At 39.2% G+C, this 288,358-nt stretch overlaps 7 protein-coding genes across 16 annotated transcripts; 4 read left to right on the top strand and 3 right to left on the bottom strand.

Moving 5' to 3' along the window:
* Positions 1-44,284: 44,284 nt before the first annotated feature.
* lzts1 (leucine zipper, putative tumor suppressor 1) lies at positions 44,285-84,278 on the top strand. Of its 4 annotated transcripts, none has more exons than XM_088335133.1 (9): positions 44,285-44,431; positions 72,990-73,260; positions 74,601-74,714; positions 77,643-77,796; positions 77,886-78,271; positions 79,937-80,110; positions 80,182-80,310; positions 82,323-82,496; positions 83,546-84,278. In XM_088335133.1, exons 2-9 carry the CDS (start codon positions 73,039-73,041, stop codon positions 83,993-83,995), a joined length of 1,803 nt encoding a protein of 600 aa, XP_088191259.1. In that variant the 5' UTR covers positions 44,285-44,431; positions 72,990-73,038; the 3' UTR covers positions 83,996-84,278. The 4 variants fall into 4 exon arrangements, with proteins under 4 accessions (XP_088191259.1, XP_088191261.1, XP_088191260.1 ...); XM_088335135.1 differs by lacking the exon at positions 44,285-44,431 and adding an exon at positions 65,108-65,226; XM_088335134.1 differs by lacking the exon at positions 44,285-44,431 and adding an exon at positions 65,159-65,222.
* Positions 84,279-99,516: 15,238 nt separating this feature from the next.
* Positions 99,517-101,835, bottom strand: hspb11 (heat shock protein, alpha-crystallin-related, b11). Its single transcript, XM_088336420.1, has 5 exons — positions 101,620-101,835; positions 101,389-101,495; positions 99,835-99,903; positions 99,718-99,761; positions 99,517-99,624 (listed from the first exon to the last, which is right to left on the bottom strand). The coding sequence occupies exons 1-5, from the start codon at positions 101,709-101,711 to the stop codon at positions 99,529-99,531; spliced, it is 408 nt and encodes a 135-aa protein (XP_088192546.1). The 5' UTR covers positions 101,712-101,835; the 3' UTR covers positions 99,517-99,528.
* smn1 (survival of motor neuron 1, telomeric) lies at positions 101,834-107,968 on the top strand. 3 transcript variants are annotated; one of them, XM_088336418.1, is made up of 8 exons: positions 101,834-101,971; positions 102,516-102,587; positions 103,982-104,101; positions 104,176-104,367; positions 105,245-105,418; positions 105,520-105,594; positions 105,671-105,778; positions 107,789-107,968. In XM_088336418.1, exons 1-8 carry the CDS (start codon positions 101,924-101,926, stop codon positions 107,843-107,845), a joined length of 846 nt encoding a protein of 281 aa, XP_088192544.1. In that variant the 5' UTR covers positions 101,834-101,923; the 3' UTR covers positions 107,846-107,968. The 3 variants fall into 3 exon arrangements, with proteins under 3 accessions (XP_088192544.1, XP_088192543.1, XP_088192545.1); XM_088336417.1 differs by having other exon boundaries at positions 104,176-104,370; XM_088336419.1 differs by lacking the exon at positions 102,516-102,587 and having other exon boundaries at positions 101,852-101,971; positions 104,176-104,370.
* Positions 107,969-124,816: 16,848 nt separating this feature from the next.
* rtkna (rhotekin a) lies at positions 124,817-249,612 on the top strand. 4 transcript variants are annotated; one of them, XM_088336410.1, is made up of 11 exons: positions 124,817-125,228; positions 232,512-232,773; positions 233,731-233,784; positions 234,678-234,795; positions 234,885-235,109; positions 237,884-237,978; positions 238,291-238,397; positions 239,744-239,875; positions 241,187-241,352; positions 243,578-243,682; positions 247,323-249,612. In XM_088336410.1, exons 1-11 carry the CDS (start codon positions 125,118-125,120, stop codon positions 247,931-247,933), a joined length of 1,986 nt encoding a protein of 661 aa, XP_088192536.1. In that variant the 5' UTR covers positions 124,817-125,117; the 3' UTR covers positions 247,934-249,612. The 4 variants fall into 4 exon arrangements, with proteins under 4 accessions (XP_088192536.1, XP_088192537.1, XP_088192540.1 ...); XM_088336411.1 differs by lacking the exon at positions 124,817-125,228 and adding an exon at positions 173,179-173,644; XM_088336414.1 differs by lacking the exon at positions 124,817-125,228 and adding an exon at positions 191,937-192,061.
* Positions 249,613-254,378: 4,766 nt separating this feature from the next.
* Positions 254,379-266,722, bottom strand: mblac2 (metallo-beta-lactamase domain containing 2). Its single transcript, XM_088336409.1, has 3 exons — positions 266,132-266,722; positions 260,356-260,570; positions 254,379-257,013 (listed from the first exon to the last, which is right to left on the bottom strand). Exons 1-3 carry the CDS (start codon positions 266,571-266,573, stop codon positions 256,843-256,845), a joined length of 828 nt encoding a protein of 275 aa, XP_088192535.1. The 5' UTR covers positions 266,574-266,722; the 3' UTR covers positions 254,379-256,842.
* A 1,104-nt stretch (positions 266,723-267,826) lies between these two features.
* polr3g (polymerase (RNA) III (DNA directed) polypeptide G) lies at positions 267,827-275,629 on the top strand. 2 transcript variants are annotated; one of them, XM_088336408.1, is made up of 9 exons: positions 267,828-267,993; positions 268,215-268,323; positions 270,293-270,412; positions 272,103-272,232; positions 273,438-273,503; positions 273,576-273,632; positions 274,939-275,003; positions 275,066-275,170; positions 275,239-275,629. In XM_088336408.1, exons 3-9 carry the CDS (start codon positions 270,302-270,304, stop codon positions 275,326-275,328), a joined length of 624 nt encoding a protein of 207 aa, XP_088192534.1. In that variant the 5' UTR covers positions 267,828-267,993; positions 268,215-268,323; positions 270,293-270,301; the 3' UTR covers positions 275,329-275,629. The 2 variants fall into 2 exon arrangements, with proteins under 2 accessions (XP_088192533.1, XP_088192534.1); XM_088336407.1 differs by lacking the exon at positions 268,215-268,323 and having other exon boundaries at positions 267,827-267,993.
* Positions 275,366-285,978, bottom strand: lysmd3 (LysM, putative peptidoglycan-binding, domain containing 3). Its single transcript, XM_088336406.1, has 3 exons — positions 285,850-285,978; positions 283,384-283,655; positions 275,366-280,347 (listed from the first exon to the last, which is right to left on the bottom strand). The coding sequence occupies exons 2-3, from the start codon at positions 283,648-283,650 to the stop codon at positions 279,673-279,675; spliced, it is 942 nt and encodes a 313-aa protein (XP_088192532.1). The 5' UTR covers positions 283,651-283,655; positions 285,850-285,978; the 3' UTR covers positions 275,366-279,672.
* Between the last annotated feature and the right edge of the window lie 2,380 nt (positions 285,979-288,358).

The raw sequence follows: 288,358 nt of genomic DNA, 5'->3' as shown, positions 1-288,358 counted from the left end.
TAACTTTGTGTTTTGTTCAGTTAAAACCAGTTGGTATTCCGACATATCCCACATTGTATTTCTTCCATGTTTTGATCACTTAGGGGTATAATAGTTGTAATATTCTCGGTCCCACTTTAATGTTTTGTTCAGTTCGAATTTGTCTGTGTTCCAACAAGCCCCTACATCGTATTTTCTTAATGCTTTGGTCATTTAGAGCTAGTACGTGTTTAAACATATTTTGCACCTTCTTCCTTTCATGTTTTGTACAGCTCGAGCTATTTATTTGTCTAATATATCCTCCCTTAGTTTCCTTTGGTGTTTTTTGTTGAGATGTATTTGTCCTGGTATTTTATCCACGTATAAAGTGTTTCCTGTGCTGTCCTAAATTGCGTTCTATTGGCGCTATTATGGAGTCGATCTATCTATTATTGAGTAGGTTCCCCGAGTCCTATTTACTTCGTGTTTTGTTCAGTTAAAACTATTTGGTATTCCCACATTATATTTCTTCCATGTTTTAATCACTTAGAGGTATACCTTCACATCGTCTTCTCTTAATGCTTTGGTCCTTCAGAGCTAGTTCGTGTTTAACATATTTTGCACCTTCTTCCTTTCATGTTTTGTTCAGTTAGAGCTAGTTATTGGCCTAATAAATCTTGCCTTGTGTTCCTCTCATTTCCTTTCTTCAGTTAGAGCGAGTAGTGTGCCTGCATTATATTTCGTGTTCTCGTCTTCATGGCACTCCGTCTTTGTTGATCCGTCAGTGTTTTGGGAATGATGTAGCTCGATTTACTCTCTGAACTCGTAGCCCAAAACATGTTAGGATGTTGATGTTGAGTGATGCCTGTGGTGATTTTGAATGGTGTGCTGCTTTTTATTTTCTTTTCTTTTTCTTTTTAGTTTGCATGCAATCTTTGAAACTCCGGCTACATTTGAATTTAGAAAGGGTGACCCATCAGGAAGCCTGCTTGAAATAAAATGACACATCTACACACAAGTGGCCTTTGCAACCTGCTTTTCAGAGGATTTAAAATTCACAAAATATTTATTTTTCAGTCCTTTTCGTACATGACTATCTTTCAGGGGCTTTTCTAAGAAGCTGCTCCCCTAGCAATTTTATATGTACAATGGGTAGGGGTTTGACATGCGTTCACAAATTCTCCAGCCCAATATTTGTGCTGATATACAAAATCATATCCTGTTTATGATTACATATACATTTACATATATATATTTTTATACCAGCTCAGTACCCATTGCCTCCCTGATTGGTACTAGGCATTAGGGGTTGGAATTGGGTGGGTTTGGTCACCTAATGACTCCCAATTTTTCAATCTCAAATCAGTTGGGTTGAGCGAGGGGGCTAGGAATTCCCTCCTTTGTATCAATCTCCCAGAAATAGTCAAAAATGTGAATGTCTTCTTAACTCTAGCCATTTATATATATATACATATATTTAGAGAGAGGGAGAGAGAGAGGGAGAGAGAGAGAGAGAGAGAGAGAGAGAGAGAGAGAGAGAGAGAGAGAGAGAGAGAGAGAGAGAGAGAGAGAGAGAGAGAGAGAGAGAGAGAGAGAGAAAATTCAATGTGCAGACATTTTTATATAAATGTTTATAGTTTATAAGTTGATATTTATTGTCTTATTATTTGTATTACTTTTTTAAATAAAATGTATTACTACAAAACAGATAATAAGTTTAATAGAAGTAATCATTTCTAATTCAAGTATTATTTTTCTGATCAAAATAAAATATCAAAATGACAATAATAAGTGTCATTGCTGTTTTCTTTGATTTATTATTATTTTTAAATGATTTTTTATTTGATAATTTTATCATGTATTCTTGATATAAAGTGTATATTATATATATATATATATATATATATATATATATATATATATATATATATATATATATATATATATATGTTTATATATATTTATATATATTTATCTTTCCTACTAAGTAGTTTACAAAACAAATGGAATAAGTGGCTATTTAGATAGCCACTTAAGTGGCTGCTTAAGATTTATCTTAAATAATTTATTGATTTATTTTTGGATTAAGCCATTCAGTCAAATCATGTTCCCTATCGCTTCAAATGTTTGAAGAACAGATTGGCGTAAAAATCGAGAACAAAAAAATTCCCCAATTTAGGGGTTCAAGATTCATCACAATTGAAAGGAATCAAGCTTCCCCACTCACAGCACCTCCGGCTTGCAGAGTGACGACTCGCATCCCCCTCAACCAATTAGAAAATTACCCCCGCATATGAAATATTGCTTAATATCAATTACTCTAAAACTGGATTTTTTGCTGTTCAAGCACATACGCTGCTCTTATTTGTTCTTTTGAGTGAACCGTCCAAGTAAAATAAAATGATGTGAATAATTTTGCAAGGCACTCCAGAGGAGGTCTGGGATGACAGCTACGCAAATCAAACATTATTGATAGAAATGCATCAGGGGGATGGATTTTGTATTGATATGATATAGGGGATATTAAGTTATGATCTCAGAATGCAAAAGTAGCGTTTAAGGGTGGGCAACAATTTAGAGTGGCGGGCTGCATTGGGTGGAAAAAAATTGGCCAAGGAGAGAGATCAATCCAATTGTTTTTATTTTTTAAGACATATACCGTATTTTCCAGACCATAAATCACAGTTCTTTTTTCATAGTTGGGCCTGGGTGCGACGTTTACTCCCGTGGGACTTATATGGGAAATTCTGAACACGTTACCGGGTAGAGACGCTCCGCTACTTACGACCATTCGACTTACAAAAAACAGCAAATATGATCATTTTTTTCGGGATGTCGAAAAATATCCGGACACTGCTGTAGGTTTGATTTTGTATTGTGTGCGCCTTTTTCAAAATACAGGACATTGCTGTAGTGCTTTTTTCCGCCGGTACCGGCGTGTGGCGCTGTAAGAGGTCCCCCAGAATCCACCCCGAGGAAGCTTCCTCTTCCTAGTTCGTCTGTAAACATTTTATACTGTATCTCTAGCGCGCTAAGAACTTTAACATTTTTATTGTTTAATATCTTGTGCATACATTCAATACGGTTGGTGTCGAGTGTAAAGAAGAGGCAAGCCGTTTCTTATGAAAGTGGAATAAGAAAGCTTGATGCGGTTGAGAAAATGGTCGGAAAGCTTTTTTTTACCAGAGAGGAGGACCTCTTGAAGCACATCCCCAGAGTAAATTAAACTAAACTTTTTTTATCTCTACATAGAGCATATTATTTTATTAAATCTTTTTTCGTACAAAACAATACAGGTTACTTATACAAGCCTTAAACATACTTATGTAAACCTTAAACATACAAAATATAGCACTGAAGAAACTTACGAACAAATTCAACTTATGAACGATCTGTATATACTTTTATACTAAACTGCAAGAGGGCGCTCTAGGCGTGTGTTTGTAATTTCAAAATTACTGTGCCGAACAACGTCCCCCCACATACCTGTATGTCGTACGGGCAATTGTCACTAGAATCACATTGTATCTCATTTCGGGGGACGATAAATAGAAATTCAAAGCACTGAAAATTTGCACCTTGTATTGCAATCAATTTTAATATATTTGATAATATGTTTTGAATATGGGCAGCACTGCGACGCAGTGGTTAGCGCGTGTGCGGCACAGTTCTGAGGTCATGATATCGAACCCCTTGTGTGGAGTTTGCATGTTCTCCCCGTGCTTGCGTGGGTTTCCTCCGGGCACTCTGGTTTCCCCCCACATTCCAAAAACATGCATGTTAGGTTAATTGGCCGGTCGAAATTGTCCCTGGGTGTGAATAAGCGAGCGAATTATCTATCCCTGTGTGCCCTGCAATTGGCTGGCAACCAGTTCAGGGTGTCCCCTGCCCACTGCCCGAAGATAGCTGGGATGGGCTCCAGCACCCCCTCGAACCTACTGAGGATAAGCGGTGCAGATAATGGATGGATGGATGGATGTTTGACTATATTAGCGAAATAACCCCGACTTTCCTTAACAATCGGGATAAGAACGTTCAGAAGAAAGGTTTGCAGAGTTTTGGTCCACTCTTAAGATTTTGACTTATGAGGATTTTGCCATTTATTTCTCTGCAAAAATAAACTTTGTAAGAAGCAAATAACTGCTTCAGTGTCCATTTGACTGTCGCAGCACCAGGGAAAAGGTTTGTTTTCAGGTCTCATTCCGGGGCATCTTCAGCTACGAGCCCTAAATCCCGAAATGAAGAGGAAATGGAAGGCAAGCTCGAGAGACGGAAGACTTAAGGTGGAGATGAATGACGGGAGCACGGAAGAAAAACAATTGCGCTTCCACTTTGGGCTTTGCAATGAGCTTGTTAGCAGGAAAACTACGCCGTGCAAACAACAAGGGGCCAAGCCCACAGGACCTCCCCCAAGGAGAAACCCCCAACCCCAAGCATAAAAACATCCAACAGCAGGTCCAAACGGCTCCTCTTACGAGCACTCCAGGAAAAATAAAGGATGGGGGAGGCACAGAGGACAGGTGGAGGAGGAGACGCAGAGACCGAAACGTAATGAGAACTGGGAAAACTCGGGAAAAGGAAAATAAAAGCGAGGGGTAGGAAGGGTGAAGGGGCGGGGGGTACCGGAAGGGCGATGCCTTCACGGGAATGATTAGACACCTTTACACGAGTGTGTGCGTGTGTGTGACTGTTATCAGGACATGAAAGAAAGTGAGTGGAAAAGACTTTGCAAATGATTATTTCATAATTCAAGGCCTTCTCTTCCACTGCAATTTTTTGCATGCATCTAATGGTTACAGATATATATGTATATATATATACGTAAAGTCAATTTGAAAAAAAAAAAAAACATGGATTCATTATAAATTTAAGATATAATTTTCAGTACGAAAGAAAAAAACAATACCATTCTCTCAAAAAGGAATTTGGGGAATATTTTTCATTTTTAAATGAAAAAAACAAAACATCATGGGGGTATAGATTTCACAAGACACGGTTGAATATGTATGTACAAATATAATAAGACTAAAAATACACAGTTTGACCGGACTACCTACTTGCCTGTATAATACCTCGTTTTTCGCTGTTAAAGGGGACCAGAACCCCCACGATATGTGGAAATTCAGGTTCTAGCCTCCCCCCGCTAATTTTTAACATGCACTCTACCAACCCCCAATTGTCAACTAGGGATAATGGATACTGGCGACATGGGTTCTTTTCATTTTAGGTGGAAAGAACAGGGGGGAAAAGCCACTATAAAGGACTATTGTTGATATTAATGCATTGTGTATTGTGTTCTGAGCAGGCAGCACACAGAAAATCGTGATCATGTGTTAGGTCGGTGTGTAGCTGTCAGTCTAACAGCGGGGCGGGCGCACGAGTCAATTTGTCGACCCAAAACAGACTGCGAAGGAGGTTGAATGCAATTAAATACAACTAAAGCATACTCTGAGGAAAGTCAGAAGAGTGCAAAGAAATTGTGATCACCTGTGGGTGCTCTAGGGATTGTTATTGGGTCCGGGTAAGGCCTTAGGCCAGGGGTGTCAAACTCATTTTAACTCGGGGGCCACACGATAGAACAAACATTCTGTCGAGGGCCGGACTAGTAGATTAAAGAGAAAGAAAAAGAGATAAAGAAATAAGAGAAAGAGGGAGGGAAAAGGAGAGAGGGTCGGACAAAGAAAGAAAAAGAGAGACATGGAGAGAGCGTGAGAAACAAAACATAAAAAGTCGTGAGAGAGGGGGAAAAGAAAGGGAGAGGAAGAAAGAAATCCAAAGAGAAATAGAAAGACAGAAGGAGAGAAAGGAGAAAAGAAAGCGCCGAGGGTATGAAGAGAGAAAGAGGAAAGAGAGAAAAGGAAAAAAGGAAATTAGAGCAAAAGAGGTTAAAAGACACAGAGCGAGAAAGAGACAAAGAGCAACAAAGAAAGAGAAAAAGAGAGACACAGAGACTGAAAGAGACAGAGACAGAGTGGGAGAAAAGGGGTGGAAAAGGAAGAGAGAGAGAGAGAGAGAGAGAGAGAGAGAGAGAGAGAGAGAGAGAGAGAGAGAGAGAGAGAGAGAGAGAGAGAGAGAGAGAGAGAGAGAGAGGGAAAGAGAGAGAGAGAAAGAGAAATAAATACAAGTACTGTGTCTTTGTGAGAGGCACCTGGCTTTGGCAACATCAAGTTGCAGCTTGTTTTTCTCTTGCGCTTCTCTGAGTGTGTCAAATAAAATTAAACTAGACTCTGAGGAAAGTCAGAAGAGCCCAAACAAATGGTGATCACCCGTGGGTGCTCCAAGGATTGTTATTGGGTTCGGGAAGGCCCTGGAGTGGTGTCGGGAGATAAAGCAATAGCGAAGGGGCAGGTACGACCTACTGGTTCAGCTAAGTTACATTACCACCCTCACAAGCTATCCCTGCAGACCCTGTATCTCCTTTAAGACTACATCCATTACCCATGAAACAGATGACCAGGAGCTACAACCTTTGAGCAGCCGCTACATTCTGAACGGTTGAATTTTATCCATTGCCTAGACCTTGCTAAATCTGAGGATACCCATGCTAATGCGCAGCTAGCCAGCTGCTCTCCAAACCACTGAAATGAAAAGGCCTCCAATTCCTTTATATTTTTGTAGAATGACAATAAAGATGGGAATTCTGTGTTCTGTGTTTTTATTTGCAGATCATTAGCAGTTTTTTGGTTACAGTCGTATTCTCTAAGTCGGTCAGCACGTCATCTCGAGATAAGTTTGACCCTTAGGGATTTTTATGAGAAGCGATGCTACTTTGCAGATTTTTATTTTTCGCATGGGGGTTCTGGTCCCCATTTAACACAATAACCTAGGACTAATTGTAAATGTCGATTCAGGTCTGTGCAGCAAAAGCAAAATGAGCCTAAATTGCATCAGACCAAAAAAAAAAAAAAAAGGTATTATAGATCCCTAGGATACTCAACGCGCAGACGAGCACTCTGTTCCCTATTTTGCAGGCTGGATGGTTATTGACCCTGTCGGGCCTGGTGATGAAGGAGGCCCATCTTGGAAAACGCATTACACCCCAATGAGATTATCTCATAAACAGATAAAAAAGTTCAATAAAATAACATCGTTTCTTACCCGGTTCAGGAATAAACAGATGACTGCGCTGATTTGTTTTCGCTGACGGTTCAGATGGACGCAACCCGGCCGATTCCGAGATAAGTGAGGCCGCCTGGACGTCTGGCCCTAGCTTAATTCTCGGGAGTAGACGTCGAGGAATCGAAGAGGTGCGATTCAAGCAACCGGAACTTTTTTTCTTCATTGATTTATTTATTTTTACTGTAGCTGTGTGAGCACACAAACGCACAATAAAACAGATAAAAGAAGAGTTTTTAAAAGTCCTCCTGTTGCCTGGATATGGAAATCTGGATTTTACAACAGGAGAACGCAGTGGTTCTATTTTGCCTGTTGTGTAGCTGCTACACTGTAGCTGACAGAAGATAAAATAACGGGCAGTTCAATTTTTTCTAAGACATTCTGCCGTTGGTAATTCTGAACAAAAAAAGAACCATTATCCATTTTAAATGGTACTTTGTCTATACATTGTTAAGGTGATGGCAAAATGACACTAGGAAAACAGTCTCAGTTATTCTTATTTGGATTAAGCTTTCAATAATGAAATTACTGATATCCTAAATTCCATAATTTAACTGTTGGCATGCAATAATTGCCTTAACTACTTACATGCCCAATATGCGATAACAGCCATTATAGCATACAATATCATTTTGAAATCCAGTATTACCGTTATGTTTCCTACAAATTCATTGGATGTTAGTCAAGTCCTGACTGCCCATTTTGCACATCTGGTTAGCTGCTCCTCTTGCACTCTTCTCACTACTGTATGATACTATACATAGCTATAATTGTTTAGTATATTATTAGTACTTCAATACTCCAACTCAATACAACATTTTATTTATATCTGTACATTCAAGGAAACTGTGCGGGTCAGGTGTATCGACATTTCATTCTGTATACACGTGTACAAGTATGACAATAAATTATATCTGAATCTGAATCTGAATTTGAATCTGTCAAGTCAAGTCATGTTTATTTGTATAGCCCTTAATCACAAGGAGTCTATTGTTCCACCATCCTCTAATCTAAAACCTACATGAGGGCAAGGAAAAACTCAAAAACCTCCTTTTTTTTCCTGCGGATCGGTCCTGATTTGCCTTGTTTGTTATCTGGTTAGCCTGCCTTGATCATTTAGTATACAGTATTTATAGCTAGATCATTTTTTGCCATCATCGTTTTTTGTTATTGGCTCCCAATTAAGCTGACTGCTTACTGCATGATTTTGGTCAGCCAGACTCATTTTTACCCCCAATTGGTCCCAATTCCCCCTCTGCAGTATATGGCTATTGGTATATTTACTAGGGTAGTGTTTGTTGACCTAATAGTTTTTTGATGTTAGCTCCCGGTTATCCTTGATACCTACTGCATGGTTTAAGTCGACCAGCCTCCCGTTTTTTCCACTAATCAGGCCCGGTTAGCCATTTTTAGCGGCCTGCTAGCCTGCCGTGTCTCGGCTGGGTTAGCCCTTGTTAGCTCTACGTGGTATTTTTGCCAGTTTGCCACATTTGGGCTGCTTGCCGTTTGTTGTACCATTGCTGCACCCACATGCAACACACCGCCTAGGCATTTGCCACAAAAAAAACTTTGCTTTAAACACTCAAAACCTTTTAGAATAATTTACATGTAAACCAATAGGGTGACTGGCTGACTAGGGTGCTGGTGTTTTTAAACTGTCTTCAAAATGCATTAACTCTGAAAATAATTGGATTATACCTATCCATCTATCGAGCTACCCTGGTCATATCCCTCGAGAGAGGTGACTGACAGCAAGACAAACACATACACAAGAACAAAGAAAAGAAAAAAGGAAAAAGTAGCAAAAAACACAAATAATGTGAACATGGCCAACCCAAATGCCAAAACACCCAATCAAGTAAAGCACCTCAGCACCCAAGTCTGTCATGCTTTCGTCCCTCCAGATGAAACGGGACACAATAAAGCGACCATGTCACTCGGGTCAGGGTGACGCAACACACTCTTATGTTCAACAGCAGGGCCCGACAGCTTTCACTGGTTTACCCGTACCGCATCATACAGGTGCCCTTACCATTCCTTGGAACATGTCCAAACATCCCACTATCATTTCACAACACCTCTCCACTCATTCATATCACCAACAAGAGCTCTAGCTTCCACTACATTTAGACCTCTTTCCTCCAATGCACTCATAACACCATCCATCCACGTCAATCGTGGCCTTCCTCTTGGTCTCCTTCCATTTACGTCTGCTCTGTAGATCCTCTTCAACATTCCCTCCCCAACCATCTAGTCGTTAATGGATCCAACCGACTAACCGACAAACCAGTGAGTTACTATAACCAATTACTTTTTTAAAGTAACGTGCCCGAATTGCTCCCCAACTTCAACTCAACAAAATAGAACTTTTGTTCAGAAAGAATCCCATACTCGAATCATGTGAATTGAAAAATAAAAAACGACAGTTAGTGCGAACAAATATGATATCGAATTTAAAGCTCCGTCACACAGAGCATGTCGCTGTCACCTGAATGCGCCACATTGAGAATTTTGGGGATTTTCTCATCCAAGCAGTCACCTTATCTTTTATTTTATTATTATTTTTTAAACCTTTCTGGAGCCACTTCTCGTATTCCGTCAATGGCGTGTCCCAGTTGTTTGAAGATAAAAGGGAAAAAAAGACAAAGGAACACACAACTTTTAAATCTCTTCTTGGAATGGTGTTGAGTCCTACACAGGTCATTTCTAGTTGTGGGAATTCCGCCTCCGTTTCAAGGATGTTTAGCCTTTATAATGAATCATTCAGAACGGGAATCCAAGCAGGATTTGTGAGTTTGAAGGCCACGCTCTTTGATTGTTTAATATATTTGAAAATGTTAGAAAACCAAGCTTTGATCCAAGTCTTTGGTCTTCTTAAAAGTCCCAGTGTGTATTAAATTGCAACCTCTAGTGGGTTAAGACTAGTCATATAACTAAATGAAATAGTATTGATTTGATTTTTGTTATCTGTTAGTATCTCTCCAAATCTCTTCAAACAGCTTGGTGGCCTTGGGGATAGGGCGCCCGTCCAGTGACTGAGAGGTCGCTGGTTCAAGTCTCGGCCGAGTCCTACCTAAGACTTACAACTTTGGTACTTATTGCCTCCCTCGCTCGGCATTAGGGGTTGGAATTGTGGGGTTTGGTCACCTAATGACTCCCAACACATCAGTTGGGTTGAGCAAGGGGGCTGGGAATCCCCTCCGCTGTATCAATCTCCCAGAAAGAGTCATAAATGTTGTGTTCTTGACTCAAGCCACTTCCCACTCGAGTGATATGGCTCCAGTATATATAATAATAATAATAATAATAATTTCCTTTGTATTGTCATTCTTTGTAACAATGTACAAAGAACGAAATGTCGATACACCTGACCCGTTGTAGCGAGCCGATGCAGCCGCAGCCAACAGAGGGCACCGCCATTTTACTAATGTTATAAGTCTTAGGTATGACTTGGCCGAGGCGCGAACCAGCGACCTCCCAGTCTCAAAGCGGGCGCCCTACCATCTAGGCTACTGAGCTGATATTAATATCTCTTCAATGTAGCGACTCATAGGTTTCAGAAATGTGGAAATATATTACACAACTTAAAACTGACATCCAAAGTTAGCTTTTCCCAGTTGTGCTTTTAGCACTCAATGGCTTACCTTACACAGCTAAACCCTACATGTGATGGTCACCGAGTCCTGTGATCTCTCACTATATTTTCACTTTTTTGTATATCCAGCCACTCACATATGGCTTGCTGCTAGCCGCTACTGTTGTTGAGAGTTGTTCTTGCTTTGTCCTACGGTATTACCCGCCTTCCAGAGCTGGTCATGAAGGCAAACGTCACAGGTAAAAGTCATTCAGGCATCTTTCACCATTGTTTTGGTACTATTTCCTTCTCTAGCCACTCTTGTTAACTATTTGACTACGGTGGATTGCTCATTGTTAGCCACTAGTGGTATTATTAGCTCATCCTGCTTCCTCTGCTATAGTCATCCGCTTTCCAGAATACAATACCTGATCGTCTAGAAAAGGGGATTGGTATCTCAGGAACTGTAGTATCATGGTGTAGGTCCTACTTCTCAGACAGGACACATTGTGTTAACAGCAATCTGACCCCTGGACATTCGGATGTCACCTGTGGCGTTCCACATGGCTCTGTACCTGTGCCCCTTTTATTTAGTATTTATATGCTTCTGCTTGGTGATATTATCCCTAAGTATAATATGAGTTTCAATTACTATGCTGATGACACTTAACTTTATCTGCGACTGGAGGCAGCCGCTACGTTAAGTTGTGAAAATTTAGAGGTGTACCTTACTGGTATACAAAGACGGATGCCACTCAATTTTTTTTGCGGATTAACCCAGAAAAAAAAGATGTTGAATGTTAGTCCAGCTCATTGTTGTGACTTGTTATCAAGACAGATTTGAACTTTGTAGTTTCAATTGTAGTTGTCATATTTGATCTCAATCTGTGAAAAATATGAATATAAATAAATGTATTTCCCCTTCATAATTTAGCAAAGATTTGCCCGATACTGTCAAAATCAGATTCTGAGAATTTCTGCGTTTAGTTACTTGTCAATTACTGTAATGTATTGCTCTCTGGTCTTCGATGTCTAGTATCAAAAGTTCGCAGCTGGTTCAAAATGCGTCAGCGATACTTTTGATTAGGACTAGAAAGTTTGATCATATTACTCCAATTTTAGCTAACTTGCACTGGCTCCTTGTCGATTCAAGATGAGAGATAAGAGATTAAGGTGATCTTATTAACATAAAAAAGTTTGCATTGACTTGCTTCTTGTTAGCTCTCTGATTTGATTTCCCCCTATGTTCCTGCTCGGAGCCTCCGCTCGCAAAATGCCGGTCTACTTTTGATTTTAAGAGCAAAGAAGAAATTTTCAGGCTCGGGAGCATTCTCCATCCAGGCCCCGATGCTGCAGAATGCCCTGTCTTCTGAAATAAGATTTGCAACCTCGGTGGAAGTATTTTAAATCTAGACCTAAAGCACTCCTCTATTCAAACACTAATGATTGATGACAGATTTATACTTTTCATTTCCTGTCCCCTTCAGCTGCCTGGCCGGTGGTGGAATAAGGGAGAAGGATAAATCTGGATGGGTCAGCGGACCGCCCTTTGGACTTAAAGTATGTCATCATCTGCAGCAACCGGCTGTCTGAGATGGGAATCTGCCCCTTTACTGTCTTGGACAATTTTACATATTAACGATGTTTATTGTATATATTGACTACGTTTTGTGTTTTGTTACCCAATGCAGCATTTATTGCCGCCTGGTCATCCTGAAAGACGGATTTTTTCTTGTGTGAGGCCTTCTTGAGTTTTTCCTTGCCCTTCCAGATCAGGGTATTGTGGCCTCTGACTTGACTTGACAGAGCATGTCGTGCAAGCATTTATTGCTGAATTACAGACATCTTTAACTTTCTTTTTCACCGTGTCCTTCTAATGTAAGCCACTTGGCTGCATGCTATGCCTAGCCACTATAATTATTGTTAGCTGTTCTTTGTAAATGAAGCTTGTCTTTTCTGTGTAGATCGCTAGCTGGTCATGCAAGCAAAAGTTGCAGAGTTCAGTGATTGAGGCATATTCCACTTTTTTCACTGTTTTCCTTTCTAGCCTCTTGGGTGCAAGCTATGGATCACCTGGTATTGTTATTGTTATCTACCCTTTTCTTCATCTATCAGTGTCACTCAACAACTCAAATCCACAGCTGCTCAAGCAAACGTCGCTGAATTCCGTGTTTCAAGGTCCCAACAGTTGATAAATTAAGTATTTCTCCGATGTTTTTTTTGTAGCTTACTCTTTTAGCCTCCAGTTAGCTATTTAAACCAGCTCTGACTAACTTCAGCTATTCTCGCTTTTTGCCGATGCAGCTCGTTCAGTCTGTTGTTGTTGCTCGCCAGGATTAACACCTCTCTTCATGTCTTGTAGCTAGCTAGAATTCATCCTTGCCCATATAAGAAAATATGGTACTAGAATACCAAATTTCTCAAAGTGGTATCCTTTGTGCTTCTGTGGTGTGTATTTTTCTAATGCAAACCCTTTAGGTCCATTCTAGACTACAACGCCCACTAGTGGTAACTAATTACACACTCTCACTTCAAAAGCAACGTGGCAAAACTGAGAAGAAATAGTCGGTATCGGGTTACCGTGCTACCTAATTGGCTTCCTCCATTAGCCGTGTCCATCAACAATTTCTCGCAATATATTTGACCTCATCAATTAATCAAATCGCTCTTCCTTTCCTTCCATCACACGTTGAATCCGCTGTCCGTTTACTTACCGTCTCTCGGGCATTTCCGCAAATGTCTTTATGATATTCTGCACTCACGGAGTCAACGTTTATGATAAATGCATCAATCGGTGACGCCAGTCGTGTCTGATTGATTTATGGAAATCATAAAAAGTTAAATGGAGTGCAAAAATAGATAGATATTGTTTGCATTGAGTTGAATGGTTTTATTGTCATTGATAACAACATAGTGGGCGTTGTTTGCAACAAAATTAGACGTGGCACTCCAGGGTAAACATATAACAAATAATTAAAAGAGGAAAATAAGATGGAAAGAATAGGGCTGCACGATTAACCGAAATCGAATCGACATTGTGTAATCGTTGACACCTTGGTTTTTTCAAGGATTTATGGACAGCAAAGCTAACAAAGCTCCCCAGGAGAGGGCACTGTTCACTTCAATTAAACCCTTTAACAACCCTGTAAAATTCCCCTTAAATTTCAATCCAAGACATGCTCGAAGTAAATTGAATGCTGTTGTTTAACCGTTTAGATAATCTGGATCGTCATCTTGTTTTTCTTAATTTAAAAAAATAAATGAAAAAATTAGTTGGTAGATAAGCATGCTCATTTTCATCATTTTTTTCATGGTGAAAATATACTTTATTTTTAATCATAGTTTTTATTCACAATTTATTTTTACTTTTTATTCAAACTTTATGTATATGTTCTAATGTTGCCTGTATCATTAGTTTTTTATTTCATAACAATAATTATGATCAGATAATGTTGAAAAATAAAAAATAAATATATACACACACACACACACACACACACATATAATATACTACGTATATATATTTATTTTTTAATCTTTTTTTTTAAACTATTATTCCATCATATTTGTTCTTAATTTAGTTTATTTTCAACATGTTTTTGTTAAGTTAAAACAATGATAAAAAAGACCCCGTAAATATAAAATACAAATATTTTCTTAATTTGGTATTAAAAAAAAAGTAACTCTCATATTTATTATTTTACTATAGGTCACTGTATTTTTAAAAATATCTATTGTCATTTTTTCTATTTTACAACTTATTATTGAGTTTTATTTAATAAAGTCACATAAAAAAAACAATTAACATGCAGGCAATTTATGTGGCCAATAAATATTTCTAATTTAATTTTGTGGCACATCATGCACTTTATTCAAATGCTGTTTTATGAAAACTGGACTGGAAATAATGGAACATCATAAAAAAAAAGGTTTAACCGCATATGAAGAGTAAATCGGCACTCAAGGAAAACTCTCTTTGCTAAAAAACTTTTGGTTCAATATTACATAAGAGAAAATTATATTTATTAAAGTAATATGGCTCACATTTTTATTTGATTCCCTACAAAAAAATGTAATAAAAGAATGAAATAGTTTTAATATTCAATCTAAGTACCAGGTATCATGAATTCTTCTTTATCGGTGTTAAACATTATGAAAACCATAGCTAAAAGTGAGGCAGAATCCAGTTTGGACTATTAACATTCATCATTTTGCGCAATAAACTAGCAGATGGGTCCGCATAGATTTTACATACCGCATTTATTTTTAGTATTGAAATCTCTCACTGCATACAGTATTCTATATTTATTTACATATACAGTACACACATACATCTACATATATATTATATACAGTGTCGTTCAAAATAATCGCAGTGCAATGTGACAAACCAGAATATCTCAAGATTTTGTATATTTTTGATTACATGCCAAACAAGATACCAGTAGGTGCAGTAGATTTTCAGAAAACAAACAAAACCCAGCATTCATAATAGGCACGCTCTAAAGTCTGTGCAATTGGGCTATAGTTCAAAGGGTGTGTTAAAAAATAGCAGTGTCTGCTGTTGACTGTACAAACTCAAAACTATTTTGTATTTCCAAAAAAAGGGAGGATTTAGCAATCCTAATAGTTTTTTTCATGAAAACCGTTTTTTATAACTGCTTTTGTGTGGCAAAGAGTCAACCAATTTGTGGCACCTTTCAGTTTTTTATTTCACTCCATCATTGCTTCCAAACAATTACATTTCTTAATTTTGCTTCACAAACAGCATATTTTATATCACTCCACTAGTTCTCGATTGGATTGATATCTGAGGATTGGGCTGGCCACTCCATAACCCTAGTTTTATTGATTAGGAACCTAGACTTTGCTCGTCTACTGGTGTGTTTGGGGTCATTGCCTTGTTGAAACATTAATTTCAAGGGCATGTCCACTTCAGCATAAGGCAACATAACCTCTTCAAGTATCTTGAGATTCACAAACAGATCCATGATCCCTGGTATGTGATAATTGGGCCCAACCCCAGAGTAAGAGAAACATGCCTAGATCATGATACTTGCACCACCATGCTTCACTGTCTTCAATGTGCACTGAGGTTTGAATTCAGAGTTTGGTGGTCGTCTCACACACGGTCTGGCCCCTGGAGCCAAAAATTTTTACATTCATCAGTCCACAAAATGTTGCTCCATTTTTCTATAGGCCAGTTGATGTGTTCTTAACAAATCGTAACCTCTTGAGCTCATGCCTTTTTTTAACAGATAGAGTTTGCGTGGGGTTTTTGAAAATACATTTGCTTAACACAGAGGTCTTCTAACTTTCACAGCACTGGAGCTGATCATTGGCTAAGCCTATGCCATTCTGGTTATTCTCTGGTCCATTTAAAGTGTTGCTCTGTTTCCTTTCATGTGTCTCTGGTTTTTCTACCGATTTTAAGGTATTGGAGATTATTTTAGGAATTTTCTTGCACCTCTTACTGGTTCTTCCCTCTCCGATCAACTTTTTAATCCAAGAACGCCGTGTCTTGAAAGACCCATTTTCCTCAAATATGTGTTCAACCTGTGCTGGCTTCATCATCCTTAAATCGGCGCCACCCGATTCACACCTGATTCACACCAGTTTTTGTTTTTTACTTCCCAAAAATGGATGAACGCAGAAATTGGTTGCCCCAGTGCTATTCTATTACTGTATATAATAATGCTTTTTCTGAATGTGCTCTCCTTCTTGTGTACAGATTTTTTTCGATGTATATAGATTTATAATGAAAATGATTATGTGAAATGTTGGAATGAACCCTTTTAAGATTTGATCATTAGATAGATTTGTTGGGGGGGGTCGTTTGTAATAAAAATCACCTTATCATACATTTGAAGGGAAAAAAAACTTTGAATTAGCTGCTAGCTGCCACCGGGGGCGTCGGCTCCATTGTGCTGTCATTGTCGAACGCTCTTCTGTTAATTTCCTCGCTCGGCGCCATTATCTCCGGACGGGCATCTACAATAGATAATAACCCCAGTGGAGAAAAAGGATTTCAAACTGCGGTGTGAAAAAATGCTTTCATCAAAATCACTTCATCACAACCACACTTTTTTTACCAGGTGTTATTAGCGAAACAATTTAAAAACAGACTCCTCTTTATCAGTCTGTTTCATTTGTATAGAGATGATTTTTTTTCTCAATGTTATTATTAAAACGAGGCCATATAATTATGTGTTAGTCGATTGTCGCACCAGGAAGAAAACAAACAGAATCGTAGAAGTTGGACTTGTCTCACTGATTGGCGACGTGATAGCGGTAATTATTTTCTTTCGTTTTTGGGTCGGCTTCTTTGGAAGAGTATCGGTTGTTTTCGATTGCTCTCCACCTATTTTTTAGTGTGTGTGTTTTTGTTACATCTCTGGTGAGAGTGTTATCAGCAGTTACGCCACTTATGATTTGAGGATAAATTGGAAAGGCTGTTCGACAGGATAGGGATCGCATTTACTGTCAGTCATTTAAAAGGTAATTTCGGAGATATAAAGTCAATGTTATCTGCGCTTCTTATTTGCGGATCGATACGGCGCTCATGTTTTCCTGTTTTCGGTTGTAATGGTTAACCCTCCTCTTTATTTAAGAAACCTTTATCTGTTTATGTAGTTATCGAAAGTTTTTTTTTTACCATTTTTAAAAAAAAATTGTTTGAATCGCTAGGGAGTTGATGTTTGAGTTCTTGAGTTTCTTTACAGTACATGTTCTTTGCAGAGGATAAGGAATGTGTGCATGCTGTTAGCATGTTTTTATTTTTTTTATTATTTAAACAGACACTGAAAAGGCTGCGGTCAATCATGGATAATTCATCACATCCACTACACAGCATCATCTCCAAACGGAAGAGCAGCCTCAGCGACTGCTTTCACAGTCTTGTTCCACGGACAGACTGAGGAGATCATTTCTTCCTCATGCCATGAGGCTCTTTAACTCCACCCAGGGGAGTAAAAGCCCACATTAAGCCCCAGCCCCACATATTACCCTATCGTCGGCGTACTTAACAATTGTGTTCGTGAGATGGGTCGGTGAGCAGTCGAAGGTGTAGAGGGTGAAAAGCAGGGGGCTCACTACACAACCTTGGGGGGAGCCAGTGCTCAGTGTTAGGGACTGTGCCGATCCCATCCCCAAGAAGTCAGCAGTGGAAAGCCTCAACGACTGCAGGCCTGTCGCTCTCACGCCTGTGGTCATGAAGTGCCTTGAGAGGTTGGTGTCCCAGCACATCAAGGACTCCCTGCCACCCACACTGGACCCCCACCAGTTTGCCTACAGGGCAAACCTCTCCACTGACGACGCCATAAACACAGCACTTCACACCGCGCTGAGGCACCTGGACCACCGGGGGAGCTACGTCAGAATGTTCTTTCTGGACTTCAGCTCAGCCTTCAACACCATTATCCCGGAGATCCTGGTGGAGAAACTCTCACCTAGGACTCTCTTCCTCCATCTGCCACTGGATAATGGACTTCCTTTCAAACCGCCCACAGTCTGTGAAACTCTGCAACCACGTCCCTCCCACCCTAACACTGAGCACTGGCTCCTGTTAGACTATTGTTACACCATCCCTTGATCTAAAACCTACATGAGGGCAAGGAAAAACTCAAAAACCTCAATATGAGGAAAATGAAGAAACCTTGAGAAGGGGCCACACATGAGGTTATCCACCTTCCAGGATGACCATTATAATTTTCACATTTATACATACATTTTATAGATCACCATTTTTTGTTCCTCGCTGGTCTGGGTTTATTATTATTTATTGATGTGCATCCACAGATTATGACAGTTTCGCCACAGACCGAGGAAATTAACACAGAGCGTTGGACGCCAAGAGCACAATGGAGCTGCACCCCCCCAGTATCAGCTGCCAGCTAATTCTGACCAAAAGGGAGGAATGGGTATGGTAGCAGCCCGTTGTTAATACGTTCCTTCTGCTTATGAGGAATAACATCATTTCATTCCATGTGTGATATCATCTATGAACTGGGAATGCTTGGGGTGATGTTGGGGGGGTGGGCACTGCTGATGGGAATATCAACAGTGCCCCCTTGTGAAGGCCACCCGCAATTTACCTGCATCAGCGCTATTAAGTGGGTTGGAAATATGAATAGGGCAAAGAGCGAAGTTATCTCATGAACAGTATTGGGTGTTACAGAGGGACGCGTTCCTGGAAGGCAATTCCTTTTCTCTGTAACGAGTACTGTTACGCGTTACTAATGGCATTTTGTAACTCAACTGTCCGTACAACATATTGTGTTACTTCGCTTTTATTAAATAGGATCATGATTGCTTCTTCTGATTGCTGATTATTGGCATTGTCACAAACAGCCCTCAATCTGACAGTTAGGTTAAGAAGGGGTGAGAGTGTTTATATTTACCTACAAAGTACAACTTAAATCAGTTAGGGTGGCGCTGTCTCTAACACACAATTGAGATCAAGTCAAGGCAAATCACGGTTTTTGGATATCCCTCAAACACAAAATGTCTTACTGCACAGGTTGCAATCACACCATCCCCTGATCTTAAACCAACATGCGGGAAAGGAAAAACGCAAAAACCTCCGCTTGAGGAAAATGATAAACCTTGAGAAGGGGCCTCACAAGATCGATTTAGTAACAATTTGGTAACAATACACAAAACCTAGTGAACATCAAAGAAAAAACGTTTGGGTGATATATAGAAATTTGTCCAGAAAGTGTATGACAGCAACGACGCCTCGAGCCCGTAAAATTGTCCCAAAAAAGTCTCTCACAGCAAAGAATCATCGAGCCTGTAAAAGTGTTCAAAAAGTCTATGAGTTCTTCAGTTAAAAAGCGCTCTATGGGTAAGTGTGAAGCAGGGTTGGATAGGGTTACTTTAACTTGATTACTTTCAATTACTTTTGGATTACTGAATAAAATTACAAAATTGTGTGCAGGTTTGGGGAGTAACGGAATACATGGAAAGGCAAAAAATGATGTTGGCAAGCTGTTTGGATTTATTTTCATTTTGTTTCGGCCGCATTTTATGTTAGTTTTGCCGGAGATCAAAGAGATCAAAGCCAGGAGAGAAAGCTTACCACATGTTGTTAGTCATAATTTTATTCATATTTAGTTTCTTTTGTCTTTTATTAGCATATTTGGTATTGGAGTAATCCAAAAGTAATTGAAAGTAATCAAGTTAAAGTAACCCTACCCAACCCTGGTGTGAAGCATATTGTAAAGCGCTTTAGGAGGTCTTCATTGACTTGAAAAGCGCTATATAAATGCAAACCATGTACCATTGACAAACACAACAAGCACCTATTTACTCACAGCAAGACAGACTACATTACAGCGGTTTTAAATATAGTCAATTGCTCTCTCCAGACGGGCGTTTTACCTGCCGCCTTTAAAGAGGCAGTGGTGAGGCCCTGTCTGGAAGAAGAGCAGCTTAAACTCCACCACTTTTACTGTCCAGTGTCCAAACTTCCATTTTTAAGGAGTTTTAGAAATATGTTCTTTTTATATGTTTTTAATCTGAATTATTTTGAAGAAGAAAATCGCATTTTAAATAAATTTTACTTACTTTTAGGATGAACCATAGTACAGAAATTGCCCTTTTAAAGATTTTAAATTGATTTTAATAAACTTACAGTTCTGTTGGATCTCAGTGCTGCCTTTGACACAGTAAATCACTAGATTTTATTAAAAACAGTCAGAAACCTGGTGGGCATCTCTCATACTGTTTTGAACTAGTTTTCTTCCTACCTCACAGACCGACATTTCTTAGTAGGTATGGATGCATGCGGGCGGAATCCATGAAGTGACATGTGGGGTTCCCCAAGGTTCAGTTGTAGGCCCAGTACTTTTTCATCTGTATGTTTTGGGATGTCATCAGAAGACAAAGTTAATTTCCATAGCTATGCTAACGACACCCAGCTCGACATTCCCATATCCCCTGCTTACAAAAGACATATATATACTTTTAAAATGTATTTTAGATATTAAGTCACGGATGTCAAAGAACTTCCTACAGGTTAACCAGGACAAAACAGAGGTCTTAGCCATTGGTCCTGAAAGTCAGAGAGGGAAACTTCTACAAAGATTTTTGACCTTCATATCGCGTAAAAAAGTGTGGGGGTTATTTTAATATAAAACTAGAGTCCATCATTTTTTTTCTCAGGCAACCACAGAGGTGCTGTTGCATGCTTTTATATCTTCTCATTTAGATTGCTGTAATACCCTGGTCTCTGGTCTTCTGAAATAGAACACCGCAATTTTGCAGCCTCTACAAAATTCACCAGCCCGTGTACTTACCAGGGACTGGGAGAAGATCACATTATAGTGGTTTTAAAATCGCTGCATTGGCTCCTTGTGCATTTCAGGCTAGATGTTAAGGTGCTTTTACAGGTTTTTAAATGTCTTAATAGTCTCGGGCCATCCTATCAGTGTGATTTGCTTTTAATATATCAATGGAACAGTCTGTCGGAGGACATCAGCGGGGACCCTTGATATCTTTAAGAGGAGGCTCAACACCCACTTCTTTAATATGGCTTTTAAGTAACCTAAATTATGATGTTTTTCTTTTAATATCTTACAGAAACACATTTTACGTTTTATTTCACATTTAAGTACGTAATTTTTTCTTTAATTATTTTTATATTTTAGTGTTTCCTCATTCGAAGGTACCACACTGGTAGGATGTGGTTCAATGGCTGAAAATCCTGAGGCCATCTGTGGCCATCCCTATCACTTTGGATGAGCCCCCCTCAGGTCCCTTTCCTTACATGGTTAGTGTGTGCCTTGCCATAATCATATTTTATCTCTATCGCTGATTATGTTGTTCTTATTTTGACCATTGTGTGTGTCTTTGTAATAATTGTTTGGTCTTATTGTACCATACCAGTCAACTTGTACATTTTTGATCATTCCATATTGGGTACGCTCTATATGAATTCTTGTACAGCAACTTTAGGTTTGTTTTTGTTTTTGCTTTTTCGACATTTCAGCTCACCGGAGATGACAACATCATCATAGAGTGCTAACAATGTCGCAGCACACCAGTAAACGTTAACCCCGATCAAGCATTTATTTGGTAAAAATGATTGCACAATTGGTTTAGGTTAAAAGTGCAAACATGCTGAATTTGTCCTCATAGAGATATTCTCCCTACAATATGTACTCGAATCTAAGCAGCACTTGAAGCTATAGAATAAAATACTGAAATCCGGGGGTAAATTTGTACCTGCATATTTGGTTGTGCATCACCCGTAGCGAATGGAAGGCAGCAAGTAAGAAGGGGGAGTGGCTTTTACAGGAACAACAAACTAATTAAAAACAATGTGGCAAGCGTGAGCAAAGAATTTACGGAAAGTTGTGATGGATTTTGGTCTTCTTTTAGTAAAAAAAAAAAAAATATTTGCAGTACGCCATACCTGGAGAAAAAATTAATAACACACGGTACCCAGAAATGGACCAGGAGTTCTTTGAGTTGTTTGAAGCCCAGAGACAAAACGGATATGAAGTGTTTTGGCTAAGTTCGTTTGCAAACACTCAAGATTGCAAACGCCAAAAAATAGAAAAGCTTCATTGCTTCTCCAACCTGGCGTGCACATTTTCTTCTTTAAAGCAGTTTTAGGGGTAATGCGATACTTTTTGGTGTCAGTAATCTGGGAGGCAAAGCGTTTATTTTCTAAATGTAGTAGCTAATAACTGTAACTAATGACTGCTTTTCAGTAATACGCCCAACTCTGCTCATAAAGCTTGTGAATCGAAGAGAAAAGACTGAGTAAAGTGCAATCATGACTTTTCATTTAAGTGTATTAGTGCAGCAGAGGCTGAGTTTTAATTAGCTTATCCGCTATTAACACATTTGTTTAGCCTGTTGCCATAGCGATCACACCGGCTTAATCATATCATCATTTCTCACCGACCTTCGGAACTTAATATCTGGCGGATTACAGACCTCGTCCGTTTTTTAAACGGTGGCACTCGATGGAGGTTTGATCCGTTATCCCTAACACCAGAAATGGCTAGTAATGGGTTACATTTACTTCGTTACATTTACTTGAGTAAGTTTTGGGACATTTTGTACTTTTTTGCATTATTTTTGTAGTATTGCCACGGTAGTTTTTTTTGTAGTGTTACTGTAGTTGTATTTCTGTAATATTTGTTTAGTCATTTGTAATAATTCTGCAGTAATACTTTTGTATTATTTCTGTTGAAGTATTTTTCGGACTATTTGTTATAATATTTCTGTAGAAGTATTTTTGTATTATGATAGATAGATAGATAGATAGATTATTACCATTGTATTATATTTGTCGTATTTTGTAATATTGCTGCAGCTGTATTTTGCTAGTATTTTTGTTATAACATTTATGTATTATGGAATTACTGTATGTAGTAGTTTTGTAGTATTTTTTTATTTTCAGAATGAAATTAAAATAAGATACAAGAGGTTCCTGTTTTTGGTTCCTGTAAGCACTAACTTTGATATTTAGTTATGTATTCATTTTGTAATATGTCTGTTGTAGTATTTATGTATTTATGGACACAAGGCTGGCATCTAAAAAACATATTTTTTTTAGTAGTTTTTCATTTATGTATTGTCATTATACTTTGACCATTTTAGTTCGACGCACCAGATTAAAAAGCCTGAGTGGCCCGCGGGCCATTGTTTGCCCACCTCTGTTTTTAATCCCAAATAAGTTGCTTGTTTAGGATGTTGATGGCTAATAGCATAGAGTGGTGGGCGGTCAGGGCTTGCAAGGCCTTCTCTGCTGGCCTAAAAAATGTTGGGGAATTATGTCATGTAAATATTCACTCTACAATGAACATTTGAATCATTTAACTTTAAACTTTTTTTTTATACTAAGCGTAAAGCAACTATCTGAATAACACACAACCAAATCTTAAAGGGACAGTGTGCAATATTTAGTGCCTCCTTGTGGTACAAAAACTTTCAGTTAGTAAAAAAAAAACAATAATTTGAATACAAGGCAAAAAAACATAACTAAAAAAAATATTTTGAGAAATGTGTTTTTCTTTTAAATGATTGAATGCTTGCCAAGAGGTTGCTGACATGAGTGTCTGGGATCTTGCTGCTACACTGTGCTCTGTGGCACTGGTTGTTGTTCGCAGGAGACAAGAGTGCCATCTAAAATTAAATTGTTTATTGAAGGTATTGTTGGATACATTAATCAAAACATGACACAAAAAGAAAAACTAATGCTGAGAGTGAGCATGGCCAAATATGGTCACCTTACGCCCCCTCCCCTAAGGAAATTTGACAGATCTGTTTCTGCCAACCTTTGCTTAAAGGTTTGCACCGTATTTGCACTAATAACCCGGTCAGGCAAAAAATTCCAAATTTTTGGTATCCTGAAAGAAATAAAGTTTCCGTGCAAGTTGCTGGTAGGTCTAGGCACCCGTAACTTATATATGTGACCACGTAAACCATCAACACGACAGAACTCAAAAAATTGATCAAAAGGCACATCGATCATTCCATGCAGTACTTTGAACACAAAAATTAAATCAAATCGAATTCTACGGAGCTCCAAAAAGTCCAAGTTCAGTCTTTGTAGTCTTTCCGGATATGACAAGCTGTGCATCCCAGGTATCCGCTTCGTATACCGTCGTTGAACTCCTTCCAGTAGGTTAATGTCCTTGAGTAAGTAAGGGTTCCACACAACGCTGTTATATTCTAACGCGGGTCTAACATAAACGCAAAACATTCGAACTAAGAATGCTGGGTTCTTGTTGTAAAAGTTTCTGTAAATGTTTGATGCTATGTTATTGGCTTTGTTGGTAATTTTGGCGATATGCGTGATAAACTTTAAGTTTGAAGTAAGAGTGACACCCAGATCCTTATGTTCAGTAACAACATGCAAATCATGATCATTAATGTTATACAGCGGAACAGAACCATGTAAAAACGACTGTGCTAAGCATTTATGAGATGACAATTGCAGTTGCCACTTTTCGGACCAAAGAAAAACTGATTTAATGTCATTTTGGAGAGAATCAATTGTTCCTGTCACCTGGGTTTTTGGTAAGAAAGCCGACAGTTTAGCATCATCGGCAAAAATTGAGATGTCACTACTTTGAATGGCCTCAGGTAGGTCGTTCACAAAAAACAGAAATAATAATGGTCCTAGTACTGAGCCCTGCGGTACCCCACTACAAACTTCCGACCACGCTGAAAGAACATCATCAATTTTTACGCATTGTTTACGATTTGACAAATATGCTGTTATCCATTCAAGCAGTTTTCCCCGAATACCATAGCATTTCAGTTTTTGTAAAAGCTTGTTATGAGACACTTTATCAAAAGCCTTGCAAAAGTCAAAGTAAACAACATGACCAGCCATATTGTGAACAAAAAACATACTGGTAATATTATTCAAATGAGCTATTAAGTTAGTCATGGTAGAATGTCCGGACCTAAACCCATGTTGTTTAAACGTAAAAAGATTGTGCTCCTGTATAAATTTCCATATGGCATCTGAGATCATTTTCTCAAACACTTTACAGACGCAGCTAGTCAAGCTAACTGGTCTATAGTTGGCTGCACTTGTTGTGCTCCCCCCTTTAAAAATCGGTATGACAATAGCACTAAGCCAGTCCTCAGGCAGCTGTGAATCCTCAAAAGATCTAGAGAACAGGTAAAATAATGGTTCACATAGAAAGTCAGCTAGCTTTTTAAGCAAGAAATTTGGAATTTTGTCAGGGCCGGCTGAAAATTTGCTGGGAAATTTTATCAAGTATCTGTGAATTAACTCCTTTGAAAGTTCCACAGAATTTAGAACAGCTGAGGTTCTGCTGGGAAAGTCGGGTGAAACCCCATTGTCACGACCAAAAACACTGGCATACTGATCATTTAATATACGGACATTGTCAGCATTATCTGTAGCAACGGTACCGTCAGATGCCTTCAGGTTGGGAATAGATGCCCTAGAAATTAGTTTACGGTTGATGTATGAAAAGAATTTACGAGTATTATTAGCCTCTAAAACTTTATTTTCCTCAGCCACCCTTTCCCGCCTGATGGCCCTCCGCAGTTCCCTTGAAGCATCTTGATAACTTTCCAAGTATGCCAACTGATCACGTTTATAAAGCTTGTGAATAAACTGCTTTCGCCTATGCAATTCAGCTATATCACGGTTGACGTGAGGTGTAACAGCAACTGAGGGTACGTATACAGATATCAAAGTGTAAACAACAGATTTAAATATTGCCCACATTTCTTCAATATTCCCACAACTATCAAATAAGAGGTACCAGTTGACACTAGACAGAAAGTATCTCATGCCATGTAGATCACAGTCTTTAAAATTTATGTAGTTCTGAGCAGCGGTATCTTTTTTAAGAGCCAGGTTAAGTTGGAAAGTAACAGAATCGTGATCACTGGTAGAGAAACTCGGCCCAACGTCAATGTTTTTAACCAGATATCTGTCAGTGGAAAACACAAGGTCTAATACATTGGACCCCCTGGTTGGTTTATCGACATGCTGAAAGAAACCTGCATTTGAAACCAAGTTTTTGAACATTGAAGTTAGATTAGTATCAGAATTTTGAAGAAAACTGTGGTGAAGGTCAGGAAAGTTAAAATCACCCATAAGTAGAATTTGCAATTTAGTATCAAAAATAGAATTCAGATGTTCGAACATAGCGACGTTGGCCTGAAAAGAGCTCAGACCAGAGCGATATACAAGCACTATTCTCAGCTTCACCCCAGAAATAAGAATATCACATCTCAATAACTCAATTCTATCGAATTGATAATTAGCGACAGAAAACACAGTTATACCATGAGAAACCATGAGCAAAACTCCTCCATGTTGGGCATTTTTACGGTCAGTTCTAATGGACTGATATTTCTCTATAGTTGGCCCTGTGTCACCAGCGGAGTACCAAGTTTCTGTAATTGCCAAAATATCAGGGGTGTAGAAATTGATGTACGAGACCAAGTCATCTGCCTTAGAAGTCAAACATTGGGCATTAATGAGATGAATCAAGGGGCTGTTCAATAAAGGCGAAGGCGACCTTAGGCATTTCCCGGCTTGACAATAATTTTCCCGTCCCGTATAATAATGTTTACTTCACCTTCGTCCCGACGGCGCTTAAGTTCGTCCTGTAGTTCCCTGTCGCGTTCCCTTTCTTTTGGTGTCATATCTGGACGAACAAATCCAGAAGACAACGTCGGGAAGGTACTTTTCACCCGATTGAATCCACGGAGAAACGCCAGCCTTGATCTTGTATTCCGGAATCGGATCTTCACAATCCTGGGTTTACCATCATTCCTCAGCCTTCCATCACGAAAAACTTCCAGAATGTCCTGTTTCTCTACTCCCGGGACTGCTTCGGCGACTTCCTGAAAGAGCTGGGAATCCTGGACAGCTTCCCCATTTTCTCGATGTGTCTTTGCTCCAACCACCACGAGATTATGCTTCCTAGCCTCCTTTGCTAGCATTTCCTCCATTAGGCTAGTCGACATTCTGGCAACTTCTGGCATCATCTGCGTCATGATCTCTCGGACCAAAGTTGGTACCATGGCCTTCACGGTTTCAAGGACAGTGGAGACCAAATCAGCAGAGTTCAGGGCACCGCACGGCCCAGACGACCCGGATAGAGGCACCGGAGTGCTATCCACGTAGGTGAACACCGTTCCAGAGCTACTCAGAGAGGCGTAAGAATCCTTATCATCAGCGGATAAGCCGGGAACGCAGGACTTGCAGATGTAAGTAGCTTGCTTATCCTGTATCGCGAGGCTTAGGTCCTGAACTGACAGTCCAGAGCACTCATAGTGAATATAGTGTTTGCAGTGACTGCACTGGATCATTGCTCCATGGTCCACGGCACCGCAAAAACATGGTTTAGAAACTGCCTTTCTAGGCGCCATATCAAATAAATCAAAAAATCAGTTCAATTATTGAGTAAAACAAAACAAAAACTTCGACTCGACTTCAAAATACGGCATTTCGGACCCGCCGCATTTTCGCGCGCTTGCGTGCCATCTAGTGGTCAAATATTACCCACTGGGACTTTCTTTAAAGATACTGACTTTTCAGTGCAACTACTACTAAATCATGAAATGCAGATACAAATCTTTGCATTTGTTTTGTAAATCACATAATCCTGAAAAAAAATACAGGAAACATAAATTAATATATTTACATCTCAATAAAAGATAAAATACTAAACAATTTAAAACTTCTTAGAGTAAACAAATTGAAAGTTAAAATAGAAATCCTGATAATAAAAACTTGGAACGGGAACCAAATTATGGTTGGTGAGGAGCCAACTCCGGTCGTTCACTTCCAAGAAGAATAAAGCCGGTTCGTCCGTGAACAACACATCACTCGAGGCTATCACTTGAAGGCCTAGGTGCTAAGGAGATCATCGTCGCCCGGGCCGCGTAACTCCGAGGCAGAGTTACGTTTACTATTGCGTGGCCAACTTCACAGCTCGGTCCTACGTGCTATAATCCAGATTAACAGATGTTTAAGACTCCTCAGAGCGGTTAACCGTGGTTAGCCTCTGATGTGGCTGCCGAGCGGCGAGATGAATGGCTTTATTTGTCAAATTGACAGCGGCGAGACAGACAACACCTGGAGGACACGGCGGCGAGATCAGGGTGACTTTGCCGCTTCCCTTCCCGACATCTAAATAACTCCAATCATCCGCCGCGCTGTTAACTGCGGGACTTTAACGGGATTAGCAAAGGGAAAAGCGGTTGCAACAGGGGGGAAAGTCGCGATCAAAGACGTATGCGAGGGTTAAAACGTTAGATGATGATCTCGTGCGTAGACGGGTGTAATCTTCTCACGACGCTAGCATGTTAATTCGTGGAATTTTATGGAGAAGAACATTTACCAGTGCTAGCCAGTTTTAAGCATTTTGCGTATTGAAAGCCTACAGAAAATGTTTGCACTATGAGCTTACAGAGACTATCTAATGAAATATATCTACAGTGGAACCTCGGTTCTCGACCATAATCCGAACCGATTTGTTCGATCACTGAAATCATTTTTCCCATTAAAAATAATGTAAATCGTTTTAATCCGTCCCAACTCCCTGAATGTTTACCATGAATGTTTAAAGTAAACATAAAGCTAACCCAGGCTAATCATACATTCGCGTTATCGTAATCTTCCGTACGAAAGATTACGCTAACATGAATGTGTAAAAATTAAAAAAAATCAGGTCATTTACAAGTCATTTAGCACCCGGGTCTCCACAACAAGTGGTGAGCGGTTCATTGGAAAGGGGGCTCCGTTCCAACACCCTGAATGTTGGGCTCTGTTCCAACATCCTGAATGTTTACCTTGAATGTTTAAATGTTTAAAGCTAACCCAGGCTAATCGTACGATCGCGTTATCGTAATCTTCCGTACGAAAGATTACGCTAACATGAAAGTGTAAAAATAAAATAAAAGGATAAAGAAACAAATTATGAGTAGGATTTCTTACCTTCGTGGTGGTCAGCAGAAAGCGTAGGTGGACGGTGGGGAGAGGGATGGCGGAGGAAGGAAAATTATTGTTTGGAAGGATGTTCTTTTCTCTTAAAATACCGATCTAATGACACTTGCTTCTGCCTTCTTTTTAGCACTTTTCTAAAGTGACTCATGACAGGCATAATCAGGGGCTAAAACACTTTGTACACCTATATTAAAAGCGAAAGCAAAACGAAGCACGTCCGCACGCGATAACAGTCGGTCACGAAAAGAGCGATCTACACCCGTAAGCCACTCAGCATCGCACCCTAGCGTACACACTCACGCATTACCAGCGTTCGAACTTTGATTTATTGAACGAAAAGCAAAGCAAGAATTTCTCGAAATTTTTGGTCGGACTCCGATTTGTTCAAACTGAGCGGCGTTCAAAAACCGAGGTTCCACTGTATTCTGTTTTTCGTTACTCTGCTACAGAGAATAGTTGGTGTCAGTTAAGTCATGTCATGTTTATTTGTATAGACCTTAAACACAAAGCGTCTCAAAGGCCTGCACAAACCACAGACTGTTACAGACTGCATACTATTACACTATCCCCTGATCTAAAACCTCCATTAGGGCAAGGAAACATTCAAAACCCCTCAACATGAGGAAAATGAAGAAACCTTGAGAAGGGGCCGCACATGAAGTCATCCCCCTTCCAGGATGACCAGGCAACATGAAACATAGGTCATTCATAAGCTGTAGAATATAAGTGTGTTTTCCCACGAAATGTAGTACTCTTTACTAGGTTTTCTGCAGAATCATTTTTTTGTCTATAGTCTTTGACATCATCTAGTCTTAACTTGGGCAATGACACCATTGTGAATAAGCATTTTAGACACCAAAACACCTCTTTAACCCTTTGAGGAGCATCCATCTTTTTGTAAAGTGTGTCTTTTGTAACGAAATCTGATTTAAACAAGACTTTATAAACAGAGACAAGGAATAACGATGACGGGTGGGTAAAAATAATCTTTAAAAAAGGCCCGACCTGAAGACAACGATTGACATTTGAGGCCCAACCTGAACAGAAATGGGATGGGTTTGGACTGGGGCTCTGGATCAAGATCTTACCTCTAGGCTGAAAGTGGTGGACAAAACCCACTTGCGAAAGAAAGCTTTTCTTACTTTTGAACTGTCAGATCTTTTGCTATTAAATCCACATGACTTTATAGTTCTTTGTGCAGCTGGCCAATTTCAAGTTTAAATGCTGTTGGCTCAATTACTTTGGTGGATTATCGCTTCCAAGCCAATCTTAGTTGGTGAAAACAGGGAAGTTTCCCAACTCGGAACCAAAACGGCTTATTAACTCTTTGAGTAGCATCCATTTTCCGTAAAGTGTGTCTTTTGTAACAAAATTTGATTCAAACAGGACTTTATAAACAGAGACAAAAAAGAACAATGACGGGTGGTTAAAAAAAATCTTTAAAAAAGGCCAGATCTGAAGACAACGATCCGCATTTGAGGCCCGACTAGAACAGAAATGGGATGGGTTTAGACTGGGGCTCTGGATCAAGATCTTACCTCTAGGCTAAAAGTGGTGGACAAAACCCACTTGCGAAAGAAAGCCTTTCTCACTTTTGAACTGTCAGACCTTTTGCTATCAAAAACACATGACTTTATATTTCTTTGTGCAGCGGGCCAACTTCAAGTTTAAAGGCTCCTGGCTCAATTACTTAGGTGGATTACCGCTTCCAAGCCAATCCTAGTTGGTGAAACTGGTGAAGTTTACCAAATCTGAATCTGATTGGCTAAACAACAGCTTTCTCGAACACTGATGTTATGTCTCAGGCCTACCGGATTTTTTGTGAAGGCCTCCGGGTAGATTTCTAAGCTTGGCAACAACTAATAGCTGAAATCTGATTGGTTAGATGCATTTATATATAAATACACACATCTGAAGCAGCCAGAATGAAGTAATATAAGGAAGCTGACAAACCATTTGTAATTATTTATGAAGTCCTGATGGACAAAATGTAATTAACATCACATGATCTGTCATTTTTAGGCCAATAGAGAGGGTTTTGCCGGCTCCTATGGCCCACCAGAAACTAATTGAATAACATTTTTGTAAATAAAAATTTTAGACACTAAAACATCTTATAACTTTTTGAGTGGTGGCCATTTTATTATAAAGATCTAGTGCCTGTCGATTTCAAGCAATTTGCCTCATCTTTCAAAGCTTACAGAAAATGATGCGCAAGTGCTATATAATTAAAGTGACTGTCGAAAGAAAAAGAACACACTGTCATTTCTCACCATAACAAAAACTTTGTTTCTATTGAAGGATTGTGAATTCTGATCTTGTCCTTCGCATGTTCGTTGGATTTCGGTTGGAAAATTAAGAGGCTGGGGATGAACTGCTATTTGAAAGGTTTTTTATTGGCAGAATATATTCTGGAGACCACCTCAATACAAGTCTTCAATCGGACAATTTTAGCAATTTTTTCAATGACATTTTGAACCAAGACTTTTATATATTTTTTGAGGAACCAGGAAACAGCGTCGACGGGTTTCTTTTTTCCACCATCCGCACATTTTTGTGTTCCTTTTTTGAGGCTTTGTGTAGGTCATCAGGAAACCGCAACATAAGTTTTCTGCTTGCCACCGAAACTTTGAGAATTGGCTGATAAGAGAAATCTGTTATCAGCCAATTCTTAAAGTTTCAGTTCCCGGTTCGCACCTTTGTCTTGTGGTGTCTTAAAATCAGGCTGAAATTTGTTCTTTCACCTACAGTCCCTGACATTAGTTTTAATTTGTAGTTTTAATTTAAATTTACCAGCACATTTCAAGCCTTGTGAATGATCTCTAATGTCTTACAGAAATATATGTGCCAGGTTTGTATAACTGCAAAAACCAGCAAATGAAAAACTAGACTATCATCCTTCACCAGAAAAAAAAAACCTTTTTTATCTAGTTCAGTTTTTCAGTAATCCGCAATAGAAAATGGTTTCAGCAAATCCTACGAAAAATTTGTGGAATTCTTAAAATACATCATTTTTTTCCCTAATTTTTTACTGTCTCAATTATTTGCGCCGCCAGCTAGTGTTCACTAGTTAAAATACACCACTGTAAATAAACATTTTAGATACCGATACATTTTAGTAACTCTTTGAGTGGCAGAAGATCTACAATTAGAAATCTATTTTCAGCACTTTGACTGATCTTTCAAGGCTTATAATCACAGAAAAAAAAATAATTATTTTATTTTATTTATTATAAAGAAATTCTGTCCACCAAAAAGTGAAATGCACTCGTGTGGCATCAATACATTATCCCCAATCGCATATTACTGCGAGCGGGTATCAGCAAAGCCCACTTGTACAGGGAGTGCAGAATTATTAGGCAAGTTGTATTTTTGAGGATTCATTTTATTATTGAACAACAACCATGTTCTTAATGAACCCAAAAGTCTCATTAATATCAAAGCTAAATATTTTGGAAGTTGGAGTGGGGCTTTTTTAGTTTTAGCTATTTTAGGAGGATATCTGTGTGTGCAGGTGACTAATACTGTGCATAATTATTAGGCAATTTAACAAAAAACAAATGTATACCCATTTCAATTATTTATTTTCATCAGGGAAACCAATATAACAGCTCAACATTCACAAATATACATTTCTGACATTCAAAAACAAAACAAAAACAAATCAGTGACCAATATAGCCACCTTTCTTTGCAAGGACACTCAAAAGCCTGCCATCCATGGATTCTGTCAGTGCTTTGATCTGTTTACGATCAACATTGCGTGCAGCAGCAACCACAGCCTCCCAGACACTGTTCAGAGAGGTGTACTGTTTTCCCTCCTTGTAAATCTCACATTTGATGAGGGACCACAGGTTCTCTATGGGGTTCAGATCAGGTGAACAAGGAGGCCATGTCATTAGTTTTTCTTCTTTTAGACCCTTTCTTGCCAGCCACGCTGTGGAGTACTTGGATGCGTGTGATGGAGCCTTGTCCTGCATGAAAATCATGTTTTTCTTGAAGGATGCGGACTTCTTCCTGTACCGCTGCTTGAAGAAGGTGTCTTCCAGAAACTGGCAGTAGGACTGGGAGTTGAGCTTGAGTCCATCCTCAACCCGAAAAGGCCCCAAAAGCTCATCTTTGATGATACCGGCCCATACCAGTACCCCACCTCCACCTTGCTGGCGTCTGAGGCGGACTGGAGCTCTCTGCCCTTTACCGATCCAGCCACGGGCCCATCCATCTGGCCCATCAAGACTCACTCTCATTTCATCAGTCCATAAAACCTTAGAAAAATCCGTCTTGAGATTTTTCTTGGCCCAGTCTTGACGTTTCAGCTTGTGTGTCTTGTTCAGTGGTGGTCGTTTTTCAGCCTTTCTTACCTTGGCCATGTCTCTGAGTATTGCACACCTTGTGCTTTTGGGCACTCCAGTGATGTTGCAGCTCTGAAATATGGCAAAACTGGTGGCAAGTGGCATCTTGGCAGCTGTACGCTTGACTTTTCTCAGTTCACGGGCAGTTATTTTGCGCCTTGGTTTTTATACACGCTTCTTGCGACCCTGTTGACTATTTTTGAATGTAACGCTTGATTGTTCGATGATCACGCTTCAGAAGCTTGGCAATTTTAAGAGTGCTGCATCCCTCTGCAAGATATCTCACTATTTTTGACTTTTCAGAGCCTGTCAAGTACCTCTTCTGACCCATTTTGCCAAAGGAAAGGAAGTTGCCTAATAATTATGCACACCTGATATAGGGTGTTGATGTCATTAGACCACACCCCTTCTCATTACAGAGATGCACATCACCTGATATGCTTAATTGGTAGTAGGCTTTCGAGCCTATACAGCTTGGAGTAAGACAACATGCATAAAGAGGATGATGTGGTCAAAATACTCATTTGCCTAATAATTCTGCACTCCCTGTATAGGCCTCGCAGCTCTTTTTTTCCTGTCAATTCCACCTAAAATGAAGTGCACTAAAAGCAGCCTTGAGCCATTATCCGCAATCCCACATTGCTAAAAGCAGGGACCAGCAGAAGGCAATTTTGTTCCGAGGCCGTTGTGCCCCGTCTTAAATGAATTGGAAAGTTGTGGCCACAATCCAATATCCCTGGTCAACTATTGCCAAGAGCAGGGGCCAGGATAGCGATTTTTTTCCCGTTCAGGCTGCTAAATTGTGCCACTGTTGCCCACCTAAAATGAACTGCATTGTTTTGGCTGGAATCTATTATCCCCAGTCGACTATTGCTAAGAGCAGAGGCCAGGATAGCAATTTTTTTTCCGTTCAGGCTGCTAAATCGTGCCACTGTGGCCCATCTAAAATGAACTGCATTGTTTTAGCTGGAATCTATTATCCTCAGTCGACTATTGCTAAGAGCAGAGGCCAGGATAGCGATTTTTTTTTTTCCCGTTCAGGCTGCCTAATCGTGCCACTGTGGCCCAACTAAAATAAACTTAATTGTTTTGTCTGAAATCTGTTATCCCCAGTAGACTGTTGCTAAGAGCAGAGGATGAGAGAGCAAATTTGTGTCATGCAGGGTGGCTGTTTTTCAACATTCTTTCCGCTTTAAATAAACAGAGCCTGTGTGGCTGTGCCCCATTATCCTTGGTCGATTACTGCTGTGAGTGAGTCATCTGGCACATTGTTTTGGGGTTAGGGTAGCTGAACCGTCCCATTGTGGCCCACCTAAAATGCATTGAATTGGCCTGTATCCATTACCCCAAGTTCACTATTGCTAAGAAGGGAGAGCCAGTTAGTCTCATGAGTGTTGGATCTTTTTTAACGTTCTTTCTGCCTCAAATGGACTGCTCCCGTGCGTCCGCAACCCATTACTCCTAGTCAGCTATTGCTGTGAGCAAGGGCCAGCAGAGCACAAAAAGGACAGTGGAGTTACTCTTTAGACGTTTGCATATCACTGGGGGATTCTGGTCCCCACCAACCCCGGCAAACAACTTTTTATAGTACTTTGTATGGGATTTTTTTTTTCAGTGCTCAAACAATTCGGTATTTGAACACCAATCCCGAATGGATTATTCGTACCAAGGTATTGATGTATTTATTATGTGTAGGAGTGGGGGTGTGACAGTTGTGTTTGATTCCAACTTGGCCCTCTGGATTTCAAGAGTGGTGTTTTATGTTTTTGTTCAAGTTTTTCGATGTATGATCGATTAAAGAGAAAGAAAAAAACATTGCTTCATGCCAGTTCCCTGTGCTTTTCTCCTTCCAAACTAAAAACCCCCACACCTCCCTCCTTGGTGCTAGAGGCATAATGCATTCACCTCACATAACTAGCGCGAGTATTATCACTCTCGTCCTCGAGGGAACATGCAGATACTCACCTGTGCATAGAAAGGAAGTGGAAAAAAGGGATCGTTTTAGATTGGTGGGAACAAGCCAGGGATGAATATTGGCCAAATACGTGCTTTAAATGATGCCAAAGAGCGGTACAAATGCTTTTAAAGAGATGGAAGAAGCGCCAGGGACCACTTGGAAGTAATTAAACAGCCATGTCACTGCTACCTGTTAATGTCTATAAGGAGAAAACACATTCTGCCTTTCTGTGTATTAAGAGAGTCAAATTTGTGTAAAAGGATTTTTTTTCCACTGAAAATGTGAAAATGTAGATATTTTTATCTGTCAACCTCCGGTGAATTGCTCGCCCTATGAATGATTGCATGAATGGTTGGTTGGAGCCCTTAACCCCTAGGGCCGTAGGGGCACCATTTCCTGTGGTGTGTCTTGGGCAAGTACAGCCTGTGGCGCCCATCCCTCTCCTATGTTTCCACCTTGTCTCAAACCGAAAACCTTTTGCATGTTAGGCAATTGTGCTAACCACTGCACTCTAGAAACGTGCTAATCCCCCTACTAAGCAATAGTAAACCTTACAAACACAATGCAGCACATATTTACTCACAGCAAGACAAACTTTGTACATTAAAAATGAAGATCATTTGTGTAAAATAGTTTTTTTTAACAAATAAACCACAAAAGCAATTATTTTCGAATATTTCTCAGTCTTTTCCCCACTTGCAGTAAATTTAGTCTTGTTTATTGCTTTTTTATTGGGCGGCAGTGGCTCAGAAGGTAGAGCGCTCGTCCTGGGATCAAGAGATCGCAGTTCGAATCCCGGCTCCTCCGTGTTACATGTCGAAGTGTCCTTGGGTAAGACACTGAACCCCTAATGCCCCCAATAAGCACAACCTCCCAGTCTCGGGGCGGGCGCCATACCCCCAAGGCCACCGAGCTACGTTTTCTTCTATACTTAAATATAATTTATGTTTGTACATTTTTTCATGTGATTTTTCACATTTTCATGTAATAGTTTTTATATTTTTCCTGATGATTCTTACATTTATTCATGCTTGAGATATTTTCCCAATGTTGATATCAATTTTATGTTTTACATTTTTCAAATGTCGTTGCAGCCATGTGAGAAAAGCCTATTTTCTGTCCAATATGTTTGCAATGTTAATGTGGCAAAAATGCCCAGAAAATTACCAAAAATTAGGATTAAATACAGAAAAAAAGGAAAAATGGGATGAATGGCAGCCAAAGTTTAAAATTTTACTTTACACATTTCATGTTGTAATGTTATATATCATTGTATCTTATTGCAAATGCATTGTGTAAATTATCATAAAGCTTCGACCAACTCCCTTTGAGCACATGTTTATGAATAACGTTATAGTATTGTTCAGTATTTTTTGTGTGCAAATATTATGTCGTTCCCTTTTGTTAATCAGCGGTTGATTATATTTTTTTGTGCTTTAATCATGTCATGAGGTCTCTCTCTACCAGCACCAATTATCTACCTGCTCTGTCACTGTACATTGATCTGTTCCACCTCTGTTATTGTTTCCCACCAGCTTTTTTGAATTCCCTGCCAATCAAGCTCTGTATTTAAAGCCCTGCCATACAGCCTACCTTTGTCAGATCATCTGCAAAGCCTACACCCGGAACATGTTTGTCTGCGTGTAACGACCCTCAATCATGCGCGACACAAGGGTTCACAGTAACCCGGTTTATTGCCTGCATTCAATAAACAATACAAATAAGTCAGGGCATCTGTGCACAACTGCATACATCTTCAGCACGAGGTGATATAGCTGAAGGTACAGCAAGCAAACAACATGCGAGCACATTGATAGTGAAACCTTAATAATAACAATGAACATAGCTTTCCCACGTACCTGCATTCAATAAGCAGTTCAAATAAGTCAGAGCGTCTCTGCACGACTGCATACATCAAAAACATTAACAAAAATACAAAAACGGGACATCACTTAACATTCCCCACATCGTGGCGTGGTTGCATCGAAACATGTTGTATCACGGTAATCATCGTTTCAAGCTGCATTACTTTACTTTCAATTAGTGCTTTTTTATGCATCATTTAGCACAACTTATATACATTTATATTAAAAAATAGTTTGTGAAAGCAGCTCCTATATTTAGCAAAATATGAACTTTTACCCGAACTTATATTGGGCACAGCTTACCTTCAGGACGAGGTGATATAGCTGATGTTACGGCAAGCGCAGAAGCCCATAAAGTGCCATAAAGTGCCAAATGAAAAAGACAGTCGCACACGCCCCGAGAGAGCTAACTGTGGTCATTGTGCTTGCTGTTTACGTTCCACCGGATGCTAACGTTCCACCGGATGCTAAGGTTAGCTTAGCGCTAAATCTCCTGCCCGCTGCTATCAATAAATAGCAGCTTGCACACCCCGACAGAGCTTTTATCGTCGCCGGCGACTTTAATCGGGCATGTTTAAGGACTGTACTTCCCAAATCCATTCAACACGTGGACTGAGCAATTAGGGAAAAAACACTTGACCGTGTGTACAGTAAGATCAAACATCTAGTTGGATCCGCCCATCTCTGTCTGTCCCTCACCCTCTTATACACCCCCCCTCCGGAGGAAAACAAAGCCTATACAACAAAGACAGTTAAAACATCTTCTTTGTTCCTTTATCTCTTTGTTTTCCTTATCCTCACTGTAAAATGTGGACCTGGAGTGCCACATTCAATTTCGTTGTCACAATATATCCCATGTTGTAACAATGACAATAAAGGTATATTCTATTCTAACAAATGAATGCGGTACCAGAGTTGTAACAGTAATGCAACAAAAACACTGATTTTGTGAGAATTCAAAAAAACTCAAAGCAATCAAATTTCAACTCTGTTAAATGCGCTTCTGAACCTGGACCTGTTCGACCCTTCTGCCTTCTCTTCTTCCCTGGTCTTCCAGACCCGTGGTGAGTGAGCTCGGACCCATCTCCTCCTACTATCCCCAACGCCACCCAGCCACTGGGGAACACACACACATAGACATTCTCTCATGTCTCCCCCATCCCTAAATAAACTTAACGTCACGCAATTGTGTCCCTCGTCTGTCTGATCTGTTGTATATAAACTTCATTCATTCATTCAGAACATAAGATTATACATCTTTTTTTTAATCCTGGCATGTCAGCAAAACTCATCAGTCCAATATTGCATGCGTGTGTATATTAGCATTGATTTGGGGTCATTTCTTTGAGCCAACGGGGTCGACAAAATTATGCAATGTTATGAGCGCTCCTCGGTTAGGAATCGATCTTTTCATTTAGGTCGCGGCTTGTGACGAGTGCCGGTGAATGGAGGAAGACAAAGACCGACCGAGAATAGCACGGATATTTCGGGGTGAATGATCTTGACATAAAAGTCAATGGATTTATGCAGTGCCTTCCACGTTTGAAGCAGTCAGAACATTTCATATAAATCCTTTCCATTTAGTCGTTGAGGTTGGCTTTCCAGCTTAGTCCCCGTCAGTCAAACTAAATCCTGAGAAAAAGAACTTTTAATTGCATTTCTTTCTAATTGCAATCTTTATGAATCACATATTTGAAGAGGCGGACTAACAATGCATTGAAAGCATGTATGCCTTTATACAACATGCATTTATTGAAGCCCCGCATTAGAATAAATACCTTCCCACCAGTTCGGTGCAAGTCAAAGGTCAGACGTATGTTCTATGCAGTCATGACAACAGTTCGGGCTTCTATAAGCTATAACAAGCTGGGGAGAACGGCATGTAAATAAATGTGCAATTATCGCAATGCACTTTGATTATACAGTATATACGGCAGTCACTGGTGTTGTACTTGAATCTACTTTAAGCGCTATATAAATGCAGACATATTACCATTTACCAACTACTCGGTTTTGTGTTTTTTAAAATCGATGCCACTGTGTCTAATGACAACGTTTTTCTATGAGGAATGCTTTATAACAGTTTTTCCTACCAAATAACGTATAAAATCTTGCTAATGGAGACCCCCGTTTATAGCAATAGTCAACTAGGGGATAATGGATTGCGTTGCCGTGGCCTGAACATTGGAGTTTATTTGAGGCGAGCCACAACGGTGCACTTCAGTGGTCGGAATCTAAAAAAAAAAACAATGCTACCACAAATTCACTTTTACATTATACACACAACAACATGGGTTGACAATTTAAATGTCAGAAATTAAACTGGAACGAAAAATGTACCTTTTTTAATATTTGCAAAGAGCTCCTCCTGCTCATAGAAATAGCAGACCAGGGAAAATGTATTGTGGCCACACGGGCGCTGTTACTTTTTGGGCGGAAAGAACAGAAAAAGTACACAAAGCATGACACCAAATTGCTACCTCAGACCCCTCTCTCTGCAGTAGTCCACTGGGGATAATGGATCACGGACAAAACGCACTGAGGGGCCCAAAACCCAAAAAAAATGCTCTCTACCAACCCCAGCTCTAAGCAATAGTTGACCAGGGGTAATGGAACGTGGCAAATTAATTTTAGGTGGGCTAAAACTGCACACCTCCAATCAAAAGGGCCTTCTTCCGGTCCTTGCTTAAGGCAATATAGGATTGGGTTTATTAGATCAAAGGTTTACGAGTGCAGTTCATTTTAGGGGTGAAAGAACGGGAAAAAAAGTTGCCACGCATGACAAAAATGTGCTTTTTAGGACCCCTTCTCAGCAATAGTCGACTTAGGATAAAGGACGATGGCCCATCAGTGCTGTTTAATTTAGGAGGCCTTCAGCGGCCCAAACTGGAAAAAATAATTTTGCTCTGCTGGCCAATGCTCTCAGCAGTAGTTGACCAGAGGCACTAGATCATGGCCACAACCGTGTATTTCATTTAAGGTGCGACGTCAACAAATGTGTCTTCTGCTAGTCCCTGCTTGCAGCAATTTGGGTTACTTGATAGTCGATGGCAGCCAAACAAATGCAGTTCATTTTAGGTTGAAATGCTGTAACAGCAAAAAATAGCCACCAGACCTGACAAAAGTGTGCTCTGCCAGCCACTGCTTGCAGCAATTTGCATTGGGGACAATGGATGACAGCTGCACAAGTGCAGTTCATCTTTTGGTGAAAAAAACTGCAAAAAAAGAGCTGCCAAACTCATTAACAATGCACTCTGATGGTCCAAACTCTCACCAATAGTCACCCGGGATGATGGATTACAGCCACAACTGTGTGTTTCATTTTAGTTGGAGAATAACGACAAGCCTCCCGACAAAAGCGCTTTCCGCTGATTCCTGCTTGGAGCAAAACTGGAATGGGGATAAAGGATCCTGCCAACAAAAGTGCAGTTCATTTTAGTCTGAAATACAGTAACGTCAAAAAAAGAGCTGCCAGCCCTGAGAAAAATGTGCTCTGCCAGGGCCTGCTCGCTACAATAGGAAACCAAGGATATTGTATTGTGGTTACACAGTGCAATTTATTTTAGGCAGGCCACAATCCATGCTTTGGGGGCCCAGACCAGCTCTGCCGGCTCTTGCTCTCAGCAATAGTAGACCGGGTAAAATGGATCATGGCTGCATGAGTGCGTTTTAGGCGGAAGTAACAGCAAAAAAAGAGCTAACAGGCCGGCAAAAATGCACGCTGTCATTCCCTGGTCACAGCAATTTGTGATTGGGAATAAAGGACCGCAGCTGCACAAGTACAGTCCACTTTTTGGTAAGTAGAATGGCAGAGAAAAAGAGTCATCAGACCCGACAAAAAAGGGGTTTGTTGGTCCTCAGTCTCAGCAATATACGATCAGGAAAAATGGATCGTGGCTGCGTGACTTTGGTTCACTTTGTAATGGAAAAGAATGGGCTGTCGACTCCCGCTTACAGCGAAATGAGATCAGGGATAATGGATAGATGAATGTTTGTAAATACACTGAGGCCACAAAGTGCCATGCAGCAAGGGGTTCGCTAATGTCTACTCTTCTTGTATTCATACAGGCAAAATTTATGATTTGGTCAATACGTGCAACAGCACAGCAGTGTTGAACTGTCACTACGCTCCAAGCTACAAATTATAAAAGCTTAAAATTATCCAGAATTACACGTCTGTGTAATTTTCAGACAAATTGGTAGTCCAATGACAGAAGAACCTCGCAACTATTTCCCTTGATCGTTTCGCAAAAGCCACAAAAAGAAAACTTCTCAGCCATAAAATTCGACTCATTCCAAACTCGATATTCTCTTCCAGACTGCGTAAGAACTTTGATACTTCTAATTACAATGCAGGAGTTTGCGTGTAGAATTTCGGGTAGAGAGATTAGGGAGTGAAAATTGAGGAAGGGAAAGGATAGACAGTTGAAAAGAGACGACATAAACAAGACAGATATGCAGTCGCGCCTGGCGAATTGATGGATGCACAAAGAAGAAAGGATGTACTCACGCTTGGAATCGTTTTCGCCGAGGTTTCCCGCTGGGGGTTTTTAAAAATGCACTGCCAGTCGTTCCGATGGGTAAAGCATAGCTAACCGAATACACCACCCCAACCCCCGCAACTCCATGCATCATTATTGTCAGCAGCACTCAAATGTCACCTACGACTACATCATGCACATACTAAATCGGGTCTGATTTAAATGTGACATTTGCGGTACCATTATGCAATTATTCAAATGTCAAAAAAATAAAGAGAGGGACTGACATTCCATCTTTCATGTACAGTACAAACAGACATTTAAAAAGGTAGCGTATTTTACGACTTATAAGGTCCACCTAAAAACTCAATTTGCCAGAAATTATTGACTGCGCTTTATAATACAATGCGCCTTTTAGTCCAAAATAATATGGTAAACTGATTATATCACAGGTATGATTCACTATATAATACAAGTGTAGTCTACAGTATATTCAAGAAATAAAATGAACAAAAACATAACTCAATCTATTGGCTGGTACTTGTGCTCAATTAGGTTATGATTTTCACATTTCAAAATAAGAAAAATAGACATCTACATGAGAGAAATTTCTGTGCAGATGAGATAGAATTTTTTCGTTTTTTACCTGTTTACTAAGTAATTACCGTAAATTCCGGACTATAGAGCGCACCTGATTATAAGTCACACCCACCACATTTTAAGAGGAAAACCGATTTTATAGATACACAAGCCGCACCACATTTAAACATGTAACACAAACACAAAATTAACCCAAACCCGACTTCTAGTCCCGCGATTGAAACTAAATGTCCTTCATTAAAGTCCACAGTCCAAAAATCACAGCCGGCAAAATAAACGGAAAATGATACCGGTACTTAAGGTTTGATGCAGACCTGCAGAGTCCAGGTCCCGTTGAAAGTAATCTAAGGAAAAAAGTGCATATTTCCAAAGGTAAGGGTGGGAAAAATATATCAGATGAACACATTTACTCACGCAACTCCTTTTTCTTTAACCAACTTTTTACCCCCTCTTCTTTCCTTGTCTGTCCCTCACCTTTAGCGGTCCCCACTTAAACTCGGCACCCCGCGTTTGTTCCGCCCCTCATTTTTCGTTCACCCGTGCAAAACATATCAGAATAAGTGTCTAGAACAAATACAAATAAATACATTACAAAAATATACAGTTGCAAATACATATTATACATGGGTTACACATATTTACAAAGAAAGACGGTACACCGAGAGAGTTTTCAACGCTTTAATAATAATAATATAGCTTTGACAGGGCAGTTAATGGTAGCAACACTTGAGCGCCGCTAGCGGCCGTTAGAAAAATTACATAAATTGGCCGCATCACTGAATAAGCCGCAGGGTTGAAAGTTAGGGAAAAAGTAGCGGCTTATAGTCCGGAATTTGCCGCGCTGACGGACTAAATTGCATTTGCTTGTCATCGTTCCTTTAAGACTAAAGGAAAATTCAGCGACCTGACATTAATGCCAGTGAAACAAAACATGTAGTGTTTTTGATAGATAACATTCAATGCCATTTAATTCGGATAAATGAATTGAGTACTTGATTTGTGGGTGAAAAAGTTCAGCAGAACTATACGATCAGAGAAAATTCATCGCAGCCACAGAAGTGCAATTAACATTTTGGTGAACAGACCTGGCAGAAAAGATCCCCTCGCCATCACATCACCCGTCATTCAGCAACTCCAGTGGTTCCCAATCAACCATAGAAAAAAAACTACAAAATCCTCCTCTACGTAAATGGCCATTCACAACCTTGCCCCTCTCTACATCTCCAACCTCTTTCACATTGCTTCGCCATCCCGTACTCTCAGATCATCCTCCCTCCATCTCATTATACCCGCTGCCTGTCTGAGCTCCATGGGGAGCAGAGCTTTCAGCCGATCTACCCCTGCAGCTCTGGAACTCATTGCTGCCTGACCTGCGGAAATGTGCCACGCTGTATCCCTTCAAATCCAGACTCAAAATCCACCTCTTCGGACTTGCCTTTTCATGATCATCTGCCTCACATACCGGCCCCTTTTAACTCTACTGTGTTTTTATTTGCTATTCATTACTTGCTTGTTTTATTCTTGATTTATTGGTGTTTGGTACTCTATGTACAGGGACCTTGGGTGTCCTGAAAGGTGCTTTGAAGTAGAATGTATAATAATTATTATCATTAAAATATGCGCTGCCGGTCCTGACATGACCCAAACCAGAAAAAAAAACAAAAATGGAGATGCAGTGAACCAGTAACAACCAAAGAAGTGGGACCTAAACTCCTAACAAAATGTCCTTATCCATGTGCAGTAGTGCAGTATCCAATGGCTTTTTAGTAGTAACACAAGAAAGTGGAAGCGCGAGAAGGATTCACTGGAGCGCTGTTGGGACGAAGAGTGACAGAGCGGAGTGAGATGGGAATTCAGGCGAGGTGGGGAGGCTACAAAAGACGCTCAGTAAAGAGGGGGCGGGCAGACAGAGCTGAGCGACTTTATACAGGAATGTGAATGTTCAGTGGACGGACTGATTGCACTGAAGAACGTTCTTGACAGGAAGACAATAACGTTGTCCTCAGTCTTTGTGGTCTACTCCAGAAAGAACAATCCATGTTCTGGAAAACCAGACTGGACAGGTAAGTCTTCAAACATTGTTTGCTCAAGTTGGTTCTGAAAACTTTAAACGCTTAGAATCTGAATTTTTCTTGTCGAACAAGTTCAGATCCTGAAGAATGTCTTACAAGGTTTCCTTATTTCAGTGGGATGTCAATGCTACCGTTACTGGATTAGCCTGTTTTCAGTTGAATTGAATTTAACTGAATTGTCTTTGTTGTCATTTATATCAACGTTGTGAAACATGGAATGCAACAAGATTAGACCTGACACTCCAGGCTAAACACATTCTAAATATTTTAAAGAGAATAATACAATTCAAGACTGTCAGGATAAATATGTAAAAATAGTTACAAAGTAGTGCTTAGAGGTCCAGCTCATCTCTGAAGAGCAGGACAATGAAGGTCCTGTATCTGAGTCAGATCAGGAGGCTTTTCCTGCTACTGCTAACCATGAAAACCAGAGCTATCTGTTTCATGTGGGGGAGCTAAACCCTACCAAAAAAAAACAGCCTAGAGAAGAATGGGCGCCGCCAGGCTGTACTCACCCAAGACACACCATGGGTGCCCCTACAACCCTTGGCAATTAAGGGATCCATGAGCCGCGAGTCCTTAGAGACTGGCCCCAAACAGTCGCACAATAAAAGAACAGTGCATTGTAACAGTAGTGCAATGAAAAGTAGTAACGTTTACCAGCGACAAAAATAAATCCCAAATAAGTTGCAAGATATATATTTTCACATCCCTGTGAGCTTGTTTATGGTGGTGATGGCCCTGGGGAAAAAAACTGTTTCAAGCCTTTTTGTCCTTGTTTTAAGGGAACCTGTAGCCGAGGCCAACAGGTTAAAGAGATGGTGGCCGGGTAAAAAGAGTGAATTTTAATGTTGATGCTTCTGCTTGGTATCGCAAGCCGACAATTCTTTTTATTTACCGATTAGCTACAAATTTGATGAGCTAAGAGCTAATTTAAAATGACTATGTCAGTAATATGTTCTTACCATGTTATTGCATTGTTATTACCAGGTTGTAATTTTTAGAGGTAGGGTTAAAACTACTAAAATAACAACTAATATCATTACAGAGTCGTTATAATCACTCTTATTATTGTTTTTTTTTCATTCAGAATTAGGGATGGGATTAAATTGGGTCTGCCAACCACTAAAACCATCTCAGTTAGAAATCAAATTTCTAGAAAATCACAAGGACCAATGACCAGCGAGCTATTATCAGAACTGGTCCCTGAGCTACTGAGGTTTCTTCGGGGGGCTACTTTGTGCTTACCATAATTGTTTTGGTGATCTCAGTTTGAGGCAATGATATCCTCAAATGGGAAAAAAACTCAATAGCTTACTGATGGCTTTATTTCCTTTTTTCTTTTTTTTGCTCTTACAGCATCTACATTAATTGCTCATTGTGCTAATTATGAGATTACACCATTTTGGGACTATACATTATTACTCGGCATCACTAAATAAAGACTATCCTGTGTCAGGTTGACAACAAAATTAAAAATAAATGTTCATTTTTGAGGCTAATTCTAATCCCGCTTTGTATTTGCTAAAAATGAAAATTCTGTTCACTGTTATCGATCACTGTGCTTCTCAACTGGTGGGTTGTGGCCCTTGTTTGTGGTTGTTGATTTTTTTTTGCTCTGGCAAAAAACTGCTCAGAAAAAAAATATCGGAGTGTCTTCTACACGCTTAACACTAATTGGAGATAATTTCTTGCAAATGCGAGTTGACTTCCACTATTCCACAGCAGAGAAAAAGGCGGGCGAAATTTGTCTACACATGTTGAGCATGGCGAATCGTTTAAAATATTTCAATATCAAGGAAGATAAAGGAGGTCAAAAACATCAGCGAGCTGATGGGGGCCACCAAAACTGAAGCAAAACAAGCAAAAAACATGTACAGTTCTTCCATTTATTCCTCCAAACTCAAGTTAGCGTTACAGCTAATGTGTAGGTAAATTGTGCTTTTTTTTCAAAGCACAGTTTTTCAGTTTCTTATCTTTTGATAAGCTGATAAGAAGAATAGTTTGTTTTGTGCGCTTAAATAATTTTGAATTGCAGTTTTTGTTTGATTTATTTTTGGTGTGTGTATAAAACTGCTACAAATTAACTGTTTTGGTTTTCCTTCATAGTGCAGTGTTTATTGTTTGGTTTAAGTGTGCGTTCTCTGCTAAAATTACTCAATTGGAGTCATTTTAAAAAAACAAATCTAAGAATTTGCCCTTTTTTATTTCATTGTTTGCGTATGATGAGTCTGACAAAAAATGGCTGAAGTTACTGCAGTAAAGTGTTTTGGATTTTATTAGAAATCCAGGTTTTTTAGGATTATAGTGAATATCATTACTTCAAAGACTTTTTGGTTTTGTTTGTCATTTTGTTTAAAAATCTGTGGAATATAGACTTCTGAATGGGCGGCACGGAGGATGAGTGGTGATCGAGTCAGCCACATTATGTGGAGGTCACGGGTTCAAGTCCTACAGGCCTTCTCGTGCAAAGTTTGCATGTTGTCCCCATGCCTGCGCGGGTTTCCTCCCACATTTCAAAAACATACTTGTGAATTGTCTGTCTCTGTGTGCCCTGCAACTGGCTGGCAACCAGTTCAGGGTGTCTCCTGCCCACTGTCCGAAGCTAGCCGTCATGGGCTCCAGCGCACCCCACGGCCCTAGTGAGAATAAGCAATACAGAAAATGGATAGATCGTATTCTTCTAAATCCGGTTTAAGTCCTTCTCATTTCATCTCATTAGCTGCACCGCTTATCCTCAGTAGGGTTGCGGGGGTGCTGGAGCCCATCCCAGCAATCATCGGGCAATGGGCAGGAGACACCCTGAACTGGTTGCCAGCCAATCGCAGAGCACACAGGGACAGACAACTCGCTCGCTCATTCACACCTAGGGACAATTTGGACCGTCCAATTCACATGAAATGCATGTCTTTGGAATGTGGGAGGAAACCGGAGTGCCCGGAGGAAACCCACGCAAGCACGGGGAGAACATGCAAACTCTGCACAGGAAGTCCGGTAGCTGGATTTGAACCCCAACAGGAGGTTCCCAAGACCTTAGAACTGTGCCGCACACGCGCTAACCACTGCGCCGCCGTGCTGCCCCGGTTTAAGTCTTTTTATTTAATAAATTTGAGAATTTCATTTTTTTCTTATTTGAGTTTGGATCGATGTTGGGTCTTCAAACCAGACCAGTTGAGAACCATTGATCTTTCATACCAGGTGCACAAAATATTGCTGAAGGTTCACGCACACCCAATGTTTTCTCAAGGATGTGGAACAAGCTCGGACGTGTCCATTCGCCTCGTCACACCCGAGGAACGTCTCTCAAATCGTCTCCAGCTTCATTCCGCACAGTTCGAACAGAGTTAAAAAGACATTTCTAACTCTGTGTTATTCAAAATAAATGACGATGACCTACTTGGGACATTAGATCCGGGGTGCGCAAACTGCGACGCGGCAGGTCTTTTTGTCCGACTGCAGAAATATTTTAACCCTTTTCATAATAATTATAACCTGGTAATAACATACTAGTAACATAGTAATAACATAATGTTAACACCTTAATTTATTTCAGCCCTTTGCACTAATCGGTAACTAAAAAGCATCTATCAGCTTCAGAAGAGTTGGTGACAACATGTGCATGCTTTGTTAAGAATTTATAGTTTTTTGTTTTTTTTTAGAAAGACACAACAGTTCTAACTATTGAGTATTCACAGTTACAGATATGAAATACCAATATATCAAAGGACATAAAAGAGCCCTAAAAAATCCATGATGGATTAAAATGTAAAAAAGAAAAGATATATATATATTTTCCAGACCATATTTCTCTTTGAAGTCACCAAAAATTCATAACTTGACAGGGGAAAAACAATTATAAATCATACTGGAATGTAAGGCATTATTTTCAGCCAAATGAATAAAGGCAAAGCTATTATTTTACATAGAACATAGCAAAAAAAGACCATTAACTCATGAGAATACCATCAATTTATTTGATGCACAATAGAAGATGAATGTTGTTTTCAGTGTAGGAGAAAATGATGCCAGTTTTTGGCAGGGGTCGGCTTAATTATATGGTCATGTGCTGTATATAGATCTTTTATTTTGTATGTACATTTCTCAGTATTGCAGAATATCCCTAACTCTAATAATCATAACCTGGTAATGACTTAAGATGCCGCGATCCATAATTTACGGCAATATGTGATTGCGATTCAGCAGAGTGCATTTCTGTTGGGTGTGGCAGCTCTTTTTTGACGTTTAGTCCGCCAAATAGTGAACTGCACTCTTGTGGCTGCGATGCATTATCCCTGATCCGATGTTCCTACAAGCAAGGACCGGCAAATAGTACTTATGTCGGGTGGGGTTCCGTTCTGCTTGCCTATAATGAAATGTGTAGTTGTGGCTGCGATCCATTATCTCTGGTCAACTATTGCTGGGAGTAATTGTTTGTTGTTTGTCGTTTAAGAGTGCCATTGTGGCCTGGCTTATATGAACTTTGCACTGTTTTGATCCATTATCTCCAGTTGATCATTGCTCAAAAAGGGGCAGAGAAAGACAAGGTGGGTCATGTGTGGCCGTTTTTTCGTTCTTTTTCACTCGTGCAGCCATTAACCATATTTCTCATCTGGACACGATCCATTATCTCCAAGCAGGTATTGTTGTGAGCGGGGACCGAAAGAAGACACTTCTGTCAGGAGGCGTGCCATTTTGGCCTGCCTAGATTGAAATGCACAGTTGTGGCAGCAATCCATTATCCCCAGTCGCCAATTGCTCACAGCACAAGCCTGCGGAGCGCATTCATTTTTCTGGTCTTGGCTTCAAAACATGCTACAGTGGCTCACCTGAAATGAACTGGCTGCGTTCTATTATTCACAGTCGACCACTGCTTTGACTATAATTGATGATTTCCTGCTCGAATGCAGCTCACTTTCTAAACTAGGCTGTCGACCTACTGAGGAAGACAAGTCTTAAAATAACTGTCCCAAATAGAGTGTCACCCTCCAGAGAGAAGCATCTTAGTCATTCACATTCGACCTCACGCTAGCAAATCCAAGCACACAGCTTTCTTTTAGATCCGGATAGATATATATATCGGTTTACAGATCCCTTAACCACCTGGGTTGTAGGGGAATGTGCTGTGTGATTTCCCCGTGGTTGGAATATTTTTTTACTATACATATTAGTTTTATTCTTTGAATTTTTACTTTTCATTTACCAATAATGAAAGACCACATACAGCAAAAATGAAGCTACAGAGTTTAATAAATGGATAAAGGTTTTCTTTTTTTAATTATTTTTAAATAACATAAACAAAAAATGTATTCGGCTAAAAAAATATTTAAAAAGTAAAGCATCAAACCCCTGAAGAATGAGCTCATTTTATTTCTTCCCACATTTCACATTAACTATTGTGCTGAGTTTGTGCTCATTATAAAGTAGGAAGATACTTATCCTCCATAATTTGAACCTTATTACTCACTTGCAGGGTTAAAGGGCTGCTGTGCTAAGAAAGGATTCCTTCTTTTCTACCTCGCAATGCACGTATAATGCCTCAGACGTACTGGCATTCTCTGTGTGCATTCGCACATGGGTCTATTATATACCAATACCGATTTTTTTGGCTTGGGCAATGACAACCTGGTGGCACCCATCACTCTCCAGGCCAACAAATGTTTCCACCCGGTCTAAAACCAGAGACCTTTTGCGTGTTAGGCGAATGTGTTAACCACTACACTACAGACACACAAATCATACATACGTATAAAGAAATAAAAAATAACAAAGAAAATAATAAAAATGAATACAATAATAACTAGAAATTTGAAAAATCCATCCATCTGAATATGCCTATACAGTGGAACCTCGGTTGTCGACCATAATCCATTCCAGAACCCTGTTCGAAAACCGATTTGTTTGATCACCGAAATCATTTTTCCCATTAAAAATAATGTAAATCGTTTTAATCCGTTCCAACACCCTGAATGTTTACCTTGAATGTTTAACGTAAACATAAAGCTTACCCAGGCTAATTGTATCGTTATGGTAATCTTCCGTACAAAAGATTACGCTAACATGAACATGTAAAAATGAAAAAATCAGGTCGTTTACAAGTCATTTAGCACCCGGGTCTCCACAACAAGTGGTGAGCGGTTCATTGGAAAGGGGGCTCCGTCCCAACACCCTGAATGTTGGGCTCCGTACCAACACCCTGAATGTTTTAAATGTTTAACGTAAACATGAAGCTAACCCAGGCTAATCGTACGTTCGCATTATCGTAATCTTCAGTACGAAAGATTACGCTAATATGAACGTGTAAAAATAAAAAAAAAGGATAAAGAAAATAATAATGCATAGGATTTCTTACCTTTGTGGTGGTTAGCAGAAGGCGCAGGTGGACGGTGGGGTATTCCCTTGCAAGACCAGACACTAGCACACCTCCTTCTTAAATGCAATAGTTGTACGCACTACTTTTCTTTTTTCACCCAACTTTGCTGCTTGCACTGACTTTCTTCGGAGGCACAATTAGGGGCTAAAACACTTCGTACACCTATATTAAAAGCGAAAGCAAAACAAAGCACGTCCGCACGCGATAACAGTTGGTCACGAAAAGAGCGATCTCCACCCATACGCCGCTCAGCATCGCACCCTAAAGTACGCACTCACGCATTACCAGCGTTCGAACTCCGATTTTTTGACCGAACAGCGAAGCGAGAATTTCTGGGAATTTTTGGTCGGACTACGATTTGTTCGAACTGAGAGGCGTTCGAAAACCGAGGTTTCGCTGTACTTCATTCACATTTGATGAATGTAGCTTTGGCCAGAAAGATTTGATGTCATCAGGTGTTTCAACCCTGAATCACAACACCCTTGGTCGGCCATGACCTAGCATTACCGGTTGCTTATTGCATTGACCGGAGCCTTTGGTGCCTTGCTTTTGCCTTCCTATTCACCAAAAGGTGAACTGCACTCATGCGGCTGTGATCTTTATCGATTGCATATTGCTGTAAGCGAGGATTGGCAGACCACACTTGTTTTCATTACCATAATATCTGCCTATAATAAACTGGGGCGGCAATAGCTCAGGAGCGATCGTTTTAGGATTAAGGGATCCCAGTTCGAATCCCGGCTTGTCCGTGTTACATGTCGAAGTGTCCTTGGGTAAGACACTGAACCCCCAATACCTTCAATAAGCAAGTTAGCGCCTTGCATGGCTGCAGAGATCACGGCCGCTATTGGGAAATGTGAAGCACAATGTAAAGCGCTTTGGGAAGTCATTGAATTGAAAAGCGCTATATAAATGCAGATCATTTCATTTCATTTCATAACTGCACTAATGTCTTGCAGCAACCTACATGATCCCCCCTCATAAAGGTATATTGCTACAAACAGGGACCACTAGGGAGCACTTCTGTCAGGCCTGGCTGCTTCTTTTTTTTAACAATATTTCCGCTTAAAATGAACTGCACTCGTGTGGCCAGGATCTGTTATCCCCAATTCCATGAAGCTGCAAACGGGGACTGGTCGAAGGCACTTTTGTCAGGGAGCATACCATTTTAGCCCACCTGGAATACACGTTTCTGACCGCAAAAAATTATCCTTTGTCGACGACTGCTGAAAGCAGCAGGCTGAGAAAGAAAATGTATGCTTGGCACCTCTTTGTTTAGGCTCTATCCACCTAAAATGAACAGCACCCATGCAGCTGCCGCCCATCATCCCCGTTCGGCTATTGCTGTGAGCAGGGGCTGGCAGAGCACGTGTTAAAAATGAGGGGGGGATCTTTGCTGTGAGTTACAGTCTCTATAACCGTGATAAACGAGGGATTAGAGTACAATCTTTTATTGGCTGTCTCTCCGGCTAAAAACGCCATCAACGACACAATATAAAACGTTACAAATTCCAATCAGCACACTAAGCATCCGTTTAGCACTAAATTCTCTCGCTTAGGACCTCATTGAGGATCATTTTGTTGCAGCTGTTGAGCTCATGCAAATGCTGGTGTTGCCTAATTAGTATTTAACCAGCCGCACAAACCCAGTTCACTCCCTTATCTATCTATACGCGAGCTTCTCGATTGTTGGGTTTGACCCTCTGTCTCGTTCCAACGCTGAAGGCAATCTCATTTCACCAGAGGGCCCTACGTCACCCAACGCTGGCCAGCTATCAAAGACGAACCCAACAATGAGCGTAGATGATGCGATAACCGCCGCCGTTAAAATAGAACAGGCATGCAAACCCCTTTCACAGCGAGGGACAATGCACTAGTCAGTTCATTATGCGGCGTTCAAACTCTGGTGGAGTAAATCTCTCTCATAGGCACCCACCGCACGTCTTTTCTCTTTCAGAACCCGGCTCTTCGTCTCGTCACTGTGGGGTCTGTAATGATCCTCGACTATTCTCGCTCTTCGCCCCCTTCCATTCACGCACGATATCCTTTCACAATGCGCTAAAAGGATCAGCCAATTAGATGCTATTTGGCGTCATTGTGAGTTCCTGAGCGCGGTCACTGCACGTAATAGCGGATAGAGCAGAAGATAGATGGCTGTCTGTAACTCTTATTCTCATTTGATTTGTTGTTGGAGGCCACGGTGGTCTTTTCTGTAAGTCATCTCGCTGCACAGATCATAATATAGAGTGAACCCTTATTTATCTTGAGGATTCGGTCACTTTTCACAGTTACCTCAACTGTCAGGGTCGTTGGAAGTACCCATCTCTCTCCCCCTCATGAAACATGTATCCGGAGAAACCTCTTGATTGGATTCAGATACAGCACCTTCATCATTTCATCGCCATTGTTTTCACACATGCTTAAATGGCAATATTCAACGAAAACAGTCAAATCAGTTTTTTTGATCAATAAATCAAGTACAGTAAACCCCCCAGGACTCAGGTTAAAACATTCAAATGAAAATGTCTTTTCTTTGAGTGTGATGTGACTTAGGCTGGTGCAGTGGAGTTAGTTGGTGGATGCTTGAAGGGGAGGAGACTGTGGCTTGAAATGAAAACTGATATTTAGTATTTCTTAATACTAAATATCAGGGTAAAGAGTGCAAGTTATAACTATTAAAGATTATTTTGTGAAAAGGGAGCATTATATTCAAAATGTAACAATAGAATCATTAAGATGAATTCTACCTTTGGAGTAATGTAAAATGATTAAAATTTGAAATACACTTCAATTGAAAAGAAAAGTGGTGACTATCATATTTTTCAGACTCTGAATTAAAATTTATTTTTAGGTTAGCTGATCTTGTGATGTATACTCTGGAGCACCTTGTATGTTAATTAGATTATGCATATGTCGTGCTACTTTGGGCTTTTGAGCACAACCTCCTTTACACAGAAAACTCGCTTCTTTTTCAAAGTAGAAAACTATGGTTGTCTTGTTCCATACTGAAAACAAGCATCATCTTCTTCTACGCTGGAAACATGCTTCTTATTCTTCACCAGAACCTAGCTGAGTAGAAGTTTCTTTGGAAAAAAATGGAAAATGGAATTCAAAAACTCCCATTATCTTTTTTGATGCTGTAAATAAACATCATCTTCTTTTCATCTTCAAGCATCATGTTCTCATTGATGCCACAATTTGTTTGTTTTGGGTAGTGGTCTGAATTTTTCTTTTTTATCAGAAATTCCTCATTTCACTGATATATATTATGTCAGATTATTTTTCTTGGAGCCCCAAATTATAAAGCTATTAAATGTTCAAACCTACTCATATGCATCATGTGTAACGTACTTAAAATAACAGTATAGTCAAATCAAGTCATGTTTATTTGTATAGCCCTTAATCACAAGGAGTCTCAAAGGGCTGCAGAAACCACAAATTATTGCAAACTACAGACTATTATTACACAATCCCCTGCTCTAAAACCTATATAAGGGCAAGGAAAAACTCAAAAACCTCAACACGAGGAAAATGAAGAAACCCTGAGAAGAGAGTGCACATGAGGTAATCCCCCTTTTAGAATGACCAGGCTGCAACAAATGTTATAATAACAACCAATACATGGATATTGCAAACAGGAAATATAGGTAATTCATAAGATATATAATATAAATGTGTTTTAAGCCTAGATTTAAACAGTTCCACTGAGGTTGCACATCCAATCTCAGTGAGCAGAGCGGTCCACACCACCCGGGCCTGAAATTGGGCAATGTCGTCAAGATGGAAAAAAGCTGTTCTCGTAATATTCGTTATAACGTTTAAATGGAAGGACAGATTATGGTCAAATGACACCTAGACACCTTGATTGAGTCACTCTGGGTGATATTACATTTGTCAATATTCAGAGCAGTTTTTTCTAACAATTCACGGCATTTAGATGGACGAATAATTAACATTTCGGTCTTTTCATGCTTGAGGAGCAACAAGTTAACTGAGATCCATCTTTTTATCTCAGTGAGGCAGGCCTCCAAATTTCCACAGTTTAGTGGGGTAGATTACGCCATCGTAAAATATAGTAGAGTGTTATCTGCGCAGCAATGGAAACTGGCTAAATCAATGAAGTAAGGTTACGTTTAAAATGTATTAGACTCTCAAAATAGGAACAAAGGATATCAATGGATTTTTAACTTGCAAGGAGAACAGGGGAGAGAGCAAAAACTACATATAAGAAATTCCCACCTGTTCTAAAAGCCCTCAGATGAGCTATTTATTTTCATAAAATCTTCTAGGTCACATAAGCATATTAACAAGAATAACTATTTTTTCCAAACATAAGTACATAAAGGGTTTCGGAAAACTTGACATTCCAAGACAATTTTCAAAAACGTAATGCAAGGTCTTTTGCGTACATGTACAGTGACCCCTCCTTTTTTTGACTTATTTTGCGTGCCCAAAAATCATCAAATTCAAAATTTGCCTTAAAATCTTTTCACTATATATGGTGAGGAATAAAATGTTTTCGGGGCCCTCTTTACAGGATTTTCCTTATGACCTCAACAACAAACTATTTTGTGAGGCCAAAAAAAACAAAATAAAATTTGAACTCTAGGAGTGTGCATATTACGTCTCTAAGATACTGGTCTGCTATTGGTAGACTTCATGTAAAATGCTGGTCTGCTATTGGTTCGCGTCACGACATCAGTATAATACTGATATGTCATTAGCTGAACTGTGAGTTTCCAATACAATACTATATGTTCTGTACTATTCATTTGCTATGGGTCTCAAGTATTGCAGTGTTGCTCAAAAAAGAAAGAAAAAACATGATAACCATGGAAATGAAGCTGGTGATTGTCAAAAAAAACAAACAAAGCGAACCAATCACTACCTTCGCCAAGTTATACAGCTGTAACCATTCGATGATTGGGACTATTAGGGACTAATTTTAATCCGCCTTCGCCGTCACCTGATGATTCACACATATAATACACGTAGGTAATATTGACTATATACTATTTTGTAATTTTAATGTTTTCATTCGAGGTACTGGGTGTGTGGAACGCATTAGTACGCATGACCACCACTACACGTCAATCTAATTTTGGATTCCCACTTCATGACGGATTAAGGTATATCCTGGAGTTTACTGCACATATTAAACTACAAAAATGCTGCACAGATAGAGAAGAGACGGTTCAGCCAATCAGAATGCAGAACACAAAGCACGATACAATTCAATAAAGTAGCCAGACCGTGAAAAGTTATAGCATAGTTTACTGTGCATTTTTGCATATGCACGTGTGTTTCTGACAAGCTACACTGGATAATAGGCAATTTGATGGCGTAATCGTAATAGTTTAACCCATCCACGTCCTTTCCCATGTTTAATTTGTGAGTTTAATTTCCCCCGTGACATGACGACGATAAGTGCAAGTGCCCGCTTGATGACTCAGGAGACATCATCCGATACTTTGCGTAAAACGTGGGTTGATTCCGATTATCTAACATGTTTTGTAACGCTGGCAGCAACGTGTCCAGGTTTTCGCTTCGAGCCAATCGAACATGGCACTGGGCGCCTAAAGGCAAAACGTTGGATGAGTTTGGAGTTCAGGATTGAAATTGGAACGTCTTTAAAAGCGGCTACAACTACGTTTAGACGCGACGTTTGGCTTAAGTTCTTATTTCCAATTATATGCGTAAGCAAACACAATTGGGACAGCGCCGAATGACTGAGGAGGTAGAAAAGGTCGAGCAGGGCTTTATCGCCATCTACTGTGTAATTGACCCCCCGTTTAGGGAAGCTCGAGCCTAAAAAAGTTAGCCTGACCCGACCCTAGTCTCTGGTATATAACCCGAACCCGCCCAAACCCGACAGATCCATTTGGTCTGATTACCAAGCCCGAAAAAAACACCAAGCTTTAATTTGCTACCAAAGTAAACACGAAGCTTAACTAAGGCCATGTGTACTTCAGCGTGGAACTAGTCACAGACCCAGAACGGATACGGGACCCAATTGCGTTCGTTTTACTCCGTTTTTATTAAGAAGGAGAACAGGACTTGCATCCAAGATCTGATGATCGTCGGTCACAGGTGGCAGATAGCAGGAACGCGGAAGTGGCACTTCCGTGTCGAGCGAAGGTCGTTGACAGCGAGAACAAACAGGTCGATGGCTGGGGCGGAGGAGCAAAAAAATAAACGGGTCCAGATAAGAGGTCGGCAACAGGTATCAGGCAGGAAACAAGGCAGGATAGAGTCAGGAGCATGTAGCGTAAGTTCACAAACGATCTGACGAGTGTTTTCAGGAAGGTGGGGGTATAAAAAAGAGGAAGCAGCCAATCAGCGTCCGCGGCTGTTGGCGCCATCGGAGCAGACTCAGGTGCCCCGCATCAGTAATCATGACAGAACTGTGCGTTTGGGCTGATCTTCGCAGCTTGATGTTTACTTGGGGGCGGGTCCCTCAAACCAAGTGTCCACTGCATGCAATGCCTAAATCAACGGTTTGGAAAATCAAATTCTGCAGATTACAAGCAGCACATGGTGAAAGATTTAAAAGAAAAGCAGAAAGAAAGTTTGTAAAGCTTGTAAGCTATTGGCGAGAAGCAGAAATGACATCTGACATGAGGGAGGTGGAAGGAGGAAGCCACGCGTCTTTTACCCCAACACCGAGGATGAAAATTGTTTTTGATCTAGTGAATTAGAGTTAAACTGATAGTTTGGTAAGCATTTTTTTTTATCTAAATAATGACTTAAGTAAAAGTAAGTGCATGCTGTGTAAATCCTCCACAAAGGAAAAAAAAAGAATTATAAATAAATAAACTGGTGAGAGAGAAGCCTGACCTGCCTGACTTAATGATTGACATTTTGACCCCGATTTTTGGGCCTAGAGGATTTCTTCTTCCAAGGGGGGGCAAGAGAGAAAATAATTAAGAAGCACTGAGTTAAAATTAGTGAGTGTCCCCAACACATTCAGCATTGTCTTTCTTTATTATTTTGGTTCAGTGTTAGGTGTTCCAAGATATCCTGGGAGTTATTTAGCTGTCATATTTTGTTCAGTTAGAGATAGTGTCCCAATGTATTCTGTGTCTTCTTGCTCCTCTGGTTTTTTTTTTTTCAATTACAGTTGGTCAGTGTTCCAACACATCCTACTGGCCAACATTTACGTTTTTGTCAAGTGTTAGTGTCTCAACATATTCTGTGTTGTCTTTCATTTTTGTTTCTTTTATTCAGTTAGAGTTAGTCAGTGTTCTAACAAAGCCAGAAAGGTCTTCTTTCGATGTTTTTTTAAATTAGAGTTAATTAGTGTCTCAACCAGTGTTCCCTCTAAGCTGCGCGCGTGCGCAATTGCGCACTGCTCGCACATTCTCAGCGCACAAGAAAATCTAGCCAGCGCACAAAAATGAGGGCTCAAAATTACTAATTAAGAAGTGACTTAAGTCAAAGTTACAGTGCATGTAGGTAAAAATACACGGGTTCCCCTGACGTTGTGTCCTAAATGCGGTATTTTGAGCTCGAGTGGAAGTAGAACGAAGTTGAGTAAAGTTAGTAGAGGTTGTCGAGAACCGGCTTCTTCGGCTCGGCTCACTAAAAGGAACCGGCTCTTTCGGGTCCTAAACGGCTCTTCAGGTTGTTTTTGCTTCTTTAATCCCAACATGACCAAATATTATGTAAAATTATACACAAAATGACTTTAAGGAAGGGGGGAATAGAACAAAAATGAAAAAAATACCAAAATGAAAAAGTAGTGAAAAGCTGAGAAAAAAAGAGACAAAAGGAAGAAAAAAAAAGAAGGAAAAATTTAGAAAAAAGCCAGAAAAAAAGAAAAGAAAGAGATGTAGGACAAAAATTAAATAGAGAACAAAAAGAAAAAGGTAACAGCGCGGAAAAAATAAACACAATGAGATTTTTTTTAAAGGAATTTTAAAAAAGTAGAAAAAAAACACAGGAAAAAAAAAGAAAAAGTTTGTATTCCATTCATATAATTTCCAATTACCGTATATCAAGTGAATCTTGTTGCCAACATTGTACTCCCACTAAAAAATGTAAGTACAGTTCTGTATCTTACAACCGACTAAATAAGCCCCCAAAAATGTTAATATTATGCGACAAAATATATGAGGAAATAAAAAGAAATTGATATCTTGTGAAAGAATTGTAAGAACAAACGACGTTTGTAAGCCGTACAACCTTTGCAATAGTACATGAGTTAATTCATTCAAAAGAGAAAAATAATTTTGCATTGCCGGAAACTCAGCAAAATGTAACTTGATGTTAAGTTTTGGACATGTTTGATAATTAATTATCTTGCCACACTTGGGATTATGGTTGCTCACTGTTGTTTCAAGCGACTTTGTGTGAACGCTCAGACCCGTGGAAAATTAAAGGGAACATTGGTCCCAACATATCCCGTGTTGTCTTCCTTTCTGTGTTTTTTGCTCCATTAGAGTAATTTTGCAAAATAGCCTGCATTGTCTTCTCCTTCTTTTGTTTAGTTACAGTTAGTTAGTGTGCTTACTTCTTCTTCTTTTCATGTTCCGTTCATTTAGATCTATTGAGACATTATATTACAGGGAACTGTAGTTGATCCTGTGTTTGATAATCTTTCATGTCTTTGATTGCTGAAGTAAACGTTGCTGTTCTGTTTCTGTAAAAGATTGGTTACTGATTGCTTTGATATAAATACACTTTCTTTAATCTCATTTTGTGTTTACGTTTATGGTGTCTGCTCGGCCAGCCAAACTGGAACCACATTAAACGTTGTAAAGAGACAAAAAATCATCACGGTAAAAAGTCAGTGGTCATAGGAAAATAACAAATCAGTAAAATTGCAGCAGCCACATTTATAAATCAGAGAAGAAAAAACCCAAAGAACAATACAGCGTTTGAGATTGACCTAAAAAAACAGACTGTGAACCAGATAGATTATACATGCATCTGTTCAAAATTAACATACAGACAGTGAGAATTAAAACGGGACCATCTGGCAGCGTGGAGGTACAGTGGAAACTTTCACGGTTATTGTGTGAGAGAGGCAGGTATAAATCTCGCTAGTAAATGCTACGGTAAAAAAAAAATACGATTGGCTATGCTCTGTGTTCTGGGTCTATGAGTGCATATGTGAGAGTGGAGGGGGGTGCATTGTGAGAGGGACTTTCTTTGTGTCAGGCGGGTCAGCGGGCGCTCAAACGCTAAGTATCATACACCCCTAATACACACAGGGAACCCCCTGCTTGGACAGAGAATTGCAAACTTGGATAAAAGAGAAACACAAGTGTGTCATCCCCCACTGTCTCGCCAAAGTAATCGAATCACGCCGGTTGCCTGATGTTGCCTAAAAATGACCCCATGGGTTTTTAATTCTTTCAAATCTTTATGAATAAAAAAGTTGTAATGTCTTAATCTAGGTATCCCTCATAAAACATGTTTGTGACATAGCTAATTTTTATATTTTCCCCCACTAATTTTCAACCCCACTCGTGGTAGGTGGTTAAATACATCAATGCATATAGAATAGAATAGAAGAAGAATAGAATTTACATTTATTGTCATTCTTTGTAACCATGCACACGGAACAAAACGTCGATACACCTGACCCGTACAGTTAAACTGTAGCGAGCCGATGCAGCCACAGCCAAACAGGGCGCCGCCATTTTAGACCCAACTGCTGTGCTGGGAGTCATTAGGTGACCAAATCCCCCAATTCCAACCCTTAATGCCGAGCGCCAAGCAGGGAGGCAACGAGAACCAATGTTGTAAGTCTTAGGTATGACTCGGCCGAGGCTTGAACCAGCGACCTCCCAGTCTCGGAGCGGGCGCCTTACCATCTAGGCTACCGAGCTGGTAAAACTATTCAGGACAAGCGTACCAGAACCATCCACCCATCCATCTATTATCTGCACCGGTTATCCTCAGTAGGGTCGCAGGGGTGCTGGAGACCATCCCAGCTGTTTTCGGGCAGTGGGCAGGGGACACCCCGAACTGGTTGCCAGCCAGTCGCAGGGCACACAGGGACAGACAACTTGTTCGCACGTAGGGAAAATTTGGCCTGGCCAATTAACCTGACATGCATGTTTTTGGACTGTGGGAGGAACCCGGAGTGCCCGGAGGAAACCCACGCAGGCACGAGGAGAACATGCAAACTCAACACGGGGGGCCTGCGGTAGCTGGACCTGAAACCACACAGGAATTTGAAAAACATGCAAACTCCACATGGGGAGCCTGCGATAGCTGGACTTGAACCCATGCAGGCATGGGGAGAACATGCAAACTCCACACGGGGAGCCTACGGTGGCTGGACTTGAACCCTGAACCTCCGCACCGCGGGGCTAAGTGCTAACTACCCAGCCCCCATACTAGAACCAAAACCTTTTTATTGAGGTCTATTAAACACACCTATTCACTAATATATATACAGTAATCTCTTGCTGTATTGTTGTTTACTTTTCACGGTTTTGATACTATGCAGGTTTTCATCGTGCATTTTGTTCTGCAGCAGACATCACACGGTATATGCGTTCCTGGGAGGGCACCTCAGGGCTCTGTGTGTGTGGGTGTTGGTGTGGGTGTGTGTGTGCGCGACTGTGATAGGGCGGTGTATGCTGTTAGTCAAACAGCGGGGCAGGCGCACAAAAAACATCACATCAATGTAACCACCAAAACAAACTGCGAAGCACAGCAACAGCTAGTGTTTTCGTGCCGCGTTAGAATCTAAATGAAATTCATCAATTAAATCAGATTCAGAAGAAAGTCAAAAGAGCGCAAAGAAATGCTGATCACCAGCAGGTGCTCTGTGGATTGTTATCAGGTCCGAGAAGAGACTGAGGCGGCGTTGGGTGAGAAAGCAATAGCGGTGCTGCATACCTAGCCTAGTGCTATGGCTATGTAACATACAACCCCTACCGAGCCTGTATCTCACCAACACCACATCCATTACCCAATGAGCAACAACTCATGAGAAACCGCTACCTTTGCAAATGTGGTATCTTAATCATCATGCAAACCTGGTTCTACCTGAGGATCCCTGATGCTAGTGTGCAGCTAGCCGGATGTTCTTCCTTAAACTGAAAGGAGAAACCCTCCAACTTTGTTGTTCATTCAACTTCAATTCTGTCTTCTGTATTTTTTTTTGTAGATCTATAAATGTTATTTTTTAGAGTCATATATATTATATGATGGGTCTCCCTCGGGCACCAGGGTGCCCCCTAAGGACAGCTGAGGTGATTATTCTGGAACATAACCCCTGCAAGAAATAAGATTTTACTGCATTTCCATACAAAATGACAAAAAATATATTCTTGTGTAACGATTACCCATTGCCCTCACCTGTGCCCGCTCGTTTGGCGCCAGGTGTTGCTCGTTGCCTATTTCAACTCACTACACCATTCACTCCTTGTCAGTCCGTCAGCGAACCTTTGCATACGCAAGGCAAGCACTATTTGATTCTGGCTCCTGTCTGTCCCGTCCTCACCTGTATCCTGCTCGTCTGTCCCTGACTTCCCGATCGTCTCCGGCTACTTGACCCGTTCTGTCCATCGAGCATGTCCCGATCTCCCGCTCTGGCTACTTGACCCGCTTTTGCACATCGACGACGCTCCGATCCCAAATCTCAGCAACTCCACTGGTTTCCACATCCCGATCACGCTCCGATCCCACGAGCTCCTTAGTCCCCCTGCCCAGCGAGCACCGGATTGCTGTCGTTCGTTTCCCTGCACCTGACTTCATCGATTCTCCAATAAAGCTTTGTGTGAAACGTTACGCGTTTGGGTCTACCATCTTGTGCCATTGGCAGAGAAAATGTGCTTACTTTACCCTTTTTTTATATTTCATTTTTACTCTTTAACTATTAAAGAGCAGAATATTATAGCGGATTATTTTGGAAAAATACATCTTGAAAAGAGTATCAAAATCTAAGTAAAAATCTGCATTTAGAAGGGAAAGCAATAACCTGCCCTTAGGTCCGACCTACTGGTAACGGCTAGGCTAACAACTCTGATAAGCTACCGCTGCAGACCCTGTATCTTTCCAACGCCAAGTCCATTAGCCCTGAAATAAATGACACGGAGCCACAAAGTGTGAAATTGCTACATTTGGGACTGTTTTCATTTCAATCATTACAGAAATCTGGCTGAATTCATGGACACCTGATGCTAGCAAGCAGCTAGCCAGCCGCTCTATAAACTCTCTTACACTGAAAAGAGAAGCCCACCAATTTTGATTTACTTTTGTATAATGATGATAAGACCAATTATTCAACTGCAATCTTGTGTTAAACGTTATTATTTGTAGATAATTGTTAGTTTGTTAATGTCATACACGCTGAGTCGGTAATGACGTCATTTTATACTAAGTTCAATCCTTTGGGAGCTTTTATGAAAGTGTGACACTACTTTGCGGATTTTCACTTTTCGTGGGTGCAATCCTTTCCTTTCTTCCAATAAAACGGAGAGAAACGTAACGCAAGTGGGTGCTGTCTCCGTTCTGGTCTTGACAACAATAGTTTTTATCATGCCGACGTTGTACTTTTGAATTTTGTAAAGCCAGATTCCTGTAGTCTTTTATTCTTGGGAAAAAAAACACGAGTGGTCGTAAAATACTGTCTCTTATTATAAACTTGAACATAAAATCATTCTTTCCAGATAACATGATAATTTGTACCTTGTAACTTTTGACTTTTTTTAAAATAGGCGAAGAGGAAGTTACTTACTCTTTCCCGCATGCACACAATAAATAAATCAGACTCAAATACAAATAACAACCAGGGTAAACAGTATAGAAAATATCAATTTATATAAAGAATCAAAGAATGAAAAATATGCAAAGTACAAGCCTAAATAGAGTTCTGCATTGATTTGTCAGAAGGTAGAGTGGTGGGAGGGGGTCCTGACAGCTTGATGGAAGACACTGTGCTTGAGCCTGCTGGTTCTGGCTCCGGAGTGTAGCACCATACTGTTAGGCAAAGGGAAGAAAAGCTACAAGGATAGTCCTACGTTTGGTGGGTAGTAAGATGAATAGAAACAATAGAGTCAAAATTAATCCGAACAAAAGCAAGCAATTCAATGAACAATGGACAAGAGATTACACAACATTTAACACAAGTTACAGTGAAAGAACACTCTTATTTGGTTTAAGATGTTAGATGAGAAATCATACGTGTCATGATTACCGATTTGGATCACCTGTGCCCGCTCACTTGGCGCCAGCCGCTGCGGGCGATCTGATTGGTTCCCTGTCCCTTTTTTAATCCAGTCCTGTCACTCTCCGGTTGTCAGTCCGTCTGCGAACCTCTGTTGTTACAAGGCAAGCCTTTTTGTTCCTATCCCGTTTTTGCACCCGTTTTCCCACCTGTCCTTTCCTGATCTCCTCGTTTGTCTCCGCCTACGACCTGTTTTCAATCCCGACCACGTTTTTGCTCTCCTGTCCCGGCTATCAACCTGTTTTTCCGTCCCTGACACCGCCATCTCTTGCTAAGGAAGACATCCATATTCGGATCACGAACGGATTGCGAGAGCGACTTGCTTCCCACGTCCAGCGAGCACCGTATCGCGGGCGCTGCCCTTCCTCTCTCTATCTCAATAAACTTGTGAGAAACGTCACGCGATTGGGTCTACCCTTTGTTCTGGATGTTACAATAAGACGGCTTAATAACCATGTTTTATTTATTTTTCAATTGATGTCACTAAACGATCTCTCCATTAATTTCCTTGCATACAACCACGACAATCAATCGGTAAAACTGTCGGGTTTTTTCACATTAAGCAGAAAATAAAACTCATTCTGGGCATCTATGTCCTTTTAGATTTACACCCGATTCGTCCAGGCCGCTCCCCGCCATTAAATACAGTACATCTTCCAGGCTTTGTGTTTGTGTGCCAACATATCTCTCTGACTGTTAGAACGTGTGGCGCCAAGGTGGTAAATCACACTCAAAGTAAAGATCTCCAGCTTCTATTGGAAAGGAGAGTCCTTTATTTAACACTCAAATATAAAGGGCTGCAGGTGGGGGGGAGGCACACTTCCACACACAAAGCAGGGAATTTTTTATTTTTTTTTTCAGTTGGAGCCTTGTTTGCACAGTGTGGGTGCAGGGACTAGAGCTAGGGCAGGAGGTGTCTCGGGAGGGGAGAGCGGGGGCTCTTTTTGTAAGGGGCCTCGAGTTAATCACTTGAGCGGCACACGCCGCTTCTGAGGGTGCACATGTTGTACACTTGGTCCCAAGGGAAAATGGGGGACAAAAAAGGGAGGGTCCCCACACAAACACACACACACAGAGAATTGTATTTACATGTCAGTTATAATGCAAAGCCAACCACGCCCCTCCACTGCACATCATCGAACCCTTTCGAAAGCTCGCATTTTGGAGTTCAAGAGCAATTGAGAGTGAACCGAGTGAGAAGGCCTGCTCCTAGAGGATGCTTGGTAGGTAGGGTCATTTTTTCTGTGTTTCAGTCCAGAAATAGATGCTGAAATTTGGTTATGTTTTAAAATGATTAGTGCGATATAGACTAAATTTTGTCAAAAAGTGGTTGTGTTTACATTGTCTAATGTCGTGTAAAATTACCCCAAAAAGGCTTGGAAAAATAAGTATTTTTTTCAACTTTCACCTCCACACCAAATTAATCCTGTTTCAATGAATTTTGCTAACTTTGTAGGGTGTGTAAATTTAGCCAATCAAACATGAACAAAATGCATTACAAAAATACTCATTGCTGTGTTTATTTCATCTGATTTTATCATGATGGTGGCATAGTAGTCTGTGGTGTGCAATAATCTGTGGTCTGTGCAGCCCTTTGAGACTCATTGTGATTAAGGGCGTCACAAATAAACATGATTTGACTAGAAAAACTGTCGAAAGAAACGAAGAAGTCTTTTGGATGGCACACTGGAGTCTGTTTAATGTCTTTTTAAGGTCTTTTCAATGGATTTTTAACAAGTTCTTAATGGGCAGGGTTGGGTAGGGTTACTTTAACTGGATTACTTTCAATTACTTTTGGATTACTCCAATACCAAATATGCTAATAAAAGACAAAATAAACTAAATATGAATACAATTACTAAATTCTGTGCAGGTTTGGGGAGTAACGGAACACATGGGACGGCAAAAATGATGTTGGCAAGCTGTTTGGATTCATTTTCATTTTGTTTTTGTCGCATTTTATGTTAGTTTTGCCAGAGATCAAAGAGATCAAAGCCAGGAGAGAAAGCTTTCTACATGTTATTTTACTCATATTTAGTTTCTTTTGTCTTTTATTAGCATATTTGGCATTGGACTATTCCAAAAGTAATTGAAAGTAATCCAGTTAAAGTAACCCTACCCAACCCTGTTGATGGGTAGGTAATCTTTATCCCACCCAAAATGGAACAAATGTTGTCAAATGTTGTATGGGTTATCTTGTCTAATACAGTCCAAATGTAGCCCCCCAAAAGTCTTCACTTTTCAATCTACTATGGACGTCTTTTCTACGTCTTTTAAACGTCTTTTTAACTACTTTTTGACAGCTGGGTTGGTTGTTTAAATTTAGCCTATCCAACATGGACCAAACTTTGATCTTAACTGATTTCATTTTTCACTTTTTAACCCAACAAAAATGTCTTACGGACGGAACCCTAGCGGCTGTTTGTGGTCTTTTTAATGGCGATTGAACAAAATTTTGGAAGGGTGGGTTGGTTTTCTATATCCCATTCAACATGAGCCCAATTACCTCCAAAAATAGTTGTTGTGTTTATCTCATCTACTACCAACTTTCCATTTCCAAAGAAACAAAATATGTCTTTTGGAGGGAAGCTTGGTGTCTTCTTATCCTTATTTTAAAGTGTTTCGAAGATTTTCAACCACTTCTTAATGGGTGGCTAGGTTGTCTTCATCCCTTCCAACATGGATCAAATTTAGTAAAGAATTGTTGTTTTTGTGGTTGTTTTTTGTAGTGTGATTCAAGTTAATTTCCCAAAAAGTCCTGAAAAAAAAGTTTTGGTTTTAAACTGTAACTTTTCATCCAAATAGAAACATATTTACAACCTATTTTAACATATTTTCAACCACTTTTTGATGGGTAAATTCAGCCCTTCCAACACAGGCTGAAAATAGTCTTTTTCACCTCCTCTTCTTTCAACGTTGACTTTTCAACCAAATAAAGAGTCTTTCAGAAGGAGCCTTTGCATCTTTTCTATTAATGCCTTTCAATCAGTTTTTCATGGCCAGGTTGGTTGTGTTTAGTGCATCCAAATTGTCCCCCAAAGTAGTTTTTGTTGTTGTTTTAATTCTTTATTTAACAAAGTGCTTAAATATTTCCTACAAAATATCACAGCAGTGTTTTGTTTGTATCGTCTAATTTCAACCTTCACTTCTCAACCAAACAAAAAACTACTTTTGGAGGGAACCTTGGCATCTTTTCAATGTCTTTTCAAACAATTTTTGATGGGTGGGTAGGTTGTATGACTAAATTTAGTCTAAAAATAAATGTTGATGTTTTTACATCATTTAGAGGGGTCCAAATATATCCATCCATTATCTGCACCGCTTATCCTCAGTAGGGTTGCGGGGGTGCTGGAGCCCAACTTAGCCGTCTTCCAGCAGTGGGCAGGGGACACCCTGAACCGGTTGCCAGCCAGTCGCAGGGCGCACAGAGACAGACAACTCACACCTAAAAACAATTTGGACTGGCCGATTAACCTGACATGCATGTTTTTGGCATTGTGTGAGGAAACTGGAGTGCCCGGAGGAAACTCACACAGGCACAGGGAGAACATGCAAACTCCGCACAGGAGAATTCGTTTGGTCCAAATATAGCCTCCCCAAAAAGTATTGATAAGGACTTTTTTTTTATCAAAGGTATTTTTCAAATAGACTGGCTGGCAACCAGTTCAGGGTGTCCCCTGCCCACTGCCCGATGATTGCTGGGATGGGCTCCAGCACCCCCGCGACCCTACTGAGGATAAGCGGTGCAGCTAATGAGATGAGAGATGAGATTTTTCAAATACTTTCAACATCTATTCAACCATTTTTTGATGGGTTGGTAGGTTGTGTTCAGCCTATCCAACATGGACCAAATTTACTCCAAAAATAGATGCTGTGTTTTATTTTTCCAAAGTGGTAAAATAATAGTAAAGTATAATATAGTAAAGTATTGGAAAATGTGTTTTTTTCAACTTTCACTTTTCAACCAAACAAAAGGCTTTTAAAGGGAACCTTGGCTTATTTTGTATGTCTTTTCTGCCCTGTTTTCCCTTTTTGATGGGTGGGTGGATTGTGTTTAGCCCATCCAAACTGGACCAAATTAACACCAAAAATAGTCGTTGTTGTGTTTACCTTGTCCAATTTAATATTTCCATTTTCAAAAAAATAGATATGTATTTCAAACGGAACATGGGCGTCTTTTTAACCTCCTTTTAACGTCTTTTCAACTAGATTTTGATGACTGGTTAGGTTGTGTTTCGACCATCCAATGTGGACCAAATTGACTCCAAAACTAGTCTTTGTGTTTATATCATTTCATTTCACCTTTCACTTTTCAACCAAAGAAAAGATGGCTTTTGGAGGAAAGCTTGGCATTTTTTCAAATACTTTATGACCAAATCAGTCCAAAAATACTTGTGCTTGTTTTTTACAATGTCTAAATTGGTCCAAGTGTAGCCCAATCAAATGGTTGACAAATATTTTTTCCCATCATCACTTTTTAACTGACTTAAAGGCATTCCTCTGGAAAGAGCCTTGACATATTTTTACCATCTTCTTGACAACATTATTTAGACCAAAGAAACGTTGAATCTTGGTGTGTTTTTAGAGTATTTTAAGCTTCTCAGGAGGCCATTATATCACCCAAAGTAAATTGGAACCTTGGAATCTTTCTTCTGTAAGACATTTTCTTTGACCAAAAAAAGATGGAACTTTGGCACATTTTAATATCTTTCCAATGTCTTCTGAGGATTTATTTTTGACCCAAGAATTACGGAATATTGATACTTTTTTTAAAGAATATTCATAGTTTCTGAAAGGACATTTTTCGAACCTGAGAAAGACCAAATTTTGGTGTTTTTACGAATTTTCAACGTCTTCAGAGGGAAATTATTTCAGCCAAAGAATGTTGAAAACTTTTTTAATGAATTCTACAAGAAATTTTTAGTGCAAAGAAAGGCCGAAACTTGGCATACTTTTAACATATTTTGAACGTATTATAACTATATTTTTTTGACTTAGGATAGAAGGAATATTGGTGTCTTTTTGAAGTATAATCAATGTCCTCTAAAAGACGTTTGTTGAGAAAGGTAGACCCTTGGTGTCCTTTCAACATTCTTTCAACGTCCCTTAAACCCTTTTTTAATGGGTGGTTAGGATATATTTAGCCTACAAAACATGAAGAAAATTCCCCCCAAAAAACTTTGTGTTTTCCTTTCGGTTGTGGTCCAAATTTCGGCCCCAAATTTGATGTTTGAACCTCTTTTTCAAGAGTTTTTTTTAACTTTCACTTTTCAACAAAACAAGACGTCTTTCGGAAAGAAGTTTGGCATAACGTTTGTTCAATGGCTTTTGAACCACAACAATTAGACTTGTGGGTGTTTTTTCTGACTTATTGCGTGAACCCATACCTCCCCACCTTTTCCCAGGCCCATCTATTATCTCCCTCCCGTCTCATTTCATTGTGATATGGCGCCTGCTTGTTGTTTTCGCCAATGATGGAAATTGATCGGCACTCGTGCCGCTATTTGCGCTTTCTCCTCCTCTAATCAAACAAAACGGGCAGATGATACTAGCGGAGGACCAGCTGCTCTTACTCTATATTTATCAATTGGTTTATCAGTTTTTTGTGTGGGAACAAAAATCTGTTTGGATTGGTAATGTCTGAAAAAAATGTTTGTAACAATAAATGTGAAGATACGTGGTAATTCGGTGTGCGGGCCTATACAGATGACAATCAAGATTAAATATTGACCAAACAAAGCCCAAATAGCATGTGTGGTTGGGAAGTGGGTTGATACGGTTTTCAATATGTTTAAGGAATGGGTTCAATTCATCTAGATTATGATTCTAATCAATACGATATGACTCCTAGTAAATACGTGATACAGTTGCTGTTCTTCAAATATCTGAATTAAGTGAATTGATTCAGTTTGTGAAACATTTAAGGACGGTTTGAATGGGTTCAGTTAATCGGTATACGATACCATTCGATATGATACGACTCCTTGCAGAGCAAAGATACAATTGTCATTTTACACACACATATATATATATATATATATATATATATATATATATATATATATATATATATATATATATATATATATATATATATATATATATATATATATATATATATATATATATATATATATATATGAATAAACATACTAATGCTGTTTACTTCCTAAATAATAAAACGTATCTCGATATATTTCAAATTGGAACCATTACTATTCAAACTGTATTTTGCTAATCCCTTAATATATGCTCAATACAATTTTAATCCGTTTTTTAAAAATTGATGGGAAAGTATTGATCAGGTATCGGAATGTAGGTGATTCCTCGCTATTTTTCCCAGTATTAGAAATTAAGAAAGAGAGGATACTTAGAATCATTTTAGGAAAAACATGTTACAGTATATGCTATATTGGAATATATAACATGCATTTTTAGTTTTAAATGCTCATTAAATGATCTTCCTTATTTTATTTTTTAGGAATAAGGTATATAGAAAACCTAGCAAAAATTTTAAAGTGATACACAGTTTACCATCTATTATTTAAGTACAAATTTTGGTATATCGAAAGTACTGTGTAATCGGTACTTGATATAAGTATAGGTAACTACTCAAGATATGCCATTCAGATTTACTGTATTTACTGAATTTAAAAACATGAATAAAATGGGGGAAAAAATTGAAATCTAAAGATATATTTTGATGTGTTAAAAGAACAAGTGTTGAATTTAAATCAAAATAATAGTAAAACAGCAGTGAATATGATAAAGGTTAAATTACGGAACATATAAATGTAAAGTTTGATTTAGAATAGCATAAAATCCAATTAGAAGGAGATTGCATGGGTTGCAGGTTCCTAAAAATGGGCAAAAATATCAAAATTACAATTATATAGTACTAATGTACAGGATACCATTTTTCTTTTTACTGTGTTTGTGTGTAATACACATTTTTAACCTAAAAAACAACTCAAAGTTGGGGTGCGTGTTATCTACGAGAATGTACGGTAGATATTTGTACAATGTTCAAAAATATCACTGACCACAATCACAAAACAAAGAATCAATGATGAGCGTACCAAATCCAAAACATTGGACCACCAGTGATATAGAAGACATATGAAAAGGCACTAGATTTCATATAACTATCACAATATATTTGGTCATGGTACCAGAGACAAATTTTAGAGATTAGAGAAAACAGAAAGTCGTCCTGGAAGAGATAAACAAACGCAAAAAAATGTGCGACGAAGGAATTAACTCTGTATCTGATGATGAATTGGACTTTGAAGGAAATTTTATCAATCCATTGTAAATATTATGTTGGTACTGTGTCACTAACAATGATTAATTTTAGCTGAAAAGAAGAGAAAAAACATTTTACACTGATTTTGACACCGAAAATACACGAATAAATGGGTTATTTTGAACGTATTTTTTGTTTATGTCATTACACATAAAAGGGACATGAATGTCATGCACAAAGCCCCATATCAAACAAATCGGTCCGGCAGGGTATTTGATAATCAGAATTATTGAATTCAATATTTATTTAAACTCATTTATCTACAAGCATTTCCCGCATGTACTACACAAACAGTGCAATGTATCCACTAATCCCAAATGACCCTTTTAAGTCAAATGTGACATGATTAAATACACTTAAGTCCGAGCTTTTGTTGCTGAGGTCATTATAAAGTGGTGAGTGGCTGAAGACCAGCTGGTTACTTGGTGTAGGGATAACCGGAGGGGGTCTCATTTTCCCTGTTAGCCCCTCACTCTCCTCCGAGGGTCAAATCATGTCTCACACTGCATCTGGGGTCCTCATCTTTAACCACATCACTTGCACTGCCAAGAGATTCTTCATCAAAAAATTGTGGGGGGAAATGGGGTTGGGGGTGCAAGTGGTCAGTCAATAATATTCTAATTTGTTCCAAAGTGGAGCACAAAGGGCTTTTGAGTCAGATCCAACAGTTAAGCCATAAATCTAGACAAAGCCCGGGCGGGAAGCCAGCTTTTTCTTTTTTCTTTTTTTTTTCTTTTAATAGCGGCATGTTTACTTTTGCAAATGAAAGCACACCTGCTCCAGATGTCGCCTTCCTCAGCGAACGGAAAGCGATGGAGCTAAATAAACAGTGGTTAAAATTGCTTCGAAGGGGGCACCTGCATGAATTTTAAGATGGGAGGGGAAAAAATCATTCTACAACTGTACAACACCACAAAAACCAAAGTCATATTCGACTTCAGGAAGAAAAAACACGAACCTTACAGAAAATTATCGGTTGCTCTCTGCCGAGTGTGGAGGAGATTGCGCGACACCAGAAAGGAGAATCTTACAGAGTCATCGACACAGCCAAAACAATCATTGATTGCTCTATGTTCATTTTGGAGGACATTGGAAGGTAGCAGAAAGAGGAACCTTGCAGGGTCATCAACACAGCCCAGAAAATCATCAGTTTCTCTATACCCACTGCGGAGGACATTGCACAGTAGCAGACATGAAAACCTTTAAGTCACCAACACAGCAAAGACAATCATCAGTTAACCTCTACCCTTTATGGAGGATATTGCATGGCACCAGATTGAAGATCCTTAGAGATTTATCAACATAGCCCTGGAAATCATCAGTTGCTCTCAGCTCACTCCAGAGCACATTGCAAGGCGGCAAAGAGGAGAACCTCACATACAGTCATCAACACAGCCCAGAAAATCATCAGTTGCTCTTTGCCCAGTCTGGAGGAAATTGCACGACAGCAGAGAGGGGATTTTTACAAAGCCATCAGCACATCCCAGAAAATCATTGGTTGCCCTCTGCCAAAATTGAAGCACATTGCAAGAGAGCAGACAGGGGAGCTTTACAGAATCAACATAGCCCAAAAAAACAGTTGCTCTCTGCAGGAGGACATTGCCAGCTCGCGCTACTGCAGCAGAACTTCAGATATTATAAGACTTCAATCGTGTACATTACAATTCTATTCTCTTTTTTGCAGATGAACTTCTCCCATGGGGTCTTGAGCTGAATCACCCCTGGACTGGAACATGGGGAGCGTCAGCAGCCTGGTGACCAACGAGGGAGTTGACGGTAAACGCTTGAAAGCGCCAGAGGCGAGGTCGAAAAAGCAAACTCATAACGGAGGTTGCAGCCTTGATGGCTTACTGAAGTGTGGCTTCGCTCAGGCTTCATCCTCCTCCCCCGTACGACTCCCCAAAGGCCTCTCGCACTCCCGCTCAGGACGGAGCGAGGACTTCTTCTACATTAAGGTAGTTTTTTACAGTGATCTCTCAGTACTGGATCATAATCCGTTGGGATCGGTGTTTGAACACCAACATTTGAATGTTTTGAACGAAACATTTTTGCCCGTACAAAGTAATGGTCTTTGATTTTATTTGTCCCTACGCATCTTTACGTAGAGCAAATACGCCCAGCACAAACATGACGTCGGTTCAAATACTGTAACTCGCTTGGGAATGGATGGAACGACGGTGTCCCCTCTTGGACAGTTCCCGGACATACCAATTTACCATGTAGCATAATGAAATCTGATAACATGAAGCTTTTAATGTAATTAAAACATCCAAGCCAATTTATTGATAAAATAATGTTCTCACCGTAAGGAATTATGTCAATTGGAGGGACATTCTCAAGTACAGAACATTACGCAAATTTCTCACTTCAAATATAGAACACTTTTACAACTTTTACTGTACTTCTGAGCAGCAGTTTGATGGCAGACACTTGTACACCTTTTTTTTACTTCGCAATAATTTGTCAACTTGATGGTTGTCCTCGCCATTTTTTCCTCTTCTCCTTTTTCGTCTCATCGCTAACTTTCCCCAGAAAATAGGCAACAAAACGCACGACTGTAATTCCTTGTTTATCGCGGTTAATAGGGACCAGAACTCCCTGAGATATGCAAAAATCCACAAAGTCCACTCCCCCATTTCTGACACGATCCCTGCCGGCTTGCACTCGCAGCAATAGTTGACCTGGGACAATGGTTTGCAGCCGCACAGGTGTTGTTTATTTAGGGGAAAAGAACAGCTCTCTCAGCCCCCGCTCGAAGCAATGGTAGAGTGGTGATAGTGGATCACGGCTATAATTGTGCAAAAGATCTTAGGTGGGCCAAAGAGGGATGATTCAGCTTCCCAAACCAAAAAAATGAGCTCTCCCTGCACTTACTCTTCGCATTGGTTTACTGGGGATAATGGTTCGCGTTCACAGTTGTGCATTTAATTTTAGGTGGGGAAAAATTGCACGCCTCTAGACGAAAGTTCCTTCTGCTGGTCCCTGCTTGTAGCAAGATGGGATTGGGCGTAACGGATCGCGGACGCACAAGTGCAGTTCCTTTCTTGGTGGATAAAACAGCCTATAAGAGCCCCCAGGCCCGACTTGCACCAATATTAGATTGGGGATAATCGATAGCGGTGTATTTTGCACTTAAGCCGCAAAGTACGAAATACAAAATAGCTTTCGTTTGAATACCGAGGCAAAAATGACTCAAACTATTGGGTCGAATACAGATTTGTCCGAATACAGGGTCGTTTGAGAACCGATGTATCACTGCTACTTGGTATTAAACAGTGCATGCACTTCACATAAGGTGAGCCACAGACCAAGGCCAGCACACCAGAGAGGAGCCTCGATGGAGGATTTTCTCGGAGGACAGAAATCCGACGAACGACCGAGAGCGGCGCTCATGTCAGGGACCGACGGGGTAAGGACAGAGTGATCAATTGTCGCTATTCAAACAAAGCCCATTTACTTGGCAAATGTTCAGTTCTGTCCAAGTGTTTGTTTGCACCCGGCGGCTACCTGAAACGTTTATCAAAGCACAGACAAGAAAAATAAATCAAATTCAAATTGGTGCGGCGATGTGGTGGAAAGCAATTTTCTTGTGACAATGACTTAATTCTTTTTTTTTTGAAGAGCAGGTCTATTTCAGTGGATGTATGACATTATTGTTTTTTACACATTTTTTTCAGGCATGTTTCAAAAAGCAATTATTTCAAGTCATATCCATGTCTCACAGTATGTCATTAAAACCATCTTTTTGTTAGGCAATTAAGAAATGATCGCAATTGTTTCAGTGTTTCTGATGTCAATCATTCTCCTGCCTACTCTTTAGCAACAACAGTCCAATAAACATGTGACAAACAGGCATTGTAAATTTATGAAATGGCATCGGACGAGATACAACAAGCAAACTATGAGGGCCCAATGGGACCCAGTGAGAGAACTCAGACCCCAAACTTCCATCACGTGCTATCTTGCAACCTAACTAGTGATTGCAACAGTTCTGTTGTTGTGACCATGGCGTATCTGGCAACATTAGCAAATGGAAAAAAAAATAATCAGTCAACAGGGGCGGCAGTAGCTCAGGAGGTAGAGCGCTCGTCTTGGCATCAAAGGATCCCAGTTCGAATCCCGGCTCGTCCGTGTTACATGTCGAAGTGTCCTTGGGTAAGACACTGAACCCTTAATACCCCCAATAAGCAGGTTAGCGCCTTACGTGGCTGCACATTGTAAAGCGCTTTGGGAACAGATCATTTCATTTCAACAGCCAACACTTCTAACCCTCTCAAAAAGATGAGAGAGGCCTGTAATTGTCCATGTGCTTGAACATGCCCAGGCCCGAATGAAGTGTAATAGAGGGCACTTGAATCTAGCACGGTAATGGGGGAATTTGAAGAATATGGTATCTACTGTGAAGCATCATGCTGTTTATTTTGCAAAAGGACCAGGATGACTTATCCGTGTGAAGGAAACAATGAATGGGGACTTATATGATTCGATTTTGAGTGAAACCCCATCAGAAAAGGGCAATGAAGATTAAACATGGCTGGTTTTTCAGCATAACAGTGATAAAAAGCCTCGTCCTCGTTTTAAGGGATCTGTAGAGTCTGTAAGAGAGACAGAGGCTCTTTCGAACAATTTCTGTTCCAGATTTTCTTTTCCGGAGCACTCTCAGGAAATTTAGCCTTCTCCGTCACAGCTTTGGTGTTGGCAGACCAGAAGAGGTCATCGGAGATGTAACCACCTGGAATTTTGAAATAGTGGACTCTACAAAGTCCCGATTGATGCTCTTGCTCCTGAAGTCGAGTGTGACTTCCCATAAGCTGCTCACATAAATCAAAGAATTGACAGGAAGTAGCCTTGCCACTGAACCTGTCTTCCGGGAGCTCCATTAGGCTCCATTAATGAGTCGGACTTTTAGAGCGCACTCGTCAAAAAAAGGGAAAAAAACACTCCTTGTTGATTCAAGAAAGAAATCTCGGAGCAGGTAGCAGACATTTTTCACATCTTTTAGGATCACCTCTTTCCAATTTAATAGCCTGCAATGCCCTGATGTACTCGGCAAAGTGATTTGCATGTACTGACAATGAGGTGCTGTAATGACCTCCTTCTAAAAGCTTTAAATGCTTCAAAGCACCTCAGACCAAATTCGTAACCCGTAGGAAGCTACTTCAGGGTCCAAAAGAGATTGGTGAGAAAGGCAAGAGATTTATTTTTGAAAATCAAAAACGGCATCCCATATCCCAGTCATGTAGTCTGTGAGGAGGAATGCTGAGCTCACTTTACCTCAGCATCCCGGATTATTAACAACCCGGTAAGGGCTATTCATCTTCCTGCTGGCAGCAGATGAGGGGTAGGGCGGTGGGGTTTACAGGAGGGAGGGGTGGGGTAAATAGGAAGGAAGGTGCAGTCTGGTACCACTTGTCTTTTTCTTGGACAATGCAAAGAAAGAGAGAGAGGGATGGTGGCCTTCAAGGAAATGTGAATGCTGAACAGCCACATTTTCTTTACAGTTTATTAAAATGCAATGTAGCGTAATGCGAATACAACTATGAAATACAGAGTTCACAGACTGGAAAGATTTCAGAAAGGACTGTCAGTTCACATTAGACCTGTTCCGGATAGAAGAAAGATTTATGGTCGCTTGTGTGTTGACTATGTTTTTTACTGAACAGCTCGAATTTGCTCAAGTGTAGCATAGTGACTTAAGGTGAAAAGAACACTGCACCCTGCACCTGTTTCCAATATTTGAAAGAGCATATACAACACAGAAGGGACAAAGAAATCATTCCAGCTGAGATCCACCAGCGAACCACAGCAGATATATCAATATTTCATATTGTATCTTCTGTTAAAGTACTGATTCAAGAACTTCCAGGGTGGTCTTGTCAGGTTTTTGAGGGTGGGGCCAAATGCAAAGGAGCAAATCGAAGGAGGGAGAGCTCTAAAGGAGCATGTTTTAATCAACAAAAAATAAGGTACAAAGTAACAAATGTCACTAAAAACAAAAAGAAAGAAACTCAAATCAAGGAACCAACCAAATAACAACTAATCCTGCTACAAACAAGACCGATAACTCGGACTAAAACAAGCTTCCCTGCCAAACCTCCTTGGCCATGTCTGTTGTTTACATTGTAACAGCCTTTGGCGGTATGTGTAAAGAACAAGTAACAGAATATAAGCAAGACGGAAATGACTGGACACAACACGATAATGACCCAACAAGAGCTGAAAGAAAGCTTAGCTATAGGCAACAGCTAAATGGACAATGAAGTAACTATATACAGTATATATTTATATATAAATGCTGGCAGAACATTTCTGAAAGTGTGTCATTTCCCTCTCCTAGCCTACTGCTGAGAAGTCACTGGTCCGATCCAACGTGTACAAGCCTTTAAATCCCAGGACTGTAACCTCTGCAGACGTGCAGCGCAACAGCCTAGACAACCTCCTTAGCCGACTCCACCAACCCAAGAGTCCAGACCTCCAAGACACATCCTCCGGTCTCTGTCCCCATGGCACTGATATCCATCAAAACGTTGTCTGAATTCCAACCACTGCTTGAATGATTCATCCCCACCTTTCTTTTCAGGGAACCTGTCGGACTCTGGTCGCAACTCCATGTCAAGCCTCCCCACCCACAGCACCAGCGGTAGCTTAAGTGCTTCAACGGGCCCCGTCATTCATTGTGACAGGAACTCCACTAACCCCAACCTGCAGCTCAAGGGAACTCTGTCCAATTTGTCCCCCTGGGTGAGCAGCGGTAGTCAAGACGGCGGTTCCGGAAATCGTTTGAGCCCGGGGGGCTTGTCATCTAAGGCTGTCAGTGACGGTGGTTCCCCACTAGCTTCAGACCGGCCAAAACGGCTCTCTGAAACGGAGGGGGGGAGTCGGTCCCCTCTGACTATGGATGAGTCGCTCATTGAGACGCTGGAACAAAGACTGCTCGAGAAAGACACTGAACGGCAGGACTTACAGGTATGTTCTAGGACAAGGGTGGTCAATCTTTTTGGGCTCTAATGATTTATTGATTTATTCATTACCAACCATTACAGTTTAATACAAGGGGTTACCAATGCACTGTCCATGGGGACCAGGTAGCCCCAAAGAACACTTGAGTATCCCATATTAGAGACATAACTCATGCACAAACACCCGATTTTTGGGGCCAGGCAAAAATAATTTGTTGTATAGTGGGGAAAATGCCAAAACCCATAAAGTAAAAACATTGTTTGGCATGGTTGCCGTAATCCTGAAGGTCGATTGTAATAATATTACGTTTTTTTTCCGTTTGTCAGATCAAATTTAAAAGCCTAGGCGGTATATGGCCCACAGGCTGTAGTTTGCCCATTCCTTTCCTATGCTCTTCTCACCGAACCAAGTTCATAACCTCATCTCTTCCGTCATCATTATCAGCCTTCTCTTGGGTCGTCCTATCGCTCTCTGACTGGCAGCTTCATTGCCATCATAACACTTTTACCAACATACTTACAATCTCTCCTACAAACCATCAAAGTTTGCTCCAGAATCTTATCCAATCCGATCAGTCCTAAATCTCACTTCCTGCAAATCTGCCAGTGACCCACTCCAAAGAAATTGAACTGTCTAGCAGCATCTGAATTCTAAATCACACCATTCCTGGATATTGCCCATAAGAAAGAAAGACCAATGTTGCAAATGGCTTTTTTTCTGTCATATTTTAAATGATCTTTGAAAAGTCCTCCTCAGTTTATTTGCAATTTCACCTCTTTTTTCACTTGTGGTAGTCTTATCTTGTAGTTGTAGGTGTTTTGGGAGAATTTTCTACCACAACAAAGCTAAAAAAGCTTACCCTGGAGATGAGTATTTGAATCAACTGAAGTAAACCTCCAAAACATGCAGGACTCTTGCCCTCAAGGTTTAAGATTTTCCCGGCCCTGTTTTTATTCCATCGAATAACAATGGAACTATGTTGTGGGTATTGTACTCAAACCAATACCTCACATAAAGGTAACACTGACTTCATTTTACAGTTTATGTATATTTTATAACCTCGTGACCAAGTATAAAAAATGTTAGCTCAACTCCAAACTATTTCTGGAAGACAGAGCAAGAATTCAAAAAGAAAAAGCTTTAAAACTTACGATATATCTTTAAGGTAGAAGAGTCGTAAACCCTCGTTCTCAAGAGACAGATCGTCCCTGTTTACTCTCTCCAAAACAATTGATTTCATGCACTGGAGAAAATGCTAGAAATACTGTTAAGTTTTTAGACCAATCGGAATTTTCCAATACAACCATATACAAATACAAATTGTTAGGAATTAAATATTAAAATGTACCGTTTACCAAATTGTTCGAATTAGTTATCTGACTCCATTAACCAAACACAACCTACATTCACCTAACAATGCGCGCTCATTTCTTGAAGGAAAAGATGGACAAGAGACCGGCATTTCCACACAGGGGCAGATTTAATTTCTTAAACAAATTAACTAAGTGAACTCCATCGAATATAGCCGAATTAGTGTCGCTACAGTCTCTGTCAAGCCTCCTCTCTCGTTTTCTTGCTTTCTCGTCTCGGCCCACGTTTTTCCACAAGCTTAACAAAAAATGGATTTAGTTTGCTTTACATATCCTTGCTGAGATTTATCCTATTTAACAGGTGAGCTACGAAGAAAAGGAAACGTCTCCCGGAAAATTATTGGAGGACAGACAAAAATTTAACGCCGAAGAGATGCAGGACTTGAACCACAGATGCTCTTCGACGTCACAAAAAACCTCTCCGATTTCCGAAAACAGCAAGCAAGCTCTGCAGATGCAGCTCATCAAACTGCAGGTAGGACCAACGTGACTATTCGCCAACGTGTGTCACACACGGCAAGGTCATAAAAATCGAGGTTTTTGCAGACAGAAAATGACAGACTAAAGGCGGATGTTGCTCAGCTGAGTCTGGAAAGAGATCGCTCTGAGCGAAGAGTGAAGGCCTACGAAGAGAGCGCGCAACTCGCCCCGACGCTTGAGGAAACTCAGTGGGAGGTAAGGAAAGAAAACATTTACCAAAATTAACAAGCTAGAAGTCGCTCCACAGCACCAGTGATTTAATGAAATATGAAGAGGTAAAAAATGTAAAAGGTTGCATCGGACTATAAGTCGCATTTTTTATGTCAAGGATTTCTCACACCAGTTAGATATTAGAATTTCTCGAAAAATCACAATGACCCCTCACTTTTGAGGTGTTTTTAGGACTGATCCGTGAACTACTCAGGTGTTCTTAGGGGTCTACTTGGTGTCCACTGCAACCACGTTAGCGATCCCTGGCATACAAAATAATTTCTTAATAAAAACCAAATTCTTGCTTGTGGAATAGAATGATATTGTGAAATGATAGATGTGTTGTTAAATGTATCATACAGTTTGAGAGATCTTTTTAAAACAAAAATAGAAAGCAAAGTAGGACTCCTTAATCGTTCGACTGAAAAATCTATGAATATAAAATGTGAATACTGGAGAGAAATACATCAAAAACCCAGCAAGTGCTGAAATGGAAATATGTTTTCACAGTAGAATGCTGTAATCCCTTATTCATTGTTAATGTGGACCAGAACTATGCAGAAAAGTAGGACCCCCACACAAATTTTTAACGTGTGCTATGCTGGTCCTGTTCGCAACAAATTGAGATGAGATTGGGGATAATGGATCGCGGCTGCAGGGGTGCTGTTCATTTCAGGCGGAAGGAACAGAAAAAGTGACCTCCCGCGCATGAAACAAATACGCTCTCTCAGCCCTTGCTCTCAGCAATAGTCGACCGGGGATAAGGGATCACGGCCAAAACCAAGGAATTTCCTTTTCTGCGGGTCAGGACAGCACACCTCCTGACAAAAGTAACATCTGCCAGTCACTCCTTGCAGCAGTATGGGAATAGGGATAATGAATCGCAATCGCATCCGCAAATTACTGGCCAGAGCGCCCCACCTCCCACAAATGTGCCTTATGTCTTTGATTGCAACAAAATTGGATTAAGGGTAATAGAACGCGGCTCCACAGGCATTCTTCATTTTAGGAACAAAGAATGGAAACCAGAGCATAACAACATTATTTTCTCACTATGGCTCCTGCTCTCAGCAATCCTTGACTGAGTATAATGGATTGCAGCCACAACTATGCTTTCCATTATGGGCGGGCCACAACACCTCCCAGGATAAGTGCCTCTTGCTGGTCCCCGCTTGCAGCAATATAGGATTGGAGATAACAGATTGTGGCTGCATGAGTGCAGTTTGTTTTGGGCAGAAATAATGGGAATAAAAGAGCTTCCACGCATGACACAAATTTTGATCTTTAATTGATCAAGGCCACAACAGTTCATTTAATCGTAGGCTGGCCTAAATGACGACTCTCCTGACAAAAGTGCCTTCAGTTAGGCCATGCTCTAAAGTCGGCCAGGCATAATAGATCACGGCCACAGCCATGCATTTCATTATAGACAAGCCAGAATGGCATGCGTTCTGACAAAAATGCCTTCTGTTGGTCCCCGCCTGCAGTAATATGCGATTGGGATAATGGATCCTGTCTGCACCAGTGCAGTTCATTTTAAGCGGAAACAACGCAGGAAAAAGAGCCACCAGGCTTGATAAAAGTGTGCTTTTCTGGTCTTCTCATACAGCAATATGTGATCGGGAATAACGGATAACAGCCGCATGAGTTAAGTTCATTTGAAACGGAAATAACGGCAAAAAAGAGCCACCTGGCATGACAAAAGTGAGCTTTGCCGGTCCCCCCTCACAGCAATATGCGCTCTGGGATAACGGATCATGGTCATGCAAGTGTAGTTCATTTTTTGGGGAAATGATGGCAAAAAAGATCCACCTGGCGTGACAACAATATGTGACATTAGATGGCGAAGTATTTGTTAACACGCACTTGATGCACTGAGACTGCAAAGTACAAAGTATGGATAAAAGTATTGCACCTAAAATTCGTGTAAGAGTTCCCCCTTTGTCTTACATTACACACAAGAGCAAGACCCTATGATCTTTTCTGTACTCATGCAGGTTTGCCAGAAAGTAGGCGAGATCTCGCTTCTGAAGAAGCAGCTTCGAGACAGTCAGGACGACGTCAGCCACAAGCTCAACGAAATTGTCAGCCTCAGGGCCCAACTCAAGGAATTTACAGCCAAGGCCGAGCTTCTCCGAAAGGAAAACAAAGATGGCGGTGGCCAATCACAGGTAAGCTTCCGTTCCGAATCCCATTACACGTTTAGCTTACACTTCAAACAGGGAACGACTAGCGGTACTTACTCGGATTACAAGTTCTACGAGTTCTCATATATACTGTAATATCACTCATCCAGGATATTCTGATGCCGCACAGTGGGACTTGTATAACAGACACAAATCCCGGTTTACACGCAAAAAAATCTTCATGCCTATTCTGTTAATTTCTCCTGGATATTTTTGTTCTTTTTATACATTTTTGTTGGGCCTGGTGGCTCTTTTTTGCTGTTATTTTTACCTAAAATGAACTGTACTCATGCCACTGCAATCCATTATCCCTAATTATCCCCATATTGCAGAAAAGAGGATCTACAAAAGGCCTAAAACGAAATGCATGGTTGTGGCCGCCATTCATTCTCCCAAGTCGACAATTGCTGAATGTAGGGGCAGGCAGAGCACTAAAATGGACTGCACTTGTTTGTACTATATACATTGCATTACATTAGATTTGCATTACAATATTTGCACAACGTCTCTCATTATTTTCTTCAAATTTTATTTGAATTGATACGAGGTATAATGTGAATTTTGACGATAAAATCTGACTCACGTAGGAACCAGCATCTTAGAAATGAACTAATGTGTAGACTCTTGCTGGATTTCCAGGGACATTTCTGTCTCATTTCCTGCCCCCAAGATGAAAATCCCAATTCTATCCATCCATCCATATGTAGTGTAAGTCTGTCTTTCTAGTAAGCACAACTTGTAGGAAAGGTTGCAGCAATGGAGCCCTCTTTTAGAGGGACAACAAACAATTTTTTGATGGTTATTTGTTTGTCACGAGTCATGTAAAAAAAATCATCGTAATTACTCAATTCAGCTTCAAGGAAACTGTTCTCCGATTGGTTTGTGTGTACTGCTGCTTTAAAGGTAACCCCAAAATTCTGTGATTTATAATGTAATCCATATTGACTAATAGAAAAACCCACAACGCACAAGATTGTGAAATACGAACTGCAATACGGCAAAGGAACACTGTATTTATTTCTCTTTCTATTCAGGTGTACCAAAACGAAATCCAGAACAAGAAAAAAGCCAAAGACCAAAATTCAGATCAACGCACTTCACAATCACAACCTTGCGGCCAAACACAAGTCACAGAACGAAGCGCTGCCACCCGTCAGCCCGAAGGTCTATGCTCCGAGGAACTTCTCCAGAAAGAAGTGGAGAGACTAAAGCAAAAACTCAATGAGGAGAGGGCGGCCCAGGAGAGACTGGCGACCGGTTTCGATCAGGAGAGGCAAACGTGGATCAAGGAAAAGGACAAGGTCATCAAGTACCAGAGGCAGCTCCAGATCAACTACCTTCAAGTGCACAAGAAAAACCAGGAACTGAACCGGCTCATGAAGGAGCTGAATGCCGAGCTGGAGACCCGGACAGAGCTTGGCCTGGATCTTAAGTACAGCTCCGGGTTACAGACCTATGATGATGTCATTGCCACTGAGATATGACTGTCTGCTTTACTTTTTTAATGCAAACAGATTAGCAGCTATTGCTAACACCAATCCTAATTGTTGTTATTTTAAGTCATGTTTATTTGAAAAGCCCTTAATCACAAAAAGTCGCAAAGGGCTCTACAGACCACCATGACCTGTTTATTTTTACCTGGGGATTTTTTGGTTTTTAGCTTTAGTGAAATTTAATCAAAAAAATCAAACTTCAAAATCAATCACTGTGTGTTGTAATGTTTTAATTTATTGAAGTTAAAATTATTTTGTAAGGATTTTTTTATACTCTGCATGTTGTTTGTCATTAAAGTCACATTTCTGTTTCTAAATTTTTGTCAGAAATGATATTTGCTCTTGCTGGAACACATCCCAGAACTGTGTCCCTCATTACAGCACTCTGAATTGCTCCAAACACATTTAGCCCAGAACTATAGATACCATTTCCTCGTCCGTTGCAAATAAATTATGATACTTCCACGATAAAATTAAAAAAGGATATTCATTTCATGAAAACAATTATGTAGTGTTGTAATTTTCCAGTTTTAAGATTCAATTTTCTGAAACCAAAGGTGTCTAAAACAGGGGTCACTTGTTTCAACATACATTTTCAAATGTGTATATACATAAACAAATGCATGAATTGGTCTTTTGAGCACGGGCTGCAAAATGCCTAAGGGTTCCAGAGACAGTCGTCGAAATCTAGGCAAGTTCTTATCCAAGGATCCAAATCTTCCTTTTTACAAACTGGGCTCCAGTTTTGTGTCTGGAAATCATGGGTTGACAAGTGCCAGTACGGGGGAATACATCACCAGTAAGTACCATTGCAAACTGCTGGGTAAGGTGTGCAGAGAAAACAGTCCATGAAACTGTGACTTTGAACCCTGGGGAAAAGAGGTGTGCGGGACTCAAAGACAGTTAGCCTGTTAAACTGTAACTTTAAACCCTGGAACAAGAGGTCTGTAGTACTGCCATAGAGTGAGTTTATAAAACTGTGGCTGAAAACCCTAGGAATACTCATCCCTATTAGGTAAACAGACATTGGCTGGGTGAGGTCCAGGGAAAAGACAGAGCTATTCAATAAAACTGTGACTATAAAACCTGGGAACAACAAATGTGCAGTACTGTCATGCAAAGAGTTTATAAAACTGTGGCTTAAAACCCTGAAAATACTGATCCCTAGCAGGTGAACGGACATTGGCAGAGTGAGGTCCATGAAAAAGATGGAGCTAGTCTGTAAAATTGTGGCTTTAAACCCTGGGAATACCAGTCTCTAAACTAGTCCCAATCAAGTAGAGACATTGTCTGGGTTAAGTGTACAGAAAAGACTTAGAACAGTGGAGAACTGCCTTTGAAAACCCTGGGAATAACTTGCAAGCCACTGTAAAACAGTCTGTAAACCGCAGCTTAAAAACCTCAAGAATAACCGTCAGGTAAATAGAATGTGAAAGCTGTCCGGCCCTGCTGTTGAACAAAAGAGTGTGACATGGCCGCTTTCTGGTGTCCCATTTCATCTGGAGGGACGAAAGCATGACCAACTTAGGTGCTGAGGTGCCCAACTTGTTTGGGTGTTTGGGCAATTGGGTTGGCCATGGTCCAAAAAATTTTGTGTGTGTTTTTTTGCTATTTTTTTCCCTTTTATTTCCTCTGTTATTGTATGTGTTTGTCTTGCTGTCGGCCACCCCTCTTGAGGGATTTGACCAAGGTAGATAGATAGATAGAAATAGATATAGCGGGTCCCTGCGCTTGTGAAAAGGGCGGCGGTGTCCTTTACATTCATCCATCTATTCATTATCTGCACCACTTATCCTCAGTAGGGTCACGGGGGTGCTGGAGCCCATCCCAGCTATCTTCAGGCAGCGAGCAGGGGACACCCTGAACTGATTGCCAGCCAGTCGCAGGGCACACACAACTCACTCTCTCCTTCACACCTAGGGACAATTTGGATTTGGCCAACCAACTTGCCTCACATGTTTTTGGAGTGCGGGAGGAAACCGGAGTGCACGCAAGCACAAGGAGAACATGCAAACTCCGCACAGGAAGGTTCGATCCCATGACCTCAGTACTGTGTTGTACACGCGCTAACCACTGCGCTGCCTGCTGCCCTGTCCTCTAAATACTTAAAACGTTGAGTAAGTGTGAACAGTCTGTAACACTAAAAATAAATCTATGACAGGAACCCAAAGCTTTTTCCGTTTAGAGATTTATATAAAATCGATGTCCATGAAAATGAAATGTCTCAATGTATAAATGACAAAATTTGCTTTTGCCCAACCAGCTTAATATTCAAAAATTGTCAGGACCAGAACGGAGACAGGACCCACCTACGTTACATTTCTCTCCGTTTTATTGGGAAGAAAGGAAAGGATTGCACACACGATCCGGTGACTGCTGGTCGCGGGAAGCAGGTCGCAGAAGTGGCACTTCCGTGGCGAGCGATGGCGGTGTCGGGAACGGAAAAAACGGGTCAGTAGCCAGGACAGGAGAGCAAAAAACGTGGTCGGGATCAGCAACGAGTCGAAAGCCAGGAGAGGAGAGTAGACGTGGTCAGGGTCGAAGTCGGGAAACAGGCGGGAGCAAAAACAGGAGTGAGTCAGGGTCGAAGAGCTTGCCTAGAGTCAACTGAGGTTCGAAGACGGAGTGGCAACAGGTGAACGAAAAAAATGTGGATATAAGTAGTGACAGGGAGCCAATCAGAGTCCGGGGCAGTTGGCGCCAAAGGAGCGATCACAGGTGCATCACATCGGTAATCAAGACAAAAATTAGAAAACGTATGTTGACATGTTTAGAAAGTAAATCAAAAGGGTTGGGTATGGGGAGAGCAGTTAGCAATGGTGCATAAAAGAGAATGCAATCATTAACCACAAAAAGACTTTAAGCAACACAAGATAATGAAATGAAAGGTTGTTTATAAGGAAAACAATGAATTGTTCTTTGTAATTTGTGTCTGTTGTGTGACATTGTTTTTTCTGTTCTGAGTTGTTTTTCTCCTCCCAATAATTCTTGGACATCTGTGTCATCTATAAAACACATTTGTACAAGCAAACTGATCATTTTTAGTACAAGAAAAATGGCCAGCCATTGCCAGGCCGTTAAAAGATTGCATACTGGATTGGTCTGTTGTCAGGAGCTGCAGTACCCAATTGGGCTACCAGGGAGCGTTAGAGACCCCATGAAAGCAGATGTTTATCGATTTTGTTGGTATTTATTGGGGCTGCTTGGACACGAAACCTAGCTAAAGACAAAAGCGCAGATCTGAAGTACGACTGTGAACATTTTCACGAAAATTGCTTCATAAGTCACATGCAAACACACACACTAACTGTGATTTGAAAAAATATGCTGTGGGCCTTATAAATAACATCAGCGGGCCACAACTGGCCCTTGGTCTATAAATTGGACATCCCTGACGTAGCTCATCAATATGTTTATTTTCTATGTAAATCAATGCTTGCAATTAATTTTAGCTTGTCCAATATTTAAAATGGTTTTCAGCCATGGAAAAGCATTCAAACGTAAAATATATTAGAAATCAAACGTTGGGATGGGGGGCGGGGTGTTGAAATGTGTGTGCAGGGGCACAAGTGAGTGTGGATAGAAGAGATTAATGACTTCCAGTGAAAATAGAAAGAAATAAATTCTAGCGATGTACTGAAAAAGAAATTGAAAAAAGTGCTATCTCTCAATGCATCTCCATTCTCTTTCCCGGAACTACCCAACTTTATATTTAGTAGCATTCCATTAGGATTTTTTTATTTATATAAAAATATATTAACTAATAAAAGCTCCTTTATTTCATAGGTTTTTATAGACAAACTTGAAATGGTTCATTATCCCACCGGGAGATGGTGTTTGAAAAGCCACATCTGACATTTCTGGCAAAAAAAAAAAATTAACTCAACAAAACCAATGTCGGGGGAAAAAACAATGGAGCAGTTTGTGTGCCAGACATTTGTCAGCATTGTCAACTGAAGTTGGCACATTGAGAGAATCTGTTTTCGGGAGGGAAACTTGCCCAATAAATGTTTGAACAAATAAGTGCAAAAACGCTATTTTCGTTTCAATTAATGCAAAATATTTAGCAGTGATGCAATTAAGTTGTTTTGATTCAGTGAGGAGGGAAACAGGAACCGAGGACTCAAAAAAGATGTGAAGCAACCAAACCGCCAACTGCGATGGCAGCTGGCCCGGATGGAGTACTAGGGAGGGTGCTGAGGGACTGCGCTAACCAGCTGGCTGGGGTTTTCATGAACAATTTCAACCGGTCCCTGTCACAAACTACCATTCCATTCTGCCTCAAGACCTCCACTACCATCTCCATCTCAAAAAAATCATCAGTGGTCAGCCAAATCACTACAGGCCTGTTGCACTTACACCTGTGGTCATGAAGTCCGAGGTTGATGTTCCAGCATATCGAAGGTTCCCTACCCCCGACACTGGACCCTCATCAGTTTGCTTACAGACAAACCACTACACTGACGACGCGCTAAACACCATCTCTTCATGCTTCGCTGAGCCATTTAGAGAAACCAAAAGCTATGTCAGAATGTGCTTCCTGGATTTCAGATCTGCTTTCAACACCAATTGATAGAGGGACTTTCCCAACTGGGACTGTCCTCCTCTATCTGCAGCTGGATTATGGAATTCCTCCCCAGACCATGAAACCATGTCTCTTTCACAATGACGACGAGCACCGAATCGCCCCAAGGATGTGTGCTGAGCCCTCTACTGTTCACTCTGTATACCTCAGACAGTTCATCAACCCACCCCACAAACACAATTGTGAAGTTTGCTGATGACACCACCTTGGTGGGTCTTTTCTCTAATTGGTAGGCTTGGCGAGTAACAGAATGCATCTCATCAGGATCCGGAAAACCTGTAATAGTGTTTCGTTATAGTTAAAGAAGAGGAAGACACTATCAAGTTACAGGTACATTTTGACCCTACTGAGGATAAACGGTGCATATAATGAATGAATGAATGAATGAGTAATGAATATTGAAGTTTGACGTGTGTTAGCTTTAACTCTTTTTATTAATATTCTCGTTTTCATTAGCTTTGTTTACATTCATCATATCCGGCCGTGCTTCTCTCCCTATGCAGTCTCATTCATTTCACACACACGCAGAGACAGTTTCCTCCTCAGGTCCACCACCACCCTAAAGGAACGCACAAAACTGTGAAAACATCCTTTATTTCTCTTTGTTGTTTTTGCCAAATGAAACAGTGAAAGTTCGTTCGTTGGGGTTGTCCATCGATTCGATGATGACCATCTTCTTTTATTTGTGAGTCTGCTGATGTTTGAACAGTCCGATCCTGGATTGTGGTCGGAGACTCAGGTAAAAGAGGATACCTGCGCAATGACGGTTTTTAAAGTGGCGTAAGGGGTGCGCTTTCCCCAACGCCACTATCTTGATTGTAAAGAAGATGGTTCCAGTGGCAAGGGCGACCCTAGACGACCGGCATCTTTCTACAACTGCAGGCGGCTAACGGGATCCAGGTCTGTAGGAAACCGCCTCAAAGCGTGCCGCCACCAGCTTTTGGGATCACTCTTAGTCTGGACTCTACCCTTCGACCTGTTCGGCTTGGGTAACCCTACCAGGAGTACGAGACTCCCGCCGACATAGCTCTAGGGGTCATGGAGACGCGCAAAGTGCCCCACCACGATAAGGTGGTGATCCGTCGGGACACAGTGAAAGTATATACTTTTGAACGATACTGTGAAGACATGTACCTTGTAAGTTGTATTGAGTTTTTTTAAGTTGCTACTGTAAAATGTTTTTGCACTTCTTTTTATTGCACTATTTCTACAACCAGCTCAGTGGCCTTGGGAGTAAGGCGCCTGCCCTGAGACTGGGAAGTTGCTGGTTCGAGATTTGGCTGCGTCATACCTAAGACTTACAACATTGGTACCCATTGCCTCCCTGCTTGGCGTTCGGCATTAGGGGTTGGAATTGGGGGGTTTGGTCACCTAATGACTACCAATGAGATGTTGCGACACATCAGGTGGGTTGAGCGAGGGGGCTGGGAATCCCCTCCTCTATATCAATTTTCCAAAAAGAGTCGAAAAATGTGAATGTGTTCTTGACTCAAGCCACCTCCCACTAGGGGGATATGGCTGGGGTATATATACTGTATATCTATATATATATCTCATCTCATCTCATCTCATCAGCCGTACCGCTTATCCTCATTAGGGTCGCGGGGGGGCTGGAGCCCATCCCAGCCATCTCCGGGCAGTGGGCAGGGGACACCCTGAACTGGTTGCCAGCCAATCGCAGGGCACACGGGGACAGACAACTCACTCGCTCATTCACACCTAGGGACAATTTGGACTGGCCAATTCACCTGAAATGCATGTTTTTGTAACGTGGGAGGAAACCGGAGTGCCCGGAGGAAACCCACGCAAGCACGGGGAGAACATACAAACTCCGCACAGGAAGTCTGGAGCTGGATTTGAACCCACGACAGGTTCCCATGACATGAACTGTGCCGCACAAGCGCTAACCACTGCGCCGCCGTGCTGCCCTCTATATATATATATATATCTATATATATATATATATATATATATATATATATATATATATATATATATATATATATATATATATATATATATATATATATATATATATATATATATATATATATATATATATATATATATATATATATATATATATATATATATATATATATATATATATATATATATATATATATATATATTCCGCTAAAGGCACTGAACGAGTAGAACTTATCAGGCATTATAAGTGAACAGGAAAACTAATAAAACAAAAGTAATTGATTTCAATGTTCAGACTAGGCCAACATACGGTATTGTGATGGTCTCAGCAGATTTGTTTCTTGTTACTGATTTCTTATTTCTTATTGTTGTTTTAATTTAAACAAGGGGTTTTTTTAACACCATTTTTAAGAATGTCGGCCCTGTTTACTGCTTTCCTGCATCCATCACCTTATCATAACAACATTCAGCTTGATTTTTTTTTGTCATTCGCTCATTCTGCTTCTCCCCTGTTGATAAAATGAGATTGTTTTCCTCTTGTCGAATCATCTCCCCTTCTCTAATTGAGCTGATTGCACCCAAAAATCAGACTTGAAATCAAATTAAGGCCTATTGCCAGTATGCTGGCTCTTTTGTTAATGGCATGCATAGAGGATTACTCATAAACTGATAAGGACACTCAAAAGTCTGTCTAGCGGAGCAAAGAGTGGAAAAGAGTCTTTCACACTTGAACAAAATACGTACGGGATAATATCGTTGAGTGTATAATGACGAACGGGAACACGTAGAATTTTGGGTGCCAAGTAAAGAATTAGATTCAAACCAAGAATGAATAGAAGAGGAGTTCAGCACACTGGCAAAAGGCACTGGTCAATGTTCTCTATGTGTCAAGTCAAGTCAAGTCATTTTTATTTGTATAGCCCTTAATCACAAATAACGTGATAATGTGGTCAGGTGATCCGCACTCTTAAGGTGACTTGTCATCCTGGAGTCAAAGATGACTGCCCAGGTCATCCCTCAAAAGTTTTGGTGGCTTAACCTGAAGTGTGACATAGTAATAGTAATATGTTTAGGCCCGTGAGGTGTGCACCAGGAATATGAACTCTCATTCGAAGTGAGTTACTACCCATAGAAGTCCCTTAGAGCAGTGTTTTTCAACCCTTTTTAAACCAAGGTACACTTTTATTTATAAAAAAGTTCCAAGGCACACCATCGGTCGAAAATGTTTGAAAATGAGGTTATGTCAAATATTTCACTGAACTACCTCATAAGCAGATAATTAGTGTATAAAAAGAAGAAAATTATGCTTAAAATAAAAAAGAATGATTTGCTTTATTTATGTTTTTATTTTTTACAGTCTTAAACCGCTTTGTTAAACAAATTAAGTTATTAAATGTAGTGTGGTACCTCATGAGCAGATAATTAGTATATAAAAAGTATACAAAAATCTACTGCCACCTACTGTTATGGATGTCTATTACCATTCCTCGTCTGAAGAAAGCAACAATACTGTCATGATTACTGATGTGACTCAGCTGTGCCCGCTCATTTGGCGCCAACCACCGCGGGCTCTGATTGGCTCCCTGTCACTATTTGAACCCAGTCCTGTCTGTCCCCTGTTGTCAGTCCGTCTGCGAACCTCTGTGTGTACGAGCCTTTTTTCTACGCTGATTCCTACCTGTCCCGTTTTTTGCTCCCATTTATCTCCGGCTACCACCTGTTTTGATCCCGACCACGCCTGCTCTCCCTTCCTGGCTTACGCATCATTTCCGATCCAGACCACGTTTTTGCTATACGGTCCCGGCTATCGACCTGGTTTTCCGTCCCCGACAATGCCATCGCCCGCTACGGAAGATCCATTTCTGTATTCGGATCACAATCCGATTGCGAGAGCGACTTTCTTCCACTCTCTATCTCAATAAACTAAGAAACGTTACGCGATTGGCTCCCTGTTCCGTTCTGGTCCTGACATATTCTGATTTCTCAGAAAGATAAAATTGGGCAATTTCCAGCGGCACAATCGACAAGGTCTCACGGCACACTAGTGTGCCGCGGCACACTAGTTGAAAAACACTGCCTTAGAGGCTATGAGCGCACATTTCTGTCGACTTTGTTTCAGTTCTGCCCGTGTCTAAGAGGTTGTTTGTCATTGTAACTGTTGTTGACAGCTTCTCCAAAATGGTTAACTACATTCTTCCAGCCCGACCCCTCTTAGCAGAGGTTATTGCAGAGACCCTTCTGAAGAAGGTGTTCCACATTCATGGTTTACGTGATGACATAGTTTCTGACCAGGGCCCGCAGTTCATCTTCAAGTTCTGGAGCGAGTTTTGTAAACTTATAGGAGCACGGTAAGTCTGCTGTCAGGGTTTTACCCGCAATCCTATGGTCAAACCGAACGATTGAACCAATAACTTGAAAAGTGTCATGATTACTAACTCAGATCACCTGGAGCAATCATGTGGCGCCTGGGTGGGCGCCTTCTGATTGGCTGGCACTCCTCTCTTAAGCGCCCTGCGCCCAGAGAGAAGTGTCAGAGCGTACATTCTTGCAACTTTGTGTGTTTCTCCTGATTTCCCGTTCGTTTAGAACTCTGCTTACCTGATTTTGCCTGCCTCCGATACAACCTGTTTCCGTCCCACGTTTTGATCTATTCTCCAGTCCCGGTAAACACGACCTGCCTGATTTCCGCACTACGGTTGACGACTCGTTCCGAAGTTAACTCCCTGGCACCGCTGTTGACGTCTGACGGCCATCACGTCTCCCGCAAGCCCTGAACGCTTCCTTAATAAAAATACTTAAACAAATGCTCTGGGGTCCACTGGTCTGTTCTGGTTTTCTGAGAGTTTGAGAATTTTAGCAGCAGAAAACCCCTCATCATGGTCCTCACAGCTAATGTGGGCGGAAAAGGCGCACAGCACAATCCCTTGGCCTATTCAGGTATGTCGCCCATTTTATTTCGTATTGGGCCTCCCATTTTCTCCTTTTCCACAATTTTCTGACCAAGTTCTTGTCCTTTCTACTTTTAGCCTGTTTCAGAGGAGCAGAAGAACCTGGGAGCTGCGAGGGGGCGTCTTCTGAGGGAGACCCATTTACAAAAGGTCGGCTGATAAAAGGAGATCAGCGCCCCTCGATATTCAATAGGGCAAAAGGTATGACTGTCCACACTGAACCTGCCACTCAGAGTGGCTTCCTGCAAGCTCGCCTACAGGTTCGTTGGACCTTTGTCTGTTTCCAAGGTAATCAATCCCGTGGCAGGTCGCCTCAGTCTTCCTTAAGGGATGCGCGTTCATTCTATGTTTCACGTCAGTCAGGTCAAGCCAGTTGAGACTAGCCCTTCGTGCCCTCTGGTTAAGTGTTCTTGTCACAGCCTTGATTTCTTCCAGTATACTGAACCCTTGCCTTCATTCCTCGCAACGAGTAGGGCCTGTCGAACATTTGGATTGTCGCCTTTGCTTAAGTGACTTTACTGGATCACCGACCTTTTGCCAGCCTCTTGGACCAAGACTGTCTTGTGATCTAGATACCTGATGACCCTTCTGCCAAACCCTGGCTCAAATAAAAACCACTGTACTAATCCGTGATCCTGCATTGTGCTTCTACAGCACCCTGAGTGGCCCTGACGTTATTATACAAGCTGCAAAACAATAAGACTTCTACTTCTTTGTGACTTTTTTTTTACCCTTCTGACTTCTATGTTATAGGATTGTACAAAATACAGTAATGCCATCAATACAGCCTTTCATTATCTGCACTGCTCATCCTCAGTAAGGTCACGGGGGTGCTTGAGCCCATCCCAGCTATCTTCAGGCAGTGGTCAGGTGGATGATTTTTTTTATTAATTTTATATGTTTGGTATTATGATCGATATTTCAGAAATTCTTTTTTTGCCTCGTTCATTATCTAAATTGTCCCTGAAAGGTTTGTTAAAGCTTTTAATATTTCGTGTGTGTGTGTGTGTGTGTGTGTGTGTGTGTGTGTGTGTGTGTGTGTGTGTGTGTGTGTGTGTGTGTGTGTGTGTGTGTGTGTGTGTGTGTGTGTGTGTGAGAGAGAGATAATAATGCCGGACAATGTCATATTTTCGGTAGGAGGTACATCTTGGGTCAAATTTGTGCTTTAAGTTTTTCAAAGGTTGATTATTATATGTGTTAATTTGTAGGCCAAAATATTGTAAATTTGTTCTCATAGTGAAAACAAATTAATGTAATGTTCATAAATCTGAGTGTCTAATGTTTTTAATGTGCGGCTTTTGAGGAAATGTGAATTACGTGCATTGGATATGAATTAGGCAGCGTGAATGAATCAATTTTGTTTTCTTCTCTCTGTCGCTGTTGCCTAAAAATGACTTCTCTGTTGTTACCCATGAAGACAGGAAAAGAACGAATATTCCACTTAATTCTCCCTGTTTGGTTAAGTAGTCTGCTACTGTGTCAATGCCATAAATTGACATAAACACATGGAAAAAGCTCACACTGCAACTATGTCACGAAACGGACCGGGAAGCAGGAAGTTGGAACTCATTTGCGTGGCCAATCTTTCACTTTAATTGAGAAATAAAAGTTATACACAAACGGACCAAAGACAAAACAAAACAGGTTCAAAGGTAATCAAAATTACAAACTAGGCATTTACACGGATCAAACAGGCATGAACAGGTCTTCAACATTGTAAAGCAATGGTCTGGCCACGGGCAGTCCCAAAAGGAGCGTTTAAGTACTCCACAAACAATCAGTTCAATGCATCTCAGCCCGTGTCAAGGGGCGGGGCTAGCTGGATGCCATGACAACCATGCAGGACATGACAAACTAAAATCGTAAACATATTACTATTACTCAACAAAACCCTGCAAATCCATTGTCAGTGTGGCAACAGGTCCAACAACAGATAATTGTCACTTTATCTGCATGCCTGACTTTATTTTCAATATCTTGTGCAATGGAAGATTTTAGTTGTCTTTATGACATTGTTATTCATGATTTGGTTTTTCATTACATTCCTGCTTATTTGGTTTAACTCTCTTGGCTTTTGTTTTGAAACTGTCATCATGTATTTATATATTTTTTTATACTATTAAAGTTTGCACTGAAAAATTTTAAGTGCCAAAAATCTTTTTGATCATAAAAGTTCCTGCCAAAAAGAATCGGCATCAGTTCCATGTCAATCGATTCTACCCTGTACTTACTTGGATCAGATTGATACCAAATATTCAGGTATCACCCACCCTACCCTGTTTAAATAAACAAAGCTTTGGTTCCTTAAATGGGTGTACAAAACAGCCCAAATCAGTGTAGAAAATCCCTAAAAGCTTTTTAATGAATTCTAATCATATGACAATAAGAAATTCATTCACCCATCCTTTTTTTCTAGCTTTTTTTTGTGTCCACTATCGCAGGATATGCCCGGGTAATAACGCTTTGTGTTCTAATGAGTTGTGTTCCAGCGGGCATCCGAGAAGACACCGGCCGATAAGTGAAGCCTGCCCTGAAGTGACTTGATAATGACTCTTTCATATCCTGCTGTGATTCTCTTCATCGGCTGACAGTCAAGAACAAAAGGAGGCCTTGAATTCATTAGTGGGGGGTGGCACATTTGCAAACCGCGTTTATTCCAGATTTCGGACCGCAGTCAAGGAGAATATCCTTGCTAAGGATGCACAGAAATAAAAACTGTGGTCCAAAACCCAAAAGATGAAACGCTTGGTTGAAAATTGAATAAACAATACTTATTTTGCAATTACCAGCTAAAAAATACAATATAAATGCTAAATAACTGGCAAGTAAATTACTAGATGCTGAGTTTTTTATTTATTAAATTCTCTTAAAATAACCAAAAGGGCATTTGAGTGTTTAAAAATATATTGTCAGACATTTATTGTAAAAAAGTGTTTGGTTAAAATGAAAAACAAATAGCTTGTAAAACTGCCTTACTGCATAATCTTGCTATCCCCTTTTAAAAAAATATTTTGGGGTAATTTTTGTTTAGATTTGGCAAGCCATCTTCCCCTAGAGGATGCAACCTTGGTGTGGAAGATGACACAGATGAGCCCAATTTCAAATTGAACATAAATTTACCATACAAACCGATATTAACCTTAGCTTCACCTTTCTTAACAGTTATGTGTGCTCATTCTGTCAGTGAGAAGACCAGGAAACCAATCAGCCAAATCACCAGAGATTTCTTTCCTAACAGAGAAAACTAATAACAGTATCAGGGGCTTGTGTCCCTCTCAATACAATCTGTGCTTTCCTGTGGCCATCAGGGAGAGACACTTTTTTCCTGATACAATGTTTAAATTAAGACAGGAAAAACACTTCCCGGTCCCATTTTATTGGTTTCATGGCATCTTAAATCTGTTTCTTAATTTGCTTATTGGCTCTCTTCTCTTGCGTTCTCAGATGGCGGCCTTTCTTGCGTACGTGATTGTCTGGAGTGCAGTTCAGGGAAACCCCATACCATCTGGATTACCATGGCGAGGATTCTTCGCTCGGCCTTGGGCCCCCACCTTGTCAGCTCGTTTTGTCTGTCTGGCGGCTATGCCTCAAAAACATCTTTAAAACAGCACTATTCAGCTGATCTGCAATACAGATTTGAATTATTATGCACAAAATAATAAAATCCTTCATACGTGAGGTTTATTTTTTGTTTCTAGTTCGAACACTTGTGTTATTTTGACCCCTCCTTTGTTACTTTGTTCCTTGCATTTCGATCTTAGTCTTTGTTTCAGGTTTGGATATTGTCAGGTTTTATTTTGTTTGGACATTTTATTTTATTTTGCATAGCTTGCCTCACCTTAGAAGAGAAATCAGATTTTTTTTTTTTTTTTTCAATTTCGCCCAAAACTGAAAATGCATGTTTGGTCATTTACAGTAGAAACAAATTTGGCGCAAAAATCCACTGCATCCCTAATCCTTACCTATGACAAGAGAAAAGACAAATCCTACCTCGACTATAAGCCATAGTTGTAAAAACTAAAAGGCCCAATAAGAGTATATCAGTTCCTATCTTGCCCTCATTACTCATTACACCCACATCCTCAAATGTGTTGCACCGCAGACACAACCCTGAGCAATTAGTTGCCGCTTAAATATCAGGGGGCTTGTTATTTAGCCCACTATTTTATACTTTTATTGGTTTATTCAAAGAGCCATGCCGCGGCACCGCCTCTGCGAATCCCTGAGCTCCTCCGCAGTCGGCAAAGTAATTGGGGAGGGAGTCCCGGAGGGTCCGGGTGCACCGCTCAACCTGATAAGATGACATGGCGGTAAAAAAAAAAAAAAAGGGGGGGGGGGTATAATGCAAGTTGGAAAGTGAGGTGGCCGTCTTTAGAGACTTACCGGTTGGCTGGGAAACCATCTGGATCCCACTACCCTCCAGTTGCATCACCCGTGATCCCTCCATTTCTTTGGGGATGTCAATATCGGGGGGAGAGGGAGGATAAGGAAACGGGTCCAGATGCCAATTAGAGCTTCCCATTCCGCTGAAATTTTGTTAATTAACTGTGTCTCTCCGAGAGAGTGAGGGAGAAATGCCCTTTGTATTGGTGCCATTCATCCCCGGCCAGTTCTTTTTCTTAAGCTTTGCCAAATGAGCAAACAGATGAAAACGCTATGAGAGAGCTTTAATGTGAATCCATATCTTTAATTAAATTGTGTTGAAATAAAAAGAAAATGGACATCCGCACCGACTGCTTATGTCTCTGCTTTTAATTTAATCCTGCAAAGTCCATATTTACTGACTCTAGGCTGCATATAATCCCTGTTAAATGTAAATACAGTGATATATTTATTTGTGTCGAACGTGCACTCGTGAATAATGCGCAATACAATATTTTGATTGAAAATCTGTATTTTTTATTTTTTTTTGCTCTTTCTCAGCTTAAACTAAGAATTGTAAGTGGCAAACGTTGTTGAATATGCACGGCCATGGCTTAAATCATGCATCGTCAGAATTCACAATGTATATACTTAGATAGATAGGATAGTGCTACGGAAAATACACGTAATAAAAATAGGGTAAAATGCAAATGTTTGTTTGGGGGGGGGTTACTCCCCTGGGTGGAGTTTAAGAGCCTCATGGCATGAGGAAGAAATGATCTCCTCAGTCTGTCCATGGAACAAGACTGTGACAGCAGTCTGTCGCTGAAGCTGCTCTTCCGTTTGGAGATGATGCTGTGTAGTGAATGTGATGAATTCTCCATGATTAACCCTAGCTTGTTCAGTGCCCGTCTCTCAGCTACAGTTGTCAGGCTGTCCAGCTCTGTGCCCACAACAGAGCCCACCTTGCTCACCACTTAATGTCCTTCAATTCATTCATTCATCATCAGATACACCACAGTTGTTTTCCTCGTTGAGCTTTTGCGAGTTTATTTATATCTTTCAGGGCGATTTTGTGTTACAGCCATATTGGATCAGAAAAAAACAAAAAAACAAAATTGTCAAGAGCCGCAAAAAGGTAATGTAAATAAAACCACATGAATACAGTTTAAGTTTGATTTCTGAAGAGTTATTTGTCTCTTTTTACGCTTGGGCTCCATGGCGGATCACACGCCCTCCGGTTTGCTTTAAAAGAGCCCACCGCTTGGTATGTGATGCTGCCCCTTTAAAAGAAGCGGGGCATGGGTCACACCAGAGTGAAAAAAATGCAAACAAAAGACTCGGAGTGTACTTACGTGGAGAGGATTTAGGTTACTAAGTAACAGCTTCAATGTAGCATAATGGATGGATTATTAAATTATTCCAATTATACTTGATGTAAATTAAAGTCTCATTTCCAAACCACAAAAACATAGGACTGCTAAAGGGGTGTGTAGACTTTGATATCTAAGGTTTATTTTTCACGACACTAATATGTGAAAATAATGTGTGACATCTGACATTAACGAGTGTCATTTTAGAACACCTCCGTTCACTTGAATGAACCGATAGTATCCTGAGGTGATAATCAAACCAACGTGCGTCGTTTCAATTTCTATTGAAAAAAAAATAGAAAGTGACAACAGTGGTATAAAAAGGTGTCATTTTTTATGTACAGTGACTCTATGCACAGCTACAAAATGATCATATCCCGAGGTGATAATAAAACGAAGATGAATGGCATTGGTTCCATTTAGCTGCAAAACACAAACAAGTAGCGGAGAACAAGTTAGGGTTTGTCCCAGAGTTTCTTCGATTCATTTAGCATGACATTAAAATGTAGAACCTACTGAAATAGAATTTCTCTGAAGAAGCCCATCCGTGATTTCCAAATCTGCAGTAAAAAAGGGGCTTAATTAGGATTTGTGAAGCAAGTGGGTGACTAATACTTGCATAATTTCACGTACCTTTCTCTGCCACAAATTCAAAGCGAGAGGAATTATAGGATGTGTTCTTTTCTACTTTTAGATTTTTAACTGGGGGAAAAAAGAAAAAAAGGGAATAGTCGTCAGGCATGTCCGGCAGATTTAATTAAATCATCAACCGGATTAGACTAAAATGAAATAAACAATGGCTGTACTTAGAATTAGGATACTGCCTTGGAGAAGAGCTAACAAAGAATGACTCATCAGAACTTTGTCTAAGGGCATCATTAAGGAAGAAGAGATGCATTTTTTTAAATACATTTTTATGAACACCTGAAGCCCTGAAAGGATAATACCTATTTATGCTGCTTCAACAAAGTTGGATTTGTCTGTCAGACAGGCACGTGGAGTGGGACAAAATAAAGAAAAAAAGAGAGAAAGAAAGAAAGAAACAGATACGAGAGGAAGAAACAGATAAGGAAAGAAAGAAAAGAAAAAAGAAAGAAAGAAAGAGACAGAAGAGAAAAGAAAGAAAGAGTTTAATTTAGACTTGGAACGAGAGAAAGGCACATGGAATGGGACCAATTAAAGAAAGAGATAAGAAAGGAAAGAGAGAAAGAAAGAGAGAAAGAATGAAAGAAAGAAAGAAAGAAAGAAAGGAAGAAATGAAAAAAAAGATAGAAAAGAAATAAAGGAAGAAAGGAAAAAAGAGAGAAAGAAAGAAATAAGTCAAGTCAAGTCATTTTTATTTGTATAGAGAAAGAAAGGAAAGAAGAGAAAGAAACAAAGAAAGAAAGGAAGGAAAAAAGAAACAAACAAACAAACAAAGGAAGAGTTTAATTTAGACTTGGAATGAGAGAAAGGCGCGTGGAATGGGACCAAATAAAGAAAACGATAAGGAAAGAAAGAGAGAAAGAAAGAGAGAAATAAAAAAGAAAAGAAAACTGACAGAAAGAAAGAGAGAGAGAAAGAAAAGAAAACAGAGAGAGAAAGAAAGAGACAAGAAAAGAATGAAAGAAAGAAATGAAAAATACATAAAAAATAATACATAAACATTTTTAAATACAATAAATTAACAAACGCATAAAAAAATAAGCTGGATGGACAAATAAAATAACAAATAAAAATGAACAACACAATTAAAAAAAATCTAAATAAAAAAAAACAATGAAAAAAATAAATGAAAAAAGATGAATAATCATATAAAAGTAATAAATGAAAATAAAAGTAAAATAATAAAAAGTAAATAAATTAATAAAATTAATAAAATAATAAAGATAAAATAAAATGGGATGGATAGAATAAAAAATGCAAGTGAAGAAAAATACAAGACAGACAGACAGACCGACAAGCAGACAGTTTAACTTTGCCTGTTTTCATTTCATTTACAACAATAAATAAATACACACAATGGTATTAGGCTACCCGAGAAAGGGAACTATTAGAAACATTCCCCAATACTATGAGATATAAAATCCTAATTCCTTATGACCGTCAATGAAAAGTGACAAACACCAAGTTTAGAAAACAATATTTCGTAGATCATCTATTACCTGTAAGGTTGATATAAATCTCGTTTTTTTATATTTGACTCACTGTTATAGCTTTCCAATGTCATCGAAGAAAGGGTTGTCGTTTCAGGAAAACGAATGATGAATTCTTGAGGAAACAATCCCGTGGACATCCAAAATGTGTTTGAGTTTCTGTTTTGAGAGGAAAAATATGAAGATGCATTGTATAGCAAAACAAAATATATATGATTGCAATGGTTTGCAAATTAAAATTAAAACAAACAGTCACAATACAAAAAAACATAAGAGGCTTTACCCATCGATAATATTTTCTGGCGGGTGATCCTCATCATTGGAAGCAGCCACAACAACTTTAGCTCCCAGAGATCGGAGCGAATGTTCATGCATAATAAATTTAAAATTCTAATTTAAAATCGTAGCTTAAATATGAAATGTACAGACGAATCTACCTGAAGCACACAGACAACCTAGCGTTGCCACGCCAACCATCAGCGTCGCAATATATATACGTCACAGCAAATTTTTACGTCACACGCGCGACTCCTGTATCACAATTTCTGCATAGCTTTGAATTGTTGTATTGGAAATTGTTGTTTTTAATGGCGAACGGGTGTAAGGATGTGTTATTTGCGCGGGGGGCTGGACAGGTGAGTTGGACGCTTAAATGAAGACATTTTAGAATGGATAATATTTCGTTCCATCGCTGAGCTATATAACTTGGATCTAGCTTGATTAGCTAGCAGACCACGTTGTTGTGATTTGTGCGTGTATATCATGATATGAGGTCCTAAAACGATAACGTCTCACTTTCTGAGATGAACAGAATATGGACAACAAGCCGTCTGCAAAGAATATAGAATATGCATATTGCACAAACCCTTACGATACTAACTGTATGTAACATCCCACATGCTGTCATTTCTTTGTGTAAATAGTGTGTAAATTATAACTATAACCTTATCCTCCCTGTTTTATAACCTTATCTTCTTGGTTTCTTTACCTCACTGTGAATGTGTGAAACTGGAGTGTCATGCCCAATTTCGTTGTCACAATATGGTAACCCATTTTGTAACAATGACAATAAAGGTATATTCTATTCTAGACAAACGATACATGCGTGCATTGTTATCCAAAAATAAATAATACTTTACAATGCAAGAATTAAATGAGATTTTTTTTCCCCTTTTTCAGAGTGATGACTCCGACATATGGGATGATACCGCCTTAATAAAAGCATATGATAAAGCAGTTACATCGTTTAAGGTAAATGGTTTTGGCACAGATCTATATTATATCTCATACCTGTCAACCTCAGCCAATTGCTCGCTCCCCTTATTAAATTTGCAATTCCCCTTACAAAGTGTTAATAGATCTTAAAAACACACCGTGGCACCTATTTACACACAGCAAGGCTGACTGTAGATTCAATTATCTGCACTGCTTGTCCTCAGTAGGATCGCGGAGATGCTGGAGCCCATCCCAGCCATCTTCAGGCAGTGGGCAGGGGACACTCTGAACTGGTTGCCAGCCAGTCGCAGGGCACAGACGGAACACAACTCACTCGCTAATTCACACTTAGTGAGCGTTTGGACCGGCCAATTAACCTGACATGCATGTTTTTGGAGTGCCCGGAGGAAACCCATGCAAGCATGGGGAGAGCATGCAAACTCCACACAGGAAGTTTCAATCTCATGACCACAGAACTGTGCCGCGGACGCGCTTCCCACTATGTAGATTTATTCATTTTAAAATAAAAACAAAGATAATTTGTATAAACAAGTTTATTTTATTTACTAAATGAACACCCCAAAAAATCAGCATGTTTCTCATTTCTTTAGCCATTTGCTGTAAGTTTAGTGTTGCTTATTATACGCAGTAGTGGACAATTTCTGCGCCTTCATCTTCATCAGCAATCTACAATGACGCTATCGCCTGCTACCAATGAAACATAAATATTTTGTTTGTTTGTTTGTTTGTACATGATTCAATTGTTTGTTTGTTTGTACATGATTCAAATTGAATCGTTTCTTCCGGCGCCGTCACGAATGGCAGCCACTCCAGCAGCTCCCGTGTTATTTTCGATTGTTCTCGATTGTTCTCAGCTCAGGGATGCTGCTGGAAATGTGAATTTCCCTTCGGGGATGAACAAAGTATCTATCTATCTATCTATCTATCTATCTATCTATCTATCAATGAGCGAGAGATAAATTGGCCAAGACGATATTGTACAAAAATTGTTATACGATGTAAACAATTTGAAATGTCTAGGGGCGGCAGTAGCTCAGGCGGCAGTAGCTCAGGAGGTAGAGCGATCGTTTTAGGATCAAGAGATCGCAGTTCGAATCCCGGGTCCTCCGTGTTACATGTCAAAGTGTCCTTGGGTAAGACACTGAAACCCCAATACCCCCAATAAGCAGGTTAGCGCCTTACATGGCTGCACAGATCACGGCCGCTATTGGGAAATGTGAAGCACAATGTAAAGCGTTTTGAGAAGTCATTGACTTGAAAAGCGCTATATAAATGCAGATCATTTCATGATTTTATTTCATTTCAAATGATGCAATAAACGTATAAAATACAGGGAAAATGTATAGGGTGACAGGTATTGTATCTATTTGTGTTAGCCACTCACAGGCTTGCTCCTTTTTTCATGGTAGACTGCCCTTAAAGGGGAAGATGAACCTCAACCCCCAATAAATATCCCACCTGGAACAAAGCGTAAGAATAATAAAAAGAAGTACAGCAGGAAAAGAACTAACGCTGCAACAGATAAGGAGGTAAGAGTGTATTTTAAAATTCTCAAATGATATTTCTTGAGTGACCCCCCGATATGATATTATTTTTGCAAAAGTGGCAGGTCGGAGATTCTTGCTGTGCATACTGGTCGGAAGATAATCAACTGTACTCTGCTACCATCTCCTCTGTGGACGAGGAAAAAGGCACGTGCATTGTTGTCTACACAGACTACGGCAATGAGGAAGAGCAGAACCTCGAAGACTTGCTGTCGGAGATCTCGGAGGGTGATGACGAGACCAAAACTACGGTAGTACGTGTTTTGCCCTGTAACTGAATTGACACAGGGAAACCATCAAGTTTACCGTAAATTCCGGACTACATGGTGCACATGGTTAAAAGCCACAGGCTTAAATGGCCATCATAAAAAATAATTCGCATCCACGCACCTTATGCCATTTTCAGCTGCGTTGTTCTCTGTTCTGCTCAGAGTAGTTTACGTCACATGTGTTCAGATCATGTGATCATTATAGCTGGCGGTTACTAAGCCAAACGAATATTTACTACTGCGCCACAAGAAAACGCGAAAGAGGGCTCTAGACGACAGGACCAGGCCAACCACACTGAGAATAGTTTGATTGTAACACGTGGGAGTCGTATTTTTGTGTTTTCATCTGTTTTTTTTTTTTTGTTTTTTTTTTGCGGTACCAGACCAAATTGAATTCACTTGTTCTCGTTCCTTGAGGTTTAAAGGACATTTCAGCAACCTGATATTGATGCCGATGACACGAAAAGAACTAGCTTTTTTGATAAATAACTTCTGTTCGATTCGGATATATAAATAGAGGACTTGATTTGTGGATAAAGAGTTGACATATTGTGAGTATGTTGTAATTATTGAATAAAGCGCTGTTGAACTTCCCGTTTTGCTCCTGTTCTGTCTTAAATGAATAATTTTGGCAAAAACATGGTTTAAGATCTCTTAAAGTGGGCCTTAAATATTTCCGGGCGTAGTTGTTGTTGAAAATGTAGCAATAATAGTTGAGGCTTATTGTCTGGAATATACCGTAAAGCTATTATTTATCTGTAAATAACACTAGCGGATTGGTTGATGTGGTTTAACATTGGCCTGGTTGCCTTTGTCCCCACCTCACGTTGTCATTAAAAGTATTTTCCTCACGTTATAGACACGTGAAGCAGAATCTTCAACAGAGGAAAGTGACTTGTCCGCAGAACCACTCCAGCCCAGGCGCCAGCTGGATAGTCGAAACCAAAAGGCCAAATTTCATAAGGTCCCTCCCCCTAGGTGGAATCCTGGATTTCCGCCACCATGTCCGCCTCCCATGCCACCTTTCAGACAGGTATGATATATTGATTTTTTTTTTCTGTAGCTAACTTGTGTACCTAATATACATCTACTAAATTCAGTGTCACCGTTATAACCAAAGTTTTCCATCCACAGGGTGGCAAAAGACATCCAGGCGGGCCTGGTCATGCTCCACCGCCCTGGCATCCCATGATGCAGTTTGGTCCACCAGTAAGTTGAATGACATTTATAGACTCAAACACCGGCTTTATAATGTTTGTCTGATATTGATTCTTTGTGCTTTCAGATGATCCCTCCACCCCCTCCCATGACTCCCGACATGGGGGATGACGAGGCCATGGGTAGCATGCTCATTTCTTGGTACATGAGTGGATACCACACTGGCTACTACTTGGTATGGGTTGTTTTATTAAAAATACATATTTGCTTTAATTTAAAGCCAGAGTGTGTGTTATACAGCGACTCCTGGTGGTGTTAAAAATATTTTATCAAGGTCAAACAATTTAAACAAACATGATTTTCTTAAATACACCATAGTTTAGAAAAGTGGTGTTAGGGCTGCACAAATAAACGAAATCGAATCAACATTGCGTTGTGACGTAGTGCGGTTGTAAAACCGCAAAGCACTGCGTTTTTTTTTTTTTTTCAAGGTTTTGTTGTGAGTGATTGAGTTTTGGCCAACCACAATTGTTACTGTTCGAGTTTTAAAAGCGACGACCAATCAGCTGCAGGTTTTGATAATGGCACAAGCCAATAAACACTATTCAAAGTTTGCAAGCACCACACTTTGCCACATCCACCGTGTGAGCTCATCGAGGTTCATGCGGACTCCGTGAACATAGTCCCAGAGTCAACAAACGAGAAGGAAACAAAGCTTGCACCAAAGAAGGGTAGCACATCACTTGTTAGGGCCAATTTTGGTTTGACGAAGTGGACGTGGAACACAGAAATACACTGGGGAGGAAAGGGGGCGCAAGCCGGAAAAGGTTTGGGAACCATTGGTTTAGAAGTTTCTATTACGGAAGACCGCATGGTGATCTTGTGATAGAAGCTTGTCTCAGTTGGGCACGAAGCGCTTATGAGTCATTCACCGCAAACAGCTGAGCCCAGGGTTTGTACAGGTGCTTGAAACCCTGACTTATGTTTGAATTTCATGTCTCTCAACAAGTCTGCTTAAAAACGACACGACACTGCTCCCTTGTGGCTTAGTTCTGTAATTGCATTTCATCTTCCCTAGCGATTAACGGCAACCGACGTTAGTTTATCTGGAGTTGTCTTATGAAGCGCCATCGCCGCCTTCAGGTCAAACCCAAGAGGACAGGTGGATTCTAGATCTAAACAAGCCACTATGAAATGTGTATTAGTGGAAGGATTATATATCAATTATAGAAATTTATCATAGGCCATGCAATAAGACTAGCAATTCCCATTGGTAAATTGCAATGGGAGGAACTTCCTGCAACTAAAAATTTAAGCTACAATTTTGTACCTTTATCTTCTTTGTTCCTTTTATATTGTGTAAATTATAACCTTATCTTCTTTGTTTTCTTTTATCCTCACTGTTAAATGTGATACTGAAGTGCCACGCCCAAATTCGTTGTCATAATATATTCAACCCATTTTGTAAGAATGACAATAAAGGTATATTTTATTCTATATTCTATTCTATTTTACTGTGGGGAAAAACAACAGCTATATGGGTTTGTCCCATAAACAACTATAGATGTGATTTACTCAAGATCTAAATATAATATGTCTTGATAAATGCACCTGCAAGATTATAGATCACATATGTAAAGATAGATATTTCAGTGGCTTAGCAAAATGCATGATTCACATCGGATTTCTTCTTTTATGGGACTGGAGAAATTGGAAAATTGGCTTTGGAAGTCCTTGTAAATTGCTTTAATTTGGCCATGAAAAAGGTCTATGAGCCCTTTATGTTATGGTTGCTAAGTATCGTGAATAAGGAATCTTGCCACCTTTTACCGCTGTTTCATTCTAGTCACTTGTGTTAGACACTTGTCTGCAGGCTATGGCTGTCGAGGTCCTGACGCTTGACTAATTCTACTTTGCTCTAGCAATCTTTTACTGGCTTTTTTCGCTGCTATATTTACCCACGCACACCAGCTCTGGCCAACTCCAGCTATTCCTTCTTTTCAGCCACTTCGGGTGTATCCAGCTCGCTAGGCCTTTTTTGGCGCTAGCAGGAATAAACACTAGCATTAGTTTCCTGTCGCTGGCTGATAGTCATGCAAGTTGTAAAGGCTGTTATTGTGTGTCTTCTCAAAACCCTAACCCTTGATTTGGCTCTATTCTATGCAACAACGACCCTTTGTAGTGAAATATGACTTACTGATACTTTGTTATGAATATTTTTTTATTCTTTCAACTTTTTCTCTAGGGTTTGAAACAAGGACGAAAAGAAGCTGCCAAGTGGACCAAGCCGCACCAGAAATGAGAAAAAAAGAAGTCAGTCTTTCACCAAAAGTGGCCATTCTAGTTGTTAGGGTAACCTTTACTGTTGAAGGACAGTTTTGCATTCTTTGTAAATAGATTTAATAAAATAAATTCAACAAATATTCTTCTCAATTCTTTTTTTCTGTGATGTTCTATATTCGATGAAATACGTGACTAATAGGGCAGTGTTGCTAAACGTTCTTTTGAGCCAAGGCACGTTGTACGTAGAAAATCTTAAAGACAACATTTCCCAGCACCCATTTTATGTTTTTTTTTAATGTCGCCTATATTAACAGTATAAAAGTTTTTTTTTCTCAATTGTGGTCACCGAGGCTTTTGAGGTAACACAGGTTATTTATTTTGATTCATAATTTTCCCACAATTTGTTTTTTTTTAACTATATTTTCCTGTTTTACTATGTTTTTTTATTTGTATCTGTAGTAAATCCAACTGTGTAAAATATATATTTACACACTCCAAAACAGGCAATGATGCCGACAAATATAAAATCCGCCGAGAAGCATCTGCATCGTTGGATGTTGCTTGTTGCTAGCTGTCTGTTTAGCCCCATAATTCCTGTTTACAAATACAGACTACAGTAGTAAAAAAAGTTTTCTCATGAACGTAGAGATACCAAACATGTGATTCACATCTTTTTTGGCCAATTGCAGGCTTTGTTTTGCCCCTCCTTAGCCTATGCGAGCCTGTAAATGCTTACCCGACTCCTTCACTCCAAATAACTTTAGCCAATAGTGACCGATTCAAATGATGATTGACATATTGGTTCAGAAATGAAACGCCAGTTTATTTATCCCAGTATACACTGCGGAATACTTCGTCTACGGGGTAAAATCTATTCGGCTACTGCTTGACTTAGTTGCAAGACCTTGCGACTCAATATTGATCTGTATTATAAGGCGCATGGTCAGCTTTTGAAAAAAAAAAAAGGGGGGCTTTTAGGTGCGCCGTATAGTGTGGAAAATAAGGCATAAAAGGTGATGAACAAGGTGATCTGCTGCCACCTACCGAAATAGATGAATGTCACAGTTACTCGTCTAATCAATAGAAAACAAGCAAAGATATTGAAAATTGGCCTTCTTTTTTGCAAAGATAAAATTGGGCAATTTTCTGAGAGACAATAGTGTGCCCGGGTTGAAAATATTGATTAACTGCTGTAAGCTTGCAATGGAATGGTATGTCCAGCAGAAGTCAGGCTTTCACAAAACAGTCAAATAGAATGAAAAATTATGTCAGAAGATGCAGAAATAATAATTTTGCATTCATATCTGTTTTGCTTTTATCGTGTTAGTTGTGCTTTTGAGTATTTACTGTTACCCCTGCTCCAGAAAGAAAGAGCACTACATCCGTCACTTTCACACCACAGATCAGGAGTTGCGCAGGAACATATGGCAGACATGATTACAGTGTGGAGATACATCAATGAATGTAATCCTGCAAACCCTCAGGAAATTGGCATGGAAGTGATTTACTAGCAAGAGAGAAAATGTATGGAGAAGGTACAGTAGACCTCTGGGATAGGACATTAATCTATTTTGAGGTGCGGATTGCAAAGTTAAATTGCTGTAAAGTGGTGGATAGAAACTTTTAATAATTAGCTCCGAACCCCTCTTACCCCAGATAAAAACATTAAAATGTCAGAAAATTAGAAAAAGTAAGTACTACTAAAGTTGAATGTATGTGTATATGACTAAATATCATTATAAATATACATGTAAAGGAAAAACAAAATTCGATTCACCTTTGGTGTGACTTGACTTAAGCTGGTGCAGTGGAGTCAGTGGGTGGATGCAGAGGGCCTGGGAGACATTGGATTAAAATTAAAACTTCCACATGATGGGATAGTCTTCCTTCAGAACACGGGTCTCAGATTCAAACTACATGCGGGCCGCCGGAGCTAAAATCTGGATGAGAAGAGGCCAAGTCGTGTTTTCCACAAGAAGAGCTTGGATAAAAACATTTCACTTTTTTCAAATATATTTATCTTTTTATACTTTACCACGTAAAATAAGATCTATTCAATCAAAAATTAAGATCAAAATCAATCAATCAGACATCGTTTAATCCATAATTAGAATGGGAAAAACTTACATTAAACCTTTCTGTTAAGGTAGGGGCTTCAAACTATCATCTCCAGGGCTGCGATTGTCCCCCGGGCTGTGATTTTGACCCACCTACTTTAGAATACTTCATTTTTTTGATCGATTCCTTCTATCGCTAACAATGCATTCTTTGTACTTCTTTAAAATTGCAAGTTTTTTTCTGTTCTGTTTTTGCGGCACTTCAAGATTTGGAGACAGTGCGAATAAAAACACCTCAAATCATACAGTATTGTATTCGGACGGCACGGCGGATGAGTGGTTAGCGCATCCACCACGCACATTTCTGTGGTCATAGGATCGAATCCTCCTGTGCGGAGTTTGCATGTTCTCCCCGTGCTTGAGTGGGTTTCCTCCAGGCATTACAGTTCTCTCCCACGTTCCAAAAACATTCATGTCAGGTTAATTGGCCGGTTCAAATTGTCCCTAGGTATGATTGAGCGAGTGAGTTGTCTGTGTGCCCTGCGACTGACTGGCAACCAGTTCAGGGTGTCCCCTGCCCACTGCCCGAAGATAGCTGGAATGGGCTCCACAACTTGAGAAACCTTGAGAAGGGACCCTACCTGAGGTAATCCCCCTTCCAGGATGACCAGGCTGCAATGGATGTTGTATTACTAACAACAAATATTAAAATAAGATATAAAAAAATTAATGTATAATATAGAATAAAATAATAAGGATGACCAGGTTGCAATGGATGTAGAACCTTCTTGTCTCTTGGGGTCACTAGTAGACCAGCATTTTCTGAGCGAAGGCTCCGGACCAGAACATAGGGGGAAATTAAATCTGAAAGATATGAGGGAGCAAGTCCATTCATGATTTTGTATAATACCGACAGAACCTTAAATCACATTTTAAGCTAACAGGGAGCCAATGTAGATTAGCTAAAATCGGGGTAATGTCATTAAACTTTCTTGTCTTAGTTAAAATCCTTGCTGCAGCATTTTGTACCAGCTGCAGTCTCTTGATTTTGGACTTGTGGAGACTGGAGAGTAGTACCTTACAGTAATTCAAGGAGGTAGCAAACAAATGAATTATAATCGCTGCATCGAACTGGGACAGCGAATTTTACCAATGTTGTAAAAATGGAAATAAGATGTTTTAGTAATATTCTGTAATTGGAACAGTTTAGGTTCAAATGTGACACCTAGATTTTTGACCTAGTCACTCTGGGTGATATTACATTTGTCAATGTTCAGAGCAGTGTTTGAGAACAAGTCACGGCTTATACTATGAGAAAAAAAGCACTTAGAAAGCACTGTCGCTATTCCATTTTATATTTAGAACGGAAACGACCACATGATTGTGAACTACAAAGCCACAATCATTCCTTCGAGTTCTCGATACTTTGGTTCACTGAAAGGAAGAAAAATAAAACACTTTTTTTCTTCTGCTGGTAAAATCACACTTGCTTATCCCTCCTTTGAGCAGTTATCATGTAGTGCAGTGGTCAGCAACCTTTTCTGTACCACGGACAAGTTTAATGTCTGACTATTCTTGCAGCCAGGCCTGATAACATCATACGAGTAATAACAATACTGCGAATAATAATAATAACGTCAAATCCACTCTACAAACGCGATACCAGGGGTCCGGAACCTATGGCTCGCGAGCTATATATGGTTCTTTTTTATGAGTACATATGGCTCAGAGATTAAACTTAGTATATTCAGCCATGATTGCCATACATGCAAAGCCAAGACAGCACTGATTTTGAAAAGGCTTAGTCCAGTATATATGGGACACAATTTCAACTACAGTCTACAGTCAGTGTGTCATACCCCGTTTTGGCTATAATTAGCTTAATAATATTTTAAATAGAAGCTCATTATACTATTTAGGTTCTCCGTTGAGACACTTTATGATAAAAACTCACAGCCCAAATCTTAACCCAAATAAACGTTTTGCCCAAAAATACTAGCAAGGCACCTAACGCAATTTGATTGGGTGAACAGTAGGAATGGGCGAAGCGATACACAGGAGAGGACACTCACACTCCCTCTCCTTTGACCAGCACCGTCTGCACTGAAGTTAGGTACGTTGGTATCTTCGTTTGCAGTATTTTGTGACATTTTTAACCTTGTTTTGAAACCATTTGAAACCAAAAATGAACACCACTCTGAAGTAACTGTCACGGTTGCCCATGGCGCCCAATTGGCCCCGCCCGTTTGGCGCCAGGTGCGGTTCGTTGACTGATTGGCTTCCCTCCTATTTAAGCTCAGTGCTCTCACTCACCCTATGTCAGTCCGTAAACGAACCTCTCCACCTGCAAGAGGTGTGTTTTGACTCTGTCCGGTATCCTGTTTGTGTATCCTGTTCGGTGTCGCTCCCGTTTATTTTGTCCTGTTTTGATATCGGTCTCCGGTCTCCAGTGTCTGGTATCGTTCCCGTCTATCTCGTTGTGTCTGATCTCCTATATCTGTTACCAATCCTGTCAGTCCTGTTCTGTCCGGTATCGACACCATCTGTCCGGTATTGCCTCATGAAATGGGTATCGATCTCGTTGGTCTCTGGCTTCCTGTTGTTCCACGCCAGACTTTTGTCTTTCTTCTTCCGCCCAACGATCGCCAAATCACTGGTGTTTGTGTTAATGTGCATGACTGCCCCATTCCCGTAAAATAAAGCTTGTGTGAGAAATGTTATGCGTCTGGGTTCTCCTCCTGTTCCGGTTCAGGAGAGTAACTGTGTGAGGAAGTCATATTTTTTGAAGTAGTATATTTATGTTGACATGGGACACAGACTCGCTCGAGTCTCCGTCAAACCTCCTCTCTCGATTGTCCGCTTCTCTCCTCGGCCCACGTTTTTTCCGCAAGCTGGTGTGCCGGCTCCTGCCATGGGCGTGCCAACAAAAGCCCCCCACGAGGCCCCACCATCTCGGGACAGATGTTTGATGACTAATCAATTATTCCTTAATTATGGTGATATACTACCATAAAACCTTGGTGAATTTATTTAGAGTTTCAGTATAAATAAAAACCAAAGCTTTTTTCTGTGCGGCCCGGTGGTTGCCGACCACTGATGTAGTGCATTTGGATTACAAATATGAGAAAGATGGGTGAAATTTTCCTGTGTAAAAGTGTCACTGCATGGTTGTCACATGTTTGTTATTTTTTGTACCGTATGATCATCCTGCAGCTGCTCCACGGTCAATTTTCTTATTTTCCTTCCATCGTCAGCAGTTCTTTTGTTGATGCCATTTCGGCCCCCCTATACCGCTTGACCGTCGTGTTCGGTTTTGTTTATTTCTGCAAGTGGCAAGAAAAACGAGAGACGAAAACTGGGAAATATAGTTTGCGGGATTTACAAAAAAAGAAGATACAGATAAAAGCAGACCTATCTTTTCCTTCCAGATGGCTTTGAAATATGGCATGACAAAGCGTACACTTAAGCACATTGCTGGCGTGGAGCTGAGCTGCCCGAAGGGCTCTCGTGGAGGCCCCCGAGACGAGTTGAAAGGCGGGCGGGCCCCGCTCGAAGAAGGCGGCCCCTCTAACCTCAAGCCCGCTGATATCTGTCCACCCCCTACTGACCACAGCAGTGTGAGACCTGTAAACATCATCTGAAATCCGCACACATCGTCCATAGACATGCACACATGTGCACACATACCTCTCAGTTAGATCACGTTACAGCATGATATGCACAGCCTAAAGCTATTTACACAAGACCCCATCAACAAATATCCTGCTTATAAATAACATATTAAGAGGGTTGGGGGGGCAGCTTCTTTCAACTGCAAATATACTTAATCTATATACATTTAAAACATGTGCCAGGCTTTTTCAGGAAATTTGAATATTGTGATGGTTATTTATTTTTGTAAACAACAAAAATGTCATGCACTGCCTTGAAAAGTGTTTCGCCCCACCCACCAATAACTTTTTCACACATTGCCATATCAGCTTATTGATAGAAAACTCAAAATATTTACTAAGAATTAACATCATGTAAGACACAATTGAGAAAATAAAGCATATTTGTTCAATACTTTCTATTGCCCTTACAAATAAAAGTAAAGGTTGCAACAGTCTTTGTCAGCCTTGAGTGATTACTTTATACAACCCTCCTTTTGCTGCTATCACTGCCACAAGTCTTTTGGGGTATGTCGCTATAGGATTTGAACTTCTTGAAACAGAAATATTTGCCCTTGCTTTCTTACAAAACAGCTAAAGTTCCTTAAGGTTTGATGGTGATTGCTGGCACACAGCATTTTTCAGCTCTTTCCACAAATGCTGTACAAGCCTGAAGTCTTGGCTTGCGCTTGGCCACTCTAGCATCTTTAGATTTGTAGTTTTTAGCCATTCCATTGTAGATATTGCTATATGTTTAGTGTCATCCTGGAAGGTAAACTTGCGCCCCATTCTCAGACCTCCCGCAGACTCCAACCAATTTTCTACCAGAACTGCTCAATCCATCTTCCCACTACCTCTGACGAAATTCCCAGTACCCGCTGAAGAAAAGGAAACCCAGAACATGATGCTGTCACCACCATGTTTGACAGTGAGGGTGGTGTTTTTAGGCTCATTTGCAGTGTTAGTCTTATGCCAAACATAATGCTTTGCATTCAGCGCAAAATAATTGAACTCTGACCAGAGCACCATGTACTAAGAGAAAAAGAGAGAGGGTGGGACAAAGAAAGAGAGAAAGGGCAAAAGAGAAAGAGAGAGAGAGGTGGATAAGAAAGAGAGGGAGAGAGAGAGAGTGAGAGAGAGAGTCAGAGAGAGAGAGAGAGAGAGAGAACGTGAGAAACAAAAAAGAGGAAGAAATCCAAAGAAAAATAGAAAAGGAGAAAGAGAAAAGAGATGAAGAGAAATAAAAAGGGGGAGAAAGAGAGTTGGGGAAAGCAGTAAAGCGAGAGAAAAAGAGAGAAGAGAGAAAAGGAAAAAAGGAAGAGAGTAAAATAAGGTAAAAAGACACAGAAAGACACAAAGAGGAACAAAGAAAGAGAAAAAGTGACACAGAGAGTGAAAGAGAGAGAGACAGAGATTGAGAGAAAAAGAGAGGAAGAGAGGAAGAGAGAGAGAGAGCAAGAGAGAGAGAGAAAGATAGAAAGAGAGAGAGTGTGTGTCTGAGAGAGAGGGAGTGTGTGTCTGAGAGAGAAAGAAAAACAAGTACAGCGTCTATGTGAGCGGCCCCTTGGCTTCAGCATCATCAAGTGGACATATTTCAACCTGCAGCTCGTTATTCTCTTGCGCTTCTCTGAGCGTTGTCTCGCGGGCCGGATTCAATCCCTTAGCGGGCCTAATCTGGCCCTTGGGCCGCCTGTTTGACATCACTGCTCTAAATACCTGGTATCGGTACTCTCCTATACCTAAAAAAAGATTACGGTAACTTGTTTCTTATAGTACAATAATAGAGAAATTAGCTTGTCTACCTATACAAATACAATTAATTTTGAGAAATCAAGAATTAAAGGGGCAGTGTGTAATATTTAGTGCCTCTTAATAATAATAATAATAATAATAATTTCCTTGTATTGTCATTCTGTGTAACAATGTACACAGAACGAAATGTCGATTGCACCTGACCCGTTGTAGCGAGCCGATGCAGCCGCAGCCAACAGAGGGCGCCGCCGACCACTTTTTAAGTCTTAGGAATGACTCGGCCGGGGCGCGAACCACCGACCTCCCAGTCTCAAAGCGGGCGCCTTACCATCTAGGCTACTGAGCTGGTAGTGGTATAAAAATCATTCATTCAGTTAAAAACGACATTGATTTGAATAATGAGCAAAAATTAGCTGTCATATTATTTTTATTTTTTACAAATATTCATCCCAAGTAGTCGCCGCCATGTTTGTCTGGCATCTTGCTACTATACGGTGCTCATTTGGCGCGTTTTTTCTGTTCGCATTAGACAATACAGTGCCATTTAGTGGTCAAACATTACACAATATACCTTTGAGGTATTTATATGTCAAGTGACAGTTATCCCTGAAATAGATATGTTTGTCAAACCCTTTGACCTGTTTGTATGTAAGCGTATAAAGGAAAAAGACAGTCATTGTTTAAACACTTCTAGAACTAACTGCTCATGATACAGTCCCGAAATTTACACTTTACACTAATTTAGTGTATCATCATATGACCATTACAGTCACAGTCAGTTATCGAGATGTAAAACTCAGCATAGCGAGAACCGATATAGAATTTGGTAAAGTTATCGTCCCACTAAAGGGAAAAAAGAGGAAACTTTTTTAATGAAATGGCCTAGAATCCCATTTTCTCTTGGATGCAATAATTGCTTTGGCGACAGCAAGGTCGCAAAAAGGATGAATGTAGCTTCGAGAATGTCGACATGACCCAGAAATGACCTAGAGTTTGATTTTTTTTGTCAGTTGGCATGCCCGGATAGACCTGTCCTATTGTGAGACGGTGAGTACACATGCATTCCTCCAGTGGGGTTTCTTCTCCCCAGCAGGTTTCCGTTACTATGTTGATGTGACCTCTTCTTCTCTTTGACTGATCCTCCATGACACTCTGACCTCCGAGAATTCTACTCACAGCAGGTCTGGTAAATAGCTGGTAAAGCCAAGGACTACCAGTCACATTTCACCCTCATAAATTAACTCTTCATTTTCTTACCATGGTAACCTACACCGGTAGGTAGTAGAATAACACAGTTATCACACTTACAAGTTAACAATTTCGATTTGTAGAGCGCTTTCTGGACACTTTGAAGTGAATACATTATTTATTCAATCACGCATTCTTAGGTTGATAGGGGTGTGTTGCACTTTAGTGAAGCACAAATTTTGGCTAGGGGGCAAGAAAATATTTAGTAAAGTCAAGTCAAGTTATGTTTATTTGTGACGCCCTTAGTAACATGGAGTCTTTTTGGCTGCACAGACCTCAGACGATTGCAAACTACAGACTATTATGACAGCATCCCCTGATCTAGAACCCACATGAGGGCAAATAGTAAACAGATATTGTCAACATAAATATAGGAATCTCAGGGGGTACAGCATTCCACAGTACCGGGGCTCGAATGGAGAACTTTCTCGAACCTGCGGATCTCTTCTTGGCTCTTGGGATCACTAGAAGACAAGCATTTTCACAGCGAAGGCTCTGGACCGGAACATAGGGGGAAATTAAATCTGAAAGATATGAGGCAGCAAGTCCATGCATGATTTTGTATACTACCAACAGAACCTTAAAATCACATCTTAAGCTAACAGGGAGCCAATGCAGGTTAGCTAAAATCGGGGTAATGTGATCAAACTTTCTTGTCTTCGTTAAAAGCCTCGCTGCAGCATTTTGCACCAGCTGAAGGCTCTTGATTTTGGACTTCGGGAGACCGGAGAGTAGTGCATTACAGTTATCGAGACGGAGGTAACAAACTCATGAATTATAATCTCCGCATCCGACTGAGACAGCATAGGGCGAATTTTAGCAATGTTGCGAAGATGGAAAAAAGCTGTTCTAGTAATATTCTTAACGTGTGTTTGAAAGGACGGATCGAGGTCAAATATGACACCTAAATTTTTGACTGAGTCACTCTGTCATTCAGAGCAGTTTTTGCGAACAAGTCACGGCATTTAGATGGACCAATAACTAACATTAACGTTGTTACATTCTATAAGAGACGGACGGACGGACGGACGGACGGACGGACGGACAGACAGACAGACAGACAGACAGACAGACAGACAGACAGACAGACAGACAGACAGACAGACAGACAGACAGACAGACAGACAGACAGACAGATAGATAGATAGATAGATAGATAGATAGATAGATAGATAGATAGACAGACAGACAGACAGACAGACAGACAGACAGACAGACAGACAGACAGACAGACAGACAGACAGACAGACAGACAGACAGACAGACAGACAGACAGACAGACAGACAGACAGACAGACAGACTATTTTACAGGCTTGAGGCGCCGTTGCTGTCATGCACTTTCTGGAAAAATTTCATCTTATGACCTATTGTTCTCTTTTATTGATGTTCACTTTGTTTTGTGTACTGTTACCCAATGCTTAATCTATTGCACCCATGTCATTCTTGAAGGGGGATTACCACTTGCAAGGCCCCTTCTCAAGGTTTCTTATTTTCCTCGTGCTGTGGTTTTGAGTGTTTCCTTGCCCGCATGTTGGTTTCAAAACAGGGCATTGTGTCATTGTGGCCTGTGCAGTCCTTTGAGACATTTTGTGATAAGGGCTTTACAAATAAATGTGACTTGACTTGACTTGACTTGACGGACCGATAAAACTTAAGTAATCATCCATGGACGGATGGATGCACGATTGTACAGACGGAAGTATGGCTGAACGAAAGGACGGGTATATTGATAATAACTGAGTAAGGTTAACATCCATCTACAATCAGAAACTATAAATTCGAGGAATAATAAGATTTCATTAATTTAACGCAACATTAAAGAAAATATTATTTTAGTTATTCATTAAAATAAACATAATTTTTTTAGCAGAAGAAAGGCAAATTAATACAAGACAATTGCTACTGTATTGAGAAATCTGTTCAACAGTTGAGTCTGGGGATCCGTATTGGCCTGAAAAAACAAAGACAGACGAGGTATTGAATTTTTATGGAGGTTGCAGAGGGTCACAGGAATTTTTAAGCTTCCGTGATATTTGAATTATAGGCAAAAATTGAATAAAATGAAACTAAAAATCAATTTTATATGTTTACACGGGGTTTCGAAGACTAGTCTATGATGTCCAGTTATGAAATTGCAGATAAAACACCTGGAACCAGATGACAACTTGCCGTTACTTTATAGAATGCAGGTCTGCATTATTGATAACCCTCAATTTTCTTTTACATTTAGTCCTCAAATACTTGTTTACTCGGATCGATTTGTAGTTGCGGGCGGTTAAAAAGTCTCGTGACGCTCGGAAGCCTCTGTAGCTAATGCTAGGTGGCTACCGTATGTTAAATACATTCTAAGATTCACCCATCAAAAGTACACTCTGTCAAAGAACTCATATCAATGTGTTTAAATCGTAGATTCTTTATTTTTAAAGGGTAATGCATTTATGGCATATATTAATTTAAGTAGACAATGTGCTAAATTTGACCACTAGATGTCTCTGTATTGTGTAGAACACAGATGTCAAACAGGCGGCCCGCAGGCCAGATCAGGCCCGCTAAGGGATTGAATCTGGCCCGCGAGACAACACTCAGAGAAGCGCAAGAGAAAAACAAGCTGCAGGTTGAAATATGTCAACTTGATGTTGCCAAAGCCAGGTGCCTCTCACAAAGACACTACTTGTATTTATTTCTCTCTCTCTGTCTCTGTCTCTCTCTCTGTCTCTCTCTCTTCCACACCTTTTCTCACACTCTCTGTCTCTGTCTCTTTCACTCTGTGACTCTTTTTTTCTCTTCCTTTGTTGCTCTTTGTCTCTTTCTCTGTGACTTTTCAACTTATTTTGCTCTATTTTCATTTTTTCCTTTTCTCTCTCTTGTCTTTCTCTCTTCCTACCCTTCACGCTTTCTTTTCTCTTTTCTCTCCTTCTGTCTTTCTATTTCTCGTCGGATTTCTTTCTTCCTCTCCCTTTCTTTCCTCCTCTCTCACGACTTCTCTTTTTATCTCTTTTGTTTCTCACGGTCTCTCCCTCTCTCTCTTTCGTTGTCCCGCCCTCTCTCTTTCGTTGTCCCGCCCTCTCTCTTCTTTTCCATCCCTTTTTCACTTATTTCTTTATCTCTCTTTTTCTTTCTCTTTAATCTTCTAGTCCGGCCCCCGACAGAATGTTTGTTCTATCGTGTGGCCCCCATGTTAAAAATGAGTTTGACACCCCTATATGTGTGCTAAAAACACAAGAAGTTTAACCACAGACTCAAAGTGAACCAAATGCAACATTTAAAAAATAAAAATGAAAAAAGAAAGAAAATATAGAAAAAGGAAATAAAAAGGGAAAAATGGAAGGAAGTCAAGTCATGTTTATTTGTACAGCCCTTAACCACAAAAAGTCTCAAAGGGCTGCACAGACCACCATTGCATTGGCTGATCTGAAACTTAAATAAGGGCAAGGAAAAATTCCAAATCTTCAGCATGAAGGGAATGAAGAAACCTCGTAAACAGGCCACACATGAGGTAATCCCCCTTCCAGGATGACCAGGCTGCAATGGATGTTGCGACGGCATCAATAGACAAGACACAGTCATCAACAACGTGAAATATAGCAAATAACCAAATGTCCAGTTGACAGCTGTTCCAAAATCTTGACTGATGCAGAAGGTTCGAGATCAATGATCAATGATCCATGGGCCCCAGGGTAGCCCCCAAGGACTGTTGAGATGCCCGAAGACCTATTCTGAAAGTAGCTCACCAGTGCTGAGTCGGTGTCATATTCTATCCATCCATCCACTATCTGCACCGCTTCTCCTCAGTAGGGTCGTGGGAGTGCTGGAGCCCACCCCAGCTAACCTCGGGCAGTGGGCAGGGGTCACCCTGAACTGGTTTCCAGCCAGTCGCAGGGCACACAGAGACAAACATCTCACTTGCTCATTCACACCTAGGGACAATTTGGAGCGGCCAAGCATGTCTTTGCAATGTGGGAGGAAACCGGGGTGCCCAGAGGAAAGCCACGCAAGCACAGTTGGAACATGCAAACTCCACACGGGGAGGATGCTGGACTTGAACCCTGAAGCTCTGCACCGTCGAGCTTACCCATCCGCCGTACCGCCAGTGACTGAGTCCGTTAAACAATATTTTTATGTAAAATAATAGTAAAGACATACTAATAACATGCTAAGTTGTTATCTTAGAAATTCAGATAAAGAAATTCCAGTTCATGGGTTTCATTGTTTAAGCAATTAATTAAGAGGGTAGAATGAGAATGTATTTATCCATCCATCCATTATCTGCACCGCCCATCCTCAGTAGGGCCGCGGGGCGCTGGAGCCCATCCCAGCCATCTTCGGGCAGTGGGCAGGGGACACCCCGAACTGGTTGCCAGCCAATCGCAGGGCACACAGGGACAGACAACTCGCCCGCTCATTCACACCTAGGGACAATTTGGACCGGCCAATTCACCTGAAATGCATGTTTTTGGAATGTGGGAGGAAACCCACGCAAGCACGGGGAGTACATACAATCTCTGCACAGGAAGTCTGGTAGCTGGATTTGAACCCATGACCTCAGAACATCAAAAGTTTGCAGCTGGTACAAAATGCTGCAGCGAGGTTTTTAACTTGGGCATGAAAGTTTGATTTCATTGCCCCGATTTTTGCTGAACTGCACTGGCTCCTTGTCAGTGTAAAATGAGATTTTTAGGTTCTGTTCTGTTACACAAACTCATGCATGTACTTGCACCTTCATATCTGATGTAACTTCCCCTCATGTTCCTGCTTGAAGTCTTGTCTACTTGTGGATTCCAAGAGCCAAGAAAAAAATCTACTGGTTTGAGTGTGTTCTCCATTTTTAATCCGGGTGCTGTAAAAAAAAAGTAGAAAATAGGGAAACATAAGGAAAATATTTATTTTTTTGTTGTATCCTTTCTCTCCTTTTTCTTATGTTTCATGAGTGACAAAATACAGCTTAATGGTCACTTTGAGTCTCAGTAGTTTTTATTTTTCCCTGTGATCTTTTAACACTCGTTTTCGGTTGGAATACAGCGACTTCTGGTAGGCTAATAACATAATCTGTCCCTTTAAATTTTTTTTAAGATGACCTTAAAGGGATTGTAAAAAACCCTTTTTTGGCCCAATTAGACACCGAACGTGTAGTGTTCTTCCCTACAATCATGAAATTATTCCATAGATTTCCATAATTTTCAAAATGAACAGTTTGTCCTCATATACCCTTGAGCTGTGATCTCACTGGATGACATGGAGAAGCTAAACAGTAGCCCGTCCCGTTTCACAACAGACAGCGGTTGTCGTATTCAGCAAATGCATGGCAGACATGAGCACATTTCAGCTTGGAGTGAACCTTTGCCTATTGTGTTGCTGGGGGACTTCTTGACTGTTTTATCTAAATTGATCATCAAAAAGTAAGTTTACCTGCTGTCATATGCAGCGCGAGTTCCTTTTTTGCCTTTGCTTCCTTTTAGGTATGTGATTGTGACTCTTCCTCTCGTGTTTGTTGCCGCTTGTCTTGTAATACATATAATATTGTCCAGATAGCTCCCCTGTTAGCGTGCGGGCTCCCGAAGGCTTCCAATTTTGTTTGGTCTAGGTTAGCCCTTTTAGCAGTTGGCTAGCTTGCCAGCCTTTTGTGCTCATTGTTTTTTCTCCAGCGGAGTTCGTGTTTGTTGCTCCTGTTGCTCGCGAATATCCTGGCTGCTTATTGCGTGCTTTTGGTCATCTAGCCCCTTTTTTTTTTTTTTTTTTTTTTTTTTGCAGATCGGTCCCAGTTCGTCCTCTACAGCAGCCGGCTAGCCTGCCGTGTTCCGGCCGGTTTAACCAATGTTAGCTCTCTGTGTGTTTTTTTTGCGAGTTTGCCCCATTTAGGCTGCTCGCTATTTGTTTTTACATTGCCGCACCATCCTGCGACGCAATGCCTAGCCATTCTCCACAAAAACTTCCAAAACTTGGTTTAAAACATTTTTGACTAGTTAACATGAAAGCCAATAGGGTTACTGGGTTGCTAGGGTGCTGGTGTGCTTCACATGAGTCAGAGACTGTCATGATTACCCAAGTGGAGCCACCTGGGATAATCATGTGGCGCGCTGGAATGTGCTTCCTGATTGGTTAATGCTCCCTTTTTAAACGCGTTACGCGGAGAACTCTTGGTCGGAGGATTACTTTTTACCCCGTTTGACTCGCCTGATTTTCCTGTGTATTTTTGACTTGTTTACCTGATTCTGCCTGCCTCCGATTCGACCTGATTTCGTCCCACGCTACGATCTTCTCTTCAGTCCTGAACTGTACGAACGCTCTGGGGTCTCCTGCTCTGTTCTGGTCTTCCCTGACAGAATCCTCCGACCAGAATGGACCCCGCGTTCGTACATTTGCCCCCCTGACCACTAAGAAAGCCTGAATCAGCAGCGCAATTCCCCTTCAGAATGTGCAGTTCGGCAAGTCCTTTCCGACGTGGCAAAATTGGCTAAGGCACCTCCGGCCGTATGACTGCGCAATGACTCCCATGCCTGCCTGTTCGACTCCCATGCCTGCCTGTTCGACTCCGACTCCGCTGCCTGCCCGCCCTGAGTCCGACTCTTCTGAACCTGCCCGCCCTGAGTACGAGTCTTCTGAATCCGACCCCCCTGAGTCCGACTCTTCTGAATCCGACCCCCCTGAGTCCGACTCTTCTGAGTTGACTCTCCTGATTTTCCTGTGTTACCCTGTGACGTGCCGTGGGTTTATTTATTTTTTTCCTGGGGAACTTCTGGAGCCGTTCCTTGAGGGGGGGGTTCTGTCATGATTACCCAAGTGGAGCCACCTGGGATAATCATGTGGCGCGCTGGAATGTGCTTCCTGATTGGTTAATGCTCCCTTTTTAAACGCGTTACGCGGAGAACTCTTGGTCGGAGGATTACTTTTTACCCCGTTTGACTCGCCTGATTTTCCTGTGTATTTTTGACTTGTTTACCTGATTCTGCCTGCCTCCGATTCGACCTGATTTCGTCCCACGCTACGATCTTCTCTTCAGTCCTGAACTGTACGAACGCTCTGGGGTCTCCTGCTCTGTTCTGGTCTTCCCTGACAGAGACGAGACGGACTGTTTTCAAAATGCATTATCTCTGAAAATAATTTGAATATACCAAAGATACATATATAGATATTATGCAAAAAAATATTTTCTATTTTCTCACATGTTTTAGAATTTGGGACTCCCTTTAATAAGCATACCTGTCAAGCTCCAGGGTTCCATGCCCTTACAAACTGTCGTATGTTCCCATACAAAATAATCATACACTATATATTTTTTAACCGTGTTCATTTATGTAGTTTAACATGTTATATTGTACATGTGTTTTGTTATAGAAGCGCTTTGGGAAGTCTCGACTTGACAAGCGCTATATAAATGCAGATCATTTCATTTCATATATCATCTATATTGTTAATTAACATTTTGTTGTGAGATACTGAGTTCCCCGACATTAATGAGGTTTATTATAAAAAAAGTTCAAAAATTAAGTATCTTGGACGTTCACTGTAGAAGGAAAAAATACATGCAAATATAATTAAGTAGAATTTTCTTATTCAAATTATGAATTCATTTTCTGCATTAAATTATTGTTGGTAATATACTGATTAAAGGGATAACCACAAACCTGTCTTATTTTTCCTTTTATACTTCCTTTTTTCTTAACTTCTTTATACAATATAATAATTCGTAATATAATGCCTCAAAGCAAGTGAGCCGTTTGAGAGCCGGCTTTCTTTAATGCTAAAAAGAGACATACTTCCTTTCACTATACAACTACCACGGAATGATGCATGATGGGAAATCCCCAGGCGGCAGACGCATGCGCACAGTAGCATCAAACCGCTCACTTCGTTTGCAACGGAAAAAAAAAACATACCGAGATAGAGGCTACTATAGAGGACTTGATTAGTTTGCCGTTTCGTCATAGTCGGTGTGTACCCATAATTGACAAATTTGCGTTATTCCGTACAGATTTACTTGTACGTCGTACACGTCTTCAAATGCATAATAAACATACTTTGTACGGCAAAAACGTACAGGTTGACAGGTATGAATAAGGTGTGGGTTTGAAAGAACAGTATCATACTCAGGGCCACAATTGGCCCCCGGGCCGTGGGTTTAAGACCCCTGGTTTAAAGTAAATTTTGAAGTAGTTTTTCTTAAAATCATTTTTGTAAAAGTAAGAGTAATTTATGTTGATTCCATTATAATTTTTAACGTAGGCTTTCTCTTTGAATTTAAAGGGCAGGCGAGTTTCACATTAACGGTGGAAGTGTTGCGTGAACGGGGCAGGGCCAACTTTAGCTCTCCGGTACTTGACTTTACGGTGACCGCAACTACAGAGAGCACAGCACAAAACACGGAGTGAAAATTTTCCTAGAGTAAGACAATTTACTCCTCTTTCAACTTTCCCTTTTTGAGAAAAAGCTTTCTCGGTTCGACGATCTCGCTCCCCGAGCTGCGGGGGACACCAACGGGATCCGAATTCGGCGTCCCGGGTTTTGGGGTTGAACTCTTGACGGGCTACCGGCGGTTCGCGGAGGAGTACCCCAAGAGAGTCAGCGTGTGCGAGGGTACCAGCAAGTATGTTTTGTCGGAATCAAACTACCAGAGCTACGGTCGCCCGCGGCTCTGCTCTTGAAATGGAGATACGGCGAGGGAAGTTCAGAAAAAGTCTTTACGTGAATACATCACAGGTAAGCAAAAATCGGCGCAGGGTTCTGCTTTCATAGAATCAAATGATATTTTTTTAAACAAACGTTTTCATTCGGTAACGTTCCACTTGAAGTCAGATTTATAATGTATCCTTTTGTTTATCCAATTGTATGCAATGTACAGTACCAACTAAAGTGCTCAACTGTCCAAATGCACGATAATGAACGACAGTAACCCCTTAACAGGGTTGGGTAAAGTTACTTTAACTGGATTACTTTCAATTACTTTTCGATTACTCCAATACCAAATATGCTAATAAAAGACAAAAGAAACTAAATATGAATAAAATGACTAAATTTTGTGCAGGCTTGGGGAGTAACGGAATACATGGAACGGCAAAAATGATGTTGGCAAGCTGTTTGCATTTATTTTCATTTTGTTTCTGTTGCATTTGATGTTAGTTTTGCCGGAGATCAAAGATATCAAAGCCAGGAGAGAAAGCTTACCACGTGTTGTGAGTCATAATTTTATTCATATTTAGTTTCTTTTGTCTTTTATTAGCATATTTGTTATTGGAGTAATCCAAAAGTAATTGAAAGTAATCCAGATTAAGTAATCCTACCCAACCCTGCCCCTTAATGTGACTGTACAATTAGCTTAAAATCCAAGTCGTACCCAAAGTAAATTGAATGATTTTCTTAAACCATTTAAAGAATATGGATGGTTTTGGTCTCTTTTGAAGTGTAACATTGACGTTTTGTCGCATACTGAAATAATCACAGAAATAGAATCTTTTTGTTCTCGATTGAATTTCTTTTTAGAATCACATGCCTACAGATGAGTGTAGCATGGGCATCAAAACTGGGAGACAATGGCGTGAAGCCTTACTTTGTACCTTGTCAAATCTGATCAAAATCTGAAAACTTATGTAACATTGTATTTTACACATTTTTGTAAGGGTAGGTTTAGGCGTTTCCAAAAGTGGCCATTTGATACCTGCATACCTGTTAATCACAAAAACTTACAGGTACCTGTCAACCTCCAGTGGTCCATGCCCGTACAAACTGTTGTATTTTCCCTACAAAATACAAAATAATCTTAGACCATTTTTTTTTCTGAATGATTTATGATGGGAAATCCCCAGGCGGCAGACGCATGCGCACAGTAGCATCAAACCGCTCGCTTCGTTTGCAACGAAAAAAAACCATACTGAGACAGAGGCTACCGCGGAAAACTCATTAGACTTTCGTGATAGTCTGTGTTTACCGGGTGTTACCCATAATTGACAAATTTGCGTTTTTCCGTACAGATTTTCTTGTACGTCACACACGTCTTAAAATGCATAATAAACGTACATTGTAAGGCAGAAACATACAGGTTGACAGGTATGCCATTTGGAGACGACCAGTTTACAACACTAAAACCTTTACACATTGGTATTTTATTTTAGCCGATATTTTAGAGATTGTGAAATAGTTGTAAATGTTTGACTTCTTTCCAGAAGTTAAATCAATGATTGTGCACACTTGTGCGTAAACATGGTGCGTAAAAATGGTGTGTAAAATTAATCACAATTTGCTTTGTGTATGTTTAATTTTGACTCTGATTTGAATATGCATGGCAAAAAGGTTATACATGTATATAGTCTAATGCGGGCTGTGGACTGTGGGGGGGAAATGCTGCTATTTGCTGAGAAGGGTGTCAATCTAAAGATCAGAGGCTAGCTACCATGCTGAGAATAATTTTCAATAATTTTAAATGAGGAGTTTTGGAGCGAAATATTTGTATTAGTTGAAGAAACATCAATTCAAGGAGACATGCTTTTGGATGATTTCTTTTTATCTGTCGGCATTATCGTTTGTTTTGGAGTAAATATTAATTACGGTTGAATTCTCTGGTTTGTCCCAGCTGTAACCAAGCCATTTTTGGGTTACATTAACAAATATCAAGACGGCCAGGGGACGTAATTGGTGAGTTATGCCGGCTTTATTTTTTTTTTTATAGTCAAAATGTGTCCAATTTGAAATAGTCATCATAGCTTGAATCCCAAGATTTTAAGCTTTGATCTCTGAGCCTGGAGCACTCATGAAACGAGTCATATATGGCATACGAGCCATGGGTTCCTGACCGTTTGGCTAGATGTTACCTGAAGTGACTAGGAATACTTATCGTTGTCATCAAGTGATCTAGAAGTAATGACCCCCACCCAATACACACACACGCAATCTTCCCTGTGCAGTACTTACTCTGTCCAATACACACTGATTACAAAAGAAATACGGGCAAAAAGGGACAAAAATACTTAGCGTAGTTTCGCATAGCCTAGCGGTCAAAACTTTATGTCCTTCCGGGTCAGATACCTATCTTGACAACAGAGGTGGGTAGTACATTAACTCCGTTACATTTACTTGAGTAAGTTTTGGGAAATTTTGTACTTCTAGGGGTATTTTTAAATCCCTATACTTTTACTTTTACTTAAGTAAATTTGTGAAGAAAATAACGGTACTTTTACTCTGCTACATTAGGCAACATTAAAGTCGTTACTTAATGAATGCCCTCCACAAAAGCAATACCGACAATGAAAACACTGAAGAGGAGGAACTAGTTTTAGATTTAATGTATTTTTTTGTTGATTGGGTGGACTTTGATAATTTGATGATCTGATTGGTTGTTTTAAAAAAAAAACAATGAATATGACGTTGCTACAGTTACTCAGTACTTGAGTAATTTTTTTCTCCAAGTACTTTTTTAGTTTTATTCAAGTAAGTATTTGGATGACTACTTTTACTTGAGTAATATTATTCTGAAGTCACAGTACTTTTACTTGAGTACAATTTTTGGCTACTCTACCCACCTCTGCTTGATAACAGACGCGTTCATACCTTTATACACATACAAGTTAATGTGCACCACCCCATGGAATAACCAAAAATAACCATTTAATGACATACTGTACATACATTTTGGCTCCTACATACAGTACTAATATATTGTACTCAAATTCACTCCAATGAACAACATTATATTACAATAACTACGCACAGCACAAACTGGTTAAAAGACGTCTAAAGGAGGGCCGGAAGACGTTTATATTTGGTTGAAAAGTGAAAGATAAACAGATCCGTCTGTCCAAATTTTATACTCAATACAGTACCAAATTTATCCATCTATCTACCCTGGTCATATCCCTTGAGAGGGGTGACCAACAGCAAGACAAACACATACACAAAAAAAAAAAAAAAAAAAAAGAGAAAAAGTAGCAAAAAACACACACAAACATATTTTGGGACCATGGCCAACCCAAATGCCCAAACACCCAAACAAGTTAAGCACCTCGGGACCCAAGTTGGTTATGTTTTCGTCCCTCCAGATGAAATGGGACACGAGAAAGCGGCCATGTCACTCGGGTCAGGGTGACACAACACACTCTTCTGTTCAACAGCAGGGCCCAACAGCTTTCACTGGTTTACCCCTGCCGCATCACACGGGTGCCTTGCCCATCCCTTCGAACACGTCGAAACATCCCACTATCCTTTTAATTGCCTATATTCACAATAATCAACATTAACACACAGGAACAACCCACCACCACAAAATGGTTGAAATTCTGTTTTGAGGACTTCTATATTTATTTGTAAAGTGCTAAATGAAGATCTTTTTTTTTCCTTCTTTGTTAAATACAATACCAAGGCCTGTACTCAAATGCCAAAATTCACGATAATAAACAACATTAAAATACAGTGACGATTCACCAAGCACAAAGTGGTTTTTCACTTAACCAATACAGTGAAACCTCGGTTCTCGACCATAATCCGTTCCAGAACCCTGTTCGAAAACCGATTTGTTTGATCACCGAAATAATTTTTCCCATTAAAAATAATGTAAATCGTTTAAATCCGTTCCAACACCCTGAATGTTTACCTTGAATGTTTAACGTAAACATAAAGCTAACCCAGGCTAATCGTACGTCCGCGTTATCGTAATCTTCCGTACGAAAGGTTACGCTAACATGAACGTGTAAAAATAAAAAAATCAGGTCGTTTACAAGTCATTTAGCACCCGGGTCTCCACAACAAGTGGTGAGCAGTTCATTGGAAAGGGGGCCCCGTTCCAACAACCTGAAAGTTGGGCTCCGTTCCAACACCCTGAATGTTTACCTTGAATGTTCAAAGTAAAAATAAAGCTAACCCAGGCTAATCGTACGTTCGCGTTATCGTAATCCTCCGTACGAAAGATTACGCTAACATGAACGTGTCAAAATAAAAAAATCAGGTCGTTTACAAGTCATTTAGCACCCGGGTCTCCACAATAAGTGGTGAGCGGTTCATTGGAAAGGGAGCTCCGTCCCAACACCCTGAAAGTTGGGCTCCGTTCCAACACCCTGAATGTTTACTTTGAATGCTCAACGTAAACATAAAGCTAACCCAGGCTAATCGTACGTTCGCGTTATCGTAATCTTCCGTACAAAAGATTACGCTAACATGAATGTGTAAAAATTAAAAAAAAGGATAAAGAATAATAAATAGGATTTCTTACCTTTGTGGTGGTCAGCAGAAGGAGCAGGTGGACAGTGGTGTATTCCCTAGCAAGATCAGACACTCACACACCTCCTTCATATTTTGCTATTATTTCTTTCTTAAATGCAAAAGTTGTACGCACTACTTTTCTTTTTTCACCTGTAGCAACTATGCTGCTTGCACCGACCTTCATCGGAGGCTTAATTAGGGGCTAAACACTTCGTACACCTATATTAAAAGCGAAAGCAAAACGAAGCAACAGTTGGTCACGAAAAGAGCCATCTACACCCGTACGCCGCTCAGCATCGCACCCTAGCGTACTCACTCACGCATTACCGGCGTTCGAACTCTGATTTTTTGACCGAACAGCGAAGCAAGAATTTCCCAATTTTTTGTCGGACTCCGATTTGTTCCAACTCAGAGGCGTTCGAAAACCGAGGTTCCACTGTATATACATACACCTTTTGGATAAGAACTTAGCATAGACAAGGCGTTCTAATTTATATTTTGAGAACTATGAGTTCAGCGGTAAAAATCTGTTAACTGTAGATCACATCACAGTGAGCTTTAGTATTGACCAATCATAGATTTACAGTGGTTCTTACAAATCTTTCATTTGAAAAAGCTTTCTCTTTTTAGTTGTCAACAATATACATTTTGGGGAAAAAGGATATTTTCTCTACTATTTAGTGAAAACATTCAGTATTTCCCCCAAAGATGAGGATTTAAACTGTAATGACTGGAGGTCTCGCTCATGTTGAACTAACTAATTTGGCACAGTATTTTATTTTATTTTGAAGTCACATTAGTACATTTAGCTCTGCTTGGTGACTCTTTCACTTTAATTACACTCAAAGAGCTCCACTGCATTGTGCATGTCGTTAAACAAATGTTAATTGCTTTGGCAATTTGTTCTACTCTGCCCTACTACAGTATAGCATTTAGAATTTTTTTTCCCCCGTGCCTACAGGGGCATGGGCGTTTTTGGTGTCCAGCTGTGGATTGGCAGAACTGCGTACTTCATTTACATCTTGTGCTTAATATTCCTAAATGGTTTGCTCGTATAATTGTGCTGGGATGCTAGCAACAGAAGTAATAATGCTTTATTTTTAATTATATGCTTATAATTTCTTTCCGTTTTAATGGTTCTCAGCAGTTTTTATAGTCTCCTTTTTAATGGTTTTGGGAATGCCCGAAGGACTTGAAGCATGTGTGTGTGTATATTTACATTTGCTAACATTAGAGAAAAAAACTGTATTCCTCAAAGGATGAGAAGTAGGTCAAAATTCAGCTGTTCATCACCCGATGCAAATATCCGCTACTTCCGGTCTTTCTGTCAACATCTGCTTTGTGTTAGCTACTGTATTTGAGAAATGTAGACTGTCTCAGAAGGATTTCTAATCTAACCCTAACCACTTTAACACTACGTCTGCTTTATGTTGACTCTTCCTGCCTTTTGAAGCCGATTCCAAGTCTGCTATTTGGTATGGACTTCAAATGTACTTTGCAGCACATATGCCGGAGCATAAAGGCTGTACATTCAGGGTATACATGTGATAAAATGAAAATAAAGAAGAATATGAGTAAAGTTAGACAGAAGTATTGCTTGGAGACTGGCCCAAGTAGTAAATGCTTCAGGAAATAGTGCCTTGAAAAATAGTACAACCACATTAGCAGTAACATATAACAAAAAAGAATGAATAAAACTGTCTCTGAGCCTTTCTGTCTTCTTTTTAAAAGACCTGTTTTGTCTCCTAGAGAACAGGTCAACGAAGTGGTGGACAGGGTGAGAGGATTCCCTATTAATGTTATCAGGTCCGCTGCTGCTGATTTTTTGGGCTGTGTTGATGATTCCGTGCAAGGTTCTCCTGTCGTGCACCCAGCATACCACAACACCAATATGGATGATTCTACAAGAGCCGAGGACTCTTGAAGTCGTATCCGATTTTAGTTTTACGATAATTACCAGCAGTGATGAAGGTAAGATACCAAAAAGAATGCCCCCAATTGGTCTTGTTTTATGCCATACTACAGTATTGGAGTTTTTCTCACATTACTTATCATGAGCAGCATTTGGCTAAATTCAACAAAAATAAACAAGATTACTGCAAAATGTGAGAGATGTTTGTATTGAAAAGCTGATAAGAATGCAGTATGTGGACGTTTAAGTAAAGCTGAATTGCAAGACTGAACTATAAATTGAAGCTTGAGTAGTACAGTTAGGGTGGGATAAGGTATTGATTCCCTGTATTTCGCGCACCCAACCATCAATGTGTTTTGGGGGGGCTCTAGTTTATAAGCATACACTCTCTTTGAGCTTATTTATTGGCTGTGTGCGCTCATCTCTCAGGAACCACCTTATAACCTTTGGAAGTCATGCACACTCTATTATATATCGATCTGCTGTCTTCAGTTATGCTGTATGTGCTGCAGAGTTTAATTGTGACATACTGAGTGCAGTGTTTCCCTCAACAGTTGGTAAAGCAGGAGTTTAATACAAGGCGAATGGATGATTGCTTGATTTGCACTGTTTGCTGAGCACTCAAAACGACAGAACCTTAATTCCTCATTGATCACGTTTTATGGGGACCAAATAAGAGAATACAGACTCTCCCCTACTTACGAACATTCGAGTTACAAAAATACATACAAAGATTTTTTTCGGGATGTTGAAAAATACTTGGACAGTTAGATTTTGTATTGTACACCTTTTTCCAAATACAGGACAGTACTGTAATTCTTCTTTCCGCTGCTACCGGCGTGTGGCGCTGTGAAAGCTCACCCAGCTTCCACCCAGTTTCCACCCAGAAGAAGAAATCAGCTTACCCTTCCTATTTCGTGTGTAAACATTCTATACTGTATCTCCAGCGCACTAAGAACTAAGACATTTTTATTGTTTACTATCTCTTGCATCCATTCAATATGGTTGGTGTAAAGTGTAAAGAAGAGGCAAGCCGTTTCATTTGAAATGAAAGTGGAATAAGAAAGCTTGATGCGGTTGAGAAAATGGTTGGATCGCTTTTTTTCGGCCACTTTCTACCACGGAGGAGGAAGTCGCCTAGCAACTTGCGAACAAATTCAACTCACGAACGATCGTCCACAACGTATCCTTTCCGTAATTAGGGTATTCTAATTTCTGTGCACATTTACGTAGCTTTAAAAAAATCTTCTCATCTTAATATGACAATTCCCTTGTAAACATATGTAAACATACTGAATGCACTTACTACCAGAATACCTTCACCATTATATCAGTCTAAACCTAAAGTGACTGCTCAGTATTTTAATGCCGAGACTCAACCTCACTTGTGGCGACTTGAGCTTTAAATATTGTTGATGCTCAGTCAGTGGATATATCATCTGTGATTGGAGCAACATAGCTAAAAGGCTGTGGCAGCCAGTGAGATTTTGAACATTTTTTGTTGCTATTTTGCTGCAGGCTGAATGCAAATGGAACTGAGAGTCCAGCATTGTCAAACTTGATCACTGCTGTTTTGATTTGAAAATATTATACGGTCTGGTAAATGTGTTGTATAACTTGTACTTGTGGTGATTTTTCTGGGTTTTGGTGTAGGAAATAACATGGTCAGTATAAAAAAATAATGGCAAGACAAGAAAACAATGACATGCATTTAGGTAACGTGTTTTTCGGACTATACGTACGGCGCACCCAAAATTACGAAATTGGCCAAGTGCGCCTTATAAACTTGTGCGCCTTTTTTGTGAAATGTGATACCATATTTGTGCAATAATTGAAAAAAAATGTTATTGCTGACCACAATTTGATAACAATGGTGGCAACGGGGACTGAACCAGCAATAGTAGTAGCATTGAATCCTAACCCCCAGGGCGCTAGGGACATGTATGGTTGTTCACACATGTACCGTATTGAATGCAATGGGAATCAGTCCCCGATCGCAGCGGATGATGACACATGAAAAGGCATTAGGACTTGTCTCGATCACACTATTTTTAGTCTCGGTAACAGACATGTTGGAGTAGAGAGAATGTTGTTTCACTTTTTCTCAGCTAAAGTAACAAATGTTTTATTTTTGTGAATCGGGACGACCCAATAAATTCCTATAATGCCATTTTCTCTAATTAGTTCAGAGCGACCAAATTACCTCCCACAATGCCTTTCTCGTCCTTAAGTTCAGAATCTTGTGCGCTCCGTAAAGACGTTGGAAGTCAGTGGTAGAATACTGTATGTCAGTGGTCCCCAACCTTTAAAGTCTGACAATATTCTCGAGGCCCATCCTAATAATAACATCAACAATTTAGTACTGTGACTAAAAATAGTGTGATGATGAGATAAGACTTAATGCCTTGTCATACGCCTAGTGGTCCAGTGGATGAAATTGGTGTGACTGCATGCTAAGATCTTGGTTTGAGTCCCGTTGCATCCAATGGTATGAAATTGTATACATTTGTGACCACTGATATTTTACAATAGGTCAATAAATGTGTTTATGTGGCACATTTTTCTTAATTGTGCAATCCTAGCCCTTACAGTAGTTTAATGCTGTCCCTAATATATGTAATAAAATATCACAAATTGTGATTTTTTTGGGGGGTGTATCCTATATCTGGTGGGCTTTATAGTGAGGAAAATCTGTTTTTTTATTTAAATCTGTTCTCTTACTAGTCTGTGAATCTGTATGCTAGCATCAGTTGGACCTAAGTAGAACTCGGCTCTATCTATCAAGCTTCTTTTGTCCAAGGCCTTTCCTTCATGCTCTCCAAATTTACTGTGTCAGCCGAAGCCACCCAAGACGCATAACACACTTATTATAACAACTTACATGGAATATACTCTAATATTTCATGTTATTTTCTTACCCAGTAATGATCTACTGACTAGTGTACTATGCTGCGGTTACCACCAACTTTGCACAGTCTGAAAATGGTTCAGCTAATGTTGGATGTGTGTGTGTTTATGTGTGAGACGGCGCACCCTTGTGCCCACAACTCTCCCCCAATGATTATAATTGGCCTGTTGTGTTGATGAAAGCTCTTACTAGTGGTTGTTTTTTTCTGCTTCCTCCACCCTGTTCATCACCAACGATTGTAGCTTCAGAAGCTACGTTTGTTGGGCGTTTCTATTGTAAAAAATATTTAGTTAAAAAAAGAAAAACACAAATATAGAATTGAAAAGAACTGTCTTTTTGTCATTATAGCAATGTATTGTACATTGTTTGAAACCAGATTAGAAGTGTTACTACTAGAAGAACATGGTGTACATTTTTTTTACAATGAGATGAAATGTGGTACTCCTGGATTTATATAATTTAAAAAAAAAGAAGAAGAAAAAATCTGTGTTCGTTCTGGTGCTTGAAATCCTTGAGAATGCTTGAATGTAATTGTTGTGTCTTCAATGATTGAAAAAGTGCTTGTAAATATTACCATGTTTCACGACAAGTCTGCTTAAAAATGATGCAGACACTGCTCTCTGGCGGCCTTGACTTACCGTGGCATTTTTTCTTGCCTCACGATTAACAGGAGCTGGCATTAGTTTGAACAGCATTGTCTGATAGCATCGCCCCCTATGGGACACACATATGAGGACGAGTGCATGCTACACCTAAACAGGGGACTAAAAAGTGTGTATTTTTGCAAGGATTACGTATCGATTATAGACATTTACGATGAGCTATGTAGAAAATTAAGGTAGTGTTTCCCAGTGGTAAATTACAGTATAATGAGAAGAACTTCCTGACACTAAAACGTAAGCTACATATTGCATATTAGTCATTTTACCCAACATCTAGATGGGGAGAGATTTCTTTTTCAAACAAATATGGATTTAATCGAAATCTAAAGCATCACATGTCTTGGTACATGCACACGCAAGATTTAAAACTGCAAATGTAAATCTCCCATATATTTGTGGATTTGAAAAGTACTTGATTCACACCGGCACTATTCTTTAAATTGTTCTGGAGAAATTGGAAAATTGGCTTTAAAAATCTTCAAAAAGTGCTTGAATTTGTCCATGAAAAAGGTGCACAAACCTTGGTGGTACTATTGGATAAATATGTAATAAAAGACTATAAGAGTAGCTGAGCAATATTTGTTCAATATTTTTCAAAATTATCTTTGTCACCAATAACATGTTGCAGTCCTTCAGAATGAGCAAGCTTAGCTGATGATTTTCTCCTGCCTGCTGTCTTGCACCCAGCTTACCACACCGTGATGCCGTATGCCAGTATGCTCTCCACTTTGGCTCTGTCGAAATATATGTGTCCAGAATTAGTGCTGTTTTTTTTTAGTTTCCTCTTTTACCTTGCGCTACGTGTACATTCTACTTTTTCACAGCAACCAGTTTGAACTGGTGATTTATGATGAGAGTGACTTTAAATAAGATGTCCAAATGGCATCAATCTCTTCTGTAGTCCGTCCAAAAAATAAGTTTCCAATATGTTTTACGAGGTCATGCTTTTAGCGTCTGGATTTGTTTGTTTTCAATGAATCAAGTACTGACATCCTTGGATCATGAATGGAATGTTTTTAGGAGACGGTTAGCAATAAAAAAAAAAACGGTAAAGCTAATAAGTGATATACTATGGTACTCATAATTTGATTATTTGATGCATTGCAATGCACATGCAAGAGATTCTGAATTGAGTCATAAATATCAGTAACTGATTTAGCAATAGAAAAGAAATTGGATTCTGAAGCTAGTCAATAGTCTGTAATCACGGATATTGGTAAGGATTAGCATATCGAGAGCCGATTAAAGAATACCTGTAGCGTTTTTTGGGGGAAAAAAATGGAGGGAATCAGATAAAGATTGAATCATTATATTTGGGAATACACTGCTGTCACCAACCCTTTTAAAGCTGAGAGCTACTTGTAACTGGTTAGTGCGAAGGGTTACCAATTGGATATGTATTTTCAAAATAACGTATCATGTTATTACTACGATGTTACTATGTTATTATTTCATTACTCGGTTGTGAGTAATTAGAATAGGTAGGCTCAGTCAACCACTTCAAAATCTAAATTTTACAAGAGCGCTGATTGATATACATATAGGCTAATTTTAAAAACATTTTTTTTTCAATAAGTGAAAAAATAAGAAATTGACAAGGGTTTGGACCCTAAGGTTTTCGTCCAACTGAAAAGCCAACAATGTAGGTTCAATGTAGGGCTGTAACTACTTTGTTTTTTGATTGATTGATTAATCTTAAATATTTAAAATTTTCATTTTTTAATATTGAAGTTTTGGAAATTTTGTGCACAACAGAATATTCCATAATATAAAACAATAAAAAAATCTAAGCGTTTGTCAAAAAGCCCAACAATAAACAAGAACACAAACAAATGTATGCTGTACACTCGCAAAAAAATGTAAGATATTTTTATAAAATGAGAGGCAACATTGGAGGAGAATACAACTATCATGCATGTCATCTTGCTGTACATTGAATGTATACAGGACTTGGAGTTGCATGTCTGAAAAGTGCTATATAAATGGTATGGATTTGGATCAAGATGACCTTGTGCATCAAAATATGGTCTCAGAGCGTCCTCTGCTTGACTGAAGTGTTACTCCAAATTTGTCGCCAGAACACTAGCATGGACTTTCTGAATGACCTCAACAAATTCTTTGGAAGGTTCGAGGCACAAAACGGCACCCCTGCAGCGAAAGCGGTTCCAAATCAGGGCGAAAGAGCACTCCACCTGGACTCATCTGACGTGAGGAAGACCCTGAGAAGGGTCAACACAAGGAAGGCTCCAGGCCCGGACAACATTCCGGGGCGGGTACTTAGGGAGTGCGCCGATCAGCTGGCTTGTGTACTAACAGACATTTTCAACACCTCGCTAGACCAAGCCAAAGTACCATCATGCTTCAAATTTGCCAACATCATCCCAGTGCCAAAGAAACCCCAGATCTTATCACTCAACGATTACCGGCCCGTTGCACTGACTCCTATCATAATGAAGTGCTTTGAGAGACTGGTTAAAGAGCACATCACCTCCAGTCTCCCCTCCTCATTCGACCCCTTTCAGTGTGCCCTCTTAACCAGTGATGCAGTGTTTACGGACCAGGTGAGTTTGTTTGTGATGTGCACCCCTAGGAACTTGATACTGCTGACAACCTCCACAGCCTTGTTGTTGATGCAAAGTGGGGCATGGTTGGGCTGGTTTTTCCTAAAGTCGACAATGATCTCTTTAGTTTTGTCGACATTCAGGACCAGGCTGTTGTCCCTGCACCAGCCCACCAACTGCTCCACCTCCTCTCTGTTGGCCAGGTCGTTGTCATCCCTGATGAGGCCCACCACTGTTGTGTCGTCAGCATACTTCACGATGTGGTTTGTGGCGGACCTAGGCGCCTGTACTTCCTGCGGAGGATGAGGAGAGCCCACCTGCCCCCACCCTCTCTCATTACATTCTACAGGGGCACCATAGAGAGTATCCTGACCAGCTGTATCTCTGTGTGGTGTGGAGGCTGCAGCGCTACCGACTGGGGTAGTGTTAGGAGGGTAACGAGGACAGCAGAGAAAATAATCGGGACTACACTTCCCTCCATTCAGGACATTGGCCAGAAGCACTGCCTATCCCATGCTAAAAACATTACCGGGGACCCCTCTCACCCCCATCATGGACTGTTCACTCTGCTAGCCTCTGGGAAGAGGTACTGCAGTGTGCGGTGCAGGACCACCAGGCTCCGCAATAGTCTAGTCCCCCTGGCCATTAGACTGTTAAATGGTCAATCTAACATATAGTTAACTTAAATCTAAATGGCTGCTAATCTGACTTTTGCACTACTGGCAGTTTTTTTTATAGCTTGCCACTCCTTGCACATTGCTCTCTGCACTATTGTAATTACAGCGTTATTGTTACAGTGTTAATGTTACTGTGTACCTGACTTGTTATCCTGACTGCCCATTTTGCGCATCTGGTTAGCTACTCTTCTTGCACTATCGGAACTATGGTAAAATACTATACGTAGCCAAAATACAATACAACATTATTTATATCTGTACATTCAAGGAAACTGTGGGGGTCAGATGCATCGACATTTCGTTCTGTATACACGTGTACTAGAATGACAATAAAGTAGATCTGAATCTGAATCTGAATCTGAACAGCACAACGAATCAATGACGAAATTTGTTGTAAACACTTTAAATCAGGGGTGTCAAACTCTTTTGAACTCGGGGGCCACACGATAGAACAAACATTCTGTCGGGGGCCGGACTAGTAGATTACAGAGAAAGAAAAAGAGAGATAAAGAAATAAGAGAAAGAGGGAGGAAAAAGGAGAGAGGGCGGGACAAAGAAAGCAAAAGAGAGAGAGGGAGAGAGCGTGAGAAATAAAAGAGATAAAAAAGTCATGAGAGAGGGGTAAAGAAAGGGAGAGGAAGAAAGAAATCCAAAGAGAAATAGAAAGACAGAAGGAGAGAAAAGAGAAAAGAGATAAAAGGACAAAAGGAAGTGAGAGCAAAAGAAGTTAAAAAGTCACGGAGAGAGAAAGAGACAAAGAGCAACAAAGGAAGAGAAAAAGAGAGACAGAGAGAGAGAGAGAGAGAGAGAGAGAGAGAGAGAGAGAGATACAAGTACAGTGTCCTTGTTCGAGGCACCTTTCTTTGGCAACATCAAGTTGACATATTTCAACCTGCAGCTTGTTTTTCTCTCGCGCTTCTCTGAGTGTTGTCTCGCGGGCCAGATTCAATCCCTTAGCGGGCCTGATCTGGCCCACGGGCCGCCTCTTTGACACCTGTGCTTTGAATAATAAATTTTATCGATTCGTTGTGGCAGCCCTAGGTAAAGGGACAAAGTGTTTTTTTTTTAATACTTCAGATAAGCTGGGCAGCACAGCGGCGCAGTTGTTAGCGCGTGTGCGGCACAGTTCTGAGGTCATGAAACCTTCCTGTGTGGAGTTTGCATGTTCTCCCCGTGCTTGCGTGGGTTTCCTCCGGGCACTCCAATTTCCTCCCATATTCCCCAAAATATGCATGTCAGGTTAATTGGGCGGTCCAAATTGTCCCTAGGTGTGAATGAGCGAGCAAATTGTCTGTCTCTGTGTGCCCTGCGACTGACTGGCAACCAGTTCAGGGTGTCCCCTTCCACACTGTCTGAAGATAGCTGGGATGGGCTCCAGCACTCCCGCGACCCTACTGAGGATAAGCGGTGCAGATAATGGATGAATGGATGAAAAAAGCTAAAAAGTCATATTATTTCGATGCGTTGCAATGCACATGTAAAGGATTTTGAATCAAGTCATAAATATCAGTAATTGATTCAGAATTACAAAATAAATTGGACTCTAAAGCTAGAAATTAGCATTCGTACAAGTCAGTTCTAAAAATACTATTTTAAGGTATTCTCCAACTCACACCATTGTTTTACAAGAAAAGAGCATTAGAATATTGCACATTGTTGATGAACTCTGAGTAATAGTCTATCACTTATATGTGTTTACAACGGTCATTGAAATCATGTAAAATTATTGTTAGTTTCGTACTTTTCTATATAAAATCCAACTAGCAACTGATTAGGACAATCTTTGGAATATGTGGTGATGGACTCCGAAATCATGCATATATTTGCCCGCTCATCTACAGCAAACGAGCAAGGTCATATAGATGTTGCCAAGGCAACTCTTCTGGCAGAAAAAAATAAAAAAACAGAACCTTACACCATGAGCCAGTTGAGAGAAGAGCGGTGTCCAAGGAATGACAAAATACTCTTTCAGTTCCTTCAAAGGAACTCTGTGTAACCAGCCAACAATAAACCCTCGCTTGTTCCGGGGTTTCGAACACGTTCCTATGTCATAAAATAAGGCAAACAGGCCCATAGGTTCTCACTTTCTGGCCTACTTTGCAGTTCTGGTAGTAGTAGTTTAAATATACCGTATTTCCCAAACTATAAGGCACACTCAAAAACCTTAAATTGGGCAGAAATTTGAGCCTGGGCCGCCTTATGTGCGGACAAATTTGGAAATACTTACAATATTTATGCAATTATAAATCAGTTGATACATTTTAGGGCCGCAACTAACCATTCTTTTCATAATTAATGAATCGGTAAATTATTTTTTAGATTAATCAAATCATCCGATTTCTTAAAGGCATGCTTAATATCCTCCTCTTTATTCAAATATTGAAGTTTTGGACAGGAAAATAGTGCACCATCACAACAGAATATTATAAAATATAAAACAATTTGAAAAAAAAAAGTGTTAATTAACTTGACAATAAACAAAAATGAATACAGATATATGCTATGCACCTGAAAATATGCAAGATACTCTTTTCCTACCACCTGATCCAAAGATCATATTATTTTTGGACTTATCATGCAAAAAAAAAAGAATACATGTAAGTTTATGTGTTGCAAATTTCAATATCCACAAAAAAATATATCAAAGATGTAAACCCACTTTTCTCAATTTTGTCAACTAATCCGGTTTTTGGTTACATTTTTGAATATAATAAACATTCCCGATATGGAGTTTATATATAATATGCCTTAAAATCTGCTCCTAGTAAAGAGTTTAACCTCCATCCATCCATCCATTATCCGCATTGCTTATCCTCAGTAGGGTCGCAGGGGTGCTGGAGCCCATCCCAGCTATCTTCGGGCAGTGGGCAGGGGACACCCTGAACCGGTTGCCAGCCAGTCGCGGGGCACACAGGGACAGACAATTAGCTCGCTCATTCACACCTAGGGACAATTTGGACCGGCCAATTAACCTTTTTTGCATGTTTTTGGAATGTGGGAGGAAACCGGAGTGTCCGGAGGAAACCCATGCAAGCACAGGGAGAACATGCAAACTCCACACAGGCAGTTCGAACTGATGACTCATGACTAACCGCTGCGGCTCCGTGCTGCCCCCAGAGTTTAACATCTAATTATTATTTTTCTTTGCAGCACTTTCTGTTACCTTGAAAACTGTTAACTTTGTTTCATGATTAACTGTCAAACTAAGTTAAAACTTCCATGCCAATTTTGTATGTAATGATGCGGTGAAAAAGAAAAAAAAAAAGATTAAAAAAAACCTGAAGTCTTTTTTTATAAAACTGTCTTGGCGCCCCCTGTCTGACCAAAGTGGTACTACAACTCTCAGCATCACATAGGAATTCTGTGCACTCTGCATTGATTTGATGTGCTTATAGGTCATAAATCATGTGATAAAAGTAATCGACAATGTAATTAGTTGCCAACACTCTTAATAATTCATGTTTATTTGCATAAACTAATAATTGATTTTAATTGATTTTATTATTTAGTTGTTGCTGCAGATAGAAATGTTACTCCAATTAGTAATAAAAAGAGTGCCCGACTCCTAACCGCCAGATACCCAGAACAATGGATGGTTGTTAACAATTTCATGATGTTAAATGCAATTGGAATCAAACCTGAAATACAGGAGGTAGAATATACTATCCACTCGACAACTATGGATACAGACGACACATAAAAAGGCATTATTTCTCATCTTTTTATTATACTGTTTTTAGTCACAGTACCATGGGTTAGAGATCATGCGGTTAACACTTTCTCAGCTCAAACTTAGCATTGTAAGTGATTATCGTTTTAAGTACGTTCGCCCATGTGTTTATATCTTTAAGTAAGACCTAATTACTTCCCACAACGCCCTTCTCTGCATTAAGTTTAGAGCGAAATGATTACTTCCCACAATGCATGTCTTCATTCAGTTCAGAATCTCATGCGCTTCATAAAGACTGTACCGCGAGGCCTTTGGCTGACAATATTCTTGCTGCCTGGCCAAATAATAACATCAACAATTTAGTATCATGACTAAAAATAGTGTCATGATGAGATAAGACTTAATGCCTTTTGATGTCTCTCTAGTGGTCAAGTGAATAGGATCCAGTGCTAATCATGCCGTGATCCAGGTACAATTAATGTTTGCATTTTCGTAAAATTGTATGAAATTGTGATTATTGATATATGCAAATATGATCAGTGATATACTCCAACTGATCAATGCACTAATGCAGTTCTTTTCCTATGCGCCTTGTAGTATGGAGCACCTTATATATTAGAAAATTTCACATTAAATTCTTTACTGGGTTGCGCCATATCATCAGGGGTGCCTGAATGTACGGAAAATACTGTAGTTAATTTCCAAAACTCGTTCTCTTAATCCGAGCAGAGACATTTTTTAAGGCTGATTACGATTCCGAAGTTCACCCACGTATATGCTTAGAAGTTGTCATGGTACACTAAGAGACAGTTTTGCCAGCAAATGTTGAACATGTTTTAATGTCATTACACAAGCATACTAGTATATTGCTCTTGGCCCATGTTTCTGCTCTGCCCCTGCATAAGTGCTTGCACAAATGTAGAAAAAGGGGTTTAATCTGGTTTTTCACTTCCTTCAAGCCATGAAAACAAATCAGCCATGTCCGAAAGCTCAGCATAGAAATGAGTTGCTCGTATAAAAGCACAATGTTGTTTACTCAGATTGTATTCATGTTCAGCTAAATACAAAAGCAAGAAACGACATTTACTCACCAAAATGCAACAGGGTCTTTTTTTTTTTTTTTTTTAGAATGTTACACACGAGTAGTAATGTCCTTGATGCAATGCAGCACTCACCCTTTCAATCTATAACGGTCTCATTTGCATCTTTGCACACTGACTGAATATAAGCTCATTTGTTCGTTAGAGACACAAAAGCCCCGAAGATGCCTCTGCTCATTCCACATACACTCACCGTCTGGCTTAGTGTAGTGATCCTTTCATCTTGTGTTTTTTTTTTCTGTTGACCTTGCCGAGTTTGATAGAAGAAATCAACTTATTTTATATCCATAGGTAATGAATTTACAAATGTTTACGGTCTTTCAAAATTAACAATGTCCATTGATTCATATTTGTTCTCATACAGTATACCCCTGGATACAATATTAATCCGTTTTGAGGTAAGGATCGTAAGGTAACATTCCCTTATGGAGGGGGATAGAAACTTGGCTAATGCGTTCTGAAAAAACATTCATATTTAAAAAAAAAAGTATATCTTAAGCACTACTTATATGATGAGCAACAAGAGTATGAGTATGGATGTTAAAAGGGGACTGTATGAGAATGTGACTGTGCCGACTGTGTTTTATGGTGCAGAGACTTGGAGCCTGAACACACATTTGAGAAGAAAATTAAATGTTTTTGAGATGAAGTGTTTGAAAAGTATGTTAGGAGTGACAAGACTGGATGGATTGAGAAATGAAATTGTGAGAGACAGAACTGGAGTAGTAGTGGAACTAAGCAAGCGTGTGGATAAGAGAGTTCTTAGTTGGTTTGGACACTTGGAGAGGATGGATGAGGAGCGAATGTTGAAGAGGATCTGCAGAGCAGAAGTAAATTAAAGAGACCAAGAGGAAGGCCGCGATTGACATGGATGGATGGTGTTATGAGTGCACTGCAGGAAAGAGGTCTAAATATAGTGGAAGCTCGAGCTCTTGTTGGTGATAGGAATGAGTGGAGAGGTGTAAAAGGATTGTGGGATGTTTGGACGCCTTAAGGGATGGGCAGGGCACCCTTATGATGCGGCAGGGGTAAACCAGTGAAAGCTGTCGGGCCCTGCAGAAGAGTGTGTTGTGTCACCCTGACCCGAGTGACATAGCTGCTTTCTTGTGTCCCATTTCATCTGGAGGGACGAAAGCATGACCAACTTGGGTGCCGAGGTGCTTAACTTGTTTGGGTGTTTGGGCATTTGGGTCTGCCTTGGTCCACACATTTTTTGTGTGTTCTTTTTGCTACTTTTTCCCCTATTTATTTTCTTTTTTTGTATGTGTTTGTCTTGCTGTCGGTCACCCCTCTCGAGGGATATGACCAGGGTAGATAGATAGACTACTTATATGTAGTGTTTATTAAATTAAAACATGCATAACACAAGTAAAAAATTAAGAGCTGCACAATTTTGTGCGAGTGTATCAGTGCTCAAATCGGCAGGATATGCAATTCTGTACGGTCCTCTTGTTACTTTTTTGCAATTAGGAACTGGAAACTAAAAGAGCATTGCTATTAGTTGATTATATAATCGGTCCACAGGATACTACATTAATCCGTTTTCATGTGAAAGGTGAAATTGTCGTATGGCATGGGATAAAAAAACTTGTTCATATGATTTGCATATCATTATAAATAAATATACATGTAAAGGAAAGATGAATTTTTTGTTTACCTTTGGTGTGAAATGACTTGAGCCGGTACAGTGGAGTTAGTGGGTGGATGCAGAAGGGCGGAAGAGACAGCAAATTAAAATTAAAACCGATTCGAAAAATTTCACGTGCGACGACTATTCTACCCTTAGAACAGGGGTCGGGAACCTATGGCTCGCGAGCCATATATGGCTCTTTCTATGAATACCTATGGCTCAGAGACCAATTTGATTGCATGCAAAATTTCTCCATCTTGTTCAAAACCGGGAGTATCTATGCTATTTAGGTACACGTAAAGCCAAACCCAAGCTAAATGCAATGGAAACACTTCGCAGTATATATAGGGCACGTTTTTCACTACAATTTACAGTCAAGGTGTCACACAAAAAAAGGGGGAAAAAAACTCGTTTTGGCTGTACAACGCTAAAGAATGCTTTATTTAAAAGTTCACTATATAATCTGTGTTCAGTGTTCAGATACTTTATGATGAATCCACAGAACTGTAAATACGCCAAAACACCGGAAGAGAACTTAGTCATTTGATTGGGTGAGTAGGAGGGATGGGTGGAGCTATGCAAAAAGTACAAGCACTCCTTCCCATCTCTCGCCAAAGGTAAGCACATAAGGCTCCCTATTCTCAGAATGTTGTGACGTTTTTACAAAATAAATGCTTGCATCTGGTTTTGAAACCAATATGTATGAAAAAAAGGGTCAAAAGGAGTTTAACTGATCTTGAGTAATTGCAAGAAAGAGACAAGTTTAAAGTGGTCTGTTTGTTGAATTTGGGACAGGGGCTCTGGCATTATTCTCTTTTCATAATTTTTATCAAATCATCAAAAATAAATGTGCTGAAGACTAAGCTTTTGTCTGGGGCGCCGGTTTAGCAATTTAGTAAATTTGTCTCATAATATATGGTGTGGCTCTTTCCCAAAATAAAATTAATATTTTTTGCTTTTATGGCTCTTTGAGTCCAAAAGGTTCCCAACCCCTGCATTAGAAGATCATGTTGCTTTGATTGCCTCCTTATTCTTTATAATTGTCCAGATCGTGGATTGGTTACGGGCATATTCCTTAGCAAGGGTAACGATGTTTGTGCCTTCTTTGTATTTCTTGATATTTGCAAGGTTTTGTATCCAGGGTTATCTTGTTTTTACGTCTCCCTCTGACAACACTGCAAATCTTGAGATCCATAGCTCATAGATACAGTAAAAATGAATACAAAATGGTATCAGACTAAATCTTTAAAAACACAGCAGATCCTAAACTTAACAAAGAAAGAAAAAGGGATCATTGTGGGAGGGAGTTCAGCCACCAGCATATCTGCATCATCAAGATTCTGTGACGCAAACCAATAGCAGGCCAGCATCTTATGTGACATGGATCAATAGCAGACGGAGATGACATACTCGTGAACACTCCGATGTTTGAACTCCTTAAGTATATAGTACACAAATGAATTTATTTTTGTTGTCCTATGGTGGGAAAAATACCATAACTAGGGCCCAAAATATCATAGTCTTCCACATCGTAATGTAGGGACACCATAAGCCAGGTATCTACATTTTGCATTTTTAGCAATGTGTTACCATTGGCAACACTGTTCAGCTCCAATAGTATCAACTGTGGTTCTCTCATTCTAATTTCCCTTATCACTATCAGTAGGCCAGCCTGAAGAGTGCTCATGTCTGTACTTTTTTTCTTCTTAGCAGCGTTTTAGAGAATGGATGGAAAGATAATTGCTTGCCTCATCAACTTGCAACAGCTCTGTAGAGTCCATTGATGCACAGAGTGACAAGTCAATTGGAACATCTAACATCCACTCAGAGTGAGAAGTGCGTGTCACACCTTCCAGTCCGTTGCTTCTTGTCTATACATGAACAACATGCACTAATATATTCACCCTCTCGGCACTCCCAGTCCCGGTTAGTCATTCATTGCAATTGTTCCTTGCGTCAGACTCAAATACACTCACGCTTGTGTGCAGACAGTGACGAAGCACTGCAGGTTAGTACTGAGCAAGGTCTATGGATTTTTGTGAATAACAGACGTGCTTTTCTCACCTGAGCTGACAGATCAATACGTGTGACGGCTGCCTGGTGGTCAAGAACTCTGTAGTTGATCAAAATGCTCGGGTAATTTCAGTCGTCCTATGCCGGAAAAAAAGAAAAATCCAGGTGTCGGCGGCTGGTGGTTCCTTGATTTATTCACAGGAACATAAAATTTAATTTAAACTCAACAAAGGTTTTGTGACCAAATGTGCCAGAGGAAAACTCATTTTTAATGAAAGTAAAGCCACTTTGCAGACGTGGTTAGGACTGTCCCAAAAACTTTTTTTTTTTTTTTTTTTTTTTTTTTAATGCTTAAATGTTTGTAATGATGAAGTGCAAGTGCCAAAGTAGGCTACACTGTAATTTATTTTCTCTCCTGTGAGCTAGATTATTTGGTATAATATATTGTATCATCTGCATTACTTTTTGAAGTGAAGTAATTTATGATACCAATTGTCCTAGTTGTACCACTTAACTTTACTCACTCCAACTCTTATCTATACAGACGCAAATTTAAAGGGACAGTGTGTTTTATTGAGAGCCTATTGGTGGTAAAACATTTCTTTTAATGCATAAAATAAACAATATTGATATAATGCAAAGCAAAAATACATAAACTATAACATGAATTTTCATTGTTAAAATACTCCTTGGTCAAGAAATGTGCACTTATTATAGCAAAAATTTCACCTAATTGTCTACCATCCTGTTGAACAGAAATGAGGAGAAAGATTGTGCGGTTTAGTCACTTTGGGTCCCTGCAGTTTGTTTTCTTCCTTTTGCTTTTTAGCACTAGTTATCGGTTTCACATCTAGTAGTCAAATCATACACACTGTCCCTTTTACAACATAAATGTAAATGTAAGTGGTCTGCATTTATATAGCGCTTTTCAAGTCAATATTGACCTCCCGTTAAAATGTGCTTCTCACTTTTCCTTTTTACACATTAATTAACCGATAGCAGCGTCAGCCTACCTGCTCTCGGGGGCAGTGTTTTGGCGAAGGACACTTTGACATACAACATGGAGGAGCCAGGAATCGAACCTGCGACCTCTTGATCCTAAGACGAGCGCTCAACCTCCTGAGCTATTGCCGCCATTTGTTACCTATCTAGGAAAATAAATAGATCCGGAACCATAAGCAGTCTAGAAAATGGGTGATTTTGCTCAGTTCTCTCACATACATTGACTCCAACTTCCTCCCATTTCCCCCTTCAGTTGTCCTGTTGTGCATTTTCCGTTTTCAAGACATATGGGCTTTAGTTGTTTGTCTTGATGCCTACATGACTTTAACAACCTTCCCATGCTGTTTGTACATGGTTTAAATCTGCAATACAGCGGACTGTGAACAGCCCACATCTTTGGCAACCATACGAGTAGAGTTACCTTCTTCAAGATGTTTGACAATCCTGTCTTTGGTATGAAGAGGCATCTCTCTTGTTGGAACCATTATTTTTGCCAATCCACTTAGACCAGGAGCCCTCCAAAGGGGTGATAACTGCACTGTTTTTAACTAACGAGAAGATTTAATCTAAGCCAGGTGCCCAATTAAAAAAAGGAAATTGACTGGGTGTGTCCTAATTTTCTCTATAAAATTCCATATTTTTTTTCCTCAGAATTGAGTGATTCCATATTTATTTCCCTGCACTTGCTCTATAAAAGTAACATTTACTGACCATTGCAATGTTTTTTCTTAATTTACATTAGGATTTCTGAATGCCAATATGTTGCTCTTTGGAATGACCTTACGATTGTTTCATGATTGTGAATTGAGTTTTTTCTACACAATAAAATGTCTGAGTGAGGGCTTGGCCAAGATTGGTGATTCCATACTTTTTGCTAGGGGTTGTACATTGTTTCTACGATGGAAAACTGCACTTAACATGGGTGGTTATAGAATATATAAACCGAGAAAATCAAGGGAATATTGTTCTTTATGATACATTACTTCGCAGAATCAGTTGAAGCACATTGGGAAAGGATTTTTTTTTTTAATATCGAACTTGTCCCCCCAAAAAATCAAATCATTGGATTGTGAGGTTAAAATTGTGACATTTATTGAATCTTAACTTAAAATCCTCTTTGAAACCATACATAGTTAATCTTTTAATATGAACTTTGTCTTAGGTTCTTATTTGTGACAGTCATTTTACTCTATTGCAATTTAAAAAAAAAACTGATAACAAACATTGGACTAGATTGTCTTTGATTTTGAAAGGATATCTTTCTTTGAGACAGCTCTTGTTTTAAATGTTATGGCTGCTCATCATTCACATCCTTCCATATTCACTTCCTGTCAACCTGTACCTTCCTCAGGAGAGTTTGATTATATGGGACAATCTCCTGCTTTGAGTCTAAAATCCCCTGATGTTACAACTAAAACGTTCTTTTTTCCCTCCCACCGCTCTAAAGCACTAACCCACTTTCCTGAACACAGGAAGTCCTCCTTTGTCTTCACCTCCACACTGTCAAAGAAGATTACAGGTTTTTTTCTGTCTCCTTCTTTTTTGTTTTATCTATTTTTTTTACTGTTTTTCTGCATTGGTTTACACCCTCAAGTGACCTTCGAAGCCGCATATAAGCGCCTGATATTAACAGATTATTGCAGTAAATTCCAGTCTATAAGCCGCGACTGTTGTCACTAACTTTCAACCCTGCGGCTTATGCAATGATGCGGCCAATTTATCCTTTTTCTCTAGTGACCACCGGGGGCGCCCGAGCAGTAAAGGTAAAGAGTGAGACAGGTGGAATATATGTGTCGAGGAAGATGCAATTTTACCTTTTTGCTTTGTGCATGGATAAAACTGGCATAAACAGACCCTTACCATATATAATATAATATATATATATATATATATATATATATATATATGACTGGCTGGCAACCAGTTCATGGTCCCCTGCCCACTGCCCGAAGACAGCTGGGATGGGCTCCAGCACCCCCGCGACCCTACTGAGGATAAGCAGTGCAGTTAATGGTTTAGTTTGAACAATTTTATTGACACTTTTAACAACAATTAAACACATTCACAATTTCATCATATCATATTTTAACAATATGAGGTTCAAACAATTTTTAGCGACACTTTTAACATATATATATATATATATATATATATATATATATATATATACCGGATATTTTGAAATAGTCATCATATCTTGAACCACAAGAATTTAAGCTTTGCAATGATGTGTGGCATGACATATTTCAGTGACTGGTGACATCATACAGACAAATATTTTTTGATCAAAAGTCCGGCGGTCCACCGGCGTTACATTAATGGGTTAAGGTACCGTATAATATTAAAACTCTTTCTGTGTACAGACTTTCTTTGCTAATATCTCATGTTTCAATGTGGGCATATGCAGCTTGTAGTCAGGTGCAGCTTATGTATGTACATGATGTTTTTTCCTTTAAAAATGTACTGGGTGTGGCTTATAATCAATTGCGCTTTATTGTACGGAATTTATGGTACATGAGAGCTAACATGTCTCATGCCAAAGATACAGTGCCTAGGGAAAGTGTTTCCAGCACCAAAGCATTTTGTCATTGCAACCTTTCAGGCTTCAAACTTTAAGCTAAAAAACTGAATGTTTTACAAGAATTAACAACAAGTATCACACAATCTTATCGGGGAACCAAATTATTATTTTTTTTTTATTATACGTATAGTAATATATATATATATATATATATATATATATATACAGTGAAGAAAAGTAAGTATTTGAACACCCTGCTATTTTGCTAGTTCTCCCATTTAGAAATCATGGGGGGGTCTGAAATTTTCATCGTAGGTGCATGTCTACTGTGAGAGATAAACTAAAAAGAAAAATCCAGAAATCACAATGCATGACTTTTTAAAAATTGAGAAAATGAATGTTAATATTTGGTACAGTAGCCTTTGTTGGCTATTACAGAGGTCAAACGTTTCCTGCAGTCTTTCACCAGGTTCGCGCACACTGCAGGAGGGGATTTGGCCCACTCCTCCACATACATCTTCTATGTATCATCCAAATGGTCATATGCAAACTTAAGATTGGCCTTGACATGTGCTGGTTTAAGCAGGGGAACTTTTCGTGCCATGCATGATTTCAAAACATGACGTCTTGGTGTATTACCTACAGTAACCTTGGAAACTGTGGTCCCAGCTCTTTTCAGGTCATTGATCAATTCCTTTCCTTTAATTCCGGGCTGATTCTCACCTTTCTTAGAATCATTGAGACCCCACGAGGTTAAATCTTGCATGGGGCTCCACTCCGATTGAGATTTACAGTCATGTTAAGCTTCTTTCATTTTCTAATGATTGCTCCAACAGTGGACCTTTTTTCACCATGCTGCTTGTTGGCAATTGCTCCATAGCGCTTTTCAGCCTTGTGGAGGTGTACAATTTTGTCTCTGGTGTCTTTGGACAGCTCTTTGGTCTTCGAGATGTTACAAGTTAAAGTCTTACTGTATAAGGTGGACAGGTGTCTTTATGGAGCCAACGACCTCAAACAGGTTTATCCGATTCAAGATGATACATGGGGTGCAGGTGAACTTCTATTGTGCGGACTAACAGGTCTTTCAGGGTCAGAATTCTAGATGATACACAGGTGTTCAAATACTTATAAGCAACTACAGTATATAACACAAATAAATCGTTAGACAGATCATGCATTATGAATTCTGGATTTTTCTTTTTAGTTTATCTGCGATGACATTTTATACCCCTCCATGATTTCGAAGTGGGAGGAATCGCAAAATAACATGGTGTTCAAATACTTATTTTCTTCACTGTATATATTAGAAAAAAAATGAAAACTAGGTGTTGAAATGTTTTCCTCTCAGCTCAGCCATCTGACTCCAGAAGTTTCCTGATGACTTCTGAATTACTTAATGTCTACCTAAATGACGGTGACAGAGGGCACCCGTGTGTCATGTGCGAGCAATAGTATCAGACGTTGGCATACTCGTTTGCATATTTTCACAAAAGAACTTTGCCCGCACCTTGTTTTGAAACCATTATTTAGCAAAAGAATGACAGTCAGAATGATCTCCAACACTCCTGAGTAACTACAGTAGGGAGACAAATGCTAAGTAGTATATATATATATATATATATATATATATATATATATATATAGTTATGAGACAGACGCTGGAATTATTATTGTTTCATGAACCTTTTTGATTTTATGGCTGTTCGGTTCGAAAACTTTCCCGACCCCTGCTATAGAACATTTGTGGAAAGATCTGAGGAATGCTGTGCACAAACGATCCCATCAAACCTCAAGAAACTTGGTTTCTACGAAATATGGTTTCTTTTGTGGCTCACATGTTGTTGATTCTTATAAAATATTTAGAGTTTTTTTTTTTATCTAAAAGTATGAAGCCAGAAATATAGCAAAATTTCAAAATGATTAGGGGGCACTTCTTTCGTATTGTATCCCGTTTCCGTACGCAAGACCTCTAGTGGGGGCAGCTCGGTTAAACATTGACAAAAACACACAGATGTCTTCACGCAAATGCACTCATGTCTGAATATCATTTACAGTCTCTGACACTTACGGCTAGCCCCCCTATGAGTCATTGTTCAGATCCCATGCTCGGTGTTCTTTGTAATACCTTTCTTGGATTTCTCCCACGAACACTTTAGGACGACAGGTTGACGTTTTGTGTAAATTATTGGCTGGCACAGACAGAAAACAGTAGTCACCTTCAACGTGAGCAGTTCCAAAGACTACGCAGTCTTACATCAGCCCGCTACACCGTGAGCCATTTGGCTGAAGATTACAGAGTATTGCTGAGAACCTTTTCGACTATCCCCCCTTCAACAAAAGGCCTGCTGTGCTATTCATCAAATAACCACCTGACTAAACTGTGAAGTAGATGGTGTCAGGGCCTCTCTTTTGTACACAGAAACACACTGCCAAGATGAACAACAGTGAAGAATGTTTATGCTGTTTACATACAGGGTGAACTTCTAAATAAATACACAATTCATTTTTAATCTGGATTTCCTTTCATGTTTAACTTTTCTTTTCAGACCCATCGTAATAGTGCTCAGTATTTGATTAGTTAAATTCTTTCAACAAATAGTCATGTATATTTTTACATTGAATATATTCAAATACTAAGTCTTATAGAAGTTCTCTACAATACGGAACTACTAAAATATCCGTACGCCAGGTAGAGGGAGGCAGAAACATTTGTTGTTACCTGAAGATATTGGAGCTACTTACTGTTGATTTTACTGTGATCTAAAGTAACATGCTTGAACGGTTTTCAGGTTAAAGGAAGCCATCGTATTTATTCTAAAGTTTTTAAAATAAGCTGATTACAATAGACACGCATGTCAAGTCAAGTCAAGTCATGATTATTTGTATAGCCCTTAATCACAAAGAGTCTCAAAGGGCTGCACAGATCAAAGACTATTGCAAACTATTATTACAGACTATTATGACACCATCACCTCATCTAAAACCTACATAAGGGCAAATAGTAAACAGATATTGTCAACATAAATATAGGTTATTCATATGATATAGAATACAAGTGTGTTTTAAGCTTAGATTTAAACATTTCCACTGAAGTTGCAGAAGAATAGCATTCCACAGCACCGGGGCCCAGATGGAGAACGCTCTCGAACCTGCGGATCTCTTCTTGGCTCTTGGGATCACTAGAAGAACCGCGTTTTAAGAGCGAAGGCTCCGGACCGGGACATAGGGGGAAATTAAATCTGAAAGATATGAGGGAGCAAGTCCTTGCATGATTTTGTATAATACCAGCAGAACCTTAAATCACATCTTAAGCTAACATCTTGAGGGACGAAAGCATGACCAACTGAGGTGCCTAACTTATTTAGGTGTTTGGGCATGGACAACCTGGTAAAGATCCAAGACATTGAAAACCAAAGACCAATTACCTAAGAAACTGACCACAAACTTTGAACTTACATTTTTGCCTCTTGTCCATGTCCAGGTCTATTTGACATAATAGAACAATTGCAAACATTATCCCTTAAAAGGAAGATCCATTCATAATAACTTGATTGCTTGGTATGATTTGGCTGTTATGTCAATTTTGTTTCGAACTATGCAACGGTGGATAAAAAAAGCATTTTGGAAAAAAAAGCTTCCTTGTTAGCTACGCGGTCAAAACCCTTTGCCCTTGTGCAAAACTAGGCCAAGGCATAAGCAAGCTAAGCAGCTGCTTAGGGCCTCGCGACCTCTAGGGGGCCCCCAAGAACGGTTAACTTGTATAAAATAAAATATATTTTTTAAATATTCCGTGTTTGAATAGTATAGAACTAGTAACTGAATTACTTTATAGTAAAAGTAACTAGTTAACAGGGAAAGTAACTACAGTGGTACCTCTACTTTAAAATGTCCCTACCACCAAAGGTTTCAGGTTAACAAATATTGCCTTTAGTTACAAAGACGTTTCAGGATACGAAGTCAAAAATAAAGCACAGTGCGTGCTGCTATTAACCGCTCCCAGGGTTTCCCCAAACGTAAAAATACTGGCTGTCACTTAAAATCTGCCTGGCAACCCAGTGCCCATGCGTGCTCCCAGCATGCTCTCCGTGTCTCTGTCAGAGTTCAGAGAGGATGAGGAGGAGGTCCGGCAAGCCAGCGGGATGCAGCCAACGTTCTATCAGCCCAAATTAAAAACATTTTAGCAAAATTCCTTGAAGTCTCGGAATTCGTTGAAAGAAATCATCCAGAAAAAGTGTTGACATGTTGGGCTATCGTTCATTATGTTGTCTGCCTTGCGCATTTCCGACAGGTTGTCAAAAGATGGTGAAAGCAGATGTCATTGGATAACCTTTTCAATACACGTGAGGCAAAAAAGTAAATGAATATTTTTATATTCCCTTTATTTATTTATTTATTTATTTTACACTTTGTGTTTTGAGCTTTTCGTGCTGTAATCTTATTTTAGCATGGATTTGTTTCACGTTCTGATGCTCTTTTATGATTTATTACCGGGGCTTCGAATCGATTGGCTCATTTACATTCAAAATGTCTCTCTTCTTACAAAAGTTGTTCGGTTATGAAGCTCCTCCTTAAATTTGTAAGTAGAGGTAGCACTGTATTTCCGTTAATTTAAAAAGAAGCTGTATGCCAAAAAATTAGACATTTTCAGATCAAATACGAAACACCACAGAGATGTCTTTGACCAGAGTTTACTTGAAGAGATGGGAATTTTGACTATTTTGAGATGACTGATTTTTTTCCGCCTCAGCTAACTAAAAATAGCCGGCTCTTTCGGGTCTCAAACGGTATTTTAGGTTGTTTATGTTGCTTTAATCCCTACATTACCAAATATTATGTAACATAATGCACAGAAGGACTTCAAAAGGAGGAAAATTAAGGAAAAAGGGCAAAAATTGGGGGAAAAAAGAATCGGAAGACAAAATACAATAACAAAAGGAAAAAGAGCTAAATTACAAAAGCATAAACTTTACATAATTAGATATACACATTAACACAGAAAATTACAGGAAATATAATCAAAATATGTGTAAATCTACTTAAAAGATGACATTCAAAACAACTTTAACCTATTTTTATGCTCTACAAATTTAAAGTCAACAACACAGAATCCCCCAAAATTGATATTGACCAAATGTAAGAAAAAAAAGGCGTCATCGAGGGAACCAGCTGTTGATTGGTAGGGATCCGACTCCCTTCGTTCACTGCCAAGAGCCAGTTTTTAGAGATGTTTCGTTCACGAACTACACATGCCAGGGTGCTCAAATCTCTTTGCGAATCAGCCCTCATCTGTCTTTTCTTTCGGTGCCTTAGTAAATACTATATCCGTAATCAGGGTTGGGTAGGGTTACTTTAACTTGGTTACTTTCAATTACTTTTGGATTACTCCAATACCAAATATGCTAATAAAAGACAAAAGAAACTAAATATGAATAAAATTATGACTCACAACACGTGGTAAGCTTTCTCTCCTGGCTTTGACCTCTTTGATCTCCGGCAAAACTAACATAAAATGCGACAGAAACAAAATGAAAATAAATCCAAACAGCTTACCAACATCATTTTTGCCATTCCATGTATTCCGTTACTCCCCAAGCCTGCACAAAATTTAGTAATTTTATTCATATTTAGTTTATTTTGTCTTTTATTAGCATAATTGGTATTGGAGTAATCCAAAAGTAATTGAAAATAATCAAGTTAAAGTAACCCTACCCAACCCTGTCCGTAATCACTATCTAACTATATGGTAGTCGCGATTTTGAATGGTGAACTGATCCGAAAAGACAACTATGAGGAGAGCGGAAAAACACGCTGCTGAAAACAGTGTCAGGTGTGGTCGGACACGCCACCGTTGGTGTTCTGCAGTCAAAGTTTCACACCACTTTTGACCGTTGGTAACGTTAATGAAAAAAATAAAACCCTTACGTAACAGTTATTCGCAACACTGGTTGTGATTTTAAAATATCCTGGATGAGGGAAGCTTCACATACGCAGTTAAGTGGACAATTGAATAATTGTATTAAGCTATAATTACATATACAGTACATGCATAATGTTTTTTCTTTGCACAAATTCACCTAATACGTGTGGTTATTGAACGGATTACGTTTTTTATTGATGTTCACCAGGTTTTGTGTATTGTTACCCAGTGCTAAATTTACTATCCCCCTTGGTCATCCTGGAAGGGGGATTACCACTTTCGAGGCCCCTTCTCATGGTTTCTTATTTTCCTCATGCTGAGGTTTTTAAATTTTTTCTTGCCCGCATGTTGGTTAAAGATCAGGGGATGATGTATTTGTGGCCAATGCAGTCCTTTGAGACATTTTGTGATAAGGGCTATACAAATCAATGTAAATGAATGAATGAATGAAAACTTTATTTAAAGCATTACAAAATAAAAATAGGACAAAAACAATGACTCAACAAAAATAATGTTAACGTGACAGGTTCGAAAAACGGTATGAAGCAAGAATATTACTTTGGTTTTGTTTACATATAAAGATAATTTATTGATATCCATCCATACTTTTAGGTTAATTAATTCACGATTGATGCAGGTTACCAAATCAATATAGTTATCATTTGAATAGAAAATGTTAGTGTCGTCTGCAAATATTACTAATTTTAATAGTTTTGAAACATTAAGAATATCGTTAATTTACAAGTTAAATAACTTTGGACCCAGGATAGAACCCTGTGGTACTCCACAACAGATGTCCTAGTATTCAGATGACAACTCTCCATCCATCCATTACCTGCACCGGGGGTGCTGGAACCCATCCCAGCTATCTTCGGGCAGTGGGCAGGGGACACCCTGAACTGGTTGCCAGCCAGTCGCAGGGCATGACAACTCTCCCATTTTCACATATTGCTTCCTCCCCGTTGAATAACTTTGAATCCATTGCAAAGCCACGCCCCTAATGCCATATCTTTCTAGTTTTTTTCAATAGTATATTATGATTAATGGTATCAAATGCTTTTTTTAAGTCAATAAATACCTGGCATAAATGTGATTTGACTGCGTAAAGTACTCGTACATCGTTAGTTTTGATTACCTGAAAGTAATTACCAGACAAAATTGTGCTGTAAGATTAAAATTGGTGCAAAGGGTTTTTTTTGGGGAAAAAAGTGTTTTCATTTTCTAAACACACTTAGTATGCCTAGCGCGTGTTCAGCAGCCCCTCTCTGACAGTTTTGCAAATTATTTTTTTGTAGAGTCCATTTCACTGAAAAGTTTCATATTCTCTATGTTTATATTCATTCCGATGTATAAAAGAGCGGTATAAATAAATCTTATTTGTACCTTTAGGTATTTTATTATGTTTATCCTTAAGTGTCAGGTTGATTGTTCTGTTAACAATGGACACTCTCTTGCGATCAATAATAATAAAGACAAATCTAATAATTTAATAGAATAGAAGAAGGAAAGCAAGTGAGCACAGGGGTATCCTTGCAGGCACTAGATAGACCCTGCGGACCAGTTCTGAACATTGCTCACTGGTGCTGGGTCATTGTGATTTTCTAGGAAATGTAATTTTTAACTGGCATAATAAATCACTGACACGATCAGTGCCTTTACAGGGTTCCCGCTGGTCCTTGAAAAGTCTTTAAAGGCATTTCATTAATTTTTCCAAAATTTAGGCCTTAAAATGTGAACACGTGGATAAGATTCATAATTGTCTGAACTAAAAGGATTTAGGACAAGTAACTTTTCATGCATCATGATAAAAATGCTTCAGTAATGTAGCATAATTAGTAGTTTTCTGCCAGTTTTGACTAAGGATCCATGATGTACTGCAAACATCCTTATTATTTATGGTTTTTCATGTCAAAAACTTTGGAGAGTGCTATGTTTTTCAGAAGGAAAGTTTTCAACATTTTAACCCTACTTCTGATAATTACAACTTAGTAACAACTTGGTAACAGCATAGTAATACATTTCAAAATGTATATCAAACTTGTAGCCCTTCGCAATAATCAGTTAAAAAATGAAGCTCCCAGCTTCGAAAAGGTTTGTAATCCCTGATCTTAAACATGATTGTCCCATCTCATTTAATGGACTGACTAGTAAACAAACATCTACGAATGTGGTTCTTCCATCTATATTTGAAGATCATGCAAGTTTAGGTTTCTCAATGGTATAGAGCTGGGTCCAGACTGCCCAAGAGCAGATGGGTCATATAAGGCCCAGCTGCCCTTGCCTGTACTTTTAATGTGGTCTTTACTGGTCCCAGTGGCTAACTGGCATGTCTTTCCTGGTCATTACGGTTGTACTAGTCCTGCTGTCTCCGCAATTGTTATATCCACTAAGGAAATCATGTGTTCATGATTGCTGGTTTGTCTTTGTCATCAGCATGATCACCCAAAGGCAAAAAGCATGTTTCCGCGTGACCACACTGGACGAAACGTTGTCAGCAGAAAATAGTAACTAGGCTTTACTGCAGCTTCATGACTTGAAATGTGCTGTTTGCTTTCCTGAAGGATTCCAGGCACAGTCCATAAAGAATAAAAACGCAGCTAAAAAGTAACCAATCCCATTATTAGATAAATGTTTTAGAACTGTCCACTGTCTTGATACTGATATTCCTAAAGGGTATGAAGTGATCCATAAGTAAAGGAAGATATGTTTTAACTCTATTTTTGTTAAACTTTTTGAATCTTTCATACTCTCTGCCGCCATCTCCTGGCCCAAGGTCATGATTACAACCTTAGTCAGCTTGTTCATGAAGCAAGTGCAAGTATGTGCATTTCTGAGACGCGCTCGAATAACATTTTTTTTCATCTTCCTTGGTGATTGTGTTGGCCTGTCTTTTCTTACTTTCACCATTTTCATGCTACACTAATAAAGGCATGACGTCACTCTCAAGCACTCCAACCGGGCCTATTACCTCTCACCCAGGGGTCTCCAGCACCAGGGTGCCCCCTAATGACTGTTTAGGTGCCCGCAGACCTGTTTTGAAAATAGGTTGCCAGTGCTGTGTCATTGTGATTTTCTAGTAAGATGTTGTTGTTTTTTTAGTTATTGACCGTGTCTATTTAAATGTACTTCCAATAACTGGTAATGACATAGTAACAACATATTAATAACATAATGTGTTGTTATTTTAGAAATCCATATCAAACCGGGTGCAGTTTGCGCTAATTAGTAACAAAAAAAGTTGCTCTCGGCTTAAAAAGGTTGGAGACCCCTGCTTTAACCTATTGTAAGCAAGAAAAAAACAGGTAATAAAGCATAAGTGCTCTTTGAACGCAGTTGGGCATTGTTAACGCATTATTAATAGAGACAATATTCAACTTTCCACCTTTTAAGGATACCTCAAACGATGCACCCTACCTTTGACTGTAAAAGCATTCAATATGCAGAAAATGAAGATTTTTCTTTGTAAAATAGGTTAATAGTTACATTGTATGTTTGTAAATGAGTCCTAGGATAATATGGCAACTAAATACTGTACTAAATGATAGGGAAAAAATAAGATTCAAAACGGTTATATTTGTTTGGTCCAACAGAGGGAGCCATCGCCCCTGTTTAGAATCTGTAAAGTGGAAGCGAACGTCATCTTTGGTTTTCTTACCTAGCTCTTTTTCTAAAGAGTTGTCCTCCATCTCCATCTTTTTCACTTCGCAGTGTTTGACACTTATTTAAGATCTGCCTTTCTCTTTTTTCTTTCTTTTTTTCTCAGGGGAGAGAAAGTGAGTAGACCAGGGGTCTCCAAAGTGGGGACCTCTAAGAGTACCTGAGTAGGCCACAGACTGAAAATAGCTCACCAGTGCAATTTCTAGGAAAATGTGATTTCGAACTGGCACGAGAAATAACATTATTGATGTCTTGATAACAATGATAATAAAGGTATATTCTATTCTATTCTATTCTTAACATGTATGATCAATTCTTCCATGTTATTTCTAAAATTAGTTTATTGGTTGTATATGAAAATCACACTATCTATACAAGGCTGATGAATGTGGTTGACTGAACCTATTTTAATTACAACTTGGTAATGACATAGTAGTTACATGGTATTAACATAGTAATAACACGATAACCTGGTATTTTAGAAATGTATATCAAACTGGTGGTCCTTTGTGCTACGTAGTAACATAATAATCTCACAAAGTCTCAAACTGAATTTACTTGGGGGCCACTGGAGCTAGGGTTTGTGTGTGGTTAGGAGGAAATAGGTTTTCCAAAAAAAATAAATAAAAAAAACACTCAGTTGTTCTCAAATTTATTTTAAAAATTATTTACAAAAATAATATCTAAAAAAACAAGTATACTTTAATATGACAATAAATCGGGAATAAATTAATCCACAATCTGCTAGGGCTGCACTTAAAGGGACAGTGTGTTTTATTAAGTACCTCCTTATAAAATGTCCTTCATTAAATAATATTAAGTTAATTCATGCTGCAGTTGCCTCTTGGTTTTGTCTTATCCCAATTGTGTCACAGTCCCTGGGTTAAGGGTTCAAATCTTGGCTGAGGTTTTCACAGGTGTTTTTTTTTTTTAATATATTTTTATACTGCTTACCCATTTTTGTTTTTTTGTATTCATATAACTATGTATTCAACCTATTACAAAAGTCAATTCCATTGAAGTTGGGAAAAAGTTTAAAATGTCAGTAAAATTAGAATAGAATGACTTGCAAACCTTTTCTAACCCATATTTAAATGAATACACCACAAAGACAAGATTATCCATGTTCAAACTCATAAACTTTATTTCCATAAGCAAATAATGATAAACTTAGAATTTTATAATTGCAACAAGTGCCAAAGTAGTTGGGAAAGGGGCTTCTTCACCATTGTGTTACATCACCTTTCCTTTTAATAACACTCAATAAACGTTTAGGAAGTGAGGAGACTAGTTGTTGAATCGTTGATAGTGGAATCCTTTCCCATTCTTGCTTTATGTACAGCTTCAGCTGTTCAACAGTCCGGGGTCTCCTTTGTCTTATTCTGCGCTTTATAATGCGCCACACATTTTCAATGGGAGACAGGTCAGGACTGCAGGCAGGCCAGTCAAGCACCCGCACCCTCTTACTACGAAGCCACGCTGTCGTGAGACGTGCAGTGTGTGGCTTGGCATTATCCTGCTGGAAGAAGCAAGGGCGCCCATGGTAAAGATTCTGTTTGGATGGCAACATACTTTGTTCCAAAACCTGAATGTACTTTTCTGCATTAATGGTGCCTTCACAGATGTGCAGGTTACCCATTCCTTGGCCACTCATGCACCCCCATACCATCACAGATGCTGGCTTTTGCACTTTGCGTGCATAACAGTCTGGGTGGTTCTGTTCTTCTTTGGACCGGAGGACACGACGTCCACAATTTCCAAACACAATTTGGAAAACTGACTCATCAGACCACAGAACACTTTTCCACTTTGTATCAGTCCATTTTAGATGGGCTCGGGCCCAGAGAACCCTGCGGCGTTTCTGGATGTTGTTGATGAATGGCTTACGCTTTGCAACATAAAGTTTTAACCCACACTTACGGATATAGCGTCGAACTGTATTGACTGACAGTGGTTTTCCAAAGTGTTCCTGAGCCCATGTGGTGATGTCCTTTACACATTGATGTCGGTTCTTAATGCAGTACCGCTTGAGGGCTCGGAGGTCACGGGCATTCAATAATGGTTTACGGCCATGCCGTTTACGCACAGTGATTTCTCCAGATTCCCTGAACCTTTTCACAATATTATGGACTGTAGATGATGATATCCCTAAATTCCTTGCAATTGTACTTTGAGGAATGTTGTTTTTAAACTGTTCAACAATTTGCTCACGCAGTTGTTCACAAAGAGGTGAACCTCGCCCCATCCTTGCATGTGAATGACTTAGCTTGTTCGGGTCTCCCTTTTTTATACCCAGTAACAACTCTCACCTGTTGCTAATTCATCTGTTCACCTGCAAATAGTTGGTTGATTTCCATTCATCCACTTTCTGAGTAGTTATTGACACCTGTCCCAACTATTTTGGCACGTGTTGCTGTCATCAAATTACAGAGTTGATGATTTTCTCCCAAAACAATAAAGTTTATGAGTGAAGACAATAAATATGTTGTCTTTGCTGTGCATTCATTTAAATATGGGTTGAAAAGAATTTGCAATTTACTTGGATCAATTTTTATTTGCAATTAACACACTTTCCCAACTTCATTGGAATTGAGTTTTGTACATCAGCATTATAATGTGGACAAGGAGTCTAGAAATTGGACGGGTGCTTTCCCTCAAATCAACTTGAGCCTCCTATATTTATTGGAGATAAATGAACTGCTGCATCTGTAGAGTGCCACGTACTTCCCCCAACCTGCTTATGCTGACATGAATTGTTGACGTATTCTGAAGCCCTCTGATTTGTGCGGCGGGGTACTCATATAGTTTCCGACGCGACTTCCCACTACACCTCCCCCATGTATCGAACAGTAAATTGGAAGCTAGATCAGTCCGAATTCACAGAGTGAAACGAAAGCACCTAATAACAAGGTAGGCTGCAGACGAAATTTATGATGTCATTTCCCTGCCACGGTGACAGAGTTATGACTTTGCAGCCGTTGGCGCAGGTCTTCTCTCCACGCTCTGTAACCAAGGACTGACCTCCAGGGGGATTTCTCCCAGATACGTCTCCTTTCACAGATCATCATTCCATGCTGTCATCGAGGACCGGCAGACGTGACCTAGTCCCTGACATGACTATAATGTCGAATTTTAAATGCCAGTAATCCCTCGCTGTATTGCGGTTTATTTTTCACTGTTTTGATACTTTGTGGATTTTCATCATGCATGCATTATGTTCTGCAGCAGAGAACAAATGCTATCATGGGGGCAAGTCAATGGGTCCACACACCAAACTGCAAAGCATGGCGACAGCTTGTATTTAAGTGGCTCGTTACATTGAAAAGAAATTCATCAATTAAATCGGACTATGAGCAAAGTTAGAAGAGCCCAAAGAAATGCTGATCTTCACCAGGTGCTTCGTGGATTGTTATTGGGTATGGGAAGAGACTGAGGCGGTATCGGTAGGGGAAAGTAATAGCCTGGCTTCAGGTCCGGCCTACTGATAACGGCTAGGCTAACAACTCTGCTAGGCTACCCATGAGGTACAAATTGTGGGAAACCGCTTTATCGGCACAGTTGTATTTTAAACATCACGGAGACCTGGCTCAATTCGATGATACCCAATGCTAGCGTGTACTTACACAGTGTGGGGTAATTACTTTAAATAATAATTATTTGGTTCAAAATCTCTTTCGGTGCTTGCCGTTTAAACCAGCAGGTGGTGCTCACGGTTTCCATACAAGTTAGTTCAAAATAGCCCCATATTGTGCCTTTGATTTATCATGAAGAAAGCAGCACTCTAAAAATATTGTATTATTAGCTTTAAATGTTTGATTTTGCAGTTTGTTGATATGGCTACTGATTGATCAGTCCAAAAGGAAATTGGAGAAAAACAGGGAAAAAAACACACACATATTTGCTTATAACAATCAGGTTTTATTTATGAAAACAAGAAAATCCAATCAATAAACGAAGTAATTAGTGGCAGGAGACAATTGAACTCATGTCAAGAGGGATTGGGGGACAGAATTCCGTAGCAATTGGCACTACTGGTTATAAGCCCGATTTTAAAGGTAATCAACTTATTTTAAGGATCAAGATTCTTTTTAATACCGTGTCAGGATGAAATCTTCGCCAAAAGCACGAAAGACAGTTTGTCACATTTTTTTTCCTGAGTACCTCTAAGACCATAGAGGACTCTTGGGGAAGGGATGTGTGTCATGCCACACAAGGCCTCACAGGAAACTGAAGAAAACCAGGTTTTTCTCCTATGGTTGATCTTGCTGTTCTCATCTATACAACAGGGAGCAACAGAACCACGGGCTCTCCAAGCCTCGTGGCTCTGGGGTGGCTAGGCCCCAAGCGTGGAGACCTCGGTCGGCTATCTTAGTCCCAGCCAGCCCGAACCCCCTTCGCGGGTTTTCTCGGCAGGAGGAGCGCTGGTAGAAGAGCGAGAGAAAGCTGTTTGGGCATCCCTTTTTAAAATGCTTATGTCACTGGAAGCGTGTCCTGCAACCAGTGGAAGTTCCTTTTGATGCTTTTCAAAAAAAAGTTCTCCAATTGGTTGATTAAAATAATTCTTGCAAAATTTCATTCTGACACACAATAAAATAAATCATTTGGCATGAAATATGACACATAAGCAAATCATGAATCTCTTCATACAAATGAACAGACTGGGGATTCAAAACTTTATTATACAGCTGGAGAGCCTGGTCACTTTCTGTGAATGACTGCAATGTTTGTCCGCGGGCCCTGTTGTGTGTGCTCTTGTGTGCCATTTTAAGAAAAAGGAAAAGTCTTGTGAACGAATTGTGGGTCTTTCGTTGTGAGTCGGTGTTTGGAGAAGGTTAGGGGAAATTGTAGCAGGATATCACCCTACAATTGAAAAGAGAAGCCCTCCAATGTTGTTGTACTTATGTATAAGAAAAAACAATTATTCAACTGCAATTTTTTTGTTCTGTGTAGTCGTTATTTTGTTAACAGTCATCTCCTCTTAAGTCAATAAGGACGTCATCTCGAGGTAAGTTTGACCAGTGGGAGATAAAAAGATTTGATGATTAGATATTGTGTTCCAAGCACTTGGTTTCCCAAATTGAAAAGACGTGAAGGCATCATAAGCCTGGGATGCTGTAACCCGGGGTTCTATTGTAGTTAAAATTGCAGAGGGGCCCTCATTCTTCCAGATGTTTTCCTGCTGTTTTCAAATGCTCAAGTCTTTGTGTGTTGTAGCATTGTTTATGTATGATTGACTGGGTGAGATTTGCGTCTGAAATTGGCTCAAGATGAGAGTCAGTATTCTTTAATATATGTGGCTCAGAGCTCCATTGGGTTCGGAACTTTTTCTTCTTTTACAGCAAACAGCTTGTAGTCTTTTGAACTGCTTTTGAAGATGAAAAGTCCCATATTTTTTTGATGGACACCGATGCATGTGTGCATGTCTGGGATGATGGAATGGTACAAGGTAGGGGGGATGAGTAATATATATATATTTTTTAAAGTTTCAAACTCCAAAATCATATATGGTTTCAATCGTGTCAGCAAACGTCAAAGCAAGCAGCAATTTGCAACCTTTGTGAATCATTCTTGCTTATTCATCCATCATAGCTGGTTGAATTTCACTAAATGTAATGTAATACAATTAGCATACATTGTTGTCTATTCATTCTTTTTTTTTTTGTAAAGATAAAGCTTTGGTAGATCTTACTAAAAAGTTGTGACTTTTATTTGCGTATAACCAGTGCTTAGCTGAAGTATTGCCCTTCCTCTCCAGAACGTTTTGTGTTATTACCACATTTGAGACTTCAAACTTAGAGCAACAAACTGCAAATGATCAACAACACGCGAGACACATTGGTGAAGTGGAACCAAATGATCTTAACATTTTATATTATATTTCTTAACAAAATAACTGAAGAGTAGCAGTGACAAATATATTGGACCCCTGTTCTCACACTGCGTTACATCGCGATATTGATTCGATTTCGGTTAATGGTGTATCCCTAGTAGTCATGCGCATACCTTGTAAAATTAGACACACAAATGCATTTTGATCCGGCAGCAATCATTAAGGATTGGGGAAATCCCCGCCTAGCTCTACTAGTTTCTTCGCAAACATTTAATCGACTCTCAAGCGAGCCTCGTTCTTTGGTTACTGGCCAAAAATCTCTTGGCCTGATTCATCTGTGTCTGTGCCAGCAAGTGTGACCCCTTTATTGAGTTAATGACATAAGTCTTCAGTCCGCGTTCTTCTCCAAGGATGTTTTAATGCAATGACGTCAGCTGTTTTGGAGGGAGATTTGCTTCTAGGGTTTATTTTCTTTGTTGTCATTGATGAAACTAAGGTCATAAGCAGGGAACAAAACCTTTATCATAAACATCAAATGTCTTTCACAGCAAAGACTGTGTAATGGAAAAAAATACGTCAAAGGGGACCCTAAAATCAGTTATATTTTCCTCCATGGAACCAAGGACTCGTCTAGAACTGGTGTTAGTAGGTTTTACCTAAGTGACGAAAAATAATTCTTGGTCTTTACAGGTTTTATACGATTACACAATCACACTATGTTACATCACAATGTCGATTCAATTTCGGCAAATCGCACATACCGTACTACAAACTACCGTAAATTCCGGACTATAAGCCGCTACTTTTTTCCCAAACTTTCAACCCTGTGGCTTATTCAGTGATGCGGCCAATTTATGTAATTTTTCTAACGGCTGCCATGGGTTAATTTCGTGTTTGTATTTTGTTTTTTTCAATGTGGGCGCATGCGGCTAATATACAGGTGCGGCTTGTGTATGTGCAAAATCGGTTTTCCCCCCGCAATGTGGCGGGTGCGGCTTATAATCAGGTGCGCTCTATAGTCCGGAATTCACGGTATTTTGTTTTTTGATGGTTTTGTTTTCGTTACCGGGGGTTCAGAATGCATTAGCAAATTACCATAGGTTTCTATCCACCGCTATACGGCAATTTCACCTTTCGACCTGCACCTCTGATCGGATTTATTTTGTATCCCGGGTGTTAACAGGATAGTACAAAAAAGTAATCCAAGGGGATGAAACCGTAACAGAACTGATACAATACAATTGAAAACAAACAAACTATGAAAAATAAAAGTTTTGCTGTTAATTGCAGACCAAATTGAATAGAGACAAAGTTACCAAGTCAAAGTAACATTTACGCATATGATACAGAAGATTATACTAAATAATATCAATTTGTTTCTTAAGTACTGAAAAAGTATCAATGATGATTTGGAAGACCCAGCTAGACCCCTTTTTTAGTTCGTATTGCACAATCATCCCGTGCTTCCAACCTCTCTGGGAACATATTGAGCAAGAACCATCAAACTTCATGAGCTCTGGCGTCAACAATGTTCTTTTGGATGTATGGAGAGTATTACACCTAAAACACTTCTTCATGCTTTCATCGTTTTCCTGGAACAATAAAAGCTCTTCAATCTCCAAATGATGGTCCAATTCAAATGTTCTCCCTAATTCCCAGAGCACTTTCACGTGCATTCCTTGGCATGTTGCAGGTCTATATCCCACCCTCCACATCGGTCATGTCAGCTATTTCTCTTCCGACCTCAAAAACAATAAATCAGCGCTCTTAGGGTGTGTATGTTGATGTCTGCTACACACTAGCCTGGTGATTTAAGTTCAGTAGGGCAGAGGCTTTCCTCGGGGAAATGAGCCAGTCTGCTACCGGCATTGCTTCCCTATCCTCCTAACAGGTCAAAGGGCTTTTAAAGTACTTCTTTGTTTTTTTACTGTGTAAAGTTGACCAAGTCTATGGGCATATGACATGTTCCAAAAAGTAGGGAAACCGAAAATGAAATTCGCTTGGCCAAAAACTGAAAATTAAACAAGGAAATAAAATAACATCCTGCTCTGACTTACTAAAAAGGTACCATTGAAAATGGTGAATGAGAGGCATGTGATCCAATGCTACTTTTAAGTGTTTCATATATTAAATTCAAATCATGCAACAAAATTATGCAGAATAAGTAAAACTGTTGAAAGATTTAAAATGCAAATACAATAAGCAAGTTAATTTTACTTGTGTGTAGTTTTCAGATTCAGATATACTTTATTGTCATTCTTGTACACGTGTATACAAAACGAAATGGCGATAGATCCGACCCGCAGTTTCCTTGAATGTACAGATATAAATAAAATGTTGTATTAAGTTGGAGTTTTGAAGTACTAATAGTATGCTAAATAATTATAGCTATGTATAGTATTATACAGTAGTGCAAAGAGTGCAAGAGGACCAGTTAACCAGATGTGCAAAAAGGGCAGTCGGGTAAACAAGTCAAGTAGTTGTTATGAAAATCAAATAGCTTGTAGCTGCTATGCTGCAATACCGGAAAACTGCACGCTCCCCTCTTTTTTTGGATTGACAAAATACACTATTCACACTTGATTTCTTCTAGAAAAATTGGAAAAAAGGCTTTGAAAGTCCTTAATAAGTGCTTGAATTTGGCCATATAAAGGTGTACAAACCCTGTAAGAGGTCATTCATCCAGGATATGAATTGCACTAGTTCATTCCAGCATCAACTAGACTTAATAAGCCAGCTTTAATTAGGGATTCTCAGACAAATATGCACGTCTGGAAAGTATGACCCATGTCCCAAATCCACCTCTCAGAATGCAGGTTCCCCAATGGCGATTATTGGTGACAGCGACTATAAATAAGTCCCCCTCCTCTGGACGGTGGTGGCGTAACAGTAGAAAGGCACATGTTGTAGATTTTGGGATGTTTTTCATGGATAAATCCGCAGGCCCAGAAAGGAACCAGACCTTCCCCCGGAGGTAACATATTTCTTCCCGCAATAACAATTCCTTCGACGTGTGTGTGTAACATCTTGGAGTTTGCAATGTGAAACAGTATCAGTTAGAGCGCCACATGTGTTGGATGCGGCCATAACTTCTCAGAATGACTTTAAATCAATATTTTAAAGCCTGTTATAAATGATTGAAGCGCTCTTTGACACTGGGTTTATGGGATGTAAAATATGCATGCAATCTCTGCGAAATGCCTGTGGCCCCGTGACCTGCTGATGGTTTTCTTTTCAACATACAGTAGTCAGTTTTATTGTTATATGTAAAAAGACTAGGGCTGGAACTAACGATTACTTTAATAATTGATGAATAAGTCAATCATTTTTTTCGATTAATCGATAAATCAGATTTTCTTTTCTTTTATAAACATATTTTGTATTTCCTTTTCTTTCTATACTGAAGTTTTGGGCAGATAGAAACACAACAACAGACTACCGTAAATTCCGGACTATAGAGCGTACCTGATTATAAGCCGCACCCACCACATTTCAAGAGGAAAACCGATTTTCTACATACACAAGCCGCACCTGTATACAAGCCGCATGCACCCACATTTAAACATGTAACGCCAACGCAAAATTAACCCAAACCCGACTTCAAGTCCCATGATTGAAACTAAATGTCCTTCATTAAAGTCCACAGTCCAAAAATCACAGCCGGCAAAATGAACGGAAAATGATACCGGTACTTAAGGTTTGATGCAGACCTGCAGAGTCCAGGTTCCGTTGAAAGTAATCCAAGGAAAAAAGTGTATATTTCCAAAGGTAAGGGTGGGAAAAATATATCAGATGAACACATTTACTCACGCAACTCCTTTTTATTTAACCAACTTTTTTACCCCCTCTTCTTTCCTTGTCTGTCCCTCACCTTTAGCAGTCCCCACTTAAACTCGGCACCCCGCGTTTGTTCCGCACCCCATTTTTCGTTCACCCGTGCAAAACATATCTGAATAAGTGTCTAAAATAAATACAAATATATACATTACAAAAATATTAAGTTGCAAATACATATTATACATGGGTTACACATATTTACAAAGAGAGTTTTCAAAGCTTTAATAATAATAAAATAGCTTTGACAGGGCAGTTAATGGTAGTAACACTCGAGCGCCGCTGGCGGCCGTTAGAAAGATTACCTAAATTGGCCGCATCACTGAATAAGCCGCAGGGTTGAAAGTTAGGGAAAAAAGTAGCGGCTTATAGTCCGGAATTTACGGTATTCTGTAATATAAAAAAATACAAAATTCAAGTGTTTGTCAAAATCAAGAATGCACAAAAATACATACAATTGTGTGCTATACACCTCAAATATATAAGATATTCGTTTCCTACCTTATCGAAAGAACATATTACATTTTGACTTATCTTTCAAAACCAAAGCGAAGATAGAGCAATATATTTCAATTTATGTGTAAAAATGTTTTTCGTCATCAAAAAAAATATCAAAAATGTAGATCCACTTTTAAAAATATTTAATATGTACAGTACCAATGTGCAAATAATATCTAAATTATATATGATGTGTTTAAGAATCTTCCCGTTGTGTTGTGTAAAACATTTTATCATTATTTTTTTATCATTTTTTTCCCTTTTTATTTTAATAATTAATTTTCCCAAAAAATTTTTGGAGTTCTGAAGTATTTTCTATTCTTATAAAAATGTTAACTTGGTAGAGTTTGACTGTTTCACGCCAATTTTTCTGTAATGATGCTATGTTTAAAAAAAACAGGTTTTTTTTCAAAAATGTACAATCCTTTTTCATTAAAACAGTCTCAAGGTGCCCTCTGCTGGACCAAAGTGGTACTACCACAATGTTAAATCGAAAATGAATGCACTCTTAATTGCATTGATTTAAAGTGCTTATTGGCTCATAAATCGCGCGACACAACAAATCGATGATGACATTAGTTGCTAACGCTTTTAATAACTGATATTAATAGATGTTTATCGATTTTGTTGTTGCAGCCCTAGGAAGACACACTCGAAGTATCCATACGTTTATATGCCAAAACATTTGTGACAAAATCAGCAATGCATTTCTCCTGTTGGTTCTTCTCAAGTCTCCCAATAATTTTCATTCTTGATTGACATTTTGAGGGCCGAATTGTGGAGTTATTTCTGCTGTGTCTGTCCCCAAGCAAAATGACTCTATTCTTTGGAGGAATGTCGTGAGATACAAACAATTTAGCTGAAGGACGTGAGTCACATCACTAAAACGGATTCCTCCTCATCATTTGTTATTAAGGACAAAGGTTTCAAGCTGTATAAGTCAACGTTTGTGAATACAGTGGAACCTCGCTAGTTCGCAGTTCCACTTTTGCAGGTTCAGAGCTTCGCGGGTCTAAAAAATATACCTTAGCTTCTCAATAAAAGCATTTATTGACTTGACGCCATTGAGCTCATGTCAACTGAGGACATGGTGTGGACACTCTTATTGTGAAGAGGAGGGGTAGGCCCTGACACAATGCTTAGTCATGGTGAGTTACGGCTTCGCTCACCTTCCTCCTTTAACTCCTCCCACCTCACCCCCTTCTTATGTGGCGCTCAGTTTATCATGGAGGAACTCGGCGACACGACTTAAGTATATTCTCTTCTGTCACATTTCATCTCAAGTTTGACTTTATTATACCAAAAGCGAGCGGTTGTTTGTACTACCTAAACACGGCTAATTGTGTGTGGTTTCGTGTATAAAAGCCGTTCGATGCCGATAGCTAAAGTATGTTGTTATTGTCAGAAGGTAGCTCTTTCACTTTCATTAAAATGAACACAGACCATTTTTTTAACTGTTCTTTCCCAAAACGCTTCACAAACACTCATCAAATATCACATTTTCACTGTTTTTATTTTCAATATGTAACCGGCAGTGTTAACAAGCGAAATAAACTGCGATGGCTGCATGTGGTTGAGAGCGGTTAATACAATCATACTGAATGGTTCATAGTGGTTTCGCCGCAGTCCTATTCCGTGTACATACAACATTTTTTACAGTTGTTTTTTTTTGTTATAACATGAATTTCACTCTCTCTCTCTCTCTCTCTCTCTCTCTACCCGTCATCTTTATGGTATACTGTATACAGGGGGGGTATACTGTATACCTGTAAATGTTTTTTAGGCATTTTTGAAGGGGCGCTGCTACTTCGCGGATTTTCAGTTTTCGCGGGTGGTCTTGGTCCCCATTAACCGAGGGATTACTGTACTGCCCACTTTCATAACTTGTATACATTGATGTTAGTTGTTGGCATAAAATAAAACCAAAACCTGCAGTGAAACAATATAAATATTTGAAATAATGGTCGAACGTTGGAGCTAACTAATGCATTCATCTTCTACGCAGGAGCTTCTTCATTGTCAAAAACAAGCTTCTTCTACTTCTTTGTTGAGGTCTATCCAAAAGGTAGCGTAGTATTTTTGTCAAACAACTACCGTTAATTGCTTCCTTATATCAAAATATAAATAAAGTCATACTCCGCTGGTGAGGGAATACAGTTATGACTTTTTCAAATGCACAAACTTGTTAACCAAACTATAATACAGCAACCTCTAGTGGTGAGTTCTTACTCATTTTTTGCTAAATAACAATCATGTATTCATTGCTCAATTCCCAATCGTTTACTAATGTCTGCCAATACTTAACAAAGCTAACAAAGTATCTTCCGTAGTTTCCTACGCCAGTTTATATCTAATTACATATTACGCTTTCTATGAAATCTACGAAAATTCAAACAATAATCAAGCGATGTTCGTTTTTGTATTGAAAATGACGATTTTTACAAATACATTTATTGTTGCAAATATCACTGTTGTGGCACTGAGAATAAAAATAGTGGGATAATGTGATGATCTCTAAAGTGTTTTTGTATGTCATCTGTACCACTGGTTCCTAGTGGTTCTGTGTCAGCGCTCACACCGCCACTACCCTGGTTCGATTCCCATTGCATACAATATTTTGCGATTTGGGTTAGCGTCACATTCAAAGGTACCCAAACACTCTGAAGCCTTTACTGTATTCTCAATGGCATGCGCCTGCCTTATAGTTAGATGCGCCTTATGTATGAAAAACATATGAGTAAAGACTGTTTTTTTAGGGGGTGCGTCTTATAAGCTGGTGTGCTTTATAGTGCAGAAAATACAGTAATACCTGATTTGATGACAAAAAATAGCTTTCCTAACCCGCCTTTTATGATGGTGTAAACTGTGGAATTTGCTATTTATTAGTTTAAAAGGTCGTGGAGTCATCTTTCACAGTCCCTTTCATCTGTGTGGTTATTGTGAGTTCATTACAGTACTATCTCCAGACGGAGGCGAGTCGTAGGGGTTAATTTAGCGTGGAGGGAGCGAAAAGGGGGAGGGAATGAATAGCGAAGGAGTGCGCACACTGAGCCAGTTGTGCCGGTCACTCCCGCAGAGGCGATGGCCTTTTTTGTCAAGAGCTCTCTTGTCTTTGCCCTGGACACTCTATTGCATTCTCCGCCGTGACACTGTTTCACTACAGAGGAGAGAGATGCTTTTTCAAAGGCACCATTCTTTCCCGGGCGCGTGGTGACCGTGGGCTCGCTGATTGGATCATTGTGTAAAACTTGGACCAGAAGAGGAACACGCTGATGAGTTGCAGGATTTTGTAAACCACACCTGATAAGACGTTCCAACTTTTTGCTCGTAGGCTGTCATCGGAAATTATTTTTGGATCCTGCAGTACCTGTTACAGTGTCGTTATCATGATTTTGGATCTCAATGGGTAATTGAGGACAAACTTCTGGATTTCTATCTAAAGGATGCCGGGTGATAAACTGACAAACATGGAGGAAAAACTGTGGATTTTGGAGGACCTCAATATGATGTACATAAGGCAGATTGCCCTCAGTTTGCAGGTAAAAAGTAACTGTGTTGCAATGGAGGTTTTTGCCTAATTTCGTCCCCTTTAGCGTTTAGCGTTTGCAGATTCAGTCGACCGCGGAATATGATATTATTCGTTTCTCAAATTGCTGTATGGTGGGGGATAGAACTTATCGTGATTGGATAATGTGTTCTGAAATCCCGGCACCCCAAATAAAAACATTGACACAATTTATATACTGGTACTAAGTACTACTTATGTGTAATATGCATGCATATGAATAATTTGTGAGCAATTTAGAAAAAAAATATGATGTCATTGATTGTCAATTTAAATCCTGAGTCCTAAAACAGTATGTTGAAGTAATTGATAAATCGACGGATTAATGGAATGTTGAATGAATAGTTCCTTGCAGCTTTTAGGTATCATATATATATGATTTTTATCCCAATCTCAACCTTTTGTGTATTTGAACTATTTGAAGAATATGGACTGTCTTGGTTTCTCTTTTAAGATAAGACTGTGAAGTTGTGTCCGAAACTGGAATGATCACTTCAAGTGCTAATAGCATTAAATAATCTGAGTTGGATAACACCGAAATAGAAGGTTTATATTCTTACCTGGATATTTGTCTGCAATTAAATGACTACACGTGTGTGAAGCATGGGCATCTTAGCTGGAAAACAGCTGAGACAATAGCTTACCTAGTACCTTGTCAAATTTGATCACAATCTGAAAACTAAACATTCTATTCTATACATTTTTCAAAGGGTTGATTAAGGCGTTTCCAAAAGTGGCCATTTGGAGATGACAAGTTAACAGCACTAAAAGTTTTGCAACTCAGTATTTGGCCAGTTATTTTAGACATTTTGAAAGAGTTGTAAAAGTTTGACTTCACTTTCCAGAAGTCAATCAATGATTGTACACAATTGCGCGTAATAACGGAGCGTAAAATGAATCATGAGTGGCATTGCACACTTTGATTTTGGGGTCTAATTTGAATACACTGTGAATATCAGTGTGTCGTTCTATTCAGAATTTCATCGGTTAACCAATCTGTCAATCATCATTTGACTTGATTACTACTAGCTGAAGATATTTGGAGCTCAAGGAGGCGATTTCTCTTTTATTAAACAAGCCCTTATAGGCTAATGCGGGCCCTAGACAGTGAAAAAAAGCCTACTATTGGCTGACAGCAGTGTCAATCAAAAGATCAAACAGCCATATTGAAAACAATTTTACGAGTCTGTTTATTTGTAAACTGAAACTATGTGGTGAAACAAACAAACTACAACAAGCAAAATGCTTTTAGGCGGATTCTTTTTATCTCCCGGCTTTATTGTGTGTTTTGGAGTAAATATTTTACACGCATTGATTCACTGGACAGTCTTGGATGGAATGACTTCATGCTTACAGAATATCAACTCATCACCTAACTTTCCAGGGGACTTATTGGTGAGCTATCACGGCTTTATAGTTTTTAGGTCTCTTGTTTCAGACTGATCGTGATGTTTACCAGCTCAGTAGCCTAGATGGTAGTGTGCCCGCTTTGAGACTGGGAGGTCGCTGGTTCGCGCCTCGGCCGAGACATACCTAGTTGGTATAATGGCGGCGCCCTCTGTTGGCTGCGGCTGCATCGACTCGCTACAACGGGTCAGGTGTATCGACATTTCGTTCTGTGTACATTGTTACAAAGAATGACAATACAAAGGAAATTATTATTATTATTATTATTATTATTCTAGGATGAGCACATTTTGAAATGGTCATCATCATATCTTGAAACACAGTATGTGACTTGACGTGTTTCAGTTATTGGTGACATCGTACAGACACGTGGTTCATCAAAAGTCCGACAGCGGAACGTTAAGGGGTTAGTTAGTCATTGCTATATTTTACCATTTTAGGACTGGTAGTACCTCTTCTTCTCTTGCTGTGCACCTTGAGTTATTTTCTCCGTGGCATTGGGTACATCTGAAATTCTAATATTTTCTCCTGTTGTATTTCTAATTTTTTGTACTATAATTTATATTTTGTCTTTAATATCCAGCTATGCATTTCTCATGACTCAAGTAGTCAGGGAACCAGCAGAGGTGAAAAGCAGATGTAGCGATGTGATACTTCCAGACCCCAGCACAAAAAAATAATTAAACAATACAAAAACATAATTCAGATTGACAGAGGCAAAGTTTTAACCACAGACTAGTATATATTGACTAAATTGGATGATTTTACTCCCAAATTAAGCTAGGTGCTTGTGTGTTGGAAGATCCTATCCTTTTAGAGTATCGCTTTTCAAAACTATATTTATATAGAGTGTCAGTCAACTTTTATTTTTATCGACCTCCCAGCTCGCTGGTACGCAGGCTCAATGACGGCTCGAAATCTATTTACAGTACAGTGCATCTCCGTCGGTGGCCCGATGAGCCGTCAGCTGTGCCTTGTTGAGTCGGCACACGGGGTTCTGCCGTCAAACTGGCGCTCACGTGCACGTTATACCACCAGCAACTTTGTGCATGCCATCTTTCCTCTCGGGGGTCGCTAGCAGTGCACAGCTGTGCATTTGGGGCCTCACGGGGCCCTTGGGGAGCTTCTGTCCACACATGTTGAACTGCTTGTGTCTCTGTGTGTGTGTTGCGAATTGTGTTGAGACAGAGGAAGGAGTCATGCCGGGCTGCAAGTAACATGAGTACACAAACAAACAATCTCTGTGTGCAGTTTTAAAAGATGGAAAAACACGTTTTTATCAGTTGGCAGTCACTGCATTTCGGGGATTCATGATTGTTCGAAGAACGAGTCTGTGCAGGTGTTTTTGATAAAGGGATTTGTGAGTCTAACCTTGAATGCAATGCACACCACATTGAGACTAACAAGTAAACTACTTTTCTATTCAGCAGATTGAATTTGGAATTCTTGGAGGAACAAATCCATTAAAAATATTCATTGTGTCTTACTGAAGGTTATCCTTAAAGTAAATATATCATGAAAAAATTTAAAGCAAAGTGCACTGTGAACCCTTGTTTATCACGGAGGTTAATTTTTAAGGAGAACTTGTGGTAGGCCAAATTATACAATTGAATAATCTATTATACACTTAAGCCAAAGAACACAACTTTACACAGGCTTAGGTATTTGTTGAACTAATAAAAGTACTGTAAACATTTTTTAACAAATAACTACTGTACTTAACTGAAAGCGGAGAGACAGTTTAGCCAATCAGAGTGCATAACACAATGCATGATGCAAAATATGGAAATAGGGAGACAGAGTGTATCTGATTGCTCATGTGGACTGGGAAACTCAACAGGCTGATCTAATAAGGGACAAACTGCAGCCACATAAGGAGTTCTCAATCCGGCGCGCTAATCAAAAAGTTAAAAAAACAACAACAGTTCTACACATGGGCAGCACGGCAGCGCAGTGGTTAGCGCTTGTGCGGCACAGTTCATGTCATGGGAACCTGTCGTGGGTTCAAATCCAGCTCCAGACTTTCTGTGCGGAGTTTGTATGTTCTCCCCGTGCTTGCGTGGGTTTCCTCCGGGCACTCCGGTTTCCTCCCACATTCCAAAGACATGCATTTCAGGTGAATTGGCCGGTCCAAATTGTCCCTAGGTGTGAATGAGCGAATGAGTTGTCTGTCCCTGTGTGCCCTGCGATTGGCTGGCAACCAGTTCAGGGTGTCCCCTGCCCACTGCCCGATGATTGCTGGGATGGGCTCCAGCCCCCCGCGACCCTACTGAGGATAAGCGGTACGGCTAATGAGATGAGAGATGAGTTCTACACATACAAAATAAAATTATTTTTTTAAGTGCCACTCTTTTCCCAAGTATGTTTTTGTGCCTCTCTCTTCCATATAAATATGTGAAAAAGAAAGTGTGTCAAAAAGAGGAAGGTTTTTACCGCATTTTTATTATCGAACTATGTATTACAGCTTGGAGTGTCCCTAACCCAATGTTAAAATTGGTCCAATGCCACCCCCCAAATTGTATTGTATTTTATCGTATTTCTAACAAACATATACAGTATAATTCCTGCTTTTCTATCAAGCAGAACAGACTATGTCATCAGAGCTTTCTCTCTGAAAGAATTCGATTTTTGCACTGGCCACAATAATCCCGAATCTCAGAGGAACAGGACTAGCATTGAGGTTGATAGTGCTTACCTGACTCCACTCGTGGAATCAGAATTTTCTTAGTTAAAAACATTAAAATTCAAAGTGTTCCTTAATAATATATATAAAAAAATAACAAATATAGTATACATACGAAATTGTGTACTTTTGGGTGATAGCAGATAAAATAAATTTGGCATTGTACAATAACACTACAATATTGATACATTATCAAGCGCGTTGTATCAGGATACTCTAACCCAGAGGTCTCCAACCTTTTTCATGCTGAGAGCTACCTTTTGCTTCTTATTAGTGTAAAGGGCACCCATTTTGATGTACACTTCTAAAATAATAACTTGGATTGTACTACTTACAATATGTTTACTATGTTATCACCAGGTTAAATATTGGAAACAGAGAGACAAAAGACGGAAGGAAAGAAGGAGAAAGTGGGAAAGATGATGAAGGGGAGAAAGGGAGAGCGAAACAAAGGAAAAAAGACAGTAAAAATGAGAGTAAAAGAGGAAGATAAAAATAGAGGACGGTATCATAGAGAAAGATAAAAAGAAAGCTAGAGAGTGAGAGAGAGAGAGAAAGAGAGAAGGAAGGAAAGAACAAAACAAAAAAAAGAAAAAGTACGGTTAATTTGACTGAGTTAACCACAAAAAAAAATCATTTTAATAGACATTCCCAATGACCAAGCACTGCTCTAACAGCATTTGTTTTTTAAGTTATTTTGGATCTTTTTTGTTTGGTTTGTTTAGCTGTTGGTTTGTTTTGGTCTTGATGGTATGTTTAGCTGTTTTTTGTGTGTTACCAAAGGAATCACTATCATGCGGACTTAAGTTACTAATAAAACAGAGTGCCTACATTGTTTTCCATCTCACATTTTTTTCTTCCTGCTGACTCTTACCAATTATGTCGAGGAATAATTCCGAACAGTTTCAAAAAAGTTAATTACATGCATTTATTAAAAGAGGAGTGCATCAGTGCACAATGTCATTCTGGGAAGCAATCATCTTCCGTCCGTACGTCTGCACATCAAGGGAGGTCAGTATTTAGCTAAAATATATCAATTACCACATTGTCGTTTGTTTGCTCTTCCTCCACCATCTCCCCCAAACACCGGGTGAGTTTGAGACAGGAATTCTTTGTGCGAGGCTGAGCTATACAGTTTGTTGTCGAACTGTAATTTGTGGGGTTTTATTTGCGTCCATAAAATCTCCTGCTGGATCATCAAAACTCGCCGTTATTACAGTGAAAAGCCGTTTTGAATTCTCCCTCCGGTCATATATACCTGAAATCCGCGCCTACCCTGTACACACGCAACGTGAGCAAAAGCATGAGTCACTAAGGAGTACGGTATGCTCTTTTTAACCCTTTCCCGTTCCTCGAGTTAGCATGTTGCAGGAATCGGTGAAGCCTTATTGCATTGCATCAGGTATGCTCACTCACTTTCAGCACCCCAGCTACCTAAAAGACCAACTGACACCAAATGCGCTTGATCGTTGGTGCTCATAATTTTTCAGCATGAAAACTGCTTCCAAGACCCGGACAATGAAATTGCATCAGAGGTACTTACACCTTGTCAGCAAATGAGATACTCACAAACCCGAACAACCCAACTTCATTAGCTCAGGGATACTCACACTTTTTCAGCATGCGAGCAACTAACAAAACCCCAACAAACCGATTGCATTAGATCAAGGGTTGCTTACACTTTTTTAGCATGCAAGCTACTTGCAATACCCCCCAAAAGCAATTGCATTTAATTGGGGGTTCTCACAATTTTTCAGCATGCAAGCTATTTACAAAACACCAACAAACCAATTACAATCATCAGGGTTGCTCACAATTTTTCAGCACGAAAGCTTCTTTCTAAACCCTAACTAACCCATTATTTGAGATCAGGAATGGACATACATTTTCAGCACGCAAGCTACTAAAATACCCCTACAAACAGAGTACGTTAGATCAGAAGTGTTCAAATCGTTTCAGCATGCCAACTACTTGCAACACCCCAACAAACCAATTGCAATTAAATCGGGGATACTCACACTTTTCCAGCATGCAAGCTACTTACAAAAATCAACAAACCAATTGTATTAATTTAGCGGTTTATGGTTCACTGATCGGGCAGCACGGCAGCACAGTGGTTAGCGCGTTTGCGGCACAGTTCTGAAATCATGAGAGCGAACCTTCCTGTTTGGAATTTGCATGTTCTCCCCGTGCTTGCGTGGGCTTCCTCCGAGCACTAAGGTTTCCTCCTATATTCCAAAAACATGCATGTCAGGTGAATTGGCCGGTCCAAATTGTCTCTAGGTGTGAATGAGCAAGTGAGTTGTCTGTCTCTGTGTGCCCTGCGACTGGCTGTCAACTGGTTCAGGGTGTCCCCTGCCCACTGCCCAGGGATAACTGGAATGGGCTCCAGCACCCCTGCGACCCTACTGAGCATAAGCGGTGCAGATGATGGATGGATGGATGGATGGATGGATGGATGGATTGATGAATGGATGGGTTCACAGATCCCTTAACCTTCTGCAGACAAAGTTCTGGACAGTTTTGGGGTTACTCAGTTTTTCAGCATGCGAGTTACTTAAAGAAAAATGGAAAAAAAACAATTGCATTAGATAAATGGTGCTCCCAACTAACCCCTAACAAACCAATTGCATCAGATCTGAAGGCTGACACTTTTTAGCATGTAAACCACTTATAAAATAAGTCAGAATTATATGTACACCACAAAAAATGCAACACGTGCAATTATTTCCGAATATTTTGAAAAACTAACTAAAATGATTGAAGATTCAAGGGCAGTCTGCATAAAAAAATGTTCTTACTTCCTAAAAAACATGACTACCCCTGCAATTATATGAACCTCCACGAGAATGAAATTGCCTGGGTGGATGAGGCTTTTCCTTTTTCTCTTTTTAAGCAAACTGTAACGGTTTCACAAACTATTTACTCAATAATTTATGTAAAAATCGTTCTTCAGCGTGTTAGTCACAAAAATATACATCAATAAAAAATGTTTTTCTCAAACCAATACCATCGTAAGCGTCAACTGTTGGGCAGTCACAGATACCAATACCAAATGCTGATGAAAAATCATTTAAAATACCATCACAGCTATATTTAAGGGAGAACTACCAAAAACGAGTTTCTTCCTTTTTGGTGGAAACACTGTCGTCACCTTTACACGACGCAATCATTGTCTTTCTCGATCGTTTTGCCGTATTGTTATCTATTTTATATTTTATTTTTGGTTTTATTTTGGTTGTTTGTTAATGCAACATCCATAGCAGCCTCATCATCCTGTAAGGGTGATTACCTCTCGATCGGTCCCGTCTCAATGTTTCTTCATTTTCCTCATGCTGAGGTTTTTGAGTTTTTCCTTGCCCTCATGTAGGTTTTAGATCAGGGGATGGAGTAATAATAGTATTTAGTTTGCAATAGTCTGTGGTCTGCGCAACCCCGTGAGACTACTTGTGATTAATGGCTATACAAAAAAACATGACTTGACTTGACTATGCTGCGATGGTAATGTATAGTCCAGTGCAACTTATGACTTGAATCGTGTAGTAATTTATAATTCTCAAAATACTGTACATTAAACCCCCGGGATACAACATTAATCCGTTCTGGGGTGTGGGTCATAAAAGGAAATTGCCATATGGAAGGACTTGAAATAACAAAAAACGTATATAGATAGAAAGATAGATGGATGCTTTATTCATCCCCGCAGGGAAATTCACATTTCCAGCAGCATCCCTGCGCTGAGAACAATACAATAATAATGCAAAAAGAATACAATATACAAATACCTAATGTGACGTGCTAATACCCACTGTAGCGTGTTGTATAAAGTATTTAAATAGTGCTACATAAAATACACACTGCAATAAAAATACGGTAATATGCAATGTAGGGGGTGTGGTTTAATGTGGGCCTTTACTCCGCTGGGTGGCGTTAAAGAGCCTCATGGCATGAGGAAGAAGAGATCTCTTCAGTCTGTCCGTACTACAAGACAGTGATAGCAAATGCTACTTATGTCTAATATACATACATGAGTAAATAGATAAAATTTGAAATCATATTAATATTTTAATTACCTTTGGTCAAGTGGAAAAGCGAGTGGCTACCGAGTGGGGTATTGAGGGAGGTAATTCAGCCAATAGAATATCAGCATTTTTATGATGCTGTATAGTGGAGGAAATGCCTTAAAGGAAGGCTGTGAAAAGATCTTATTCTACAGAGTCACATGAAAACATTAAAAGGTGGGGACAGTGTATCCCAAGTGTTTACTGTATTTGATACAAGCAGGGTACTGCCAATTTTATCATTTGAGAAGGATACCGTTTCACTTAGCTACTACTATTTACAGAAAAAAGTTGTGAGTTAACCATATAAAGAAGTTGTAGGACTTTCAAAAAAGGATTTCTCAGCAGAATTCAGACATGTTCATTCTGTGCCTATTTAAAAACACAAGTCAAGTCAAGTCATGTGTATTTGTTAAGCCCCTAATCACAAAGAGTCTCAAAGGGCTGCACAGATCAAAGACTATTGCAAACTACAACTATTATGACACCATCCCCTGATATTGTCAACATAAAATATAGGTTATTCATATGCTATAGAATAGAAGTGTATGTTTTAAGGCCTGATTTTCCTGCATTCCTCAGGCATATAATTGCGTGGTCAGGAGTTAATCATGCCGTGCAGCCATTGTTATTTTCATGCCCCGTCGCGAGACTCTTTCCGACTCTTCACGATTTGACAGGTCCGTAGTAGAAACAACCACATTCTTGCCTTCCTTTTTCTCTTAGCTCGCCAGTCTCTCACTTCATTGTTTCTTCCTAAGTTCCAAGTGCAAAAGGGGCCCAATGTCCAAAGAGTACTAGATTCCCTTTAAAAAGAAACTAAGACGGCGGATGGGAAGCAGGAAATGGTCTTGTGTAATTACTCGTTCCCACTGGGAGTGACATCACGATCGCGTTGAACTCCGCCATGAATAGACTCAAACATAGCATTTCCTGTTACCGCAGCCGGATAAGTGTCGTTTTTTTATCTACCTTCCGCCTTGATTTTTTTTTTTCCTCTTGGTGCACTGTTCTCACACTTCCTCACCTTGAGTCCCCGTTAACGAAAATTCAATGGACACATTGAATCTGCTGCATCACTTTCAGTGTATGGCTGAAACAACGTATCGATAAAATCGATTTTAATCAATTAGTAAAGCGTTGGCAACTAATTTAAATATCCTTCGTTGTATTGCGTGGTTTATGAACCATTAAGCATGTTAAATCAATGCAAATAAGAGTGCATTAAATTTTGTTGTGCTGAGAGTTGTAGTGCCACTTTGCTCCAGCAGAGGCGCTTTGAGTCAGTTTTTATAAAAAGTATCTTAACATTTTTTTATTTTTTTTTATTGAACATTGCATTATTAGAAACAAAAAAAAGCAATTTTAAAAAATTGGATTAAAACAGTCAAACACCGCAAAGTTAACAATTTTAAAGGGAACAGCAAGTGCTGCAGAAATACTGAGAAACAAATTGAACAAATTAATAAAATAAATGAAAAACAAGGATGACATGTTTAACTCAATAGAAGGGGGAGATTCTTAAGCATATGAAATATCACTTGCACATTGGGAATGTTTATCATATTCAATGATTTGATCCTCCCCAAAAAACTGAAAAGTAGGTTTACATTTTTTGTGGATTTTTTTTTTTGCTACATACAAAATAAAATAAATTGCTTTTTCTCTGGCTTTGTTTTGTATGATAAGTCCAAATGTAATTCTATCTTTGGAAAAGGAGGAAGAAAAATATTATCTTACATATTTGCAGGTGTGTAGCATAACATTTGTATGTATTTTTTGTTTATTGTTGGGTTATTTGAGATAAACCTGGATTTTTTTGTTTAATTTTATATTAAAAATATTCTGTTGTTTTGTAACACTACTTTTCTACACTTCCAAAAATTCAATATTTGAATAAAGAGGACATCAACAATTTTCTTGAAAATCAGATTAGTGGATTAATCGAAAAAATAATAGACCGAATTATCGGTGATTAATATAATCCCCAGTTGCAGCCCTAGTTCGTTGCCAATGTCAAATGAGGACATTGGATTTGCAATGTCATGAACTCCTAAAAGCAGGATTTTCAATGCTCATTTCAATTTTCAAACTTGTTTGAGGAAGTCAAATCCTGTCTTTGTGTGTGTTGACCTTATGAGTCTGGATGACCTGACAAGGCTGCAGCCTGGAGAAAAATGACAAAGGAAACAAAAACTGGAATAGTTCACAAAAACATTGAGCAGCAGCAACATCAAAGACGTTTTTTGGTACCGCTGAAAAAAATATTAAAACAAACAATATAGATCAGTACAAATTTTGCATAATATACAAGCAACTAATTAAATAACATTATGAATAAATGGACATATAAAGGAAAAAAATAATTTACTTTGGTGTGATATAACTTGAGCTGGTCAAGTGGAGTATCACATAGCTGCAGAGGGGGTAGGAGACCGCGGAATTTAAATTAAAACAGATTTGAAAGCACACTCTTACTAGGCTTGGCATATCCTTAGAAGACTCTGTTGCTTTAACGACTTCCTTATTTTCTGATAATCGTCCCAATCGTCAATTGTGAAGGTAACAATGCGTGTGCCTTCTTCTTATTGCCTAATGAATGTAAACTTTGTGTCCACGATTATCCCTTCAACAATACTGCCTTGGGACCCATAGCAAATAAATAGAGTACAAGAAATACAGTATTGTATCACTGACACGCAAAGTGTTTATAAGGCACACAAGATTCCGAACTGAAGGAGTTGTGGGAAGTAGTTGGGCCAATAGCATATTGGCATTTTCATAATCCTGTTGCCCAAACCAATAATAGACCACTGCAAAGTTCGAATTGTTTACAATTTTGGGCACACAAAATTAGTGGTTGTTGATGTTGTATAGTCGGGGAAAATACTACAAAAAGTGGCCAAAAAACACATTTTTCTACACCATAAAGTGAAAAAGACAGAAGGTGGGGACGGTGTTTTCTGAGGGTCTACATCACTTTCATTTGTTTCAGAATGGATGTAAAAAATCCGTGGAGTAGCTCCAACAATATACTACCAGAGAGTAACATTCCATGGTCATCTATGATTTTACAAAGGGAAGATGTAATGAAGAGCACTTTAGGATATAAGAATAAAATGTGTTTCTTAAAAGAAATAGAAGTCATTCTTTAGGATTATATTTTGGGCTTTTGTTTGACTTGTCATTGACCTTTTGGGTTTGTCGTAATAGTTTCTTTTCAGTTATTGCTAAGGAAGAAAATAGCAGTTCTTCATCTAGCTAAATCTCCAATCCCTAATGACATAATAAATACAGTATGGACTTTGCGATGGCTCCCTAAGATAATAAAAATCAATGTACCCTAACGTTTTCTCACTGGAGTTTGGTTTTTAATGCATGTCCATTGGTTCTTGATGAGTGACCACATTCCACTTACGGCCATTAGTGAAAAGGAACTGTCCCTAGAAGTGGAACATCAGTTAAACTTCTGACCTGCTTAATGTTGAGCATGTGGGTGTTTCTTCCTTGTGTCTTATTTGACCTCTCACACGCTCCCACTGTAGCAGATGTAGTAGTCATGCCTCAGATGACTGGAGATTCTCTTCAAACTTTAAATAACCAGGCCTACCTCATACATTGTGGTCCTCAGAGGCCGAAGGTCAAGTTGTCTGCATTTAATCCCTGTCTACGGTGAGACAGTAAAGTAGTTTGTGCTGCAGTAAGACTGATGATCCCTTACCTTGCTGGCAGCAAAGGTCAATTATGTTCGAAACCAGAAAACATGTGGGATTTGCAGGCAGTAAGATTTACAGGAGAGTCTTTTAGGTTGTGTTAAATTGCGTAAAAAGATGCTCAGGATTACCTTGGATATCTAATAATATCAACATATTGGCTACGAGTTTAGTGTTAAGATTACACATTTTCTTTAAGTTAACTATTATCTAAGTTAACATTATGAACATTATTTTGGACTAAAGTCATCATTGCAGCTTCTGTTGCGTGAGCAAGTACATGCATTTCTTAGATGCACTCGAACACATTTTTTCCTCATCTTTTTGGGGGATGGGTGTTGCGTTTGGAGTGTATTTGAAACAGTCTTTTTCTTACTTTCACCATTTTCATCTTAGAATAAAAGAAAACTGCGAGCTCACACGTGAAATCATTCTCCACCCTCCCCTAACTTCACCCGATTTCTTGGCCCTTGTGACATACTGTACTGATTTTCATTGTGTCAATTGATGTTTCTTCAGTGATGTTTCATTAAACATACTGAAGAAATGTGAGGGGTGTACTCACTTTTGTGACATACTGTATATGATATATGCAATTTTTAATCTTGCGTATGCATTAATCAAGACATATGATTTTTCAAATAAAAATAAAGGATATCAATATATATTTCTTATTTTACAAAATTTTCTCTATATAATTACAACTTGCAAAAAGTTCAGTTAAACACTACAAAAAATCTAGTTTGTATTTCATCACCATTAACATGAAGCTGTGATGCTATGTGGCTACGAACAAGATGTCAAGGTTTTTTCCAATCTCTGCGTGATGCTGTTCAAACAAAGTCACAGTAAGCCCAGTATGTGTATGTTTGTACAGTATGTTAACTCAGCTAAGGTGTGTTTAGCTACCAATGATGTTTTTGTTCGAGCTAACGGTGCTTGCTCTCTGGCGAATGGTGTTATAGTCGTGTCTGAGCCGTCTCACATTCCTCTACAATGGAGAGCTTCATCAAACAGTCCTCCCTCCCGCTACTCAGCCTGTGCTTGTGCGTGTGTGAGTAAATATTTAAGTTATAAATCAGCGCTCTCGGCTGCTCACTCAAGCGGATCAGTCGGTTTGGTCAAGGGACATCCGTTCTTAACACCTTGGAGCTCACTGCCGTTGCATTCCTGCATGTTTATGCAATGCCGTTGGTTTGGTTGTAAACAGGGTTGTACGGGTGCTTGATGTCCTTGAAAATGCTTGAAATTTGTCATGTTTCTCAACAAGTCTGCTAAAAAAATGACATTTCTCTCTGGTGGCTTCGCCTTGCCATTGCATTTCTTTGTCTCTCGTGATTAATGGCAGCTGGCATTCGTTTGTACGACATTGTCCTATGAAGCCCCCTATGGGACAGTTAAGTTTAAGTTAAGTTTAACTTACTTTTGGAAGATGGGCTTCAAGAGTTAGGCGACTTCCTCTTCCGTTCTAACCATTTTCTCAACCGCATTAAGCTTTCTTATTCCAGTTTCATTTCATTTCAATGGCTCGCCTCTTATTTACACTTTACATCAACCATATTGAATGGATGCAAGAGATATTAAACAATAAAAATGTAAAAGTTCTTAGCGCGCTAGACATACAGTATAGAATGTTTACACACGAACTAGGAAGAGGAACTGTATTTCTTCTTCAGGTGGATGCTGAGTGACCTCTCACAGTACCACACGCTGGCTGCAGCAGAAAGAAGCACTACAATAATGTCCTGTACTCGGAAAAAGGTGCACACAATACAAAATCTAACTTACAGCAATGCCCGGGAAAAATGTTTGTATCTACCTTTTTCGTAAGTCGAATGGTCATAAGTAGGGGAGCGTCTGTACTTAAATAAAAATATATTTCCCTCATCTTTTTCTATTCCTACATTTTAGGAAGAGTGCCAGGAAGTGTGGGTTGCCGACCCCCACCATAGATGAACTATTTTCCACTTCTTTCTATCTCCAGGCGGAGGAGAAAGAAGGCTTTGTATCACACACTGCGCACACCCATTACATTTTTTGGAAAAACAACACTAAAAAAATGAGCCTCGCTTCCGAATCGACCTCTGGTCCACTTCACTGACTCCAAACATTGTGGCTCACCGCAGCACCTCCTGCACCCCAACACTAAGGCATTGCCCTCCCTTTCCTTTCCCCTTGAATGTTACACCTCACTTCACACCCAAGCTCGCCGGCGCCCATGTGGCAGTTAGGAGGAGTGGCAGATATGTGAATAAAAGCTCTGTTGTTCTTGGAAGCCATGCGTGGCTGGAGCCGGCCTCACTTGAAAAAAATAAAATAAAAAAGAGTATATGTCCACGTGGGCCGACAGGTGCTCCTATTGGAAGCCAAAGGTGACACTTGCACCTCCTGAGCTCTGCTTTTGTTTATGATGAAAGCGTTTTATCGTCTCACTCAGAGGCTCGCTCTTTTTTTTTTCTATATGTAAATCTCCGCTTGCAGCATCACCTTCTTTTAATCCTTCCTCTCTAGTCTACACCATGCCAAAACACTTTGATTTGTATACGGTTTGGTTTGGCAACAAAATTTTACACTAGGGGGTTCCATACTTTTTGCTTTATAGAGAAATGAAATATGCAATGTGGAGGTTGTTACATTTTATCACCCGCTGCTGCCACATCTGGCATGTATTGGAAGTGAGGACACTGTTTCTTCTAAAATATTCTTTTTTTTCTTAAGAAAACCATTTCAAATTGTATTTTCCATATTATCCAAACTCAATTTTTGTCTATTTTTAATTCTTTCCCTTTGTAAAATATGGACAACTTAAATTTGGGGCTTTTTTAGTAGAATTACCTTGTTTTGGGGTTTTTATGAAATAGTCTAAAACAAATTTGTCTTACGGGTTATTTAATACAACATAACACCATTTCAAATAAGACTGGTTTTTATTGCCATTAATAACAACATAGTGAACATTTTTTTACCATGAGATTTGACTTAGAACCCCTTAAGGGAATGTTTGGATGAATGGATAAATATTTACAAGGAAGTACTTGAAATCTGCTTTATCAGTGTAAGTGCTTTAAAACAATGGTGCAATAAAAATAAGTGCAATGGCATTAGCAGCAACATATATCCAAAAGAGAGTCAAGAAATTAAATATCAATATATATCTTTTAAAACATAGGCAAGATCTATATTTTCACATCCTTGAGTGCTTGTTAAGGCATCAGGTGAAAGAAGTGGTCCTTTATAATGTTGTCGGTTCTTCTGCCGGCAATGTTCTCCAGACTGGGCAAAGACCAGCCAATAATTTCCTTAGCTGTGTTGATGACTCTCTGTAAGATTTTCCTGTCCTATTAAGTTAAATTCTGTATAACTGCAATCAGGAGCATTTTTGACCCAAAGAGCCACAAAAGCAATACTGTATATATATGTAATATATATATAATATATATAAGATATATAATCTACGTGGCAAGGCATCACAGTGGTTAGCGCAGGTGCAACACTGTTCTGAGGTCCTGAGATCGAACCTTCCTGTGTGGAGTTTGCATGTTCTCCCTGTGCTTCCGTGGGTTTCCTCCGGGCACTCCGGTTTCCTCCCACATTCCCAAAAAACATGCATGTCCGGTTAACTGGTCGGTCCAAATTGTCCCTCGGTGTGAATCAGCGAGTAAGCTGTCTGTCTCTATGTGCCCTGTGACCGGCTGGCAACCGGTTCAGCGTGTCCCCTGCCCACTGCCCAAGGATAGCTGGAATGGGCTCCAGAACCCCCGCGACCCTACTGTGGATAAGCGGTGCAGATAATGGATGTATGTATGTATAATATATTGGAGAGAGAGAGCCACGCCAAGAATATTTAAGACAAAATTTACCCCCAAACCCAGTCTCCAGACAAAAGCTTAATCTTTAACACATTTTATTTAATTGTGTGATGTTTGATCAAATCTATGAAACAATAACAATGCCAGAGCCTAAGTCCTATGTCAAAATAAATACCCTACTTAAAAAATTGTCTCCCTCCAGCGTACCTTAAGAGAGTTGAGGTTCACTTTGACTATCATATTTTTACCTGAATAGTATTTTCTATACAAGGTGCGGACAAAGTTTGTTTTTAAAAATGTCAGAAAATACTGCAAACAAAGGATACCAACGTGTTGACCTTCAGTGCAGATAGCGCTAAGCGAGAAGGAGATGGAGTGCGCCCATTCCTACCGCACACCCAATCAAAGTTTCTAGGCACTTTGCTAGAGCTTCTTGGTATCCAAAGTTTATTAAGTGGCTCTTCAGCATGAAGTGTCTTCATTTAAAGGATTATTTAGAGATTTACAGCCGAAACGGGGTCTCTTGGTGTGACACCTTGACTGTAAACTGTTGTTAAAACTGTGTCCTATATATATTGGACTGAACCCTTGGGTCAGTTGGTATTGTCTCTGTCCAACACGTGCAACACTCTGCTTTGTATGTAATAATACATTGAGTAAATGCATGAAATATATTTTTATCTTCGAACCATACGTACTCATGAAAAGAGCCATATTTGGCTCGTGAGCCATGGGTTCCAGACCTCTGCTGTATAATAACTTTCTGAGGTAATACATGGATCATGCGTTAAAATAATAACGACATTCATGTAGGAAGGAGCGGAAAAATGAATGGAGATTACATGACAGAAACATTATCCGTCTCCGTAAAAGTTTAACGTGTGGACCCCGGGTCAAAGTTTGGACACCAGTGAATTGTAACACTTAAAACCAGCTAATCTTTTTATTTATCGTTTGCAAGCAAGCAGCGATATTAAATCCAAGCACACACACATCTGAGCAGCTGCAGCTGGGTCTTTTTACGCGCCGGTTGTTTTCGGGTGTTAAAACGAACATATGGTAGACTAATTCTTCTCTAAGCATGTAAATGTGCTCGGACGTGTTCTGTGTATGTTTTAGCTTACCGGCTGAGTGCACTAGATCTGTTGTTGTTTTATCGATTTCTGCTCGCCTTTGACACTGGCCATGTGGGAGTTGCATCCATTCTATTTCTGCTTTAATGCTTCAAGCATCTCCGGCACAGAGAGCAAAACAAAGCCATGTTCGTCCGCACTAATCGTGATTAAATCAACGTATTATCTATTGTGGGCATTGCGCTGCAGTAGCCAAAGCCAGCATCATTGCCACTACATTAAACTGTTTAAATTAGATCAACTGAGCCAACATGTGTGCCCCCCCCCTCCCTCAGCGTGCCAAAAAGTGAGTAACTGCATGCACGAGTAGGTGTGTCATACATCATATGTGTGCACTTGTTTAGAAAGTGCAAGCCTATCAGAATTCAGACTGGTGCTCTATGACCATATGTGGTGCTATTGTTGTCTGATTGAACATAGGAAATGAGTTTGTCTTTTTAAAGCAACAGTGTGTCATAAATACCACCCCTTAGTGGTGTAAAATACCTTATGTATTTAAATAAAACAATATGAATTCAAATAATATTGCACGTACTATCTAATGAATGCCATTTTTGTACTTATAAGTAATTTGTAATTTTAATACTTGACTGAAGACGCTCTTTGAAGAAGCTGACATTTTTGGCTTTCATCTTGTACTACAGAATCACAAATGATGTTTTCACCAAGCTAGCTTATCCCGGTAGTGCTTTCAACATTTAAAGGGAACGTACTTTCAACAGCTGAGCTCTGCATCTGATGGTCGCAAAGTCCAGTGATTCAGGAACCTGACACTTTTCCCATTTTTTCCTTCTCTAGCCACTTGTGTTATCCACTCAACTGCAGGCTATGGCTCGCTGTCAACAGCTATTGTTATTATTTGCTGCTGTGTGAATAACGCTTGTGTCGTTCTTCAGTAAGGGTTACTACGGGTGCTTGAAATCCTTGAAAGTGCTTTAATTTTAATGTTGTGTTTCAATATTTGAAAAGTACTTAAATTTTGGGTTAAGTGCTCATAAATTCTTGAAAATGCTGCCTTGTTTCTCGGCAGTCTGACTCCATAGACTACGCATTTAATGAAGAAAAATGTAACTTTAGATGAATTGTCTTTCTGTGGCTTGCTACTCCCTTAAATACATAGTGAGTGTTGGTGGAATCCATTACAAATGTTAAAATATTTTTCATAATTTTTAGTATTAACAATATGATAAATAAATGATATTAATGATAATATTTTTTACTATCAATCAATTTAATTGGTACTGCAGAAATTGGAAAATTGGTTGTTAAAGTCCTTAAAAAGTGCTTGAATATGGATACTAAAAAATTGGACGAACCCTGTTCATTGTCACCCGCCTTCCACCAGCTTTAACCAGGTGTGACCAACTTAACTATTCACTCTTTTCAGCTGCTCTTTTATTGTCACTTGCAGGGATTAACATTAGCTTTTATGTCCCGTTACTGGCTTAACTTGATCCGGCTGATACTAGAAAATATAGAAGTAGGCTTCCAAATTAGGCAAAATCGTATACTTCCGGCTTACATTGTGTGTTTTCCTTGGATGCAAACGCTCCACCTCCATTTCAAGCTACTATGACCTCTAGTGGTAAGTACAAGGTCAACGAAATCTGTGCCAAAAATAACCCATTTCCTCCAGTTCACTCAAGGGCATTGTGATGCAGTGAGTGATACTGTAAGTTTATGTCTGGACAGGAGACCCACTAATGACAATATTTTGGCTTGTTTTTGTAGCTTAAAAGGCAGGGTGTGTAAAATCTCCTAAAGTACACTTATCTTTGAAACTAGCGTGAAGAAAGGCTGGTGTTGCTCTGAAGTCATCAACAAGAAAACCATGACTGCTCTGTCCAAAAATGCCTGAGCGCCCCTGGCAAGATTTTTATGGGGGAATTCCAGGTTTAGGAGGCGGGTTTTCGGTAGTTAGAGTTTAATGACGTGGGAGTTGTGTTGAAAGGAGGCTGTTGTTGCGGTCTGAGGTGCTGAGAAGGATTGCTGAGCTGTTGAGATGAGGTCAGTGGAAGCCAAGTGGCCGGCTGGGTGATGTCATGTTTCGGGTTAACGTCCTCACGTACAGTAGACCCCCGGTGTAGAATACATTACTTTTTTTCGGCCCCTCTTTACAGCATTTTTTTGCACTATATGAGATCAACAACAAACTATTTGTTTGCCCAAAAGCTTTGCATTGTTTTCCTAGATAACTGTCTGCTATTGGTCAAGGTCCTATAATATGATGGTCTGCAATTGGTTTGCTACATGGAATTATGAAAATAATAATAGTTGATTGTCTCAACTCCCTCCCACAATGCCTTTCACCCCGTTCAGCTCAAAATCTTGTGTGCTTTGTTAACACTTACTATGTTCTGTATTTATTTGCTATGCTGTGATGCTAAAGCAGGGATGTCAAACTGTTTGTCTGAGGGGCCGGATCTTGACTTTCTGTTCTCAGGTGGGCTGGAGAGTAAAAGAATGTCACCTCAAAAGTTTGGTTTATTAAAATTATGCTCTATCACTTAGCCTACATTAGTAACGTACCCTACTATTAAAAACACGGATTCAAGTAAAGTTACATTTATTTGTATAGCTCTTAATCACAATATGTCTTAAAGAACTGTACAGGTTAAAAGGACATCATCCCCTGATCTTAAACCAACGTGCGAGCAAGGAAAAACTAAAAAACCTCAACATGAGGAAAATAAGAAACCTTGAGAAGGGTCTCACATGTGGTAATCCCCCTTCCAGGATGACCAGGGTGCAGTAGATGATGCATTGGGTCACAATACACAAAAAATAGTGAACATCAATTATAAAAACATAGGTAATATGTAATGACAAGGAAAGTTTTCCAAACGCAACACATTCAATCACAAACAATGGGAGGTTTAAGAAACATTTTCATGTTGAGCATTAAATGTGTAACTTGTTTTTTTTTAACATTTGAGTAGAAGCGGTTATAAACCTGAATCAACTAACCACCCTGTACTCAACACTGCCCTCTAGCAGCCAGATAGGTTGGTTTGTATTCACTGTATTTGAAAAAAATCATAACCTTGATATAAATTACCTGGAGACTCGCTTCTTTTTTTGACATTCTCAGAAATGAATGGCAGGCTGGATCAAATCATCCAACAGGCCCATAATCAAATCCTACCCATAAATCATAATTCAAATGTAAGCATCTGAAAGACACCCAGCCCTCCCGCTAAAGCACACTTTTTATGTTACTAATTTACAAGTCTGAACCTGTGAGAATGTTTATTTCTAAAATGTGCCCCCCACCTAAGTTAAAATAAGTTTGACACCCCTGTTCTAAGGGCATGACGATGCTCGCAGTGGAGCTTTAAAATCGGTTTTATGTTTAATCTGCCGTCGCTTTCTTTTCTAACATACTGTACACCCGTTACTCCACTCAACCAGCTCAAGTCAGGTCACACTAAAGCAGGGGTAACCAACCTTTTAGAAGCTGAGTGCTACTTTTTGTTCACTAAACGTGCAAAGTGCTTTCAGATAAGTAGTTCTAAAGTAAAGACTTATGTTATTACTAGGTTGTTACTATGTTACAACTTTGTTGGGATCTTTGGAAGTAGTTAAATTAGGCTTAGTCAACCACTAAAACATCACGCCAGTTAGAAATCAAATTTCCTAGGAATTCACAATGACCCATCACTGGTAAGCCAGAAGCTGTCTGGAAGCTACCCAGGTGTTCTTTGGGGGCTACCTGGTGCTTGTGGGAACCACGTTGGAGACCCCTGATTTGGAAGCAAAAATTACTATCCATCCATTATCTGCACCGCTTATCCTCAGTAGGGTCGCGGGGGTGCTGGAGCCCATCACAGCTGTCTTCGGGCAGTGGGCAGGGGACACCATGAACCGGTTGCCAGACAGTCACAGGCCACAAAGGGACAGACAATTTGCTTGCTCATTCACACCTAGGGACAATTTTGACCGGCCAATTAACCTGACATCCCTGTTTTTGAGAATGTGGGAGGAAACCGGAGTGCCTGAAGGAAACCCACCCAAGCACGGGGAGAACATGCAAACTCCACACAGGAGGTTCGATCCCATGACCTCAGAACTGTGTTGCACACACGCTAACCACTGCGCTGCCGTGCTGCCCATAAAATTACCAATACAAAGAAATTACAATTACAAATAAAAACTTATTAATACCAAAATAATGTCAACATTTACAGTAATTGAATAAATGCATTAACAAATAAATACATTCATATATTTTCTCTCTCTTACCTTACTTTTAAATAAATAAATACACAATGTTTGAAACGCCTGCACTCAAGGTAGCTTAAATGTAATGGTTCCTTGCATGTATATTTATTTATCATGTTATTTTACCTATATGCAAATATATTGTTGGCCTGGAAAGGGATAGGCGCCACCAGTTTGCACTTGCCCAAGACACACCACAGAAAATGGTGCCCCTACAACCCTAATAGTTAAGGGATCAACCCACCGACCCCCGATATACTACTTACAATATACTATAATGCTATTTTAATGTTTTATCTAGGGGCATTGGGGGTTCAGAGCTAAATGCCATTATACCCCCGCTATACAGCAATGACACTTTGTGAATCCCTCGTTAGAATCGATAAACGTTGTATCCCGGGGGTCTACCGTAGTGACCTCATTGCGCTCCAAACACAGAGCTAACAGGTGACCATATGTGTTATAATCCTTTCATTACTAGCTGCTGAAAAGGTTAATCTCGCTTGTCTCTTCCCTTGACGCTGTGTGTACTGGCCACGGTGAGAAGATTGGCTCAATTTGATTGGTGGAGACTGACAGGCGCTGACCCCTGTTTGCCCTTTGTGTGTTAAGAAGCAAAACACAGCCATTAACTAGTATTTTGACTTGTTTTTGTGATTGATTTTAAATAACTTAACTTTGGAATATTGATTTATTTGAAGAAAAATAAACTTAGTGATCCAGGTTTGGTTTGCTGCAATAACCTTGCTTGTCCAGAAGGGGGCAGTTACACCACCTTTCAAAAGCAGTAGAGGGATGTTTTTGTTTTTGCATAGAGTATAAGATGCAGTTCGTGTTTTCTTTGTTTTTGCCAGTACTTTTTGATATAAATATTCATTTAAATTTCTTTTTCTATATCTCTATGTATATGTGTGTATACGGATAGAATTAAAACAAATTAATTGTTGCTGTTCACATTTGTATCGCCAATACTAATAATAATAATAATAATAATAATTTCCTTGTATTGTCATTCTGTGTAACAATGTACACAGAACGAAATGTCGATTGCATCTGACCCGATGCAGCCGCAGCCAAGAGAGGGCGCCGCCGACCACTTTTTAAGTCTTAGGAATGACTCGGCCGGGGCGCGAACCCGAACCTCCCAGTCTCAAAGCGGGCGCCTTACCATCTAGGCTACTGAGCTGGTTACTAATACATAAACCCAATTTAAATCAAGATTAAAGCACTTTTATCCTGTGTACTTACCTTTTTCACTTTCCTTTGGCTGTTAATTAAAGTGACAAGTGTGTATGTGGACCAAAAACGCTTACATTGAAAAAAATAAATACATACATAAAATAAAAATAGAACCATAAGTGGAAACAAAAAAATACAATTCTAAAAGCCAATTAAGAAACAATATGCATAGCTTCATTTATTTAATTCATTTTTACCCAATAATCTAATATGTGGTTAAAAACAGTATTGTTTGAAATAATAACAATAAATAAATGGTACTTTTGATTTGATTGAGCATTCGACATGTTTTATTGACAATAAATTATAATTATGAATATATAATTTATTATTATTTATGTGTTCTTACCCTATTCACGTTACCTGGACCAAAGAAAATGACAAATTTCACAAAAGATCTAAAAAGAAAGATGAAACAAAAGCAAAACAAAATTACATTCCAAAATATGAAAAACCATCAATAAACAATAAATAAATGTAATACAGTGGTACCCTTTATTTTTCTCGCTATTCAATTGCTCGTCCTCAGTTATGATTTGAACATAAATTTCATTTAATTTCAATTTATCTGTTGGTTCTGGTGCTATTTTTAGATGCACCTTTGCAGAAAAGCAAAGGGCGATGTAGGCAAAGGTTCCCAAGATGTGAATTTTTTCTTATCTTACTCAGAAGTCTCTCCTGCAGGGCATGATTAGCATGAAGATTTTATCGCTGCACACAGACACGGAACAGGAAAAAAGAAAGGATTAGATGTGTTTAGGGAAACGGCCATGAGAGTGTGCAGTTGTTGCAGAAAGGAAGCAGAGGAAATGCTGTGCAATAGCAAAGGAAGGGGGATTGTGAAGGAATCTCCTTATTTCCTGAGAAAAAGTGTTGCTAAATAATGACATTGAATGAGAACAACGTCCGTTCATAATGTCTCCTCATTCAGATGCACATCCACGCTTTATCCCTCAAGTTGAACTGTGAATGTAAATTGTTCTCAGGACGCTAGCGAGGCTAAACTCCCTTCTGATGAAACCTTAATCTGATTAGCGGGAAGTATATTTACAGCTCTAAATCCTATGTTATCAAGACTCATCTTGTTTGAGTTCCACATGTCTTCTCACTCGTAGGACTGATTTGTTCATGTGCTTGTTTTCTATTCATAAAAGGAGCTGAGTCAGCGTTTACCAGAATTCGAGAATTAAATTAATTTTAACAAGTTTGGCAGACAGAGAGATAGTTTATTGCCATTAACACTGACTTTTTTTCTTAGAATTCTTCACATCACTGTACAAATGACTTAAGATTTGACTTTAGCAAGATGAGAGATATAATCAGCACATTAAATACTACTTACAATTTGAACCAAAATAATTTATACACCGCAACAAATAAAATAACAGTGGTCCTAAGATTGAACTGTGTAGAACCCCGAGAAACTTACAAGCTTGAGTGCCCAATAACATTTTTTTTACATAAGTGTGGTCTCCAAGATCAAACCATGTAGAACTCTAACAAAGTATTGAAGCCCAAGCATGCACAACTAACATAAATAAATAACAGTGGACCCAAGATCGAACCATGTGGAACTCCATCAAAGAATGGAGGCCAAGCAGTGCAAAATACCAATAAAAAGGATTTAATGAAATGAAACACATTTTGATAAAAAAGGCAATTAATATACTGTGGCTATTCCTTTTTTTAAATCATCAATTATTATGAAATCTGCACTTATGATTCTTTAAAAAAAGTATGGATCAATATTATACTAATGAATATTATCCTAATTAAATATTCGATAATGTAGTGTATTTGAGAACATAGTTATTCTTAGAAAGTCTTTTAATTTTATTTTAATGGTTCTATTCAAAATATGAAATAAAATAATGTTTTAACATATTTCAAAATGACCCTTTCCACAATGAACTTTTTATTTTAAGAATACCATTTAATGAAATAATGACTGCTGCTGTCAATCAAACACCTGGAGGCAGAGGTACATGACAGACATGACCAATGTCCAGAAAAAACAATCGATTCTTAGGCTCAAGCACAGGCCCTACCCACCAACTTTGATTGACAGCATGAGTCATTATTTTGTAAAACAACATTCTGAAATGGATGAAATTCACTTGAAAACATGTTTTTTTAATGAAGCCATTGAAATTAAATTTGCAGAAACTACTATGAAAAGTATGATGTCCCTACTGATTGAAAGTTTGAAATATTTAAAATAAATTTTAATATATTTTAAAGAATAATTAGTTCATATATCTTAAAAATATTCTAAATGAATAATCTTATTACATAATTGGCTGTCTTTTTGTTTTGTTTTTTTTGTACCAAAAATAGCTTTTATACCCAAAATAATTTTTAATGATTGCATTTTGGAACCCAAGGCTTCGGTAGTAAAATTTTTTTTTTCAGTGCACGTGTGGAAAATGTATTCACTTAGCATGTCGTACACAAAATGCAAACATTACACATTCATAACAAATATTACTTTTTCTGTGATATTGACCGTATTTTCCAGCCTATAAGACACCCCCTAAAAGAAAAAAATTGGCCAGAAATTTTTAAGTGCACCTTATAATCAATTGCACATTGTATACCGGAAAATATGCTAGCTGAAATTGGAAAAGCATAGTTAAAATAAATGATACTGCATAGGGTAACTGTTCTGCCTTTGAGAAACATATAGAGTGGTCTTTGAGTGCCCTTTTATGGTTATCATGTTAATTGTTTGTTGCTAAAATTGATTTTATTGGTGAAATCAGATGTCACAATGTCAATTTATCTTCTATGAAAAAAATTATTTCAATTAAAATGTTTTTATTTATTTTTATGCAACCCATAGCTCTTACTGTATTATAAATTCCGTGTGACCCATATGTATGTATGTGTATATATATATATATATATATATATATATATATATATATATATATATATATATATATATATATATATATATATATATATATATATGGTGAATGGGTGGTTAGTGAGCAGCACGGCGGCGCAGTGGTTAGCGCATGTGCGGCACAGTTCATGTCTTGGGAACCTCCTGCGTGGGTTCAAATCCAGCTCCAGACTTCCTGTGCGGAGTTTGTATGTTCTCCCCGTGCTTGCGTGGGTTTCCTCCGGGCACTCCGGTTTCCTCCCACATTCCAAAAACATGCCTTTCAGGTGAATTGGCCGGTCCAAATTGTCCCTAGGTGTGAATGAGTGAGTTGTCCGTCTCTGTGTGCCCTGCGACTGGCTGGCAACCAGTTTAGGGTGTCCCCTGCCCACTGCCCAAAGACAGCTGGGATGCGCTTCAGCACCCCCGCCACCCTACTGAGGATAAGCGATGCAGATAATAGATGAATGTGTGTATATATATATATATATAATATATATTTTGTGACAATTAAACATTTCTTCACATATTTACCATTTTCTGTTTTAAGTATGTTATCAAACCAGTGTATATTGTTGCTCGGGCTGAGGCTGCCCACAGAATGACTCTTTCCTCCTACACGTCGGCTGCTTGAATCTCTCTCTTTTTCACTTCTATTCACTTCTAATACTCAAATACAAACAAATCATAACAATCATGTTTTCTCCGCATGGCCGAACAGTAATTCGAACTAATGTTCGGGAAGTGGCTTTTGTGGCATCCTAGTGTTTTTAAGTGACTGCTCGGACGCTCCATTAGTTGTTATTCATTGCGGATTTCCTCGAGGCCAACTCCAAGTCAGCTGATTCTCCCCTGTTTGTTCCCACACTTAAACCCATCCCGTGTTTTTTTTCCCTTTCCTATGCACCTCATCACAAATTCAGCAGTTGACAAAGAGAAGCGCTTCGCTGCACGGAAACTTGGCAACACGCTCACACGGGCCGGTCCGTCAGCACAAGCGTGCATGCTAGAAGATGGATGACAGTTTGTATTTTTATCCGGCAGAATGAGCAACTGGCAGTAATTACATGCATGCGCTGCGTACCAATTAGACCGATGTTGTGTCTTCTCGTTGGACTGTTGCTGCACCGTTTCATAGAATGGGATTTTATCAGTTGTCAAAGTTCCAAGAGTGGTGCCACAAAAGATTTATCAAACATGTAGCGATGTTCTTTCTCCTTCAATGCGGACTCAAATACAATATTCCTTCCATTTTTGCAGTAAAAAATTTCCATAACTACGTGTCAAGGGAATATCTGCAAAGTAGGAATTGTTTTTATATAGATTTATATTCATACAGTATATCACGGTCCATGGATCTCTGTACTGCCTTGGTCGTCTGTGCACCGCTTTTCTGTGTGTGTCAGAAGCAGATAATACTAGTTTCCCTGGTCACCAGTAGCAGGAGAAGCCTCCTGATCTGACTCCGATACAGCACCCTCATCATCCGCTCATAATCGTTTTCCGGACTTCAGCATTGACGGGCAGTGGCCCTAGTGGTCCGTTTACTGCACCCCATCGCAGCCCACTTTGCCCCCAGGGCATTTTGGTACGCATATACAGGATACTATAGCATAATAATAGAATTCTGTCTACCTGTGTGCATTACTGGGTTCGACCGGGATATTTGTATGTTGCAAAACACTCTGGACTTGAAGCACCAAGACAAATTACGCACAAAAACTCCTACTGATTAAAGATAACCTCAAGTGTATTTTGATTCAAAAAATCAGTTTCATTTCCTTCCTTTGTGGCTAAAATGCCACAGTCCATATACAGGTATATTGAATGCTACAATTGTATCCATCAATATGTATTGTAAATCCATGCTTCTGGCAAGCCTGCACACTTTGTTTACACACGAGTCACAGGAATAGAGAACACTTTCAGAGCAAGCACCGTACTTTGTTGTTTTCGATGAGTGACTGGAATAAAGTCATTCTTTATTTGAATTTTACTGTGAATAGAAAATATTCTTGAAATATTATGGAAACATGTTGCTGCTAAATATCATAGCACTACTTTGTATTGCACTAATGTTTTGATGCACTTACTACTTTGGCCAGTCTCCAAGCACTACCTTTTTAATGATTTTACCTATGTATCCTAACATTCTTTTTTTATTTTGGTTTTCTCTTTGTTACATTTCCATCCCGGAGTGCCACGTCTAATCTTGTTGTAAACAATGTTCGCTACGATGCTGCTAATGACAATGATGGCAATTCTAATCTGATTCTAATCCAATTCTAATTATTTGTATTTTAGATTTTATAGGGGACTTGCAGTGTTGATCCCCAAAACAAGAGCACAACTTAGTAATAGTAATTATTATTTTGAAGGGGTGTTGTGTTTGTATCATAAAGATGCTTTCTTTTAATGCTCATAGGTTGACAAATTTGTATTTTTTACATTGCACGAGGCTCACCTGGAGGGAGCTGACATGATTGTCTGCCGTCTTGCTGCTAAAGGTACCCCCAAAAAACAGAAACCTTGAGAAAGGTTGAGCGAAGAAAATTAAGAAAAATAGTGTGGTTTGGTCACTTTGAGTTTCTATAGTTTGTTTTGTGCCTTATGCTTTGTAGCATTTCTTTCCCGTTTCACTACACAATACATTTACATGTAGTGGTCAGAAATTCCTGTGCAGAGTCAGCGTATTTAATTAAAACTAACCAAATTTAAGGGCAGAGTTGAGGCTAGACGAAGGGGACCCATCCTCACCATTATTGAGCAATCATTGTTTCGTCTCCACCAATATTATGTGATTACTTAAAAACATGTGCTCTGTCCCCACCAATGCCAAAACTAAACCTACATCCTTGCATAAGGAGCGGTAGATGTTATTGCGCACTCTGTTTTTATGCGTGTAATACAATCCATCTCCAGAATATTAAAACATAAACAACTGGTTTTAAACAAACATTTTATTTTTCTCAGTGGATTGTGATCAGTGGATTGGTTCATTAAGACACAAAGTCTTAGTCTCTCTTCCTCAGAAAGCAGATGTTGACTGAAATATTTTAAAATATATTGAGTCAAGATTTATTTATTTTGGGGTTTTGAATTTTTAAAAGGTGTAGGCGTTTTTAAGGGGAGCAATGAGGTAATCAGGGTTGGGTAGGGTTACTTTAACTTGATTACTTTCAATTACTTTTGGACTACTCTAATATCAAATATGCTAATAAAAGACAAAAGAAACTAAATATGTATAAAATTATGACTCACAGCACGTGGTAAGCTTTCTCTCCTGGCTTTGATCTCCGGCAAAACTAACATAAAATGCGACAGAAACAAAATGAAAATATATCCAAACAGCTTGCCAACATCATTTTTGACGTTCCATGTATTCCGTTACTCCCCAAGCCTGCACAAAATTTTGTAATTTTATTCATATTTAGCTTCTTTTGTCTTTTATTAGCATATTTGGTATTGGAGTAATCCAAAAGTAATTGAAAGTAGTCAAGTTAAAGTAACCCTACCCAACCCTGGAGGTAATCTAATGTAGAAAGCGGTAGTGTTGGTAGGTTTTTCCTTGGCCAAATTAGAATGTAATTCATGTGAATGGGGGAAGTGGTGATTTTGCGTACGTCATATTACTAATTTTAAAAAAAGTTGAGTCAGTGCTTAGTATAAAACTGGAAAATAAAACAGAAGTAAGCATCCCCTTCTGCTGTGGTTATTGCATGTATGAAAACACAACATCCCACTTTTTTTTTTGTAATAGGAGCCAAGAAACGTATGAATAGAAAAACGTGGGAGGGAGAAAGTGCCATGACACTTTTATAAGCTGCCAACACATGGTGCGCCCTTTAAGGAACCCTGGATGTTTTTGTGTGTAGGGGGGCATGTCTGAAATGACAAGTCATTCTACACACCCGCCCTCCCCCAGAAAAGTCTCTGGGTTGTAGTGACGGGAATTCCGGCTCTTTTTAGAGAACTGGCGCTTTTCGACACAGCTCATTTAAAAGAGCCGTCTCTCTCTGCTCCCAAACGGTTCCTCAGCTTGTTTTTGTTGCTTAAATCCATATACTGTGTTACCAATTATTATGTGACATTTTGCATGAAATTACTTTAAAAAGGGGAATGAAAAAGTAACAAACAAATAAATCATTTTTTAAACAAATAAGAGAAAAAAAGAAAAGTGATAAAAAGAAGTACAGATGCTGCCCTACTTCCGGACGATCGTTCAAGTTGAGATTTTTCGTAAGTTGCTTCAGTGCTATATTTTGTATGTTTAAGGCTTGTATAAGTAATCTGCATTGTTTTGTACTAACAAAAATACAAATTTCATAAAATAATATGCTCTATAAAGATAAATAAAGTTAAGTTTAACTTACTTTTGGAAGATGAGCTTTAAGAGTTAGGCGACTTCCTCTTCTGTGGTAAAAAGTGGCCGAAAAAAAGCGTTCCAACCATTTTCTCAACTGTATCAAAAGGAGAAAAAAAGCGTCTCAAAGAAAACTGACTCTCGATTTGGTGGGCGGGGCTCATAGGTGTGCTTAAAATCTTTGAAAATGCTTGAATTTTAATGTTGTGTTTTCCAGCATTGAAAACTGTTTGAATTATGGGTGTAGTGCTTGTAAAAGCTTGAAATTGTTGCTATGTTTCTTTAAAAATAAAGCCACCCCTGCTCTCTGGTGTCTTAACTTATCCATTGCATTTCTTTATCCCTCGTCATTAACGGCTGCTGTTATGAGTTTGTATGATATTGTATGATATGTGCATGCTATACTTAAACAGGGCACTATGAAATGTGTATTAGTGCTCGGTTCACATATTATATGGTTGGTTGGTTGGAGGCAAGTACAGCCTGGTGGCGCCCATCCCTCTCCAAGCAAACATATGTTTCCACCCGTTCTTGAACCGGGAACCTTTTGGATGTTAAGCAAATGTGCTTACCAGTGCAGTAAGGAAACATTTATCATGGGAAAAATGAAGGTAGAATTTCCCGCTGGTAAATTGTAATAGGAAGAAGTTCCTGCAACTGAAAATGTAAGCTACATATTTTGTCATTTTTACCCAATGGCCTATATGAGGAGAGATTTGTCTAAAAAAAAATTACTCAAAATCCAAAAATCATATGTCTTGATAAATGCTCACACGAGATTAAAAAATCACATATGTAGATTTCAGATATATTTGTGACTGTGCAAAATACATGATTCACACCGGATTTTTTCTTTAATCGTACTGGAGAAATTGGCTTTGAAAGTCCTTGAATGTTGCCATGAGAAATGTGTATGAACCCTGGGTGGGGAGCCAGTGTCCTGCGGAAATTTGCCCCCCAAGTATAAAATGTCCCTCTTATAGCAAACGTTACTTAAGAACTTTGTATCTAAATTTTGGGGGTATGGAATAGAACAGTAAAGCACAAAGAGTTTTCACTTGTATACCTTGTACAATTTACTTTTGAGCCAGTTGAAAATTTTGACTTTGACTAAATGATACCTTAGCCTAACTTTCGTACGTTCGTCTCCCGTTTTATCCATTTAGAATTTGAAAATTTATTAATAATAGTTTTCATTACATGTGATATTCGGAAGATTACTGTTTCGAAACGCTGGTTAATCACAATAAAAGCTCCTCGTTTACGTGTCTATCAATTGGTAAGAAAAGACGGAGTCTTTTTAGTGACGTTTCATGCAGAACAATGTCAATTCGCCAAAGTGAATATCTTTTAAACGGATTTTTACAAGGTACACAAGCCGAAAATGCTTCTAACCCCTCGAAAATTTTACACGAAGTCGTTTAATGACGTTTGCAAGGTGGGGACAAATTTCGGCGCAACACCGGCGCCCGTTCTTCTACTCACAAGAGTCTCTCCATAGAGCCGTTTCGTTCGCAAACGACACATAACTACTCCTTTGGCCCATCCGTCCGTTGCTCTTGATCCTCCCCTTGCATTGCTGTTGCTTGCGCGCGTGCCACACAGGAGGCGAGTGCGCGTCCACGCGTGGCGTGGGGGGAGGCAGGACGGAGCGGAGGAGCATTTGGGACTGAAGCAAGCAGTATGACGGCGGCGAAGGCGAACGACGCGGAGCATTTTGACGCGAATGAGCGCGTGCGCGACACGCGTGGATTTTTAACAACTTTCGAACTCAACGGAGGATTTTTAATGATTACATTTTGATGAAGAGTTGAGATTGATTTTGTGTGCATTTTCTGAGTTATTTACGCGCGTGGACGTTCACTGCGTAAAGAGCCCACCATCATGAACGGCACTGACAAACAAGCGGTAAGCTTTTTTTTGGCTTTTGTTCTTTTCTGTTGGCTGCGTGGAAAATATCCGTCACTTGTCACTGCAGGCGACGTCACGCGTAGCGTGGACCACGTGGACATCCCGTGTAAGGGGCTCCAGCGCGTTTGGGTCAAGCGCGTCATTGGCTAGGGTGCTGATTGGGTTGCGGTGATTGGGTCGCCTTTGCTACTGCGCATGTGTCGTCATCTGTGACCCAAGCTGGGAAGAATAGAATAGCATCACTGTCGACATGTCAATATTAATGATTGCATTCTTCTTAAATAAATAAGGATTAATAACCCCTTAAAAACTCATCGTGTCAAGCCAAGTCATGTTTATTTGTATAGTCCTTTATCACAGGGAGTCTCAAATGGCTGCACAGATTACAGACTACTATCACATCATCCCCTGATCTAAAACCTACATGAGAGCAAGGAAAAAGTCAAAATGAGATGATTAAAGAAACCTTGAGAAGGGACCGCACATGAGGTAATCCCTCTTCCAAGATGACCAGGCTGCAACAGATGTTGTAATAACAATTAAGACACAGATATTGTCAACATGAAATATAGGTTATTCATAAACTCTAGAATATTAGTGTGTTTTAAGCCTAAATTTAAACAGTTCAACTGAAGTTGCAGATCAAATCTCAGTGGGCAGAGCATTCCCAGCACCGGGGCCCGAATGGAAAACGCTCTCGAACCTGCGGATATCTTCTTGGCTCTTGGGATCACTAGTAGACCAGCATTTTCAGCAGGCTTCCATATTTTCACAGCGAGACAGTCTTTGTAGATTGAAAACAAAGACGATTTGTGTAACACAAGTCTCTTTTATTTACTCTCAACAATACAAACAATTCTTTCAGCATCTTTCTTAATTCTTCCCCCCACTCACAGTAAATGTAGTGTTGCTTATTATACAAAAAAATGCATCATTTCGCTAGCAGTGACAGAGACAATCTGGTTTGGTGCAGAAATGGGAAAGAGATTAGTCTTTTGAATTTTTTTTTCACGTGCAAAAAAATTGTAGTATGGAGTACACAATTTGAAATGATAAACACTTATAAAGTATGGGGGAAACGTATAAATTGACAGGTATGTTATGGTTTTTGTTGTCATTGATAAAATCCCAGTGTACAATTTTTACAACAAGATTGGATGTGGCAATTCAGGATAAACTTGTGATAAAAAGGTACAAATATATATATATATTTATATATATATATATATATTATGAGTTGCCTGTTTCTGGGCTGCATTGTCAATTTGGAAACAGTATAAAAGATAATTTATAAATATATGTATTTCTATTATTTCTGCACTATTAAGTTTGTGTATTTACTGTATATTCATATTTTTACATTGAAGCGCTTCATTTCTTTTAATCTCCAGCAAGAATCTATCTATCTGCCTTCGTCATATCCCTCAAGAGGGGTCGCCGACAGCAAGACAAACACGTACAATAAAAAAGAAAAGAAAAAAGGGAAAAAATAGCAAAAAACACACACACAAAAATCTTTAAAATCGCCAACCCAAATCCCCAAACAAGTTAAGCACCTCGGCACCCAAGTTGGTCATGCTTTCGTCCCTCCAGATGAAACGGGACACGAAAAAGCGGCCATGTCACCCGGGTCAGGGTGACACGACACACTCTTCTGTTCAACAGCAGGGCCCAACAGCTTTCACTGGTTTACCCCTGCCGCATCATACAGGTGCCCTGCCCATCCCTTAGAACGCGTCCAAACATCCCACTATCCTTTCAAAACACCCTCCACTCATTCCTAGAATGACACTCTGATTTCTGTAGATTTACAAAAAATCCGAACATTTTATTTTTTGTTTGTATTTATTGTTATGTATAATGATGTGAAATTTGCATTTAAAAAAAAAAAAAAAGATCAATCAGCTAAATAAATTAGTGAAAACTATTTAGCTAATAGATTAAACAATAATAAGATATATACAATGAACTTATTTTGGTAACAAAAAATATATGAAATATAAAATGGTATCCGATTAATGAATAAGTAAATGCATTGACATTGTTTCACAATATGCTAATGACATTTCATCCAACTATTGCCTTTTTTATATTCAAAAATAAATAAAATCATCCCCATTTTGCATTTACATGAGAATTATGTCAAGCTCTTATTTGTCTGCATGTGTACAATTTTTTTTGTTTTGTTTTGCCAGAGAACGTCATGTTGTAAAAGTGTGGGAAACATGTTGTAAAATAGAAAAAAAAATAGTACATGAAATGAGTAGTATTTAAGACGATATATAAACAATTTCAATAATAAAAATGATAAAATATTATTTTAAGTATTTTAAGTGTTTTCTCTGTTTGTAGTATAGTGTGTTGAATATTTTTCTTGGATTATAATTCATCAAAAATATTTTGAGCCACCATATCAACATGACCAAATTAATTTGCCATTTTAAAGAATATTTTCTTCTTTTATAATTTGAGTACATGATATCGTTTCATACAATCTGAAGGATCAAATCAGATTTCTCATTGTGCATACTCAGTTTCATAGTTTAAGTTTATAGACAGAACTTATTTTGATTTACTTTATGCGTTCCCTTCCTTATTGCTGCCGAGGCGTGGGACTCCCGCCAAATTTTGAATCGCTTGACTGAAGAGTGCTGCGGCTCTTTTCAAATATTTAAATTAACGTTTACCCTGCAGGCTCCAATCACATCTTTATGTACAAACTCTGAAAAACTGGTTCTTGTAGAGTTGTGGTTTTCCACAAGCTCCTCTAATCAGCATTTGCGCGTCGCCACTGAAAATCAAAAAATAAATCACGTTAGTGGTTTAGTGTTGATCAAAATGGAGTTTACTCCTGAGAATTTCAAGGACACATATCTTGTGATTTAAAGCTCTTTTTGTAAAGTAGTCCCCAGGGTTACAGCATTCTTACCTTACAATGTTTTTTGATATAATGTGGAATAAGATGTTTTTTGGAATAAATTGATCCAAGTAGTAAATATCATTGCTGCCCCAATTTTCCAAATCATTCATTCGTTCATTCATTATCTACTCCGCTTATCCTCAGTAGGGTTGCGGGGTTGCCGGAGCCCATCCCAGCTATCTTCAGGAAGTGGGAGGGGACACACAGGGACAGACAACTCGCTCTCTCATTCACACAAGGACAATTTGGACCGGCCAATTAACCTGACATGCATGTTTTTGGGAATGTGGGAGGAAACTGGAGTGCAAGCACGAAAGAACATGCAAACTCCACACAGGAAGGTTCGATCTCAAGACCTCAGAACTGTGCCGAACACGCACTAACCACTGCGCTGCCATACTGCCTTTTCCGAATCAATAATGATTTATTTATATTATTTTCGTACTATCCTTAGCTAATTTTGAATAGGTCGTTATTTTCAGCCAGGATCCGCTTTTTCAAATAGTAGATTAGTTACAGTAGACCCTCAGGTTACAGCGTCTGTTACTTACATTGTTTTTAGGTTATGATGTAATATACAAACTTTTTAGGCCCTTTGTAACAGATTTTTCCCCGACGTCAACAGCAAATCATTTCGGGTCCCCGAAAAGTTTTTAAAAATTCAAACTCTGCAATGTTTGCGCGTACGAATGTGCGTGTCATATCCTTTTTTTGTCTCTGTTTGAGCTTCGACCGAGTCATACCTAAAACTTACAACATATATTGCTGCCTCCTTGCCTGGCGATCGGCATTAGGGGTTGTATACGCAGGGTTTGATCGCCTAATGACTCCCAACGACAGGTGTTGTGACACATTGGTTGGGTTGAGCAAGGGGGCTGGGAATCCCCTCCTTTGTATCAATCTCCCAGAAAGAGACAAGAATGTGAGTGTGTTCTTGACTCTAGCCACCTCCCACTAGGGGGATATGGCTCCGGTATATACATACTATACATACATACATAACGCAAACTTGTGTATAACTTGCACCCGATTTTGAAAAATAGATTTCAAGTTTTGTTTTCACTGATCTCAGTTCAAACTTTGCGGTTGGATGCAACATAAGACACACCCCGGTGACGGTCGTGAGAGCACCGAATCTTAACTACTGTGGGACTCCCGCCAAATTTTGAATTGCTTCACTGAAGAGTTGAATTAACGTTTACTCGCGAGGCTCCAATCACATCTTTTTTACAAACTTTGAAAAACAGGTTCTCGCTGAGTGATCTAGTTAACATAAAAAAGGCACTCCATTTGATATCACCACACTACATGTATTCTCAGTATCAGAGGCGTTCGGCTTATTTTGTGTCCTTCAAAGTCTAATTCTTCGCTAAATACACCAAATAATTGTATTGTGCTTTCTCTCATTTATTCATATCTTTCAGGACGTCTTTGTTTTTCCTATTCGCTAACATTCGTCCCTGATACCGTAAATAATGCTTGTGTGATCATGAAATGAAATTGAATGCCTTTTCGCATGTAATCTATATTACTGGTGGATTAGTGGTTAAGATTCGGCGTTCCAACCGCCGCGACCCTCGTTCTTTTCCCGTTGCGGGAGATGTCTTGCGATTGTGGTCTGCAATATTTTTCAACTGATCACTCGTTGAAAAAATATGGTAATATAGTACCATAAAGCTTTGTGTATAATGGGCACCCAAACCCAGTTTTTATAGGTAAAAAATGCACATTATACACGACTAAATTTGCTAATTACCGTAGGTTTCGTTCCCTCGCCATACGACACTTTCACCTTGAGATTGCCACATCAGAATGTTGTATACCCGGGTCTACATTATAGGCATCAATACAATTTGCATTCAAATACCATACACATCGTCTGAACTTTGAAATACCCAAAGACTAAAGTTTGCCGTCTGAATGTCGTTTTTTTTTTTTTAAGTCCACGTGCATCAACCCGATGCAGCTTGACATGTGATCTTTCTATTCGCGATCTGCAGAATACGGCGCCGTGTGTTCTCGCCGCTACTACGCCCACAACCACACTTTCTCCCTAGCTGTGAAAAGGTCACGGATGTGCCACCACGTCTCCTCGTTTGATGCTAAAGGGACAGTGTGTATTTAATGCCTTCTACAGGGTTCGTATGGGTGCCTTGAAAATGCTACAATTTTAATGTTGCGTTTTAAAAGTTCAAAATGTGTTGAATTTTGAGTGAAGTGCTTGTAAATGCTTTAAATTGTTACCATGTCTGAATAAATGAAACTTTATTTCAAAGATTACCTTATACACAAATAAATTCCGGTCATTACCAGAGGTTTCTTTCCCTTGCCGTATGACAATTTTACCTTGAGATCCCCACCTCTCAACAATTCTGCTTAAAAATGACGCCAACACGGTGCTCTTTGGGCTTTGCCATTGCATTTCTTCTTCCCTCGATTAACTGCAGTTGGCATTAGTTTGTACTGCATTGTCCTGAAATGCGTCATCGCCCTCTACGGGTTGCGCCCAAGAGAACAGTTGCATGCTACACCTAAACAGTGCACAATAAAATGTGTATTAGTGCAAGGATTACATATCAATTATGGACATTTATCATGTACCATGCAAAAAATGAAGGTAGTGTTTGTAATGGGAAGAACTTCCTGTAACTGAAAATAGTTTGCCCAACACCAACAGTATATAAAGAGACATTTGTCTCAAAAACAGATATATTTGTGATTTACTCAAGATCCAAAAAACTTATCTTGTTAAATGCGCAGGCAAGATTAAAAATGGCATACGTAAATGTGCCTCTGCTAGATAATAATAATGATGATAATAATAATAACAATACATGATTCACATCTGATACCTTTTTTTTAATGGTATTGGTGAAATTGAAATCCTGGTTTTGAAACTCCTTAAAATGCGCTTGATGTTGGCCATGAATGAAGTGTATGAGGCCTCCTAGTGGTAAAAATGTCATTCATTAAAAAAAAAAAAAGAATATTCATTTAACCGTAAATAGTTATCATATAAATGTGCTTCCATTTATTTGACACTACATGAGTCTTACTTAAACGGAGATTACATATTTGTCAGCCATCTTGTTGCTACAGGTATCAGAAAAAAAATTCCTGCCAAAAGGAAAGACGATGACAAGAAAAATGGTTCGGTTTGGTCACTTTGAGTCTCCAGTTTGTAGTCTTATTTGTGATTTTTAGCACTTGTTTTCAATCGCGCGACAAACAGTGACATGTAGTGGCCAAATAATACACACTGTCCCTTTAATTTTCCTATTAGGGGTTTCTAAATATTGCCCCCCAAGCTGCAATGTTAAGGTGTAACCTCATTCACTCAACTGGTTCATTTTTAATAGTTGAGTAGAGGAAATTTTACACCTGAACCACCTCACCACACTATACAAATTCATCACTGCACTCTAGCGGCCTGAGAGAGCATTTGGTTTACATTCATTAAAAATAAATCATAACTTTTGATAGAAATGACCTTGAGACTTGCTTCTTTTTACGGCATACTCAGAAATTTAGGGCTGGCTGGATTAAATCAACCAATGGACTGGATCCAGCCGAAAGGATGTATGTTTGACATGTCTGCTGTAGCAGCAAGACTGCAAACAATTATGTAAACTTCCTATAGGTAAGGCACATGTTATGTAAAATAAATCTAAATTTTTTTGACCTACGAGTATTTAAAATCGAAGCATTTCTATAGAATAGTTCATGTAATTTTGCTTATTTTTAAATTATTGTATTTTGTTAAAGGATTTTTTTTAGCACTCAGAGGCGCAAAATAAAACACACTGTCCCTTTAAGGTCCGCCACACTCAATGACGTCGGAGCAATTTGGCCGGGCTATTTCCAGCCCCGGTGTGTAATATTTGACCACTAGAGGACACTGTTGTCTTGCGCGAAGGAAAACCAGTGCCAATTGTTCACCCTGTAGCAGCAAGATCCCAGACAATCATGGTGGCTACCTCTAGGTAGGGATACCATGATGTAAAATTTTTCGACCTCTGGATTTTTTCTAAAAATCTACATTGGTATGAAAGTCTATGTATTTTTTACCTAGTATTCAGATGAAGGTTTATAACACACTGTCCCTTTAATTTGTTGCAATTCATTGTGTCCGTAAATTCTGCAAGCGAGGCGAGAGCGAGGATGGAATCCTCTTACAATCGATGGGGAGGAACTGCATTGCTTGTCAGTCCATCTGGCTCTTGCGTGCCTCTTCCACTTCTATCTATGGGGAAGATAAATATCGATAGTGTTTTCTTTGCTCGTCTCCACTGCTGCAGTCACGTCTGTGTAAATACATGCACTCTGCCTTAGAGTTGTTTTTTTCTCAATAGTGTCCATGCAATATCATTTTAAAAGATGTATAATAATGATGAATAAAAAACAAATCCCAAAATAAAAGCGATAAAGAAATAATTAGAAATATAAAAATGTGGATGTGTTTTTACTTAAAAAAAAGGAAAACAAGAATAATAATAAAAAATACATTTAAAAAAGGAACAAATTAGACATTGAAATTACTTACAAAAATTGGAAGTAAATCAACTTATACATGCTGTCGTTTTAATTTTTTTTAAAATACTGAAAAAATATGAATTCATGAAAATTCAATAAATTCAGGAAAACATATTTAACAATTCGGATAAAATGTAAAAAAAAAGTAAAACGAGGAACAACAAATAGAAATAAATACTCTAAACAATAAAGTGTACATGCAATCTTTTTCAATAATGAAAAAAAAAAATTACATTAAATTAAAAAATAGATTAAAAAAATAACATTTGAAGAAAAAACAAATTAAGAAGGAAATTATCTAAATAAATTCCTTTAAATAACAAAGTGTAAATGCAAGCTGTTAAATAAGTAAATCTATTTAAGAAACACAAGAAAATAACATTCATTAAAACATATACAAAATCATTAAAGTTTATAAAAACACAAATTAACACATTCAAAATAAAACAAATATATAAACAAATTCATTAAATTAACCAAAAAAATGTTCATGAAATATTTTTTTCTTAAAAAAAAAACATCAATAAAAAAAACACAAATAATTAAAAAATAAATACAACAAAAACAAAAAATAAATACTAATTAAATTAACATTATGAATGGAGATAATTTAATTAAATTTTACATGCAATATTTTTTTAAATAAAGACTATAAAAAATAAAGACAAATTTGAAAAATAAACACAACACAAATAATACTAAAATAATTAAAAATAAATAATAAGCAGCGGCGGGGCAGTGGTCAGTGTGTCCGCGGCACAGTTCTGAGGTCATGAGATCGAACCTTCCTGTGTGGAGTTTGCGTGTTCTCCCCGTGCTCGTGTGGGTTTCCTCCCACATTCCAAAAACATGCCTGTCAGGTTAATTGGCCGGTCCAAATTGTCCCTAGGTGTGAATGAGCGAGTGAGTTGTCTGTTTCTGTGTGCCCTGCTACTGGCAGTTCAGGGTGTCCCCTGCCCACTGCCCGAAGATAGCTGGGATGGGCTCCAGCACCCCCCGTGACCCTACTGATGATAACCGGTGCAGATAATGGATGGAATAATAATAATAAATAGAAATAATTAGATTACATTTTTAAAAAGTACCTGCAATCCTACTGTAAACCAGGGCCAAGTACACCAGCACAACTTAAAACAATATTTTCTTCTCTGACCACTTGAAATGTTTCCAAGCTAGAAAAATATTACGTAACTCCCACTTAACAACCTTAACAGCAAGCTATGATCACGCAGTGTTACTTTCCAGGTCCAAGACCACCCTGAGTTTCCACAAAGTAAATGATGACTTTTAAATGTTTTGTTTTTTCAAACTCAACTTGAAAATAAAGAGTTTGCATTTCTCTGTGTTCCAACTCACACTACTTAATGTTAATAGCACTTGCAATGATTATTTCAGTTTGGGACACAAGCGACCAAAACTCTCCATATTCTCCAAATGGTTCAAGAACAGCATTTATTTTAATTTTGGTATGTCTTGGATTGGGATTTTAGGGGAATTGTACAGGAACGTTAAGTTATATTTTGTTGGTATTGAGTAATAGGAGAAGGCATAGTACTCAGACAGAAGGAAGGTTCAGGTGGTGAGTGGGTGGAAACAAACATTTTTTAGATGCTAGGGGCCTCTATCTTTCTTTTTAAAATGTTATAACAGAATTCTACATGGTGATACACTTTGCTATTTTGTTTTAAAGTGACATAAAAAAATTACTCCAATACTAATAGTAATAATAATAATAATCACAATCTTTTTAGGGCAATGGTTCTCAACTGGTCTGACTTGAGGACCCACCATCTCACCCTAAGTACGAGCGACAACCCAAATGAAGAAAGAAATTCTCTTTACGAATTGGATGAATAGATTTTGCAATTGTTTTTTGTTGTTGTCATTTATTTATTCTGAATATGCATCACAAGCAATGCAAGGCTTCCTGCTCATTGTCCAAAAATTTCAGGAAATAAAAACATGTAAAAATGGAAAAAGGATAAATGAGGAAGCTACATAAATTCCAGAACGAAGCAATAGAAAACAAAAGACCTATTCAGAAAGGAGCGAGAAGAAGCATAGCTCATTTGCTCTCACCCCTTTACAAAAACACATATAGTAGAAATATATGTACATATATATACACCGATATACATGCATATAAACGTATACAATCCTACATTTATATAAATGTACACTTTCTTTTAATGACCGACAAAAACAAAACAACTTTAATAATATTCCCTTTTGAAGGGTCCGTGTTCTACTATTCAGTGCCTCCAAGTGGTAAAAAAACTGTTGATTTAAATAATGAACAGAAATACATGTATTACATATAAACATGCCTTTTTACAGTACTCGTAGGTTATTAAATGTATTTTATCCTTTTATTTTATTTATTTTTTTTGGTCTGGAGCTTTCGCTCTGAAAATGCTGGTTAACTAGTGATTCCAAGAGCCAAGAAGAGATCCGCAGGTTCGAGAGCGTTCTCTATTCGGGCCCCAGTGCTGTGGAATGCTCTGCCCACTGAGATTTGATCTGCAATATGAATAACGTATATTATATGTTGACAATATCTGTGTATTATCTGTTATTGCAACATCCAATGCAGCCTGGTCCCCCTGGAAGGGGAATTACCTCATGTGCAGTCTCTTCTCAAGGTTTCTCCATTTTCCTCATGTTGAGGTTTTTGAGTTTTTCCTTGCCCTCATGTAGGTTTTCGATCATTGGATGGTGTAATAATAGTCTGGGGTTTGCAATAAGCTGTAGTCCGTCCAGCCCTTTGAAATTATTTGTGATTAAGGGCTGTACAAAAACATGACTTAACTTTTTTATTCTTCTCTTCTCTTTTTTTTTTCTTGCTTTTTTTGCTTTATTTTTTCATTTTTCTTTTTTTCCTCGTCTTTTTTTTAAATCGTATTCTTTGTGCTTCGTAGCAGTAGTTTTCAGTGACACTATACCATAGAGCAGTGCTTCTCGATTTCATTTGCGCCCCACTCGGAAGAAGAAATCCTCTCGCGCGCCCCCGATACTATCAGTAGACACACCTGTCCACTTTACTCTGTGTCAACACCTCATATTCAGTGCTCTTACTTTGTGCTACATGTTATATAGTGGCTGCGTGTAAACACTCTGTCAAGAGTGCACCACTGCTCCCCTTGTGTAGTGGTGGTGCAATTTCACTGGATTCAGCCCCACAATTTGAGATCCACTGCAATACAGCAATGCACATATTTCGGTTCAGTAGTTTCATCTTCAATAAAATAAAATCCACATCAGCTTAACATGTGTAAACAAACCATGTCTTTTTCTGTGGTGTGAAATAACGGGTGTTAACTCTCATTTCCAGTCCGTCGTCGCCATCCACTGTTAACAGCTGTCATCGACCCTCAGTTATGTTTTTTTTTGCCAGAGGTAAAGGCCCACGGCCGACTTTTGGGTCCCGTCCCACACGTTGACAAACACTGACTTTGAAAATTTGAACCCCAGAAATGAGTTAGAATCACACCCTGTAATAAACATTAAGTATTTAAGACGGATGCCAATCTTTTCTGTGTTCAGGAAGATGAAGCGAATCAGAAAAAAGTCCCAGCAGCCTTTGCACTCCTTCATAAAACTGCTTCCCCACACACACAGCAATTATCCATCTTTTAAGTCCCAAGTTATTCATATGCTCTGTTTGTGTTTTTTTTTTTTTTTTTTTCACCGAATTGGGGTTTTTTTTTTCATTGCGAGTTTTCGGGGGCCCCTTACAGGCTTTGACCTCAAACCACTTCAAACATGAGTTCCCTGTAATGTTCTTTCTAAAACCCCCACCTCCACTGCCACCACCACAACCTCCAGCATCTTTTATGAACATTTTTGCGGTAGCCGGATTAATGGTTTATTTTGTTTTTGTAGAAAGGAATGACAGAGATACATGGGAGAAATGATAGATAGTAGACCTACGGGAGACAACTATAAACCATTCTAGGGTGGGGAATGCATAGTAAAATTGCCGTGTAAGGGCGGTGGGATAAAAAATAGATTATCGACCGGGTGGATTATCGGCACCGATATTTGGGAATATGACGGATATCGGTACCGGCTTTTTTATCAATTTAATCGGCCGATTAAATATATTTAAATCTGGGTAAGAGGAGCAGGCTAGAATTTAGCTTTAAAAGGTGAGTTATTCTCTCACTCGCTCCTACCTTTATACAAGTTGCTGCTACGCCTCATTGTATTTCCTGCACTGTTAGTTTTTGGTTTAAGTAGAAGATTAGTTATGTTGTGTTTGCAGCAATATCACACAAATAAATCGTTAATAAATCATGCATCGTGGTTTCTGGATTTTTCTTTTTAGTTTATCCCTCTCACAGTGGACATGCACCTATGATTAAAATTTCAGACCCCTCCATGATGTCTTAGTAGGAGAAATAGCAGGGTGTTCCAATACTTATTTTCTTTACTGTATTTAAAGTTTCATCTACTTATAAAAGAGTTCCTGCTAAGCCTAGTTTTATTTCATTTACTGTTAGTTTTTTTTATGAAAAAAGAAAGATTAGTGTTAATTTTAATGTATCTAAATTCTAATGTATTTACTGTAAAAAGGTTTCAGACAGTTATTACAGTTTTATTTGAGTTTATAACAAATATTCTTTGTTTCTTTTTGCATTATTGAAAATTTCTTACACCAATTTTTATTTTTTATCAAATAGGGATGCAACAACAAATCGATAAAATAGATTCAAACGTTCATAAAAGCCTAGGCAACTCATAATCTCATTGATTTGTCGTGTTGCACACTAAGCATGTCAAATAGATGCAAATAAATGCATTGGATATCTAAAGGTTTAGGGTAATAGCACCACTTTGGTCTGGCTGAAGGCGTCTTGAGACAGTTTTAAAATAAGTTTCTTACTTTTTTTTTTTTATTGAGCATTGCACAATTACCAACAATATTGGTATGAAAGAGTCAAACACTACAGAGTTAACAATTTTTAAGGGAACAGAAAGTGCTGCAGAATTACAGAGACAATAAATAAAATAAATCAAAATGAAAAATGTAAAAAGACAAATAATGATGACATGTTTAACTCAACTCCTCGGGCAGATTCTTAAGCATATCATTTGCACATTGGGAAACAAAATTTAAAATTTTAATGAACGTTTAAACGCTCATTCATATAAGTGCTTATCCTTCAGTTGCTTAATTAGCGTTAATTCAGTTAACTGGTGCCACGCAAAGGTCCGTGATGTGTTAGCACTGCACAGAAGGATTCCATATGTTCAGCGGGAACGCCCATTCACAATGTTTTGTGATTTATAATTTATGCTCGCAGTAATGGATGCATCTTGCTGTTTCCTACTTATTATCCATTAGTGGTATGCACCAAACTGACAGCTGCACAATGTATACTAAACGAGCTATCTGTTTAACTAGTTAAACTATTCCATTTATTTGCAATAGAGTGATGGTTGTCTAAAAGATAGAATTAGGAGTGAGGGATATGACGATGTTAAATCGGGAGATTAAACAAAATCATCACCTAAAAGAAATTCTGTGGTTTATTAGAACGCAACCACTAGCTGCATTAGCAAATAGCATGTCTTTGGTGGCTAGCTTCGCTTTAGTCGCCAGCCCCACTTTATTATAATAATATATTATAATAAAGTGGGGCTGGCGACTAAAGCGAAGCTAGCCACCAAAGACATGCTATTTGCTAATTGGTTATTGGTATTGACATTCGTGTCCAGAGGCAGGATTTTATCCGATGTACTAAATGGTTTGGCACAAAACTTTGAAGATATATTCCTTGCAACTTATTTGGGGATTTTTGTTGCCGCTAAATGTCATTGTAATTCTTTCTTTATTTTTTATTTCTTGTGATTCACTAGTTTTTCTTCCTAATTCACGACATTATCGTATGCCAGTCCCCAAGCACTGTGTTCTATATATTTTTGCCTATTTATCCTGACAGTCTCTTATCCTTGTTTCTGTTTAAAGTCTTACAGGTTTATCCTGGAGTGCCATGTCTAATATTGTTGCATATGATGTTTCAGAACATTGTTATCTATTAGAATTAAGACATCCATCCGTCCATCCATCCATTTTCTTCCACTTATCTGGGTTCTGGTCGCGTGGGCAGATGCCTCAGCAGGGAAGCTCGGACCTCCCTAAGACAATTCCATCCATTATCTGCACCGCTTATCCTCAGTAGGGTCGCGGGGGTGCTGGAGCCCATCCCAGCTATCCTCGGGCGGTGGGCAGGGGACAGGGGTCTTCCTGAACTGGTTGCCAGTCAGTTGCAGGGCACACAGAGACAGACAACACACTCACTCATTCACACCTAGGAACAATTTGGACCGGCCAATTAATCTCACATGCATGTTTTTAGAATGTGGGGGGAAACCGGGGTGCCCGGAGGAAACCCACGTAAGCACGGGGAGAACATGCAAACTACACATAGGAGGTTTGATCTCATGACCTCAGAACTGTGCCGCACACGCTCTAACCACTGCACCGTCGTGCTGCCTGCTAAGACAACTTAATTTACTTACTATAAAAAACAGTTGGTGTGTATCCCTAGTTTTTTCTACAGAACTCCTACTTACGACTATTCGACTTACGTAAAACGGTAGATACAAACATTTTTTTCAGGATGTCGAAAAATATCCGTACATTGCTGTAAGTTTGATTTTGTATTTTGTGCACCCTTTTCCGAGTACAGGACAGTTGTGCTTCTTTTTGCCGCGTGGCATTGTGAGAGGTCACCCAGCATACCCCCCGAGGAAGAAATGAATCTCCTACTTCCTAGTTCGTGTGTAAACATATTACATGTACTGTATCTCTAGACATTTTCATTGTTTAATATCTCATGCATCCAGTCAATATGGTTGGTGTACAGTGTGAAGGAGAGGCGAGCCGTTTCTTTTGAAACAAAAGTGGAATAAGAAAGCTTGATGCGGTTGAGAAAATAGTCCAAATGCTTTTTTCTGGTCACTTTTTACCACCGAGGAGGACCTCTTGAAGCGCATCTTCCAAAAGTAAGTTAACATCAACTAAATTTATCTTTATAGAGCATTTTATTTTATTTTTTTAGTACAAAACAATACAGGTTACTTATACAAGCCTTAAACATACTTAAATAAACCTTAAACATACAAAATATACCACTGAAGTAACTTACGCACAATCATCCGTAATCTCGTTCGTAAATACGTCTGTACTCTGGAATTCCTCTCAATCTGTGTTACTGTCCCATACTGTGTTTTTCCTTCGTTTTATACAAACAACAAATGTCACGCTTAATTATTGCAACAAATATGTATTGCCAGTTCAAATCATTACATGCAAAATAAATGTTCGATTAGTTATTGGCCATAAAGAAGCTGTCATCACACAGCCACAACCTGCAGAGGGTACAAGACAGATATAGCGTTTTGTGGCGTAGCGATTACGACTTTGGTCACAAGGGTGAGCGGCTTGTGCGGTTATCTGTCGGCGGCTGATTCAGTGCGTCTGGCAGCGGATCAGAACCGACCTGAGTCTTACTTGCTATCTGCTTTATCCGAATGACCAGATGCTCCACCGCCATTTATCTTTGGACGAATACCTTCCCTTCGCTCAACGCAATTACCTTTGTGTAACCGATGCACTTAGAGTCGACAGCAGTGTGCATGGTCACTCTGGGCCGATTCCAGCGTTTAAACCTATGTCACTCACATAATAGAGTTGGAGCGCTGCTAAATAGGATGCTTAAGATTACGATCCACTCTGGACATGTTTCTGTGTGGATTAGGTGGAAGTTTATGTACATTTTTATACCACTTTCATTTTTACCATTGAGTATCTCAACATTTACAAATACTAAGTGTGCCCTGCGACTGGCTGGCAACCAGTTCAGGGTGTCCCCTGCCCACTGCCCGAAGATAGCTGGGACGGGCTCCAGCACCCCCGCGACCCTACTGAGGATAAGCGGTGCAGATAATGGATGGATGGAATACTAAGTGTACTGTATTACCTTCCCATTTTGTGCTTCAGATTTCACGTCCTTGGTGCATCACTGATTTTTTTTCTCTTTCTTTTAACACACGGAGTGTCTTCATAATCTGTGTTCTGTGCAGCCCTTTCAGACTCTGTGATTAAGGGCTATACTAATAAACATGACTTTACTTAACATATAAATACGTTTTCAGAAGCCTTATCCTCATGTGCCAAAACGTGTTTTATTTAAAAAAAAACTATTATAAAGTCTTTATGCTGGGCGTCACGGCAGCTCAGTAGCGAGCACATCCGTGGCACAGTTCTGAGGTCATGGTTTTGAATCCAGCTACCAGCCTCCTTGTGCGGGGTTTGCATGTTCTTATGTTTGCTTGGATTTTCTCCGGGCACTCCGGTTTCCTCCTACATTCCAAAAACATGCATGTCAGGTTAATTGGCCGGTCCAAATTGTCCCTACGTGTGAATGAGCGAGTGAGTTGTCTGTCTCGGTGTGCCCTGCGTCTGGCTGGCAACTGGTTCAAGATGTCCCCTGCCCAATGCCTGAAGATAGCTAGGATGGGCCCCAGCACCTCCGCGACCCCACTGAGGATAAGCGGTGCAGATAATGGATGGATGGATAGTTATCATCATACCTTTAATTAATCCTACTCACCAGCCAATAGTAGACCACCAAGATAAATATTTCAGATTTTTTTAAGACCAATTAGGCCTCATGACTTTGTTCAGACCGAATCTGGAACATCAGTAATCAGAGCAGGCTCTCGGGGCTCCTAATCGACAGATGATGACAAAGGTTCAATAGTTGTCTCACCTTACATTTCTACTTCATGTCTGTCAATAATTCAACCCTTTTACTTTCCTTGTTCATAGCCTGCAAAAAATGTTCCACGCGAATGTTCATTAACCACAAAATCGTCCAATACTGACATTAAATTCAGTTATTATAAGGCACCCTCAAGTGATATAAATCTCAAACGTTAAATCCTTATGAATATTATAATTGCCTGCGTTGACTTTAAGGGCTTTCTTAAGACGAAAGAGACTCAAGGACACACAAACACTTTCTTGTATGTCTTTGGCTCTCCGTCATACAGAAGCGTCTGCATAGCGGCTTTCACGTGGGGCCTGGCGCATGTGCTCGGGAACGCATGTGGCCGTACATTCTAAATAAGGCAACCCTCCTAACAGTTATGAATTATGGAGGGGCAATAAAAGCGGCTGCCGGGGCCCTTGGCGAGAAAGAATGAGACATGGAATAAATGACTGCTTTTCCACGGCTTGTGCTCCAACAATGTGGACGATATTGTGCAGCACTACGATGTTGCCAGCTCTGCAAGTCTTGCAGATTATGTTTGCATTGGGCAAAGCTTACTTTCATTAGAGGTCTTAAATAGATACAGTAGGGGGGAGTCAACCACCAATTGTGCAATGTTGTCCAATTTAGAAACATGAAAGAAGCCTGTGATTGGGTATGTTTATATGCTGTCAATAATCCGATTGGAAAGGGACTTTTGCCAGTCTTTATATTATATAAAGCCATGTAAACACACACAGAAATCCAACTAAGGTCCTATTGCAAGGATTCGTACTCTAATGGTTGGGATAGTCCTTTCATTTTTCGATTAATAGTGTTTATACTCATTGACTATTCGAGTGATTCAATTGTTCCATCTGGGGTATTTTGATGCCGCAAAGTACTGTGGGACTTGTATTTCAGAGACGAATGATGATGCAAAGCATTTACATTTTGTTTTCTGTCCCTTTGGCAAAAACGCCACAGGTTTATCCATCTACTGTATATACTGCATAGTGGAGTCCCCCGTTGTATCATACATAGTGTAAGTACATTTTGGCTAGCCACGTACGAGCACAGCTCCTGTAAAAACTTGATGGAACCATTTTTAGAAAGGGAGCAAACAGGCATGGCACTTTGTTTAATTTGGTTGTATCCGTCCATATATAGTGTAAGTCCATTCTTCTGGCAAGCCACGTATTAGCACACCTCTTGTGAACACATGAAGTAATGGAGAACACTTTTCCTTTATTTAATGTTATTGGGTTAATAACATTGTTCCCCCTTCGTCCTCCTTATCGGAATATTGGCAAAAACCATGTAGTCTGGGTTATTCATTTGTCTTTGAGTGATTCATCTGGTTTGCTCTATGAATCTTAAATCGTGTTTCCAATATGATTATTGACTGCATGTAAATGGTAACGAATGGTATAATTTAGATTTTAGCATAACACAAGTTGCATACAGTATAATGGCGCTTTTGTCCGTTGTGTTCAACATTAAATATTGCATAAAGCAAAATGCTTCGACAAATTTCTTTTTGAAGGTGAAGCTTTCTGTTGACCAGGCTGAAACTGAATCTTGTTTCTCCATATCCCCATTCTTGTTATTGTCAGTATTAATGATATTTTACATATTTTAACAGTCAAAAATTGAACGTTAAAGGAATCTGTTCAGATTTGTTTACCTCAGAATAGTGATGCATTCAAGAATCAGAAACCCTTACCCTTAGCTGCCAGGGACTCAAATCCTGCAGTAGCATAAAATACATGTCTCCCTGACGACGTTTGCTAGTCAGCCCTCGATTGATCTAGAAGATAACTGTGTGAATATCCTATGATCAGCTGAAATCAGAACTTGCTACGATAGACAATGAATGGGTTTCATGTTAATACGTTTAGATGTATTCGGTGATTCAAATCCAAAGAGTGCTTTTTGTGCAGGTGCGTGTGTGTGCAATATTTAATTGGCATAGGGAGTTAAAACGAGCTGATTTGCAAGCGTCAGCTCATTAGAGCTCTTTGAATGCGCTTCAATGAATTACTTGGCAAACGTTGAGGCTGGACTTGTAAGAGGAAGATATACCCTCACATAGCCCCTCTGGCCCCCACATTGCCTTCTTGATGTGCAGGAGCTTAATGTTTGCAGCCCAATCTGGACTCCTGAAAGCCGCCCCTCTTCACACCCTCCTTTGTGGCTTTCTATTTTTTCTACCCCATTCGCATCGTGCTAGGCTGTGCAGGCTGTCATGCAAATATCATATTGAACCGTACATGGTACAATCATATGCAACCTTTAAGCTTTATTTCACGTGATGTGTTCATGTTACACTGGGAAAATCGGAGCCCTGAAGTCACGATAAGGTGTCTTCGACATTTCTTAGCAGCATGTCTGCCGGAGGTGTGAACCAGCTTGTCGCACTGAGAGCTGTCAATCACGTTGACACACTAATCCGAGACATGAACGATAACGCTATGTATTTTAAACATTCACTTGATATGTGTGAGAAGAAGAACCAACTGGATAGTTAACAGGAGGATAAACATCTATAACATCTTTCTACCTTAATGCAGTGTTAAAATAATCGTAGTAATAATCTGCATTTTTATATAGCGCTTTTCAAGTCAAGACTTCCCAAAGCGCTTTACATTGTGCTTCACATTTCCCAATAGCGGCCGTGCAGCCATGTAAGGCGCTAACCTGCTTATTGGGGGCATTAGGGGTCCAGTGTCTTACCCAAGGACACTTCGACATGTAACACAAAGGAGCCGGGATTCGAACTGCGATCTCTTGATCCCAAGACGAGCGCTCTACTAGTACAACACTCTCCTACCATTTTGTGGTTTGACTTTCGCTCCAGTGCATCATGGATTTTTTTTATATTGTTGTATTTTCTGCACTGTGAGGCGTACCAGATTATTAGGCAAAAACCCTAATAATTGTCTTTTTATAATTGTTCTCATATACAAGGTGCATTCACTCGACTATAAGACGCTACCGTATTTACAGACGCTGCCCTACTTACGAAAGAGATTCCAGACGGTCGTTTGGAGGTTGAATTTGTTTGTAAGTTACTTCAGTGCTACATTTTCTATGTTTAAGGTTTGTATGAGTATGTTTAAGGCTTGTATAAGTAACCTGTATTGCTTCGTCCTTGAAAATAAAAATTTCATAAAATAATTTGCTCTATAAAGTTAAGTTTAACTTACTTTTGGAAGATGCGCTTCAATAGTTAGGCGACTTCCTCCTCAGTGGTAGAAAGTGGCCGAAAAAAAGCGTTCCGACCATTTTCTTAAACAATCAATTAACTAATCAAGCTTTCTAATTCCACTTTCGTTTCAAAAGAAAACAGCCCACCTCTTCTTTACATTTCACACCAACCATATTGAATGGGTGCACGAGATATTAAACAATAAACATGTCTTACGTTCTCAGTGCGCTGGAGATACAGTATAGAATGTTTACACACAAACTAGGAAGATGAAGCGGGGTTTTTTTCTTCCTCTGACAGCGCCACACGCCTGTAGCGGCGGAAAGAAGTACCGCAGTACTTTCCTATACTTGGAAAAAGGTGCACACTATACAAAATCTAACAATCTACAACAATGTCTGGATATTTTTCGCCATCCTGAAAGAAATGTTCGTATCTACCGTTTTTCGTAAGTCGAATGGTCGTAAGTAGGGGAGTGTCTGTATGTGTATATATATATAGATATATATATAATTTTTCACATGGTTGGTTATGAAATGGATTTCCCTTGAAAATCGGTACATTCTCTAATTGTGAATCTGTCTTTTGTTGTTGCTCTGATGGAAAAGCATGCTAATCAGCGAATAGAGCAGTTTGCACTCCAGTGTACTGCACTTGTGTGTCAACGAGTGCGTGCTTGGGTCACCATTTACAAATTGCTTCGCACAGCCAGTAGTCAAGAGGGCCTGCCAGTAACTTGCTTTAAGATTTCTCTACTTTGGCGGCGAGTGTACTTGGCCCTTTTGAAAGAGCTGAATCTGTCGCATTTTGGAATAAAGACACATTTACTTGTGTAAATACAGGTTGAGATTTTTTTCCTCTTAGGGAAGTAAAATCCAAGCAGGGATACAGTGAATCATAATTTAGTAGGTTTTTGGACCTAAACACGAATAGCCAAAATTTGTTGTTGAAGGAGTTCACGAGCTGCATAAAATAAAGTAACCCTTTCAAGATTTCTTCATTTTCCTCATGTTGAGGTTTTTGAGTTTTTCCTTGCCCTCATGTAGGTTTTAAATCGGGGGATGGTGTAATAATAGTCTGTGGTTTGCAATCATCTATGGTCTGTGCAGCCCTTTGAGACTTTTTGTGATTAAGGGCGTCACAAATAAAAATGACTTGACTTGACCCTTGTTCAAAAACATGTGTCTGATTAAAGTATTGTTTCACTTGTTTTACAATGTGTTTTACTCTTTTCTCTCGTGAAAAAAATTACAAATTACCTTACTGTAATTGTATTTCAGTAAAAAAGGAAAAATAATCCATAGATTGATCAATATTGTTTTACATGACAGATTTAAAGATTTCTTATTTTATATAATATCTCAAATATTTCAGCCATTTACAAAATGAGATTTTAGATATTTTATTCTGCATTTGATGAGGAAAAAAAATCAACAGAATAATTATGATTAAAGTAAATGTCTCACCTGGTTATGAGGTTAAAATTTAATAAAAAGAAAGAGAGATACAAAAATCATAAAATTTTAAGAAGATAGTTAATTTCATTATATATGCCATATGACACATTCCCACTTGGTTTCTTTGTTTGTTTATAAGATGAGTGCAATAAACATTAAAAAAATAAAAAAGAGAACTTTTTGCCGACATGATCTGTCGTTTAGACTTGATTTTGCTCTTTTTAAGTATTGTTGTTCTTATTTCAAAAAAGTTTGAACATTATTGTAAAATAACAAAAGTACGGTAATATTAAAACAAGCAAAGTTTCCCACTTTTTGGCCATCATTATATGCTGTACGACCTGATTTTGTCCTTTTTAAGTTTCATTTTTCTTTTTTAACAAGATTATTTTAATATACTAAACTGGGAAAAGAAATTCAAATGAGTAAAAAAAATATTTCCACTGTAAAATTGTAGCTATATTACATAATACAGCAGACATTTATCCAAAATGGAGATCATAGAACATTCATGTATAATTTAGTGTATGTGATTATGAGCCTGTGTTATTCACACAACCTTATTTAGTTATTTATATAAATGACAAGTCAGCACAAATTATCCTTAAAAGGAAATCCTTGTGTAAAATTCATTGGCATTCACACATGTATCACTCTATCGTTTCTTTTTATCCCCTATTATTTCGCATCATCCCACTTCGAAATAAAATTGAACGTTCCATTATTTTTTTGTCCTGCTGCAGTTCTAATAAACTGGCCCACTGATTTCATGCAACATTTTCTTCTAGTCTACGATTGTCGAGGAGATTTCCAGCCGCGCGCAAATCCACTCTCTTTATGTGCTCGGGACCGCACACACTCGACCGTAAAGTATACGTCCATGTATAGTTAACGATAATGCATGTTGCATTTACCATGAGGCTGGAGCAGGGTTATTCTCTCTGCTGTTTTCAGCACTAGCAGTGAGGCTTTATGATAATGACTGACTCCTTGTTTGTCTACGATCTAATACCTACGTTTTCGGACTTGACAGTGCAATTAAAGAGATGCAGGGTGCTTTGTACCTTCTGCTGAATCAGCACCCTTATCCAATGCACTCTACTCACTTTAAGACCAGGGAAGCAAATATGCTTAAATGTGAAACGTTTACGCATGAGAACCTGACCTTTTGAGAAAGTTAGTCTGTTTTTACTATTATGCTGTTATTGTCTCTCATTGTCTCAAACTTGTTATCTATGTTTTACAGTGGCATGAAAAATTCTGACATTTCTGCATAAAACAACCATCAAACGTCTTTTTTTGAGGGGGTCAGAATCATACCGATGACAAAAAGATATCCGCTTTTCAATAAAACCACCCAAACATCATTATTTAATGAAGATAGCATGCAAACATGAAAACAAGTAAGAATGGGGAGGAATAAGTAACTGAACACCTGGCTTAAAAATGCTCACGAACAGGGTTGGGTAGGGTTACTTTAACTTGATTACTTTCAATTACTTTTGGATTACTCCAATACCAAATATGCTAATAGAAGACAAAAGAAACTAAATATGAATAAAATTATGACTCCCAACACGTGGTAAACTTTCTCTCCTGGCTTTGATCTCTGGCAAAACAAACATAAAATGTGACAGAAACAAAATGAAAATAAATCCAAACAGCTTGCCAACATCATTTTTGCCGTTCCATGTATTCCGTTACTCCCCAGGCCTGCACATTAATTAATTGTATTCATAATTAGTTTCTTTTTACTTTTATTAGCATATTTGGTAATGGAGTAATCCAAAAGTAATTGAAAGTAATCCAGTTAAAGTAACTTTACAAACCCTGCTCACGAATTAGCACGAGTCTTGACGAGAGTGTTAATAGGTCGGTCTCTACTATTTTGTTATTTTTGTCACTCATTTATTCCCAAATTGTTATCGTCTTATTTTCTACAATGATATGAAAAAGTAAGTGAACCTTTTAAAATTTCTCACGTTTCTGCATAAAATCAACATTAAATGTAATCTGATCTCTGTCAAAACCACGTAGAAGATAGAATGCATCTGCTTTAAGTCAAAACAAGTCGCATTTATTTGTATAGCCCTTATCTCAAAAAGTCTCAATGGCTGCAATATCCAGGCTTGTCCTTATCCCTTATTTGGCCATTAGAAAGGATAAGAAAACAATGGTATAATGTTGAAATCTCTTATAAAAAATGTGATTCAAAAGAAACAATTTCACTGAGGTTTTAAAACCAATCTGAGGGCTGAGCATTCCACAGCAACATGGCCCGAATGGAGAACTCTTAATCCTACAGATTTTTTCTTGGCTCATGGAATCACCAGTAGACCAGCATTTTACCCACCCAAAAATGTATACGTTTCAATATTTAATGAGGATAGCACGCAAACAATGACAGAAGGGAGAGCAACAAGTAATGTAACCCTCTGACAGATTTTTTCAGGTGTGTGCACAATGACAGACAAGTAACTTAAAGCTACACTACCTACTGTATGACACACAGCTGGTAAGAAGCGTCACTGTCTCATGAAAATGCCGATAAGCTATTAGCATAACACGAGGCGAGGAGAGGCAGATTCAAATTAAAACTGATTTTAAAACTTCAACTTGCAAACTGCCATGCCCTTACAGGACTCCTTATTCTTATTATTCGTCTCAATCATCGATTGTAAATGTCTGATGTGTACCCTCGCTTTCAAAATGTATTTTAATGATCACATAAAAGATTCATCTAATTATCAATCACATTTTGTGGTATTTTTTTGCAACTCAATGAAATGCATGCATTTAGGTCGAGAGTGGATATTTGCTTGTTTTAAGAGAAAGGATGTCAAACTTATCTTAGCTTGGGAGCCACATGATACATAAAACATTTTTGCGGGGGCCAGACTAGTGAATCAATAGCGTGTCTTTTAGCTGGAGGGCTGGGAGTCCTTCCAGAGCCTCACAATTAAAGTATGATATAGAGGTTTGTTTATAAAATTATTATTGAGGATTTTTTTTTTCATTTTTTTCACTAAGATTTAATCTCTTGTAGTGTTTATCAACTGATTTTTTTTTTTTAAAACAAAACAACAATTTGATTCATTCCCACTTCAGTTTATCTAACTTGGGGAAACTCGTGCAGACTAGTAGCAAACAAACACTGATTTTAATGACCGATTTAATTTCTTTAAGGTCCTTTTGTTTTTACATAAAAATGGTCACCTGAATATGGAACTTTGCTGTCACATTTTATATCTATTATATTATAATAGATAGGCTCTTGAGGACCGGGTTGGCCACCCCTGTATTATAGAAAGTCGATAAAGCTTTAAACTTTGGCAAAGACACCCAAATTATATATATTCTTATAGTTTTAAACAGCGTGTCTGTGACTTTTATTTTAAATTATAAAACATTCTCAATGTTATCAGGATGATAAAGGGTACTCAGCAAATAAAGCTACAGTGGGTGCTTTGCAAGTGGTGCCTGACTTTGGCGACATCCGGTGGACATATATAAAACTGCAAGTCGATGTTTGATTCTTTTATTATTTTGCTTTTCTCAACATTATTTTACATATGTGTTTTAGAGCCTACGCAGTTGGGTCATTAGAAAAGAATACTTGAACTTAGTTGTACTACATGCCAGTTGGTCTGCATCGCTCTGCAGAGGGAGTGAAAATCTAAGTGGCAGGAAAAGGGTGGAGAGGAAGGCGGGACGCATGATTGTGGCCAGCTAATTGAAACGTAACACATATGGATCCCAAACGTTTCTATTACCACCGTGGGAAAGGGAAAAATGTTTGCCTTCGCTCTATCAACTTCTCACTTCAACTGCAAAAAAAAGCTAAATTGAGAACCCCACTTTTGACCCATAATTTCACTATTTCATATTTATGACCTAGCTTGAACTTCAGCCGCCTTCTATGGATACAGGTCAGAGTTGAAGGGTCAGTCATCCAAGCAGGAAAGCCTACTCAAGCAGAACAAGGCATCGTAAAACAATCCACTCGGCACCATCTGCAAAGGCGTCAAATCCCCGACTAACGCTTGCGTGTTTGCGTAGTTGTTGTGTGTCCGTGTGTGAGATCGCACTCGTGACGCACAACACAAACACAACTCAATGTGACCAGATGGGGACAGAAAGGTTACGGAGTGGACATCTGTAACTAGATGGTCCTAGTGCCATCTCAAAGCTTGGAATGCGCATTAATGCCATGATAACAGTAGACCCCCTTGATAAGGCATTAATCCATTCTGGGGAAAGGGGAAAATACCGTATGGGGGGGTGGTAGAAATTGATAGTAATCACCTAACAGGTTCCAAACCCCAGTATCCCGGATAAAAACGTTAAAAAAACAAAATGATATATAGTAAATACTATTTATATGTAATTTATAAGTTTAAAGATTAGTAGCTATTTAAAATAAGGAGTGAAGACATCTATGGATTTTGAACTGGTTATCCTGGAAGGGGGGTTGCCACTTTTAACCCTCCTTCTAAAGGTTTCTTATTTTCCTCGTGCTGGGGTTTTGAGTGTGTCCTTTCCCGCATGTTGGTTTAAGGTGATGGTGTCATTGTAACCTGTGAGTTCTTGAAGACATCACAAATAAATGAATAAATGTTACTTGACTTGAACTTGCAAGGAGAACAGGGGAGAGATTCCAAACTCAAGATAGGAAAGTCCAACCTGTTATAAAAGTCTTCCTGTGAGGCCTTTTGTTTTAATAAATCTCTGGCTCCAAAGAAAATCTGCCTTTAAGGGTTTTGAAATGTAAACAACAGCAACATGATTGGCCAATCGTGATAATGATTTATGCAGTACATAATAGTCAAAACAACAAACAAACTGTGTGCAATAATAGTTAAAATGACAAAATGCCATCATATCTCCTAACCTACTTTCCGAAATGTAGTCAACACATTTGGGTTTTCTGTTAAATCTTTGAATACGATCAACAATTCAAATGTGCAAATGATATTTATTATGCTTAAGAATCTGCCCCTTGTGTTGAGTTAAACGTGTCATCATTATAATTATTTTATCAATTTATTTTCTGATTTTTGTTTCTGTATTTATGCAGCGCTTGCTGTTCCCTTGGAAACTGTTAACTGTATAGTGTTTGACTGTTTCATGTCAATTTTGTTTTGATTTAAAGGATATGTAAAAAACTTTTATAAAAAACGGTATTTGTGCGCCCTCTGCCGGGCCAAAGTGGGACGAATACCCCATAACTTACAACAAAATGCAATTTGCATCGATTTAACATGCCTAGTGGCTCATTCATGCAACACAACAAATCGATGAGGAAATAAATGGCCAAATCTATTAATAATTGATTTGTTGCTGCTTCCTTAGTAGCTTAAATTTTTTAAAAAAATCCCTCATTTTGGTTGTTTTATACAAAAACACATCATTTGGATTCAAGATGATCAAATTTTTGCGGATGTTCAAAGTGGAGCAATACTAAAACCTTGACCTAAACCAATTAATACACCCACTTGTTTTGTTTCACGTTATTCTATTTATAAACCATCTGGTGCTAGATTTTGCTGTGTTTGTGAACTGTATCTGATGCATATATGTATCATCTAGTATCAGGTGCAGTTTCTGGTTCGACTTGAGGCTCAGCGTGAGATGTGGGCTACTTGTTTTCTATTCTGGGCTGCCCTGAAGGAAAAGCCCATTAATGAAGCCGCTATTAATACCGGAGCTCCCTGGAGCAGGTCACGCTTAGGGCTGCCCCAACTGGACTCACCCTTATGTGGTTTGAGCCGGGCTTTCGCTTATTAGTTTTCCCAAATTGAACATGGCATAGGTTGTGCAATTGTTTACACAAATTCATGTTCAACTCATTTAGTGCCATAATACAGAAACATTGACCTTGGGTGCTAAAACCTAAAACTACGTTTCCTTTGTTTTATTTTGATAAATCTATTATAAAGTGTGGAGCACAGTTAATCATTAAGTATCAAGCCTCTTGGAATGATTTCAGTTTGATCAACCATCGGATAATGGGAACAGTGGTTTTGATCAGATCTGTGTCCACACATTGAGGAATTCCCCACTTCCTATTCTTGCTTTCTGTATACAGTGATTGTAGTCTAGCTGGCCCAATATGGCGAGTATAAGCGTAGTTAAGCAGTGTGGTCAGAGTAGCGAAGAAATGCATCTAGTGTTAACGAGTCAAGCTGTTTTTTTTTTTCTAAAAAGATGACCAAGTCCCTTCGTCATGACCTTGTGCATCAAAACATGTTTACGAAGTGCCCCCTGCTGGACCAAAGTGCTACTACAAGATTGTCACCCGATCAAGAGGGAATTCAATGCACTCTTTTATTTGCATTAAACTAAAATTCTGACTGCCGCGTTAATTGCGTGACACAACAAATCCATATGTAATCTGTTACCAACGCTTTCAATAATCGATTTGTATCTATTTTATCAATGAGTTGTTGCAGCCCTTCTTGTATACCATGTGTTTAAGAAAAAAAAAACAAGAACACAAAAACCTTACGCCCGACTTTCTTGTTCTTGCAGGACAGCGACATCCAGAAGAAAATCGACCATGAGATCCGGATGCGCGACGGGGCCTGCAAGCTGCTAGCTGCCTGCTCGCAGCGAGAACAGACCTTGGAGGCGGCCAAGAGCCTCCAGACCTGCAGCACCCGCATCATGGCCTACATGTCGGAGCTGCAGAAGATGAAGGAGGCTCAGGTCATGCAGAAGGTGACGCGAAGGTCCTCTGACGCCGGGCCCATGGACGACCGGCTGCCGTGCAAGGGCAAAGTAGCTATTTCGGGTAAGTGCATTTGATACTTGAAACCTTGTTCGTGAGGTCAGCGAGGCGGATAGATTTTTGAGCCATTGTGGCGTGTAATCTGATTTTTACCAGGCAGACTCTTCATTAGCGCATGCTGAAACGTTTATTGAGCGTGCTGACGGTCTCTCTCGCCCATTGCGTCGCCGCTGAGAAAAGGAAAATGCACGATTATTGAGTGGAGTACGCCGCTCGTCTCATTCACGATAGTGAAACTGGTTAGAACAGATTAAAATGGTCTTTAATGTCAGGGCAGCACGGCGGAGCAGTGGTTAGCGCGTGTGCGGCACAGTTCTGAGGTCATGAGATCGAACCTCCTGTGTGGAGTTTGCATGTTCTCCCCGTGCTTGCGTGGTTTTCCTCCGGGCACTCCGGTTTCCTCCCACATTTCAAAAACATACATGTTAGGTAAATTGGCCGGTCCAAATTGTCCCAAGGTGTGAATGAGTGAGCAAATTGTCTGTCCCTGTGTGCCCTGCGACTGGCTGGCAACCAGTTCAGAGTGTCCCCTGTCCATTGCCCAAAGATAGCTAGGATGGGCTCCAGCTCCCCCGTGACCCTACTGAGGATAAGCAGTCCGGATAATGGATGGATGGATGGTCTTTAATGTCATCGAAAACCATTTGATTAGTTGTGGCTATAGGGATGATTGGGCCTAAAGAATCGAGCCTGAGCCCTACAAATTAACTTGATTTGAGGGACTGAGACCGGAGCAAACCTGAATTTTCATATTTTATTGTACTTTTTTTTAATTAGTGAGGAGGGTGGCTTCTCGTTCGCTGTTTTTTTTTTTATTATCCACCCGTCATTGTTATTTGTTTCTTTTTTTGTCAAGGATTTGAACGGTGGACTTTTACCCTTTAAACACACATTAACAATACTGAAGACTTATATAGTAATCCCTTTGTTTTATTTGTATGTATGTATATATTTTTACAGATCTCCGTATACCTCTCATGTGGAAAGACACAGAGTACTTCAAGAACAAAGGAGGTGAGGATTCGTTTTTGTGATCCCTGCAGAATGACGCATGCTTAAGCCAGTGATAAGCGGAAGTATGCAGTTGTTGTCCTTGGATCAATACAGAGCAAAAAGCATCTTTTTTCATCTTTCATAAATTTAAAATCTTTGGCATCTTGAGGAAGTCAATGTGGGTTCATACGTGCACAATCGCTTGCCTGGAATGAATTGCCGTGGCCTGCATGTCCAAGTGACCCCGTGAGACAGGTAGTGGACTTTTAACAAAGCTTAATGAGGTCATTTGGCACACCGAGACGCAGTCTGAGCCGTGAGGCAAAGACGACTAAACCACGTGTCTCCCTCATCGTGTCGTATTGTGTATGTAGCAGAATGGGTAACATCTGTTTAACTCATTTGGTGCCGTACTGATAAATACGTTTTCAGTAGCATTGTTAAAATATGTTATTTATTTATTTTAAAAAAAAATTATTAAGGGTTTACCGCAACTTATTCCTAAGTATTAAGCCTCTGGGAATAATTTCAGTAAGAAAAATCACCATTAGATAGCAGAAGTCCACACATTGAGGAAGCCCCCACTTCCTAGTTTGCAAAGAGCTGCTTGTAAACAAGAGTAGATGTTTATCAATCTTTCTAATATATTTATTGGTGGTGCCTTGACACGAACCCCCGAAACCTAGCTAAAGTGTGAATTTTCACTAAAACAGGTTCATCCTTTCCAAAGCCTATAAGTCATACACACATACAAACAGATTCATGATATTATTTTGAATGGATTTGAATGCTTGCCTATATTGGATCCATCTCCAAGATCTGATGTTCTTAAGGTTGCCACGAGATGATGCCAAAGCATTGACTTGACTACATTTTCTCCAGAGAGAGCCTCAATTTGATGTTGTCGCTTGCAGAGCTCCATCGCTGCGCAGTTTTCTGCCTCCTGCAGTTAGGAGGCGAGATCTTCGATACAGACATGGTGATTGTAGACCGCACGCTCACTGACATTTGCTTCGACAACACTATCGTATTGTAAGTTTTGTTCTAATTCCCCTTCAAATTCAGCCCAAAAGTCTTTTAAGTGAATGAAACTGACTGTATATTTTTGTTTTTTGTAACAGCAGCGAAGCCGGCCCCTCTTTCGAGTTACGCGTGGAGTTGTATAGCTGCTGCTTGGAGGAGGACTTCTCAGGGGGGAGTACCCCCAGGAAGCTTGCCAGCAAGCTGAGCTCCTCTTTGGGTCGCTCGGCCGGGAAGAAACTGAGGGCGGCCATGGAGCCCGGGTCATGCAGCCCGGTGAGCAACGGCGGGGCTTCTCCTCTCCTGCTGCCCGTTCCTTCTGTGGCGTAAGTCTGTTCTGTAATCCTCTACTTTAAGGCTGCAAAAACTAATCGAGAAAATAGATTATTAAAAGCGTTGGCCTCAAACTTCATCAGCGGTTCGTTGTGTCCCGTAGTTTATGCGTCACTCAGCAAGTTGATTCAATGCGAATTTGAGTGCATGGAACTTTGTGGTGATGTAGTCTAGTCGGGTTGTTGAGGGGACATGCTTGTAGTACAATTTTGATCCAGCAGAGGACGGCCTTAAGATCAAATTTCGTTGCACGACGTCCCCTTGACCCAGTGACTACTATGTAATAGCATTTTGGTCCGAGAGAGGGCGCCTCGACACTGTATTTAGTTGCATGAGGTTCTCTTGATCCAACGAAGTACTTGCATTCTCCGATGTTGCCTCTCTCTTTTTTTCGCACTTCATCCAAAAAGGCGTATAGAGTACATTTGTAAGTATTTTTGCTTACTGTTAGGCTATTTGACAAACACTTGGGTCCTTTATTCTATATTATAGAATATTCCGTCGTATTGTGCACTTTTTTTCTATCTGTGCCAAACTTCAATATTTGAATACAGACGCTTCCTGTACTTCCTCCTCCGTGCTAAAAAGTGGCCGAAAAAAACAATCCAACCATTTTTCTCAACCGCACCAAGCTTTCTTATTCCACTTTTGTTTCAAAAGAAAGGGCTCGCATCTTCTTTACACTTCACACCAACCCTATTGGATGGATGAATGAGATATTAGACAATAAAAATGTCAAAGTTCTTAACGCGCTGGAGATACAGTATAGAATGTTTTCACACAAACTAGGAAGAGGAAGCGGATTTTTTTCCCTTCCGGGTGGATGCTGGGTGAGCTCTCACAGCGCCACACGCTGGTAGTGGCGGAAAGAAGAACTACAGTACTGTCCTGTACTCGGAAAAAAGTACACACAATACAAAATCTAACTGCAATGTCTGGAAATTTTTCGACATCCCGAAAAAACGTTCGTATCTACCGTTTTTCGTAAGTCGAATGGTCGTAAGTTGCTTTGAACCCGACGTTTTATTTTTTTCCCCAGGCATGGTGCATTGCAAACATAATGTTAATAACAAAAAGACCAAATGTTAGCACATTTTTACCATACATTCTGTGAGTGTGTTTGCCACCCCATTGGTTTTGATGATTCTGTATAAGCCAGGCCCCTCCCCATGCGCTGCTTACTATTCGCTAAACTTAAAACAACTCTGTGCCTATAAACTGACCCCAGTTTTAGTACCGTAAATTCCAGACTATAGAGCGCACCTGATTATAAGCCGCACCCACCACATTTTAAGAGGATAACTGCTTTTGTACTTACACAAGGCGCACCTGTATATAAGCCGCATGAGCCCACATTAAAACATGTAACACAATCACAAATTCAACCCAAACCCGACTTTGAGTCCCGCGATTGTAACTGAATATAAAGTACACAGTCCAAAAACCACAGCCGGCAAAATTAACGGAAAATTATACCGGTACTTAAGGTTTGATGCAGACCTGCTGAGTCCGGGTCCCGTTGAAAATAATCCAAGGGAAAAAAATGTATATTTCCAAAGGTAAGGGTGGCAAAAATATATATCCACTATTGTCTTCTGTGTCCACAAACACGTCTCACCTTTACTCCACTTCCCGTCAGCCCCTGTTGTTTTCGCCCCTTCTTTTTGATTCGCCCGTGGAAAATATATCAGAATAAGTCTCTAAAATAAATACATTACAAAAATATACAGTTGCAAATACATATTATACATGGTTACACATATTTACAAAGAAAGCCGGTACAGCGAGAGAGTTTTTAAAGCTTTAATAATAATATTATAACTTTCATCCCAAACCGTGCCTGTCAAGGGTAGCAAAATGCTACTAGCAACACGCTCGCAACACAGTAAATGGCTCTGTTAAAAAAACATACCGTACTTGTAGTAATTACGGTAAACTGTCCTCATCATCCTCCTTATAACTGACGTCATCAAAGTCGTCTTCCCCAGTATGGGAAAGAGACCATGACATATAGACGTCGTACCACGCTCCCTTATTCAAAAACACGTTGGCAACACGCTCGCACACGTGCCTTTCTTTTTGCAATTTGCATAGTGAGGATATTTCTACGCTAATTTAATTCGTGCACAAGCTAAGAAGTTGCAGTCTTCCTCGGCGCATATATTCCACCGGTCTAAACCTTACCTTTTGTACTCAAGCGCCGCTGGCGGCTGTTAGAAATATTACATAAATTGGCCGCATCACTGAAGAAGCCGCAGGGTTGAACGTTTGGGGAAAAAGTAGCGGCTTATAGTCCGGAATTTATGGTATTTCTTTTTATAGTTGTGAATATGCCTTAGATGAGAGTTTATAGAGTAGGAAGAATGTCCCTCGAGAGAATATGCTTGAGATGGCAGAACCGCAACTGTATTCAATTGTACTTTTTACAGATATGTAAGCAATGACCATCCTCCATTTCTTCTAACAGTGGATTAAGGGTTGTAAGCCACATGATGGGTGAAGGAGGAATAGTTAGCAATCAGGATGTTGAGAATCTTGATCGTTTTCTAACAAGCAGTGGAATAACAACATTTTAATAGAAACACGTTCCAATACAGAGAAAGGTAACTGCGTTCCAGGAACGTGTTCCTTTGTACGTGTTCGTCCCAACAGTGTTCCCCACCAAATCCAAGATCAAACCTACCCCCTTAGTTAAGGAAATTGCTCCACTAAAATGGCTGCACAGGGTGCATGACAGGTCATTCTAAAACTTGTGACCTCTCCACAGCGGCCCCAAGTACCACCTGCTGGCTCATACCACCCTGTCGCTGTCACACGCCCAGGACAATTTCCGTACGCACGACCTCACAATCTCCGGCAACGGTGAGCATCCGTCCCGCTTTCTCTTTTTCTCCTCTGCCCAATTACCCATCTGTCATCCTGCTTTCCTCCTGTGTGCCTCACCCTCCTCCAACACTGTCTGACAGACACTCGTGGTCAAGGTCATCGAGTGTAGAAGTGGTTGAAGCGATAAAGGGGTTCCCCGCTGTTTTATCTTTCAGCTGTCCTCGAAAACCTCTATCCAGCCTTCACAATTTTGCACTTTGTGTTTTGCCTTAACGGTAAACGGCTAGAGGGCTTGTCGACAGGCGGGCTTCGGTCGATTAACCTTTTTTTGTGTGTGTTTTTGTGTAGAAGAGTGTTCGTACTGGTTGCCTCTCTACGGAAGCGTGTGTTGTCGCCTCGCAGCACAGCCTCAGTGCATGACCCAGCAGATGATGAGCGGACTTTTGAAGGTGTCGGTAAGTTGGAAGCTAAGTACAGTAAACCCCCGGGATACCAAAATTAATCCATTCTCAGGTGGGCATTTCAAGGTGAAGTTGTCATATGGTGGGGGGTTGAAACCTACAGTAATTAGCCCATGCAAGTGTAAAGCCAAGGAGAAGCATTCAAAATAAATATGAACAGACACTCCCTTACTTACAAACTTTCAAGTTACAAACAACGGCACATACGAACATCTTTTTCGGGATGTCAAAAAATATCCAGACATTCCTGTAAGTTAGATTTTGTATTGTGCACCTTTTTCGGAGTTAAACTTAACTTCATTTATCTTTATAGAGCATATTATTTTATGAAATGTTTGTTTTTTGGACAAAACAATACAGGTTACGTATACAAGCCTTAAACATACTTATATAAACCCTAAACATAAATAATATATAATATAGCATTGAAGCAACTTACGAAAAATGTCAACTTACGAACGATCGTCCGGAACTTATTCGTGAGTAGGGAAGTGTCTGTACACTAAATATTACAGTAATCCCTCACTATCCCCCGGTTTACTTTTCACTATTTTGCCACTTCATGGATGCATCATGTATTGTGTTTTGCATTCTGATGGGCTAAATTAGGGGCCACGATCCTATGGGTAACGAAAACAGGTACCATACCAGGTTTATTTTCATGAGTACATCTGGCTTGGTGGTAAAATTCACTGTTTTAACGCCTTGAGGACTGGAGTGTAATACCGCTTTTCTACCACTAGCAGCAATAGCACTGTAGATCTTTTCTACCTTTGAGGCTGTTAAGAAAAAATGTCATTCGTATTTTTTACCATGCATTTGAATTGCATTGAGTTGGATTCCAACCAGTTGATGGTGTCCCATGCCCACTGCCCAAAGATGGCTGGGATGGGTTCCATAAAGGAATTGTCTTTATTTTCAACGTAGTAAACAGATTATACATTGCACTCCAGGCTAAACATGTAATAAAGACTTTAAAGAGAAAAAAAAGATTTTAAACAATGATATGCATCAAAACACACATGCCAGTATAGAATCTGCTTTTTACCATTTTCTTGATAGTTTTCGCGAGTTATGAAAAAATGACAAATGATCAAGCTTGTGGACTTTTAAAGGACTGTTTGTAGATTTCAAAGATGTCTACGAGTCCCATCCAAAAAACAGAATGGAAGACGAATAATGACCACTTGTTTCCAGAGATTAGAACCGTGATCATGTCAACTTATTCCACAATGTAATGTGACTAGATGTAAGGTAGGGACGCCATAACCCGAGGGTCAACTGTATACTGTATAATGAAAAAAATAAAACTTGACGCTAATATTGTATTCCTCACACAGCAGTTGGGAAGTGGCCCTCATAGTTGGACTAAAGTCTACGCCATCTTGAAAGGGACAAGCTTGTCCTGCTACCAACGACAAGAAGACGCCCAGGACGGCGTGGACCCGGCTTTCACCATCGCCATCAACAAGGTCACTACAAAAGTTCTCAACTTGAGCCAACATCAGTGACTTCATTCCTGATCAAACACCATAAGGGGGGCCTGGGGTGCGGCTTATAAACCCTGCAGCACTGCCATCTAGTGACTTTTGGTAGAATAAATCCACAACTCGGTGTTTCCCATAGAATTTTGTGAGACCCCGGAGGGTGGACAGTCTAAGGGGGTCCGGGGGCCGTGCCCCCTATATTGTTATGATCAAGAGACGTATAAAACTATTGGTAATAGGAATTCCGGTTCTTTTCAGAGGACAGGCTCTTTCAACTCGGCTCCCAAACGGCTTTTTAGATGTTTTTGTTGCTTTAACCGATATACTATGCTTGAAATAAGTATAAATGTATCATACTATCGTATTTTTTCACTCTGCAGTGAACTAAGTTTAACTTTTTTTATACTAAGCAATTTTAAAGTCAAGCAACACAAATCCTTGAAAGACAAACTACACAACAAAATCAAATGTATAAATAGTAACTCTTCAATGCTCTAAAAAAAAACTATTAAGTACAAGAACTATTTACGATTCAGCTTCTAACTAATGTTGCCTGAAACAACACCTCTGAAAATCACGCAAAAATATAAATTAAAATGTGTATAACAAAGACTAAAATTTCTTTAGTCTCTACTGAATACTGGCATTTAGGAAGTGCTGAACTTTGAGGGACTGATTCAGATTCTTCTGTCAGTGATGGACAATGCACACTGTTTTGGAGCCAGTAATATAATTAAAATTAGTCCTAAAAGGGATCATTTTCCTGCTTTAAATCTTTTTCTTTTTTTTTTTGTCCTCTGTATTACAATCTGTTTCAAATTGATCCTGTGCTCAATGTGCTGCTGCGGCAGTCCACCCCTCAGCCCCTCCCTTCTCACAGTTTGTTCTGTGATGTTCCATGATAAAGTGTATCAACAGTGAACATAAATTGTTTATTGAGGTTCATATAAAAGATGCCTTAGTAACGTACAGCCAAAGGGGTGTTTTTTGTTTGTGACCCCCTGACTGTAAACTAGTTTAGGAGTCGTCAGCAACTCAAAATGTTGAAAGCCATATTTGACTAAAAAACAACAGCTTCATATAAGCTATAATGAACAAAAATATTTTTATTAACCAATTTCACAGTTTTGCACTTTGTGAGGACTTTCTTTTTATATAAAAGTTTGAGACCCTGGCGAGGACCAATTAAGCCCTGGAGTCCCGCTAGACTTTTTATATTTACTGCAAGTGTGATTGCACAAAGACAGATGAGCCATTTTATGTAGCCTGATTGTTTTTTTTTCCCTCTGCCTGCAGGAGACGAGGATCCGAGTGTCCGAGAAAGACGCTGAGGGCAAAGCGCAAAAGGTTTGCATCAGTAATCAGTACGGTGGCGAAGACGTGACACATATCCTCACCACGGACAGTCGGGAGGAGACGCACAGGTGGATGGAGGCCTTCTGGCAGCATTTCTATGACATGAGTGAGTAACACTTGTTATTCCATAGCATATATCGGTTGTTGGACTGTGAGGGATTACTTTATGTGCAGTCCCTTCTCAAGGTTTCTTCATTTTCCTCATGTTGAGGTTTTTGAGTTTTTCCTTGCCCTCGTGTAGGTTGTAGATCAGGAGATGGTGTAATAGTCTGTGGTTTGCAATAATATGTGGTCTGTGCAGCCCTTTGAGACTCTTTGTGATTAAGGGCTATACAAATAAACATGACTTGAGGATTTTCCTTAAACCGTATTAAATTTACAGAGGAAGATCTCTGTTATAATTATTATTTTTTATTCACTCAAGTTGACTAATATTTAATTGGATTTTCTTGTTTCACTTGATTGGCTCCTATATAATCCAATGTTTTTTTATATAAATATAATGAAAGGAAATCTATTCATTTTCCAGATCATTATGAAAAAATATATTTTACTGTAGGGAAACATAAAATGATTTAATTATATTTTGACATTAGTTTCATAATTGTAAGCAATTCATTTCAATTTTAGATGTCTTAAGATGAACAAAGAAATGTTTATTCGAGTGTATCTAAGGAATGCATGTACTTGCACGCGCAACATAATGCATTGATGACAAAAGCCAGAAGATGGCGTCAATGAGTTGATAGTTCCATATAGCACCTTTAGGCACTAAATTTGATCATTTGAATTGGAAACACTCAAAATACAATAAGGCTAAATCAAAAGTATTTTTATTGCAGAACCTTTATTGCATATCTTGATAAACAAAATGAATACATGAGATAAAAGCAACGAGAGAAAAGTGTGATAGTAGTCAATTTATTTATATTAATACATTTCTAAATTTAAGCATTATATTTCTACCATTTTTGTTCAGCAGGCCGGGTTAAAAAGTTGAAAGGGCCCTATGTGGCACACCCCTGTCCTAGGACATTATAATGGAAAGACATGGAGAGTAGCTCAGTAACCTAGATGGTAGGGCGCCCGCTTTGAGACTGGGAGGTCGCTGGTTCGCGCCTCGGCCGAGTCATACCTAAGACTTATAACATTGGTAAAATGGCGGCGCCCTCTGTTGGCTGCGGCTGCATTGGCTCGCTACAACGGGTCAGGTGTATCGACATTTCGTTCTTACAAAGAATGACAATACAAAGGAAATTATTATTATTAATTATTATTTATTGAATGGAAAAAAATGTAAATACATTGTTTAATATTGGTAGTATAGGACTGGTCATCCAACTGAAATAGAAATAAAACCGAATTATTGAAACAATGTCAACCAAACTTAGATTGTGACTATATTTTATGCTAAATGTTGTCTATTGTCTTGTCCATTGATCATTAAAAGTGGGGTGCTTAGTTGGAGGTGTCCTTAAAATTGGCTTAAAATAAATAATTTCTCTACGGGTGGATGCTCACAAGCACATGCTAATAGATATCAGCTAACCATTTTCTCGAAGTTTCTTCATTTTCCTCTTGTTGAGGTATTTGAGTTTTCCTTGTCCTCAGGTAGGTTTTAGATCAGGGGGTGGTGTCATAATAGTCTGTAGTTTGCAATAATCTGTTGTCTGTGCAGCCCTTTTAGACTCCTTGTGATAAACGTGACTTAAAGTGCTGACACATATAAGAAAATTGTAAATATAAACTTAAAGTGAATAAAATGTTCTGAAATTCCTACTTTTAATAATAAGTTTTCTTTATTTCACCATGTCAGATTATTTCCCCATTTTCAGTATTACTTTTTCTATGATCCATTAGAATTTTGTTCAAGAGAACGAGAAAAATATACCAAAAGGGCCCAAAATGGTTGTTTATTTTCCATAATTTATCATCAATTCTTATTATATCATTTGTCCTATTTTAGAGGAAGACAAATGAACATATCATAGAACAGACGAAATAACATGCAAAATAAGCAAACCTATTTTCAATTTGTCATTAGAGACATTTTTTACTACACTTCAAGCATTAGGAATGTTTTATTTATTTTACCTTTCTTTTTCTTTTTTATTTGTTCCCATTTTGTTGTACTATTTTATACCTGTTAATTAAACAAGTCATAAAATTGGAAAAATGACATTTTTGATGGAAAAAAACGATATCCCTCTTGGACAGATGATTATTTCATTCAAATACATCTACATCCAGCATTTCTATTCAGGTATTAATGTATAATTGTTATGAAATTATATAAAAAAACAAACACGCGTCCGCTTTCCGGGCTTGCAGGTCAGTGGAAGCAATGCTGCGATGACTTGATGAGAATCGAGCAGCCGTCGCCACGGAAACCGGCCACCGTCACGCCCAAACAGGGGTCCCTCTACCACGAAATGGGTACGACAATTTTCCGTTTCTTACGACATTCTCCCGTGCACGGACGAATGGCGTGTCCCAACGACTCCGACTTAACAATTCTGCTCTTCTACTCGAATCGTGACTGACACTGTCCTCTTTTCTCTGCTCCTTTTTAATTATTTTCACCCTGTGATATGTTTTCTACCTCCCGTCAAATTTTTCTTTTTTTCCCCTCCTATCCTCTCCATCTTTTTTCCTAAATCCGGCCGGCAGCTTCCCTTGGCACGCCCTCCTCTGAGGGTCTCCTGCTGCAAGACAATGCCGTATCGGCCGAGATTCGGGCTCTGCTCTCGTCCTATTACAACGACAGGTGACGTAGCGGGAAGGGGAGGGGCTTGTGAGATCGGGCCAATCACGTTCAGGAAGAGCTGACCAAGCAGGATTGTGCAATTGCTATTTGTTTTTTGGAATCATTTCAATACAGTTGGTTTATTTTTTTGAGTTGGCGTTGATACTGATACCAGGCACTGATACCGCTCACAGATCGACCAGAAAAACAAACATGTCAATCACCTGAGGGAAGTCAGACCATATACAATGTTCAATTGCCATTTTTGGGCAGATGAATGCTCATATTTGTGTTGTAGCTGATATTGATACTGAGCACTGATACCACTGACAGATCCTACACAAAAAGATCAGTTTTTTGTAAACGTGTGAATCACTTTAAGGATATGCGACCATAAATAATGTTTGATTGCTATTTTTGGGCGGCTGAGTGTCTATTTTAGTGTTGAGTCTGATACTGATACCAATCATTGATTCCACTCGCAGATCCGACCAAGAACAGCAAAAAACAACAGATAATTCTTTCGTACTTGTTTCAATCACTTTAAGGAAGTCAGACCGTATACAATTTTCAATTGCAATTTTTGGGCAGCTGAATGTTCATTTTTGTGTTGTAGCTGATCCCGATACTAAGCACTGATACCACTGACAGATCTGACAAAAAAAAAAACATCGTTTTTTTGTAAACGTGTGAATCACTTTAAGGAAGTCTGACCATAAATAATGTTTGATTGCTATTTTTGGGTGGCTGAGTGTTTATTTTAGTCTTGAGGCTAATACCGATACCTAGCACTGATACCACTCGTAGATCCGAGCAAAAAACAACAGGTAATTATTTTTTAAACGTGTCAATTACTTTGAGGAAGTCTGACAATGGATAATATTCGATTGCTATATTTGGGCGGCTGAATGTTCATTTTAGTGTTGAGTAAGATACCGATACCAAGCACTGATACCACTCACAGATCCCAAAAAAAAAGTTAATTTTTTCTTTAAAATGTTAATCACTTTAAGGAAGTCTGACAATGACTAATGTTTGATTGCTATTTTTTGGCGGCTAAATGCTTATTTTAGTGTTGTAGCTGATACCGATACTAAGCACTGATACCACTCACAAATCTCACAAAAACAACAACAACAGATAATTCTTTTGTAAACGTGTCAATCACTTTAAGGAAGTCTGATCATGTACAATGTTTAATTGCAAATTTTGGGCGGCTGAATGTTCATTTTTGTGTTATCAAGCACTGATACCACCGACAGATCCGACAAAAAAAAGATACTTTTTTTATAAACGTGTGAATCACTTTAAAGAAGTCAGACCGTAAATAATGTTTGATGGCTATTTTTGAGGCAGCTAAATGCTTATTTTAGTGTTGAATCTGATACCGATACCAAGCACTGATACCACTCGCAGATCCAACCAAAAGAAGCAAAAAACAACAGATAATTCTTTCGTAAAAATGTCACTTTAATAAAGTCTGATCATGTACTATGTTCAATTGCAAATTTTGGGCGGCTGAATGTTCATTTTTGTGTTGTACCTCATACCGATACTAAGCACTGATACCACTCACAGATCCGAAAAAAAAAATATATATATATACAATTTTTTTGTAAATGTGTTAATCACTTTTAGGAAGTCTGACCATTAATAATGTTTGATTGCTATTTTTGGGCGACTGAATGCTTATTTTTGTGTTGTTGCTGATACCGATACTAAGCACTGATACCACTCACAAATCCGACAAAAACAACAACAACAGATAATACTTTTGTAAACGTGTCAATCACTTTAAGGAAGTTCTGACCATGTACAATATTTGATTGTGCCTGAATGTTCGTTTTTGTGTTGTAGCCTAAAAAGAGATCCCAATCGCGGATTTCACCCCCTAAACTCATGGCCGATACCAAGCACCGATACCACTTGCAGATTTCACCCCCCTCCAACTCATGGCCACCCAGAACCACAAGAGAAAACAATGACTTTCAGTTTTAAACTTGTCCACAGGATTTTGCCTAAACAAACCACCAACTGTAGCTAAATTTGCTGACTACCATGGATTAACCAGAGATCATTGTGGCTGTATTTTTTGTATTGTCTAAGGCAATATAAAAAATACAACATTTTCCTAACCACTTGACTAACTGTGATATGAATGACATACTTAGAAGTATCTGATTTTTTATCAATATCACATTATTTTTATTAACAGTACCAGATACAAACGTTATGGAGAAAACAGAAGGTTGTCCTGAAAGATAGAAATAAATGCACAAAAAGCACAAGTAGGGCAACAACGTTTAAATGCTTTTGATGATGAATTGTACTAGTTCTCACCTCAAACTTTGTGGTTGAATGCAACTGGAATCTAACCCAGGTTGCAGCTATGAATGCGACAAATTTACTTCCTGGACCACCCGTCATATAGATGACATGCGAAAAGGCATTTGATTTTATCTCAACAACACACTATTTTTATTCTCGATACCAGAGACGAATGTTGATTTCGTTGTGCGTTTCACGTTAAAATGACAATCTATTCTAAAGCACTGTAAATGACAAACGTAAATATGTGCGGACATGATGCAATTCATTTATCGACAATGTCAACTATGAACACAAAACCAACGGAAAAATTACAAAGCATTTTTTTAATCTGATTCATCATCAGATGAGTTGTTTTCCCCGTCGTGGGTTTTAGGGTTAGAGTTTTTTGTGTTTATTTATATATTTCAGGACAGATTTCTATATTCTCTAACATAAGTCACTGGTACCATGAGTAATAAAAGCTGGATGATGAGATCAAATCGAATGCTTTTTCATATGGCATCTATATCTCTGGTGGTTTAGTTACGATTAAGCTCTTTTACTGTTGAAACCACTGGTTTGATTCCCGTTGCTTCCAATATTTTGCTAGTGTGGTCAGCGATAATATCGAGTGATCAATCATTGTACAGATAAGGATCAACCCTTATCTGTGCACCCAAACTTTGAGTTAATCTTAAGGTAAAAAAAAATGGTAATATATAAATGAAGGTTTTATACTTTGGGGGTTTTGACTATCCTGGGATCTTTTTGGAACGCAACCCCTGTAAAAAACAACGGATAAAAGTATACGTTTTTGGACACGTAAAATGATTTTGTTGTTGATGTTTTATAGTGGGGACATGCTGTAAAGAGGGGCCCGAAAAATATATTTTTCTAAAATGCAAAGTGAAAACATTGTAATGGGGGGGTCGCCGTATCCTGGGGGTCTAAAGTATAAGGAGATTTTGCAAAGTGTTTGAGTTGCATACTGACAATATTGTTTTGGCATTCCTCCCGCAGTTATTGAGTCTTCGGACGAGTTGGCCAGCAGCGTCTCGGACATTCTGGCCCGAAGGATGCGGGAACTGGAGCTGCGCAGCCAGTTGGGCACTTCCCCCACCTGGATGTCCCTCTTCCAGGAAAACCGTGGCCCCTGCGGCGTGGCCCCGTCCCGTCCGCGAGGCGCCGACCCCCGCCGCCTCCCGTCCTCGGACGCCAGCCTGACTTCGGATAGCGACAGCCATTGCAGCAGCAGCCCCTGTTGCCGCCACCGCGGGTGGGCCGAGACCCCGCTGGGTTTTCCGCCGGGTTTGCCGTCCCCGACTGGGCTCAGGCCCAGAACCCTCTCCCTGGACGCCAAGCTTAGCACGCTAAAAGGGAGGGGTTACGGAGGAGGCGGTGTCGGATTCCGCAACCCCTGCCGGCCCCCTTCCTCCTCCCGCCCCCCGCCGTCCGGAACGCTTTCCTGTTCTAGTTCCACCTCCAGCAGCAGCTCCAGCAACAGCGAGGGCGGCCACAGCCCCGAGGCCTCCGAGTGTCCTGCTTTTTCCAGACCCTCCCCTGCCAGGCGCAGTCTCAGGAACCTCAGGGCCAGGCTGGACCCCCGAAACTGGCTCCAGACTCAGGTGTGACCTCTAGTTCGGACTTGATTCTAGGGAGCACCTGCTGACTTTTCGCTCATTTAAACTGGAAGCTACTTTTGACTTCTCCATCATTTATTTTCTATTATTTACAGTTTAGTTGGGACCAATTCAAGTGTTTCAGCTAATGACACTCTCCGATTTAACTGCTATCAATACATGCAAGAGGGTACATAGCCAAATTGTGAGACATTGGTCATAACATATGCTAAAATTAACATTTCATTCTGTAAATTCTGTTTAACAGTGGTGTCTTGAGATACAAGCTGCATTATGTAGCATCATGAAGCAACCCCCCCACCATCCAATATATATATATATATATATATATATATATATATTGGCGTTATAAGTTAACAGACAATGCAATACAAGCCCCGAAATGATAAACATAATTTTGTATTTTTGTACACGGTAAAATAACCAGTGTTAATTTAATACTGTAGGTAAGGCCCATCAGTTTACTGAGGTGGTTTTAAAATGCACTCTTTAAGTGTCAACTTATTACTGATGATATTGATATTTAAGTAAATATCCCTCGGTGTTAAATTAACACTGGTTATATTGTTAAATCAAAAGTGATACTATTATTTATCAAACAAAATTTAAAAAGTGTGTCATTAACACTGGCAGTAAAGAACACAGTTAATGTAGTTAATTAAATAAAATGACCAGTATTCTGTTAACACTTGTAATATTACAAATGTTTATTTTTAGTTCAATCAAATAAAGAGAATGTTAAATTAGTACTTTTTATAGTGTTAAATTAACATTAGTTACATTTCTTGTTAAATAAAATAGGTATTGTTAATTTAACTTTGGTTAGAGGGTTGAATTAGCACTGGTAATATTGTGAAACATCACTCATAATATTTTATCTAACGCTGGTACTATTGTTTACTATATTCCAGTGTTAATTGAATGCAATACTAACAGTTAATTTAACCCTTCGATTAAGTTAAATTAACAGTATCACAAGTGTTATTTAACAATATTACGAGTCCTAATAAACAATATTACCAGTGTTAAATTAACACTTAAAAGGTGACTTTTAACAGTCTCGAGCTAAAATGTACTCCAAGTGTTCAAATTACTACCAATGTTGATTACAAATATTATTTGTGTTAATGTAGCACTAGTAAATTTTAACACAACCCCAGTAAACATATGGTCCTGTTAAATTATTTTGTGTTAATTAAGTGTGTGTTATACTGCCCTCGTGTGGTAAACTATCGAAATAAAATAGATTCTTTACAATGAAACAATTTTGTGTTTTTTACTTCATGTTTAAATGTTAAATACATAAAAGAACACAATGACAAAATAGGATGTGTTTTTATTCATTCAAACAGAATTAAAAGCAGCCATTGTGGCAAATATATTTTTACACTGGGAAAAAAAATAATTACGTTTATTTTACGCTAATCTCATGGCACCACTGTTACCAAAACCATCCGCGAATGTTTTATTTTCTAACACCGCACCAATGATAAGTTACTGTAAACTGATGGTTTTATCTACTTTTCCTCCTGTTAAGGTCATGGAACATATTTCTCTGTAATCTAACTGTATATATGACAATAATTTATAATTTCTTTGTGTATATTTACCTCCACCTGAACTGGTTTTAGCATGTTGAATAAATTAAAGGTAAAGAACTTCAAAGCTGAGATTGACTCTGTTGTATGAATGCATGCATTGGGAAAGTGGGCGGGACTTCCAGAAAATGTATACACTTCAAGTATCTCGGGGTCTTGTTCAAGAGTAAGGGTAGGATGGAACGGGAGATCGACAGATGGGTCGGTGCAGCATCTGCCGTCATGCGAACCCTGTACCGGTCCATCGTGGTGAAGATGGAACTGAGCCGAAAGGCAAAGCTCTCAATTTACTGATCGATTTACGTTCCTACTCTCATCTATGGTACTGGACTGTGCGTCATGACCAAAAGAACATGATCCTGGCTGAAATGGGTTTCCTCCGCAGAGAGGCTGGGCTCTCCCTTAGAGATAAGGTGAGAACTTAGTCATCTGGGAGGGCCAGTTGAGGTAGCTCGGGGATCTGATCAGGACACCTCCAGGACGCTGCGAGGGCAGCATAATGTCTTTAATTTGAGCTGATGGAACGATAGCTGAAATCTCCTCCCTGTCATCTCTGAAGTCCTGCTGCACAGCGGTGTTTTTTTAATATACTTTTCCACTATCTCAAATCAAGTCACATTTATTTATATAGCCCTTAATCACAAAAATGTCTTGAAGGACTGCAGAGATTACAATTACAAAATTGCACAATGACCTGATCTTAAACCAGCATGCAGGCAAGGAACTAAAAAACCTCAGTGTGAGGAAAAAAGAGAAACCTTGAGAAAGGACCTCACATGTGGTAATCCCCCTTCCAGGATTGACCAGGGTGAATTACAATTAACATCACTGTACACAGAATAGTAAACATTAGGTAAGATGTTGAAGATGTCCGGAAAGAGCATGACACCAACGACGCCCCCAGCCTGTAAACTAGTCCAGAAAGTCTGACGGCGACGACGCAGCTTCCCATCTCTGCCAGCTGGTAAATGCAGGGGTTGACATGCTTCAGGTCAGACGCTGGTCCGCTGACTCATCTCAAATCGTCATGGACGATTTCTAGATTTATTTCAATGACCAGAAAATATATCTTCCTCTTCTTTTCTCCTTGTCTAATTTTATGCATGTCTTTCGTGGGCTCCATTGTGAATGATAGCTCTTTTACGTATGGAAACAAATTGTAAATAGAGGTACCACTGCATCTAAGTGGGTGGCATTTTCTGTCTTAGTTCCATGTGTACATAAATCTTACCAATTCCAGACACATCTTTGATCTTGTCAGAAGGGGACATTTTGTGAAGTTGTATCGAACATTTTTGTTCGACCATATTTTGCTGCTGAGGGCTGAGGCTCCACTGAACCCAAGTTAAGAACCGCTGCGTTAATCCTTTACTATCATAATAAATACATTAAATTCGCCAATAAAGGTTGTCGAAAATACAATAATTATGTCACGTTTTATGAAAGGGAAATGTCATTTTACTAAAGAGACTATGAAGGTTCGTGTCATTGTCAAGTTCGCCAGCACCAAAACAGTGGCTGACATAACTGCGTCCTCTTCTGTTGTAAAGTCTAAGTACCCGTACACTGTTTTTTTGTTTGTTTGTTTTTTATTCATAAACATAGCTAAAATAGTACATCATTCCTTCAATTTAAGAAAAAGGTCAACATTTATCTTGTTCTAAGATGACACGCCACATCAGTAGACATTTTGTATTAATAAATTAATTCTACCCTTATCCCTATTGACCCCCCCACTCCCTCAAAAAACACACAAACAAAAAAACACACAAACAAAAAAAAAAACCACCAAAAGTATTACTGAGAATAATAATAATCAACAGAAAACGTAAATCTAAAGATAAAAAAAACTCAAATGGTCCAGTTAATATCGTTCTTTGGCTGCAGCCATTGCGAAGAGAAATGGGCGGGACTAGAAATTGTACATATTTTCGGTTCAGGTGTTTTGTTACATACTAGTCCTTAACCATAATTAATATATTTGATTCTTGTGGTCTTAGCTAATTTAAAGTGGTCAAAAAAATTAATAAATGTGAAACTTTAGTGAATTTTCTTTGAATTAACTTGTAAAGAGACGTCGGTGGATCGTCATCTCCAAGTTAGCAACGGAGCAGTGTCTAACCTAACAACGCCCTCTTCTGTTTTAATGTGTAAATTCAAAGTTCTTCTTCATCTTTTGGGCCAAAACGGTAAATTTCTGTAAACCCCTGGGATACTTAAATCTATTCTGAGATAAATGCTGAAAAGTGAATTTGAGAGAAACCTACGGCAATAAGCTAATGGCTTGGGAGTCCTTGGTCCCCCAGATAAACATACACCAAAATAACATAACAGTGTACTTATAGAGGGCTCCGAGCTTCGTGCTAAAAATAGTAACACGGCTCCGTGCCGCCATTTCGGAAGTCAGTCGATTACAAGCGGTGATAGCGAGAGGAGCAAATATTTACTCAGTTTGTCTATTTATTTACTCAACTAGCTTCGTTTGTGTACGGATTTTGTCCATCAACACTATGGAAAACTACGTAGAGAGTTTAGACAAGCAAGAACGCGAGCGGTACGCTGCGAAGTTGCATTTTATTGGAAAATTGGATCCCTACAAAATTAAAAACAAGGACTGGAAGTCTGATCCCGATTTGTTGCCGTGTGTGACTTACATCAAACTTGTTAACTATCTTATTTTCCACCCAAGTCCCTTTTGTGAACTGAAGGATTTTCAAAATTACAAAAGTATGGAAGCCTACGACAGAGAACAACCCGGGAAAGGCAACGCTTCTCCGAACGGCGCACCGGTGGCTAAGTTAGCTTAGCTTTCGGGGGCTTTAAATCCTCTATTGACGCGAGTTGACTGAGGAAAGGAGACTCTCTTTCCCTGAAACCGCGTTGAATTTCTCCACCAAAATAGTGTACGAATGAGAAACGGAGTTTTGTTCGGTTTTTAAATGTCGTTTTCGGCGAAATACCTCACATATGACATATGGGGTGACAAAAACTAATTTGAAACACTCGACTTGCAAGGAGGGCAGCACGGCGGCGCAGTGGTTAGCGTGTGCGGCACAGTTCTAAGGTCTCTGTGTGGGTTCAAATCCAGCTACCGGACTTCCTGCGGTGAGTTTGTATGTTCTCCCCGTGCTTGCGTGGGTTTCCCCCGGGCACTCCGGGTTCCTCACAAAGACATGCATTTCAGGTGGATTGGCCGGTTCAAATTGTACCTAGGTGTGAATGAGCGAGCGAGTTGTCTGTCCCTGTGTGCCCTGCGATTGGCTGGCAACCAGTTCAGGGTGTCCCCTGCCCACTGCCCGATGATTGCTGGGATGGGCTCCAGCACCCCCGCGACCCTACTCAGGATAAGCGGTGCAGCTAATGAGATGAGACTTGCAAGGATTGTCATGACTTTGCCTTTTTCCCTGCTTTAAACACGTACTTATTTTTAACTAGAGTCCCTATCGTCAATTGGTCATGGCGATGCGTTTTAGCGAGGGTAACGATGCGTGAGGCATCTTTGTGTTTCTTGACAAGCTTCATTTCCATGGGTATCATGTTTTTGCTTCTTCCTGTAACATTTTAGCAAGCCTCGTGTTCAATAGCGAATAAATACAATACAAATAAATACGGTATTGTATAGTTGACTAGCAAAGTGGATGAAGCACTCACGATTGTAAACTAAATGACGAAGAAGCCATTGTGGGAGGTAGTTCAGGCACTAGCATATCTGTATTTTCATGACCCTGTGACGCAAGCCAATAGCAGATGAGCATACAGTATTATAAAATGCGGATCAATCGCAGACAAGCATCCTGGAGACCTAATTCGGCATACGCACGTACAAGTTTGAATTTAATAGCTTTTTTTTCATATTTTTTGTTCATGTCATATATGAGGAAAATCTTTTAAAGATAGGTTGAATTGAAGCAAATATTTAGTAACAAAAATTAAAATTACTACTAACGCTTTTTTGAAATAACCGGTGGTGACTTAAAATTCTGTAGCTAATATGATCACTGGGTTAGCGTTATATTTCACTCTTCACGTCTCAAAATAACACTGGTAAAATTTATATTCCACACACAAAGCAGTGGCTTTCAAACATGTGACCCGCGGGCTTGATCAGGCCCGCCAACAGATTGAATACGGCCTGCGAAACAACACTGAGAGAAGCGCAAGAGAAAAATAAGCTGCAGTTTTAAGTGTGGCTGTTCAATGTCGGGCGACAGTCCCAAAGACATGGTATCGATATTTCTGTCTCTTTCACTTTTTCTCTGTTACTCCCTTTCTTTGTCTGTTTCTCCTTTTTCCCACTCCTTTATTTCTCTCTTTCTCTGAATTTTTTTCTTTGTTTCTGACTTTATTTCTCTGGTTCTACCTGTCATTCTTCCTCTTTTTATTTATTTTCTCTATCTTTGTCACTTTCATGCTCTTTCTCACGTTCTTTCTCTCACACTCTTTCGCATGCTCTTTTTCTCCTCTAGTATTTTTTCTTTTCTTTATCCTTCTTTCTCTTATCTCCTTTGCTTTATCTTTCTTTTTCTGTCTTCCTTTCTCTCCGCACTATTTTTTCTGTGTTTATTTCACTACTCTCTTTATTTCTCCTTTTTCTGTCCTTCTTTCTCTCTCTCTCCTCTGTCATTCTCTCTTTTTTTTTCTCCCTTTCTTTTTTTTCTCCCAATAGTCCAGCCCAGAAAGTTTTTCCCCCCACGATGTGGCTCACGTGCTAAAATGAGTTTGACACTCCTGCTACAAAGTGAAAACCTCATAAGGCGGGGACGCCGTATCCTGGGGGCTTACCAAATAACTTTCCCCACTATTTGTTGAAGACGACAAGTACTCCAAAGAAAAAAATGTGAAGGTGAGACGTCGGCTTTATTGTCAGCGTTGAAGGATCCCTGCCTTAAAAATCGCCCGATATACAAAGCACCTTTACAAAGTCGGGAGGTAGCAGATGCTAAATGTATGCATAGACAAAAAGGCGACCATCTTGACACTTCTGCTTCATATACCTCAGTGTTTGTGCTATTTTAACATCAAATGTGCAAAACAATAAATAAGATAAACATACATAAAGTTATTTATCATATTAACTTCAAGCAATACATCTTCGGAATATTAAAGTCTCGTAACTGACTTCATTCTCTGTTTTCCAACATTTACAGTTTGGCCATGATAGTATTGGATATCAACAATTATTCTATAGAGGACCAAAAATGCCATCATGAATACATTTGAATATAAACATAAAACAATATAAATGGCACTTGTAACAACAGCAGCTATTTAAAATGTGTCAGTGTTTAAATGAGTGGGCGTAACTAAATTTCTTTTGAACTCTTCACCTATTGGTCGGCAAGCATGTCAGCCCACAGTGAATCATCCAATAACACGAGGCTCTGCCCTCCATTTAAATACAATTGCATGACACACTTAAATATGACGTAACATAGAATTTCAAATAAATAGTGGGTGTTTATTTGTATTTGTATACTCGTTTTGTATTTCCACCACATTTACTATATTATTCAGCATTGTTTTTGTTGATTAAATACACGTACTGGACTATGTATTTGATGTGTTTGTCTTTGTTTCCATTGATAATCTTAATTATTATTAATATTGTTCTGTTATTGAAATGTTTAAATGCACATTTTTCATTATTTTTTAAACAAATTTCTACATTTTATCTCATTTTTATTTCTAAAACAATAAAATAAAAGTAAATCCTAAATTGAAAAACAAAACAAAAGTAAACAAAAAGTGTTACATAAATTGCGCCAGGAAGTGGTATTAGACGAGGGGGGGATGGCGGTTCTAATGTAACTCAAACTCTTCGCCTATTGGTCGATAGGCATGTCAGTCCACGTTGAATCATCCAATCACGCTTGGCACCTCCACTCTTATAACTTTATTGCATTCCAAGATTATGTTTTGTAAACATTAAAAATAAATAATGTTGTATGATATTTATACATTTATTTAATTGGATATTGTTATTGCTTGTCTCAATTAAATACACGTACAGAATTATGTATCTGTTGTGTTTTGTCTATTTTCCCATTCATATTTATAATATTCAAATAGTTATTTTTTTATTTTTTTATTTATTATTTGGTACGTGTATTTAACTATGTTTTGTTGTGTCCTCATTTCCTTTAATTTTATTTTAGTTCAGCAGATTAAGGCACAGCGGATTATAAAGCGCACCCACAAAAATAGTCTTTAGTCATGTACATTTCATGCATGAAGTGCACCGGTATTTATCAATGCTAAGATTGATCAGTTGATAAGTGTCACTGACAAAAATCTTACCACCATATCACCAGTGGCACAGATTATTTTATGAAAAGAATTTAACTCTGTATCCCACTAATTTTTACTTTATTTTAACCATTGTAAACACAGATTTGTGTAGTGCATTCTAATATGTCAAACAATCTCTCCACCCTTTCACCAAAGAATGTTAAGAGAAATGAGAAAACAGAAAGCATTTTAAAAATACTACCCGTTCTCTTTTCCGTATGCATAAACAATAAACTTAAACCATTTTAACTCACAGAAAGAAGTCAACAGACGTTTTATAGAATGCACTATGCAAATCCATGTTGTGGCACCGTGAGTGGTCTACTATTTAAGTGTCAGCGCTCTCACTGCCACTACTCAGGTTCGATTCCGATTGCTTGGGATATAAAGAGAGTTTGATTAGGGAATTTTAGTGAGTGATGAATAATTGCACAAATACTGTAGAATACCGTAAAACCTCGTTTGGTTACGCATATCTATAATTTCTGTATGCAATACCAGTCTTATCCACTGTATTCTGCAGTTCATAATGTGTACCAAGTTATAAGGCGCATTTTTACATTTCTGGCCAAATTGGGGTTTCGAGGTGCACCTTAGAGTGCGAAAATACGATAATATTGTTCGAGTACTAAAATCTTGCATTTTTTCATTATACTACTTACACTTCCACATTTATTTTTTTATTATTTTATATATTTTTCTTAATGCAGTACGTGTATCTAATTATCAATAGAACCCTTAGCATTATTAATTTATTAAATTAATTATTTTTAATTAATTTAATAAATTAAATTAATTAATTTAATTAATTTAATAAAATTAATTAAATTGTATTAATTCTAAACAAAAGATATAGATATTTATATCTTTTGTTTTGTCTTTGTTTCCGTTCATATTATGAATACTCGAGTGTTGACATTTTGCATGTATCTAATATCAACATTTTCATTTCCAATGGCATTTTTGGTCTTCAATTGTGTTGCGTGCATGTGTGGGTGCTAGTGGGGCTTCCAATCAGCAACTTCGAGGGTGCGTGACGCCAAGGGCCACACTGGACATGCTCTTCCAGGCCCAAGTGTACATCTTGGCCGGGCACGTCTCCACTCTGCTGATGTATGAGGTGGCGAGTCGGTGAAGACGTTTGGCCCCGAATGTGTTGTAATGGCCCGGTAGGACTTGGTCCACCTGCAAGAAGTTGGTTATTTAGATCAGGCATGCCAAACATAGACAAAAGGCCCGTCATAAATTTCAGAGTATGTTTAAAAAAAAAGCGGGTCTCTAGGTCATTTCTATGATAAGGTAAGGTCTTTAAAGTTAAGATGATTTTTAAAGAATTAATGTGCAAATTATTGTGTAAAACAAGTATTTCGTTAATACCAAAAGTTCATCTTAATACTTTGTCATGTACCCTTTGTTGGCAATAGCAGAGACCAAACATTTTCTGTAACTCTTCACAAGATTTTCACACAATGTTACTTGCATTTTTGCCCATTCTTCCATGCACACACTGCAGAATCACAAATATATAATTTTGCAAATGTTATTTTTTATTTTATTAGCGAAACAACAAATATATTAAAGAAAAATACTTAGAACGAGAAAAATGTTCTGCCAATGGAGTAACTATCTATATTTGTAGTGTCAGCGTCTTTCTTAAAGTGACAGTGTGTAAAAAGTCACCACTTTTCTGCCATTGTGGTCACAATTTTTTTTTAACCAACATAAACTCAAGGTTAGTTCACCTATTTCCCGGCAAAATTCAAGCACCTTTTAAGGACTTTCAAAGCCAATGTTCCAATTTCTCCAGCACCATTCAAAGAAAAAAACCCGTTGTGAATCATGCATTTTGCAGAGCCACAAATATATGTATGATTTACATATGCAAATTTTGATTTTGTGTGTCCATTTTTCAAGATATATAATTCTTAGATCTTGAGGAAATAGCATATCTATTTGTTTTTAGACAAATCTCTCCCCATGTACTGTAACGACGGTACTGTAATATGGAGGCTTACATTTTCAGATGCAGGAAGTTGTTTTCATTACAATTTACCAATAGGGAAACGCTGCTTGATTTTTTTGCATTGCTCATTATAAATGGCCAAAACTAATAAGTAATCCTTGCCACTAATACAAATGTCATAGTGGCATTTTAGGTGTAGTATGCAACTGTACCATAGGGGGTGATGGCACTGCATAGGACAATGCTGTACAAACTTATGTAGAGCTGCTTTCTCAATGCAATGAAACGGCAAACCAAAGCCACCAGAGAGCAGTGTCGGCGTCATTTTTAAGCACTTCACCCAAAATTATAGCACCTTTCAACCTTTTAAAACACAACATTACAATTCAAGCGTTTTTAAGGGGTTCAAACACCCGTCCGAACCCTGTAAACTATACACCCAGTATCAAGCCCTTTCACACCGTATTAAGCAAAGCACAGCAAACAGACTGGAGAGGAGCTAGAGGAAAATTTGAGAGGTAATTTCAAATGTTTTCCTCCTCCTTATAAGGAAGCTAATCAAAAGTGTTTCGCTTTCTCAGCCATGATCTATATGTTAGAAAATGTTATCAAGATGTGATCTAACCACAGGCACATCCCTATTTACTTCCTTGGTGAGATGCTACATCAGCAGTTAAAAATCCGGGCATGCACGAAACCGGTCATTTGGCATTTATGCAAGACTCCATCACACTCAAAATTGCAGTGTGATGAGGGCTAAACAGCTATTGAGAGTAATTATAGTTATTCTGATCCGCTCAAAAATCCCATTCCTTTCAAATATATTCTCGTATGATACCTCAGCAAGTCTCTAATTAGTGATGATGTCAATAGGTGCTGTTTTGGTTAGCACCAGAATTGAAAGGAAAACTAAGTTTCAAAAACTTATTCACAAAAGCTTCTTAAAAGTGGAGAAATTCCAGTAAAACTGGTCACCAACAAATGCAGGCATTGATTTGAGGGAGGTGATGTTATCTATTTTCGATCAGGAATTTTAACAGAATATTTTTTTTAAATTTTTGAATTCAGACAAAATGAGTTCAATTTTATTTATTTTCTTTTATAAAAATTGCAAATGTATATTTTTAATGGGGCTTTAGTCGGTCTTTAGTAGGAATAAATATTTAATTTCACATTTTATACAGTATTGCTACGTTTTAATTAATGAATTAATGATCAAATGAGACATCCAATATTTTAATGCTTTTCATATTAAAAAACAGAATATCTTTTTTCCTTCCTTCCAATTTCGTTCAAAGTTAAATTATTTGATTTTTTTTTTGCAATTTATTATATTTTCTTTCAGGTAGAGGGTTTGAACCAAGATTACAATTGCACTGTTCCTTCCTTGTTTTTTTATGGAATTGAATTAACAGGTAAATTGTTTTTTTTTTTTGTCTTTTTTTTGGTATTATATCTTATATAGATGGTTTGGGCCAAGGCTGTGATTCCATTTCCTCTCCTTCTTTCCCTCCTCTCTCCATTTGTTCCCTTGTTCATTTATCCGTCGTTTGTTCATTCCCTTTCGGCTTCCTACCTTCTTTCCTTTGTTCCTTCCATCTGCTCTTTGTTCCTTCCTCCCATATTTCCTTACTTTGTTTGTTTCTTTGTTTATTTCTTCTTTCCTTCATTTGTTTGTTCTTTTTATTTATTTCCTTCCTTCTATATTCATTCCCTTAGTTTGTTCCTTCTTTTCTTAGTTAATTTGTTTGTTCCTTCCTTCCTTCTCTTCAATTGAATAATTTAAATTAATACATTTTAACTTTAAAGCACTAAAAACATTTTTGACTCCTTTATTGTATTGTATTGTATTGTATTTTTTTAATAATACTATATTCTATTAAAGGCAGATCGTTTGGGCCTGAGTCCAGGACTTTGCCTTCACTTTGAAAAGTAATGATCATCATTATGAGGAATATCTGGCACGGTACGGTCCAAACCTGGAATTTATCTATCATTTAGTCGTTTGTTTTTTAACGAGTTGAGAAATTTTACCTGATTTACCTGATTCATCAAGCTAATAAACGACAGTTTGATCGAACAATCAAAGAATAGTTTCTTTCAGACCTGATTCCAATAACTCAAAATACAGTGTTGTAAAATTCAGATGGAACCCCAACCTGTTTTTTTGTCTTAAATGTTCGCTGTACGAGAAATAAGAACCAGGAGGCTGCATATTCTCATTTAAGTTTTTACTGGATGCGAGGAAGATTGAATTCATAGCTGTGGAGTTTATTTCAGCATGACCCGGAAGAAGTCTGTCTATAATAATCTAATAATCTAAAATAATCCCACACAAGGGTGGGCAATTTAGCCTCTCCAAAGTGCCAATGTGATACCCAACGGCCTTAACTGGTTCAAACAGGATAATTTGTGCAAGAGTGCTTTTAGATAGTAATACGCTAAGCATGGACAGGTCAAAAAAAACCTTGTGGGTCAGTTGAAATCCTCTATATAATATCTAAAAGGCATAATCTAAAAATATTAACCAAGACAAGAATGAGGAATTTCCCAAATGTTCTCACCTGCTCGCTGTCCACCAGGCCCACCAGTCTCTCACAGCTGCCGACATATTCTCCGACGCAACTGTAAGGCAACCAGTCGATCATGGAGCCGTCGTAGACCACGTCCCCACTAAACAGCAGCTTGTTGGCAGCGTCGTGGAGGCATATGCTTCCCCGCGAGTGGCCCGGCATGTGCATAACCGTCAGCTGACGGTCGCCAAGGTTGATCACGTCACCTGATAGACCGAAATGAAAGAGTAGCGGGATCGGTGAGTATTCAAAACGGTCCTTGGTTACAATTTTGTGTCAAATACTTTTTACGGTATCGGTAATTACTATTGGTAAGGTTGATCAAGTCACCTGATAGACCGCAACAAAAGAGTAGCGGGGATCGGTGAGTATTTAAAACGGTCCTTGGTTACAATTTTGTGTCAAATAGTTTTTAGAGTATCGGTAATTACTAACGGTAAGGTTGATCACGTCACCTGATAGACCGCAACAAAAGAGTAGCGGGATCAGTGAGTATTTAAAACGGTCCTTGGTTACAATTTTGTGTCAAATACTTTTTACAGTATCGGTAATTACTAACGGTAAGGTTGGTCACGTCACCTGATAAGCCGCAACAAAAGAGTAGCAGGATCGGTGAGTATTCAAAACGATCCTTGGTTACAATTTTGTGCCAAATACTTTTCTAAAGTATCGGTAATTGGTATCGGTAAAGTTGATCCCGTCACTTGATAGATGGCAACACAAAGTAACAGGATCAGTGAGTGTGCAAAATGGTCCTTGGTTACAATTTTGTGCCAAATACTTTTTTAAAGTATCGGTAATTGGTATCGGTAAAGTTGATCCCGTCACTTGATAGATGGCAACAAAAAGTAACAGGATCAGTGAGTGTGCAAAATGGTCCTTGGTTACAATTTGGTGTCAAATATGTTTTAAAGTTAAGGCGGCAGGGTTACTGACTGGTTAGCATCTGCCGCAAGGCTCAGGGGTCATGGGTTCAAATCCATCTACCAGCCTTTCTGTGCAGAGTTTGCATATTCTCCCCGTGCTTGCATGGGTTTTTTCCAGGCACTCCGGAATAACATTTATGTCATCTTAAATGGCTAGTCCAAATTGTCCATTGGTGTGAATAAGCGAGTTAAGTATGTCTCTGTGTGCCCTGTGACTGGCTGGCAGTTCAGGGTCTCTCCTGACCACTGCCCGAAGACAGCTGGGATGGGCTCCAGCACCCCTGCAACCCTACTGAGGATAAGCAGATAATGGAAGGATGGATATGTTATAAAGTAATGGTTATTTGTATTAGTAAGATTGATCACGTCACCTGCAAGACCTCAACAAAATGTAGCGGGTTTGTTGAGATGGTAGGTCATTTTCCTTAAGTATTTTTTTAAATATTTAAAAAACTATAATAATAAAGAATAAATTACAATATTATAATAAATCATTTATTTTAATCTAGGTAGATTTTTTAATTGAAATGGGAAAAGTAGTCTTATATGTCCCATTCTTTTTTTTTTGCTTGTTATATACTGATATAGTATTATTATTAGCCTCTAAAACTTTATTTTAGTACTTCTATTTGAAAAACAAAAATGAATATTCTAAAATAATAATAGGAAAAAAAATACTTATAAAAGTTATTTTTTTGCAGCGTCAGCACACATCTTAATTTCTACAGCATGAGTCATACATGAAAGAAAGCAACTGCACTGCAGCAGCCTGACACAGCAGAACCGGTTTGTGTGTACATTTGTAAACAATGTGGAAAGCACACACGAAAGAAACTTGATAAACGATCAGTCGCCACTTGTAAATAAAGCCTTCACCGTTTATTTTTTCACCAACAAAAGCTGCTTGCACACATTATCAAAAATCGCGAAGTGCCTCGTGATCGACCGTGTGATGCTTTTAAAGGAAGGGCGGAAACTCTTTCCATTTAAGCTTACGGAAGAGTGAGAAGATAAAAGACAGTGTAGTAGAGCCTATAGTAATACGTTGAGTGGCCTTCTATTTTCTTTAGGGCTTATCTTCTTTTGTTACGTTCCCCACCTCACATGTGCCTCTTTTAACCATGCATTTTACAGGCTATATACTGTAAATCCCAACGATTAAGTGCATTCGGAAATTTAAGGCAGAAACTCAACTTTGTTTTTTTTACAAGATGCACCGGATTTTACGCCATAGGCTTAAACAGCCATGAAAATGATCTCATTCACTTTCATTTCTTCTTTTTTTTTTTTTTAATCAGAGGGGAAATTTCATGTTTGTAAAGACACTGATCGTGTACATTTTTTTTGTACTAAACCAGATACAGTGGAACCTCGGTTCTCGACCATAATCCGTTCCAGAACCCTGTTCGAAAACTGATTTGTTCAATCACCAAAATCGTTTTTCCCATTAAAAGTAATGTAAAATCGTTTTTATCCGTTCCAACACCCTGAATGTTTACCATGAACGTAAACATGAAGCTAACCCGGGCTAATCGTACGTTCACGTTAGCGTAATCTTCCGTACGAAAGATTACGCTAACATGAACGTGTAAAAGTAAAAAAATCAGGTCGTTTACATGTCATTTAGCACCCGGGTCTCCACAAAAAGTGGTGAGCGGTTAAAGGATAAAGAAAATAATTATGAATAGGATTTCTTACCTTTGTGGTGGTCTGCAGAAGCCATGCTCTATTCTTTCGAAAGAAGGGGAAACTCGCACACCTTCTTCATATTTTGCTATTATTTCTTTCTTAAATGCGATAGTTGTACGCACTATTTTTCTTTTTTCACCTGTAGCAACTTTGCTGCCTGCACCGACCTTCTTCGGAGGCATAATTAGGGGCTAAAACACTCTGTTCACCGATATCAAAAGCGAAAAGAAGCAAGTCCGCACGTGATAACAGTTCTTCACGAGGGGTGGGGGCAATCTACACCCGTACGCCGCTCAGCATCGCACCCGAGCGTACCGGCGTTGGAACGAAAAGCGAAGCAAGAATTTCTCGAACTTTTTGGTCGAGAACAGATTTGTTCGAACTGAGAGGCGTTCAAAAACCGAGGTTCCACTGTACTATGGTACCAATGTGAAACACTTTATTTTTATTGTTTCTATGTTTGAATTTCCAAGAAAATCACAATGAGTCATCACTAGTAAGTAGGACACTCAGGTTTTCTTTTGGGGCTACCAACTTGGTGACACTTGCGGCAAAAAAAAAGAAGGAAATATACTTGTGAAATCAGATACTGATTGACACACAAATACTTTTGCACTGACAAGTGATTGTTTAAATACGTTCCTTGATTTTGTGCAAAACGTTTATATTTGTTTCTTCCTGGTAAGGCAGATTGATGACTTATGACAGTAACGTTGTGTCACACATATTTCTTGTACGTAGCTAACGGTTGTTTAAAAAAAATATCTGGAATTATATATTGTAGGGTATTTAAATAGTCATGACAAAGAAAAACATAATTTTCCTTTATGCTGAAAATGAGCTTCTTTTTTATCAAAAATGATTGTTATCTTCTACCGTGCAGAAAAACGGTTTGTCCTTTTCTTCTATTGTAAAAGCGAGCATCTTGATCTTGTTGCCTGAAATTTGGCCTCGTCTTCTACACCATACTGACGTTTTTTTTTGATACTGGAAATAAGTTTCATACTTTGAAAAAAGTACTTAAGTTATTTTCTGTCAAAATTAGCGTTGTCTTCATGTCATTTTTATTTGTATAGCCCTTAATCACAAAGAGTCGTATCTTAAATCTACACCATAGCGTCTTTTCTATGCAAGTTTATTTCATTTTTTTTTTTAATCTTGTTTTCTTTTATTAATTATTGTATAGCTTATAGAAAAAATATCCTGAGAATTTTGAATTTGATTTTGATTAAAATGGAATTTTTAAAAATTGTTTACATTTTTGTGTACTAAAAAAAAGCTTTATAGAAAAAAAACTACTGAATTTAATTTTAAATAATTTACATATTTGTAGGTTTAGAAAAAACTAGATCACAAATAGCTTCCAATGAGTTACTTTCGGGGAAAAAGGGGAAAAAAAAAATCTAAAAACGTAAATTTTAAATAATTCAGTTTCATTTTCTTATACTTATAGAGAACCATAATCACTTTCTTTAAGTTTACTTAAGAGTTGTATTCATTTTTCACAAAACATGTCATTTTCAAAGTTGTAAAGAAATATGCATTTTTGTACATTCACTAAAAACTAAATGACCCAAATAGCTTGCTATAAGTTTGGGATTGTATTTTCTGTTTTTAATAATTAAAATTTAACCAACTTTAACAATTGTAAATGAATGTACATCTTAGTATATTACAGGAAAACTACAGAACCCAGTAAGCTTTAGAATAGTAATTTTTACCTAGGTGTAACTTCGAAAAATAAAATATTCATTTGGACTTTGCATATACTTAAAAAGCAGCACAAAAACATTTTATAGAAGCAACGTTGGTCGATGCGCAATCGTTGCGCAAAATGATCCCATGCCTTAGTTTGAACACCACTGTTATAGACAAAAATTAGTCGTGTTCTTCTTAGCTAGAATAGTTTCTCTGAAAACTATCTTAAAATCTAGAAATTGACCGTCATTCCATCCTGTTTTTAATGGAAAACGTGACTTTTACACCAGTAAGACACTTGTATTAGTATTATATTCTATAATGCTTTTTTGAATTGTCTGAGTTTTATTTTAGAGATTTACAGACAGTAAATAAACAAAAACCTTTGACTCGAACTAAGAAGCCGAGCTGCACTGTTTATTTCCGGCAGGGGTGGCCAAACTTCTTAAGTCACGGGCCGCTTTGGATTGGAAAAAAAAAATGCATTAGGCTTGGACCAGACAAAAAAAAATGGATGATTTATTTATTTATTTATAGTGTATATGCCGATCTCAAGGTTTCTTCATTTTCCTCATTTTGAGGTTTTTGAGTTTTTCCTTGCCTTAATGTAAGTTTTAGATCAGGGGATGGTGTAATAATATTCTGTGGTTTGCGGCCCTTTGAGACTCCTTGTGATTAAGGGCGTCACAAATAAACTTGACTTTACAGATAAAAACTTTAGTTAAAAGTAACAGCAAATTAATATATTTCTTTTTAAGCACCAAGTTTAATTAATTGCCTTTAAAAACTCAATGTAACATGTCTACTTTGGTATTGGGTTTTTTTGCATGAAATTTAATGTGTTGACAAAAAAATTGACAAAAAAGCAATTACAGAAAAATATAGACAGATATTTGAATTTTTGCCATGAGTGCAATGAAAAACAGTTTTTATGGGGTTCCATAAAGTGACACAGGCTAAGAAATCCAGGTGAGTGCAATTGTATGGCTTTAAACAGCGAGTTCTATTTCAATTAAAATAACATTAGGCTGGCTGTTTCTTCAAATGTTCTCTGGTTGATAAATTGTAGTAAGCATATATAGCTAGTAAAGTAGGTAAGTTGCTCATTTTGTACTTGATGCTTCTCTGAGGATCGTCTCACGGGCTGGATTAAAACAGTTGGCAGGCCTAATCCGGCCCTCGGGCCACAGTGTGCTAACCGCTAGTCAACAGCCTTGGACTTTAAAACGTTTTTCGTTTCCTAATATGTTCTGAGTGAAAACTAAAACCAATTCTCTGGGTTTTAGGTGGTGTATGTATTTAATACTTAAGGGATTAACAAGGGGGGTTAAATACCCTCTTGCCCCACTTTTGCGCCGCCCCTGTATAATGCACGAAAAGACCGGTACCTTGCACGAGTTTAAAGGTCGGTACCAGGCAGAATCCAGGACCCCTACCGCTTAAAATCCTCTCACCTTCTTGCAAGATGTGCGTGGGCTGCACTGCTTTGACTTTATACTGCCTGGCCCTCCATCCCGGACTGGGGGGTTCGGTGATCTCCCAGTCCCGGAGCCAGGTGACGGTCTCGTAGTTGTCCCCGTTGACCAGAGCCTCTACCTCGGCGCTGTGGACGCCCACCTGTTGGAACTGATGCAGGCCCCCCGAGTGGTCGAAGTGGGCGTGGGTAGCGATGGCCAGCAACGGGTTCTTTCGCTGCGGGTCTTCGCCCAGTAGCCCGTTAGCGTCGATGTAGTCCGGCAGGCTCCTCAAGCCGAGCCCCGTGTCGATCACCACATCCTGGTGGGAGCCGCGCAGGAGCCAGATATTAGCCCGGTTCCGAGACTGGAAGAAGCGCTCCTGGATCCAGTACAGTCCGTCCCCGAGCGACTTGTGGGCGTACCACTCGGCCGCTGTCATGTTTGGGATGAGAGGCTTTAAATTGGTTATTAGGTGGATCGTGAGGCCGAGGTTCTGCTAGCTTCGTTGGGAAAACGGTTCTGTTTTCATTGAGGCGATACCTACGGCCGCTGACACACCTCGTAAAGGATGACGCGCTGTGATTGGACCGAGACGCGGAAAAGGACGACGATAATCCCTGACGGCTATTGGCTTGGAATATGTGTCCTTTAGTGATGAGAATTCAGGCTCTTTTGAGTGAAGCGGCTTTTTCGGCTTGGTTCACTAAATAGTGCCGGCTCTTTTTATTACTTTTAATTTTTAATGCCTATATGACTAATTATTATGTACAGTATGCACGAAATGGCTTGAAAGGTGAAAGGAAGAAAAATGAAATTAAGAAGGGAAACCCAGTGAAAGAAGAAACAAAAGAAAAATAAATTAAAAAAAGGAAAAAGTGTGGGAAAAATTTAACAAAAAGTAAAATAGGAGAAGCAAACACGAAAAGTGAAGTAAACATCTAGTGGAAATAGTAGAAGGCTAGGACAGATGAAGACAAAAATAAATAAAAAAGCAACTCATAAATTAAAACAAAGCTCGGGGAAAAGAAAAAAATCAAGAAAAGGATGTAAAGGGCTTGGGGAAAAAAAACAAAAAAAAGTAACAAAGTAAAGGAATTAATAAAAACGGTCAGAAAAAGAAGAGGGAAGTCAAAAAAAAGCAAGAAAGAGGAAGTAGAAGGAAGTGAAAAACAAAACATGAAAAATGTAAAGAAAAAAAGACAGAAAAAAAGAAGAAATAAATGCAAGTCTAGAAGAAAAAATGAATCTAAGAAGAAAAATATGGGAAAAAGAAGGACAAAAGAAAGAAAAAAGAATAAACGCTGAGGGAAATTAATAAAATAGTAAAAAGGGGAAAACAGACAGAAAATAAGATGAAGGAAAAAGAGCTAAGAAAAAACTAGAAATAAGATGTAAAACAAAAGAAAAAGGAAACAAAGGAAGGAACAATGAAGAAATAGTGATTAAAAAAGAAGAAAAACAAAAGACGAATGGAAAATACACGAATAAGGCTTGTAAAAAGAAACAAAAGAAATACAAAAAAGAGGAACGAGTAAGAGAAAAGGAACAAAGACGAAAATAAAGTAGGGAAATGCAAAAGAAGAAAAAAAAACGAATAAAAAAAGCAAGAAAACCGATTCTTCGTCGGTGGGGTACCCGGATCCTTGAGCCTCCCTCGTTCGCGAACGACACATTAATATTGGCCTATGACGTAGTGGGCGGGGACATACAAAGGCAAGAGAGCACATGTGGACACTGTGGACAGTGACTCGTCGCACAACTTGCAATTATACATTAACGCACACGAATGGAATGTAGATTTTAGACTCAAACGCCGAATATTATTGGCAGAATCCTGACAAATAGCTTCACCTTCCGTTGTAAGTATGACCAAAATCACTGCAGTTAATTTATATACGGTGTATTTGAAGGCAGAAGTGCATTAGTATCACGTGTGGCATCGATGACATCATCCCTCGTGTCTGTCAGTTTTTGTAAGAGTGAACATATATGTTGATACGACACTCTTGTATATATATTAAAGCAATACCATAATTTTGCAAGTATTGATGATCTGTTCTATTTTGTAACATTGTTCTAGAACACAGGTGTCAAACAGGCGGCCCGCGGGCCAGATCAGGCCCGCTGAGGGATTGAATCCGGCCCGCGAGACAACACTCAGAGAAGCGCAAGAGAAAAACAAGCTGCAGGTTAAAATATATCTACATGATGTTGCCAAAGCCAGGTGCCTCGATCAAAGACACTGTACTTGTATTTATTTCTCTCTCTCTGTCTCTCTGTCTCTCTGTCTCTCTCTCTCTCTCTCTCTCTCTCTCTCTCTCTCTCTCTGTCTGTCTCTTTTCCACCCCTTTTCTCCCACTCTCTGTCTCTTTCACTCTCTGTGTCTCTCTTTTTCTCTTCCTTTGTTGCTCTTTGTCTTTTTCTCTCTCTGTCTCTTTTAACCTCTTTTGCTCTCACTTCCTTTTTTCCTTTTCTCATTCTCTCTTCATACCCTTCGCGCTTTGTTTTCTCTTTTCTCTCCTTCTGTCTTTCTATTTCTCTTTGGATTTCTTTCTTCCTCTCCCTTTCTTTTCCCTCTCTCTCACGACTTTTTATCTTTTGTTTCTCACGCTCTCTCCCTCTCTCTTTCTTTCTTTGTCCTGCCCTCTCTCCTTTTCCGTCTCTTTCTCTTATTTCTTTTTCTCTCTTTTTCTTTCTCTTTAATCTACTAGTCCGGCCCCCGACAGAATATTTGTTCTACCGTGTGGCCCCCGAAGATAAAATGAGTTTGACACCCCTGTTCTAGAACATCTGACACATTCAAAATAAAACTTTCTGTAATAATTAAAATGTAAAGAAAAAAAACCTTAAAACAAAAATGAATACCTTTTTGATTTACACTAAAAAGGCGTGGACTCTTGTCTGTTTAAATCAAGGGTGTTAAACATGCGGTCTTCAGGCCAGATCGGGCCCGCCATTCTGATTTAATCCAGCTCGTAAACAATGCTAGGAGAAACACAAGAGAAAAAAAGCCGCATCACACCAAACAATGACCTGCAGTTTTATTTGCCCGAAAGCCAGGCGCCACTCCTTAAGCACTGTAGCTGTATTTTCTAACCATTAATAAACCAGTGAAAATGTGAGGAAACACCCATCCCTATGTTATTTGACATTGAATAGAAGTAGCAGGTGCATTGTATTAAGGCAATATGATTGTGGTGCATGATGTCTTTCTTAATCACAATATTTGCAACCAAATTAAGCTTTTTATCCCCAGTGATTGGAAATCATCAGTTAACACCTGAATTTAAAGAAAAGGGCTCAAAATTAAAAATTGGCATCCATGTTTCTGCAGAAGTTTAAAGAAGTTTTAGTTTCTTTCCTTGATATATGTGAAATATAACTGGAAAGTTCCCAAATTCAGGTTCACATTTTCATTTAAAAAAGCAGAAAAATACCTTTTAAATCGGTAAATCCATCATCCTAATCATTTGCAATTTAGATATGTGCTAGTGTGCTATTTTAGTAGCCTTTCAGATTGTGCGAGTTCTCCTAAATTTAATAAAATGTAATGGAATTTATAAAATTTGTATGAGGTTTTTCTTTTATTACTGTTTAATTGGCCACCATTTTGGATTTCAAGCAAAAATGGAAGAAGGTGCACGTGTAAATCTATCGAAATAAGCTGCTAGAATTATACTGTGTTAAGCCCAAGAAGAGCTACTTTTTGTTACTATCTAGCGCAAAAGGCACCATGTGTTTCTAAAATACAGGGCTCTTAAGGGTGCTCGACATCCTTAAAAATGCTTGAATTGTAATGTTGTTGTCAAGGTTTGAACGGTGCTTGCATTTTGAGAGCTTGTAAATGTTTGAAATTGTTGCTTTCTTTCTTTCTTACTCGATAAACCGCATATTAAATGAAAAGTCAAACAAGTCTGCTTAAAAATGATGCCAATACCGCTCTCATTGCAATTTACACCAATAAATCCAGCATGAATCAATCCATAGCTCTACGTTTTGACACTCTAAACTCATTAATTCTATTCGTAGTATGAGAGAAATTGGAAAATTGGCCTTGAAAGTTCTAAAAAGGCCCTAAATTTGGCCAGAAAAAGGTGCACAAATCCTGATAAAAACATATGCTATTACTCATCTTATTATTGTTTTTGTTTTTTTTAGTTTGCCGCCATGGCAGGAAAAGGGCGTGGCATTGCAGCGTTCAGCTTCAACGTCGATGCACTGGGCATCGGCAGGGGCAACATGCCTGAATCAAGGGTGGGGCCCAGTCCACTCTTTCCAGTAAGAACCCTCTAAACCGTAATATAGTGATACGCCTTTATATGAGCACCTCTAAACTTTAACTCACATAAATAATATCACATGGTCAGCTTACTTTTTCACCTGTGCGCCATTAACTGTCTCCGACCCTCCCCTCTCCCCAACACCACTGCAATGGTTCGTAGCCTTGACACCTCTTGCCTCGATTACTGCGATACCTCCGCTACGGTTTACCGCAATAAACTTCAGCTGGTCCACTTCTGTGCTGCACCTATCATCACCAAAAAACCCTCCCGCCATCACAATCATCCCTGTCCTTTACCAACTACCAATCTACCATAGAAACAACTACAAAATCCTCTACACCTACATGACCATTTATAACCTTGCCCCTCTTACTTTTCTGACCTGTTTCACACTGCCATGGCATACCACACCCTCAAATCATCCTCCTCCCTCCATCCCATTATTTCCGCTGCTTGTCCCAGCTCCATGGGGAGCAGAGCTTTCAACCGCTCTGCCCCCCCAGCTCTGGAACTCATTGCCGCCTGACTTCCGTAAATCCGCCCCTCCTGTCCATCTTAAAATCTGGAGTCAAAACCCACCTCTAAACTCTTGTGTTTTTATTTTCTATTTATTACTTGCTTGTTTTATTCTTGCTTTCTTCTTTCTTTATTGTTGTTTGTTACTCTATGTAGAGCGACCTTGAATGTCCTGAAAGGCGCTTTGAAGTGCAATGTATTATTATGATAAACACGATAATTTTGGTACACAAGTTTTATTCGAATCAAAAATAAATCCTTGCTATTTGAAGGAAAATCCTGTTCATGAGCAGTCACAGAGGCTACCACTAGAGGCCGCTTGAGACTGCTCCACACACCGCATGCAAACTACTACTGGCAAAATAATAAAAAGTGTGCGGCAAAAACATTTTGTGTTTACGTTCATTTAAATTTCCCGTACGTTTAAGTGTACAGTATGTGCTTGCATATCATTAACCGGTCTCATACCTGTCAACTTCTGCTAATTGCACCCCTTACTAATGATCGCAAAACCTGCTTATTAAGGGATACTGAACCTTACAAACACAACACTGCACCTATTTACTCACAGCAAGACAGACTATGTAGAATACCACAATCATATTGGCACTATATGATGACACTGGTATCTGCTACTAGTGACTGAGACAATCTTGATTAGAGCAAATGACAAGATCAATATATTTTTTATCTTCCCCGTATACAAATTTAATATGTTGTACACAATTCCAAAGGTATGGGTAAAACTTAAGTTCACAGGTATGTGATCGCCGTGACTCCTCCGTGCACCCACCCCCTTCCACTGCACCAGTTACACATTCATTGCAGCACTCATAGTAAACTCGCAATTTATTTTGTAAATATCTTATTACTGTATTTCTTATGTTTAACTACTATTTGAATGTGTTATTAGTGAACAGAAGAGGGTTGACTTTAATGCTTTTGGGAGCAGACCAATTAGTTTTGAATGATTTCATATTGGAAAAATTTGCCCGGTGAACAATTTGAACTCGATCTTGGAATAAATTATTTTCATATAAAGAGGTACCACTGTAATTTCCAAATACCGAAAAGGCATTGTCTTTTCTCACATCAACAGCCAAACAAAAGCAATCAAACCAGTATACCTTGGTGCAAATGCCTCTGTTGTGTTTTGGTTTACCCCCCAGCCGTTAGATTTCAAGCCGGTCCCCCTGAAAGTGGGCGAGGATGAGGACTACATGCTGGCTCTCAAACAGGAGATGAGGGGAACCATGCAACGGATGCCTCACAACATTAAGTTTCGGGCCAATAAGACAAGTGAGCTCTTGAAAGTTCATTTCGGACAATCTCGGAAATTGGCTGTGGCTGAGAGAGGCACTCAGATCGTGGGTTGTTTAATAAGGATTATGTGACTGTAAGAGAGGAAATTTATCAGTGTACATGCAGTAACAGAATGCATCTAACGGTGTTCGGGAATCAGTAAAATAAAAATTCAAATGCAGAAATACTAACAAATTACTACAAAACTACTACTGTGTTTATCTGTTTATGGCACAAACTTGTGTATGTAAATGCATGTTTTATTAGAAGTCCCTATAGAATTTCCAGCCATGATTGATAATTCATTGACAACCTAGACTGTGAAGACAATACCAACAAAGGGCTTATAGTGTATTTTTTTAATGTCCTTCAAAGTCCAATTCATCATCACATACACCAGGGAGGTGTTTCCCTTGTCTTGATTTTTTTGCGTCTATTGGTATCTTTCAGGAAAACTTTTGTTTTCCCCACTCTCATTTGTCTCTGCACTGTGACTAAAAATAGTGTAATAATGAGATAATAATGCCTTTTCGCATGTCATCTTTATCACTGGTGGCCTAGTAATTATCACCAACATTTTGCGATTGTGGTCAGCGATAATTTTCTACTGATCAGTCATTTCACAAATACAGTAATATAATGTCAAACCTCATGAATAAAACGCACCAAAATGAATAAATATAAAAATATGAATCTTAGTGCTTATAAATGGGGACCATTATTGTTTTAATTTCGTTCTAATAAAGACAGAAATACTGCAAAACACTACTACAGTACTATAATAACACTACTTCAGAAATACTACAAAATACATCTTATAGTAATAACACAAAGATACTATGAAAATACTACAAAAACGCTGCAAAAAAAAAAAAAAAATTTTGCTTCCATTGTGAGCGTGTCAAAACAAATTTGTCAAGGATGACCCAGATCAAAAGAAATATAACATGTACATATCTGCATATATATTTATGTACTGTAATCAAAAAGTTTGCCCAACCCTGACTTAGATTTTAATTTGATGTATTTATTTGTTACTCATAATGTTAAAACATCATAAGGTGTTTCTCTTAAACAAATATACATGAACCCAATGCTTACTTGGGAAAATATGATGGATAAGCGTGTTTCATTAAAGTAAAAATATTTCTGTGTTGCTTGTTTTCTTAAAACATCTAGTATGTATTGTGTATTTGAAACAGATGTGGAGAAATACACAGAGAGGTATTTGAGGCAGAAACAGATGGATGAAGACAAATGGGTCCCTGGTAGGATTTTTACCTTTTTTCCCCAGGAGTCGGGCAATTAATATTAATAATTTGTACGTCTCATTTTTGAAGACTGGAACGTCTTCCCAAAAGAATTGATGCCACAGAAGAAAACCAAAGTAAAAACAGGTATGGTATTTAATTTAAAATAGATTGAAATATAAATATTGATTTTTTTGACAAGGTACATTTGTTGGTATGTACTGGAGTGTATTTCATTTGAAAAATGAAAAAAACATTTTTAATATTTTATATTCAGTTTTATTGAAATTTTGGTTGTTTGAAACAATTTGTTTTGTATTTTCTGATTGTTGATAGTTGTTTTTTTACTAATTGTTTAATATTTAATGAAACATAACATAAAAAATATTTCTTTTCTGGTTGTATTCGTTTTTTATTTTTTTTTCCTGTTTTGTTATGAATATTTAAAATATATTCCAAACAACAGAATTTTTTATTTTTTCGAAAACATTAAAAAAAAAAAAAACTTGGAAAAAAATAGAAAAGTATTATTCTGGTAAACAAAAAAGAAGGAAAATAAATATTCTCGAAAAAGCGAAAAAAGATGTATGTAGCGTGTATACATACATATATAATTCCTGAAAATAATTCCCCAAACCAGAAAAAACAAAATTAATAAAGACTTAAAAATACTCTAAAACCAAAGCTCGTTTGAAAAAAAATTTAAATCGCTTCCGTAATTACTGTTTTAAAAGGATATCGGATTGTATTTTTGAATGTGCGTTATTTATGGTATTTAAAAGTATCACTGCCAATACGCAGATCATATACAGTACAGTTTTTGAAAAATATATGAAAACGTTGAGAACATTTTTTTATGCATAGTCTTCATGTACAAATTTACAATCGTGTAAAAAAAAAAAAGGATTAAATCTGATGTTAAGCGGTGTTGGTGACTTAAATATTGTACTTGCTGATGCAATCTTCTGTCTGAAGTCATTGCATTCTCTGTCAAGCTTGTTGTAGGGCATGTGCACTTACGTGTTTATCTTAGAACTCGTATTTATCTTTATTTGGGGGGTTGGATTGGCAGTTGGACTGTATTTAAAACAGTCCTTTTCTGACTTTCACCATTTTCATCCTAGAACGAACGTAAACTTCAAATACGCACATGAAATCACCCATTCCCCCTAACCCCCATCCTCCTTTTCTCTAGCCTAACGCTCACCGTGGCTGGAACACTGATGAAAAAAAGTAAGATTAAAGCAAATAGGCACAGTGGAATTATGTTATAAAGGCTCTCTGACCTCAGATGGTCATTGTTGACACATACTTGGGAAAAATATTCGATTTTAAACTTTTTAAGGGCACCTCAAACTACGCACACCACCTTCAATTCCCACAAAAAAATATATGTACAACTTGGCTGTAATTGGAATAAAGATTGACTCGTGCTTTTCTTCACTCCAACCAGGTCCAAAGAAGAAAAAAGCCAAGCCCTCGAGCAAAGAGGCCGAAGCTGTGTTGAGCAAATTGAACGTGGGTATCTGGCGCATTTTCTTTTTAATCAAACTAAGAATTCCTCGCTGACTTCTTGTTAGGAGCTGGAAAAGAAAGGAGACGGCGAAAAATCGGACGAGGAGAAGAAAGAAAACGAAGATGAGGAAGACATCGAGGAGGAGGAATACGAGGAAGAGGAAGTCGAGGTGAATTATTCCTGAACCTCACGTCAAAATCTTTAGAGACAATGTCGTGGTATATTGCTTTCTTTTAGGACAACGACTACATCGATAGCTACTTTGACAACGGCGAAGATTTCGGCGCCGGCAGCGACGACAACATGGACGGTGAAGCCACATACTAACCTCAACTTTTGTTTACAAAAAGTGATTTCACCCAGGTAACATTCAAAAATAGATTTATTTATTCATTATTTATCCAACCTGTAAGCACATAAACACAGGTTCAAAGGCACGTACTGTCAACATATTCTTGTATCCAAAATATACACGAGTGAAGTACAAGGGCTTAAAAAAATGTATGTGCAACTTGGAATTTTTTTTGTTTAAAATGTGAACATCCAGAATATGAATTCAAGACGTGAAGTTAATGTGCAATGAGCCAATAATTATTAAATATAAACATGAGCAATTATTGCAACAAAACATTGTGTCACATGTCCTTAAAAGGGATGCCAGGAGTTGTATTTACACTATGTTCAACGCAGCTCGGCTATTCTTATGATAAAGCTGCAAAATGAACTCGCGTTTATCCATTGAGTCTCAGGAAGCTGCCATTTTGTCACTTGATTTCATCAAAAAAATGACATCATGGCTCACCTGATTCCAGAAGCTGTGATTGGTTGTGAGGCCTGAGTATTTTCAGTCAACAGGAAGTAAGGCAAACTACAATCCATTTGTCTTGGGTTTTTCAAAGGTAGTTTAACTACTGGACTCAAATTTTACAGCCACAAGGTATAATGTTTGTAGAAAAAAAAGAAATTGAATTGGTGGGGCACATTGAGTAGAATACCCAAAAAAAAAAAAAAAACTTTAGTTAGAAGCATTTGCAGTGAATGACGTTGCCTCCCTGGCAGAGTGAAAGCCATGATGGACGGCGGATTCACCCTGCCAAAAAGCAGTTGAATAAGCTGTTGCGTTGAAACCAATACCGATGACAGAAGAATATAACTACATATTTTTACGATGGTTATTTATTGTTTTGCGGTGGGCTGTGCCAACCAGCAAGGTTCTGGACCCGATTTTGAATAGTATCTGGTTTGATGAAGACAGAAAACAGTGATGTTCATCTGCAAATTAAACAGAGGGATTCACAGTCCTCAAATTATTCCTGGATTTGCTGCGAGCATTTTTCACAAGGTATCTTGATGTATTTCTGAGCAATTCCATGTTAAGCAGGTACAAGTCATGTCAAAGACACCCAATATAATGTATTAGCTAGTGTTAACTAGCTAATGTTAGTAGCTTACTGTTGCCATTTCATACTGCATAACCAGCCTCTTTTATTGACATTAACCAGGGATTCAAAACGGTAATCTTCCGGATATTACATGTATTGAAAACGAGTGTGCTCTACCATAGAGCTTTTTACACAGAAATGAACTGCCAACATATCAATGGATAGAACAGGAGGCGAGCGTTCAAAAGATAAAACGTGTGGCCAAATATTTTCAACATGATCAAGGGTGCTTTCTATTCAAGGTGCAAATGCCCAGTGCTTTACTGTTCTATTACATATCCAAAATTTAGAAATTAAAACATTTTAGTAATGCTTGCGTGAGGGGGATATTTCACACCGGGAGTGCATTTTTCAGCAAAACGAAGTGCAGCAACTTCTACCAGCTACGAAGCACTGGTAAACGTTCAGACTTTTATAAGCATTTGGGTCAGCGTCGGTGTATGGGGGTACTCATTTACAATATGGTGGTGCCGATCGTGTGGACTGAAGTCAAGCAGACTGGGGGATTCGGTTAGATCTGTTAATATGTCGGGAGGAAGACTGTATGGGTCAGTAGAAAGTATTGCTAATGCAATCCTCAGTTCCTCTGAACAGCATTTTTTGTGCTTTCTGACAAAGTGAGCCACCTCATCTGACATTTGCACAATATTTGTTTGACTAGTCATTGCCAATGGTGTTGAAAAGTATAGCTTTGTTTGTGTTGTTTTCTGTTTACTGGCCTTATCAACTGTTTATTAGTTTACTACCGTTTGTGGTTAGGTCATGTGTGTGCAAATGGTCAACAGACCTAAACTATCAATTTTGGATGGGTTGCCATTTACAGCTATTGATGTCAGTCTTTTTAGCTAGGCTGCTTGAGGCAGCTATATACGTCAAAGATCCCTCTTAGCCAGGCTGCCGTAGAGTAGTATAGATGTCAAAGAGCCATTTTAGCTAGGCTGGAAGTAAATGATAAAAATGGTGGGGAACATCAGACGATAAACTTTTTAAGTAGACCTTTCAAGTATTTTGTGAACCTAGACGTCAAAGATTTGCATAGCTAGGCTGACATGGGCTGCTACCAATGTCAAAGATCCATTTTAGCTGGGCTGCCATACACAAAGATCCTTCTAAGTTATGCAGCCATCAACTGCTACTGGCGTCAAATATGTTTTGGTAGTAAATGAAACACGGTGGGACTTTTAAACTTTTAAGTAGACCTTTTCAATCATTTGTGGTTTTGGACGCCAAAGATCTTTCTAGCTTGTCTGGCATGGACTGCAAAAATCAGCAAAGAACTAAACTGCTATAAATGTCAAAGATCCATTTAGCTAGGTTGCAATAGATGTCTATAGTCATCAAAGACCTATTTTACCTAGGCTGGAAGTGCATGAAGAAAAAATGGTGGGACATATGGACTATTATAACAAAAACGTAAGTAGACCTTTTAAAAACATCAATTTTATCTGGGCTGCCATAGACATCAACTATCAATTTTGGCTTGGCTGCCATAGGCGGTTCTAGACGTCGGATTCATGTGGCCATCCATGTCAAAAACCCATTATAGCTAGATTGAAGGTAAATGAGAGGGGGAAAAAATGGTGCGGCACGTGGATTTTATCGTTTATCAAGAAAACTTAAGCTAACCTTTCAAGCTCATTCGTGGTTCCAAACAGCAAAGATCCGTTTTAAGATCCGTTCTATCTGCAATAGATGGCTATAAACGTCCAAGGCTGCCATAGACTTCTACGGCCATCAAATGACATTTTTAGCTTTTGCCAACATAGAAGTCAAAAATCTATTTTCTATGAGTGAAGTAAATGAGAAAAAAATGGGTGAGGCACATGGACGATTATACTGTAAAGAAAACATAAACACGCATTCATGGTTTCAGAAGGCAAAGATCCATTTTAACTTTGATACTATAGATCAGTGATTTTCAACCACTGTGCCGTGAGGGATCGTCAGGTGTGCCATGACAAATTATCCAATGTCACTTTTTTAAATTTCATAAAACATTTATGAATCATTTTCTGCAAATATGTCATTGCCAAGTGTATGTGCTGTAAAAACAGTGGGTATTATAAATTATATTGTAATTAAACATACTGTTCAACGTCATTTTATCACATTTTTGGTTAGTAATGTGCCGCAAAAAAAATTTAAATGTAAAAAACGTGCCCTGGCCAAAAAAAAGGTTGAAAAACACTGCTATAGATGACTCAAGATGTCAAAGGTCTATCTTAGAAGCAAGCAAGGAAAAAAAGTTGGATCTGACTGTAAAAAAAACGGGTAGACCTTTTGACTCATTTGTGGTTTTAGATGTCAAAGATCTTTCTAGTTAGGCTGCCAAAAGACTATGTGCTATGAATGTCAAACATCGATTTTAATTGGGCTATCATGGATTGCTATAAACATTAAATAATTATTTTTGCTCGGCAGGCAGCGATTGAGAAAACAATGGTGTAAATGCACAATACTAAATGAATAATACTTTTAATGAAACTTTTACGTTGACTTTTTAAAGTAATTTGCAGTCGTAGCCATAAAAGATCAATTTTAGCTAGGATGCCATAAACGACATAGATCCACTTTAACTATGCTGACAGTGAATGAGTTTAGAGATAAGAAAGCTTGATGTAGACAAACCGGTAAACCCATCATGTAACTTCATTGCAGCAAACTAATTGTTATCCCTGTCGCCAATGACACATTGACAAAATTCCAGCTTGGTAATGTAAAAACTGCCTCACCCCATGCTATTGCCACATTAAAGGCCAAAATGTAGGCAGAGCTGCCTTCGTTTGGCTACTTATTTACTCTGTGGCACAAATCAAAATAATCTGCCTCCACAAATATAAATACTTGAACATTTTCCCTACACTCCAGAATCTACTCAAACTGTGCCTCAGTCGTCATGACAACAGTACACACAGACAAGACCGCACCTTTCAAGCAGGCCAATTAGAGCAAAACAAGTTCTAGGTGTGTATTATAATAATTTGAATGTTTTCACTCAAGTGTGTCATTAATTCACCTTTAAGCATTTTTAAATTGCATATGACACCCTTGAAGTGCGAGTTTATCAAGAAAAATTAAACGTTTTGGGGATTAAGGACCATCAATGTCATGAAAATGTCGTGCACGTGGTTTCACATTAATTCAGCAGCACAGATGAGAGGAAACACACCAGACTTTCCTTTCCATCTCAGGATTGCGTTGAAGGATTGGCTAACGATTTCAAAACAAGTCATGTTTTCCCGTGTTGAGCGCCGTCCACTTTGAGTCCTTGCGGTGCTTCGTGAGGGACGTCTCTGTCGTGTTCAAACTCCCCGTCCTCTGCGTGATTCTCCCCCTGATAAGCATGGTTGTGATCGTGCGGGTGAAGCAGACCGCCCGGTACGTGCGTGGTCGTGCCGTGATGTCCGACCTCGGCCTTTGCTAGCACTTCGTAATACAGCAAGTAAAAGACGGGCGTGACGATGCCTACCACGAGCATAATTGCCACCGCCGTCCACCACCTCATACCCCAGTCGGCGCCGTAATAAGGGTCCTTTTTAGCAGCCGGTTTATACTCTACTTTCCCCTGCGTGGGCTGCAACGTCAAAGAGGACACCACCTCGTTGAGGCTGCTCCGGGACGGCCCTGTCGACTTGACCAGCTGCTCGATGTCCTTGTCCTTCTCCGAGAGGAAGCCTTCCACGCTGTCCGCAGAAGAGGACGAATCCGTGGAGGACTCTATTGGAAGGGCGGTGGCATGAGTTTGGGTAGGCCGACGGGGCGCGAAATTAGGGTTTGCTTTGAGGGGTCCAGCGTTGTGGGTTTCGGTCAGCATGCTGAAGCGCTTGACGGGGATTTTGACAGAGCGCAGTGCAAACAAGTCCTGTTCCGTCAGCAGGTTGTTGGAGCGCTTTAAATCGGCCACCTTGAAACAGACACAATCCGTTAATTAATGCTTGGTCGGTGAGAGCCATGTTAGTGCATTAACAGGATCATTTTAATCATGTTGTTTTTTTCTCACCCAGGGAATAGTATAGTAGAATAGAGCTTGCCTTCATGAAATCGATCAATACTGAAATTTGTATTTCTTTTTTTTTTTATTTTCAATCATAATGCAAAAAACATCACAAAATTAATAAAACATGAAAATAAAATAAGGGATGACATGTTGAAGCCTAAGGCTTATAAGAGACCTGTCCCCAAAATAACTTTGGACGCTTCGTCTATCAAATCATATAAACAAAATGATTATATCTTACATCTTTATAACAGTCATTTGTTAATCCATTTTAAACTATGTCATTGTTTGAATCACGATATACACACGCTATATAATCGCTAAGTTTGCACTTCGGTTATCGCTGGTTCACTCCTTTGCAGATTTTGAATTGAATTGTTTTTATTGTCATACATCAACATATTGTGCATTGTGTTCAAGAGGAAGGCACACAGTAAGGACTGCACAGGCAAGATTGCATGTGTGTGTATTGGGTGGGCTTGACTGTTTTCGGACCAACACTGGAAAGGTTGACCGCAACCAGGATTTGGCAACTCGTTTGCATTGAAAATGTATTATTGACTGTTTATTGAATGTTTGTGTGCAAGTATTTTTTTACAATCAGTTATTTAGAACCGTGTCATGCACAGCATACTCTAACGTTGTGTTTGGTTTTAAAAGTCAGCCACGCAAAACGATTTGCATCTCGGTGCTGTGTAATGCTCAGCCCTCTGAGATTCAATCTGCAACCTTAGTAGAAGTGTTTAAATCTAGGCTTAATACACACTTTTATTCAATAGTTTTTTTTAATGATGTTGACTTCAGGGAGCTGTCAACCAGACATTATTTTAATACACCTATAATATGAAATATGTACCTGTAGTCTGTACAACCCTTTGATACTTCTTGTGATTAATGGCTACACAAACATACATGAAAAGAAATTCATCAATTACATCAGCCACTAAAGAAAGTCAGGATAGCGCAAAGAAATGCTGATCACCACCAGGTGCCCCGTGGATTAATATTGGATTAGAAAAGCGACTGATGTGGTGTTGGGAGGCAATGGAGACTGCTACGGCTAGGATAACAACTATCTTAACTCCCCCCTGCTGACATTGTACTTTAGCAACACCAGATTCATGCACCATCAAACGGATGACCTGGAGCTCCAACTCGTGGGAAACTGCTTACTTCGGGACAGTTGTATTTGAAATCATCGCTGAGACTTGGCTCAAATAGAGAACAGCCGATGCTAGGGCACAGTTACTTTCAAAATTGCTTTCTTACACTGCAAGGAGAAGCCCACCAGTTTTTATACTTTTGTATGGTTGATTGATTAGATCACTTATCCACTAGGATCGTAGGGGTGCCATTTCCTGTGGTGTGTCCAGGGCAACATCCATTCCAATGCATTTATGTGTTGAGTAATTATTTGTAAACTTATAGTGTTATATATTGTTACTTTGTTACAGTCATATACTCTCAGTTGGAAATGACATTCTTGGTCAGTTTGATCCTTGAGGGGATTAAATGAAGGTCCGACACGAATTTGCACATTTTCACGGGTGGTTCTTGTCCGCAAAAACCTTAATCTCTAACCAAAATATAACCTGTAACACCTGCCACAAACACACATTTTCTCACTAAAGTTTTTAAATGGGATTGGCGTGTAAAGAGCTACATGGGCCCGACTAGACCAAGTGAGAGCCCATACTTACTGTGTCAGTAATAAATATAATGAGATAAAATATTGTTCTGAGTACCATACCACTAATGTACAGAGATGCCTCAGTTTTAGCCAAAGTGTGAAGTAGCGAGGGTCTGTTTTGTTTTTACAGAAAGAGCATATCGTGTTCGCTCTGAAAATGTCACTCCTTGTCATTATGCAATTGTTCTAATGTGTGACGGTTATCACACATGTCTTGGCTAAGAAAAGTATATCACTCAGCCTTATCAAGTAGCATTATCTTAGCTGTACACCTCCGTCGCTATGATAAAAATCGATATATAAATGCTGATGCATAGAGGGGCAAACTAAAAAGTGTTCACGTCTGGCCAATTACGACTCTAGATATCCCTTACAGCTGCAAACATTGAGCAAATTTATGACATTAATATTTTGCTAAATGAGTACCAAACATTAAGAAATATGCATTACAATAACACTTGGGGCATGTATAGTTTGTACAGTGAACTTGTCTATGTGATTAAACACTAGATTGCAGACTTGATCCATTAGATCTCAATTTTAATGGAATTGACTTTCATTCTTAACTCACACAAATAAAACAATCCCAAAAAATAACCAAGATTTACTTCTGAAGTTCAAAAAGCCGTACGACTGATCATGGGACAGTTTTGCTATATTTCAAAAGAAAATAATTATGTAAAACTGAAGTACATGCTTAAAAATCTTTATTAAAAATAGTTTCATCTGATTGACTGTTATAGTGTGGCTCTAAATGACTGTCGGGGCATTTGGCTGTTAACTATCGGCCCAAAAAGTATTGTGCATCCTTATTTTTTTAATAATAGTCTTGGATCAAAATAAGACCCCCAAACACCACTTCTTTTGGGGTTTTATCCTGAAATTGTTGATTCTGATGTTGTAGGGGAATGAATTTCAAAATCTGATCAAATGACCCTAATGTAATATTAAGGGTTAAAGGGGAATGTTTAGACGACAATCCAGTTCAGCAGAAAGCTCAGATAAAACCTGCTGGTGTATTCACAAATATCACTTACGTCATAAACAAAACAAATGTTTTATCCGGCAACGCAGCACACTAACAAAAGACAATAATGGATGATGTCCAACTTGATTGTAACCTGTGCATTTTATGAGACTGACGCTTGCAAAAAAACCAATAGAGAGCACAGTACCAAACTAAAGAGACGTTAATTACATTTTGTCAAAAAAGGGTTGTATTAATCTTATCACACAGAAATTTAAAAACTCACCGTGCAATGATACCGCAAGGCAATACTGTTTAAAGTATCCCCCTCCTGAATATCTCTGGTCAAGTAGATGATGTCATCCGTCCTGTCTCTGGAAGTGCTCCGACGGTTCCTCTCCCTGGCCCGTGGCCGAAGCTCGAAAGTCTCGCCGTCCTCCTCTGACTGCTCATTCTCTGAACTGGTGGTCCCGAAAAGGTAGGCATGGCCTCCGTTGGCTGGTTGAACAACTGTGGCCGACTGGAAGCTGTAAAGCTGGCCTCGACTCGTCATTTTCCCTGCATTTGCAGTAGGAAAACAGAAGTTAGTGTTGACCAAACAATGTAAACGCCCAGAATAAGGCATCTTACCCTTACAACGTTTTCAAGTCATGTTTATTTGTGATGCCCCTAATTACAAGAAGTCTCAAAGGGCTGCACAGACGACAAATTATTGCAAACTACAAACCATCATTACACCATCCCCTGATCTAAAACCTACATGAGAGCAAAAAAAAACCTCAACATGAGGAAAATGAAGAAACGGTGTGCAATGACATGTAATTTTTCTGGTCCTCTTTACAGAATTATCCCCACTGTATGACATGAACAAGATATTATTTTATGTGGCCAAAAACGTTGAACTTTGCAATGATATTGCATATGGTGAGTTACTGCTCTAAGATGCTTCTCTGCGATTGGTCGACATTACATAAAAGGCTGGTTTGCATCATACAGATGCTGATATGCTATTGGTTGAACTACCATCCACAATGCCTTTCCCTTCATTTACCTCTTAATCTTATATACTGCTACACAATACTGTATTTTCTTTGGTGAATTCAGGGGCACAGGTTTGGTCTTGCCATTGGTAACGACATGGCACATTTTTTAAATGATCACATGACATTGGTGAGAGCAGAAAGAAGATTGGTCGATATTAATGAGGATATCGTGCAGTTTAAAAGTGATCACATAATATTGATGGGGCAAAGCAATAGTTTCTCGATATTGGTGGAAACAAGTCCTGCTCGGCCATGCTAAAACTACGCCTTTGAGGGAAGTTGATCATTATTGGTCTGAAGCCTTGCAGTGATGCTGAAGGGAGAAGCAAAAACGTTCTAACCAATCAAATGAAGCTTATGATTATCGAGAAATATGAAAAAGACAGGGCAGCACGGCGGCGCAGTGGTAAGAGCGTGTGCGGCACAGTTCTGAGGTCATGGGATCGAACCTCCTGCGTGGAGTTTGCATGTTCTCCCCGTGGTTGCTCCCACATTCCAAAAACATGCATGTCAGGTTAATTGGCCGGTCCAACTTGTCCCTAGGTGTGAATGAGCAAGTGAGTTGTCTGTCTCTGTGTGCCCTGCAACTGGCTGGCAACCAGTTCAGGGTGTCCCCTGCCCAAAGATAGCTGGGATGGGCTCCAGCACCCCCGCGACCCTACTGAGGATAAGCGGTGCAGATAATGGTTGGCTGGATGGATTATCGAAAAAATATGTAAAAGACACACAGATAATTTGCTAAGGAATATGCCCATAGTGATGATAATTATTAAGCAAGCTGCAATAAAAGCAATCTTTATAGACATGAAAATCCTCATGAGTGTACATTTAAAATCTGTTTTGAATTCTCCTCTCCCCTCTGCATCCACCCACTAACTCGACAGTACCAGATCAAGTCACTTTCACCAATAGTAAATACTATTTCATTATCCTCATCTCATCAGCCGTACCGCTTGTCCTCATTAGCCCATCCCAGCCATCTCCGGGCAGTGGGCATGGGACACCCTGAACTGGTTGCCAGCCAATCGCAGGGCACACAGGGACAGACAACTCATTCGCTCATTCACACCTAGGGACAATTTGGACCGGCCAATTCACCTGAAATGCATGTTTTTGGAACGTGGGAGGAGTGCCCGGAGGAAACCCACGCAAGCACGGGGAGAACATACAAACTCCGCACAGGAAGTCTAGAGCTGGATTTGAACCCACGACAGGTTCCCATGACATGAACTGTGCCGCACAAGCGCTAACCACTGTATATTTATATTATATATTCATATGCACTTATAAACGTATGTAACACGTACAAAGTGCTTTCCATATATCATTTTGTTATTTTCCTTATTTTATCTGGGGTAACTGGGTAAGGAAACCATCACCGGACGTTAAACCCCCATATACGGCCATTTCACCTTAGACCCCCACCAAGGAATTGATTGATGTCGTATCCTAGCTATCTACTATTGAACAAATGCTTTGATCTGATTGTAAACTAATGGAGGATAAAACACCTTGAATGTCTCAGAACACATTCTCAATTTGTTTTATTTAACATTACTCTTTAACGCATGGATTAAACAAAAAAAAACGTTTTAAATAAATACATACACCCTCACACAGATTGGGCTAATGCTAACAAGCTACATAAGGCTGCTACGCTACCACGTCTTAATCGTACGCCTTCATCGGACGAAAATATATTATTTTACCTGGGAACTTGAACACTCATCAGCCAGTTAATTTCATGATTAGTGGCGTTAATCCTCCTGGTTTGTCTTGCACAGCTTTCCACGCATACTACTGTTAAAATGCTACCGCAGTCGGACGTTCACAGCCACGTCAACAATACACTGACGTCATTACGTAACAACGTAAGAGGTTTCCGACCTATCGCGAGATGAAGACGAAAATACACGCTATCGGATTCTCTTAAAATAATTGTCTCATAATGGACACTACAAAATTCACATAGTTCTCGTTAGTGTTCAACTTTTCTTGTTATAGTTTATTTTGAAATGATCAACTGTGCAAAATAATCATGCAAAACTTTAAAACAGTCAAACAATGTAAACCCAAAGGGACAGTAATCAATATTTTGGGCCTCCGAGTGGTACAAACAACTTTCATTGAATAAATAAAACAATAATTTACATATTCGGCAAAAAGCCTGAATTGTCGTACCAATCGAAAAATCCTAGGTTGGGAAATTTGTGGGGTTTTTTCAGTACATAGTGGAATCCCTACCTATGGTCGCCGCCATATTTGTCTGGCAAATTCTAGCTACGCTGTGCTCCGTGGCACCAGTTTTCGTTCGCCTTAGGCAATACAGTGTCATCTAGTGGTCAAATATCACACACTGGGGCTCTAACAAAGGCTTTTATTTTTTACCATTATCGATTAACAAATATGTTTCGTTTTGCCACCCCCTTATTTTATTTTGTCTTCATGAATTAATTAATTAAGTATATTTTTAATTGACAAACATCCATTCATCCATTGTCTTTGCTGCTTATCCTCAGTAGGGTCGCAGGGGAATGCTGGAGCCCATCCTAGCTGTCTTCGGGCAGTGGGCAGGGGACACCCTGAACTGGTCGCCAGCCAATCGCAGGGCACACAGAGACAGACAACTCACTCGCTCTTTCACACTTAGGGACAATTGAGACCGGCCAATTAATTTGATATGCATGTTTTTCGAATGTGGGAGGAAAGTGGAGTGCCCGTTGAAAACCCACTTAGACACGGGGGGAACATGGAAATTCCACCTGGGGAGGCTGCAGTAGCTGGACTCGAACCTGAACCTCCACACTGTGGGGCTGTGCGCTAACCACCCAGCCGCTGTGGCTAATTAACAAACAAAAAAAAATAAAAAAAAAATAATAAATAAATAAATAAATAAATAAATAAATAAATAAATAAATAAATAGCAACAACAAAATAATTGCTCATTAAAAATATTATGTACATGTAATTTCATTCATTCATTTTCTGCGCCACTTGTCCTCTCTGGGGTCGCGGATCTCTCTCTCTCTCCTCTCTCTCTTTCTCTCTCTCTTTCTCTCTCTCTCTTTCTCTCTCTCTTTCTCTCTCTCTCCCTCTCGCTCTCGCTCTCTCTCTCTCTCTCTCTTATATACAGTATGTGTGTTAGACAAATTCTATTTGAATTACTGAACTTTCCAGGGAACAGGGGGAGAATCGAACCCAACTGTGAGGTGGACTTGCAAACTAGTCAACCACTGTACTGCCTGAGTGAAATGGAAAAAATAAAATGCCAAAATAAATGTTTTTATTTAGTATTTTTTTTTATGTATTCTTAGACCAAAATGATCCTCATGAAATACTATTTTTCATATTCGTTTTTCCAGAATTGGAAAATAATGTAAAAATATCATAAACTAAGAAAATTAACAATTAAAAACCGGCATTCAGTTGGCCAACACTTTGAGGAGTGAACCTATTTTAAAAGGTTTAAGTTCTATATAGCAAAATACCTTTTTTTAAATTATTTTAGAATTTCTACCGTTTTTGATCTTTCAATATACCTAATCAAGACACACACACACGGATTTATGGAGTTTTCTTGACTGATAATCTACAGAGGAAATTTGACTAGAACATAAAACAAACAAGGGTAAGAATTTTTTTTCCTTTTTAAAAAAGAAGTTGGGGTGTTTGGCCTAATTTTTACTGTAGAACAGATTTAAAGCAATTGGGAGTGATTGTAATTTATCATACAAAATCATGAAAGGACTTGCTCCCTCATATCTTTCAGATTTAACTTCCCTCTACGTTACTGCTCGGAGCTTGTGTGTAAAAAGCTGGTCTGCTAGTGTTCCCCCAGAGCCAAGAGATCCACAGGTTCGAGACCATTCTTGTCATGATTACTGATGTGACTCAGCTGTGCCTGCTCCTTTGGCGCCAACTACCGCGGGTTTTGATTGGCTCCCGGTCAGTATTTGAACCCAGTCCTGTCTGTCCCCGTTTGTCAGTCCGTCTGCGAACCTCAGTGAACACTAGGCAAGCCTTTTTTTCGACCATGACTCCCACCTGTCCTGTTTTCTGCTCCCGTCTGTACCCGGCTCCGACCCGTTTTGATCCTGACTACGTCTGCTCTCCCGTCCCGGCTTCGACCTGTTTTGATCCCGACCACGTCTGCTCTCCAGTCCCGGCTTACGACCTATTTTTGTCCCCAACTACATCTTCTCTCCTATTCTGGCTTAC

The sequence above is a fragment of the Urocampus carinirostris genome, chromosome 5 (genome assembly GCF_059441175.1).
Source record: "Urocampus carinirostris isolate Australia breed hairy pipefish chromosome 5, RoL_Ucar_1.0, whole genome shotgun sequence".
NCBI lineage: Eukaryota > Metazoa > Chordata > Actinopteri > Syngnathiformes > Syngnathidae > Urocampus > Urocampus carinirostris.
This window is presented reverse-complemented; position numbering and strand designations above follow the sequence as displayed.

Bases quoted from the DNA above. Each gene is read 5' to 3' on its own strand.
- lzts1 (XM_088335133.1), top strand. From the start codon at position 73,039: ATGGGGAGCGTCAGCAGCCTGGTGACCAACGAGGGAGTTGACGGTAAA. The intron at 77,797-77,885 runs GTCTCTGTCCCC...CTTTCTTTTCAG, and splicing joins CCTCCAAGACACATCCTCCG to GGAACCTGTCGGACTCTGGT. The intron at 80,111-80,181 runs GTAGGACCAACG...AGGTTTTTGCAG, and splicing joins TGCAGCTCATCAAACTGCAG to ACAGAAAATGACAGACTAAA.
- hspb11 (XM_088336420.1), bottom strand. From the start codon at position 101,711: ATGCATGAACATTCGCTCCGATCTCTGGGAGCTAAAGTTGTTGTGGCT. The intron at 99,904-101,388 runs GTGAGTCAAATA...TTTTTCCCCCAG, and splicing joins GACATTGGAAAGCTATAACA to TTAAAAATCTAAAAGTAGAA. The intron at 99,625-99,717 runs GTAGGTTCTACA...TGTGTTTTGCAG, and splicing joins TTCAGAGAAATTCTATTTCA to CTAAATGGAACCAATGCCAT.
- smn1 (XM_088336417.1), top strand. From the start codon at position 101,924: ATGGCGAACGGGTGTAAGGATGTGTTATTTGCGCGGGGGGCTGGACAG. The intron at 104,371-105,244 runs GTACGTGTTTTG...CTCACGTTATAG, and splicing joins ACGAGACCAAAACTACGGTA to ACACGTGAAGCAGAATCTTC. The intron at 105,779-107,788 runs GTATGGGTTGTT...CTTTTTCTCTAG, and splicing joins ACCACACTGGCTACTACTTG to GGTTTGAAACAAGGACGAAA.
- rtkna (XM_088336410.1), top strand. From the start codon at position 125,118: ATGTTTTGTCGGAATCAAACTACCAGAGCTACGGTCGCCCGCGGCTCT. The intron at 232,774-233,730 runs GTAAGTGCATTT...ATATTTTTACAG, and splicing joins GGGCAAAGTAGCTATTTCGG to ATCTCCGTATACCTCTCATG. The intron at 243,683-247,322 runs GTACGACAATTT...TTCCTCCCGCAG, and splicing joins GTCCCTCTACCACGAAATGG to TTATTGAGTCTTCGGACGAG.
- mblac2 (XM_088336409.1), bottom strand. From the start codon at position 266,573: ATGACAGCGGCCGAGTGGTACGCCCACAAGTCGCTCGGGGACGGACTG. The intron at 260,571-266,131 runs GTGAGAGGATTT...TCGGTCTATCAG, and splicing joins CACGCACATCTTGCAAGAAG to GTGACGTGATCAACCTTGGC. The intron at 257,014-260,355 runs GTGAGAACATTT...AACTTCTTGCAG, and splicing joins GCCTGGTGGACAGCGAGCAG to GTGGACCAAGTCCTACCGGG.
- polr3g (XM_088336407.1), top strand. From the start codon at position 270,302: ATGGCAGGAAAAGGGCGTGGCATTGCAGCGTTCAGCTTCAACGTCGAT. The intron at 270,413-272,102 runs GTAAGAACCCTC...TTTACCCCCCAG, and splicing joins GGCCCAGTCCACTCTTTCCA to CCGTTAGATTTCAAGCCGGT. The intron at 273,633-274,938 runs GTATGGTATTTA...CACTCCAACCAG, and splicing joins GAAAACCAAAGTAAAAACAG to GTCCAAAGAAGAAAAAAGCC.
- lysmd3 (XM_088336406.1), bottom strand. From the start codon at position 283,650: ATGACGAGTCGAGGCCAGCTTTACAGCTTCCAGTCGGCCACAGTTGTT. The intron at 280,348-283,383 runs GTGAGTTTTTAA...GTCTGTTTCAAG, and splicing joins CCTTGCGGTATCATTGCACG to GTGGCCGATTTAAAGCGCTC.